Source organism: Pleurodeles waltl, chromosome 10 (assembly GCF_031143425.1).
Source record: "Pleurodeles waltl isolate 20211129_DDA chromosome 10, aPleWal1.hap1.20221129, whole genome shotgun sequence".
Classification (NCBI taxonomy): domain Eukaryota; kingdom Metazoa; phylum Chordata; class Amphibia; order Caudata; family Salamandridae; genus Pleurodeles; species Pleurodeles waltl.
In genome coordinates, this window is record NC_090449.1 from 547,852,450 (window position 1) to 548,140,807 (window position 288,358).

Below are 288,358 nucleotides of genomic sequence, written 5' to 3' on the forward strand. Positions count from 1 at the left end.
ATCCCCCACTTGGCCATTCTTTATCTCTGTGCTATGATAGCTAGTAGAGTTTGGAGCTGCCAAGAGGTGGACATTTTGGGAACAGGCGCAAACCCCGAGGATCCGGCCTCGCTGACACTTGTCTAACCTGCTTTTTGATGTTGTATATTTGAGAAAAGCCATGAGTTGACACATGTTGCTCTAGGTATTTCTGTTCTATGGTCTGCAAAACAGACATGGAAGATCAAGAAAGATCAAGTGTATCATCAAGAGGAAATTTGCAATAAGATATTGGTCAAAAATTAGTGGCTGTCCTATTTACCAACTTGTCAGTTGCCACTGACTCAGTCGGAGTGCCAGAGTAGGATTTTCCTTATTGCTGAGCTAATTCTGGATCCATTGTTAGAGAAACTATGGGGCATATTTATACTCTGTTTGCACTGAATTTGCATCATTTTTTATGTACATTTGCTACAAACTTAACTCCATATTTATATTTTGATGCTAGACCTGTCTAGTATCAAAATATAGAAGTTAATGTCATTTTTTGGGTGAGTCAACCCACCTTGCGCCAATGAGCTGCAAAGTAGGCTTTCCCATCCAAAAAATGACTCTAACCCTGTAGCGCCATGTTTATCCTCCCGTGCAAAATTGGTGCACGGGTGGGAGGCGGGCCTAAATATTGACGCTAAGCCTGCTTATTGCCATTATTTAACGACTGGGTCAGACCAGGTGTTAGGGGCCTGTAGACCCATTTTCATGGTCAAACCCCATGGAATGGACCCACAAGTGCCCACCCCAAGCCAACGGAACACCCCCATCCACACCAGAGGAGCAGCAGAGGAAGGGGGACCCCATCCCAGGTAAGTAGGGTAAGTATTGGTAAATATTTTGTAATTTATTTTAAAGTGCCATTGGGAGTCCAACAAGGGGACCTCTGAATGACACTCAGTGCAGTAGGTGCAATGGCAATGCCCAGGGGACACTGGTCCCCTGTGCTGGCAATTGGGGTGGTGGACATGTGACTCCTGTCTTTCCTAAGACAGGAGTCATGTTTTTGGTGGTTGTGTGCCAGAAAATTGGCACTAGCCTGGTTAGAGGCATTTTTTTGGGCTCTAATCAGACTACCGTCATTTTCTGACGCACACCCCCCTCTTTTCTTACTGCCACACCCACCCAGCTAGCGTCTTCTTCTTCTTAGACACTAGCCCCTGTTTTGAGCTGGCTTGCGCGATTCAATAAATACTGCATCCAGCTGGCGTTGTTAACTGATGCAAGCCTGCTCTAAACTTTTTGCAGTTTCTGGACACAGTGCCACTGGGAATGGCATCAGAGAGGATGCCACTCCTTTGGGCATCTCATCTGGCAGGTGAGTCATGTTAGCAATGGGCGACAGAAAAAAGCTAAGAAGTTTTCCTCATTCTCCTAGAAAAAAAACTTCTAAAGTGTATGGTGCAGTAGTTATAATATTTCTGAAGGAGGCTTTAGTCATCTATTATAGTATCACACAATATACCTAGATCCATACTGACCTCATAGGGAGGATTAATAAACTCCCATGTTTCAGAGTGCCTCCGGTTACCCCTCAGGGGAGAAAGAATGCAGAGGACACAGTCAGTATGGTTATGGTTCTTTTTTAAAGCAGCAAACAGTATTCCTGACTGGTGATCTAACTTCTCGAGTCCTTTTCTGCCAATGGCCCACTTTCTTGCTCTCTTCCACCTAGTTTCTGCCCCACCAGGAGGATGCAGTGAGTGCTCTTCATGACCAGTCAGGTTTTCCACGGAATTCTGGTGCCCTGCTCTAACATCATGTGAACATAATCCCCCACCCACTTGAATGAGTCTTTGTAGTTCTACAGTTGGCTGTTGAATCCATGTAATTCTTCTTCTTAGTCTTGTTCACTGAGATGCATAAGCTTCATCCTGGCTCTTATTGAGCACAGGACAGTTGTGATCTGGATCTCAGCCACGCAGTGATAAGATGACCTTTGACCACTCAGACATCATAGTCATCTTTTCATGTGAGTTGTTCAGTTCTACTGATGCTTGACCAGAGGATCAACTCGACTGATATTATTTTTTAAAGTGGTCAATGTTTCTGGTAACTTGCATCTCTCAATCACTCTCTGTTATCATGGTTCCATTCCAATTTGTCACTTGCAGTAGTTGGCCCCAGTATTTGGTCTGCAACATTCTCTATTGTTCCTATTTGACCAGCACCCAGAAGCCTACTTCAAGGGTAACTCCTTTGACTCTCATGCTTTTTCATTTTGGCTCTCTGTTGCCGATATTGAGCTATCTATGATACTATTAGTGGCTCATCTCCTTTTTGTTCACATTGAGCCAGAATGTTACCCAGTAAAACTGGGTTGCTTCCACTGTGATTTCTAAGCACAGTTACAGATTGAAGTCAGTGCCACTGACTCTCTTCATCTTCCTATTCTGGAATGTGCATTCACACTCAGTTATTCCTTTATGATTTTTTCTCATTTTGTGAGGTCTTTCAGTGTCACATTCATAGTGGCATAAGCCTTGACATATCTTACGCTGTAGGAGGCCACATTATAGTTTGGTGACAACCCTAGGTACGATAGTGTGTTGTTCAGTGCCTTGATCTTGTCGTTATCAAGTTTCTCACCTTTTATGGAGAATATGTGTCTATGGAACTTCAAGTGATCCTTGTGAAACTAGCGCTTGTCTGTGTTGAGTGTTAGGTTAGTGTTTTGCAACTTGCGAAAAACACACTTCAGCATCCAGTTTTGCTGTTCCCTTTTTACTCCAAAGACTAGAATGCCATTACTGTTATCACTGCATTTATGAGGTGACTGATGACCAATCTGTTGGCTGCTGGAAGATTTCTGGTACTGACCACCCACCAAAGCTGAGACTTCTATATTTAAACAGTCCAAGCTGAGTGCTAAATGAGGTGATGTAGCAGGAATCTTTGAAGAGTTCACGTTGCTGGTGGCCTTTGTTTAGGTCCAGTTTTAAGAAGAGTTTGCTCCCACTGGTCAGTGTAATCATGTCATTGAAATGAGGTACAGGATGCTGTTTTCTCTCAGTTCTGGTATTCGATTATTTCGTGCCAAGTTATAGCCTTACTTTGTACTCTGAGTTCTGCTTCAATACCACAACTAGCAAAGATATTCATCAGGTTGGCTCTTTGGACCCCTCACTGATGACAGCTCTAAGGAGGTATGGAAGTCCATCTTTCTTGACTTGTTAAAGATGAAATGGTATGTTGTGACAGTGAAATGTGATATTTCTGATGTTTTCGTATATGTGCAGTCTGACTTGATAGTTTTTCATTTTCCCCAGGCTGGTGATTAGTTAGGGTGTTGTTGAACCTTTGTTGAGGTATTTCAGACATTGCACAGAATGGCAACTAGCTTCAGTTGTTCTGCTGTTCGGAAGCTGAGTAATCATGCTGCAGACACTGGTCCATCCATGACATGCCCATCCTTCTCTAGCCTTTAGGCCCTGATTTATACTTTTGGACACAAACCTGCACTAACGTATCAAACCTGCACTAATTGCGCCAAAAAGTATAGGGCCGGCTTGCGCCATTCCAGGACGCCAGCCGGGTGCCATATTAATGGAATGGCGCAATCCGGCACAAAGGGTTGGCTAGCGTCAACCCGGCGTTAGCCGGGTGGGGGTGGCGGTATGGGATATGGGTGTTTAGCACCAAAAAATGAAGCTAGGCTGGTTAGAGTAAAAAAAGATGACTCTAACCAGATTAGCGTCATTTTATGGTGCTAAACCTACCATGCCACATGACTCCTGCCTTAGAAAAGGCAGGAGTCATGCCCACCAACCCAAAGGCCAGCACAGGGGACAAGGGTCCCCTGGGCATGGCCATTGCACCCTGTGCCATGTATGGGAACCCATATCTGGGTCCCCTATGGCATTTTAAAAATCAAAGGTAAATGCTTACCTTTACGTACCTGTACTTACCTGGTATGGGGTCCCCCAACCTCCGCTGTCCCTCTGGTGTGGGTGTCCCTGGGGCCTGGGTAGGGCACCTGTGGACTCATTCCATGGTGTTCCACTATGGAAATGAGCCCACACGTCCCCTAACGCCTGACCTGACCCAGGCATTAAATAATGGCACTAATCTAGATTAATCAATCCACTCTTTTAAATACAGAAAATATTATATGAATTTAGAAGTCCATTTGAAAACTTGATGGCTTCAATATATTAAGACCTTTTATTCTGAACTTGTCAGAAAATATTTGTTCATATAACCATGGCCTAGTGTGAAAAAATATAACTTCTGAGTTAAGAATTTATTTTACCAAGAGGCGACTATTAAGATACCCTATAGAGTTACATAAATCATTAGTTGGATCTTTTATTATTAAAATCTACAGATGATATGGGACCCTATTTATGACTCGTCTCTAGCGAATATTAATTTTGCTTACTTGCCAGGTTTTCAATTAGTATTAACATCTCTGACATCCTTTCTGATGGGTTGGATGATTACAGCTTCTTCAGAAATATCTTCCCATGCAACCTGAGCTCTTTTCAGAGACTGATGCACTTTACATTATTTTGTCATTTTATTTAGTCTACTGGAAAACAAATATATTGCCCATCTGCTGAGATTTAGTCACTTAACAAGCTCTAAACCATTTTTTTAAGAAGATATTCAGATGTTTTTGAGTCCTCTGGTGTGCCATGCTCTGGGTCACTTCTTGTATACTGTTGTTAAGTACAATGACGTTTATACAAAAAACATTTTCCATTTATTTTTAGAATTTTTTTAAGGTTTTAACCAACTGTGATAAACTTTGATTGATTGATTGATCGAATTCTGATAGATTCACTTCCAATAAAGAGGTCTGCTCTCTTTATTAGATGGAGATAATGTATATCAAGGAAACTGACTTTTTACAGGGACTGACGTCTCTGTTGATATCAGTGCATAAGATTTAACTTTATAGGTATTTAAGCTTTTGTTCCTACTAAGTGAAAACACTCTTTCAAAAACGGGTCACTAGAAGGTTAAACTATAGGTAGAGATCTTAGATATATGGACTTTCTCCTGAATCCAGCTGCTTGAGAGTCTTCTGCCTGTAAAGTTCTGACATATCAGGTAGGATTCTATATCATTGGTTTTCAATGGTGTGAGGCATCATCCTCAAGCATGCAGATTCAGCTGCATTAGATCACCTCACATCTGCCTCTTAAGTTTCAAAGAACAACATATACCTGGGGATGGAATTTCATGCTAAATGAACAATATATTTTCCCTGTTTGTTGTTGATCAAAAGGGTAGGGGCACCTACAGTCCTCAGTATTTGAGGGTTCTCCAAAATATTGATGTATTTCTTGAGAAGTGTGAGATTACTATCCAGTATTAGAGAGGGGGAAATGCTATTGCCTTCACTCATTCCAGGTTGGGAAGATCTTCTGCAGTTCTTGAAACGGATCTTTCTTTTTAAGTCTCTTATAGATGGCAGGAAGTCATGTTTTTGATCAACCCATACTAGAGTAGATAATTCAACATTTTGAGCCTTTTTGGTGATGACTCTTGATGCACAAATTTCCTTTACCACATTTTAAAATTGACCTTAGAGGCTCAACAGGTCTTTGGAATGGAATGAGGTTAGCTCAAAATTGAAGAATCAGAAGTGTTTTGAATGCACAGTATCAACACCTCTATCTGGCCCACCAATTCCTAATAGGGTTATTGATACTGTTCACTCTAAACACTTCTGGTCCTTCAATTTTGAGCTTACCTTACCCTGCTGCAAAGACACATTGGGCCTGATTCTAACTTTGGAGGACGGTGTTAAACCGTCCCAAAAGTGGCGGATATACCACCTACCGTATTACGAGTCCATTATATCCTATGGAACTCGTAATACGGTAGGTGGTATATCCGCCACTTTTGGGACGGTTTAACACCGTCCTCCAAAGTTAGAATCAGGCCCATTGTGCATAGGCTGGGTAACAGATATCTTAGGCCTGCTATTTATTTAAAAAATCCTTCTACTCCCTATTGAATTAAAGTTGAAAGAGCAGAAATCTATGGTTTCATATTAGTGCCAACCATTGCTATTCTGTGTACTCCAGAAGCATGCAACATCCTCTTGTTGGTTGTCTGGTACATTCAGTAATACCAATTACATGGGTGGTCACTTTGCATCATCTGAACTCAATGAAGCATTACATCCTTTGTTTTAGAGTGCGGTCTCATGCAAATGAAACAATGGTTTTGCCCTTGCATCTGTGGTGTATTAACCAATGTGACTCTTTGGTTAAGCAAGATATTGAAAGGCATATTGGGGTATATTTACAAGCCCCTAGCACCACCTTGGGCTGCCCTAGCATAATTTTCTTTATGCTAAAGCAGCGTGAAGGAGGTCTTTCCCCTCTGCCGTATATGTAAACCCTTGCACCAATTTATGCCTGCACCAGGCATAATGAATGCAAATAGGGCATTCCCCCACAGGGAGGCCCAAAAAATGTCATAGTGAAATTATCAAGATTTCACTCCGCCATTTTTTTCTGTCATTTTTAATGCCTGCTCAGAGCTGGCACTAAAATGATGCACCCATTTTAATCAATGGGCCTCCCCATGCTTTGCTGCACTAGAATCAAAATGTTTGATGCTAGTGCAGCAAAGCACCACAATAGTGTCAACATTTTTGACGCTAATGTCCTAACAAGTGCCATAGCGCGCCGTCATGCAACCACAGTGTCCCTAGGTGGGGCAGGGGCAATGCAAGAAAAACTGGAGCATCGGAACCAATGCACCACTTTCTTGTAAATATGCCCAACAGTGTTCACAGGTATGAGGCCCACAAATTGCATCATTTTAGAAGAGGCATTGGGATCCCAGTGACCTCCCAGACTACCTCTTTAAGACAGGTGAAGTCACACGCTGCACCCACATGCAGGTAGACCTCTTTCCTTACTTCAAAGTTGACTGTTCCCCCTGCAGTTTCAAACTGCTGCTTCATCATTCAGTGTTGTGCTGCCCCAATTGCAGGCACCTGTTTATGCCTTTACCAGGTCACCAGGGACAACCTATATATTTTTTGTAATTTAGAGCAAGGTCCTGGTCGGCAGGGGTGCAGCAGATGAGGTTGCACCTGTGCATATTGGGGCAGTGTGCCATACTCGTTAGATTTAAAACTATGGCACTATGGCACTTATTGTGCAAGTAAACCAGACGTTTCAGTCTATACCTTCAGACTCTGGAGTAACATCTCCTCTGACATCGAAATAGCACCAATCTGCCTACAATTCAGGATGAAACTGGAAAACTTTACAATAATACATACTGAGAATAGGCTATTTCTCACCCCTTTCACTAGCTGTTCTACCTCTCTATGTTCCTAATGGATCTTGCACCTTCTACAGCACTCGGTTGCTAGCCAGCTGGCTAATCGCTTAAGAAATATCATAACATGTATACATACAAACATCTTAGGCGGGAGACTGAATGGAATTGAGTGGAGAATCATTCAATGGACTCATAAAGGAGCATTAGATGACAGTATGTGTTGTGCCTTTAGCTATACTATTAATTCACACAGTAACTAGCACCATTTATTTTGTGGTCACACACCTTGGGAACAGGGAGGCCCACATAGAAGAGTTCTCAGGCACTAGTGGGCTTCCTTTGGATGAGATAGGACTTGCATTGTCTGTCATGCTTTTGGATATCTATCATCTGTAGTACATTACAAGGATCCTGGACTGTGGCCAGGATAAAGTAGCAGGATTACATTGCCCCTTACAGTTCATACTCTTAGTTCCATCTCAGATTATAGCTCAGTGGTTCCCAATGTGTGCACCGTGGCACCCTGGTGCGATCTCAAAATTAGTGCTGCTAACAGATGTACGCCAAGCACGCACTTTCGGAACCACTGGAAGCCTTACGTTCAGATTTTTGAAAGGAGACACACTCTGATATATCACCCACATCTCTTGTTTGTGAGCTGAAAAACAAGACAGAGGCCTTGCACCTTGCAGAGAGCTCCTGTTGGTTCTCCACATTTCCCCCCGTCACAGAGGGGAGCGGGCAGACAAATACAGTGCATTAAGGAGCATATAGGCTGAACACAGCGCACCTCCTTCTCAAATTCAAAGGCATCTCCTAAACGGAATACGACTCTGAGGTAATAAAGGCTCACTGGTGATCGCAGGATTACTCCCTTAAACAGTCACAAATGACAGGAATTAATTACTCATCTGTGGACCCCAGCCCCATTTACGGTGGGGGCCTTTTGTTTTATGTGACTGTAGAGAGGTGGCTGCACCCTCCCAAAAAATCACAAAACGCACAGACTTGTTGTGTCCTTGACTTTCTCTCCTACTTTTCTCTCAGTCTCTTTTTCTGCTGAAGACAGATGTGTCTTACTAAACATTTTAGTATTTAACGTGGTTCTCTTCAATTACTTCTCAGGTTATATTTAAAATTGTTTCTTGCTGCCTTTTTGTGCCTGGTTTTGGATTCGATATGCTATACTTGTCAAATTCGGGCCCTGTTACCACCACCCCTCTTGCTTCTACTAGGGACGTTTCATGAAGCTCAAATTAGAGAATGGTGAAGGAAAACTAATTTTACTTCATTATTGATTGATGGAGATAATGATGTCTGGCTCCATAACATTACAAGCTGTCTTAAATCGAAAGCCGAATATTTATTTGGGCCACTTTGTTTGATGAAGAAATACAGCATTCACATGGGGTCTGATGTCTTATTTAATTTTGAGTAATGTGTTTGGGCTCAGAAAAGAATGTGGTGGTCAGCTAATCAGCATCATATTTCAATAGGGTGGCTCTTGTTAATAGAGAAGACAGTGAACCTGCGCTGTCCCTAGTGTCTAGATTTCAACACCCCTCTTCTGTTCATGAAGAAGTGTTCTGTCACACTAATAGTTGACTTGGTGCCTGCGTTTTCCCTACACGAGGCAACTTGCTGGCCACGTTACAACACTCCTTACCTCTTCAATGAGTACTGGACTTCACTCCTTGTTTCCACAAATAAACACATGACTTGGGCCGTATTTAATACAGATACAGGGATAACTGTTCATTCTGTACTCTACCACCTTGTATTGAATTGTGGCATTTATGTAGCACTTTTCCACCCTACCAAAGCCTCAAAACACTTGCTTTAAAGGTCCTGCAGGACTAAAGATGTGCCAAGTAAGTAACCAATCGCTGTTTACATATTTTAACAGAAGAGAAAAGAAGCACCTGCTGTTTAGGTGATACCTAAATTATTTGAGTTTCTTATTCATGTCATGCTTCATACATATCAATGTTTAGGTATTCAGTCATTTGACAGCAGGTTTTGAGACTAAAATATCAGATTCCTTGTTTTACGATCAACAAATGGCAGGGGTTGGTCTGTTTACTCTTTTGTTGAATTGCAACACTAAAGGCTCAGCTCTTTGTCATACAAAAACTGGCAAGTGGTGACCGGTTGATTGTGACAATTCCTGTTTTCTAGGCAGGTGTTCCTCCTTCAGTGTGTCTTTTGTACTTAATTAGTTGAATTGGTGAAACAGCCACCATACAGACATAGGCCCTCATTCTGACCTTGGCGGGCGGCGGAGGCCGCCCGCCAAAGTCCCGCCGTCAGGTTACCGTTCCGCGGTCGAAAGACCGCGGCGGTAATTCTGACATTCCCGCTGGGCTGGCGGGCGGTCTCCTTCAGACCGCCAGCCAGCCCAGCGGGAAAGAGGCTTCCACGATGAAGCCGGCTCGGAATCGAGCCGGCGGAGTGGAAGCTGTGCGACGGGTGCAGTTGCACCCGTCGCGTATTTCACTGTCTGCGCAGCAGACAGTGAAATACATGTAGGGGCCCTCTTACGGGGGCCCTTGCAAAGCCCATGCCAGTGGCATGGGCACTGCAGGGGCCCCCAGGGGCCCCGCGACCCCCCCTACCGCCATCCGGATCTCAGCGGTCCGACCGCCGGGATCTGGATGGCGGTAGGGGGGGTCAGAATCCCCGCGGCGGTGCAGCAAGCTGCGCCGCCGCGGAGGATTCAATGGGGCCGCGGTACACTGGCGGGACGCCGCCAGTGGTGCCGGTCCGACCGCGGCTTTACCGCCGCGGTCGGAATCCCCATTGGAGCACCGCCGGCTTGTCGGCGGTGCTCCCGCGGTCCTCCGCCCTGGCGGTCAAAGACCGCCAGGGTCAGAATGAGGGCCATAGTGTGCTGAAGTCTGGATGTCAGGTTTTAATGTATGAAACGTGATGTCTGGCTATTCAACCATTTGCGTACCTGCTTTAGTTTCCTTTCAATTTGAAATTGTAGCTGTGTTCTATGCATCAAAACCGTTGTGGTTGTGGCACATTGCGGATCTAAATGTTGATTACTTCTTTCTGCTGGCTGGTTAGGAGACATTTGTAAGACATAAAGAAACTGTTTCAGTGGCCGCTTTGTATGTGGAGTGTGGAGAGCACGAATGGCCACAATGAGATGAAGGTGAGGGAGACAATTTTGGTGACCTTACCAGCGAAGGGTTGGTGGGGCGCTAAGGCAATGGCAAGTAATCATTACCAGTTCACTCCTCTGAGAACCCCTCGTCCCTCCAATTAGTCATTGACACTGCATAGGACTCTGCACTGGATAGGATAAAATTACATATATGTTTATAATACCTTCCTCGTCTTCATCCCAATTATTTTCAGGGAGCAGAATGGAAGTACTCTGAGGCCAGGCTTACATCTCCCCACTCGCCAAAAAAAGTAACATAATGGGGAGCCATGGTCAATGACCAACAGGTCAAGGGAGCCGCGGGTCGAAAAAGTTTGGGAACCACTGTTATAGCTAGTACATCAACCAGGCCTTTGAACCCTCTCTATGTGAGCAAGACATTTGCAATCTGTCAACTAGTTATCCATTTAGGCTGAAAAGATCAATTTTGTTTACACATGCACAGACAATCTGCTAAGATTATCACTCATCAAATATCCAATTGCAAAAACCATGTGGAAGATACTATATAGTTACTAGTATGTTTAGTTAAGTAGGTTTTTACCTAGGTCCACACTTAATGAAATTACAAAATAATTAGATACTAACTTAGTTTACCATTTTGTGCAATCATAGTGAATATAATTCCTGGTTAATTTAATTTGGTGGCCTGCCACCAATTTTTGTGAAACAAAGATACAGAGGCTGTATTGTAAATTGCAGGCTCCTCCATCAAAATTGATTATAAAACACAATTTTAGTGTAAGGTTTTTCACTATGGAATGCAGGTCTTAAATGTGCCCACACGCAATCTGTAGATAAATCAGGTGGAGATGGAATTTAATGCTATATAAGATATTTATTTACTATTATTAACTTAAGCAGTCATTTCAAATAATACAGCTTGTGGAATTTTGTGCAATGGTTTCTTTATGAAAAAGCTGTGTATCAGCTTTCTGGGAAGAACTGGAAATTCATCCTTCTTACACTGTGGGACTATCCATCCCACTTAGCAAAGCCAAGAATAGCATTTCCAACAACTACCTAAGTAGGCCAAAATAGCTCTGCCAAAAGACCAGTTACTGCCCATTCATTGCTAATCAAGAATAGTTCACTTTCCTTGAAAAAACAGTACACTGTAGCCAGTAAGACATCCACATTTCCTGGCTAGTGGGCAAACCATGTTGTCTTTGGTGGAATCAAATAAATGAACACTTTAGATCCACAGAGAATGATGTGCTGTGTATTTGGGCATCGGTGAAATCATTTTTGGGGGTACTAGGAAGACCTGGTTAAGAATGTCTGCAGCACTTCTCAGGGTAACCAAATAATTATTCACAATTCTTTACTGAATTTGGAAATTCACCTAGATAATGGATTACCTAAATTTTTTACACTCAGTTACTTTTACTGAGCTTTATTCTGAAATCTACTTTCACAGTAGACATTATACTTGTTCCATCAAACACCAAGTATATTGGTTGGTAGTTGAACAGTGCTTAATTTGTGCTAGCAGTTGAAGAAGGTGGGCAGCAGCACTTTTTGGGACCTGAGCTTAAATTCCATCATCATACTTTGACCAAGAACAAAAGAGAGAGATAGAAAAAAGAGAAAGAACGAATGAAAGAAAGAAAGAAAAAAAAGGTAGGACAACAGTAAAAAGGGGAGAAAGCAGTGGTGAAAATGAACCCACAAGAATGAGCTAACGAGACAGAAAGAGTTGGTGGTGGGAGAAAGGTGGAATCACGACTAGACAACCTTGTCCTTCAGACACCCTGGCATTTGCTGTTACTGACAAAGGCTTCTAAAACTTTGAGCCCCAAGCTTTTCTTTTTTTTACAAAATATGCACTGGTCAGTCTATGGAGGTTTACACTCATAAAAATGTTTCTTGTTTGTTAATGAAACACAGGGTGACAGTGCAAACAAGACAAACATCACACAAATAAATTAAAATACATTTATTGTCTCATTTGTCTTGCTTTTGTTATACAAAGTTGTTAAATAACTTAAATACATTCCTAAACAGTCATCCAGAATCAGACTTATAGCTACAAGCTGTACACATGAGGTAGAGAAAAATAATTTAGGCTCCCATAACACATTGAAAAAACAAAGAAAATACTAATCCTTCATTCATTAGTATTAAATCCCCCACCTCCGTCGTCAAAATAACTTCTTTAACAAGTGCACAACAAAAATCCCACATTCTACATTCGTATCTTTGAAGGAGTTTGAAGAATGGGGTTCTTCTGTGGTGAGGGTAACCTCCAGAATGCAGTCCTTTAGATTATAATTGTGGATCGTGCAAAAATAAAACATCTGGGAAGTTACAAAGGATTGATGATGATGCACAAGGAACTCGTGTATGTTGCCCTTCATCTTCACTGACAACTAAAATGAATTAGTATGATGAAAAAACTCACCACATGTTCTCTCATGTTATTGGTTTATTTAGAAATCTGTAAGTCTTACATGGGGAATAGGATTATATACAAATTTGAACTGTAAACAAATATGTTTAAATTACTTGATATTACTCAGCAAATTGCTTGCATATGAGTTGACAAAAAAGGAATTAGGCTGGAGTCTGACTTGATTTGGATGGCCTCAAAGTGCTTAGTGGTAAAAAAAACAATTGGGCCAGGCTTACAAAGTTGTCCTTTAGAAGTCTGAATTTTATACATTGTAAGTGTGCACATATTGTTTGTTAAAAAAATCCACATTTTTAAGGCTTCTTGAAGATCTTCTTATATATTTCTGAAAATGATTGTAAGGTATGGGAATAATTCTGTCTTTCCATGGTAATCCTACGGACTGTCTTCGCAGTGGGCAATCTCTTGGTGTAAAGGTGGAACAAACATGTGTTTTAACTTTTTTGGTGCTACTTTTTTCCACCAGGAATTTTTTTTTTTTTCACTTAGAGTAATCCCTTCCTATGTGCAATTACAGAACATGAGACTGTACTCTTTATTTTCCCGCCATTTGTTCCTATCTGTAATGTGTGTAGTTTTAGATGTGTTTCTGGATTGGAACCTACCTTGTAAAATGTCTGTGAATATACACAAAATTGCTTTTGTGTGTGCGCAGTGCACACAGCATAATCATCCTCTAAAATGCCTTTTTTCCAACCAGAGTATTAAATAACGACAAATGGAAAATCCATCCTACTTGTAGATTCCCACCACAGTAAGAGCTCTTTCTGAGTCAAAAGGTCTACTAATCATGATTCCGTGAATTAGACTGTGAAAAAGTAAATGGCAAATGGTATTTAGTGCTTACCACACTTGTACGTTACTCTTTCATGTGCAAAACCATTGGGAACAAGTGATTAGAGGCTCACAAGACCAAAGGACCTTTGGAGGCCTTCTGAAGGAAATGGTTCCTAGTAAGCTCTGTAGCAGGACCTAGAGATGGAATGGTTTAGGTATTCCATACTTTTACTACTTCTCAAAGGAGAGCAAAACATCTAAAATTTTGCAAATCTGTGAATTATTTAATCCTGAATCTTGTTGCATGGAAAAATATGAAAACATCCGAGTTTGTACCTCAAATTGTCCTATTACAGGCATTGGTAGAAAATCTAGTCCTGTCTTTTCTAATTTACTTGACCACTTGGGGCTTGAAGTATTGCATTTATAATATCAAAACCAAAGCTACAAATAAACGAATACAGGAACAAAAAAGAGCACTGGAGTAGGAATCAATTCCTGCCATGGTGTAACATAGAGCTATGCACCTACACTTTCACAAGTTAGAATCAAACCCATGACAGAAACTGGTCAGAGTACTATATGAAATTAGTTTTGTTTTCTCAGCCCATTGTTTTTCAAATTTGTTTTACTCTTTCAACATCAGTTTTACAATTCTCAAACACATATTGCTATTTGTCTCCAATGAGATTTTGTTTAAAACTTCTGATCTACTAACATTTATTAAATACTTTTCCCTCACTTGTATTTGAGTACCTTTGTTCTTTTCTCCCTGAAGTAAAATATCTCCTGATCCATGATCAATGTGAGGCCTGAATTACCACAGGTAGGTCCTGCTAGATTTTCTTGGACTGCTCCCTTATCTTTAGCCACTTCTCCCACAGGTATCTCATAAAATCAAAAATGTTGTTCTTAGTTTGCCAAACATAGGCTACCATTTAAAGATCATAATTCTGCTCATATGACCAAATGGCAGTGATTCAGCTGATCAGCCAGTAGGCTACTTTACTGAAGGTATTACTTTATGCATCTCACACTTTTACTGACTGAACACATTCTTTGAATTTGAATCTTCTAATTGTATTGGCTTATTCAGCCAGTAATGATGCTTGGTCTTATCTACCACATGACTCACTTTGGCCGGAAGCTAACCAGTTACCACTGGTTGCCTCTTAAAATTCATTTCACTCATGAGTTCTCCACTTTGAATGCATGTTAATCAACCTATTTGATTCACAAGTTTTGAGCAAAATTTCATCTGGTGTAGTATTTCTTCCCAGAAAAAAACCTTAAATCAAAACAAACATATCATCTGAATAATTACGAAGAACTAAGTTATTGCTTTCATCAATTGTAGCTTAGTGTTTAATAGTTGCCACATTTCCCAAAATTAACTCCTGCTTTTGCTACTCTTGATCTGTTTTTGGATTTTTATCTTCTGGGAGAGAGAGAATCTAACATCACCAGAGAAAGCATTAACTAGTTGAGGAAATTAAGAACAACTGACAATTCAATAGAATTAGAGGCAGACATACAACCTCTAGCCAGCGACTGAATCTCTGACCTAAGTTTCTACAAGTCGTCAGCCTTAGGATTGTAACAACACCCAAATACTCACTGCTGTCTTGTTTGATCTGCATTGTGTTCTGCAATATCTAATCTAGTCATATCTCAAACTATCCAGTCTTGCAGCCCACTTACAGCAATACTACGTGCACTAACAGTTCATACCCACACTCATATTAGTGCTAAATCCACTCAAAGTCCACCCTTCCCACTCTCTTGCTCAATAAAATTAACAAGCAAACCACACCAGTATTTCCATAACAATCAACATACTGCCCAGCCAAGCAACATCATGCACACTTGCTGCATCACTGAAACTTTGAAGCTCAGGCACCAATATAATTCAGATTAAATGCTATGGCCCATTTTTATGACCCTCTTTGCATCGCTCTTGCACCACGCAATATGGTGCAAAACCTATGTAAATGAAAAACTAGATTTATGAAGCCATGCAAGGAGATCTTGTGTGGCCCTGCGTGGCTTCATAGATCTCGAGTAATGTAACGTAGCACAAATTGCTGCACTACATTACTCTGTGCCATGGAGGTGATTCTATGGGTGTTGCAGGGTACACCACAGGTGTTGTGTGGGTGTTCCCACACAACAGCAATGGAGATTGATGCATTTCAGAACCTGGGAATGTGCCAAAAAATATTCCTCCCTAGGACAGGCATAATGTGGAGAAATATATTTTTTTCTTCTTGTTTTTACCTTTTACTATGTGTGCTGCATTCTGCAGCACACATAGAAAAAGGAAAAAGTCTCTCAGGATTGTTTTGTGCAGAAGGGTGTTCCTTCCTGCATAAAACAATCCTGCATGCAACTCAGGCACCCTTGCACCATGGTGTAGGCATACCTGCTGTGGAGCTAGGCAACCAAAAGGGCACAGCGACGGAGAAAAGGCAAGAATGTGCCATAATATTTTTAATGCGGCACATTCCTGCACTTTCCCTGTCATGCAGTACAGCATAACAAGATGACTTGCTGTACTGCACTGCGTGACATTGCACATAAATATGCCCCTAATGCTACTGTAGCAAGATCCACATGAGGGTGTCCTATGTTTCACATTCAAAATGGTTTCTGTCGATGGCAGTGAGTGCTTGCACATCTGGAGTCAGAATCAACTCATTTTTAGCGATGTTTTACAACCTTGCAACTAAACCTTCAATGTGCACACCAACATCCCACTTTGGCTATAGGTTTTGCATAGTTCACAATCTAGCACATGGGAAGAGTGAGCCAAGCTGTGGAGATCGGCTGTATCCTTCCAACGGAGCTTGCACTGTTACAATTTAACAATAGATTTAGAGTTACCCAGCACATGTTGCAAGAAAAGAAACAATGAGAATTGTTCTTCTGTAAGAACCCCTTTACAAGGTGTGTAGAAGTAAGCCTCAACACATTCAACTACATACAGGCAATTACGGAATGTCTGTTCCACAGCTATCGGATGCACGGCATAGTTAGAAAGCAATGCATCCACAAATAAAATAAAATCTGCAAATTCATTTAAATCATTGTTTTTCAGCCCGGCACGGATACATTCTAACCTTCAGATTACCCTGATTCGTGACCTCGTGAACTATGATGGCATGGGCCTCCTCAAAGTCCTGGTTCTTCAAGTAATGAATTTGCTTTTAGGTGAATTAATGCAACGGAGCTCAACATGGACAGCCCCGAACTTGTCACACCATTTAGAGGTCTTGAGCCATTTTTGGGAATTGGTGCACCTTAATTGTCCCTAGTCCATTTCCGGTAGCACGGAAAGACGCTATCTGTTTTCTAGCTCAGTAGACTACACATTTTCTACTATCCGGGATAAACTTTCGAAACTGTTCTACTGAGGCTAGTTAACAACAGCCGTGAATATAGTTTTGGAGGAAATCATGATTTTCTCCTCAAACTGACCTACATTGCCTAAATCAACCTCTCTATACTAAAGCGTTTGCCAGGCTCAATCCTCTGCCATTTTTAGAAGGGCCCAGGTAGCACAAATTAGCACATCTTATTTACCTATTTAAGCATGTGAGTGCAGGGGTGATTTTGTCCAGCATGCATAAGAGTGAGGGTGACAGATGTAAGGAATGGATGTCGTGAATCTATTCATATGCAAACAACTTCAGGTACAATGCAATGTTTTAATAGAGGGGTGGTGGAAATGAATGATACCCCCAAAGTTAACTTGCCCGTTGCAGGATTTCTGCTGTAGGATGCAGCAAAACGATCACTATTTTTTCTAGACAAACAATGTATACAATAGAAACATAAGATGTAAGCTCATGCCAGTCTACCTTTGACAATGTACACTAATAGCTTTGAATTTCCAGCCCTGACTCAATGTGGTGAACCAGCGTAAGGTTAATGGAGGAGTAAACCCGGTCATGTATTTCAATTAAATTTTAAAGGGCGTCATGACTTCACTCGAGCCCACACATCCAATCTGTTCTGATAGCTTTTCAGGTTGAAAAGTCCAACCAGCGATGAGACAAACTTTTCTTCTCTGGACGTAGTTAAAATACGGACTAACGTAAATTGTGTGAATAGGGGCAAATAAAAACACATGAGGCATCCAGCACTTTACAGAAACAGTGAGCTTCTCTTTTGGCCTCAGATTTCAGGGAAACTGAATGCACACTCAGGAGTCTTTTTACATTTTTATCATATATCATCAGTCATGATATACAGATGTCTGTTAAATAACAAAGATAGGATACTGGTGCAACATTTTTTACATAGAAACATCTATTATAAAACAACAAACAGTCACTGTTTGCATCGCTTAAAAAAATATTACATTTTTATATTTCTGTCATATAGCTAAATGTGTCATTCAATAAAAATATTCTTCACCTATTTAACGCTTTACACAAGTTATAATGGTTGCACCCTCTTGCACTTAGGACATTGGTCTAGTAAGGGGGCCCATCTGTCATGACAGCTCAATCTTAGTTTTGAGCAATGTCTGCAACTACTCGACTCAGCAAATCCTCCCATACCCAGCCAGTGCTACAATCTCTCAACCATCCTCACATCCACTGCCCATTCTATCTCTCCTTTGCTCAAATCACACACCTCATGCATAACTATACACGTTTCCTCACTTATCGCCTCTTCCATTCTGGCATTCTCCGCACTTTCAGTATAGCTGCTTTCCACACGCTTACTTAGCTGTTCCATCTATCCATCAAAAGATGTGTCCTCTCTGATGTTAGGCTATCATTCTTAATATAATTCCTATAGACTTCTGCTGGAACGTGCCCTCACCCACTGAAACATTCGCACTTATCTACTTGAGAATTGCTCCACCCCCTGCCCACTCTGACATTTATATTCTGCCACACGCCATAAGATCTCTTTACTTCACACATTCTCTCCCAAAGATATTCATTCTGCCTTATCTCTCCTTGTCATGTGCACTCTCTCTCCTTCTATCCTTCACAGCTTCTTAGGCTTTGGTCTCCTCCGCTATTGCATTCCTGCAAACACCCTCAGCTTGTTAATACCCATCTCCCAATACCTTTGACTACCTTCTTTACTTCTTTTTCTTTCTTCGGTTTCATTTCCTTTCCAGGATTGGACAAAGGTCGTTGTACACATTAAGGAAAAATAACCCACAAAAACCCACGTGTGCAACGTCAACACATGCCGGAAGACTCAAAAAGAAAGAGACAAGTCTGGTTTATGGGGGGTTAGTAACCTGCGTCACACACTGCCTGTACATTTAATGTATGTGCCTCAGTACTATTTTAATTATTACCACAGGAGAATAAACCCTACTATTTACAATATAATATGGAAGAAAATTATCCACATTGACATAAATACACTTTTTAAATACTTACAGAAGGCATCCAGGCTTCAGTGCGTGAAGTATAATACACAGATCAGCTCTACCACTCAGTAGTTCATTCACTCCTGCCTTACCATCCCACCTCCCCTTTTGTACAACTGGCCTTTTGAAGGCTCACCCCGCTGTCAAAATTTGCCACTGAGAATATATACTATGTGCAAGCTATTGTATCTGATCCATACATACATTCACCCTTAAACACACTCAGTTTCTCACATAATCCATCTTCCCCTCCATGCATACAAGGCACAAAGTCTGTGTCTCTCTCAAATAAAAGGTTGTACATGACTGGATTACATAAAGATTTGTGACAGTTATAAACGTACATAATACCACAATGAAACCATAAAGTAGGTCCTTCAAAGATGCATTAGAATAAATAAATGTTTGTCTTATATATATATATATATATACATATATATATATACACACATATATATTCACACGAAATAATACAAGTAAGCTCGGTCTTTGACAAAGTCTTATAGACGTTTGGTTGGCTTTCATTTTTATGGTGTCAATGGTTCTTGTAGATGCCGATTTGCACAGATGCACTTTAAGAGAAAGTCAAGTGGGTTTAAGGATAAATGAGGGTGGCCATATTTTCAGTATCCAAAGTTAACTAGCACATTGCCTTCTCTACTGACCAAATCGCATTCTGTGGCATCTTTGAGTTACATTAATGCCATAAGTTTGAAACTTTCGGTACTTGTTCACCCACCACGCTCTCCTCTGAAGCTGGTCCAGCGATATTTTAATATGCACATGGGTATTCCGGTAGACCCACACAGAGATTACAAATGAGTGGCAGGCGCAGAGCGGTGTTGCAAGTCTAACATCTTCCGCAAGACAACAAGTTTGAACCTTAGTGAGTCCTTTTCATTGGCAAAAGTACATGTGTGATTGAACGGCAGGAGGGTAGGAAAAGTTTCATATACAAGTGATGTTTGGGTGCGGAGAACCGACCATGTGTCAACTGTCTTCCATGCTGCAGTTTTAATGGCAAGAATAAAACCAAATTTCTCTCACGATGTTCGAACAAAATCTGAACTATTGCACCCACAACCCAGGATGGAGGGTGAGAGGTTTGTTTCCTACTCGATGAGATTTAAGCTTGATACAGTTTCTAGTGCTAGTACATATTTTGTTACATCATTTTCAATGTAGTGGTTTCAAGAACATGAAAAGTTTTAGATCTTTGAAGGTTGTGCCGTTCCTTCTTGGCTTTGAGCAGGTGGAATGACCATTCCTGGATTTTCTCTAGCCTACTAGATTACTGCTAACATTCTGGATGATGTGAGTGTATAACAGGAACGACGTTCTGAAACATACAGTATTTCCCATGTGTTATCAACTGGATTGATCATAAATGTGTCAGACTGGTAAGTAACTTGGGCTAAGGCATCTGTTGTAGGCATTCAAAAATAACCTACCACAGGGTATTTCCCTGATAATGACAAAAAGCGTTTCTACAAAATATAGTGGTTTTTAGGGCAGTGTCAGTGCTAAAAAAAAGGCTGCTCCGTTGAGGTTAAAAAAGGCTTTTTGTAGTGTCTTGTGATTTTGCAACAACTTTCAATTAGAACTTGCTTTCCTGCACAAGCAGGGCAGTCTGCCTAATATGGGCAATTTAGAAGGATTTTTCTTTCATTTTTTCTGATGTCTCGGAAGAAACAGCACCCCAAAGTCTACTTCTTATGGTGTCTTTGTGTAGGGACCTTAATGTTTCCCTGCGCACTTTTCATTGAGATGATTATGATTTCGTCCAAACCCATTTTTATTGCTGACCTTCATCTAATGTGCTTAAGAATGACAGTATCCCTTTGTCTTTGCAGTAAGAAAATATTTAGGCGTGCCTTGACTTGTCAGACTGTGGCTGCTTTATTGGTTCCCAAGCGTGGTCATAAGAATTTGTGTGGTAAAAGGGATCAAGCAAAAAGGCAGAGGAACCTGGATTTATTAGGGACAGTCTTGATGAAGATTAGCCCCACAGACTCTGTCATTTCCTATTTCTATGTAGGGGCCTCTGAATTCAGCGCATTATGGAGATAAGGGTCATGGAGGCGTCACCTTCTCCTACAAAGTGCTTGCGTCATGACATTGCTTTCCAATCCCATTGCCAATCAAACCCTGTATGTCACATAATAGGGCACGTCTTGACACATAATATTTCCATCACAAAGAACATTACTGGTCCACTGTAGGCCAATTTGTTCACTAGTCCTTGCAGGTGTAAACCTCTTCTCTCTGCGTACACTGTTTGCATTCCACGTAGCAGCACCAGCGCACTTGGCACTGACATGGCTTGGTCACCACTCTGCTCTGTGTGTTGTGGCCCCGACCACAGCAAATGCTCTCACAGTTCTTATCTTTGTAACATTTCCTCCCCGTGGTGCCAGGTGAGAATTTGCTCATCCGACAAAAGCTTGGGGAATCCTCAATATAGGTCAGGTCTGTAGTCCTTGGGATTTGGTCACTGGGTCCAGGATTGGGTTTTTTGGGTGGAGAAATGTCTCCTTCCCCTGTTGCTTCATTGGTGGTGCTGCCCACTTTGAGGGATGTCTCATACTTCTGCTTCAGCTGTTTGGCAATTTCATGTAGGGGCGCCAGCTGCCTCCAACACGTGCGCACCGTGCAGGAACCAGACACACCATGGCATTTGCAAGTCGTCTCCACTCCAGATTTGATGACCTGAAAACAAAAAACATAAAAATAAATAAAAGAGAAATACCACCCAGCAGGTTGAATATATTCTTCACTGCAATCACCTTAGCTCTTAAGCCACACTACAAAAGTTATTGAATATTAAGATGGTGGACAACATCTAAAAAGCTATTATAGTTTATACCAAAGGTTAGGACTATATGTGGAAAAAATGCGTATAACAAAACAAAGATTTCTAGAATATTGCAACATTTTTCAAGTAATTTATTAATTCCTTTTTTAAGTATTTTAAAATCTGTATTACATTTTATACATTTTGTTAGTTTTAGAAAAGACAAAAATGCTGCTTTTTATGTCAGTTTAAAAAAAACTAATTTTTTCCCATGGTGATGATAACACGGAAATTGACCATTTAAATTTTCTGGGAGGAGGATGTTACATTCCTAGCCCCAATGTAAATTGATTCCAAATTAAATTGATTCCATACAGTCTGAGTATGTACTTTCGTTCAATAACATCCTACAAACCTAGGTGAATGAGCAGCTACCAATCTATGGGGCAGAGAATGAATTGGCTGGATTTCAGTGTGAGGATGTCAAGTGGTCAGAATTAGTTTATCTAGCTGGCATCCCCGTGCATAAATTCAGCTATCACAAGTTATTCAACCCAGAAAAAGGAATAACATGCCAACTCAGTTTTACTGGGTCAAAAACAACTGCAGTCTCTAATCTTGGCTAACTAGCAGGCCCTTTCCTGCTCCATGTACCACTTGTATTGCGAGTACAAAGGGGACAATGGTGGGCTTTAGGAGGTGAGAGCATATCAGGCCAGGGGAGGCTGTTGTCAGGCAGGAATGAATGTTCGATGCTACCACTCTGGCATTGCAGGCATAGGTGGTGTTCGGCTGCGTCGAGGCTCACAGCCACTGCTCCATTCGTCAGTGGTTTTACGAGGTACGGATTAACACCCAGTAAAACTGGGCCCGGTTTTCTCCCGCATGGGTACTGTGGTGTGGGATAAATGGGCCAGTTGTGTTCAGAAGCTCTATGGCTTGATATCAAGCTCTATAGACACGTTTCAGCTCGCTGTCAGTGAGACTCGTACATTACTGCTTAGACTGCTCACTTTTCAGAGCCAGCTAAACTGCCTCACGATGAGAGGAGGTGAAGAGAAAGGAGCAATGCATTTCGCTAATTATGTTAGTACCTTTTTCCCAGTCCTGAACTACGTTAAAAGCTGGGGCTATTCCTATACCTCATCCACCCACAGAGAGAAATGAAAATAAATCATTCATTTTAAAAAAAGAAAAAAAGAAAATGCTAATGAACGGGGTCAAACAGGGTTGTCCTGGGAACCCAAAGCAGCACAGGCAGATTTTGTCAGACCAGCCCCCAAAAGGTGCAAAGTGAAGGAGCCCAACCTCTACAGTGGGGCTTGGGGAGTTTTGACATTTGGATAAAAATGGGGAAAAGGTGCAGTCTACAGCACATTTGTTTCATGATATATTCAATTCTATTCGTTTTTAAAGCATGATAAGTGATGACCTTACAGTGCACACAGTAACACAGGGGTTACGGTTGAGTTTACTAATAACAATGCATTTGTAGCAAAACAAAACATTTTTTAACAAAATTAGGATAATCAAAGACTGGTGAAAAACATAACTTCCTAACCTATGCTACGCAATTTGCATTCAGCTTTTTGATGGCAGTTCATAACTCACTGTGCTAGATTATGATTGGACGTTATGAACTGCACAGGAACAAAAGGATCTCTGTGACATAAGCAGTATCCCACTGAGCATTGCACATAAAATGCTGTTCTGTGATCTGCATAATACACGTTCTTTGCAGCAGGCATATATGCCCTCTGCACTAGTGTAGGTGAGTCAAAGCTGCCTCTAGACAAAACTCTGATCCCACGTTAATCACCAGAATTACCTTGGATCTCTTATTGTTGCCTGAAAACTGTGAGATACACGGAACTCCACAGTGGTTTTAAATCTGCTGCACTGCTACAAAGCTGCCCCCCCAGATAACAAAAGTGGCTGCCACCCTTCTGCCTGATGCCTGCTACGACCAGTCCGGCCTAGGTATCAGAAGATGTTTAGAAGCCACAGGTCACTCGGGGTTTAGGGGCCTCACTCAAGGTGATTGAGTCTGTTTGCATTGGGTGCCCATTTACACTGGCCCTGAAAACGGAGCACTAAGTACACCTCTTTAGCACTTAAATCTCAGGCTAGTGGGTCGAGCAGTACAACACTCAGTCAGATGGTGTAGAGATGCACACTCTGAAATCAAGGACTCACAAAAATCCACAGCTAGTATAATTTTCCCACCAGTGCTTTAATTTCAGACGAACGATCAAGTGCCTTACTTTACATACAGCGGAAAAAATACACTGCACAAATCAATTGAGCATAATACTTGAGTGAAATACTAATACTATGCGATCTAGACAGACTAACCCTTCCACTGTAACAAGTGATTTTGCTACTGGCTTTTCCTTCACCACAAGGGTCCCTGAACAAACAAGAGCAAATCCGACCTGGATATCCCCTGAGTAAGGGATGAATGTGAATGAATTGGGACCCCCCCTAGGAGAACTAAAGCTGATGGCTAGAGCCTGTGCTCAAGGATCCTTCAGCTGCAGTGGTGAATGAGGCAAAGGTCACACTAGGGCCCGCAGTGCTGAATGCAGTTGTTTTGACCACAGAAAAGATGTTGGTCACTGTGCCGATCAATCAAAGGCTTCACGCTTCGGGAAGCCAGAGGGAACATGCTCTGAAATAGGAGAGTGCAGGCATGTCAGAGCTCTTTAGTTAGTTATGTAATTTCAGTCCAGCAACCATACCAAGACCTCCAAGGGCAGGACGGGGAGCTCATATGCTGCCAAGGCCAAGTTGGAGGAGGCCAGAACAGGAGATTCAGCTGCTAGATTTCACCCATACATTCTTGTAGCTCGGTTCCTCCCTTGGTAGTTCACAATCGAGGGGTCACCTATACTTTCTAGCATAGTCTCTCCTGTTTCAGGGCAGCTCCTCTATCAGGAAGGCACAACTGGTTTCTCCTCTAAAAAGACTACCCCTGCAGGAACACCTCTAACACTCTTCTCCAAACAGCAAGGCAGACTCTTTAGCCAAGACGGATGTGCAGTACCTCCAGCAGAAAGTTGCACACTTCTCAGGTGATGTCCCCTTACCTGACTCTGAAGTTGGCTATAAAAGACACTAGCTCTGAATTTAAGAAGATTCTCCAACACCTTGTGGGGTTTCACCTGCACCAGTCAGTGAACAGTCTCACGGACTTGGGGATACAGTCCCACTCTTACACCATTATTTGGAGAAAGAGTTTGTATGTAATCCTGGCCAATTTCTGAGACTGATTTGAGGTGTGTTGGAAATGGCACTTTTTGCAGGGTCATCCCCAGTCTTTTTGCCTCCTTCCTCCTATTTTTTCTGACCTGTTTTTGTTGGCTTCAGGACTCTGGGCACTTTACGACTGCTAACCAGCGCTAAACTAAAGTGCATATACTCTCTGTGTAAAGTGTACTGTTGATTGGTTTATCCAAGATTGGCATATTTGATTTACTGGTAAGTCCCTAGTAAAGTGCACTAGAGGTGCCCAGGGCCTGTAAATCAAATGCTACTAGTGGGCCTGCAGCACTGGTTGTGCCACCCACATTAGTAGCCCTGTAAACATGGCTCAGACCTGCCACTGCAGCATTTGTGTGTGCAGTTTTATACTGCCAATTCGACTTGGCAAGTGTCCCCACTTGCCAGGCATCAACCTTCCCTTTTACTACATGTAAGGCACCCCTAAGTTAGGCCCTAGGTAGCCCCATGGGTAGGGTGCAGTGTATGTGTAAGGTAGGACATATAATAGTGTGTTTTATATGCCCTAACAGTGAAATACTGCCAAATTCGGTTTTCACTGTGCAAGGCCTATCTCTCTCATAGGTTAACGTGGGGGCTGCCTTTGAATATCGTTAAAGCGGAGATTCTCTTTGAGAGCAGATGAAAATGTGGAGTTTAGGGTCTCTGAGTTCACAATTAAAAAATACATCTTTTAGTGAAGTTGGTTTTTAGTTTGTTAGTTTGAAAATGCCACTTTTAGAAAGTAGGCATTTTCTTGCTTAAATCCATTCTGTGACTCTGCCTGTTTCTGGATTCCCCGTCTGGGTCAGTTTGACAGTTGGGCTGTTCACACCTCTTCTCTACACAGTGACACAAAGGGGGCTTGGGTGTAGCCTGCATATCTTGATTAGCCATCTGTGCTGCAGGGGAGGGGAGGAGTGGTCACTCACACCTGAAAGGACTGTGCCTGCCCTCACACAATGCTGTCTCTGACCCCCTGGTGAGTGTCTGGGGCCTGGCCTGGACAAGGAAGGATCTTTCAAACACTTGAGACTTTGCTTTGAAGTTTGCCAACTTCAAAGGCAGAACTGGGTATAAGAAGAAGACCCAAACCCCAGACTTTTAGAATCTTTCTGGAATCAAGAGGAACCTCTGCCAAGGAGAAGAGCTCAAGAGCTGGAGGAGGAATTCTGTCCCTTTGCTTTGCTGCTTTGCTGGACTGGCCTGTAGTTGCTGCTTCTGCCTGAAAAGAGTGCAAAGGGTGAACTTTACTATGTGTCCTGCTTGAGAAAGTTCTCCAAGGGCTTGGAGTAGAGCTTGCCTCCTGTTGGAAGTCTCAGGGACACCAAAGACTTCAGTTTGTTTGACCTGCAGCACAGGAACTGTGTGTTTTGTGCTGTTCAAGAGGAGAAACCACCACCACTCTGCTAACAACGACGCTGGCCTGCACTGTGATCTGCCGACGACACACAGAGTCGCATTGCCCCGCTTCTCACTGCGACCCTGGACTCCCCGACGCCGTCATCAGATGACTTCACCGAGCCGCTGCTCGCAGCATGACCTGTGGGCCCCGCACTCCGGCAGCGAATGCTCACACCGCAGCCTGGGCATCCCCGACGCCGCCGCTTCTGCTGACACCGGCACCGCTGCCTGCACCGTGGCCTGTGGACACCGCTTGTGAGGTACACAAAGCACCGTCCCGTCCCACTGGCTTGGGCCTACCGACGACACCGCTTCAGCAACGTCAACGCCACTGCCTGCACTGTGACCTGTGGACACCGCACACTGCACCGCCGCACTTCACACAGCAGCCCTGGTCTCACCGCCGCCTCTGGGTGCCGGCACTGAGCCACTGCCTGCACCGTGACCTGTGGGCACTGCACGTCGCATTGCCCCGCTTCACACCACAGCCCAACGCCATCCACGCCAGCGCACCTCACTTCATCAGCCTGGAGTTCGATCCACAACGCATGTGACCTCAAAGGCCCGATGACTCCTCCACCGCCTACGGAACTGACACCGAGACGTCAACGACACCGCTCTCCAGAACTCAACACGAGGATCACGACACCCTGCAAATCCAAGGTACTGTTTGTGCGTCTTCCTGACACCGTCGTTGACCTGCAACCCCGTAGCTAGCCTAAACTGTTGGTTTTGTTGATCACGATGCAGTGATAGCCCTAGGTGGAGCTATCGACTTCAAGGAACTGTATTTTTGAGTAAATCTTGCAGAATTCATATTTTTATTACTATATGTTGGATTTTTATCGTATTTGGTCTTGTTTTATATAGATAAATATTGGCTATTTTTGTAAAACTGGTGTGGTGACCGTTTGTAGTGTTTTCACTTATTACTGTGTGTTATGTGCAAATGCTTTCCACATTGCTTCTGAGATAAGCGTGACTGCTCATACCAAGCTACCAAGGGGGTGAGCAAGGGTTATCTGAGTGGGTATCTCCCTTATCCTGACTAGCGTGAGGGTCCCTACTTGGACAGGGTGCAAACCGACTGCCAACTAGAGACCCCATTTCTAACAAGGTGGTTGTGCCAATTTGCATAACCATCTTCAGATAGGCCAGACACATTCTTTGTATTCAAATGACAGCAGGAAGGAGGAGTAGATATGGGACTCTCTTGCTCAAAGATACCCAAAACACAGGCAAAAAAGGGAAAGAATCGTTCACACCTTACCCACATCAGCATTTGAGAGCAGTACCCCTCTGGGAATAAAAGTGAAGGACGTCAGAGATACCCAAAACACAGGAACAAAAGGGAAAGAATCATTCACAGCTTACATTCATCAGCCTTTTAAAGGAAGCACCTCCAAAAGAACAAATGTGAAGGACAATGTCAAAGACTAAGGGCCTGGTTTAGATGTTGGTGGTAACTGTCCCACCATTGATTTTTTGACTGAAAACCCATCCGCCACCATGACGGGTCCACCTGCTGTATTTATATGTTGGCAGTCCCATAGATGAAACCCTGCATTGGAACCGTCTCTGCTAAGAAACACCGCCCATGTCGCCAATGCCATAGTAAAAAGTGGCTGACGCCAGAACCCCAGACACCTTTCCCACCGTGTAGATTTGGATATGCCTTACATCCAAGAAAAAAATGGTGGTCTGACCTCCAACTCCAAGTTAATGGACTTACTGTTTTTTCCCCATTCCACCCCGTCTTCTACTGGACATGACTGGACAACATTTGCCATCACTGCTGCCACTTACCCACTGAGAAAACAAGACCTCCCCATTACCGGACTGGAAGGTGGGAATGCTGCATTGCCAGGGTATAATGGATGGGCACTGCACAAGAGGTCGGGACTATTGCAGTCATATATATGTCACATTTATTTATTTTTAATCACTGTGACATGCATATGTCAGTGTGACAATTGTGTCGCACATGGCTGGGGAGACACGGGTACAACATGCATATAGCACATATACACAACTGTCATTGTGGTGTTATCATTCATTGCAAAATGAATGCTGCCACCACAATGATGGTACACTCACACTGGACACTGGACACTGAACTCTATATGCACATTGCAAGGGGACCGGTACAGGTAGGTTTGTACTATCTGTTTTGTATGTGTGCCTGTATATGTGTGTGTGTGTGTGTGTGTGTGTGTGTGTGTGTGTATGTGTTGGTGGATTAGCTGTTCCAGGTGGACGAAGCTGGAGTCAGTGGTGTGGTTGTGTCTGTTTGTGTGTCACTTGCATATGAGATCAATGTTGTTGAGTATGTTGTTTTGCTATGTGACACATTAATGTGTGTAGCTTGTGAGTGAGTGTCTTTGTGTAGCTGTGTGTGTAGTTGTGTTGGCTGTTGTGGTTGTGTCATGTGTGGGTGCAGTGTCAATGGTGTGTGTATGTTGAGTCATGGATGCATATCAATGTGTGTTTTCAGTATGTACAGGTTGTGTTGTGATGGAATGGCAATGTGTTATTGTGTGTATGTGGTCTGTTGTGTTGTGTGTAGTGCAGGGGGACACATATGGCTAAGGGACAGTGTGTGTGTGTGTCGTTTAATTCTCTTTCATAGCCCCTACAATTATATGATGTCCATTAAGTCCCACCGCCATCACCCTCTGTCAACAATCTGCCTCCAGTCAATCCCCTTAAAGAGCTGTAACATCTAAATACAACGGGTGGAACACACTTGGCTTGATGGTCTTTTTGGGTATGCCATTGATGCGTCTTGGCGGTGTGATTAGCAAGATCTAAGACAGGCCCTAAGTCGGCATCTCGAAAGAGATCTCTGCCACCTGCCATCCCACACTGCCTCACAACAGAATTAAGGGCAGGATCTGACAAAAGGCTATCACTGCTCTACTAATAAACCAATTGCCTCCATTCATCCCACACCATCTGGGTGTCTAGGTACTCCCTCAAGCTTCTGGAATGTCAACAATAAATATTGCTAGACTGGCAGTCTACGCCCAACTTTCAGTTTGTACAACTTACAGTAGAAATCCAAAATGGATTGCAATGTGCCCACAGTTATCAAGGACACACATGCTTTGCTCACTCTCTTTCACTCATATATAGCACACATATGCCCCTGAATGCAGCACAACACTGGAGTGCAGAAGACTGGGCAGACAATTTTCACATGTGCCACCAGTAGGCCATACAGTGACGAGGTAAATAAGCCTGTCTTGTCATTATAGATTAGCACTCTGTCACCACTGTTGGTCTAGAACAAACTCATTGATCTGACAGTCTGGGCGGAATGAATAGTGAATCCCATTTTACCTCACATGCTCACTCTGGGTCTCAATCCATATCTCAGTGGTCCTCAATGAGCTGCTCACAGGATTGTTGTGTGTGTTAAAGCCAAAAGAAAAACAGAGACTTTCTTCATAGGTCACTCAAGGCAGACATGGGTGGATGATCAAACGTCATGCAAGGGGACATTCCCATGCTAACCAATGGATAGTGTGCAATTAAAATAATGCCCTAAAGATTACTAAAATACAGTAACACAGTATAAAACACCACAAAAAGAGACCAGTTTAGAAAAATAGAGACTATTTATCTGAGTAAAACAAGACCAAAATGACAAAACTACAATAGGTAGAAGTTAAGATATGAATTTCTAAAGATTATTTGTGGAAACAGTGCTTAGAAGTCACTAGCTGTCAAAAGGTTACTAAAAGTCACGAGGGACCAGTGCAAATCCAAAATCCAGACCTACCACAATGGAAGGTAGGCCGGATACAGAACTAATGCAGGGTTCACGTTAACAGTAATTCTGGTGGAGCAAAGCGTCAATTTTTCTATGCGGGGTCACTGCATCGTCATCGGGGTCCACGGAAGTGAATGTGTCGTTGGTGAGCCATGCAGAGCATCGTCGTAGGGCTGTGCAGGCTGTGAATCCACTGTTGTTGAACAAATTCTGCATTGGCGTTGCAGTGATGCACCAATTTTTCTCATGAACCTGAGGTAGTGCATCAGTTTTTGCAGAAATCAGCTGCAGAGCCCATTTCTGAGGGCCAGGACTGGACGGGGGACCTCAGGCAAGGGTAGGACTCACAGATGGCAGAGTCCAGTAGCACCAGGAGAGTTGCTGACAGTCTTTAATGTCCTTGAGACTCCAGGAGAACAGGGGAAAGCCAAAAAGCCCTTGGAGAATCTTGGGTTCAAGGATGTAGAGAAAAAGTACAGTCCTTCTCACCGCAGGCAAGAAACAGCAGGCAGCAGGCCAGCATAGCAAAGCAAGTAGCAAACTGACAGTACCTTCTACAGAACAGCACACAGCAAGCAGTAGGATAACACAACAGTGCAGTTGCAGAGTGGCAGTCCAGCCTAACAACACATGAGTGCTTCTTCCTGGCAGAGTGTCCTGGGTTCTAGTAGACTTTTGATTTGGTGGGTTTTGAGGTCCTGTGCTTGTACCCAAATGTGTATTTGAAGTGTGGGAGACTTCAAAGAGGGCTTTGAAGATCACAAGGTTCCTGACCTTCCTTCCCTGGTTCCAGACACTATACAGGGTGGTTTGCAGCCCTTTGTGTGAGGAGAGGCACAGCCCTATTCAGGTGTATGGGTCAGCCCCTCCCACTCATCTAGCCCAGGAAGACCCGTCAGCCTGGTGATGGGCCATCAGGATGCAAATGTCACACCTAAGCTCCCTTTGTGTGCAAATGTCTAGTGAAAATGCACAAAGCACTGATGTCTTCCACCCCAGACGTGAATTCGGTGACAGGCAGTGGAACAGAATAGTGAAAGTAAGAAAATGTCAACTTTCTAAGAGTGTCATTTTCAGATTTACAATTTAAAATCCGACTTCACCATATGTTTTGATTTTAAATTGTGAGTCCAAGGACCCCAAAGTCCACATTTCTATCTATTCCCAATTGAAATTTACACTTAAAGGGTGCTTCAAGGTAACCCCAATGTTACCCTATTTGAGAGTTAGGTCTGCATTAGTGAAATCCAAATTTAGCAGTTTTTCACTACTTGGATATGTTAAACTTAAAAGTACATGTCCAACGTTTTAAATACACTGTAATCTGCATTTGACGCTAACCATGGCCCGCCTTAGGTGTGACTTACATGTAATAAAAAGGAAGGTTTGGGTCTGGCAAGTGGGTGCACTTGCCAGCTGAAATGGCAGTTTAAAACTGTACACATGGGCACTGCAGTGGCAGGCCTGAGACTGTTTCACAGGCTACTTATGTGGGTGCACAATCAGTGCTGCAGGTCCACTAGTAGCATTTAATTTACAGTTCCTGGGCACATATAGAGCACTTTATTAGGGATTTACAAGTAAATTAAATATCCCAGTCTGGGAGAAGCAAATGCTATCACATTTTAGAGCACCGAGCACCTGCACTTAAGCACTGGTCAGAAGTGGTAAAGTGCACAGAATACTAAAATCTGACCAGCATAAGTGCAATGTTTTGCACCTCCAGTTAGTGCAAAAGTCACTTCAAAACCAATGAAAATCTTTATAACATTAGTTTAATTTACATGGCTGGACCTTCTCTTTCTTCTCGTATACAACTGCATCCACAATCCATGTAAATGCAAACCTGGTGGCATTATAAGTAGCCTGTTCCAAAGTCACTGGCTCCTTCACTGCATTCCAAACTATCTGACTAAGGCAAGTGCCACCTAGAATACATTTTTGCCAATCACACACTTTTCAAAAAGCCATTTGTGAATCATGTCAGTGCAAAGTAAAGCAACTCAAGAGCAGTTTCAAACCTATACGCATATGGGCGAAATCACATTTTTTATGTGCCAAATATTTCATGAAAATTTAATGAATGTACATATATTGCAAAAAAAACACGTGGCTGGAATCTCACATGAAAATGAATGCAAATTTCACTATTTTACCATTGTAAACAATTATTTGCCAAGACCTACAACAAGAATCAGTTTTATGGTGGACTGCCACATGGGAACATTGAAAGACCCCAGCAGGTTGTGAAGCACACAGTTGCTTTCAGAGTTGGATGGGCTCAAGCATCCTCAGCCACCGCGGCAATGAAAGCAATCCTCAGAAAAAGACAGAGGATCTTCTCATAAGAACACCTTTGAATTGCCTTTGAGTTCTAATAATCCCACTCTATATTGTAAAATGAACACGTACGCCACATGTTTATATAAATATGTCCCCCCGCCACACCCTCACCCATCACCTAAACCCTTCTCAAGAAACTCACTTTGTTTATAACACGTATCCACGAAGGGCAATATGAGGCTGGTATGAAAATATGTTCCAGGGCTGCTTTTAGTAACCAATCTAGATCTAATCCTGCTCTCAGTTTTTCAACTACTTTATCTACCGCAATGATTAAAAAATGAGAGTACCACCATGGTTTTTATTTTTAAATAATGCACCAACTTCCGTGCAATGTCAATATTTTATTAGTGACGAGAAATATACCAATGCATGATTATAAGTGATTGTATAGATGAACTTGCAATTAATTATAACGCCGCACATAAAATACATTTTCATTCTAGACACAAAAATGTGTTTTACTACTAAAAATCAAACCTCCTGGCTTTTATAAATCTAGGCCTGCAGGTATAATAATGAAAAAAACAGACTGTGCTGGATAAACTACTAACAACTAACAGAAGGAAATCTAAACCTCCATCAGACCCTCATTATGTGGCAGGACAATGGAACAAATAAATGTATTATTATAAGAAATATAGAGCTGGTCTGGTTATTGTTTCACTGACTGATTAACAAAAGGTGTCTGTTGGAGTATAATTTAATTTCAAGAATCCCTCGTCATGTTGATCTTTCCGAATAAAAACAGAGAATGAAGGTGACCCACATGATGCCTTAAGGGTTTAGTTCAAAGTTCGGTGAAAATGTTTTTGATAGACGAATTCCAGGGCTTTTTCTTTAAATCTCTGGATTTCGATTCTACTTTTGTGTTCAAACAGAGCCGAAATCGGTAGATGTGTTCTTATTTAAGACAAGTAAGAATCTGAATCGAATGTTTTCCTTGTTTCCACTTGGAAGATGATAAAAAACAATGGTGTCAAATAAGTGCCCTCAAACCTGATACATGGCAATGCTTTTCTCTCCTGTTGTTTTATTTTTTTGTTTCCCAAGGAATAGGGCAATTCAATTTTACCAATGAAAAGCCTGTCACTGTTCGTGTGTATACTTATGGACTGACTTTGTGTCACATAGTGAAAATTTAGGGCCATATTTATATTTTTACATCTAAAACTGTGTTAGCGCAGTTTTGCGTGTAAAAGTGTAGCGCTGGCTAGCGCCATTCCTTGACACCGGCCGGGTGCCATATTTATGAAATGGCACTAGCACAGTTGGCGTCATTGTAAAGGAATGTAACGCCATTTCCTGGTGCACAACCCCCATGGACATGGCTCCTGTCTTAGTAAAGACAGGAGCCAGGATCACCACACCAATGGCCATGCCCAGGGGGCGAATGTGAGCATGGCCATTGGGGCCACCGCCTTGCAGGGAGCCCGAAGTCAGGGCCCGGAGCAGGAACAAAATATATATATATAGACTTACTGGGACTTACCTCGGATGAGTCCCCCACCCTGTGATGTCCCTCTGGTGTAGGTGGGGGTGTCCCTGGGGCCAGAGAAGGGCACCTGTGGGCACTTTACATGGTCTCTGACCATGGAAAAAGGCTCACAAGTCCCCTAGTGCTTGCCCATACCCAGGTGTTAAATAATGGCACTAAGCAAGCTTAGCTCAATTATTTAAGGCCCCCATCCCCAGTGCTTGAATTTAGCATGGGGGATAAATATGGTGCCATATCGTCATTTTCTTAACAGGAACGCCTACCTTGCATCTCATTGACGCAAGGTAGGTTTTCACATCCAGAAAATGATGTTAACTCCATATCTTTGGCGCTAGACAGGTCTAGCACCAAAGTATAAATATGGAGTTAGGTTTGCGTTGAATTAGCATTACAAAAAAGTGGCACTAATTCTGCGCAAAAAGGGTATAAATATGCCCCTTAGTGACTAATTGTTGCTTAGGCATGATGTGTGTGCATGTATGCCTACGCTCGAAAAGCCTAATTAAACACCTTCGTCCCCTTGATATCATTTTTAAGCATTTTCTTCTTCCCGAAAATGGTCTTCCTTAGAAATAGTTCCTCTCTCTATTCCATTATGTCTTTCCTTCCTTTAGATTCTATATTAATATATATATATATATATATTTATATATATATATATATATATATATATATATATATATATATATATATACACACACACACACAGACAGATTTATGCATATACACATATTTAAATATATATATATATATATATATATATATATATATATATATATATATATATATATATATATATATATATATATATACACACACATATATAAAAAAACAAAGGTTACAGAAATGTTATAGTTAGTTTCTGAATTTACTTGTACAAAACCATAGAAATTCAGCAGTTATAGTTAGGTTTATTTCAAGTACTATAACTCGCACCCTAAGTTGTTTTTATTGATCTCACCCCTTAAAATATCATATTTCGTATGTTCCACCTGTTTCCTCTTTTAAAAAAAATCAAAATCAGTTTAAAAACATGAAAGCACTAATCTAATCAAATGGAGTCTTGGTCTTTATTTCCTCATTTGCAATCTAGGTTAGTTGGAATGATGAGGCCCTCAATGGTATTTTATGGGCATTTATGACGTACATGATAAAACAAGGGTGTGTGAAGCATATTCTTTTCAAGTGTGACTTGAGAACATGTGAGTATTTGATAAAAATCAAAAACTGATGGTTTGTCACCAAAAATGTATTCACTAAATATTGATTTTCGAGTCTCTGAATTTTATTTTGAAAAAGGTAAGGTTGTATTTCATAGTAACTGTTACAAATGGGGTCTTTGGTAGGCAGTCAGGTTGCCCCCTGTCCAAGCAAGGACCCTCACTCTAGTCAGGGTAAAGGAGAATCACACTCAGTTAACTCCCGCTCACCCCCTTCGTAGCTTGGCATGAGCAGGCAGGCTTAACTGCAATCAGTAAAGTATTTGTACTAACACACACAGTAATACAAAGAACCAATACAAAATGACACATCACAGGTTTAAAAAAAATAGTATATATTTCATCTAAATAAACAAGACCAAATACAATACAAATCCACAATATACTGTTAAAAATATGATTTTAGCACTCAAAAAGAGTGCCTAGAAGCACAAATGCTGCAATTTGATGTTAAGTGGTGTCGTGACGGAGTAGTTTCTTACAATGCAATGCCACTGGCACCGTTTACAGAGTCGTAAGACCACCAGGTAGAGCACCTTAGTAAAGATGTAGAAAACAGGCTGGTGCATGGAGTCGGGGAGCAAGGTGTCGCTGGATCTGATGCGGCATCGGTTCCAGTGCTACGGGGCAGAGGCATATCTCAGCGGCGTCGGGTCTGTATTGCAGAGCGGTGGAGGTGAAGCAGCATCAGCTGCGAGGTGTCGGTTCCTTGGTTCCTGAAGGTATGAAGACCGGTAAAATTACGATGCTGTGGGGAGACCTTACGAGGTCACAATGAAGTCACAGGGCTGCAGGCACGGCTATGGCATTGAATGTCACGGACGTCAGACTTACAACACTCCGATCTCAATGAATTTGTGTGGGGTCAGCAGCTGCGGTGACGCCAGGCCTGAGGAGTCATTGGGGTTGTCGAGCTCCTGCAAGGACCACGGCTTCAGGACCAGGCAGTGTTGTGGGTTCCATGCTGCAACATCCTCAGTAAAGTTGCAGTGTGTCGTCTGGTGTCATTAGACAGGTTTTTACCAGAAATTCACTTTCAGGGACCCAGGAACTAGAATGACACCCTCTGGCAAGCTAGAGTTCACAGTTTGCAGACTCAGAACTGGATGGTGAAGCCTTAGTTGTCCCTGAGGCTTCAAAACAGGAGGCAAACTCTACTCCAAGCCCTTGGAGATACCTCTCCAGCGGGAATGCAAAACAAAGTCCAGTGTCTGTCCCCTTGCACAGGCAGAAGCAGCAACTGCAGGATAGTCCAACAAAGCACAGTCACAAGCCAGGAAAGCACTTCTCCTCAGCTCTTCAGCTCTTCTCCAGGAAGAGGTTCCTTTTGAATCCTTGAAGTAATCTAATTTTCAGTTGTTTTGGGTCCAATACTTATACCCCTTTCTGCCTTTGAATTTGCCCAACTTCAAAGAAAAGTCTCTGTTGTTCACAAGATCCTGGCTCGCCCAGGCCAGACACACACCAGGAGGTTCGAGACTGCATAGTGTGAGGGCAGGCACACCCCTTTGAGGTGTGAGTGACCACTCCTCCCTCCACTCTAGCACAGATGGCTCATCAGGATATGCAGGCTACACCGCAGCTCCCTTTGTGTCACTGTCTAGAGGAGGAGTGCAAACAGCCCAACTGTCAAACTGACCTAGACAGGGAATCCATAAACAGGCAGAGTCACAGAGTGGTTTAAGCAAGAAAATGCCTACTTTCTAAAAGTGGCATTTTCAAACTAACAATCTAAAAACCAACTTCACTAAAAGATGTATTTTTAAATTGTGAGTTCAGATAACCCAAACTCCATATTTCTATCTGCTCTGAAAGGAAATCTGCAGTGTAATAATATTTAAAGGCAGCCCCTATATTAACCTATGAGAGATAGGCCTTGCAACAGAGAAAACCAAATTAAACAGTATTCCACTGTTAGGACATGTAAATCACATCAGTACATGTCCCACCTTTAATATACACTGCACCCTGCCCCTGTGCCTACTTAAGGCCTACCGTAGGGGTACAAAGGGAAGGTTTGGCCTGGCAAGTGGGTACACTTGCAGGTCGAATTGGCAGTTTAAAACTGCACACACAGACACTGCAGTGGCAGGTCTGAGCCATGTTTACAGGGTTACTCATGTAGGTGGCACAACAAGTACTACAGGCCCATTAATAGCATTTGAGTTACAGGCCCTGGGCACCTCTAGTGCACTTTACTAGGAACTTATTATCAAATCAAACATGGAAAAGCCAATCACACATACATTTTATTCAGGAGCACCTGCACTTTAGCACTGTTTAGCAGTGGTAAAGTGCCCAGAGTATCAAAAACAGCAAAAACAGAGCCCAGAACACATCATCAACCCGGGAAGCAGAGGCAACACGTTAGGGGAGATCACACTAAGGATGTCAAGTCTAACAGTAATATATTTGCATTTTCATAAACAAACAAGCTGATTTTTCTGGAGTAAATGATATAGGGCCAGATGTAGCAAACGATTGCGACTCGCAAACGGGCCGAATCGCAATTTGTGACAGTGCAAAATCGGAAATGGGATGCAAAAAGATCATTTCCGACTCGCAAAAAGCGATGAGACCCGTTTGCGAGTCGCATCCGGTGCGACCCCATTTTGCGACCCGCAAATTGCAAGTCGCAATTTGCGAGTCGCAAACCTTATGCAATTGCAACTCGCAACTTGCGACTAGTCGCAAAAAGCCCAGTTTGCATGTCCCATTTACCACTAACTCAGAGCAGGTGGTAACTATTACCAAAGTATAAAAGGGGACCCAGAAGGCATCTGGGTTACTCAAGATGGCGGAGATATACCTGATAGCAGTGAGGAGGAGAGTCTACGCAGCCCGGCAGAGGAGGAGGAGGGACCACAGACAGGAGAAGATATATAGAACCAGGCAGACTCTTTTTCAGCAAACTGAAGAGGAGATCTATGACAAATACCGCCTTAACAGCGCAGCCATTCTAGAATTAATAGATTTACTGAAACCACAGCTAGAACACAAGACTCTGCGTGGCTGCGCCATCCCTACGCATGTGCACGTACTATGCGCACTGCACCTCTTGGCCTCAGGGAGCTATCAGGGGGTCATTGCCATGGCAGGTGGGGTATCCCAAAGTGCAGTGTCAAGGTTCCTCAGGGCATTCCTAGATGCCTTAGTCACGCACATGTCTCACTTCATATACTTACCAAGGAATGAGGCAGAAATTAACAGCACCAAGCTGGACTTTTACCGCATTGCCCACTTTCCTCATGTCATAGGGTGTGTAGATGGGACACACATTCAAATATGCCCCCCTGCTAATCTGGAACACATTTTCCGCAACAGGAAGTGTACCCACTCACTCAACATACAGGTTGTTTGTGATGCCCATTATGTCATCACGGACATCGTAGCTAAGTTTCCTGGCAGTACCCATGACTCATACATTTTTAGGCATAGTGGGATACATCAACGCCTGGAACGTGGGGAATTTGGAGACGGTTACCTCCTAGGTAGAGCCACAGACACTTGCAGACATACACACAGGTCACTGTGCACGACAATCTGGACTTCCTAACCGTGTACTTTTGTGCCCAACAGGTGACAGTGCATATGCTCTCAGGCCTTGGATCATGACTCCGTTTTTAACACCCAGAACTGAATCAGAGAGGCAATACAACAGTGCGCATAAGAGGACCAGGAACCTGATCGAGCGCACCTTCGGACTGCTGAAGGCAAGATTCAGATGCCTCCACCGCAGTGGAGGCGCCCTCCAATACACCCCCATTACCGCTTTCAAAATTGTGGTCGCATGCGCCATCCTCCACAACATAGCCACCCGACGTGGGCTACCTCTCACCCCTGCAGACCCAGATCCTGAAGATGAAGAGCAAGAACAACCACATCGCAATCATGGGGATAGGAGTCTAGCTAATCAAGGCAGACTGAGACGGGACCACATTGCAACGCAATATTTTGGACGGTACGTGTCAACTTCCACCATACTCACCTATTAACCATTTGTTAAGTGGAACAAAAATAACTGTTTTATTAATGTCATGAAGAAACCATATACAAGTTGAAATTGTCCATGGGCAGGAAAATGCCAACCAGTCATGTGGCACATTAACGCCATGTGCCACATTAATCTGTCCTGGCTGTTATCTATGATCTCCTGCCCCTCCTGCCAGCCTGGCTGGTCCCTGCTGCGTCCATGGTGCTGTGCCTACCACTCCTCAGCACCCTACTGTGAGTGGCAGAGACACTGCTCACTGTTGAGCCCTCCTCCCAGGTGTATTTGTTAACTTCCTGGCTGTGATGTCATCATCATGTGCCAGGAAGTGTTTCCAGAGTGTTCTGGTATGCTTTCTGGAGTGTTCTGCTGCATCTGCAAGCAATTTTGAAGGTAATCGCAATTTGCGACACCCACTCGCTAATTGCGAGTTCATTTTTTGCACACTCGCAAACAGCGACCTCGCAAACTGTGGACTCGCACACAGCGTTGCGAGTCCAGCTGCGAGTCGCAAAATCGGATCGCTTTTTTTTCTGGCATTCCAATTTGCGACTCGCATTTTGCGAGTCGCATCAACTCGCAAAATGCGAGTTGCAATTTTTATTTTTGCTACATCTGGCCCATAATTTCCTAATATTTATTTGAAACAGTTATCTACGTGATAATTCCTTCTCTCTGAAACGATAGCCAGTAAGAATGGCGTAACCTGTGTGGTGCCTCAGCTTGTAAAGCCCCCATATCCTATCTACACACTATCTTATGAGGTTATATAAAATATTAACTCAATACACAAAACTGATTGTGCAATTGCGAATATATATATATCCAATAACCGTGATACAAATCTTTCCACAAGGGTGAAACAGTACACTGTTGAAGATTTGCTGGTTTGGTAATCAGATTTTATTAAAATGATTTGCTAGATTACATAATAGTTATAATTAAGTACTACGAGAGTAATAACATTGATTGTGCAAACGTGATGCAATTTATTCCATACGGGCAATGCTGTATATTGTACAAGAGTAATACAGTAGATTGTGTGCTAGATATGTAGATTTGCGAGTGTGGTTCAGTGGATTTGTTAATGATATGCTAAATAACATGATATTGAGATGTCAAAGATATGAGTGATAAAAATGACAATGCTATATAAAATTTGCCGATAGTACTGCTGTCATTGATTCTACAACAGTGATACATTAGATCGTGCAAAACATACAGTAGATTTGTGAGTGTGGTACACCGTATTTGATGAAACTGATATGCAAGAATGCATGACAGTGATACTTAGATGCTACAAACTGATGACATCGATTGTACAAATGAGTACAATTTATTCGGTTAGAATAGTGCCATTGATTCTGCAAGAGTTATATAGTAGACGGTGGGAAAGCTACAGTGTATTTGCATTTGCTTTACATTCGAAAAAATGAAAATGATAGATTAGATAACGTGCTAGAAAAAGCGATAAAGCTTTGGTCGTATCACACAATGTATTCATCAGCGTTTGCTTGTACAAGAGTGAAACGGTAGATAGTGAGAAGAATGTAGGTTTGTGCGGTTCACTGGATTTGATGAACCTAACATTCCTAATTACATGGTAGTTATACGTAGGCTAATATTATGTGGGAGTGATACAATGCTTGTTCATATACATTGCCCTATGGACAACTGCTCTAAACGCACCTGTGTCCGAACCAACTAGAATTGCATAAGGCCTACTCAGACCAACTTGGACAAGCCACTACGACTTTACAAAAACATCCCACTGTATAATACGTAGAAAAATGCAACCCCTGTACAAATACCTGTCTACAACTCTGGTCTCTAATTTCTTTATTATAAAAGACTTGTGACGCACTATACTACGATTATTAAAAAAGATCTCAGAACTCCACTATTTATAAGTTGTTACAGTCAACTTCTGATGTAACAATGCATGCTGTGAAAGGCGGGTCAGGTCTTGGAGCATAATTCAAGCAGCTATTTAAAGAAAGGGAAGGAGTTATCCTTTTCTTTCCTCTTCTCTGTTTTACTAGCTTACAATGACAAGAATAACATAATTATTTTTTGCACTCCTTAGATAGAGAAAAACTAGAATTGTTATGCATATTTCTACACATTGCAAGCAACTGTAGTCATATCTGTTTGCAACAAATATCTAACAGGTTTTTGATGTGATAAATTTTGCACTAGAGGTTTTATTTTTATTCTTCGTGTTTGCAAACATGCTCGCTTTCTTATATGAAAGAGCTATGCAACAATGTTTTAAGTGGTTTGTGGGAATGGTGAAGGTGTGACCATGTATTACATGGGAAAATGTACCCCCGGTACATGATGAGGATATTGCAAGTCAATTTGGAGTCCCATACCCTTATGAGGAGACTTGGCCTCCAGCCTCGTTCCTCTATACGGTTATGGAACCCCTCTGTGACTTCCAATAGCCTTTTAATGTATGACAGGGGGTACTTTATCCCGTATATCACCAATAACTACACATATATGAATAATTCAAGCTGAAAAGTTGAACTGCATGATGTGAAGCTAATCTGATATATGTAGTTGTACTGCTTCCACTAAATATGATTTAAAATTAAACAGGAGAGCTCAGGCATAGTCAAGAAGCAGATGTGGGCTGATGTACGGTCAACAAACCCTCGACTGTGGCTCTGTTACTCTTGTTGAAACAAACATAATAAACCCATTTGCCTCAAGGCTATGAAAACAGCCGTTGCTAAGTGTAAGTGCTTGCAACTGGGGACCAGAAGAGAAATGGTTCTGATAATGATATCATGCATCACGAAACATGATATTAGCATTGGGGGGTTATAAACATAAAGTGCGCCCGTCAAAGCCCTGCCAGAGCCATGTTTATCTCGCCATGCAATTTTTTTTTTTTTAAAGAGAGCTACTTGCGGAGGATAGGCTGCCTGTTGCTCAGCTCAAATTCCAGCCTTGGTTATCACATCCCAGGTCGTTCAGCCAAATATTCTGTCTTTAAGAGGGTGACTTTCACTTTTCATTGCCATGCATTTTATGATGTTTCCACTTCTCCCATCGTAAAAGTTCTCTTACAAACGCGAATGGCAATGAGATGATAATGCCATCCGCTGCGTTTAATGTCTCGATGTGGCTTTCATACTTACAGGCCAGCAGGGGCCCAGTTGCATGTAAGCCAAGAACACATTTAGAATTTGTAAACAGATGCATGTGTTTACTCATAGGAATACTTACAAAACATTTATCTCTCCTACCAAAACAAGCATTGATAAAGTAATTGGTTTTGCCTTCTGTGTCGTCAATGACTTTTACCCAGCTTCGCTAGCAAACAACCTGGGCACACGATAACTAAACAGCTGCCGATGTAACTACATGGAGCAGTACAAGCTTCTTACATATGCACAGAAATGTACCAGCATAGGCAGAAGAAGTGCTCAGTCCCCACACAAAATATGTATAGTGTGCACAGCAACTGCCTACCTTTCCCTTGTATAAACAGAACAAATCAACAGCAGTGCATATGTCCGCACAAACGCAGAACATTACTGCATGAACAGCAGCAATGAAGGTTTCCCTCACGTTAAAATATGAATAGTGTATTTTGTAATAAGTGTATGTAGTCTGATACCGATTTTCGAAGATGTGCAATGTGTGGTGGATTGCGTCGGGTTTGGTACGCTGGTAAATTGTCAGGTGTTTGTTATGTGTTATGACGGTGTGGGTGTGTGGGTGTGTGCGTGCTGATTTGATAATGTGTTAGTATTTTTGTGTTATTGTGTGCTTGTGAAGTATCAAAAGTGGCATGTTGGTAGGCCATAGGTGATATTGCCCCGGAGTGTGCAACCTCTCCACATATTTTAGACCTGTCTTTGGGAGAGGGCCTTAAAGGGGGTCTAGCAAAATCAATAGGACAGTTTCCATACTAAGCTGGCATTCGAAGTGTTCTTGCTAGCTTTGCCTTTTGGTTTCTGGTAGCTGATAAGAAAGGAGTCAGGTGTGGTGCCATGTTTGACTCATCCCTAGCAGAGGCAACTATATTCTTGAAACACTGCACTTGGAGGTACTTCCAGTGTTTGGAGACTTCCATCATCATTCAGATAGGTTGGCATGTGTGGAAGTCACAATTGTTTCCTCAACCTGCATCTCAGAAATCACTGGGGTATTGGATGAAATGCGAGGCAACCAGAGGGGATGAGTGCAAAGCGTAAGCTTATTATTAATTCTGTGTATTCTGTACTCCTTTTCTTCAAACCTCACATGTTCACCCTTGAGTGATTGTGCAAATAGGAAACGAAAATTAAGATTAACATATTTGGGCAAATTATTAATTTAACAATGAAAATTTATATTGTGTGATTGGCTGACTAGAAGGATTGGCTTTCTTCAGTCATTCTGTTCAGACAATGTGGTTGTTGCTTTGTCTAAAGTTCCTATGAGAAACAGCATGGAAAAAATGCACTATAGGACGCCTCATTTTCTTAGCTACACTTGGCAGATCATTCCGAAACTTTCCAGGAAGCTGCTGAGGTGGATTTATCCATTATTTGGAAAGTTTTGTGAAGATTTGTAAAATAGTTGCAAAGTTATCAGCAAAACAAAAAATCTGTTTCTTATGGAAACTTGATCCTAATTATACCTACAGAGTGGTGACTGCCAACGGTGCAATATGTCCACAGGCCAACCCCAAGCTGTGTACATCTAAAGGCCGTGAGTGTTAAGAGGCTGATGCCTGCAAAGGGTTATGAGCGGGCCTGTCCAAAGACAATGTTCTCCTGGGTTTGGCAAAGTTACATATGGTAAACTAACATATGTTCCTGGCATTTCCGTGCCCGCACTGTTGACTTGGAATGCCATATGGGGATGGACTACATCCCCCAGACTGCTTGGAGGAAAGGGGGGGGGGCACAGGTGAAGACATGCTATAAGCATTTGGCAGTCCCAGAGCACAGCTTTTTCCTATCTGGGTTGGGACTACGTCCCACAGGCTGCTTGGAGGTATGGCGTGGCCCAGGTGGAGACAAGTTATAAGTGTTTGGCAGACCTGCAGCGTGGATTGGTTCTGGCGGGGTCCCTGCCCAAACTGTTAACTTGGAATACTGTCTGAGGTGGGACTATGTCTCCCAGACTGCTTTGAGGCAAGGCAGTGTCCTGGTAGAGATGCGCTATAATCTTGGCAGACCAGCCATGCAGGACGCATGCAGTATGCACCCGGATGTGTGACTGAGCAAAAACCAGGCCAAGAGTGGGCCTGTCTGTGCCCCTCCATGCCTGGATGAGGCTGGGCTGTGCCCATTTTCTCACACTGTGCCTTTGGGGTGAGTGCTAATTGCCTAGAAAATTCTTAAGTGAAGTTCCTGCTCGTTTAGCCCAACTGCCCCCCTTCTCTACATAAGCATCATGGGCAAAAGGAAAGCCTCAGGAGGCGCTTCTAATATGACCACTTCCCCTAAAACAACAAGTAGAGGAGGCCTATGGAGATTATCTCAGCTGAAATTGCATTGACCGAGAGGAAAATGTCGCTGGGAGCAGGACTCTCCCCACCTTCCTCAACATCTGGTGGTATTTCACCCCTTTCCTACAGCCCCTCCTGCTCTGCCACCCTGGCTAAAACCCATGGACTGGTTAGTAGTCAAGCATGTTCATCAAGTTCATCACCCAGCCATTATGCTTCCAGGACACACCTTAAGGAGTGCCTGCTGACACCTGGAGTCGCCATTAGGCAGCTGCCTTTGAAGCTATGCCAACACTCATTCCAGCCAGCCCCCTTGAAGTACATGTGGTCCTTGAGCAATCCAGTCCTTGTTCGGAGTGTGCTCCAACCAAACCAATTTGGGCAGTGGAATTAATGTAGGATTATCTTGTTAAAATCAAAGTCATTGTAACAACGGAAGGTTCGCCTACTCTAGCTCGCTTGGCAGCTATTGAACAGGGACCTGAACACATTAGGCAACTGCAGAGCCTAGTCCCTCAAACTTCTAGTACAGCTCCTAAGGGTAGTCATTACAATGCTTCCAACTAGCTGGTTAAAATGGCTGGAGAGTGAACCAATTCCATGCATTATGCGATTCTGGATACCCAGCACTCTGGTGCCTCTAATAATTATGCCAATCAGACAAGAGCCACATGCCCATCAAACACAAACAATGGCATACAGGTTGTAGGAATGCCAAAGAGCAACACGGGCAGTGTGATGGGGAATTCCTTGTCTTACCCAAGAGATCATTATTCTAATCAGAGACATCCCATGATCGACCTCCCACCCACTCCCTGTCCATATGTGGCAATCTCAACAGGTATCCCACAACTGCATGTGGACCAGAGGGAGGGCCAAGAAGAGCTTACTAATAAATGCTTGAACTGGATGTCCGGCATAGGAATTTCCCGTTTTCATTGGCCAATAATAGCCTACTAACTTGTAGGGTGGGTTGGCTGGGGCCTGGGCCGGTGGATCGCCCTGGGGACTGTATTGCTGTTAATTTTAGGACACTGCAGGTGGTGTGAAGCTTACTTTCTGGTCATCTTTGTAAGCCCAGAGGAGAGTCTAGCATTGAATTAAAACAGCTAAAAGAAAGTGGGAAATCGGGAAGTGGGAAGGTCTGCTAGATGCAATTAGGAAAGGAGATCAGCATGCCTTTTGGAATTTGGTGTCATCAGGATGTATTTTGCCCAATTGAGACGAACGTTTCAGCCACAGATTGGGTCGCTCACTTTTCTAGTCTCTATTCTGTGAAGGGAGAAGACAGTGCTCCCCCCACCAATTTTGCAGGTAAAAAAAAACAGCGGAATGGGGGAAGAGTGAGTTCCAGAGGGAGATTGTACCTATTTCTTTATAAGAAGTAAGATCTGCACATAGCAAGATTGTCCCAGATAAAGCCCAAGGGCTAGACAAAATATTGAGGGACCAGTACTTGAGTAAGATTGACATTTGGAGCTCCTACTTTGCTTTATTATCCAATTCCATCTTTTTAGGGGCACCTATTCCACTGACATAGGCAGGGGCATAGAAATTTCCAATCCATAAGAAGGGTTCTCCTTCGGAGCCACGTAACTATAGACTCATAAGCCTAATTGACATCTCTCAAAAGCTGCTTAGACGAATACTTCTAGAACTGCTACATGAATGAATGTCCAAGAGAGGTATACTAACACCATTACAGGTGGGTTTTCTGCAATGTACCAGTAAGGTGAACCACATCTTCTGAATTCAATTAATATTCTGAAAAACGGTGGCCCTGGGAGGTTGTCAGCCTTATGGTGCACTTGTTGACTTGCGTTTGGCGTTTGACCTGTGTCCCAGTTCTACGCTGTGGCAGGTCCTTGCTGACATGGGTGTTCCCAATTACCTTTTGGCCATTATAATAAAGCTACACAGTCACAATTATGCCCAGGTCGGATGTGGACAACTGGCCAAGATGATGGACTATTTTCTGTAAATAGAGGTGTAAGGCAAGGCTGTGTCCTTGCCCCAACTTTCTTCACATTCTATGTTAATGACCTGATGTCATATTTAAATCAATGTGATGATGATGCCCCGGAGTTTGGCAAGCATTAAGGCTACTGCCTTGATGTTTGCCTACTATACACTCTTGCTACTGAAATCATCTGCAGGACTACCGAAGATCTTATACCGCTGTGAGAACTTTTGCAGCCAGAAGTGCCAAGAAATCAAAGTCGCAAAAACTAAATACATGGTCATAAACCCCTGACACTGTACAAGATCCAATCCTAAGCCCATAGAGTTCCCCCGGAACATGTACATACTTTTGAATACCTTGGGTTGACACCCACAGAACAGTGTCACATTGAAAAGTGCAGGTTTAAATTAGTGCAACACGTTGGGTGCTGGCTATAGTACAACAAAGATCCCACTTTTGCCCAATTTCACCAGCGATACAAATTTATGAACAGCAGGCTCTAGGAGCAGTCCTTTAAGGTGCGGAGCTCTGGGGTCACAATGATATGACCAAATTGCTAATTGTGGGAAAACGATTTCTACACCAAGTGATGGGATTACCAACTAGTACACCTTTGTTTCCACTTAGGCTTGATATGGTACTTAGGCTAATTTCTGAGGGGATGAGAGTTAGACCAGTCCTATACTGGAGATGTATGTGGGTCAGCCCTGAGCTCAACTCCTATTGTGAGGGACTAAAGGAAGTTCAAGGTATTCCTGGTTCCGGAAGTTTACCCAGGATCAATTATATAAGAGAGAGTGAGACTCTGGGCAAGATAGGTTGTGGTAACCGTGGGATGAACCTCAGGCAGTTTCTGCAATTAATAAATCAGTCTTAAAGGGGAACTATAAACAGTTCAAAATGAGTCAGTTATAGGCTCAACCAACTTTTCGCACCTTGACTGGCTCCTTTCTTTTGATACAGGATGAATTTAAATTAAAGCTGTTCCTTGTTGAGATCAAACCTCAATTAGCCAGGAAGCTGTATTTACAGTTTCAGTACAGTACATTACCGCCTGCCCCCTTCGCTGTCAAATGGGCTAGCACACTTGAGGCAGCCAGGTGTGCTTGCCCCTTCTGTAGGATCACCAGAAAGGTATGTTTTGTTTTTCTGTCCAGCCTACCTGCACGGAAGGAGAAAATGGCTAGTTCCAGTTTGTTGGAATATAGTTGCAAGGAAATATGTAGATGCCCTTGGTATTTTGAAAACTGATAGGAGGCAAAGTCTGTTTTTTGCTGTATCTTATTATCTGTTATTTATGCGGAGGATTAGACAAAAGGCATTTCTGCATGGACAATCTTGAGGCATAAGGCTCCTTGTGAAGTTCACCCTTTGTAGAACTTAAGTCCCTATTTATGAAAGGTTAGTGTCCCCTTAGCATCATTAATTTTGAGGCTAAAGAGACACTAACTTAACTCCATATTTATATTTTGACATTAGGCCTGTCTAACATCAAAATATTGGAGTTAGCACCATTTCTAGGACGCGCCAACCCACCTTGCATCAATGAGAGGTAGGTGTTCCCTTCCTAAAAAAGATACTAACCCCCAAGTGCCATATTTAACTCCTGATGCTGAAACGACGTTCAAGTAGGAGGTGGACCTAAATAATGACGCTAAGCCCACTCAGCGCCATTATTTAACGCCTGGCCAGACCACGCATTAATGTGCAGGTAGGCCCATTTCCATGGGGAAACACCATGGAATGGGCACAAAGATGCCGACCCAAACCTCCAGCATCACCACCCATACCACAGGGACACTACCCTCCGGTAGGAAGGGAGCCCATCCCAGGTAACTTGCAGGAAAGTGTATATGTTTGTGTGTGGTGTGCCACTTGGGGGCCCTTACATGGGACCCCTGGCTGGCACTGGGTATGTTGGGCTTGCCCGGGGGATACTGGTCCCCTATGGTGGGCATTGGAGGAGTGGTAATGACTCCTGTCTATAGTTAGGAGTCATTTTTTGGCTGCTTGTGCATCAAAAAATTACGTTAGGCTGACTAGTGGCAAATATTTTGTCGCTAATCAGCCTAATGTCATTTTTGACCCACTAGCGCCAATTCCCATCCATCACCGGCTAGCGTCTTTTTTTGAGAGGCTAGCCATTTAATGGCGTTAGCTCGCATTAAACAAATGATGCACCACTGCGCTAGTGCAGTGGTGCGCCATTTTTCATAAATATGGGCCTTTGTTTTTCACCTGTTAAAGGAGGACATGGTGCACACTGATCTTACAGATGTGATAAATTTTGCAATAAAAAGTTTGAAATGAATTCTAATAATTGTTTTAAATGTACTATTTATTTGTTTAAAAGTATATTGTTTAACAGATTTTTTTTTTAGTGGAATCTATATTTTATTTATGGTTTTATGGCAGATTGCCAAAATAAAGATATTGTATACTATGCAATAAAATATTTCTTTACATAAACAGAACTTTAGACATTTACCCAAAAAACTAAGGGTAAAGTGATGTTACAGTTAAGTTTGTAACATTGTCTTACTTTGCATAAAAAAAAACTTAGAAATTCACAGAAAAAAAACAAAGATTAAAGTGAAATTGTAGTTAGGTGAAAACGTTAGTTTAAATGTAAGATTTTAAATCAAAACTGAAATTCACCAGCTATATTTATTTCAAATAACTATAATTTATATATATATATATATATATATATATATATATATATATATATATATATATATATGTATATATATATATATGTATATATAAATATATGTGTGTATGCATATTTATGCAAGTAGTAAACGTGTTTTCACCGGCTTGAGAGTGTGTCATTGATTATTTATCGTGTGGTGTTTGAAATTGATTGCCAGGTTGCTCCACTGGCGGAGATGCACCACCCCCCATGGGGACAGACTCCAGTAGGAGCAAATGTATGTTTGCATATATATATATATATATATATATATATATATATATATATATATATACATGTATATATATATATATATATATATATATATATACATAGAGAGAGAGAAGCATTCTTAAGAATCGTCAAAAAACGAAAACATTAACTCATAAGAAGAGCAATATATCTCCTTTCATTCCCCCCGGTGAACTTTTACTCATGCCTGCATGATCTCAAATGTAAACTGCACTTGGCTCTGTGGTAAATCGATTTAAGGACAGCTCTTACTGTGCTGTAATAGTTACAATAGCATATTCTGCAACGTACATCATCAGGCCAGCAGCCTTAACTCATTTGCGCAGCAGCCAAGCTGTTCAGCTGCACACTTCATAAGCACCATGGCTTTAAAGAAACACACTCTTTATGGAAAGGGGTTAGCACTAGCAATGACCAACTTAGCCTTGGTGGTTTGATGTAATTTCTCTTGTGCCAAACTGTCTAGCCAAGCTTGCACATAAATTCCTACATTATAATACAAGATGCCCACATTTAGCAAACAAGGAACCCTGCCGACCATTTCCGATGCATACAGCATGTGTCTGTGGACAATTCACTGCGGCAGGATAGCAACCCTATTTATGAACATCTGCCCAGGGCAGCGGTCTGGTGGAAATTGCTGATAAATCAAATACTCCAAAGCAGTTTAATTCTCATGATTTATTTGACATCGTGTATACTGCTCGGTGACAGAACAAAGCTTTTTCTCAAAGCGGAGGTATAAGCTGAGTAGGTATGCCAGCAAACCTAAGAAGGCATTGAGCTCTAGGGATCTTTCACCAGATTTGTCAATAAAGTAGATATAATCATTTCTAATTTTCCCAATATATGCATCTGAAGTAACAGAGTTAAAATGGGTAAATCCATTTGATGGTGCACATGTTGCCACACACCGTCTTAGTAGTTCTGTGAGCTTGACCTAAACGTAGTGCACAGGTAATTGACGAGTAAAGTGTATGAAATGCCACTTTCATAATTCCGCTTTCCAGAACAAAAGTATTTTGATGATTGCATGAACAGTCCCTCCTACAGCCAGGAGATTACTAGGGAAGGCCATCATATAGATTGTTCCGTACTTTACAGAACAGACAAACAGCTTACCTGATTTGGAAGAGGCTTGTATGTTGCAGGTATAGAATATTGGAATATCGAGCACACAATATCAAGTTACCCTAACATCATAGGAAAAGTATCAAGAACCAAAATATCGACAGTAACTCTAACTCTACATTTGATATATATATATATACATATATATATATATATATATAAACCAAAGGTTACAGGGACATTATAGTTACAAAATAGAATTTAAAAACATCTTGGTAATGGACTAAAAAAATAAAGGGTATAGATATGTTAAAGTTAGGTTCAGATTTTACACACTGTAAGCCATAGAAATTCAGCGGCCATAGTTAGCTCAAGAAACTATAACTCATGCCCTAAGATAACTATCTATTGTGCCCTTACCATTCACAATTTTCTCATTAATAATTTTACAACAAATGTTGCAATGATATCAATGACGTCATAGAAGAAGTCAAGACTGATACAATATGTGGGACAATTACCAGTGCATGTCAAGTGAGCGAGTTATAGTTACCTTAGGGCATGAGTTATAGTTGAGTCTTAACTAAAACTATTGCCAGTAGGTAGTTATAGTTAGGAACATGTTTCCATGGAAAAAGGTTTTTTTTTTTTTAACTTGCCTATATCTTTGGCACCGATTGATGAATCTTCACCAAAATTTTCCCAAAAAATGTAGCCCAGTGATTCTCGTTGCACACAGGAAGTTTCGGGGCAGTCCGTCAAGCGGAGGCCGAGAAAAAGGAAGCTAAAAAAATGTTGCGTTTGCTATGTTAATTCCCATAGGACCTGTGAACACGTCTACAGCCTGAACCACTGGACAGAATTACATCAATTTTGGCAGAAAGCTAGCTGCCGGTACGCAGATTTTTATTTGTTGTAAATCCATTCAGTAGTATAGGAGATATTAAAGGACAAATAAATTAGTATATCACTGGCCGTTATTAACTGCGAAATGTGTACATTTTCACGAATGTGCTTGCAAAACGAAGCCCTGCAATTGGGTGACCGTAACCTGACTAGAAAGTTGTCACCACCATTTTATTTCATTAGACACGGTCCCCAGGGGTGAAAACTGAAATTAAAAGTGGCATAAGTGGTCAAGGTGAAGGTACCCTAACCCTGGGCGTGTGACATGAGTATGTTTTAGGGGCAAATTATAGGTCTAATATAATTTTTTGATATTCTTGAAAATTAGCAAATTTTCACTAATTTCCATGATTTATTTGCAAAATATTCGCAATTATGGGAAAAGTTGAAAGAAAACCCATAGACTCATTCATACACTAATTCATTCACTCATACATGCACTCAGAGGCTCATGTGCCCACTTACACACCCACTGAGACACTCATGCACCATCCCAGACCCACTCATAGACTCACACACCTACTTTCAGACCCACTCGCACACACTCACACATCCGTTGACAGAGACAGGCCCTGTGGCCAACCTGTGCTGTGGACAGCTAAAGGCCATGGGTGGCGCGGGGTTCGGTGGTTACCAGGGCTTGGCCGCAAGGCTGTGCACGGTGGAGGTTGGAATAAGATATAGTAATTAAAATTACTTTACATTAAAAAAAACATGTAAATGCCCCAACAAAAAAAACAAAGGTTACAGGGACATTATAGTCATGTTCTGAATGTAATTCAGCAGTTATAGTTAGAGTTATTTCAAGTAACTATAACCTGCGCCCTAAGGTAACTATCAGAATGCAAACTCCACCTCTGGAAATGCTCCGAATAGCGTTCATGAGAACTTGGTGGAGAAAGGACAACAGTCTAAGTAGCAAGGATACACTCCAAAGCATGCCTGCATAAGGTTTACAAGTAATCCTCATTTAAAATGATGAGGTGAGCAAAGACCTACTCTTACAAATTTAGCCTTAATAACATAGCAAAAGGTCAATGCAGGCATATAAAATAAGACAATTCTGAAAAAATAGGATTTGTGGTCAATATTTCAAAATCATTTCTGCAACAGGTGAATAGTGTTACAAGGTGCTTGGACATATCGGACCAGACGTTTAGCAAAATTGTGTGTCTTTAAAAGCACACACATTAACCAGTAAGTTAAGGGGACAACTGCAATTAGACCAAAAGTGATATGCCAAACTAGTCCTATGTCTACAACGTTGTACCCACCTAACACTTACTCAAAGTCCTTAAATTGGCTTCCAATGGATCCATGAGTGCATTTCAAGTTGCTATATTTGACAAACAATGGCTCATGTGCCCAAGAGTTTGAGTCCAAGAACTGGATTGCCCAGCTCCATATATCTATTGGAAATCTACAATCTGCAGCTGTAGGCTAAACGAAGTTCAAACAAAATATCCTGAAGAAACCAGAACCCTGGTAACATTCCGGGAAACAGTGAACTTGGTATAGTGTTTAAAGCACAATCCTTTTTTCCCAGGAATAAGAGAAAGGGCATGCTCTTTGAATGTGCATTGTAATCCTAGAAATATTGAATTGAAGTTGATATGTATGTAGGAATAACAATGATGTACATATTATAGTGAATTATACCCCTAACACCACAATCAACACAATCAATTCTTAGCACCTATTAATAACCTGTAGTAAGATGTGGCACCTAAAAAATTGCAAATAAAAACCCCAATGCAAACTTTAGCAATTTCTAGTACACTTTAAATCAACAGACAACCATTGCAAGAAGATGCATGCCAAACAGATCCCGGAAGACATTACGAGTACTGCTGAACAATATACATCACTTTACAAACATACCAATGGCCCAGGGCAAGAGGATCAAAGCTATGTGCCTGTGAGTCAGCCACTCAGTCTTAACATTGACTGCCAACTGCACATCCAACAAATCAGCTACTAGCGGTTCACATTCTGGAACAGTTAGGGCTTGGAACAGACTTAATTTGTTCGGTCCACTGACAAGGTTTTTGCATTTTAAGCAGGTAATGTTTTCATTGTTTCCATTTAGAATTCATATTTTATAATTTCTTGTATTCAATTGATTCTTATTGTTTGAGTAGTTTTGTTTTGGTCCCCACTTGTCTTTTGCTACTGTGCTATCACTCATAGTTATTTATATTGTTTTAATAATGCCTCACTTTTTTTAATTTTGTTCTTACAGTTCAGTGTTCTGTATGTTTGCTGAGAGGTAGGTCTACTAATACTAGGATTGCATATAGTAATCACCCAGAGGTACATACGACCAGGCAAAAGGCTAGTGGAAATATATAAATGAATGCATTTATTTTATTATTTCTATTAAATACCCCTGAACCCAAGGGAAGCAATACAATACAAAGATCTTTGTGAAGAATACCCAACTCACCTTCAGCAACCTAATGTAAACATAAGGCATAACTGTTAGAGGCATTCAAAACAATGCCACAGTCAAGCAAAAAAGACACATATGTGATAGGAAACATGTCACAAAAATAAGGAAAATGAAAGAAGATCACATGTGCAAAGTAAACAAACCCTGCAATACAGGTTACCATTTGCAGACAGTGTTAAGTGTTAACCAATGGAGAAATATAAAAAAGAAATTAAAACTCAAAGCATCTGATGTATCTCACATGTGGTTTACAAGAATGACTCATGAGTGACACAGCAGGTAAAAGCTGGTGGTAAATTTCACTAACTTTCTATGCAAGCCTCAATGATGAGTGTCCCGGTAATTACTGACCCTTGAGCAAATGCCTATATATGCAGTGTTAGCAAGTACAAGTGGGTTGGAGTTTACCGCAAGTATTAGTAATCTGTTGCAATAAGGTCTGCATGCCGTGGAAACATTTGGCCATGTCAAACTTGCCAAAAAACATAATATCACGGTAAATACTGGGACAAAACGATTTTGGTGAAGCTTTCACCTACGTTTACCTGTTTTGTTTGTTTTTGAGGGGTAAACTTGCAATCAGCTATTTTTTCTGCACCTGTTAAATTTCAAACCCTCGAGAACTTGGTCTTATTGTGTGTGATAAAAATTGCAGCCCACCTACCCCCACTAAGGCACTCAGAATCATGCCTTAGAAAGTTTTTGGTGCATCTAAAATATTCTGCAGAACAAGCCTCCAAGCTATGGCCATGATGGACTCTATGAGATCAGATATGATACTGAAGTGGTTCCTTTACAGTCTTTAATTTACAGCAGCAAAACCCACTGCAAAAAACATACTTAGGTGAAGTTGCTAATGTGGCATCTTTTTCAGGTGGCATCTTTTTCAGGGTTGTTGGCTCCTTATGCAGGTCGCCAAGACATTAAGGGCCTGATTACAACTTTGGAGGAGGTGTTAATCCGTCCCAAATGTGACGGATATACCACAAGCCATATTACGAGTTCCATAGGATATAATGGTCTCGTAATACGGCTGGTGGTATAGCCGTCACTCTACCGTCACTTTTGGGATGGATTAACACCTCCTCCAAAGTTGTAATCAGGCCCTAAATCTGTTTCTAGTCAATACTCTGCAAAAAAATGTGTTTCCAAGTTCTAGGCGGTTCTCATAACTCCAGTTTCAGGTTTAATGGTCCAGTTCAAATTGCTACTCTGGAATTACCCACCAAGGAGAATATATGTCTTTGTGCTCAAGCCCCCCTTCATCCTCTAGCCAACGGAGGCAAGTTCCATAGGGGAAGGAATGAAAATGCCCATTTGAAGCTAATTTATTGATATTCTTCTAAACAGGCAGAAGCTTCCTCTGTCTTATGATCTTCTGCACAATCCAGCCTTAGAAGGACAGTTCCGCTGGAGTATGAAGGCCACATTGACAAAGCCTGCAGCCCAGTGGTTGAGCAGAAAACTGGTAAGCAGGGCTAGTAAAAATGTGGAAGCAGAGATTCCAAGATAGTGATGGATTCAATGTGTTCCTATCCGCAGGAAGGATGTACAGTTCTTAAGTGCACCATTGAGCTCACTCCTGGAATTAACTTCACCCAGACCCTCCTCATATAGCCTACTAAGCTTCAAAGGATATTTCCTCATTGAGCCATGACGTGACTCAGACCTCCTGGAGAGACATGCAGGAGAGAGGCTTGTGGTGTCTATATTGAATAGAAAGGCAAAGTAAACCACAAGATCCAACTATCTAGCCTTCTAGGAAATTCCCCTCCCCTTTCCTGTCTATTGAGTGGACATTCCTTTGAAAAGAAAGAGATGGCAGCCCCCACCTTCACTGATTGTGGGATCCTAGGTAGTTGGTTATGTTTTTTTAAATGGATTTAGCTGATCTCAAGCAGAATATATTTTATATAACTAAACTAGTAGAGGGATGATAGGTAATGAGATTCTAGCTCGATTGCTGTTTTCTGTGGTCTTTTTATCGCAAGTTACTTATATTCTGTAAAGATTATTTTGGTAGCACTGTTAATGAAAAGATATAAATATAAGGGTTAATTGTGTTTTACACAGTAGAAACATATCCTAAAGCTCAATCTACAGGGCACATGAATTATAAAAGTATATGTTGTGTTTTTGGCGGTTCCTTTTTTCAGTGGGTGCTGCCCACAGAACCCATAAAACACGGATGAGTAATGGATGAGTAGTGTAAAAGCATACTCTACAGAGTGGTTTACTGATGTTCACTCTCGGAGTCCCCTTTAAGTCCTTCAAACCAGCCTAGAAGTGGACCTGTTCCGCAGGAGCAACCACATTTGCATTTTCTATGGTGCACTGCTATGGAGTCCACCTGATGAGCAAACTGCACACATTTCTAAAACTCACATACATCTTCACCTCCGATAGGGCTGCATCGAAAACTCCACTTTCACCATGCCACAAATTTCAGTTCTGCAAGGAAATTGCCACTGTGTAACACAACACAAATAGATTTTGCAATATTTGTATTCAAAATCTGCATGAGCCCTCAAACGTGCTAATATGAACAGGAGAAGCACACAAATGGTGGGTCCTCATTACAAGGTTCCTGGTTGTGGTGGTGTTAATTCTTCACAGTGGATTAACAATAACAGGAGTTCCTTTAACTCCATGGGTGCACAATGACCGGTATTTCAACTTGAGCTCTCAGAAACTATTGACTAAGTATTATTCATGAAGGGTAATCCCTAAAACTGATTCAGCTACTAATATTAAATCTGGCTTGCAGTTTTCTCCGAGGAGAAACATGAGAAATCAGAAATAACTTATAATTCCCAATTGTACTGGCACCACTGAAATGACCGGCCTCTGGAAGAAATATGTTGCGCATTTACAGGAGCGTACTGCGTTAGCGCTATTTGTGCAAAACTAACAATTATTCATCACGGCCATAATTGGTGCAAAGGGCATTTGATCTCCTATCTTCCCTTCTGTGATATGAACCTTCGAGCCATTTTTAGTGGCAGATTAACTCACATAGTCCAGACAGCACAGCCCATATAAAATCATCACACTGCTATATAGGGTTAAGAAGTCAGTCTCAAGTGGTTGCATGCGAATTTTCTCCATCAGTCTGGAAAGCTACAAAAACACAGAGAGTGAAAATACGACAACCGTGAATCAACGACGCAGGAAGAAAAATAAAAGAAGTGATATCGGTGGTGGGGAGACTCAGAAAGCCATTTCTTCCAATGTAACCGCATCCCCTTCTGCGGTGCCCCTAACAGTTGTAAGACATGCTTGACCAGACATACCTCAGTAAGGGTCAGCCCTTCGGGGATTAAGAATCTTAGCAACGCTCCCGCAGCCTCGTCGGAAAGTCATGTTTAATGATACTTTGTTGAGAAACATGTACGAATTTAATTAAAACATCACTTACTCTATCCAAGTGGAACTAATTGTGCGCATTAATATTCCGACTTTTCATTAATAGGTAACAAGAGGGTTGCAGGCAAGGCAGGGAGAGAAGGAATAAGCTTCTACCATTCAATCATAACTCGAAGGAACCTGCACCGCACTGCCAGCTCCGGGGCTTGACTGTTTCCCTCGGTTGAATGGAGAGTCTAGTATGGGAAATTGCTTTTTTTTTTTTTTTTTTTTTAATAAAGTGGTCTATTCAGTGCCCGTGCTTTTCAATCAGAAAAGTCCGGAGAGGACTTTACTTCAATTGCCTCATCCTCACACCAGACAAGCTCGCCCTTTCATTAGCCACCGAGGTCACTCCTGAAGTACTTAGCGAGAAATAACTGGCAGCGACTGGTCGGGCAACGATTTCACGGCCCACGAGGAGTCAGCTCAGACCATTAACACGACCCCTAGCGAGGGGCTACTGGGAGACTGTGGCCGCCTTAGGTAGGGTTAATTAATACCATCTAAAAATACACTTCGAAGCTTAATTTCACTCCAACTTTAAAAACGCAACGGGAACCCAACCAAGACCGCACATCGTTATCAGTAGTGTTATGTTCTAGATGTCTTCTCCAGCAGAGTACACGGTCATAGAAAAAAAAGCTTTGTAGAGAAGAGGCAGCGCTGGGAGAGACCACCGAACCTGACATCGCGGGGGTAAAATTACTGACACAAATAGAAGCCCTTTGCCAAACGTTTTTAATTGCATAAAGAAAAGCAGTGACGTCCCAGTTTTGACCAACCAGGTGCACCCAACTTTCCCTGGTGGACTTATCAACACCATCAGTCGTTTGAGTTACAGCTTTCAACTACCTAAATGTTCTTGATGAGCTTGTGGCATGATTCCACATCATGAGACGAACTTTAGGGAGAAGAGATATTCATTTATGTGGCAGAAATAGCAAAGGTTTAGCTGTTTTTAGTGTGCCCATACAAGAAGAACCACTCAAATTATGCACAATGGCGGACCAAATTATTAGGCAAGGTTGACTAAATTATGTGGCAAGAATCAGCAAACAATGCTGCATAAAGTGTAAGCATTATTTCACTTTTTTCATTTTAACACATAATAATTCTACAAGTCAACATGTATACCTTCTTAGTACTACTTTAACACCGGGATACAGCAATGAGCAGGTGAAAAATAACCTTTGCAAAGATTCTACATCAGTGTGGCATCGCATGCAGCATTTTTGTGTAAGTAACATGTCATCTGTTTATGCTACGAACACCTTTTGGGTGAAATCTGAAAGTTATGCTGCATGGCATTAGGAGGCACGTGAGATAAATCTCTGATTATGCAAAAATGCGCCAGCCACAGACATGCATCCTTCTTGTAGCCCTGCAAATAACTGAAATGAGTAAAACGATATGAATTTGCACAGATCACACAATTCAATCAAGTGAGGATGTTAGAATTAGATCCAGGTACCATCATTTCCTTGTCCATTTACTTTGCCACTAAGTCTTACCTTAATTCCCACATTGGTGTTGTGCAGGTCAACTCTCGCCCGGAGATCTTTGCTGGACTTCTTGCTGAGGAAATCTTTAACAAACTTGTTGCTGTATTTGAGGTTGTCACCGCAACCACCCCATTGCCAGGCCTCGCGGTTTTCCAAGTCGGGAGCCTCGTCACAGGTGCAGCGCTCCATTCGCCCAGCGCTGCAGGCTTTGGCCACGGCATGGGTTAGCCCAGCTGAGGAGATGGCGTAGAGGAATGCAGTTTCCTTAAAACCTACAAGGAGAAAAAAATAAAAGACACAGGCATTCACACACATGTAGAATGATGATGTTTGCATGGGTGACGCTCTGCCACAAAAAATTAAAACCACAGCTTAGAAGTTTTAAACTTTTGATCATCTATGTCCATGTATTGAGATGATCATGAACGTTCTAAGTAAAAGATGATAAAAGCTGGTATGGTATAGGTTCAAGAGAACAAGTCACCTAATTCTAACCATGGGATGTACATATTGCAGTTTATCCGTCCAGGTTTTTCCCTCCTGACTTGTTGCTGCGCAAATGTAGTTGCATGCAGAACTGAGATAAATAGCCATTTGGGAAGCTGTAAACAAAGGTGAATACTTTTCCAGAATATATTTGTAAAAATCTCCTGTACATGCAGGTAAGATCCACATCTGACTTGAGGGTTGAAAGAGTGTGAGACTGCTAATTGTACTCCAATCTTTGAAAAACAGATGCTTGTTATGATGCCAAATATGAGCTGATTTACCAAGAAAAATTGGGAAGATAGGCACTGAAGGGGGTGGCGTTTGCGAGTATTACTCAGAATCTTTAAGCATTTAAACGTAGCTCGTTAAAGGGTCCATTCTGAGTCTGGCACAAAATGGCCTCGTACCACCTCCCTTTGGAGGTACCAATACTAGGTGCATTGGTAACTCCCATTGGGTGAAAAATACTCTGACTGCAAGTGGAAAAATTAGGTTTCCCGGAGAAATTAGTTATCCCCAGGGGGTAGGGGAATACCGTACCCAATTCCCCTGATTCTTCTTCTTTTCACCAGGACCATTCATACAGACATTTTGGCCATTGTCAACAGTGGAATTGTCTTGGTGAAATGCATTAGACCTGTGGTTTTCCAGCGGATCTTGTAATTGTAATGGGGCTGGTAACTCCCGTTATCAGCCCACTTGAATTAAAAGGGCATGCATAATGAGAGTTACATGTACACTATTGGACTTTGGTCACATATTTTAGTGCATCTTTTTGGCAAATCCGGGCTATATAGATGTAAATGTTATTCTCATTGTTGTTAATTTATGCATATGGTTTCAGTTTAGAGTTGTCACACACTAAGTCGCTGCAACGAATTGTGGGATAAGAGCAAAAATAGCTCAAAACTAGAGTTAAATTAGATCTCTTTGATAAAGTGTAAAGATATGAAATCCAACAAGAATCCTTAAGAAATATAAAAGAAATATGAACATATGATCATATCCTCCAATTGAGATTTGAAACTTAAAATGCATGTTCTTTTAATACCCCTGAGAAGTCCAGACTTAAAACTCACTGCACATCTACTTTCAATGAACAAAGAAAGTCTGTTCCCACGAGTTGTTATTCATTGGCAGTTCCCTGTAATGTGGGCTAGACCCATTGTGTGCCCATAAGAGCAAGATTACATATTTTGAGAGCTCGTCAACTAAAAATGTGGAGATTATCATTATGAGATGCCCTGTGTTTGATAAGGTATTTATCAGCTCTGAATAAAAAAGCGATGCCCAAGGGATCAGAATTCATCAGGTCCAATAAATAATTGTTATCATGAGTTTCCCCCATCCAAATAGGAAATAAATGCAGATTTTGGTGCTTTCTGTGTACCAGTATCCACCAGCTATTTGACCCTCATAAATTTGCGGCAGGCTTGACCTGTCGAAAATCACCTTTGGAAATGTTATGGTGGACACATTAAATACCACTAAATCAATGATTCTGATTGCTCTGCAAATGTGTGTGAGCAGAGATAAAAAAAAAAAGGATGTTGATAAAGTGGGTATGGGTATAGATACATCATTACAAAATGAAGTTCTATCAGAATATTGACTTTTTAAAATTGAACTATCGCACTAACAAATGTATAGTATTGACTACCATTAAATTGTCAAAATAAATATACATAGGTAGGTAAAAATTTATTATTATCTCAACATGTACATAATGCAGTTTGTTTCCATATCAGAGGAAAGAGATAGACTTATATCTCTATTGAAGAGGAGAAGAAGCTGACTGAAGGTTGGCATAAGAAAGCAGAACACTAATTGTAGGTGGATGGACTTAAGAGAAAATGCATATAAGAAAAATGCTGGAAGATTCTGGGAGATCAGGGCTGATTTTTGTGGGTCTCGAATGATGTCTTATCCCTCTGCAATCCCAGAGGACGCATGGAGTGGTTTAATTTCATTACTATGTGTAGAGAACCTAGAAGGTAAAATTGAAATAGAAGACGTGCCTTCTGGCACAGAGTTGGTAACAGCTAGCTATAGCCCTCCTTCGGTGGGAAAAATAGGGTATTTTATCCAGGCAATGCGTTTTTCTTTCACAGTGGTGCCTGATGAAATACCGATATCAGTTATCAAAAAAGAGGCCATTCTCGGGTCAATAATACTTTTTTGCATCTTCGAATATTGTTTTCCTAATAATACAGTCCCCCTTTTGTGGACCGGAAGTGTCATCATTCAACTGTATAAAAAGTGTGATAGAAACTCGCCTAGTAGCTTTTGTCAAATTGCCTTGTTAGATGCAGTTGGCATGGTCTTTACCAGTTGTTTATTAGATCAACTTAATACCTGGGTGGAGAGCAACATGATTATTTCATTAGAACAAACCTCTTTAGGAAAAAACATGTAACCATAGATAACATCACCTTCCTGCGGCTTATCAATGAAAAGTATGTAACCATCAGGGGCTTGCCAGTATAGGCAGAGTTTATTGGCCTTTCCACAGCCTTTGATAAAGCTGATCCTCTAGCCTGTGGAAAAAGTTATTCAATCTCAGCATACCAGCAACCCTGCTGCATTTAATTATTACTCTGCACTCCTCAACCTGGTGTAAAGTCTTGTTGGGTGCAGATTGGGATTTATTCATGAGTTTCCCAATAAAACATGGTCTGAAGCAGGGATGTTTACTTGCTCCATTGTTATTTTCTTTGAACATATATGATTTTGCACGGCTTCATCTGAAAAGGGCAGGGCTTTCCACCAAGTATCAGGGGTCGATATTTAACATGCCTACTTTACACAGATGACATATTAATCCTTGATCTAACCCCAAAAGATCTAAATAGCCACTTAGCGGCATTACAACAACATGCAGACATGCGTTATCTGAAAATTACCTCCTCAAAAAGTAAAATGTTATATTTCCAGGGGAAAGAAAGGATGTAAAAATGTTCATTTTTCATGGCACTTGGGATCCCAAAAATTGAAAGGATTAGATCATATTGTTTCTTAGAAAAAATTATCACCCATAGCCTAAGCGATTCAGATCATATCTCAAACAGTGTTGGTAAAGGACAGTCACAGGCCAACGTGTTGAGTGCATTATATACTTCTGTAGATAAGAGACATTTTTCCCACCTCCTATCTGTATATCAGGCTAAGATTCCACCTACCTTATTGTATGCAGTGGAGTTAATAGATGTAGCAAGATCGGGGTTTATAGATAAGATCAAGGCCAAAGTTTAAGGAGATAACCCATATATAATACTTTAGGGGCGGCTGCTGCTCTAAGACTGGAATTGGCGATTAAACATTCATTTGCCCAAGGCTTTGAGGAAGTGGTATGATGAGCTTCTTGCCAGTTGAAAAGTGATGTTTCCTCCCTAAGCCATTTAATATGTGAAGAGATTTTTGAATTGAAGAAATAAAAGTCTGTGGGGCACCTTTAAGACCCCTAACACCTCCTTGCACCACATTAGCGTCATTTGTTTTTACTCTAATGTGGCCCAACGAGGCCAAAATCACTGCACCAATTTTACAATGTGGGGCAATGTATGCATTGCGACACTTTGTAACCCTTTGCGCTACATTATGCCTGAACCAGGCATAATGTAAGCAAAGGGGTTGTTCCCCCATTAGGGTGGCTGGCAAAATGGTGCAAAGAAATCAAAGAGATTTCTTTGCGTCATGTTTTTTCAGCACTTTTAACGTCTGCTCAGAGCAGCCATGAAAAGAATGCACACCATGATTTACAGTGGGCCTCAATGGCCTTTGCAGGATTAGCGTCTACATTTTTTACGATAATCCTGCAAAGCTCCGAACTAGCGGAAACAATTTTGACGATAGTTCCCTAATTACCATTATGGTGCACCATATCTTAGATACAGCGCACACATGATGGCGTTAGTGGGCTCTTGGGGGCACAAGAAAAGTGGCACTGCACATGACCAACTGAGTGGGACCAAAATGTGGCATATTCTCTATCGCCAACCCAATTAAAGGCCGACATAAAACAAGCTTCACGAAATTTAAGTCACCGTCTGGATACCAATTCTTGGTGTAAAATAGGAGGTAAGAAGTAAAAATGAATCCTGTTACTATGAAAAGCTTGCAACCATACTTGGCATGGAATTTGCCACATGGGGTTAGGCGCTTATGGATTTTAATGAGATTGAAAATATTTCTTTTAAATGTACTAATGTCTAAATGGCATGGTTCCTCAAATGTTTGTAACCTGTGTCAAAATGGGTTCCAGGACTTGAAGCATGTTTTGTCTGACCTGATTTGCTATTATGTTGTCAAAAGTTGTTGAGATCTCTTTTCTTGAAGTTTTCTGTGCGAACAACAGCTGAGGCGTTGCAAATGTCATATAGTCCTCTAAATGAAATGTTTTGTACCCAATTTTTTTAACTTTTTTACATCCTTTTAAAATCCGTAGTGAACAATTTAGCATGTACTCTGGTAATTTGAACTGGTAATTCGATTGTATGGAAGGAGGGAAGTACTTTTATTGCTTTTACGACTTTCTGTCTGTATTTTTATATTTTTGAATTTTCTTGCTTTAAGTGGACCTTCTTGGAGTTCCAAACCATGAAATACAAATCTCGAATCTTGAATCTATGTATATTGTGCAGGTATGTAGATGTGAAGTCAATAAGAGTAAATCTACACTTACATATATACAACATTACTTTGATGATATAGTGGAAGTTGATATTCTGCACTTAATATTGTTGCTGGTTGATATTATGTCACTTGTTATTGTGATCTACAACCATAGAAAACTGCATATCTTAACCAATACAGAACTGAGTGAAGCAACAAAGAATAGTATAGCATATGTTTGCGAAAAACATACACAGACCTATTTGCTTGTTAGCAAAGGTTTATTATTATCCAAATCAATGGACCTCATCTTGTTTACCTCCAGAAGATGAAGGTCTGAACACAGGGGTATTAACCTTTGACAATGAGGTAAAACAAATAATCTTTGAGTGGATGCATTAGTCAACTAAACTGTCAAGCCCAGCTGAGTAAACTGGATGACATTTTAAACCAAATATGGGAACAATGAAAAATAACGTGGGTATATATCAACCTTAATCATAGAATGCAAGCTTTCAAGTTCAAAAACAAGTGCTACTGGCAGAAATGATGTTGAAGCAACATGTATTTTCTTTCTTTCTGAAGTGTATTATTAAATGATAATGTCCTGATGGCTGTGGGGATATTTCAAGTCAGGGGGCATGCAGAGAAACCAAGGGGCAGATTTAAGAGCCACTAGTGCCACCTTAGCGCCACCACAGCATCATATTTTTGATGCTATGGTGGCGCTAAAGTTGCATTTTCTTCACACCATATTTACAAAGTGGTGCAATGCATGCATTATACCACTTTGCAAACTCTTGCGCCACAATATGCCTGCGCCAGGCATAATGTATGCAAAGGTGGCATTCCTCCATTAGGGGAGCTAAATAAATGGTGCAAGGAAATCTCCTAGAGTTCCTTGTACCATTTTGTTTCGGCACTTTTAACGCCTGCTCAGACCAGGCTTTAAAAGGGGGCTTCCATTATTTATAATAGCCCCTATGTACTCTGCAGGATTAGTACCAACATTTTGGCTCTACTGCTGCAGAGTACATCAATAGTGTCAAAACACAATGCTACTGCCCCCTACTCTGCGCTATGGTCACCATATTTTAAATATGACGCATACATGGTGGTGGTAGGGGGCTCTAATAGGTGCAAGGAAAGTGGTGCTGCATTAGGTACAGCAGCACTTTTCTTAAATCTGCCCCCAAGTGCCATAGTCTCCGACTGTTTGTTTACTGGAAATTCAAGAAGAGAGAGTCAGCAGCTGCCTGAAATAGCTGATGTCCTGGCTTGATTAGTTGTGCAGCTATAGTAAAAAGCTGTTGTGTAATACATGTAGCTCATACATGCCTCTTGTCTTAGTTAGTGGTCAACTCACTGTGATCAGGACTGGAGAGATATTATCAAACCTGCTTGTTTCAATGGCCATTTTGTGCAATTCTACACTGACTAAGGCTAGGTATGGTTTAGAAATTCTCAAGAGTTCCCGTAATCCAGCTTGATTTCTGTGAAGCAGACGCTTAAAATCTCTGAAAGGGAGGAGGGATTTGATACCTTGCAGAAGCCTGAGCTGTAGTCATGGTGGTTTAGCCAAAGAGTTGATGTGAACTTGCAGGCTAAAATCCTTGTCCTGGTCAAAGCCTAGTGATTTGCAGCATCCTCCAGTGGTGGGCTGGCAGTGCAGCATGATATATGAGTTGAAACTGTTTTTTACTGGGACTTTGCAATTTGGGAATAAATCAGAAGGAAGTCTGTTTTAAGTGATTTGAGTTAGAGTGAGTGTGTGGTCATCCAGATTTCGCTATATATTAGAGCTTGAGAAACTTTTTAATGGCTTTGGGGTTGAACATTTAGAGATGAGTATCATCCATAGTATGTGATATATGAGGGTTTGGTGGAGGTGGCAAGTAGCCCATATTTATAAATTGACAATGGTGGGAGAGAGAATAGGACTGAGGGGAGTCCCTTGATAAAGCACTGCTGGGTAGTTTTATGTGTTGGCACAGATTCATAAGGTGTGATGAAAACCATCTGATGACAGCTCAATTCTGCCCCATTCGGTACCTGAGGATTTTCAGTATTGTGAAGTGATCTACTACACACCGCTAACAGATCCAGGAGGAGGAGACAGGAGCCATATTTATAATGTGGAGTGCATCATAAACTATTTTTAGAAATGTGCTTTCTCTGCTGCAACCTGATGGGGAGCTACATTGCAGCATGTTAACTCCTTCAATGCTAAGTCTTCTCCCCTCCTGTGGTAATCCTTTTTTTGGCTGCGGAAATAGTTCGCCCTTAGGCCCCCGTAACGTTTTGTCCACATAAGCTATCCACACCAAAACTGTGTCCTTTTTATCCAGCATCCTAAGGATTCTAATGGTATCCAGGGTTTGTGGATTCCCCTGGTGGGGACCCTGAAATTAGCCAAAATACAGCTAAAATTTGTTTTTTTGGGGGGGGGGAAATTAGAAAAAAAGTGCTGCAGGACCTGGTTTGCTCCCTACAAATGGCATCAATGAAGGGTTTGTGGTGCTAAGATCACCATCTTCCCAGCTTTCAGGAACAGGCAGACTCGAATCAGAAAAAAACAACTTTTTTAATATAGGTGTGGCATTTTACTGGGGCATACCCGATTTTCTCTATGGTTTGTGCTTTCAACCTCCTTCCTGTTAGTAACAGAGATGTTTTAAAACCAATAGGGGATCCTGGAAAACTATACATTTCTGAAAAGTAGACAGAATTCTGAGGTTTTCCTAAGAAAGAGTTGAAAACAACAGCCGTTTCTGTCTATGCTTTCATCTGTAACTTTTTCCCTGCTGTGGCAGATTTTCTAAATCAGTATACCGTTATGTCCATTGGACCCTTGTGGTTGTGTGGATATAGATGGCTTGTAGGTTCACCAAAAAGCCAAGGTACCCAGAGCCAATAAATGAGCTGCACCTTGCAATGGGTTTTTGTTGTGTACCGGGCAGCCAGCAATTCATTTGGTAAAATCTAAACAGTGAACAATAGGTATCAAGGAAACCTATTCATTTCCAAAATGGGCACAGGATATGGAGAGTAGAAGCAGTGGTATTTGTACATCTGTGAATTTGGGCGATCCATACTAGCATGTGAATTGCAGGGTATTTCTCAAAATGACTTCCTCCTTACACATTGTCTTCAGGTTGGAAACCACAAATGCAGAGAAAGACAATTGGTAATAACACGTGGTCTACTATTCTGTATTTCCCCAAGTCTCCTGATGAAAATGGTACCTCACTTGTGTGTGGGCCTAGTGCCTGTGACAGAAAATGCCCCAAAATGCAATGTGGACACATCACATTTTTCCACTGAAAACTGTTGTGTTTTTTACAAAGTGCCTAACTGTGAATTTTGGGTTCTAGCTCAGCCAGCACCTAGGGAAACAAAGAAAACCTGAATTTTTTTTAAACTAGACACTTAGGGAAATCTAAGATGAGGTGACTTGTAGGGATCTCTCCACAAGGTTCCGTCAGAAAAATAATCCTTTACAACAGGAAATGCCCCAAAATGCAACGTGGACACATCGCATTTTCCACTGAAATGGCCCAAAACATATTATGGAGACATCAAAATTACCTATCACAAAACAACATGGTTTTGCAAGGGTATAACCTGTGTTTTTGATCCCGGGCTCAGCGGTCATCAAGGGGAAACCTACCAAACCCAGACGTTTCTGAAAACTAGACACCCGGGGGGAGTCCAGGGAGGTTTGACATGCACAGATCCTCCAACATTTTCTTCCCTAGAATCCCCTGCAAACCTCAAATTTAGATAAAAAACACATTTTCCTCCCATTTCTCTGTGGGATCACTGTGCCAGCAAAAATCACCTACTCCTCTGTCTCCCGATAAAAAGGATACCTCACTTGCGTGGATTTGGCAGAAAAGACTGTTGGGGGGGGCATGGCCATGCCCATGCTGGGAAGCCCCCACACTTGCAAAAAAAAAAGAATATTCCCTGGTGTCTAGTGGGCTTTCTCCCCCCCCCTCGGAACATATGGGGTAATTACCCCTATCTGCCCCATCAGAGGGGCAGAAAGACTGTTTCCTTTTTTTGGGGGTCGCATGGCCATACCAGGCAGCCCCACCCCTACAAATAAAAAAAAATTGAATAATCCCTGGTGTCTTGTGGTTTTCTGCCACCCCTAGTGGCAGACTGGTCAAAAATAGGGCCACTCTACCCCTGGGGGGTAGAAATGGCCAATACAATGGCCCCATACTGGGGAGTGCCCCTTGCCCAGGGGACCACTCCCTGAGTTATATTTTTGAAAACTCCCTGGGCTTCTAGTGGTTTTCTGCCCCCCGCCCTGGGGAGAAGATTGACTCAAGTACAACGCCAATCTGCCCCCCGGGAGGGCAGAAAACAGCCAAACTAATGCCCCTATTATGGAGAGCGGTCCTTGCCTAAGGAGCTTCTCACTTTAACTAAAACAAATCTCTGGTGTCTAGTGAGTTGGATTCCTGCTTGGGGATCACCCTCTTTTGGCAATCCCCAAGAAGGGATCCATTTGGAAAAGGTATCATTGGAAAGATTCTCCCCTTTCCAGCGATAACTGTCCTGTGAGATTCAGTGTTCAGGGGGCTGAGACACTCATTTCACTTTCAGTTTCACTGTAATCAGAGCGCCATGCACGCAATGTCATTACAGTGACAAAAAAATTCTTTGGGCGGCAGGGGAAGCTCTTCCCCTGCTCCTGAGGCTCAAAAATAAAAAAGGAAATCCCTTTGCAGCTTACACCAGACGGATTTGGTGGTCATGTGATGAGGATGGAATGGTATCATCCTCAGCACAGAAGCACCGCGGCTGAGGACGGAACCATTCTGTCATCAGTATGGAAAGCAGCAAGGGGGCCATTTTCATCTACGTGTAATTTGAATTGGACATCTTTCCACCTTTTTACGTCTTAGCCAAAGATGAGTAAGTTGGAAACCCAACAAGAATTGTTATGATCATGAGGGATTATGCTTGAATTTTAAATAGGAATACACGTGTGTCCTATTTTTGGGGTGTCCACTGCTGTGCCTAATGACAAGAAGGTGGTAATCCATGAAGGTAGAACAGTAGAACTTATTTCATTGTATCAGTCAAAGGAACTAGAGAATGATTTGGATTTGGTGATGTGTTAAGTAATTCTGATTGACCTCCTGCCTCAAAGCTGGTCAAATCACCTCAGGTGTCTGGCTGGCCTCACAGAATCAGGGAGAGTTCAAACTTGTAACATAATTCACAAAGAAAATGGAGACTGCCTCACATTTTTCTATGGAGCAGTGAGTGGTTCTTTATAACAACGATTGTGTGTGTTTCTTCACTAGATGAAATGGCCTTTTAGAGTTGATTGTTTTCTTGGTCTATTTCCTTTTCAATCAAGAGAGACTTGGTTTCAAAAATCAGTTTTTTGTGCGTCTATCTTGCCTTCCTTTTGTTTGCTAGAATTACAGGAATTGCAGGGGAACTGTTGTCTGCACCATAAGTGATCTGCAGCTCTAAGTGATATCCATTCTTTATTCAGGTCTTTTAAAATGCCATTGTGCTGTGTATTTAGACTGTACTCTTTACAGGTTTTTGGGATTGCTGTGCATATAATTTCTTTTAAGCTTTCAAAGTATTGGTTGTGAGGCCTTCTTGGTCTATTAGGAGGGCACTAAGAGATAATTTTCTGTAGCTTCCTTGGTCTATTGGGGTGGCACTAAGAGATAATTGTATGTTATCAGAAAGGGTGGCACAATGAATTTTATCAAGGTCTTTGAACCATTTTTGAGTGCCACTTGTCAGTTTGCGTTCATGACTTTGGTAGAAAGAGAAAAGAAAACCTTTAGAAGTGATCTGCCTAATCAAGAGTCTCAGTGGCTCATTGTTCAGCTTTCCTTCAGATGTAATTAGTGGGTTTACCATGAAGCCTTTAAAGGGAGTGGATGTAGTGCCTACATGTGTATAGTTGTTATTAATGAGGAATGAAGAGAGCTTAGAACTTCCCAAAGTAAATTGAAATCTCAAAGGAAGATATTGCTACCCAGGAAATCGAATTAAAAGCTAGGAATGCAATTAGTTGCTTCACAAATGGTAGGCTGTAGTCCAGTAGGTGGGAGATGACATGAAAATTTAGTCAAGAATAGATCTATCATTCTGATTCCCAGTAAAAGGCTTTTAGATTATTTAATCTTTTTTAACCCTACATTTAATAATTTTTTCTATATAATAACTAACCCCACCAAATAGTGTTTGATATGCGATCAAAGTGGGAAAAGTTTTCCAGAGCACCAAGGAGGTCTAATGTTGGTTGTAGTGCTTCATTTAAATAAGTTTCACTGAATAATAATAAATTACGGTTATAATCAGATCAGTAATTTCAAAAGTAGGCTTCAAGACTGACATGCAGTTATGTTGAAGGCAGGTGTTTAACAGAAGACTGAATAACCCTGCTCAAACATTTTGTTGTTGCTGTTTTTACTTCTATCAGGTTACTGTCACTAAACTCCTTGCTGGTATAATAATGCTCAGTGATGCAGATGAGTAATATCCCTGGGGAAATCTTGAGTGCTTTCTCTTCATCAGAATGATGTAATACTTTCGCAGTGTCTTTCTCAGTGAAGGAAATAATGATTTTGCCTATGTGAAGATTTTTGTTAATGCATGCCCTTTATGGGTGTGCACAGGATGATGCAATAGAGCAGGTTCTCACTTCCTGTTGAAAGTCATTGGATATGGCTGTAGGTCTGCACCTCCATTTCTTGTTTGTACAGAGGTCCTCGGTAAAAGGTCTGTTCTTATGCACAAGTAACATGAGGCAAACACGTTTAGCACACATTACTGGGTATTTAATCTTATTTGTTTCATAAATACTAAGCTTCACACAGGTGTGTATCTGAATTTGCACAGAGCATATTTGGGATTTACTTAAATCGTGGCAAGAAATTCTAAATATATTCCTCAATAAACCAGTTCTAGACTCATGCAGTTTTTACACAGAGGCCTAAAACCGGGTTACTTGCCTTTGCGAGAGGACATGTACTAAAAACACCTTTGATGTGAAACACAAAGAGTGTAACCAACCAAGCAGGGATACTAAGCACTGTAGATATGAAAACGCCTAACTTTGATTATCTCCATATAACCATTATGGGTAAAAAGGTACATTTTTGTGCAAAATTACTAGACTTTTTATTTCACATTAAAACCCTTGTTTTAATACAGCGTTTGGCTGTATTTAATGTATTCCGGATACGTGAAATACCTCAACTGTTGGCCAAACCTGCTGAAATTTAACCCATAAAATCATACTGTACTTACCATACTAGGCAGAGTTTGGTTTGTTAAACACCAAAATCTGCATGCTATTTCCCACAAACTCACAATAGGTGTTTTTTGTTTATCACACCCTATAACGTAACGCATGGTATTGCTATTTATTGGGAGGAATAAATAACACCTAAACCTGTGATCAGGCCCATAGTGTTTTTCTTTTCAATATTTCCTAAACATCAAACAATTCACAATGTTTAAAAAACTGATGAGAGAAACAAAAAGTTCTTCTGATAGGAGCATTTTCCTCTGAAAGGTAGGAAACTCTGCCATGGAAAAGTTGTGCAAAATTCACAGGCTTTTCAGCAAAATAAAGCACATAAGTTGTCAGCTTCGTACAGCTCTACTGGAGTATTTGTAATGCTTCACACCCTTATTAAGCCATCACGTTCACAGGTTTCAATTATATCAACTGAGCTCGTCAAATATGCAAATGCTCTCTGTCCTGCAAGGTACAGTTCTCATAGTCCCTATTTTTGCAGGCACTGACAAACTGGTATTCTTCTTCACTTTTTTGTGGGCCTATTCTTTCAAACTTCCAATGACTTGGCGAAATGATATGCCTTCTAATGATGTTTGCCTTTAAGAGTGTGAAAGTAAGGAGGGCAGGTGTCACCAACGCGGAAATGCCTTTGGGTCAACAACATTTTCCCTTAATGGATATGTTGTGTGTTCAATGTGCCTATATATGCCTGTGTTTATATCCCTGGCACCAATGTTTCCATTGACAAAAACAAGCCTCTGCTCTGAAATGGTATGTGGATAAAACAGGGGGTATTGCAGAATGAATGCAAAGACAGTGGCCACGTTTATTTTCAAACAATGTGTCAAAAATTAACAATAAAATAGATAAAACCACACAATATGTTGATATTTATTGTGACTATTGTGATGATGCTTTTCTCATTGTTAACAATTAACGTACACATAATTCTAGTCACAGCATATGCCTACTTTCTAAGGAATGGGCATCCAAAGCCGGCTAACTACCACTCATTTCCCAACTAATATGTGCCCAGTAATAAAACAATTGTAGTTTTGAAGGCGAGAGGGAAAGCCTCGCCCCAGACCATTGCTGACTCAGAAAAATCATGAGCGAAACCACATTTACAATAACAGAGGCAAAAGCCAACAGTTTATGATAGTACCATAATCTGTGCACAGCAAAGAGGTAAAACATCCATTATATAGAATAATAAAGGGGTGACAGTGAATAAAGGGGATGTTTTTCACTGAGGATTTCTGAGTGACATCAAACAGATGAGAGCAAAGTTTGAGGCGTCTAAGATATCTTTCAGATCCCCAAGGTGAAAAATGACTGATTCTGATTTACCCATCTAAAATGTTATGCAAGCCCCCCTTATCATCTGCCCTTGCCATCAACAGACAATGCAAACAGAGGAATAATAGGAAAGCTCTAAAGAACATGTCCTTCCCTTCCCCTTTCGAACCACAATATTAAAAAAATACCTGGCTGTCTCCCACTCAGCTTCACCAACCTGCCCGCATTCACTCACCCTTCCTACTTAAAGCAGCACTCTTTGGTATCACATGAGTGGAGTGCCAATGCCAAATTGACAATATATTTTTTCTCAGACAACCTAGGTCAGCAGAGACCAATGCCAGATGTAGAATGTGGAGGTTGGTGCAGGCAGTGCGCCTCCTGTGTTATCAGGCAATCCACAGGTCTGTGGACACCAGAAAAAGGCAAAGGCAAGTGAGACTGACAGCCACCTTTCCGCCACCTTGCTTGTGTCTTTGGAAACACAGAGCTTTGTGCTACATTACATCTAGTGGGCGGTCTATATGTAGTACTTGGGCTTTAATATGTTACCATCCATTTTTTTTAACACACAAAACTAGATTGACAAATATTGTCCAACCTGGCTTTGTGTAAAAAAATAACACCACTTTGAAGCAGGTATCTGAACATTTCACTCATTACTGTGCTGCACACATTCAATGTGTGGAATGGAAATAAAAGTGCCTGATCATATGATTTTGATACCAAAAAGGTACCCTTCCAGAACAAAACCTATGCTAGACCTCTTAGATACAACTAGCACCATGGTGCAAAGCTGTGTGAGTGGCACTAGACAGTCTGCTTGTGCATCACTAGAGGGGAAGAGAGCAGCAGATGGCCTTCTTTAGTAAATATTGTTCTGCAGTGCTTTCTACCCCTAGTGCAATGCAGGGCTGCGCTGTATCGCATTACACTTTAGTAAATGTGCCCCTTGATATGATGGCAGGAGATGCACAAAGGTACCTGCACCATGGGTCATGAGGGCTTAAGTATCCTTAGAACCCATCCCACATACTGCTCAGAATGGAGGGAACCATTGAGCTCATTCCCCTATCCTATAGAACTACTAAACAGGGGCAAAGTGTACGGGGTGAGGTCGAAAACAGTTTCAACCAAAGTAGCGCTCCCATAACCAGCGTAGGTGGCTTCCTGCAATCGGTAGAGTTCATAGTTGTAAATGGAATTAACGAGGACGGACACATAATTATTGTTTAGCTATGTTCATGGAATTCCATAAATGTTTCAATAAACACCGGTTTTTATTGTTTGGAGACTGTCCCTAGACTTTCTCTACATCACAATGAATATTGATCTGAAATAAGGGGATGCATTTTGAGCGCGGCAACGTGACGAATCGAGTTTAAAATGTAATACACTGGAAAATAATTCTGTGCAAATGGTTCGGTGAATAATACAGTGAAAGAAATTCCTAAAAACAATTAATTGAGCGGAGTAACATAATGAAAAACATCCGATTTAACTTAGCCCTTTTTTTTTACATCTCACGCCGACACGCACACATATCCTTGGCTTAAAGTGGCTTAAAAATACATAAATCACAGGAATTATATCATTCCATTAAATAAATGATTTCATATAATGGGAAATCTATAAAATTGCTTCCCGTGTTCACAAAATTATACAATGCACACCAGAAATGAATGGTCACCCAAACAGTTCTTCACAAATCAATGATACTGAGTCTGGCCATGCCATGCATTTGTATACGGGTTTGCAAAATGACAACTCTGCCAGTAAACTTTTGCAAAGCTCAAATATTTAGCAGTTCTTAGTTTTAAAGTTGGTTAAGTGTTCACAAATTAGCCTGTGGCAAATGTTTTGAAAAAAAAGATGTAACTGGAGAATTTTCAATCAAATTCCTCTTGTATGACAATTTACCCACAACTCAGACCTTAATACACAACAATGAAAGGGTTGACAGAATTCATCAAGCCAAAAGAACATCAAGGCTCATCACACTGCCTCCATGAAACACATGACTTATAACATTGCGACATATAACACACAATGATCTACCACTACTCACATGCAACTTAAAACACCTAGCAGGCCAGACAGGAAGCAACATGCCTGCTACTCCACAACAGACCACAGGGCATCACAGGACAACATATTTCACTCCTCCCAGCACAGGAGAGCCCATCTCAAGGCACCATATCACAATCATGTTACCTTCTCACTTTCCCACATGCCCCATGCCCTTCCTCATCATATATGATGAGCTCCTCTACCACAATCCCTCATTCCCCACACCACACAACTGCGTTAATCAACATTTTTAGAATGTTTGCTCCAATACCCACTTAAACCTTATGTTCTCCCATCACATCACATCACACACTTGTCCCTTTAGTCATCACATACTAACACTCACAACCATTCTCTATCTCTCACACTCTCATTAGATCCTACTCACAAGCTGTGCACTGCTGTCACACCCACACTCAGTTCACATTCCAATGTTCTTTCTAATCCAAGAAAAGCAGCGCAAAGCATTTTTCTCCACGCAGAAGAGGAGTGCCTCACACAAAATTAGTTGCGCTACTAGAAATTTAACCTGAACACTTTGTGGACATGATAGAAAGTCTTCTTGGGGCTCATTAGGGAAGAGTTGCATTAATAGAAAAATACTGATGCAGACAATTTTCTGTTAACTAGAACAAACTTTCCTTCCATGTGAATTAAAGTTGACAACATCTGAAAATTCGGTAGTCGGATTTAGTGATACATTTAATTTGACTATCTTTGGGATCCAAAAACGGAATATTAGATCAGTAAGGAAGACCAAAGAAGCCTCTTTTTCAGATCTAACATCTCCTATCTCGAGAATTCACCTGTGTTGTCTTGAAGTGCTTACTTTTTTAATTAAATATTACACACTTCTCTCTCAACCTAACATGTTAACTAACTACACAATTAATGCTTGAGCATTAAACAGTTTTACACATCAAGTGTACGTCTAGGCTGATTATAGATGGCTTTTATGTTTGAAAATTGTCTGTTTCCTTAAACTACAATGTAGAAAATAAGCCCCTGAACAGTCCTTAATTTGTAACATAATGAGTGCTGGTGCCCAAAGTTTTGCTCAGATGCCCGCAGCTGGTGCTATTAAATGTCCCCGTGCCGACTACCATGGCTGTGTAGTTCTGAATTTGCCTCATGTGTCTTTAATCAACTTCCAGACATTCCCTGTCCTTATATTTTACTCTTCGAGGCTCTTGCTTTCTCCCTTGTTGCCAGTTTTTCTGTCTTTTTTTCTTTCTGTTTTTTTCTTGTTTTGTGTTTTCCCCTATGTTGCTCTCAGTGGATGTCTTATAAAGAAAAAATAAGTGCTCGTGGCTCCCACCAGTCCATAAATGAGTGCTGGTGGGTAGTGGATAAGATTAAGCACTGCCCATGTACTTACCACAGCAAGAAAACCTATAGGCCCTTATGGTTAATTTGTCCCAGTACCAACAAACATGGCACATTACAATGGAAAGAAATTGTTACTTAGTTGAAAAAGTTAAAGTGTCTGGAGTATTTTAATGTAGCCATTATCCTTGTGGTGGCATTCATTAATGGAAGAATTGAAAAACTTGTCAGATCACAAAAGGGGTGGAAGAGCACTACTCGGCAGGGCCACTTTATCTGCAAAATGAAGTTATATGTTTCTGTGACTATACTGAGAACTTAATTGGCGCCTTCATTTAGGCACAGCAAGGCATGTGTGCCACTATTATTAAGCTTAATGGTACTCATTTAATCAGTTTTGAAATTAGGAAAAGGTGAAGAAGCTCAAAGAGAGAGCAAGATAATTTAAAACAACATTCAGTGAAAGAAGGTAGAAGTTTTAAACTAGAGGAGCAGAGGGAGTAAAATTAGAGGGCTCTAGAAGTGCTTAATTAGAGATGATGGCTGTAGGTGGAAGACAACATCACTCATTTAGTGGAGTGGGATTTATTTTTCATCAACAGACCCAGAGCTGAAGAGAAAACAGCAAAAAGGATAGAAAGAAGGTGTAGGAGGCTAGCTCAGTTTCTGGTGTACATCTATGATGTGGCACCCTATACTGAGTCCAGGCAACCCTTAGTGATAGTGAATAGGTATTCAGATTACAAAAGCTCTCTCGGGGTAGCTGAGACGAGCAGCTGAAGCATATCCAGTAGTCAGAGAGTAACTCACTCACAAGAAAGAACCACACAAGTGTTGCAAAAATAAAGGATTCTTTACTAATGCACTAATTACTAGACTAGCACTGGTATATCTAACTTTGGAGATATATACACATAATATATAAACAAAATAACCAACAGAAATAGCATAAAACACATAGGGCTCTATGGGGTGGGCCAAACCATATACTAAGTAAGTGGAATGTGGAATGATGAACCCAGCCAAGGTAAATGTGGTAGTTAGCTAGGGGTCGTGGGTAGATGAAAACACCAGAGGTAAAAACGATAAGTGTCCCAGTGACCAAGTGCAGAGTGGTTACCCTCCCAGTCGTCCTGTAGACTAACACAGGGAAGTAGTGGTTGAGTCTGTGTGTTTTAGGACCCTTCTCTGTGGACCCCAAGGAAACCAACAGACAAGAGGAAGGTTGTGGAGTGCCCCACCCAAGGATACCCAGGAAACAGGTGTACCTACACCAGGGGACCCAGATGCAGAGGGGAGAAGGGACTCCCTCTGAAGTCAGTGGAAGCCTCAGATTGTCCTTCTGCTGTCACAACCCATGGATCAGGCTGGTGGAAACCAGGGACGGATTCCAGATTTGAAGGACCTGAAAAGGAAGCGGACAGAGTCTGGCCAATGCCCACCTTCTTAGAGGTGAAGTTCCTGCAAGTTGATAGAGGGGGATGTCCAGCTGATGGGTCTAGGAGCTGCAGAAGATCCTAGAAGTTGCATACGAGCTGTCCTTCGATGGCCACTGAATTGCAGGAGGGTCAGTGACTAGCCAGGTCACCAACAAGCACTGACAAATGCAAGCAGGAGTGGAAAATGTATTTGCAGAGTTTTGGGAACCAGCACGGACCAGGAGACTCTATCCTTGAAGTGGAGTGAGGGCTGGCCCTCAGCACATAGGAAGGTCAGCAGAAATTATTTGAGCCCCCATGAGTGACACGCAGGCAATGGACACCGGGAGACATAAGGAGGACTCATCAGCACAACAAAACAGAAGGCCACCATAGTGGAGTTGCAGGACAGGGGCTGCTCTTTGAGTTGCAGAATGCTGGAGGCCAGGAATTCTTGACACTTTTGCAAGAGCAACAGTAGTGGTGCATAGGGGTTCCAGTCCAGTGACAGGAGCAGGGACCCACAGTCTTCAAAGTTGGTCAAAAGACAAGCAGGACCCAGAGGAAGAAACAGACCCACCACCTGTGATGCAGAGCCTTTCAATGTCCGTGGGACAGCAGACCTCACAAGATGGTTGACATTGGCTTGAGGTGTCTCTTGATGCAGGAGAGTGATTATTTCACTCCAAGGGATATTCCTTCATGCTTCCAGGTGAAAACAGAGTCCCTGTGACCCTGGAGGGTGCACAGCTTTGGATGTTGCAGAATTCTTGCAGGATCCAGAGAAACAATTTTGCAATGCAAACCTTCCCACCGGAAGCAGATGTGTTTCAGTTCCAAAGCAGACTAGCAGCAGTTCCAGAGGCCAGGAGCAGATGATGTCTTGCAGAGAGTTCCTTGTAGAGTCTTGCTTGACGAATCTGAGGACTCATCCTGGGGGGAGCCCTTAAGTAGTCTTAAAAGGAGGTTGGACACTCTCTGGGGTGACCGATCACAGGGGGTCAAGGACGTCATATACCTGGCATAACCAGTCAGATGCTCCTAGGGGCCTCTGCACATCTTGTTTCCAAGATGGCATTATCAACCTGCCACCTGGTAGAGTTCTGTGTACCGCCTAGGGGAGGAGTTGGGCAGGGGGTTGGCCACTCACCTGTCCTCTGTGCAGTTTCACTCCAGAGCAGGAACCGGGGGTTCCTGAACTGGTGCAAACTGGATTATGCAAGGAGGGCACCAAATGTACCCTTCAAATTAGTCTGGTAGCACTCAAAGGCCATCCCACTGCAGCCCTTAGACACCTAATGCACAGGAGGAGGTGGTCACACCTCTCACTTGAAGGAAATTGTTAGTTCTGCGTTCCTCTGCCTAAGTCAGGCTCACCAGCAGGAGGACAGGACAGTGTCTGAGGTCAGCAGCAGCATGGGTTGGCAGCCAGACCCCATGAGCCTGCACAGACAGAACTGGGGGAATCTCTAGGGAACCCCAGGACTACAGAGTAAGAGAGGGGATAATGCAACTAGCACTGGATTACAAGTAGTTGCATGATTCAAGCATGTTTGATAGGAGACATGCCTAAGTTCGGAGAAGCCATTATGTAGTTGCACCACTCGTGTTGACCAGTGTCCACTACATACCTTAAGATGGCTTACCCGCACTTACAAAGCCCAGGGAACTGAGTCTGGGGTTTGTAGGGGCACCTAGCTCACACAATGGAACCCTCACACTTAGGGACATGCACCCTGTGCTTGGGCTGAAGGGCCTACAAGAGGTTTGACTTACAGTGTCTAAGGATATAGGATAAGCCTTATATCGGTGATGAAAGGGTGCAAGCATCATTCCATACAGGCTGCCGTGGCAGGCCTGCAGACACAGCTTGCATGGGCTTCCATAAGGAACAATATATGCTGCAGCCAATGGGAGACTGCTGGTGTACCAATGCCCTGGGTTCCTAAGTACCATATACTAGAGACTTATATGGGTGCACCAGTATGCCAATTGTGAGGGGTAAAAGTATCATTTTACAAAGTTTGAGGAGAGAGCACTGGCACTGGGTCCTGGTCCTGGCTAGCAGGAACCCATTGCACTACAGTCCAAAACATACTGACACCAGGCAAGAAAGTGGGGAGTACTACAACCAGAACCCAGCTTACTACAGAAGGCAGAAGAGAAAGACAGGAAAACAATGAAGAAGGAATAAAGCGGTGATGAAAAACTAGCAATCGCAAGGTAAAGAAAAAGACAGTGTAGCGTTTTAGTAGATTAAGTAGGAGGTGGAATGAAGACCAGGCAGCCTTAGTATTCAACATATCTGGAATTCTGTACCACCAGCTGCTGGCTTTTAATAAATACTTTGGCTCCCTGCACTTAGTATTTTATTTTATTTATTTATCTTTTTTTTTTTAGTACAAATTGAGCAATGGGAGCAGCTGCAGCCTGTCTTAATGGGCTGCTGGTCCACGCCCCTCACCTTTTGGCCACCATAAACAGTGTCTGTCAGGCTAAGCAAAGGTCAGCCTCATGGACGCTCTTTATTTTCAGGTCAGGCAGCCAGGAGCTAGATATGGGCCCGCTCCCTACCTGAGCTGAACTTTGCTGGGCTGAAGAAGTCACAGCTCCTTGGTTGTGACCTCTTCAGCCTGGCAAAGCACCTCAAGTCCCTCCCCTCGTGACGAGGGGGAGCCTCAATGATTGCCTTGGACCTAGGCACTTCGGTTCTAGGCTCTGAAGTGCCAAGGCCGAGTGTCAATCAGTGACACTTTGTCACAGAGAGGGGTGGGGTCAGCAGTCTCACTGACTCCATCCCACTTTGTGGTGAGTGAGGGAAGGCAGCAGTCCCAGCCCTCCTGGGATTCTGAGGCAGAGCACTGTGCATGCAGGTAAGTATAATTTCATTTTTAATGCTTGGTGCGTGGGTGCATGAATATTTGGGAGTGAATGCTGTGAATGGATGTGTGTGTGAGTGTGAATTCATGAGTGTGAGTGAGTGTTTGTGTGTTGTGCCCCGACCGCCCCACTCCCTCCTAAAAGTACAAACCGCCACTGACTGGGAGACATATTAGGTGAAAAGAGAAATTGTAGCAGCTAAGAAGAGTTGCCCTTTCTAGTTCAATTACACTTTGACTACACAGCAAAGGTTATGCATTCGTGATACACAGCTCATAAATTTAGCAATATTTTTGGTTTATAAAACATACTAAAGGATGCATTTCTGAAGTAAAATTATCTATGGAATTAAAGTACTGTTAATGTGTTAAGGCTGTGAATATGCACTCTTTCTATCCCCTAGAAATGGATGTCTGGAAAGAGAAGTGATGTCATTACCGATCCACAATGTGGGCAATACAAAATAAGTAAAAGTCGAATTTCTTTTGTTAGTGCCCCACACGCGTGTTTTCTGGCAGATAATAGTGAGCAAAGTCAGCTTGACCTACAGAAGTTGATGATATCACTTACGTGGGTGCCGAAGACAGACGTGCCTTGTGGTAGAACAACGGAGAACAGTTTGTAGAGGAAGCTGGGTATGAGTAATGTGCAGTCATTGTCAAAAGCCAGAATCATCCACTCGAAGATAGCCTTCCTGGGCGGGCTCCCGACGTGAGAGTGCAGCCATAGACTCGAACACATCCACGCACACCAGTTAGTAGGAAGGGCGGAAGTATTCCTTTGGGGGCGGGGCCGCGAGTGGGGCTCAAATGCCTCAAGGATGTATGTAATGCATGTATTATTCTATTGAGAGAACTAAATAAATTTCGATGTGGCCTTTTGTCAGGTCCAGTCACTTGAACATGCGTTTGTCTGCACGGGGTGGGAATAAATCATGCTGCTCCTATTCTCTCAGTGGAATTAATTCAATTTCTCATAGGAACTGGACGGACGGAGGAGTTAAAAAGAAGCTTGCAAGGTATTCGTATTTGTGCTTTTCACGCTGTTACAACAGAAGTCTTAAGTCGAGGTGCTGCTCTACATGTTAACATAAAAAGACCAGAAAATGTGCTGAAGGGCCCATGGCTTAGCAATCTGAAAAATGTCGACCAGTCTGGGAGGGGAGAACCAAACCACCAGCTATTCAAAATGGTTCTCGCTGAGCTGTGCATTAGAAGCTTTTGGAACCAACTGGTGTTTCTGTAAGTGGACAGGAACTTATAAAGAGTAAAAATGTTCCATAAGAGGTAACTGTGCTTTGTGATCCTATAGTAACCACAGTAATCAAGAGACATGATATCCTTTCAGAGTTAATGTGAATTGATTTGTGTTGTCAGACCGGGAGAAGGCACTATAACACCCACAACACTTGATCACCATTCATCTACAATTTACATTACAAGCTAAATTAAGGAATTATGCTCCCTTTGAGAGTATCCATAGGTTAGTCTGACACTGTTTGAAATGCCCCTTCCTGCAGGGTCGTCCCCAAACTTTTTTGTCTTCCTCCTCTTGCTTTTTGCTAAAGTCATTTTTCTTAGCTTTAGGAATCTGAGCACTTTACCACTGCTAACCAGTGCTAACGTGCTTGTGCTCTCTGCTCATAACATTGGCTTATACCCAATTAGCATATTTAATTTACTTATAAGTCCCTAGTAAAGTACTATAAATGTGTCCAGGGCATGTAAATTAAATGCTACTAGTGGGACTGCAGCATTGATTCTGCCACCCATGTAAGTAACCCTCTAAACATGTCCCAGGCTTGCCCTTGCGCAGACTGTGTGTATAGTTTTAAACTGCCATTTCGACCTAACAAAGTAAACCTTTTGCCAGGCCCAAACCTTCCTTTTTAATACACATACATCACTCCTAGGGTAGGCCCTGGACAGCGCTAATGGCAGGGTGTAAAGTATTTAAAAAGCAGGGCATGTACGTTTAAGTTATATATGTCCTGGTAGTGAAAAGCTCCTCATTTTGCTTTTTTGCTACTGAAAAGACCTTTTTCTCACATTGGATGACTTTGAAGTTACCTCATTACATTTTGTAAGTGTAATTGCCAAATGGGAAGAAGTAACTGGTTCATGTCTGGTGTCTCTGGAATCCTAATTTAAAATCCTAACCAATGGTGAAGTCAGGTTTTAAATTACAATTCTTAAAATGCCACTTTTAGAAAGTTGCCATTTTCTTGCCTTGGCCATGTAGTGCCTGTGGCCTGTCTCTGATCACATGACTGGATGTAGTTGGCAGTTGGGCGTTGGATATTCCTCCTAGATAGCCACACACAATGGGAACTTAGGTGTGATTTAATGGGCCATCACTGTCAGGGTAGGAGGGAGGAGCTGGGCCCAACCTCACTTACACCTAAATAGGCTGTGTCTAGCTTTCCACACAAAGGGCTGCATATCCCCTGTAGTTAGTCTGGGGCCAGGACAGGGAAGACAGAACATATGTGCACATCAAAGCCATGCCTCTAGAAGCTGCTTACCGCTTCAAAGGCACAACTGTGTATAAAAGAAGGGCCTCAGACACCACCACTTCAGTACACTTCTAGACCTGTGGATACTCTGCCATTAAGAATAACTGTCACTCTGCTGGACAGCTACTCTGGAGGAGCTGCTGCATTGCTGTGCTGACCTGCTGCCTGGGGAGGAAGAACCGGACCTGCAACTTCATCCTGAACCCAGGATCCCAGAGTAACTCCAAGGGCTAGTCTGTTAGCCTCCTGATCTGAGCCTCAGGGCAACAATAGGCTCCCCATATCTCCTGGACCCGTCCCCAACATGATCTTGACCCCCAAGATGCAGCTCTCAGGTCCTGGGCCCTTAGTGTGGCTCTTGAGCTCTTCATGTCAAGCTTTTGGGCTTGTCATGAAAATGGGCCTGTTTACACCGAAAGTGCAACACTTTCATGGAAAATCAGTGTGAGCTGCCCCAAGTCTGTTTCTTTGCACAGCAAGCATCGTCCGCCCATGTTGATCGCCAATGTGAGGCTCCAGCCCGCCCATCTGCCACACCCAACCTGCTCTTTGTGCCTCACGGCCATCGTTAATGACACTATCCTTGCTCCCGGCGACCTTCTTCCTCGCAAACAGGACTCTTGGCACAAAACCTGAGAAAGTAAAACTTCAGAGGGACTAATCTAGGACTGTATCTATACCACGCTCAATGTGATCTGCTTGAACTTTTGACATTGACCCGTTCCAGTGTGACAAGAGAGCCGTGGTTGGTGCTTTATGCTTTATGCTTTATGCTTTTAGGACCATCATTCTTTAAAAAATCATAATGCTGGTCCTACTAATTGGATTTGTGTTGTTTTGGTCTTGTTCTATTAATTAAACTCTGATCTATTTTTCTTTTCTAACCTGGTGTGGGAACTTTGTGTGCTGTTTTATTGTTGTTTGAAATGTGGCACGAATACTTTACACCTCGCCTCTAAGTTAAGCTTGACTGGTCTGTGCCAAGCTACCAGGGGTTTGAGCACAGATTAATTTGGGGTTTTCTTGTGCCTTATCTAACTAGGAATGTGATTGCTGTTTGACCAGGGCACACGCACCAGTCAACCTGAAACACAATTTCTAAAAGACACCATCTTGATGGTAGCAAAATTACAAAATTACTCCCCCTTAATTATTCTAAAAGCACAAATAAAATTACTTATCTTGAATCTACTGATAGTTGTACTTTGTATCTTACTAATACTATTACAACACCAGTGATATTACTGGCACTACCAATTGTATTAGCCTTACTAGTACTTAAGTCACTATTAGTCCTAGAGTACTATCATTGCCAACAATAACACCAGGTACACAAATTGTGTGATTACTAATATCAGTGCAAGTCTAGTTTATACTGCGCACAATACTTGAAATGAAAACTAACAGTTGCAAATTAGAATACTCATTTGCAGGGTTATCTGAGCAGACATCATGCCGTCAGGCTTTTACCCGTCTACACTACACCATGAGAAAATATACCACAGCAGCATAGGCAAAGAATATGGAAGAACAAATAAGAGAGGTGATGTGAGGATATGAGGTGTTATAGGAGCACACACCCATAGAAAAGAAGGTGAGCGCACAGAGGAGAATCTCCCCATGAAAAAAATAAAATACAAAAGAGTACCAGAAAATAGAGGCAGGCCTGGAAAGCTGGTAACAGGTGCATTTGAAGGTCATGGTATGCCTCCTTCAGTCCTCCAGAAAATCTGCTCTCCCCCTGTAAAAACAGAAAGGTGTTGCACAACAAAAACAATGTATATGGGTTGGGGAAGGGGTCACACCACTAATATCAAAAAGATAAATGTGAGGTGGCAAGTTCACCATGGGAGGAACTACGGCATAAGGCACACGACTGAGGGCTTCCTGCTGTGAAAAGTCCTAGAACCAACAATATCTTATACAGAAATATTGTATGACATGGATATTGTTGCATAGCTATTTTTTCAAAAACATTTTCCTTTAAGGTTTAGATTTTCTTTGATTAAATCCATTGGGGAAAGGACATAGGGCCTCATTACAACATTGGCGGGAGGTGTAACTGCCGTGCGGCCATCAATGCAGCCACACTCCCGCGGTGCCCATTATGACATCCCCGCCGGCCCAGCGGGGATGTGGGCGGCAACATGGGAGCCGGCTCCAAATGGAGCCAGCGGTGTTGCGGCCGTGCGACGGGTGCAGTTGCACCCGTTGCGCTTTTCACTGTCTGCTGTGCAGACAGTGAAAAGCTGTGTGGGGCTGTGCCAGGGGGCCCCTGCACTGCCCATGCCAAAGGCATGGGTAGTGCAGGGGCCCGCGACTCCCCTTTCCGCCAGCCTTTCCATGGCGGTTCCTACCGCCATGGAAAGGCTGGCGGGAAGGGGACTCGTAATCCCCTGGGCAGTGCTGCAAGCAGGACAGCCCTGGCGGATTAAAACCGCTGGGACCAACGTGGGGGAAAACCGCCGGTCCCGGCGGTGCAAAGCACCATGGTCGTAATCCGCGAGTTTGCACCGCCAGCCTGTTGGCGGTGTAACCTCCAAAACAGCCCTGGCAGTCTTTGACCTCCAGGGTTGTAATGAGGCCCATAATGTTTAGGATTCTTTTAGACATTTATATTCTGGTACCACAGCAAACTAACATCATGAGTAGCACAACAGTATTACAATTAGGCTTTTATATGTTATCCCATGTCAGGTCATACAATGTTACGTTATGTCATTTTAAATTATGTTATATAGCTGTGAGTGAAACATTCACTACCTACAAAGGCATGAAGGTGCTCTACAACAAGGAATGATGTTTGGAATGATGTGGGCTAGACTCACTGGATACTGAATCAAAAGAAAGGTCCTTAAGGGTTTTTTAGAAAAGGGGGGTTCTGGTTGGCTGGGGTATGCACCTACGTTAGGCAGATCCCACCACTCTAGTCAGGGCGTGGGAGTTACACACCCAAGATAACGCCTGCTCACCCCTTTGGTAGCTTGGCTGGAGCAGTCAGGCTTATCCCAGAGGCAATGTGAAAAGCGTTTGCACAACCCACACAACACAGGTGACACAATAAATACACCACAAAGGAAACACAACAAGTTATATAAAAATAAACTGTATTGCATAAAATATCATTAGACCAACCAAAATATGTATCAGTCATACCCTGTGTTAGAAATGGGGTCTTTGGTTGACAGTCAGGTTACCCCCTGTTAAAGCAAGGACCCTCACTCTAGTCAGGGTAAAAAAGAATCACCCTCAGCTAACCCCTGCTTACCCCCTTGGTAGCTTGGCAGAGCAGTAGGCTTAACTTCAGAGTGCTAAGTGTAAAGTATTTGTACCAACACACACAGTAACTTAATGAAAACACTACAAAATGACACAACACCAGTTTCAAAAAATAGGAAATATTTATCTAAACAAAACAAGACCAAAACGACAAAAATCCAACATACACAAGTCAAGTTATGAATTTTTACAGATTAAACTTAAAAATAGCACTTAGAAACACAAAATGCTTTGAAGAGGTGTTAACACGGCATCGTGATGGAGTCGTTCGCAACAAGCCGACACCAGCGGCGCCGGACACGGAGTCGTGTAGACCCCCAAGTACAGTACCTTTGGTGAAGAGTGAAAACAAGTCGATACGCGAAGTCGGGGATTGCAGCGTCTGTGCGAAACTTTGAATCTGCGCACTTCGAGCGGCGTCGGTCAGGACGTGGTGCAGCGACTTCCACTGAGTTGCGGACTTCAGCGGGGCTGCAGCGGCGTCAGGCCTTCGAAGGTCGTCACGTTCCAGCAAAGATCACGGCGTCGGGTGCAGGCGGCGTCACCGGGCTCTGCAGCGGTGTCGGACCGAAGTCGTCCGAAGTCGATTTCCTTGGATTTCCACCAGCTTTCCTTTCAAGGGCCCAGGGACTGGATATGGGCACCACTTGTCGGAGCAGGAATCTCTCCAGAGACTCCAGGTGCTGGCAGAGAGAAGTCTTTGCTGTCCCTAAGACTTCAAACAACAGGAGGCAAGTTCTAAATCAAGCCCTTGGAGATTTCTTCACAAGATGGAAGGCACACAAAGTCCCGTCTTTGCCCTCTTACTCTGGCAGAAGCAGCAACTCTAGGATAGCTCCACAAAGCACAGGCAGGGCAGCACTTCTCCTCAGCTCTTCAGATATTCTCCAGGCAGAGGTTCCTCTTGTTTCCAGAAGTATTCTAAAGTCTGTGGTTTAGGGTGCCCTGTTTATACCCAATTTCTACTTTGAAGTAGGCCTACTTTAAAGTAAAGTTTCTTCTGAATGTGAAATCCTGTCTTGCCCAGGCCAGGCCCCAGTCATTCACCAAGGGGTCGGAGACTGCATTATGTGAGAACAGGCACAACCCTTTCAGGTATAAGTGACCACTCCTCCTCTCCCTCGTAGCACAGATGGCTCATCAGGAAATGCAGACTACACCCCAGCTCCCTTTGTGTCACTGTCTAGTGTGAGGTGCAACCAGCCCAACTGTCAAACTGACCCAGACAGGGAATACACAAACAGGCAGAGTCACAGAAATGGTATAAGCAAGAAAATGCTCACTTTCTAAAAGAGGCATTTTCAAACACACAATTTAAAAATCAACATTACTAAAAGATGTATTTTTAAATTGTGAGCTCAGAGACCCCAAACTCCACATGTCCATCCGTTCCCAAAGGGAATCTACACTTTAATCAGAATTAAAGGTAGCCCCCATGTTAATCTATGAGACGGACAGGCCTTGCAACAGTGAAAAACGAATTTAGCAATATTTCACTGTCAGGACATATAAAACACATTACTCTATGTCCTACCTTAACTATACACTGCATCCTGCCCTTGGGGCTACCTAGGGCCTACCTTAGGGGTACCTTACATGTAAAAAAAGGGAAGGTTTAGGCCTGGCAAGTGGGTACAGTTGCCAAGTCGAATTTACAGTTAAAACTGCACACACAGACACTGCAGTGGCAGGTCTGAGACATGATTACAGAGCTACTTATGTGGGTGGCACAACCAGTGCTGCAGGCCCACTAGTAGCATTTGATTTACAGGCCCTGGCACCTCTAGTGCACTTTACTAGGGACTTACTAGTAAATCAAATATGCCAATCATGGATAAACCAATCACATACAATCTACAGAGAGAGCATATGCACTTTAGCACTGGTTAGCAATGGTAAAGTGCTCAGAGTTCAAAAGCCAACAGCAACAGGTCAGAAAAAATAGGAGGCAGGAGGAAAAAAGATTGGGGATGACCCTGCATAAGCAAAAACGTCCAACACCCTGCTACACAAGAAGTTGTCAGAACATCACATAGATGATTAGTACTCTGCAGGAATAGGCAGTATTGGCAAACATATAGGTTCCTGGGATTCTGCCATACCAGCAGGAGTCAGGTCGTCAGTATCCCCAAAAATACACATGTCATAGTAAACACATTATCATGAATGCCCAGATATCATTCGAAAGGCACATATGATGAAAACATTTCCACACACACATTACTCTCCAAATGCAGCTCAGACAGACCCCGAAACTATGCGGGTTTCTCCCAACATGGCAAGCGCGACTTAAAAGAAGAATCAGATCAATGAGAGTCCAACATGCACAATAGAGGGAGAAATGCCATGTGAAAAGGCAATTATGGCAAGAGTCACCAACCACCTCTTTGGTATGAGGCTCACATGCTCATGTGCTTTTTCCACAAAGTATGTGGTGACAGGGACACACTCCATCCCCACAGGAGCTCTGGTGCTCCTATTGCCATGAAAGTGGTTTCGAGGGGGCTCGGCAGGGATGGGGCCTCTGTAGAGGATTCCCTCCCCCCCGCAACCCACGTTCAGGCTAAGTTATGCAGGGATAAGGGATGGAGGCACACCCACCTCTGTTAGTAGTGGCGAGGAGACCACTCTCAATCTCCCCGCATGCAGGGGTATCCGTGTGGTGGCCCGCGAGTGCATGGCACAGTCACGTCAGGTACGAAGCAACCAGCTCTGCACAGTGCCTTCACCCCTGCTTCCAAGGGGAGGGAGGGAAGCACACAACTCCAGTGACACAGGGGACTCCAATCGGTCCTCCCACTCACGCCTCACTACTGTGGTGGTTTCCTGGGCCACAGCTGCGATCTGGGAGAGGGGAGGACACCTTCCTGCCATCAGGGTCAGCAGCCTGCAAAGTGCTTTGCGGCCTCAGCTCATCGGGTTGATAGCACCCATCACACCCAGCCAGAGCCATGGTAAGCACTACTTGGCCTCCCCCGAGATCTCTTCTCCACATCAGACCATGCTGTCGGCCCAGGGGGGGGGTACCGTGCTACCACCAGCTCCCTTCCTATCTCCTGCGGCTGCGGCAGTGTGTCCTCTCAAGGCAGGGCCTGCCTGTTCCCCTGGGGCACCACTCAAAGCGGGCAGGCCTGCGTACGTCAGGGATGATTGGCAGCCTTTGCCACACTTCTCCTGGTTTCTCTGGCCCTCCTATAGGGAGATATACAGATTTGATCTTGCACCGATGCTGCCAACAGGGCCACAATCACAGGGGAGAACAGGAATGTCCTCTGTTCTCTCCTGTTGAAGGAAAGTACAGCACTCTCTAAGCACTACAATGTAGAACCCCAGGGAGGAAGGGGGCATACCAGCCAGCCCTTTTAGAACAACTAAGGAGCACTCAGGGCGGGAGGGCCAGCAGCAGGGCAGCACATAAGTCAGCTGGTCACAGTGACAGGTCCTTCTGCAGCCCAGCAAATCTCAGCAGCAGACTAATGCTACAGGTCCAGCAGTCCAGATGATGGTTCCTTATAGCAGCAAAACAGCTTCTGTCAAGGTGAAGCATGTAGAGCCAGCACCGTCTGGTTACAAGTCCCACTCAGTGTCTCTTACTGTTTCAAAATGTTGTGTCCAGCTTCCACAAAGGTGGGGAAGGGGCGGTTCCAAACAGTACTAACTAGTTCCAGGATTGTCCCCTTTCTCCTCCAGCACTGGCTGCAGACATCAGTAGGGGGTAAATGAGCCCTTTGTGTGAGACCAGAGCACAGCCTTTACAGATGTATGTGTGCCCCGCCTTTACCTCTCCCATTCAGACCATTCAGTATGCAGATGCACTGTTGTGACACCTCCACCCACCCTGTGTACAAGCTGTTTGAGAAGTATGCACAAAGCCCGGCTGTCACTCTGCCCCAGATGTGGATTTAAAGTCAAGCTGAAAAACACCAGAGTTATAAGCATAATGGTAATAAAAAATCCACTTACACCAGTTAGCAGCATTTCTCACTACCATTCTAACCATACCAAACATGCCTATGCCACCTTTCATAGATCAGACAATACCTCTTAGACATATGTTAGGGCATTTCCAATGCAATCCTATGAGAGAAGCAGCGCTCAAAGTAGTTAGAAACTGAATAGGCTGTTTGTCACTACTAAGACATGTAGTACATAAAGACGTATGTCCTACCTTTTTCTTCTGTGGGTGGTGCAAGTTGCCCTGCAGGCCCACTAGTAGCATTTAATTTACAGGCCCTGGGTGTTAAGGATACCACTGTACAAGGGACTTACAGGTGCATTAAATTTGCCAATCAGGAGTAAGCCAATGATACCAAGTTTAGAAAGAGGAGCACAGACACTTTATCACTGATCAGCATTGAAAAAGTCCCCAGAGTCCTAAAGCCAACAAAAATAGGTCAGAAAAAAAAGGAGGAGGAAGGCAACACGTTTGGGGATGACCCTCTGAAAAAGGCCAGGTCCAACAGAGATCATTAGAAATATTTGGAGGTGAAGCAGAACATTCTTTTACAACTGGGCAGCTTGCAATCTGAATGCCTGATGGGAAAAAAGAAAAAGAAAAAAAAAGAAAGAAGGCAAGAGACAGATTCAAGATTCAAAGGAAGGGCACATTTAATACAATTTTCTTTAAAAAATATGACCCAGCTCAAAAAGGAATCGGCTATAATACCTAAGGATTTACAAGGTCTGAATTGGAGGCCAATTAATGTCTTCCAAGAGGGGTGCAAATACTTCCACTAAAAGTACTACTGCCCTACTAGTGCTAGTGCAGAACTGCAACTAAAAACGTGCTGCTGATCAAAATTCAGTGTATTTTCCTTTTTTACGCTTTGGTCGCCAAAATATAGATTTTTTTTAGATGTGTTTCGTTATTGAAACCTATTTTGGCCCAAGAACTACCTTGTTAGCTCATCCTCACGTAAGAACAGCCGGGGATTATATGACTATTCATACGCCCTGATTAATTTCAAAGTTCGCATGTGCTTGGTATCAGGCTTACCAGACTACAGCAAAACATTCCTCCACCCTCAATTGGCCACTGTCAAAATGGTGAGTTAATCGACGTCTAATCCTTTGGCATATACATCTCTTAGAAGGTATTGCTGACTCTGGAATCTGAATTTAAGAACTCGAATTCCCCTAGATTCACGGACAGTGACCCATGAGATAGTGTTTCTTGAGTCAATACCCGCCCCCCCCACAACCCTCCACAACAGGACATCAGATTTTCTTGCTGACTTCCATCTCTCTGATGCCGTTATTGAATGCAGAAATCGTAACATGTGTTCCTGATCACATAGAAAGTCTGTGGCCGGGCCGTGAATTTCCCCTAACCTTTCAGTTCAGAACATCTGGCAGTCGGTGGCACGTTCTCGGTCCATTATTGAGTAAGCTCTGCCAGCACCACATGGCGCTACATCATAGACTTGTTGAAAGTTACCAGGAAACAGAAAACGTTGTGCCGTTTGTTGTCTTGCATCAGAGGGAACACAACGTCACCACGTCCTTTCCACTCCGCTCGTCTAGCCACAGGCAGGAAAAGCCTGGCTTGGAACCTGTGGCAAGCAGACTGTTACGAGGACTTGAAGACGAAGCTCCATTTCTGTAATATAAACCCAATGCTTTCTTTTGCTTCTACACACCTGCACGTGTTGGACTGCTAATTGTAAAATAAGGTGAACCACAAAATACACAACAATAGGAGCCGAATCTATTCACGAAATGCAGTGCGAGACTTTGACAAATGGGTTGTCTGTTTATATATAAACACAACAATGAGGTAGGCCCATTCTTCTCTTTACCTTCATCAACCACTATAATGGAAGTGATCCCACGATGATGATTGGGTGTATGTGTCGAAAAGCTAGTGGCCATTGAGAATCATGCATAATAATTTAGAAGATATTTATGATTACATCTTAATGAAATTAAGATATGACTAGTGAAGATGCATTCTTATTTAACAATAGAGAGCTACGCAAGTATGATCGGGACAGGGATTTGCATGCTGGGGAATACGTCTGTTCTAGGAATTACCAATGGGTGGGAAAACTAGAAATATGCAGGGGATATTCGGTAAAGACTCGTCATAGAACAAAACGCCAGATGAAGACCACCACCTAGTGATGAAATACTATTCCCATCCTACAACACCTAAATACCCTACCTAGTCTCTAATTTCACCCTGTTCCAAGTCGCATTGCTGTCCTTGAGTTTCAAGTTGGTTCAGTTTCTTTTTATTTGCATTCTACTTAATTCACATTTATTGCACACAGATACTTGCGAAGCATTGCCCATTTCAGAGCATATTTCTTTTTCCCGCTGACCCACTTAGGTGGATCCCAAATGCACTAAAACCCAGAGAGAATTCATCGGGTTCCTGACCTTAACATAGTAAGGTGATAAAAGAGAACCAGATGCACATTTTCTGACTTTTTCAACGTGGCTTTACTGCTCAGGGAGTATCACTGGAATACCTCTGAGTATGCACTGTTTTTTTTATACAGTTTTGTACCTCTGAATTAGTCATATAAATACGGGTAGGGGAGTGCAGGGGTGAGAGTTTAGAACAGGTAGACTTTCAAGTGTTATGCAATGAAATTTTTAAAGTTCCATATGGATTCAAAATCCTGTCGAAAGGTGAGTTACAGTCTCTCAGAAATGTCTATCTCCTTGGGATTTGCAGTTGCTGTAGAGGATCATGAGAAGGCTAAGGTAATTGGAGGAGAGGAGTCTCGAGGGTGTGTGTTTTTACTTTGTTCTGCCTGTCTGGATGCTGAACCATCAAAGCATTTGAAAACAAGGCAAAGAGTTTTGAAAGTGTATGCACTGTATATTGCACTACTCACGATGAAAGAGGACTTGCATTCTCGAGTCAAGATATAAAAGTATGCAGCTCTCTCACATGTGATGAGAGGTACACGTAAACCTTACTACTGTGTTAATGCATTGTAAACCACATTTTCTATTTGTCTATTTTAAGTACTTTAGTCTCTGTCGCCATTATATCTCATCACACAAACTATAAAGTTCTCTAGTGCATTCTTAACGGGGTCAACCCATGTAGAAAAATAACACTGTTCAATGTACTCCTTTCTGCATCACACTCACTCACCAAAAGGCACTGTAGAAAGTCTTGCTTGATGATGTCTACTTGAGCTTGAGAGGTACTGTGTCAATATTCACTCCATGGCCACTTTAAGTGGGAGTCTCATTTTAATATACAGTAAAGTGGTGCTGATGTTCAATATCATGTTGCATATGGGATTGTTTACATTGTGGTGTGATGGTGAGACATATCCAGGGTGTCAATGTCTGGTTCAAAAGACACACAGTCTGCATCACAAGTGAAATAACAGGACACAGGCATTGAAAAACTCAGAGGGAGTACATTTCCAAAGGCAAGTAAGTGGTGGGTTTCTCATAAATGGACTCTCATCTTTCCGGTGCACTGTGCATGCTGTCACCTTAACATTGAATAACATGGTTTAAAGGTGACTGAAATAGAGGACCCAACTGAGCAGAGATGTGTTCTCCATGGCCATATTGTGTTGTATGTGGCCTAAATTGATCAATCCCAGCATCCATGACATTTCCACTCTTGTGGAAGTTAATGTTTATTGGAATATATGCATGAGACAATTAAATCTTCCAACAGCATCCTAAAAGATTGCATCCATTCCTATCCATCCGTATCCTCCCACCCATTTCAACAGAATTAAAATATACTGGTTATGGACATGCATCCTAAGCAAACAACGGAACATATGTATAACTGATATGGAGAATGTATCTTGTATAAGTGAGGTGGTGTTGCAATCAAAGATAGATCCCCAGAAGACAGGTAATGTATGTTTTATGATGAAGTTTATTTGGAAAATAAAGTCTTAGTTACAGGCAATAAGTAAGATGGAAAATGCCTTTGTAAATGCCCCACCAGGAGCAACATCATTGCTGCTCAACCCACTCTCCCCAACTGACCTTCTTCCCAAACAGGCACTAATCAACATTCTATTACATCACACTCACATTGGCTGAGCAGCAAATTTATGTAGCATTATGTGTTTCGGGATGAGCGAGGGTTGGAAGATACCCTTTGCCTACTAGGGGTTGAAAGATACCATTTTGTTATTATGGTGAGGGTGGAAAGAGCCATATTTCCAAATTTATGTAGTGTCCTTTGGTTCGGGATGAACGAGGGTTGGAAAATATCCTTTGAGTACTGGGGTTGAAAGATACTATTTTGTTATTATAATGAGGGTTGAAAGAGACCTATTTCTTAATTTATGTAGTGCCCTGTGATTCAGGATGAGCGAGGGTTGCAAGATACCTTTTGCCTACTCTTTCAGTGAGGGTGAGAGGAAGACACACGTTGAGGTAAATTTTATGTAGTATTCTGTTGTTTGGGATAAGCAGGGTTGAGTTACCCTTTGCCTACTGCTGTTATGCGTGAGCATGTGTTATCGTGAGGGGCAAGGATGAGTCAGGGTTGGAAGACACCCTTTGCCTGCTGTTGTTACACATGACTGTGGTTGGAAAAGACCCTTTTAGGAATTGCTACCTGGTTTGAAAGAGATCTTTGATGAATTGCTACCTGAGTACAGAAGATGCCCTGTGTTTTGGGTATGAGCGTAGGTTAAAAGATACCTTTTCTATGGTTAAAAGATGCCCTGTGTTTCGGGGATTAGTGTGAGGTTGATTTCAGGGATGAGTGTAGGTTATACAATACCTTTTTCTATGGTTACAGAATTCCCTCTGTTTCTGGGATGAGTGTGGGAGTGAAAGAGACCCTTTTCTATGGTCACAAGATGCCCTAAGTTTCAGGGATGAGTGTAGATTGAGAGATACCTTTATTTTGTCTACTGCAGTGAGGGTTGGAAGATACGTTTTCATTATGCACAAGATGCTGTTGGGCTGTAATGGACCTTTTGCTTTCTTCTTTCATGAGGGTTTAAAGATATCTATTATGTATTTTTATTATTTTCCTTAAGGAGACAAGATGTATTGTGACTTGAATTGTTGCTTTGCTTCCTCCTCTTATTTACCGGTTCCCTGCTGCTCAGCCAGTGTGAGTGTGATGTAACAGAATGTTGATAATTGCCTGGTTGGGAAGAAGGTCAGTTTGGCGAGAGTGGGTTGAGCAGCAACGATGTTGCTCATGGTGGGGCATCCACATAGGCATTTACCATCTTACTTATTGCCTGTAACTAAGACTTTATTCTTCAAATAAACGTCATCATTAAATCTACGTTACCTGTCAAATAAGGATCTATCTTGGACTGCAACAGGTGGGTATATCAATAATTTTGTAGCAAGCTCAAAACTGCCAAACTGTCAGTCAAAAAAATATGCAGCTTAAATGTAGTCAGTCTCACACAGTTTCCAAAAAAACACCTGAGGGTTTACACCTCTTGACACAGAATGGTTGTGGACAGTCATAACTAGGTATGCCCTTTTGTGCACAAGGAGAATTTTGCATAAATGAGATGAAATGAAACTCAATTTAAAAGAGGTGTTTTCTTTGCACCATTCATGAAGTCAACTCTGACAGTGAATTTGCAAATTCTCTTATTTTTTTAAAGTTAATAGTTAAATAGTAATGAGGCGTTATTAAGGTGACAGTGTGTTACAATGTGTAAAATTCGAATTAAACATTTTTGAGATTGTTTTTTAAAGATTTAGAAACCATAGGTGTACGTTTTAAAAAACTTTACAATCTCGACAGCCACAAGAATATAATGTTTATATGTTTTTATAAGACAATAAAACTGTTGAAATACATGGATGTTTTTAAACTGAGCAGTGAATTTAAATGCTACCAATATATTTTTAAGGAAACTAAATTATGCAAAAATCACTTTCCCAGTATTTCTTCTAGTGCAGAGTTTTTGCAGAAGTTTGTGAAGTTGATTGGTTGGCAAAATGTTTGAACGTTTGCTTACCTTTAGTTTGGACATGTCCTTTCACAGACAGTTATGGAAAGCCTTCCTTATGCATTGTGGTCTTACCTCTTTGTAGTAAATTGGATCGGTACCGCCCCTCCAGTGTGCAGTTCCACCTTTCAAAGCGAAACTGGTACTGGCACTCCAGGGCGCTGGAGCTAATGGCTTCAACGAGGGTCTCGGCGACCCCTGGGTCTCGTCGACACATCCTGCGTTGCTTCCGCTCAAGCTTCAGCCGGTCACACACCTTGTAATATGCTTTGACTGCAGCCTCCTCCGTTTCTGAAGTCAGAGGGAGGATGGTCAAGGGTTCGTTCCCGGTCAGCCTGAGGAGGAGAGAGGAGAAATAGCTCAGAAACTTAGGGGCAGACTAGACCAGCTAATGATGATGGTAGGTCTCAGTAAGAAAAATATGAATTAAGGAGCAGAAGTTCCTCTATGGTACTGGAACCCTAGCACTTGTGTAATGCAGTGGCGGTTCAAAATTTGAGGGAGCCCCCCTGCAAAGTACATGGATGGGTCACCAATCCCTCTCAGGCAGAGGCTTTCAGGCCATGGGCCCACCACCCGTGCACAGTTTACTGTGCTGAGGGACTCCCCTGGCGCTCAGAGTACCCCGCACTGGGGGGAACTGTGGGGGCTATTGTTACACCAGTGGTGTAATGGTGGGTGTCACAACCCAGGGCTAGAAAAGTGTAACAAGAATCATTGTTCCAATGGCTTTCACCAGAAGTACGCTATTTGGTATCCCAAACAAATCTTAAACTATTGTGCATGTTTCATTATCTTTACTTTTCAGAATGGATAATTGTTTGTACATTGCATTGATTACCTGTTCTTTTCTATGCTTTTTGTAAATGCAAGAGTCTTATAAAACTCTATAAATATTTGTCTTATCCAGTCAACATTCCAGCTAATGAAATACTTATTTTTTGTTGTGAAACTTTTTTTTCCTACATAAGTATTCCAAAGACCTTGTTATTTAAAATGGAATGCAACCTATGCAAGTAACTAATCATAATATATTGATAAAGAGTAATTCACTCAAAAAACACTAATAAAGACAAAGCCGGGAGTTCTAGCTGAACCTAAGATAGGCGAGGACAGTGTTAAGCCAACTACGTCTTTGTAGACTGATGCACATGCATAGTATATGCAAAGCAGACTACTGAGAAATATGTGATGCTTTTTAAAAAACAACTCGCAAGATTGCACACATTCAGCAGATCTTCAATATTACATACATCAATTAGCGGAGAGTGAAGAGTTCAGACTGTGCCCATTGCAAACACTTGGCTTCCAAGAAATTATTTTACTGTCATTTAATCAACACATGAACAAGAATTTTGGAAGCTAGAAAACTGATACAGAAGATGGGGCCAGAGGTACCAAAGGATTTTCCCCATTCTGTGTCTATGGGAAAAAGCTTTCGTACATATGGCCCTTGGTGTGGTAAGTATCAAATTCTGTATGTCCAGCCCAATTATTAGAAAAAAAGCTGGAAATAGTAGGTATTTACTGAACCAAGAAAATATCTCAAAGAACAGTTTTTCACTGGGTGTGGTAAAAATCCCACCATCTACTGGCCCACTGGTAATCAGGTCCTTAGATGTCTTTAAAGTAACTTCCGAAATTCCATCTGGAGTTTGTTGGTAATATTTAACAACAAACATTTGCATTCAAACATACACAAGCTTCAGTAACCCAAAATAAATAAAAAATGGCTGCTATAGTTTTTCACTGTAAAGAATTTTGATTTATAGAGTGAGGAAGTGGAAGTATTTGAACTTTCTCCTGAGGTGTGAGGTCTTCCTTCTTCTTGCATAAAAGAAGCACTGTTTAAAACCATTCAATAATGGATGAATTTTCTGCTTCCCTGCACAGACCACTGACAAACTAGAAAAGCAGTTAAATGTTAAGGCTGCCTTGCATTAGGGAGCTAAATACATTTGGAAGAAAAAAATGAGTTCTCTTATAGCTCCTTGATCCTTCTGTGGAGACACCCGAAACCAATGCTTAATTTGTGAATAAAAAGGTACCGGTGCTCAAAGCCCTCTACTTATAACACGCGGCCACTGCAATTAAATGTGCGAACACGGAATACTGAGGCAGCATAATCCTGAAGCCATCTCTGGCCCCTTTACTCCATTTATATCCACTCCCTGTCCCTTTCGCTCACTCCAGCAGCTTTCTGCTCTCTCCCTTTCTAACGATTTTTCGTTTTTCTCTTCCTCCGTCATCCCCAAATGTCTTTTGCTCGCAATTAATGCTGGAGGCAGAAAATTAAGCGCCGGTCCTCAAAAATAAGTGCCGGTGTTCAGCACCGGAAACTACAAGCACAAATTAAGCACTGCCCGAAACGTTGTTCTATTTAAAATAAAGGACTTCAGAGGCTATTTCAGCATCGGGTAAAACATTCTGTTTACTTAACAATGCAGGAAGATCAAGCCCACTATTTTTCAGGAACTTTAAAAAACGAAGAGAGGAACTAACAAGTAATTAATACATGGAATGCCTATGATAACAATAGTACATTTCTAGTCACATTAACGGAATTCGTTTTAGTGTGCTTCAAGTCGTCTGTATCTCGATTGAACACAAACTCATTTTTTGAAGTTCATTCGAACTCCCCTAAAGAGCTCTAAGACAGATGTTTCCTGAAAAGTAAGACATTGGCTGCAAGTATCACATAGCTACTATGATACACTGTAAATGTACTACTTTAACTTATTGATAACCCAGCCTACGTTGCATGCTATCATTCAGGTCGATTCAGTAACAAATAAGACAGTTTACAATAAAAAAAATACATTTGTCAAGCAAGAATGCAATAAAACGCACAACCACCAGTCCGTGCTGGGCTGGGCTCAATACAGAGGGATACTGGACTATGAGGAGCAGATAGGCTGTCAGTAATGGGCGACAATTCATTCTTACATTCATGGATGTGTTTGCTTGTTAGGCATGTTTAAAGAGACAATGAGAGATCATTTTTCTGTTTTGTATACTGCTTTTCCCATTCTATTGTTTATATTTCTACTGCCTCTTGGACTATTACAGCAATGATTCTATCGTGGGAGTCTGCATTTTTTATTGGTGACTGCCATGGATTCACAAATCCGAGAATCCATGGCGCAGGTAAATAAATATATGTTTTTAGCTCAGATCCGCCACACAAGACTTAGGGGGTCAGAGTATTCCTACCCTGTTCCCCTATATGGGTGTTAAAACTTCCTTGAAGGACAGGGGGCTGAGTCCCTGAGTCCTAAAATGGTGCTGCCACATCTTTGTTGATTTGGTGACAGTCAATCTGATGAAATCTTTTAATCTGCTGGATGAGCGGATCCTACATAGCGGATATACACATACAATTTGAACATTAACTTCTCAAAAACTGCTAAACCGATTACGCCAAAGCACAAAAACCTGACTTTCTCAACAAAGATCTAGCTATCTGCCATATTTGGTGAAATTCCGTTCAACCTGAAATGTTCATGAAGGACCTGGAGTGGAGGAACATTTTTTGGGAAAGTTTCATGAAGATTTGTCAAATGGTGCCAAAGGTATTAGTAAACCAAAACTCACTCATCCTATGGTAACTAGGTAGGTAGTAGGATGTGTTTATGTACAGATGAAGTATGGTATGACTATTGATTGGAGATCATGAAATATAAGTAAACTATTTCAGCCTCCAAAATAAACACTTTAAGTTTAGTTCCCTTATCAAGATGCATATACACTCAGAAATATTATAAACAGGTCTTTTAGAAGAATAATACTGAGATGTAGGAACTTATATTTTCCAGGTTGAAGGGATCAGTCAGTTATGCAAGGATTCATCTATGTTGTTATTGTGCGTCCCCAGGTAATATCCCAATCAATTAATTACATACTTCCATTTATTTATGTGTGCAACCCTGGAATGTCAACTAAAACAGATGTGAAACTCACAAATGTTTAAAATGTACACTGTTTTGCTTGAAACAAGCCTTTCAAAGCTATGGACAAGCTGAAATAGTATCAGCATAGTGCTATATGTATAGATAAACGTGGTTGAAAACCCGACACTTGAATCCGATGGACAATTAAAACTTTATTCTGTCACCTGAGCCTACATGAACCTGTACCTTGCTACTGATTTATAGTCTATTCATGAGTTATACTACTACATGTAACACCCATCACCCTCTTCAGCATCATATTATGTGAATTTAATTGCTATAGAAATCTATTTGATAACGCCAATTCCAAAGTCTTGCATTAAATGTCAGTTTGAAAACCTACAAGCTCATATTCTAGTAGCTCTCTAATGGATCTAGAACTGTTATATCCTCCCTGTTCTTATGATATACCTTCATTCCCCCACTAAGGCTCCCTAGTTTAGGCCAAAATACCTATGCTTTTTCAGCTCTGTGCAAAAACTTTGAAGAGATTATAATGCAATGATCACTGTCTCACAATGCACTGCTTAATCCATGCATTCACTTGTAATAATTTCCTTTGAATCTGAGTGGAATTCAGAAAAGTAGCAACCTTAAATGATTAGACACAGGTAGAGCTGTAAGTTAGTCATGGAAATCATATGTTCAGTCTTAACATGCTGACTACATTTCTCTGATGATTCAGGAAAGGTTTAAACAATTTGAAACTCAATCAATGTTCCTGAATACTTGAAGAACGTTTGTAAGTTAGGACAAGTAGATTAAAAAAAAGTTTTCTATATGACTTTCAAGTCAAAGCACAGAAAAACAAAGGTCTGCAGAAGGGTACATTTTTTAGATCTGCATTTTGTGCTTTTTTGGGTGAGTTAATGATATTGTTGCAGGGACCTGTGCATCTGCGTGTGGTCTTCAAGTTTCAGTGACAAAACATAGTTGCTGAGCCAGCAGAATGTGTTGTAATCTGCAAGTCAGATAATATAGTCAAGCAGGACAGAATCTACATGCCATTCTTCAGAGCATGTGAAATTGTGTACCATACAATCATTTGAACAGTCTCAAAACAAGGTTTATACGTGATTCTGGAGGAAAGCACACATAAGGAAATTGCTTCTGGAGAAACGTGTTCCTTCTTTTTGTGCAATTCAGTAGGTTAATAGCATGCTTATGAAGCTGGTGTATGACCTGCATGTTAAAAAAAATACTCCATGCAGGCCTCTTTCCAGCATCATGTACAACACTTATTACCCTTATATAAAGTGGACCACCATACTTCCCTTCTTCTTCTCTCCCGTGTACCTTCTATTGATGGTGTCTATGCAGGAGCCCTAACACTCTTCTCTCTTTTCTATCATCCTATCTTTATTCATCTTCCTTTATGTAAGAAGGCTCTTCCCTTTCACTCTCAACTGCATTTTTCATTTACTCTAGTCCTATGCGTCTGCCTATATCATAGACCATATGCCCCTACTTATACCCAATTAGTGCTACTTGTAGCTTTACCCACGTAAGAATGCATCAACATATACCCTTGTAACGCTGCCACAGCATTTAAACTTAAACTTCTACATATATATTTTTTCCTAGTACATTTTTCTACTTCCTTCTCCCTTACTCTTTAAATTTTTAAACTGCCTTTTATGTTGTATTCTTTCTTGACCCATTTTTCTATTGTTTTTCTCAAGTTAGTCATTTTGAAGAAATGAGTTGTCGTTATCTTGGAAATGTATCAAAATGAAGTTTCAAGAGTACAGGGTCCTTAGGCTGGTGTAATTTTATTTATTTATTAAAGATAGGTCGGGAAACCAGTGTATAATCTCTCACGGTACTCACACACATTTAGATTAGGGCCAACAAAAACGCCCCCTGTAAGTAGCAATCTTTAATCAACCTGTCTACTCCTAATGAAGTGTGGGATGAAAGGGAATACTTTCACTCGATGTGACATGCTCTCTAGGGAAAGAAAACCTTAGGAGGCTATTAATGAGATCTCGGAATGAGATCAAAGGGATATTTCACATGCTGTGCAAACGTGGGAACTTGCTCATGTGATGTTTTGCAAAGTCATCTGAAGTTTGGTGCAAGGCACTTCACAGCCTTACTCAACGCTGAAAAATTGTAACGCTTTCTGGGGCAAACTGAGTAGTCTATAATTCTGCATTTCTTTCTCTTCTAGAAATTCTTTTACTCTTCAACCACCTTTGGATCTGCTGTCTTCTCAGTTCTACTCTGAAAATGAATTTAGTTCCAGATTAACAAGGCCCTAGCACCTCTTAGTGCCACACTATTGTAATTGTTTTTACGCTTGTGTGAAGTTAAGGAGGCCATCTCCTTCACCATATATACAAAGCGATGCAGTGCTTGAATCGTGCCACTTTTTAACCCCTTGCACCACATTATTCCTGCACTAGGCATAAAGTATGCCAGAGGGCGTTCCCCGCAGGGAGGCCCGTAAAAATGACACAATGAAATTTACAACGTTTCACTTTTATTATCGTTTTGAACACCTGCTCAGAGCAGTCGTTAAAATTACACACCCATTACTTTCAATGAGCCTCCCATTACTTTGCAGGATTAACGCCACAATTTATGGTGCTAATCCTGCAAAGTACCATAATAGCGTAATAAATTCTGATGCTACTTCCTAACGTGTGCCATTGTGTGCCATACTGTAAACACGGCACACACATGCTGTCGTTAGGGGGCTGAGGGCTCAAGAAAAGTGACAAATCACAGCTCATGTGCCACTTTCTTGCAAATCTGGCCTTTAATCTTTGCCATGGCTAGAGTAAACATCAGACCTCATTTTAGGATGGGGAGCAGCTTGCTAAAAGTCTGTGATAAACGATAGATGAAAAAACTGAGAGTTTGTGCATTTTCCTCGTGATGTATTGCCATTACAAAGTGTGACAAAATGGAATAACTTGATGTGTGAGTAAATCTTTGCTGCAAAGTGATATTTAGTGATACAGAAAGATCAATTTTAACTCTAAAACATGGTACTTTCTTACGCAAGTCAGGCCTAGGTTTGCAAGTGGTTTTGTGAATCCTGCCCAATTTTAAGAACAGTCAGATTTTTACAGTAAGTTGAGCCTGTCAAGCCATGAACCATGGCAGAAGAATGCCAGGGGAAATTGGAGAATCTGTGCAAATAAGGCAAACGAACGATATTCAGCCAGACATACAATCTTCTTTTAAATGCAGAAAGTGTGTGTGGGAGTCTTATTTCGGCAACCTAGGCCTGGAATAATTATGAAACGCCATGTGGGTGAGTCTCCTATCCCAACGGGGACCCTAAAAGCTACCACATTTAATGCTGAACACTGAAAGTTTAATGAAACCATCCCCAGTCCAACTGTGACCTCCACTGGATTTTTTTCTCGTTCATTTTGATGCAATTGTTTATGATACCTGTCAAAATTTCGTGAGGTGCCTCAAAGATTCCCACTAAATGGCTCAGCTTCCCTCACTGAGAATTTAATAAGGACACAACATGTAGATATATGGTTTTTGTGGTCCTCTGTTGCAGGTGAGTATCCCTTCAGTAATGCAGAGGCCAAGTTATTTCCCAATGTTGGACTGTTACTATGTACCGAGCATGCTTAAATTTGTTACATAAATATACACCCTCATCTGTAGGAAACTATAAATTAGTTGCAAAAAATAAATGTCCTTAGATATAACTAAATGAAAAAACAATCTCATAGGTAAGTTATGAGAACTTTTCAAGTGATCACAAATTATAAATAAGATCAAGGCGCCTTCCGGTCATTTTCATTAGAATCGTCCATATGCAGGCACAGGTTCCATGCCGCATTTTAGGACAGCCACTGAATATGTAAGTGACTTTCATTTAGAACTTTAGTCTGTATATTTATCTACGTTGGGCACTTCATTCTACATATAACAGTAAGATTTACGATGACCCTTGTTTAAGCTACAAAGACAATAGTGACCAAAACTGAACCATTTTTCAAAGCCTGTTGACAATAATGATATCAAAGCACCTCATTATAGCATGTGTTTCTTCCAGATGGAAGTTTTTTAAAAATATCTGGACCTACAGAACTGTTACTTGATAGAACTGAGGACATCTTTTGGATTATGTGATTACTATGTCAGGAAATGTTAAGTATGAATTCCTGATTGACTGAGTATGTTTGATAAGGGTATGGTTGTGGATGTCAAGGTTGGGATAATGTATCAAGTCCTTGACGAGGCTAACCTTAGGAACCTGGTAATGGCCCTGGGGAACTCCACTTGGGGGAAGACTAGGTAAATTTAAATGTTTTTTTTGCAGAATACTGCCATCCTAGAAACATGATTACATCCAAATAACATAGAGGAAATATAGATTACATTTTTACCAGTATTGGTGTCAAGTTCCACTAAACACATCAGCAGGCCAGGGACTGACATACTAATGCTTAGCACTTGCCAACTATTAGACATTTACCTGGAAGGCTGAAAGGTCCTGGAAACTTTGCCAACCTGGCTGGAGATGGCGAGCAGGATTGCAGGGTTTTGGATTTCGTTGTTTAGCCCTTTCAGAGATATTGGGATCTGCCACTCACTATAAGTATCATTCCAAGATGGTGTACATCACTTACATAACTCTAAACTATTTCTGTTTCTGGAGCACTGCTGGCAGAGCACTACAAAGAACACTCCAATGCTTTGTGTGTTGCACTGCAAACTACTGCATTGTTGGTTTCTTCAACTATGCTCATTTCATGCCTGGCTCCTCATTCTCAAGTCAACAACTTCACTAATTTCCCAGTTCGCTTTTTTGTTCAGTGAAGGTTCTGAGACCTGCTAGTAACTTCTTCTCTCAGTCATTTCAAGGTTCATCCTTCCAGCCCCCTGGACCAATTACCACTTCTCACCCTGTACCAGCAGTCCTCAGGTTTGAGTGGAGCTGTCAACATTTTAAAATATTATTATTGAGTACTATCCTGCTAAGTTGTTCACCTTGTGAATATCATAAAATTGTGCTTACCGGCTTAGAGTGTTCAATGTGTAAACCTCTGAGTGCTTGTACTTCCCTATGTCTTCCTTATTTTGTTTGCCACTGTCCACAAGACCAACCTTCTTCTGTGCTGTAAACTCCATGCACCTTACAGCTCTTTGTTGCAACTGAATGTATGGGGTTTTGGTTGCTCTGTCCTCACTTCACTGGTGATCATGACAGTTGATGACTAGGAACATTTACTACATTTTCTAGAAATGAAATATCAAGAAAGTGATCATAGCCCATAATGGCACTGCTATCCATATTTTCCTTAGGAGAAGCAGAGATCAGGTGAAGCAGTGGAAACATCATGGCCAGTTGATGTGCGGACTGCCCTTATTTAAGGGCTTTTGGAAGAATGCATGACATGTTATGATTGGAGGAATCTCCAAAGGTTGACAGTGATAGCTCGGTATGTAGTTAGGGCTCTACAAAAATTATTTCATGAGATCAATAATGTTAACATAATTGCAAAAGTTAAACAACCTAACCTGATCAAGAACTCTGGCTCTTCTTGATTTGGTAAGGAGAGGAATACCACCAAGCACTAAACATCAATTGGATGAACATGCACTCTTTATGTTATACATTCAATCTAACATTATTAGTGTTTGGCAAAGGGATTCATAAATGATTACATCAGTTTACAAAAACCAGAAGAGCCACATCTTGCAAAAACAATGGCAAAAGGTATCTGCTGTTATTTCATATGATACTTCACATGGACTTGTAAGGTTTTTATCAGGTAGGATGGATAAAGTTAATACTGGATTCTCATTGGCAGTCTAAAGACCAGTGCCTTTAGTTCACAGGAGAATATTTCTTGAATATGACAACATGAGAAAGAAGTCCCAGAACTATGCATTACATATAACTATTTATTTACACAAATATCTACAGCTTTAGATTGAAAAGTATCTGAAAATGTATTTCAGAGAAATATTTAATTAAACTGTATTGTTGTATCTAAAAACCTGCTCCCACCATATCAGTCTATGTATGCAAAGGTAAAAGCGTGGCTCCTCTAGTCAGCAGGCATTTTCTGTATGTGCCTATCATAACTGTGTTGATAACATTGATAAACTGCCGCAGGCAGGAATATCCCATACAAACTCACACAATTGGCCTTGGTGTTGGCCAAACGCAGGATGGCCATTGGTTGGATGAGCGCCTGGTGCCCTTCCATTCCTTGCTGGATCTGAAATTTGATGGAATGGGGTGCTGCTGAAGAACAATATATTCACATGACATGGAGAGGGGAGGGGGCACTTACGGATGTGATTGCATGGGGGACATTATTGGATTGGTTCACTGGTGTGGAAGAGTTAAGGTCAGAGGGGAGTACGGATGAGGATGACTGATTAAGTGCTCTTTGTTTTGATTAAAGGAGCAATGACCAACTGTGGTGAGGTTGCATCTACGTGATTCTTAAGATATGTAAGATTTGGTCTCAGGTAGATCCTTCTTGGGTGGGTAGGTGGAGTGTAATTTCTACTGCAGTGGGTGATATACATTCTTATTCCAGACTATATGCTTGCTCCGTCTTATAGGAATGTGATCAACAAAAAAAAAAGAAGATTCTGTAATCTTTGGCACTGATATGCACAGCACTGTCAAGTTTTTGTTGGTTATGTTTTCAAAACTCAAGAAAAACAGTTATAAAAAAAATTATGAACTAGAATAACACAGGTATGCAAATCACTCCATAATTATCAATACAACACAATATGTTAAACCACTCAAGCATATGCTTTGGAAAGCTACACAAAAAAGAAGCGTGGGTTGGAAGTAGGGGTGGGTGAAGAATTTGGCTCCGCCGGTGGAGTCCATGGAGTTTTCCTCACTCCACGTGGAGTGAAAAGTTCTGAAAAACTCTGGGAAATGAAAGGGGGCAGAGTTTTTTCTCTCACTGTTGAGTGAGAGAAATCACTAAGCTTGCGAGCACAAGATTTGTGAACGTGAGCGGTCGCAGTAGGCCGTGACCGCTCACAATGAGAAAGCTGCCACTCACGTTGAGGAAGCTGCCACTCGAGTAGAAAATCTACTCAAGCAGCTGAAAGAAGTTAACGCCCTCTTGCACTCTGCGTGATGCCGTTCACAATGATTTTACAGCATGGGAGAAACTCCTGCAATGAAAATCAGTGCAAACAGTGCGACTTACCCAAACTTTACCACTCGTGGAACTTTGCGTAGTGCAGTGAAGTTTTTTTGGCACTTTGCGGCGCTTCGTGTAGCAGAACTCCACGAACTAAACCCAGGCCTAGTTGGAAGGTGCCAAAATAATACAGTACACCCAATATAGTTGGCTGTCCATACTAGTCAAGTGCAAACTATCAATTATTTCTCCTGTACATGCCCTCTGAAATTGTCTTGTCAAAATATATAAAGTGAATTATGTAAACGGTTTAACTGCATTGCTCCCAGATGTAACTTTTAGCAACATAAGAAGCAGATGGATAACACCAGATGACCTGAGCCTGCACTTTACAAATCAATCTAATCTCAGTCTGAGTGTTCCAAGCCACAAAACCACAACCTATTGACAAGCAGTTGTATGCCAAAATATCCAGGTCAATAATATTGAACTTCACATATATGAACTCCAAAATATTGACTACCAACATGTTAGCAAAGTAAGTAATATAGGGAAGAATAGATTTGCTATTCTTAACTCACCATCTATTACCTTGTTGATATTCAATATTTTGGAGTTGATAAAGCGTGGGCAGATAAGAAAATGCTCAATATTTGGTAAAGCACCATCAAAAACACATCCTGTGACTATTCTCTGGTCTCCAATTATTTTTCTAAATTAAATCATGCAGCAACATGGAATAATTTCAGTATGCCTGAGTATAAAGCAATCTGATTCTTATTTTTACTTAAAACAAATATAAATAAACTCTTGCCCTGGAGCAGTTCTAACAAGGACAATTGAGCTGAAATAGTGTGCACAAGTGAAAACAAGACCATACAATAGAGTAAATATTTTCTGTTTTCTTCTGAATCTTGATTCACCAGAAAAGGCTGGGGAAGTGAAGTTGAAGATGACTGTTTCTGCCTTCCTGTCCACCAAATACACTTTACCTGGTGAAGCATCTGGGAATTAGATCATGCTAATCTAGAATTGGTGAAATGTTATCAAATAAAAAAATCTTATAGATTTCTACTAGTAATGAATAAGCTTGGTGGCACCAAACTAGTAAGAATTTTTAAGTCAGGAAGATGCTCAAAAGGCATTCAGAAAGTTATACCAAGTAGATGCCAAAGAAATTGGGAATTGGTAAAACAATCAATCAATCAATCACATTTCTTAAGTGCAAGAAATTGGATAGATAACATTAAAATGCACCTACACAATAATATTGTGTTCTGCAGAGCTAATCAGTGCTGCCAACATACCACAAAAAGTACAGCCTTCTCTCACACATCCTCATACATCACACTGTCTATTGCTGAGTCCATTAACACAATATCCACACCTTAGTGGTCATCACTACACTTTGTAAATAGGCTCAACAAACCAAATACAATACATTTCCAAACACACACCCATATCATGTTGCATACTGCCCATGTGCCTAAATGCTTAAATGTCCCACAGTGGGGTAGTAGTTATATAAATGTTAAAATAGAATACATACTTTTCATGCAAATGATGTAGTTTCTTTGTACATTTTTACGTCTTCAAAAAGCTTCCTCCAACTATATTCCTAAAACCCTGCATGAAAATTGGGGTTGGCTTAGAACTATTGATTGTTTTCCTCTCCCTTCTTTCTAATGAATCACCCTGTCCTTACATTGCATGCCTGCTATCCTACTTTGTTGCATGACTGTCTCCCCTATTCTCTATTATTGTTTTTTCTGACATTTGGCAAAACCTCTTTTCATAGATCACAACTTTCAATTCTGTGAAACCATATCCCTGCTACCTAACAGTTCTTAGGGCCTCATTTTGAGTTTGGCAGATGGGTTACTCCATCACAAACAAGTTGGGCACCCCACTCCCCATCCTGCATTTGTCAGGTTTACATAACTGCAACTGCAAAATCATACAAGATTTTGTATTTACTGTCATATAGAGGGAGCACACACCAGCTGAAACTCTAAGTATTTTTCAAATTTGTCTTCATTCAAGTAAAAGAAAGGACAGATTCCCAGCACATGCCCAAATATATTGTGCAGTGTTTAAATGTCTGATTTATAAGCCTGTGATATTGCATCAGCCCATCTGCAAAGAACATTTGCAGTGTAGCAGGAGCATCTTGAGCATGTGGCCTTATATGCAGAGCATTAAGGTGTGTGAAGTCTGACTGAGGACCTGTTACGGAAAATTGGATGTGAGGGGAAAAGGAGATCATGAATGGGACAGTACTTAATTGTGCACTGTTGTTTATTTTATAGTACAGATATTAACATACTTATATTTGCAATGCACATGCTTATAATTTGACACACACGGAGAGCAGGTGACATGCCAATAACCACACAAGTTTGTTCAAATTCCTAGGCTATAAATAAGGTATCCAGGGTCCAAGATCAGCAGCTTATCCACTAGACCAAATCTCCCCCTTATAACAATGAGAAAGAACAAATTGAAAAGACAGTCCAAATCTGTTCCTACCCAGGACATGAAGAAAATACAATAAAAATAGTAAATATGCTGGCTAGATTTCGATTTTTTTGAGGTTTGTGAACATTTTTATACAGCATTGCTGGGGAATTCCTCATCTGGTGGACATATGATGTATTTGCAATGCCAAGTTTCCTGAACTCTGCAAATTACATCTGTCTTACTCTGTAGGCTTTTTAGATTTAAAAGTGTTAAAATAATTGTGTAGGTGTTTGCTAGGTGTAGATAGATTGATCAGTGGTTTGCCGGATGAATTCAGACCCATTTACCTTTCAGAATAGTACATGGTACATTATACTCACAGCTGTGCTCATATTTTTAAAAATTCTTTGTTGTGCTGTGATCTCAGCCTATGTATTAAATCAAGAAGGTGATAGGAGGAATGCTTGCAAAAAGTCTCAGTCACTGACAATCGCTTTGGCTGCATTCCATTGCATTTCATATTTTTCTGCCCACTGCCACTCACCAGTGACAGATCAGTCTAGCGCACAATGCCAATAATCTAAAATCACACATAGCTAAAAGATAGATAAAAGAAAGAGACAATGATTGTATGAGAATGGAGTTTGAACTCCCTTATCATCCCTCTGAACAGGTTTGATTTACAATCAGGCAGAGGCAAAGATTGCAAGCATTGCTTCAGAAAATGTCAGCTTCAAGTATTCACATACTATCATCCATTAAGAATTCTTCATCCACTCAGAGGTTATTAAGTTCCTGGCATTCACAGAGCAAAATATATTTTTTGGGATGACTCACAAAAGCAGATACAAATGTAACCGGAGTACAATAGGAGTATTCTTTTACAGACGCTCAGAGGCCCTACGAATCGAATGTGAAACATCCAACTCCACATTAGTAAAAGTACAAAGAGGGCACACTCCTTTCTATTTGTACTCAATGCATATGACCATTCCCTGAATGTTCTCCTTTTATTCCCATTTTAGGGCCAATTCACAAAGGGATGTATCAGTATTAGACCGGGGCAGAAGTTCAAGTACACCGGGGTAACTGAAGTAACTTTGGTAATTCTGCATAACTATTTGATGTAGAATTATTTATAATTAGGTTACACAATTACTCCTGCCTGTGTAATTTGGTGGGGGGATCCTATTGCGAGAGAACATTTAACAAGCACGAGCAGCTGCTCCTGCTCGCTAGTCATGTTCTGCTACATTTAGCACTATTTCTTAGTCCAAAATCCATTCTTGCATGCAATTTGGATGCAAAGCAGCATTCCTCCACTAAAAAGTAGCCCTAAATGCACAATTACTCCTATCCTGTAATTCCATGTAATCTTGCATAACTTCTTAGATCATTTCACGTGATTAGGCTACACAGAATTATGTGAGTTACAGTTATTACTACTTAGTGGAAAAATGCATCCCTGAGTCCATTTGGAAGCAAGGGAGCACTTCGTGCAAAGAAAATAGCACTAAATGCTGAGCGTGATTTGGGGAAAAATCTTTCCCCAAGAGCACATTTAGGAAGCACAAGCGGCTGCTCATGCTTGCTATTCATGTTCTGTTACATTTAACGCAATTTCTTAGTGCAAAATGCAACCTCACGTCCATTTTTGATGCAAGGGATTTTTTTGCGCTAAGGATTAGCGCTCAAAACCGAGTTACTCTTCTCATGCGATTCTGTATAATGTTGTAAAAATCTTAGATCATTTTGCATGATTACGCTACACAGAATTACGTGAGTTACACCCACCCCTAATCAGTAGGTCAATGAAAACTACAGGAGTACTTCTTAACATACTGCAAAATTCCTCTGTGAATAGGGTCCTATGTTCTATTTTATGTATTGTATATAGACTGTGCAAAGTACCAAACAGATGTGGACCACCCACTAGAAAATATTTTTATACCAGCAAGAGGCTCTCAGGACGGCTGTTGTGGACAGGCAATAGTATGGTGTGTAGGGTCCCGCTGACAATTAATTACTGAAAGCAGCATAAAATGGAGGGGGCAGGACGTATGTGAAACTGTATAATGTTCAGTTTCTTTTACATAACAACTTCTAATAACACAGAGATTATTTAATTTTCCCCAAATCAAATGAGTTTTTTGTTTAACTAACTACGCCCAGATACATGCCAAAATCGCCTATTAAAAGAAATCAACATGCCCTTTCTTTTAAAGCCCACCATCAGGAAATGCAAACAAAATTGTATAGGAGAGTCCAGTAATAATTTTGTAACCGGAATACAAAATACTTAAAAGTAGGAAGATTGTTGTATTTTGTGTGCTTCATTGCTGATGAACCAGTACATATAAGTATTTTAAAAGATGCAAATGAGGGTTTAACTGTTCTGAAGGATACACCTTAAAATAAGTGATTACTTAGTAGAGCTGGGTTGAGGAGCTAGAAACTGAACGTAGACAGCACTCCTAAAAGGCCAGGACAGTTACACGGTACTCCAACCCTCTACACCGAAACTGCAGCAGGAAATTACACTCCAGTTGTTGTTATTGCCATTAGCGTGCTGCATGTTTTTCTTCGTATATAATCCCACTAACCAACCATTTTCTCATACAGACATGCAAATTCAAGTCACTCACGCAAAGAGTAACCCAAAACAGCATATGTTACATTAGACATGCAGCTGGCCACCGCACAACGACTCACATCAAAATGCTGAGCAAAGAACAATGGAAAAATTAGTGAAACAGAGCCTCGTTTTAAAATTCTCAATGCACCATACATTTATTTGAGGACACAACTGATGCTAAGTAATGTCAAGAGGGTAAGATCAGGTCCAGCTTCAATAACATTTTCCAACCTCTTCCTGCATTGCATACATATTGAGAGTGTCTATGTATATTTAAGACTGTAAATAAAATGTACTGTCACACAACATAAGAGCTCGGATTGGGAGTGACAAAAAGAAGCTGCACCTGCATATTTGTTTTACCCAATAACATCTGACACCTCAGGGATGGGAGTTTATTCGGTGCTATAAATGCGTACAAAAAATGATGACATAAATACATTTTTCTTCTTTCTGCAGCAAAATCCACATCTCCTGGTATTTATTGGATTTTTCCCCCAGGAAAATGCTGGCAGTTTGTCCTGCTTTAATTTACCCATGGAAACTGTGGGCATATAGAGCCTGATTCAGAAAGCTAAAAGTTCCATTTGTATAAGTTTACTCTTTTTTCCGTATTCTTAAAACTGCATTTCAATAGTAAGGTTACAAATGTGGAGGGGCCGCAGTCAGGTAGAAAACAGACGTGAAAAGATAGGTCTGCCTTATCCTTTTCTATGCGGAGTTCCCCGCCCCCTACTGCAGAGTCTTCGCACTCGTAAGCTTGCTATTAAGGTCCAGTTTTGTGAATACTGAAAAGGCGTATATTTACGCAAACGTGTAAGTTTAGCTTTGTGAACCAGGCCCATTGTGTTTGCTGCCAAATGTGTAATGCTGTTACATGTGGTACCAGCAGTTACCACACATATCAAAATTGACCAGGGCACTCAGAATCGGGGCCAAATGTGTAATAAAGTTGTCAGAATTTGGATCTAACATAAAGGAAGTAAGTGAGAATAAACTGTCATAATTCACACGAGTAAAGGTGGCATCAATGTTTACAAAGCAAAGCACTCGTCCCGGTACCAAATGACCAGGAAAAGGATCGGCTAAGAAGTTATTTTAATAAAAAGCGGATGGCATCATGAAATTAGGGGTGGGCGGCCATAAACAGAGGCTCATATCAGAAGAAAATCAGCACAACTTCTTATTGCCCATATGTCCAAAGTTTCTGGTGCCTACTGCATAATCAATACTAGCAAAACTCTTCTAGCCAATCCTGGCTCAGAAGCTGATAGTCTTGCAATACACATGTTTATTATGGTGAAAGTCGTAGATAATGGAGTTAGATTTCACCTCTGTTAATCCAGGCGTTCGGTTTATTTCACCTCTGCTAAACCAGATATTTGGTTTCAAATCAGACTCTTGCAAACCCTCTTTTTTGTGCGACTGCTATTAAAACCTGTCCAGTTCTCTGTCCAAAACAGTTTTAAGGAAATTGCCTTTGAAACTACTACAGCGTGCTGCTAGTGGGATTACCTAAGAAATAAATCTTCAGACAGCAAAGAAAATTCAAAAAAGCTTAGCTGCACTCGCCATCAAATCAAAGATGGGGCCCACATAGCCCTTGGCCGCTGCATCCTGCCTAAAGTGTAACAACTTAAACTTTCCATCAGACACAAATCCATTCGTAATGGTTCTTTGCAATAACTCATCGTGGGGAACAATCTTTTCAGCTCCTAAAAAGTTTAAACTAATCCCTCACTCCGAATACCTTGTTGAAAAACATCACATGGAAAACAGCTTTTGTGAAAAATTCCACAACGCATTCTCCCTTCAACCACAATGCACCCTCAATCTCTCTAAAAAAGATAACTGAATGATCTATAATTATGTTCTTATGACTGCCCGTAGTCTCTTTTAATCAAAAAACTACTATAGCCAAGAGACAAGTGAAGGGAGAACCACATGACAATGTCAGAACACTTGCAACAATAAAGGTCTGTATTCATCATAAATGTATACTTCAATCACAGGAGGTACTATGAGTCTCAACTGTACATTATGTGACACAGCAAATCATCCCATCCATCATTGGGATCAGCAGCGGATATCATTGTAAGAGAAGACCAAATGAATAATGTAATCATATATTATGGGAGCCTGTACCCATTAATCTGCTTATATGTGTGAATCACCCTATGCAAACACCCACCCTGGAAGAATAATATGAAGGTTCTCCAAACAACTTGTTGCCAGTCCTCCATTCTGAAGGTCTTCTTATGAGGAGGCGGCAGAGGCTCCATACATGCAAGACACAGACAAGATCACCTGATCCAGACTTGCAGGTTTCCTTCAGATTGTGAAGTATGTAGATGCCCACTATAACAGTAGCTTAGAGTGTCATGGGCCTCTAACATCAAGACATCACCTCATGTATACAATGCTATATAGGCACCATTACCTATGTCAATTCAGCTTGGATTAGTCAGTCGATCCTGCTTAAACCTTTCAAGGTGAAGGTGTAAAACCAGGAATACTCCCTTGTATCTTCAGACCTTTGACACCACATAATAGGAGATTTTTTATTTATTTTTAACTCCACAAAGAGTAGATCACTCATCACTAATATGTTTCAGTCATGGACATATCCAGGAACAGGCGATAGCACCTCTCTTTAAACATATTTTTAACATTTTGGCAGAGGACTTGTGGGGCAGTGGCTGGCAGGTTTGGACTGGCCCATCCGTCAATCCGCCAGTAACCAAAGGGATGATGTCACACAATAGTGTAAGCCCTGATTTCTTGACTGTTTGTGGGCCTGCTTTAGCCTCTGGTGAGCCAGATTTTACTGTTTATTTCTCTGATAATACCACAAACATTGCCTGCAACAAATTCAAATGTATGCATTTCCCCATGCCTTGCAAAACACCTATACATTGTGTCTTTAAAAATTTTTAATTGCCCTGATTTTAAAATGTGTGTCACCTTTTTTAGCTATCCGATTTGCTAATGGAAGCCACTTTTAATTTGGTGCCCTGGCCTATTTTCTGTCCCCGTCCGGCCCTGGTTGTCGTGAGAGGACATCAGGTTGATTAAATGCGTTTAGGAACGTCAATTCATAGTTAAGCAGCTTGTTGCCAGCTATATTGTAAAGTGTGCAACCAATATGTCTTTTACTTGGAGCCATAATTTATGGTTGTTCCATTTTTTGAAATCCAAGAAAATTGGAAAAGCAGCCTTAATTTAACTACTTTCCAATGGCTGCATGAGTATGTCACAGAAAAAACGTATGACACCATCCACATGTTTACAATAATTTACAACTCACAGGCATTGCAGGACATTTAGGCCCATATTTATACTTTTTTAGCACCGCATTTGTGTCGTTTTTTTATGCAAAATCGGGGCAAACTTACAAAAACAATTGTATTATGTAAGTTTGCACCGATTTTGCATCAAAAAAAGACGGAAATGCTGCTCTAAAAAAGTATAAATATGGACCTAAGGGTGATGGACCTGCACCCTCCTCCATTCTGCAAGCATGATGAGCATCTGTCAGGCTGAGCAGAGGTCAGGCTGACAGACACTCATCATGTTTGGCTCAGGAAGCCAAGTGCTTTAAATTCACTGATGTCCAGGTGCCTGCAGCCTGAGCCATCGTTGCCAGGCTGGGGATTGCACAGCCCCAAGGGCATGACCTGACCAATACAGCAAAGGCCAGGAAGTCCTCCCCCTAATGAGGGGGATCGTCGCCTATAGAGTCAGTCCTGAGAACTTCAGATTTAAGCCCTGAAGTGACCAGGACTGACTGTCTATCAGTGACGCCTCATCACCGAGTAGGGTGGGGTCAGCAACTCTCAATGACCCCATCCCAATCTGTGATGTGTTAGGGATAGTCTTTCTCTCATTGGCTGGCCCATGACTGAGTTAGCCAACGAGATAAGGTGGCAGGATTTTCTGTCCATCCCTTCCTTCCCGGTAGCCTTCAGGACCCACCAAGGCCTTTCTGCTGCTCCCTCCCATCACTCCATTGACCATTCATCACCTTCTTGGTTTAGCCACCAATCCGCTGTGCATTCTCAACCACATTCAACAGGTGAATCAGATTCTGGTCTGCGATGGAAGCCTTGGGCCTACATGGAAGGTCACTACACCTACAAGAACTATACAGTGGTAGACTGTGCACTACAAAAATGGATAAAACATAACTATAGTCACCACAGCCATTATCATAATCATTGCTGCATGACAAAAATACCCTTATAATCAGGCACATCTGTATTTGGTGATGGGTTCTGGGTTCATTATGGCAGCGCAGGATCATAGAAATGGTAGACGTGTGGTAAACAAATACAGGTAATCTAATCCTTCATAGCGCAACACAAACTACACTTTGTAAACACTATCATTAGAGGAACAAATGTATCCACATTTATTCCCACTAATTTATAATTGATGCAAACACTTCATGTCTGTAATTAAATATTTTAACAAAAGCCTTGAATACTAAAGATTTGGAGATACAAAGGAAAAACACAGCTAATCAATCACCCACATACCTAGCACCCCATGCTGTAAAGGGTTTACACAAGCATCTTTGTTGACTTCTGTAATACCGGCAGAGAAAAAGTGTAAAATACTGCCATAAGTGGGAAATGGCTGTTTGCCAAAAGACACATACAAATAATCAAACTAATCAAATTATGTAGCAAAAATAAAATTAAAATGTGAGCACAAAAACTGCTAGCAGACATTTGTATTAACAATTTTATGGACTTTCCCATGCTTCCTAGTGAGCTTTTCTTGCTGCTAGCTGGCAGATAAATCTCTTCCGACAGATCTCTGACCCACCCCCACGCCTCCTAAAACGGTGTTCTGGGAATATGCCAGAACTTTACAAAGAAAATAAGTTGACCTAGAAAAACAAATCACTTATTTTAGAAAATGAATTTGACCAGACCCAACTGTAAAGCTGCTACCAACTCAGAAGTATGGTGTAAGAAGAGATGATCCTAGAAATGAGTTATTTGATATTATCTGGCTTAACAGAAAGGAAAATAAGTAACCAATGATGAGCCCAGTCATCACCAGCCAATATAGATGAACTTGGTTTTGAAATAAATCATGAGAGGCGGTTTAGGACTGCAGGAATAGTATGTAATATTTGTGCAACCTTAAGAACAGCCTAAAGGTAATAAATAGCATTTTAACAGGGCTTATTGCTTTTGTTGAACCTGTTTTATAGTACTAATTGTGGCCTGTAACAGAGGTGCCTGGGTGTCATGTGACCTGCCAAACAATGAACAATTTTGTCAAGTACAGGAACTGGAACTGTAGGTCAGCTGACTGACTAAAGAAGGACTGCAGATGCTTGCAAGGCCCCTTCTGTAATGCCAACTTTGCAGGGACACATTTTGCAATGTTAATATGATACCCCCTTACTTGGATGATTACATGGTCCCTTGCAAATGAAGGAATGGCTATACCAGTCATCTGCCCCATATTACCACGTGGTTCAATCGGAAAAAAGGATCATGGAAGAGCTCTATGCGAATAGTTGGTGCACTCACACAGAATAGTCTTTGCGAAGGTGATGAAGGACCAGGAACTCCTCAAAGATACTCTCAAGATGGTGTCAAGTTACAAGATGCCTACCCTGCAAAGCTGCATCACTAACCCGCTCCCCACCACTGCCCGAAGGCAGGCCAGCTTTGCCTGCAGTAAAATATGAGTCAGCGGTTGGAAAGCATTGACCCGTCTTTCAATGTAGTGATGGCTGCCGTGCAGGCACAAACTATCGAAGAAATCTCCTGCGCAGGAGAAAGTTCTTCTTTGTAATAGCATGAACAATCTCTGCCAGTGGCAGGCACACCCAGCGTGGATGCCCACCAGCGCAGATGGGACTGTGCTCCTATTTTTGTAATAAGTTGTACAGTCTTGTGAGTTTAAAGTTTATAATTTAGCCTCAAGGCCACACTGCCTTGTAGTACTCTTGAATATGGACTTGAGAGACAAAACACAAGCATTAACAAAGAGGTCTGCCTATCTGGTCTGTAGCATCAGTATTAAATGTCTTTGCATGCTAAGTGACTGTGAATAAGTACCTGTTTATTCAATTGGAAGGGCATTACCCTATGTAGGAAAGCAATATATTATTGTACTATGGAAATACTTCTCCTCATAGCTTCAAAACAAAGGCAATATTCTTACAACCACACACCCTGCACAGTGTAGGGTGCTAGTCGTGTAGACAAGCGCTTCGGCATTCCACATAGGGTTAGTAAGCGCTATATAAATACTGCAATACAATACATTACAATACCTGTTTGGAGATTTCTGAATGGCCCCAGTACCCTTAGCCCTCATCCCATAAGTGCCCCACGGTGATGATGTGCAAAAACCTCTAAAGATGGTGTACATTCAGTAAGTCCTCCTGTATCCTCTTTGCTGATGTTCATGCCTCAATAACTCATGCTGACAACGGTATTTCCTCACATGCACTAATGCACCACCCTGTGAAAATATTAGAAATACCACTTTCAGTTTATGCCGACTAGTGGCACAGGTCTTGAATAGAGCATTATTTCAACCTGTTTGGATCATTGCAATATTATGTACTCTTATTTCCTCCCAAAGAATGCAGACAGGATGTAGTAGTGACAATGGCCATATTATTCCTCAACACAGAGAAACAAAAATGGAGGCAACGTGCCTTAAGAGCTCTCCGTTAGCTCTACATTGAATTTACTATAAAAATCAAGGCAATTGCCAACCTACAGAAACTGGCACCACAATACCCATATAAGCGAAACTTTATGTCATTCCATAATCAATCAAAATATACATGGGTAAACTCAGAAAGAGACCCTCATGAACCCTCTGTGCAACAAATCCAGAGAAAAGGGCCAGTGTTCCTGCAAGATAAACCTCACAACTACCACCAAAGCAGGACTACCTGATCAATTTTAATCATCTTCTGACTATTACTTGAGTCGGAAAGCCCTGCATTGAGGGTACATATGTCTGTAAAAACGGCAAAGCTCTGCATCTCACTCCGAGCAAAATTTTGAAAGGAACATTTTAGGGCGAGAAAAATGGTACAAAGTGCTCTGCAAATGTTACAATGCAATGCAATTTCACTAATCCTCAAAAGTACAAGATAATCCGCTAGCATTCAGGAAAAAAACAGAAATGTTTAATTCAAAAATTGCAATAGCAGAGCAATAAGGGACCCAGAGGGTATTGTGGAAACGCCCCAATTACCTACTTGGTTGTCTTCAGTCTTTTGCCCGCTTATTCACATATTGTACTACTGAATATCGACCACCAGAGAATTGTGGTAAAACAATATGAGGACAGACTATCAAGGGACAAAATATCAAAAGGTAGGTGCATATAGGGAAGTATAGATTTACCATTTTAAACTCCTAATCTTCTTAATTTGATTATATTTGTACAACAGTGGTACATATATGTAACGTTAGGCATGGAAAATGTAGACTTACTTAGCTGCTGATACTTTTTCAATATTTTGTCCTCAATATTGTACCCCCATCGACACTATGTACTCCCATCGACATTTTGGAGTCGATATTCAGAGTGCACACCTTATTCACATACTTTCCCATTTTTCCCTTTTACAATCTACATAAAAGTTTTGCTGTACCACCTACTATGTGCCACCTACACCAAATGCCTTACCCAAATGTTACTTGAAAAAACATTTAAATATTAGGCTTGTGAGAAATTTCAATTTTTTTCTCAGAATATCAGAAAAATAAAAAAAAATCATCCCTTAGGTTTTTATATAACTCATGTGAAAATTGAACAGAAAATCCTAACAAAAATCACTCAAGGTACCCGGCTGGAAATGATTATAGGTTAAAAAAATGTCTCCTGCAAATTTTGTGAATTTTATGGACAAACATTTGTTTTGATAGCCTTATTGGTATCTATTCGATTTGAAATTGCATTAAAATATGTTAGGGTCTGTGTAAAAATAAATACCCACATTGCTTCTCTAAACAACAATCTTTGTCTTTCCTACATCAGGAGAAGGCGTTTGAGGCGATCGCAGTAGGGGGTGAGAAGTTGAGAGGTCAGACACACAGCACTCCATATTGTACTTCAGACACATGAATATCTAAGACTTTTGGAGCCAACGTAAGCTGTTTTCTTTGAAAAATTCCTCAGATTCACTGGAATGACAGGTCTGTTGAAAAGTTACATTCCAGGACCTTCCCTTTAGGCTTACGGTTGTGTTTCTGTTCAAGAGGATGACGTTTCTACAAATCTTTACATAGCCTCACTTACTGCAATTGAGAAAATATTTTTCCTGCTGTCCCAGAAACTTCTTCACATGCTTCCACCCCCGCCACCCCCCAAAGTATTTAGCATCTAGAATAATAAAGCAGGGGAGTTCAGAGTTCATCGCCCTGTGGACATATTTCTCTCATTGCAAGGGACATGACACGGGTCACTCATAGTCACTGGCAGAGAGGGTGAGATGAATTTCTCAGGGTGGTAGTTCTATGTTGTTATATGAGAGGTGACTGGATAATAAGAGGTTTGCTGTGAACATCTCAAAATCCCAGAGAGAAATATATTTTTTTTCAGAAATAACCACAATAACTCCAGTTTCCCGTGAGGATCGCTTTGAATAGTTCACATTGTTCACCAGCTTAGAAACTTCTTTGAAAGTGTGTGAAACTAGCATGGCAAGCGTTACATAATTACACATATTTTTAAAATCTTGCCAGCTTTTGAGGCTCTGAAGATTAGAGTATTATTGTCTTACAGTTTATTGTTTTCTAGCAATGTCAACAAATGCCGTAACATTTCCAGCCCAATGCAGCATATGCCTATAAAGTTCTCATGTTAAACTAACGCTTATGACCATCTAAGGTGATAAAATAGGGCTGTTTAGCTCTTTAACTATTTAAAATGCGAGTCAGGCCAAAAGTGTAGCAAAAACCTGTCTTAAATTAACACTTCTAGTGCTCACCTCATGTGATAGAGCTCTAAATTCCTGCAAGGCAAACTCACTCTTCTATATTTCTTCAGTCAATTAAATGAGTACGATTAAATTGGGTAATAGTAACTGATGGTTTTACAGCGCTTAGAAGAAGCTGAAGTACTATATAAAAATATTATTACCTTGGCTAGGACTAAGGGCCTTACTACGAGGCTGGCAGTCCGAAGACCACCAGCCTTGCAGTGGAGGTCAGACTGCTGCAGCTGTGGCCACATTACAAGGTTGGCCACATTACATGGTTGGCGGGCAGACCTGCCAACCTACCACCATCCCTGTCAGGATCCGTGATACTGACGGGCTGATGATGAACCTGGTTGTATTCATCCAGGGCGGAGCTGAACTTAGCACTGCACTGCTGATTACAACCTTGTTCTCTGCCCGACTTTTCATGGTGATCTGACTGCCATGAAATGGCTGGCGGAGAACAAGTGCAGGGGTCCCCCTGTCTAGCACCCTCGAAATGTACACTGTCTGCTTTGCAGAAAGTGTGCATTTTGAGGGTGCTGGTGCCCCCTATGTGCAGCAGCATTGCCGCTGGCTCTATTATGAGCTGGTGACAATGCTGCCACACCTTTCCCACTGGGCTGTCAGAAACCTTGGTTTCCGTCAGTCAGCCCAGCAGAAAAGTCAAAATGGGGCCGGCAGGGAGGTTGCCAGCACCAAGGTGTCCTCCCAGTTGGGATGTTTCCATCCACCAAACTCATATTCAGCCCCAAATTATCAGCATACTCTAATTCATAACCTTGCTAGTTCGAGAAAAAGAATTACCACTGGCTAGACTTAAGCTTGGTACTACAGCAGCTCGAAAAAAAGGTAATGAGTTTAAGGTGTTTTGTCTATAAGGTGTTTTGTCTTAAACATACTGAAAGAAAAAAGTATGAGCGGAAATTGAAATTTCTTCCTGGGCCTATAGTTATGACTTTTTAGGAATCACAGATACTCCCAGAAGTGCACAAGAAAAGTTGTGCCACATGTAGGTTTCAATGCAGGAATTTTGTAAATGTTCCTGAAGGCCTATTCTCCCTCTTTGAGTTCTCCATAGCAGAGAACTCCGTACAGGAGGACTAGCAGACTCGTGTGCAAAATAACTTTTTTTTCACATAGGGAAAACATTTTCCCTTGGAGAGAAAGGCCTTTCCCCATGCCTCAGCCTGTCTGGGAGAGATTATTCACCTTTCTATGCTGGAAGGAGCAAAACTTTTCCCTTAAGGTGTGGAGAGTGGTTGGAGAGGAGGTGAGAATACCCTCAGACATGTATGTCTGTGGATAATCACACACTTCCAAGGCAAACCACATATTAAAATTAAAAACCCACTTTAAACCTCTTGAGTGGGATTTACTACTGCAAATTTCTGCACACAACCTTCCATCCATCTGAAGCTGGTAAATTTGTTACCCCTACTTCGGGATATTGTAACACATTTACACTACTTAGAGACTGAAATTGTAAAAATGATATATAATAATAATAAGCTGTTTTAATTATGAAAGAGCATAACACAGTCCCTGGGGAGCAGGGGCTCCTACCACTGAGGGGGCCCGATTCAGCCCAAGGCCTTTGAATATGTCTGAGATAAGGGAGACAGAGTTGTGCCTCACTACATTCCGCAGACGGCGCCTATCATTTTGTGTTATATCACAATTGATTGCAATTATTTGTTAAGCAATACCCTAATTTCCCATGCTAGATGTAGGTTCATTTCCTTTCCCCTTTAAGGACAGTGTAAGGAATTCTACAATGTTTCACTGGTGAAGCACTGTGTACCCATGTTGATGCAGAGCATCAAGACCTTGCTTCAGAGCAAAGGTACCTTTAATTATTTCTTAATTAAAGTTACCAGATAACTTCACGTGAACAAGACTCCATGTTTCGGTGCAGCTGTTTTAGAAACCGGTGCATTTTAGAGATTTCATTTTTTTCGTTTAATTGGGGTGAACCAGTACAACATCTCTCGGTATGCCTTTACTGTTAACTGAACTTCCAGGGGGTGACTGTGTCCTCCTTAAAAACATGGTTCACCCAGCTACCTTCCCTAATGCAGGCCTTTCATCCCCTGAAGAATGAGAAAGCCACATGGATTTCAACTGAACTGAGGCCTGGTGGTGAATGGCGGTGCCAGTTGAATGCCCTGCACTAATGACATAGGACTTTCCCTCCCTCACATGCTCAAACAGTATTTATATCTGAATCCCTTCCACAATCCAGCACAGGGCGATGGCAGATCTCTTTTCAGAGAAATGTTAAAAGTAAAAAGACCAGGGCTTTAAGTTGGAAGAAAAAACTGGGAGGGGGCTGTCGAAGGGGTATGGCCAATGTAATTAAGGGCATCGCTTAAAAACACGTAAGCTAAAAATCTGGGTTTAGCATAGTGTGCTGCACGACTGATATTTTGGTGCTGTCAATGCATCCAGATATGTAATACTGCAAGTAACATTAAACTTACAACAAGCCAGGACTATTGACTTTGTCAATAGTTGTTAGCTGCATAAGCTAAATAAGCAACAATGGCTTTGGTGTCTAAATAATACTGAAAATGCTTCAACTCTGAAATGATGAGACTGAAAGAACTATAACAAGTCTCTTAGAAGTTACATCAAAGGTAGTGAAGCGTGGTACTCCTGCAGAGTTAAGATTTTTTTTCACTCTGAGGGTGGGGGCAAAAATGGAGATCCCGATAGGGACCCGTTTCAGCACCCGATTTTTTGAACTGCTGTTGCTGAGCACTGGTAAGACCCAGCCCACTTAAAGCCCTGAAAAAGTCAGAAATACACATGATGGTTAGTATTGGTTCTAATTTGAAATTTGTGTCACCGTGAAACGGCAGTATAAGTGTTACAGAGGTTTCACAGTAAGGGAATCAGTGTCTAATTTCTGCTTGTGGCTTCTGGAGTTGAGCACCAGCAATAGTTTGTGGGACCAGGACTTCTTTGTCATCATCAAACTGTCACCCACAGTATAAGAGATTAAGGTAGAACATGTAGACAGGAGGAGTATGAAGAGAAAGGTAGGAACACAGTGACAAAGTGAGAAAGCAGGCATGGAGAAGAACTTGGAAAGGAAAGAGAAAGAAACAAAAGATGTGAAGAACGAAGCATGAGGCAGAATCAGGTCTAATGAATCCTGATATCGGACAACTTGCACATTTGGCAATGCCAGCAGCAGGCTCCTACTCCCAACAAACAATATCAGTCCTGACAAGTAGTTTACAAATTAGTATTGAAAGGAGAAACTAATAAGGTAGTTGGTGCCCTAAATGTTGGCTGAATCATATTACAACACCTACTTATACCCTTTTCATGGGTGTACTCGTAATTCCTGATATGGATGGTAGCACATAGGAAATTACATTGGATGCACCATGTTTCTAGTGGAGATTTTGACTCCTAAAAGCAGCCGAATCCTCATGACAGAATGAGGATTTACCAGGAGAATAGGACCTGGTATTACCCGCTTCCTCAGTAAACAGGGGATTCTCCGGCTCAACTGGTAATTGCTGTTAATTCCGCAACCATGGAGTTAACAAGATTCCTGGTATTGTTAACTCTTGTGGTGCAGAATTAGCCAGGATATTTCTAAGGAGGCACTTAAAGTAAGAACAGAGTACTTTTAATTTTATGTCAAGAACGGAGGCTCCTATTATGCTTCTCTAACTTGCTTTATTTTAAATAGCAGCAGTCAAGAAAACTACAACTCCCATGAGGCTTAACAAGTCCAAAGCCAATGGGAGAAGAACAGGAATAACAGATGCACCAATCACCATCCACGTTGCTACGTAACCACTAAGCTTGACTGCGACCAGCCCTCTTTCTTGCTGCTCGCAGTCAAGATAAGTGGTGTTTTTATTCTCTCCTACGTTTTTCAGTGGTTATTATTGTTATACTGTAATTATTGATTGTATACGAGCGCTTGCTTTTCTCTGCGTTTAGAAGGTCTTTACGGCATGCGTTTCCGCTCCTCGCAGCGTTTTTATTTCAGCCCTGAGGCTTTATAACCTGCGCTCGCGCGCGTCTTCAGGCATTTGGCTTCCTTTACGCGAACGTTCTAAAACGAACGCTCCTTACCGCCGTGTGCCGGGTTTTCCTTTCACACGCCGTTCAGAGTCCCGGAGCCTCGCTTCATCGTCTCAGCTTCCACATTGTCCTTTTCCTGACCTGGACACGCCTTAGGGGCGTGTTTTTTCGGTTCCTTCAGCCTCCCATTACTTCCTGGTTGCTGTTAACCCTTTCTACAGGGGCTCTCTCTTTTTTCTTCCTCCCTGATACAATTGTATTAGTTTTCCCGTACCATTCCCTTTATAATGGATCCTCAGGATTCGCCTTCAGCCAATATTGAAGATTTTGGAACCCTCATTAATGAGGCTGTGGTAAAAGCTGTTTCAGCTTCAATATTAAAAATGTCAAAAAAAATTGAGACCACTGTTCAAAACATGGTCCACAAATCCTTCCTGGCCCATTCTGCGGGGGATAGCAGAAAAAGAAATTACAAGGATTTGTCTAACCAAAACCCATCCGCTAGCGCTGTTTTGACTGGTGAAGCTTCTTCACCCATGGATGAGGACGGGTTTCCTCCCAGGCCTCCTTCTCAGGAGGGGAATAGTAATGTTTTCAGCAAATGCAAATCCAAGGTTAAACATTCTGTTACAGCGCCACAACAAATTGTTGTCTCCCACATTTCAGATACCGATGACGACGGCGGTGATGCAGATGAGGCAGATGACGCCTCTGACATATGGGGTTCTCAGTCTCAGGCTTCCCCTGCCAAAAAGCCTAAACTAAATGTTTCGGACCCATTTTTTGCCAAAACCATTTTAGACGCGGATGGTAACCCCATGTTCGACCCATCACTTTTACATCACCCTAACTCCACAGAGTGGTCTCCGTCTTTTCACGTGGGTAAATACATTGCGTCCAGGCTGAGAGTTCCTCTCGATAAGCAGACAAGGTCTAAATTGAGATCTGAATGCCCCAGACCATCACTTTTTTCCCAGATTACAGCGACCCCTACAATTGACGATTCTATACTTACCTTTTTCTCTAAATTGGGAAAGGACCCCCGTAAGGGGGTAGATAAGGCCTGGTCAAGTTGTCAGGACAAACTGCTTGATGTTGTGGGTCCCTTGGCTCGTATTTTAGATCTCGCTGAATCAGCGAGGATGGATGAGGCGGACATTGATCCGGCTGAGCTATCCTTATGGACACAGAGAGCCTTTTGCCTCCTGGGCAACGCTAATGCCTCCATCATTCACGAGAGAAAGAAAGGTTTACTCCTAAAATTGGACCCCAAGTTGTCAAATCTGGCCAACATGGATCCCGGCGTTAAAGCTGATGGTCATCTTTTTGGGAATACCTTCGTTAAAGACTTAGGAAAATTCGTTTCTACTTTTTCCTCAATTGACAAAGCTCAACAAAATATCAAAAAAGTATTCAATCATCGGGTTTTTGCCAGGGCCTGTACAGGCAGGAGCCGCTCTACCGGCCGTTCCTTCCAAGGAAACAGAGGCTCCTACTACTCCTCTCAGTCCACCTATCCATCTCAAACCTACAAACCCCAGTTCTACCCTCAGCATGGCAGAGGCTACAGAGGTCGTGGGCAGCGTGGATTCCGATCCCACAACAACCAAGGTAAGCCCTGTTTTTGGCCTTACTCCAATAGGGGGACGACTTCGTCATTTCATCCAAAAATGGCGCTCGCTGACTTCAGACCCTTGGGTTCTCAATACCATTATGGGTTACCAAATAGAGTTCTACGCCACTCCCGTACAAAGGTACTTTCCTCCTCCTCCTCGTTTTTCCACGGAGATGTCTTCCCTGATTTCAGAAGAAATAGCTTCGTTGCTCTCAAAGCGAGCCATCCAAGAAGCCCCTCTAGATTCCTCTGGTTTCCTCAGCTCTCTCTTTTTGGTGCAAAAGAAAAACAAGAAGTTCAGGCCGGTTATAAATCTCAGGGATTTCAATCAGTTTGTCGTTTATCGACACTTCAAGATGGAGACCATTATCCATCTCAGGGACATTCTTCTTCCTGGCGATTTCATGGTACGTCTAGACCTTCAGGACGCATACCTTTCAGTTCCCATTCATCCAAATCACAGCAAATATCTTCAGTTTCAATGGCTAGGCCAGACGTATCAATTTTCCTCCCTTCCATTCGGTCTTTCTTACGCACCTTGTTGCTTCACCAAGTTAATGAAGCCGGTCACGGCTCATCTCAGGTCATTAGGCATCAGACTTCTAATTTATCTGGACGATATCCTCATACTACATCAGAATCGTGCTACTCTCTTGTCTCAGTTACAAATAACTTGTTCCCTTCTTTCCCAACTCGGTTTCCTTCTCAACGAAGCAAAGTCCAATGTTCTCCCCTCTCAAAGAATAGACTTCTTAGGGTTCGAGATAGACTCTTTGTCCGCTACTCTCCATCTCCCATCACAAAAAGTACATACCATAAAATCGGAAATTCGGAAAACACTCAGCAGGTCACTGATTTCCCTCAGAACTCTGGCCAGGATTGTGGGCCTTCTGTCGGCTTCCATTCAAGCCATTTTTCCAGGCCCTCTCCATTACTGGGCTCTCCAGAGATTAAAAATCCGTCATCTCAGAAGAGGTCTTGCGTATTCAGAAATGATAGCTCTCGATCACGAGTCTCGTTTAGAACTCCAATGGTGGATAGACCATTTAGATGCCTGGAACGGCAGGGCTATTTTTCCATCAGCCCCCGATCTTGTATTAGAATCCGATGCAAGCCTTATGGGTTGGGGCGCCCGCTGTGGCTCAATCTCGACTGGGGGTACATGGTCACTCGAGGAGTCCAGATTGCACATCAATTATTTAGAGATGCTTGCAGGCTCCTTTGCAATCAAAAGCCTTGCAAAAGACAGGGTGCAGTGTACCATCCTCCTCCGCATGGACAATGTTTCGGCTGTCCGTTACATAAACCATCTCGGAGGGACCAGATCGAAACCTCTTGCAGACCTCGCAAAAAGTCTTTGGGAGTATTGTCTCCTCAACGAGATTTCCCTCTCAGCAGAATATCTCCCAGGTTCCCTCAACCAGACGGCGGACTGGCACTCTCGCTTCCTCAGGGATTACAGCGATTGGAAACTTCATCCTTCAGTTTTTCGTTCCATTTGTCGCAAATGGGGCCCTTTTGCCATAGACCTTTTAGCCTCCCGTCTCAATTCCCAGTTACCCCTCTTTTTCAGTTGGCGTCCGGACCCTGTAGCTTTGGCTTCCAACGCTTTTCTACAGGACTGGTCCCAAGCAGTCAATTATGCGTTTCCTCCTTTCTTGATGATCACCAGGGTATTGGCCCAGATCAGACGCCAGAAAGCCACATCAGTACTGGTAGTACCTTTCTGGCAGTCACAAATGTGGTTCCCACCCCTTTTGGAGTTAACCATCGATTCCCCTCTTCTTCTCCCGTCATTCCCTTCTCTTCTTCAAGATCCTCACGGAAATCCTCATCCCCTTGTCATCAACAACACACTTCAGCTCTCGGCATGGAAGGTGTCGGGGCTTCCCGACCTTCCGTCCCGATTTCGAATGAAGCTGCGGACCTCATCAGCAAGGCCTGGGCCCCAGGCACCAGAAAGGCATATAGCTCTGCGTGGTCGCTTTGGTCTTGCTGGTGTGTGGGAAGGGACCTCGATCCAGTTTCAGCAGATATAAATTATGTCATTAACTTCTTAGCGGCACAAGCCGGTTTAGGTAAGTCATACAGGACGATTAATCTATACCGATCAGCAATTTCCATGCACCATGATCAGGTCAATGGCAAACCCGTCGGAGAACATCCTCTCCTTTGTCGCCTGTTAAAGGGAGTAACATTTTCTTTTCCTCCTGTTAGAAATGGGGTCTTTGGTTGACAGTCAGGTTACCCCCTGTTCAAGCAAGGACCCTCACTCTAGTCAGGGTAAAAGAGAATCACCCTCAGCTAACCCCTGCTTACCCCCTTGGTAGCTTGGCAGAGCAGTAGGCTTAACCTCAAAGTGCTAGGTGTAAAGTATTTGTACCAACACACACAGCAACTTAATGAAAACACTACAAAATGACACAACACCGGTTTAGAAAAATAGGAAATATTTATCTAAACAAAACAAGACCAAAACGACAAAAATCCGACATACACAAGTCAAGTTATGAATTTTTAAAGATTAAACTCAAAAATAGCTCTTAGAAACAAAAATGCTTCAATGAGATGTTAACACGGCGTTGTGATGGAGTCGTTCCCAACAAGCCGACACCAGCGGTGCCGGACACGGAGTCGTGTAGACCCCCAAGTACAGTACCTTTGGTAAAGAGTGAAAACAAGCCGAGGCGCGAAGTCAGGAATCGCGGCGTCTGTGCGAAACGTTGAATCCGTGCACTTCAAGCGGCGTCGGTCATGACGTGGTGTGGCGACTTCCACGGAGTCGCGGACTTCAGCGGGGCTGCTGCGGCGACGGGCCTGCGAAGAGTGTCGCGTTCCAGCGAAGGTCACGGCGTCAGGTGCAGGCGGCATTACCGGATTCAGCAGCGCCGTCGGTCCGGAGTCGTCCGAAGTCGATTTCCTTGGATTTCCACCAGCTTTCCTTTCAAGGGCCCAGGGACTGGATAGGGCACCACTTGTCAGAGCAGGAGTCTCTCCAGAGACTCCAGGTGCTGGCAGAGAGAAGTCTTTGCTGTCCCTGAGACTTCAAACAACAGGAGGCAAGCTCTAAATCAAGCCCTTGGAGATTTCTTCACAAGATGGAAGGCACACAAAGTCCAGTCTTTGCCCTCTTACTCTGGCAGAAGCAGCACTGCAGGAAAGCTCCACAAAGCACAGTCACAGGCAGGGCAGCACGTCCTCCTCAGCTATCAGCTCTTCTCCAGGCAGAGGTTCCTCTTGGTTCCAGAAGTGTTTCTCAAGTCTGTAGATTTGGGTGCCCTTCTTATACCCATTTTAGTCTTTGAAGTCACCTTTCTTCAAAGGGGACTCACACCTACTTGTGAAATCCTGCCTTGCCCAGGCAAGGCCTCAGACACACACTAGGGGGTTGGAGCCGGCATTGTTAGAGGCAGGCACAGTCCTTTCAGATGAGAGTGACCACTCCACCCCTCCCTCCTAGCAGAGATGGCTAATCAGGAAATGCAGGTTACACCCCAGCTCCCTTTGTGTCACTGTCTGGTGTGAGGTGAAAAACAACCAACTGTCAAACTGACCCAGACAGGGAATCCACAAACAAGGCAGAGTCACAGAATGGTTTAAGCAAGAAAATGCTCACTTTCTAAAAGTGGCATTTTCAAACGCACAATCTTAAAATCAACTTTACTAAAAGATGTATTTTTAAATTGTGAGTTCAGGGACCCCAAACTCCACATGTCCATCTACTCTCTAGGGGAATCTACACTTTAATCATATTTAAAGGTAGCCCCCATATTATCCTATGAGAGAGACAGGCTTTGCAACAGTGAAAAACGAAATTGGCAGTATTTCACTGTCAGGACATATAAACCACATTACTATATGTCCTACCTTATCCATACACTGCACCCTGCCCTTGGGGCTACCGAGGGCCTACTTTAGGGGTGCTTTACATGTAAGAAAAGGGAAGGTTTAGGCTTGGCAAGTGGGTACACTTGCCAAGTCGAATTTACAGTGTAAAAATACACACACAGACACTGCAGTGGCAGGTCTGAGACATGATTACAGAGCTACTGATGTGGGTGGCACAACCAGTGCTGCAGGCCCACTAGTAGCATTTGATTTACAGGCCCTGGCACCTCTAGTGCACCTTACTAGGGACTTACTAGTAAATCAAATATGCCAATCATGGATAAACCAATTACATACAATTTACACGGAGAGCATATGCACTTTAGCACTGGTTAGCAGTGGTAAAGTGCTCAAAGTTGAAAAGCCAACAGCAACAGGTCAGAAATAAATAGGAGGCAGGAGGCAAAAAGACTGGGGATGACCCTGCATAAGCAAAAGTCCAACACCTCCATTACCCAAATACTCAAAGTTGTGGGATGTGAATGTAGTACTGAATCTGTTTTTATCTTGGCAAGATAATTATGAGTTGTCTTTAAAATCACTTTCTGCCAAACTCACCATGTTACTCTGCCTAGTTTCTATCAAACGTTTATCTGATGTTCGAGCGTTAGATATTTCTTCTTGTCAATTTGCCCCTTCAGGGGTATTATTTTCAGTTCATAGACGCACAAAATCTAATTTAAATACAGTTTTCTACCCATACTTTCCCAATCAACCTAAGTTATGTGTCGGTCAATGTCTTAAATGTTATGAAGATCGCACGGCTGACCTCAGGACGTCTTCCTCTTTCCAGCTGCTCATTTCCTTTCGGAAACCCCACAAACCTGTTGCTTCAGCTATGCTTGCCAGATGGGTTCGCTGGGTTATGTCTCTTGCAGGGATTGATACCTCTGTTTTTGGGGCTCATTCCACTAGGGGTGCGATGGCCTCCAAGGCCTTTTGGGTTGGTTCTAGCCTGGAGGACATTCTGAGGTCTGCCGATTGGTCTAACGATAATGTTTTTAGAACATTTTATTGTAAACCGGTACATACTGCAACTTCTGTAGTGATTAATATGCTTTAAAAAAGCATAATAGGAGCCTCCGTTCTTGACATAAAATGTAGATTTTCCTAGTAATTTATGACGGAAAGTCTTAATTTTATTAAAGACACGGAGGCGAGTATTATCCCGCCTCGAGTGGGACAAACTTTCTTAATTTTTTGTCCTTTTCCCTCCCTTACAGCAACATCTACAACAACGCAACCAGCTACCTGATCAAGCCCTGGTCATGCCGAACTCCACCGTTCCTTCAGGAACTTTGTTCTTTGGTCTGGCAATTGCTATTATTTTGACTATTTTTCCTTTGTTTTCACGCATCGACTAAACCCTCGCATCAAGAAAGAGGGCTGGTCGCAGTCAAGCTTAGTGGTTACGTAGCACCGTGGATGGTGATTGGTGCATCTGTTATTCCTTTTCTTCTCCCATTGGCTTTGGACTTGTTAAGCCTCATGGGAGTTGTAGTTTTCTTGACTGCTGCTATTTAAAATAAAGCAAGTTAGAGAAGTATAATACTTGCCTCCGTGTCTTTAATAAAATTAAGACTTTCCGTCATAAATTACTAGGAAAATCTACATTTCTTTATACAGTACTTGCAGTTCAGCCTGTTTCTCTCCATTCATAAATTTGGCAAGTTAGATAAGTTAGTGAGGTGAAGTTTGATGTGCCCAGTATCACACAATTCTGATCAAATATGGACACTTCCAGCAGAAATGAGGTCTATGGTCCTAAAGAAGTCAACTACTTTGTCGAAGCTAAGCATCAGGTTAAAACAGCAGAACTTTGCATTGAAGGGACCGTTTCACTTTGCATAAATGAATGGCAGTCTTGTAACAAACTAATCAGAAAGAATGGTCACTATTAAAATGTAAATTTAGGATTCTGCACATTTAAAACATTTGTGAGAGTAACAATTTTTATATTTTAAATAGTACACTTCACCAATGTGTTAATCTCCTGGTGCCTACTATTTAGGGGTGTACTGGATCTAGTGGAATTTTGCAACATTTTTGAGTTCATACAATAAACTAGTGTTTGGTGTTACAAACCTTCCACAGAGTTTGCAAGCCAACAGGCGTATTATATGTATTCCAAATCTAAGGAAATACATCTTAAAATAAAGAAAGAAGGGTCAGACTTATAAAAATAAGGTCTAACTGGGAAGCTGCATACCCAAGCCAGGGAAAGGAAGAGCCGTCCCTTGCTTCACCCCTGCACAGCCTGTTCAAATTTCATGGGGTAACTCTTCAACCAAGGCATATATAGGCAGTACTCTACCACAAAAAGTAGGAAAATTAGGTTATGAAATGACTTTTCTGAAGTCATACTGTGTTGACAGATGAAAGTATGCATGTGAGTAGACAGCATCTTATATTTTGGCCTAAACTCCACATGTCCCGTGAATATGTTTGAAGGCAGGCGTGAGGGTAGGAGCACCACAAAAACTGGCAGATTTTGCCTATGCTGGCAATTAGCTGAACTTCTCCAAACAATCTTGAAGCTAAATGATAGAGCATTGGCTGACACATTATTAAAGCAATTAAATATTTAGAGTCTCTTCAGAACTGCTATTCTTATCTAATTATGCAAAATGCTCCTGTTTTGTGTAGGCCAGGATAGACTTTCAATTATCCCGAGGTCATTGGAGCAATTTTAGTAATGCTGCATGACTCTTTGATGCAGAAGTACTGATAATAACGTGATTAGCTCTGCTCATGTAATTACAAATCATTTTCTAAGACAAAAATCCCACGCAAGAGCACTTCTGTTTATGTTCTGTTGTATTTAGCACTATTTTCTTAGCTCAAAATGCATCCATGTGTCCAAAGTGGATGCAAGGATGCATTTTGCTCTAAGAAAATAGTGCTAAATACAGAATTACTTTTCTTGCATAACTCTGCATAGTCTCACAGAATTTTTGGGTAATTCAGCATCATTACACCACACGGATTACGTAAGTAATGCCCACACCTAGTTTATTCCAAAAGTTTCTATGAAGGAGATTCTTAACATTCTTCCCACCACTCTCCACCCAGCTATCTAGTACATAAAGCTCGTCACATCAAAAGGAGAGTGGTTACATAACAAAGTAATTCCACTACAGCCAACTAACTCGTCCAACGCCTACATATGGGCTACTTTCAGAAATAGTCCCACTACAACGTCTGCTAGCCAATTACATTGTATTAATGGTTGGCCTTCTGGGTTCACTGTCAGTAGTGAAGTATGACTGCTAGAACTGCACAGGCTCATTGGAAAGTTGTTCACTCAATTCCCAAAAAGCAGCAGTGGGCTAGTCGAACTTCTTCAAACTTTGGCACCTGAAAAAACACCATTCCTATATCCCACTTTGTGTCACAAGGTAGTGAAGGTAGTGGTCAGAGCTTTGATTATTTCAAAGCTTACCTATGTAATTACAACACATTTTAGTCTGCCTGCCTATCTGCCTACACATTTTTTAGTGTTGTGACACAACGATATACTTTTGAAAGAAATAGAAAAACATTTTTTCAGTGGAGAACACAATAGCCTTTGGAATACACAATGCGGCATATAACGGAGATTGTTTATAGTGTGAGTAGGATGGTAAGATGTAAGTGTAGTTGTGTCTTCTCCAGATTTTTGCCCACATAATTTGCCAATGCTATATTTGCTTTCAGGAGAGTACTGATGCTAGAACAGTATTAAATGGTGAATGGCAATGACATATGTCAAAGTGACTTTGTAGTAAGTAGTGTGCTGGGGCCATGCACTTCGTGATCTGCCTGAGATTTACCTCCATATTAACAGAAATAATATAGAGTGGTGGGAGAGGAGCGCCAGGAATTAAGGGCCAGATGTAGCAAAGGGTTTTTCCCATTCTGTGTTAATGGGAAAATGTGTTCGTACATATGGCCCTAAATTATTATACTGCTGTCAACTGTTGCTAAATTTGAAAATATGTGTTTGGTGCTTTTTGAGGAGAAGCGTACAAGGCACATCTTGCCAGATTAACCCTGGCCCTCCCTCCACTATCATTGGCAAATCACAGGCTTCTTGAAATTGTTTTTTCTGCTTTGCTCTTTTACACATTCTGCTAAACCATGCCTTAGTCAGTGAGATGCCATTTGTCAATAGGTCTGCATTTCCTCCGACAGCCTTCACCCCAAACGGCCACCAAATGTTCAGTGAGTTAAAGCTAAATTCACAATTGTTGTGGCACCCTGCAGGACTGAAATTTAAATTTTACAGCAGAACCTATCCTGTTGTTGGACTAAAAAGGTGATTGGTCCTCTTTGACACCAGAGTAAACTCAGACAATTGTGTCCGGGTAACGAATGGCTTATGGCATTGCTATGAGCTCACAGATTTTTGGGCTTGTTCAGTGGTATCTTGGCATGTGGAATGGGGGCATTACATACTGGTGAGCTCCAGGGCCAAAACAATGCCAACTCCTGTAAAACTGGATTTCCTTTGTGTAAATTAAACAAAACGCTCCAAAATTCTGTGAAATTATGCATTATTATGCAAAATGTTGATGTGACATTTTGCACATTTTGTACCAGAAATGCAACTGTGTCTTAATTTTGCACTGAGGATACATTTGCACTAAAAACACAAACTTGTACATGGCACGAACAGTAGCTGCTCGCATTTAATTAGTTCCTGGTATTTCTGTGCCCCCACTCTAGGATCTTTACACAAACAAAATCTCAATTATGCAATGCAGCATAATGGAGTAATTTCAGTCATTTTGCATAATAATCATAATGTAAAAATCTGATAAATTACTTGATATGACGCCAATGTAAACAAAATTTTGCCCAGATTTAATCTCCAGCCTATGTATTAAATCAAAGGGGGTTATGTACTGGAGGAAGTGCAGTAGGCCACCACTGTGTTTCTGTACAAATGACCCTCTGACCTTTGAGTCTTTCCTTGAAAGGGGAAAACACAGATTCTGAACATGTGGCCCCTGTTACACTTTCAGTGACTGTCTGCCTTTAGTCCTGGGGCTTGGGCCCCGTAAGTCCGCATCAAAGTTCCTTGTGAATCTCTGAGTCTCCTCTCCAGGGATCCGGAGGAGTGGCCCGCCTTTTGGACTATACACAAAGGTAACTTACACTTATGAGTAAGTTCCTCAACTTTACTATTACACTTTTGAGTAGCTTTACTATTTTGGGAATTCACTAAATCCAAGAGCATACTTACCCGAAAGTGTAGACTTACACTTCTCCACCCTACAAATTTATGAGTGTACGTTACTACTGCAATACAAGTAGTAAATCCAGCACAACACACGGTCAGCCAATGATTCTGCCACACTCTCACAGAAAATATTGGCAGATGGGAATTAAAATAAAACCCCATGGGAAATAATGTTAAATTAAATTAAATTATTTAAAATGTATAATTTAATGGAAGACAATATATACAATAGAATATTTATTATTTATGTATTACATATTTAACAACTTTTTTTATGAATTTAAAATGTAATGTACCATCATATGTTAATATAATATCATTGTTATTTTTAATTAATTCTATACATTACTTTAACTAATTAGTAATCCATAATAAAACACTTCTGACAGCTGAGTCTTCCTACGGTAATATATAGGAAAAAAGTAAAAAAGTTCATTTAACTTAAAAAAAACACTTTTATGTTAAATATTGTGCTAAGATTAATGTACGTTAAGTAAACATATTTTAAATGTAGAACAAAAAATGCTACTTCACTATTACCTGAAATGAATCTTTAATTAATTAAAATATATTGAATTAAAAAATGCTAAGTTTTAAATTTAAAAATCTATCCCCACCTAAACTAAAACAATCAATGTTGTTATTATGCATTACTATTCATTAAAAGTGATGTATACAATTAAGTAAAAGTAATTTAATTATATTTTATTAAAAATGAAAAAGTTATTAGAGTACGTTATAACTGAATAAATAATATTAGGTATGTTTAACATTAAATTATGTTCAGTCATATTTTAACTATTTTAGATAATTTAATTTAATTTCATGGGAAGGTGTTGCTGTACTAGTGGTTGGTCATGGTGTTGCTGGTTTACTGCCGCTCTGAGTTGGAGTAATTTACTACTGTTTTGGTACCTTTTTGGCTCTTGTAACTTTAGAAGTGCAGTATGATAATGGCAATGGGCTTACTCTTTTGTTGGTAGGTGCATACCCCCAAAACAACTCCCTAGGTCTCTCTAAACCCATTCTTAATCTTCCCTAATCCCCTCTCCTTTAGGGGTAACTATTACCCATTATCCAGTCACTCCCCTCTGTTCCTCCCACAGCTATTACTAAAATGTATACTTACGTGTACGAAGACTGCATTCGTCGCAGAGGTATCCACACAGGGAAAATCAGGAGATGCGGAGGTGGAAACTCTATACATTTGTTTAAGAATAGCATTTTGTAGCGTAAGTAGTATTATTGTAGTGCTACAACACATACTACAAAATGAAGTTTGTTAAAATGTTCTGCCCCTCTTAGTGGTGCACATTCATCTTGTAGTTTTCATATGCAATGTGGTGTCACTGGTGAACTGGTGCCTGTGCCTTCATTCCTCCGTTTTCCCTCTCACTTTAATTTTACAACCTGCCTAAAAATATGTCCTGGGTCCAGAGAAGACACACAGAAAAGTTTGACAGTCACTGGGCAAAGTTGATTAGGTACTGGTAGGGTGGCAAGGAAGAGATAAGACAAATAGGACAGGGTATGATGACTTGGTGGACTAATGCATCCTCTGCAGAGATTTATGTTGGACCCAATGGCTCTAGGTTTGTATCCTGACAAGTCTACTCAGCCTTTCCTCCTCTAAAGGCTGATAAAATGAGTGCCAGTTTAGTAACAAGAATCATTTGGTATGCAGATACTAAGGAGATGAACTTGCGCTTTACAAGTACACTTGTTTCATGAACTGATATCCTTAAATTAAGCACAAGAGCAGTAATTACCTACAACTGATCTTCAGCTCGAGAAATGACAGCGGTGGCCGCTCAATATCACTATAAATTGAATATCAGCAATTTAGTTCACGAGTACAAATGCAGCAACTTTTAGGGAAAAAAATGTGTATTTTACTAATCCACTACGAGCAGACATAACTTCAGTTCATCTCTTGCGGTCGTTTCTGAAATCATGGTAGGGTACATTTTAAATTCTATAAAAATGGGTAACCTTTTATCAATTCAGCAACGCTCAACAACGTATTTTAAAAACCATGGTTATTACGAAAACAGATATCGTACATTGGAATTAGGCCAAGTCTCAAAATACCCACTCTGCGGTGATTATAACAATTTAGTGTATAAAGTGCATTACACTACCTTTTTAGCACTACACTTAATAGGAGATACGGTTGCTCACTTCAACTCAGTTGATGAGCCTCAGGAGAATGAAAGCCTGAGTAGGCCCCAGCACGATTTGAACTTGTGACCTGTACTTGAAACCCGAGAGCGCTTAACTCTCTCCGAGCCAGCATGCCGGGTTATACGAGCAGCACTCACTATATAATACTCACCTTGGCAGCTATTCCCAGAGGTTTTCTCCAGGGACTGATTGGCCACTTTCCAGGTATTCGGTATTTGCATTGCTAGGCTCCAAACCAGCGCATGAGCATCTGTTATTGTCAGTCTTCACTCCAGCACTGTGCCAAAACACGAGCCAGTGTAATGAATCCCCCATTTGTCTCGTTGACACCCCACTCAAGCTTTTGTTTAGCCTCACCTCCAAATTTAACAGGGCTGTCACAGACGTGGAGCCATTCTGTGCATGCCCTTTGATAAGTGTCCAAGCGCCGTCAGGGCAGAGTCTCCCGGTGCACAGCCGAGGTTCGATCCTGCTCGTGCCGATGGGCCCTGCTTGAACAGCAGTCCAGGGAGCATTGCTTCCAAAAATGTTCCAAAGGACTATAGGGCACAGACGAAGACATCCCGTGTGAACTGCAGTGTGTAGAGGGGTTATCCTGATGCCAACTGCCTAGCTATCAATATTGCGTAGGAGCAGTGACACCGTGCCCAGGTGCCTGAGACGACCGAATGCACCTCAATTATAACTGTTACTAAACTGCCAAACCGGGCCCAGGTGCCTTGTGGTGGGGTTGGTTACACTGCATTCCTATTATAGTTGTTATTGTAACGCGAAAGTAAGGTGTGGGGGCCCACATTCATTGCCTGTATAAGGGCCAACGACACCCATGCATGCCACTGCCTGACGGAACGATGTCTGCATTTGTCGTCATCCTTATATTAGGATGGTTTGCACCCGCCGTTATTGTCTATTTAACTATGTCAGTAGTGTATACAGCTTGAAGTGCCTTGAAGGAGTCCACTATCAAGTTGTTTTTAAAACTTCGTATTACATCTGTACAGCACGTTTATAGAATCCTCACATACAAAAATAAATTCATTCTGGATGAGAGCAACTGAAGCAACCTGTTTCGCCTTTTTGCAATAGTGTGGGCCATTTCCAACAACATTGCACGGATTTTCAGTGCACCACGAAAAACAGAATTTGCCAGCTGCAGTTTTCCAAATACTCCAGTGACGTGTAATTTCTGGCCTTCTAGTGTAATTTTGCACCTTCACTGGGTGGTGTCCTAAGGCTGGAGCTTTACTTCACATTATAGATGGGTGCCAGCCTCATTCATACCACCTCCAACATTAACTTCTAGTACCTGTACAAAATCCCGGAAGCAGAGACACACCTTAATCCTATTAGCTCACAGAAGTCTAATATCGTCCAACGTTGTCAATCAGGTTTGAGAACCTGGAGACGAACGGAAACCCCAACAGCACTCATTAGGGAGGACACTTCTGTTGGGGGCTACACATCCTGAAGTCTTCATCCTCCTAGATCTGATGTCAGTGTACTATACAGTTAACCACAACATGTTACTGTGTAAGTTGTAGTAGTCAGCCACGATTACCTGCTCTAGTCTCACCTAGCTCCGATCCCCCATAACCGACTGCAGCTGACAAGTGAGCATCGTCCACCATTTAAAATCTCAAAAAAACGAAGAGGTGGTATACAGTAAACATTCCCGTTTGCTGCTTTTCTTCAATATTTATGCATGGACTATAGTTGAAGGGATTTCTCAACACAAACTGCTAATTCAAATGTGTACTCACGACATGCATGACCACATCTGACGTGAAAAAAGCAAGAAATACCGCTCTAAGACATCAAGGAGGAAACAAACTTTCTTGCTCCTAAACAGTTTTAAAACTGAGGTTATGATTATAAGAAACCTCGAAAACTGCACGTGTTCTCCTGTCCACCGAAGCGGAGTGATTGTTTTGACCATCAACTACCAGCTTACTTCAAGGATATCCCTAGAACCATAATACCGCCACATCTAGACTACTGTAATATGGTCTACATCAGGGCACCTAAGAAGATGTGGAAACTCCTGAAAGTACAGATACCACTTAGACTCAGCATAAACCTAAAGAAATATGCTTACGCTTTCCCAGCCCTAAAAGAATTGCATAGGCTCTCAGCTGAACAAAGACATAAATTGAAAGAGCTGTGAACAGTATTTATATCCTTTTGTGAAAATATGTCTACCTACCTCAGTAAACAGACCCCCACTTCATACCAAATGCAACCTCCAATGTAAATAATCCCTGTTTGATCCACATTTTCCCAGACAAGAGAAACTGCCTGAGGAAAAAGTCTGAATTAGAGGAATTCTGGAATTTCGGCCTGGATGAAATTTAAACTTTGCAGAAGAAATTTGTGAAATTCCTAAAGTTCACATCAATGACATTTCCCAAAAATTTTCTTTATGCAATTTAGAGTAATTTTCACCCACTGAAGATAGGTTTGCAAATTTCTGGAGACCTGTTCTGCTCAAACCAGTCTCCTGACAGTGCCTTGAGTGGAGTCTTTACTCAATGTTCGCCCTAATACGATAAAGTCATGCAAACATACCTGCATGCTACACTTCTCACCAAAAGTGTAATTTTGCATAATTTCACAAAATGTAATGGAACAAACGTATGTAATTTTGCATACCTCTATTTACTAACCTTCAAAACTGAACAAAAAACTCTTGGAAGAAATTTGCAGGCCATAAGCAGCAGGTTCTATCATGACCCTGCCTTCTTTAGGAACAAGGGTTGTTACTATGCATAAGCTTATCCTTATCTCCCAATCACCAGTATATTGAATGGAAGCTTCTGACATAAACTCCTGTACCAGCCTAAAGCCAAATGATTTACTACATACCTACCAATTCCTGCATGTGTTTCAAAGTGGGATCAACACATCAAAAATCTATTTAATGAATACATATTTAAGTAAACATAGCTTGCTGCTAGAACACAGAGAGCAGTTACCCAAGGATACCATAAACCTGTTTAAACTCTATTATAAATAGGACTGTTGAGTGCGGACAGAGTGTGAAAACCCTAGAAGAAATTGCATTTCACCTTAGTTTATGTGCAGGAAGGGACCCTTTCTAGCATATAAACTATGCTGACCACAACACACAGACAGCCTTGCACTCTGCAAAAGGGAGCCTGCATTGGCTCAGGGTTGCATGAAGTGCACCAGCGCAGGGAGAGAGCATAACTATGCCATTTCTTTGCAGATGCTGTGGAGTTCTAAGTGATGCAACGCAGTGCAGCAACTTTGCTTCCTCCCTGCGGGGAAACATCACTTACAATGTGGTAAATGTAACGAAACTCATTTACCGCGATGCCTTTACAACGCATATATTTTTACCATGCATGGGTTTACTACGCATGCCTTTACCACTATTATACCTTTACCACGCATGCCTTTACTACGAATGTCGCTGTAAAGGCATGAATGGTAAAGGTGTATGCGTGGTGAAGGTTTTAAAGGTAAGTACAGGTAAATGGGTTGAGTATATATATATACATATATATATATATATATATATATATATATATATATATATATATATATATATATATAGTGTTTAAGGTGGGTGTTAGACCTGACAGCCTTAGGGTGGTCACCCCTAACTTTTTTCCTCCCTCCCTCCACTTTTTAGACACTGTTTTTGCTGGCTTTTAGATTCTGCGCACTTTACCACTGCTAACCAGTGCTAAACTGCATATGCTCTCTCCATTTAAACATGGTAACCATGGATCATACCCAATTGGACTATTTAATTTACTTATAAGTCCCTAGTAATGTGCACTATATGTGCCTAAGGGCCTGTAGATTAAATGCTACTAGTGGGCCTGCAGCACTGGTTGTGCCACCCACTTTAGTAGCCCGTTTACCTTTTCTCAGGCCTGCCATTGCAAGGCCTGTGTGTGCAGTTTCACTGCCTCTTCGACTTGGTATTTGAAAGTAATTGCCAAGCCTAAAACTCCCCTTTTTCTACATATCAGTCATCCCTAATGTGTGCCCTAGGTAACTCATAGAGCAGGGTGCTGTGTGGGTAAAAGGCAGAACATGTACCTGTGTAGTTTACATGTCCTGGTAGTGTAAAGCTCCCAAATTCGTTTTTACACTACTGTGAGGCCTGCTCCCCTCATAGGCTAACATTGGGGCTGCCCTCATACATTATTGAAGTGGTAGCTGCTGATCTGAAATGAGTAGGAAGGTCATATTTAGTATGGCCAGAATGGTAATACAAAATCCTGCTGACTGGTGAAGTTGGATTTAATATTACTACTCTAGAAATGCCACTTTTAGAACGTGAGCATTTCTTTGCACTTAAATCTTTCTGTGCCTTACAATCCACGTCTGGCTGGGTTTAGTTGACAGCTCCTTCTGCATTCACTTAGACACACCCCAAACACAGGGTACTCAGCCTCACTTGCATACATCTGCATTTTGAATGGGTCTTCCTGGGCTGGGAGGGTGGAGGGCCTGCTCTGACACAAAGGACTGCCACATCCCCTACTGGGACCCTGGCAGACAGGATTGAACTGAAAGGGGAACTGGTGCACTTCTTAGCCACTCTTTTAATTCTCCCCCGCTTCAAAGGCATATTTGGGTTTAAAACAGGGCCTCTGCCCTACCACCTCAGACACTTGCTGGAGAAGAAACCTGAAACAGAACCTGCAGAAGAACTGCCTGGCTGCCTAAAGGACTGACCTGACTCCTTTCTACAGAGGACTGCTGCCTTGCTGAACTCTTGCCTTGCTACAGAAGTGCTCTCCAGGGGCTTGGATAGAGCTTGCCTCCTGTTCCCTGAAGTCTCAGGACCAAAAAGACTTCTATCTTTCAACTGGACTCCTTGTGCGCTGAAAAATTCGATGCACAGCTTGCTGCGCGGTGAAAAATTCACTGCATGCCGATCCGGAAAGACGCCGCTCTACCCCGCAAGGAAAAGATTGACGTGACGCCTGCGGTGCGACCGGAGCTTCGACGCACTACCCACCTGGAAAACGCCGCCCGACTTCCAGATAGGAAATCGACGCAGCGCCTTCCGTGAGGAAGAAAATTCCACTCACAGCCCACCGGAACGACGCAGACCAGACAACAAGCCCAGGATTCCACGCACAGACCCCGGGGCATCTGAAAACCCCGCGACCCACAGAGGAGACCTGTCCGTGCACCGGAAATCGACGCACGTCTTCCCCGCCTGAAAAATAATGACACAAGTCCGTGTGTGACGGGGCGAAACTGCATCTCCTCCTCTGCGGCCCTTTGCGGAGATTTTTCCCTCCAAACCAGGTACTTTCTGCTTGAAAGAGACTTTGTTTGCTTTTTAAAGACTTAAGACACTTCATATCACTTTTCAGTGATACCTCTACAATTTCTTATTGCATCTTTTATCGTTTTGACCTGCAAATACCCAGATAAATATTATTTTTTTCTAAACACTGTGTGGTGTATTTTTGTGGTGCTATATAGTGTTATTGTATGATTTATTGCACAAATATTTTACACATTGCCTTGTAAGTTAAGCCTGACTGCTCAGTGCCAAGCTACCAGAGGGTGGGCACAGGATAATTTGGATTGTGTGTGACTTACCCTGACTAGAGTGAGGGTCCTTGCTTGGACAGGGGGTAACCTGACTGCCAACCAAAGACCCCATTTCTAATAGTGGGTAATGGTTATTGGTGATAAATGCATTTTTAAGTTTAAGGGTGGGTATGGGTTTTAGGGTGGTAAGGACATTTTTAGGTTTCAGGATTGGCATGGGTATTGGGGTGGTAAGGGCATTTTTAGGTTTTAGGGTGGGTATGAGTCTTGGGGTGGTAACAGCGTTTTTAGGTTTTAGGGTGGGTATGGGTTTTGGGGGGGTATGGTCATTTTTAGGTTTTGGGATCGGTATGGGTTGTGGGGCGGTAAGGGGCTTTTCAGGTTTTACAGTGGTTATGGGTTTTAGGGTGTTAAGGGAATTTTTAGGCTTTAAGGGTGGGTATGGGATTTGAGGTGGTAAGGGGTGTTTAGGGTTTAGGGTGGGTATGGGTTTTGGGGTGGTAAGGGGTGTTTAGGTTTTAGGGTGGGTATGGGTTATGGGGTAGTAAGGTCCCTTTTAGGGTTTAGGGTAGGTGGGGTTTTGGGGTGGTAAAGGCATTTTCAGGTTTTAGGGTGGGCATGGGTTTTGGGGTGGTAATGGCATTTTTAGGTTTTAGGGTGGGTATGGGTTTTGGGGTGGTAAACTCATTTTTAGGTTTTAGGGTAGGCATGCGTTTTGGGGTGTTGAGGGGATTTTTAGGTTTTAGGGTTGGTATGGGTTTTGGGGTGGTAAAGGCATTTTAAAGTTTCAAGGTGGTTATGGGTTTTGGGGCAGTAAGGGCGATTTTAGGTTTTTGGGTAAGTATGGGATTTGGGTGGTAAGGGGTGTTTAGGTTTTAGGGTGGGTATGGGATTTGGGGTGGTAAGGGGAGTTTAGGTTTTTAGGGGTTTGGGTAGGTAGGGTTTTTAGGTGGAAAGGTGTGTTTGTATATATATATATATACATACATATATATGTTTATATTTATATATATACACATATATATAGAAACTTATATATATTATATATCTATATATATATAGATATTATATATTAATATATATAAATATATATATATATATATATATATATATATATATATATATATATATATATATAATGTATGTTATACTTACCTCTAGTTTTCACTATGCATATGCCTTTACCAACTATGCCTTTACTACAAAATTTTCATGGTAAAGACATTCGTGGTAAAAGTATATGTGTTGTAAAAACATTTAGGGGGTTATTCTAACTTTGGAGGAGGTGTTAATCCGTCCCAAAAGTGACGGAAAAGTGACGGATTTACCACCAGCCGTATTACGAGTCCATTATATCCTATGGAACTCGTAATACGGCTGGTGGTATATCCGTCACTTTACCGTCACTTTTGGGACGGATTAACACTCCTCCAAAGTTAGAATAACCCCCTTAGTGATAAGTACATGCATGATAATGCATTGTATTTACCACGTTGTAAAGGCATGCGTTGTAAGTGCATGAGTTGTTCCATCATACACCCTCCCTGTGTTGCGACAAAAAATCTAGACCTAAGTTTACGAGAACAATTGAAAGGACTACAAAAAACACTCTTAATCTTAAGTAAAGGCAAAGCAGAAGCGAGAGATGAGAGACACGGAAAATAACCTAAAAGTGAATGGTTTAGTTTATTTACAGGTTTTTCGAGGCAGCTCCTTCGCAATGGCGAAGGAGCGTCGCCGCCCTGGCTAAGCCAGGAGCTGAAAGATAAAACAATATTTTTTGATCGATTTATCTTTCAGATGCTGGCTCAGCCAGCAGCATGTGTAGGGAGGGGTGGGCTGGGCAGGGGAAGTGGGAGGGGGAGGAGGAGAGAGTGCACCCAAGTGTGACACACCGGCCAAACACACATACACACTTAAGTTTCTCCAGCTCAGCTGTGTTGAACAGCCGGGCTGGAGAAACTGCACAAACCCCAGGGTTATATCTGAGCGGCAGCTCAAGCCACTCAGACCAATCCTGATGCTGCTTTCATGCTAAGTTTAGCATGAAAGCAGCACCAAGACTGCTGTGGAGCCTCTGCTGGTGTCCCAGTGAATGCTGGGACACAGGAAGAGAATCGAGGTGGTAGGAGACAGCGATGGGAAGAGTTACTTTTATTGCACCCCTCCCCCCGTCTCTCCCGCCACGCCCACCCCTCCCCTGCAGGTTTTTCTACAGTGTGTATTGCATATTCTGTCACTGTCAGAGTCATAGAGTTTGTTTATGAAGTAAACTTATATGGTGGAGTTCTAACCAAATTATAAACTCGTACTTGGAAGGTTTCATCCATGAAAGTGAACTGGAGGTTAAATTGTGGTCATATGGAAGCAATAGTGAGTATGCAGTAGAAAAGGTAGGGGAGGGGCTTACATTTATGCTGCTATAAGAAGTACTTACTGAGATGCAGATTTTATCTTTTCACAGGAGCACTCATTCAGACTCATTTTCATACTCATTACGCATGAGTACTAGCAACTGTTTTTTCAGAATCCACGTTCTAGAAACAGTGTTAAAAATGCAGTGCACTCAGTTTGGGTCTGCATATGGCACCCTGGAGCACTGAAGTGCACCAAGGCACAGGTCTTGAACGAGCGCCACCTACTGATCAACATAAGAACTGATGTTTTGTCACCTGTCCCTTTCACAACATAATCAGAAGTCCCCTGCCCAGAGTGAAATCAGAGGTAAAGATATAAAGTCTAGGTCTGTGTGAAATTGCTGCTTTTTTCCACGCAACATATGCACAATTTTTGTGAAAATTAAACATTATAAGAATTAAACTCTGGCTGATGTCTACATGCATGTATACGAGAATTACTCAAGGTAGTTGCACAATATATTTTCCATACGTTTTCTTAAGTCACACAGTGAACACTGCCAGTACAGAGTCCATGGGAGTAATGCACTATCACAAGGCCAAGAGATATTTTCTGCTTAAACAAGTGTCTCACTGGTGTCAACGATGCAAACAACGTAAATAAAAGAAAAACAAAAATTATGTGAACTACGCAAAATGCAATAATCTGGAGCTCTGTGAGATTATGCAGAGTAAAAAAAAAAACAGTCTCTCATCACTGGGCAAAGCACAACTGTAGGACTATAGCATCCATTCAAAGGCAATTTATAATTCGGTTAGGCATCCCTTTAATCTTAAGGGCCACAACTATTTAGGACTGACTGTCCCAAATTGATCAATGAGGGCCTGTAACAGGCAGGATGTTCAGGAAAACCAATTTCTTATAAAACAGGTTAGATTTAGATTTCTTTTATGAAAATGTGCATTAGTTGAAAACCATGCAAATGCTTCATTGATTCATCTCTCCTGTGTCACAAGGGGGCCTTCACCAAATACCTATAAGCCCTGGGGATACTTATCAAAGTTGCTGCCCTGAGTTGCATGAATGGGAGAGAGCTGAAAAGTGTCATATCTACTAAAATATGGCACCCTTCCTCTACCTCCTGGCGCTGGCGCACTTATGGCTGCCTAGCCCCAACAACAGGCACCCTACAAGTGTGCCTGTGTTGTGGCAGGATTGTTTTGGTACAGGAAGGGATTCCTTCCTGCACAGAAACAATCTTTTAAGGCCATTTCCTCTTTCCATGTGTGATGCAGAATGCAAGGGCACTGAAAAGAGGAAGCAACCAGACGAAATAAAGATATTTTTCCATGTTATGCCTCATTGGGAATGCACTAAAATCCATAGGTGTATGCATGGGAACACCCATGCTCCATCCATGGGACAACTCCTAGATGCAGTGTAATGCAACGTAGCAGAAAGGGATGCGTTGTTATTTGTTTTACCAAGTAGCACACAGCAACGCAAGTCAGCCCTTGTGTAACTTAGTAAATAGCAAATCATATTTTGTGTAGTGGCTGCACCGAAAAAGGTGCAGCAACCACCACTCAAAATGTAAGTAAATCTAAGTTCCTCTGTCCAAGAGAGAATTGAGGTCAATGTTTTTGCCAAGCATACCTGTGTCTGTCATGGTGCAAGCGTTGCAGAAGAGCCTGTCCGGGCAAAACCTGAAAGCCAAGGAAACTTACAGAGGAAAAACACTCAAGTCTGCATTATCATAACAGAGTGGGAGAAGGTGGAACATCGTTTCGAAGCAAGTTCCAACACACAGCGCACCGTATCACTGAGGGTTTTGTGGTCACGTTTTTTGTGCTCTGCTGACAAATGACCCGTCAATTGCACATCATGCCAGAGGCCTGAGTAAACAAGGTGTACTCACAGCTGAAACAGGGCATGGCGCTAATGCCTCGAGACGTCTGGGGCTGAACGTCTTGCCTGCTTACTACTGGATAATCTAGGGACCACTTCTCTCTCCCAGTAAAACGTCTGTCGACAAAAGATTATAATTATGTGGAAAACCTTTAATGAGTCATTCTTGCAAAAGTGAAATGCAGAATTTTGCCAACACTTTAAATGTCATGTCTGCAGCTCATAATTATGAAAAATAGCTCTACTAAAATATTTTTACCATCCTCTCAAATGTGGTTCTGTTAGCCAGACTCAATATATTTGGTGCCAGCACAGTCACATTTTTCATTGTTGCAGCGACATTTACAGAAATTGACCAGTGCAAAATGTAATTTATACTAATTAAATGGTGTAAAAAGAACATTTTGAGTGACTGGCCTGTACAAAACCATTGGCATCAAGTGACTAGTGCAAAAATGTAATTTTTGCATTGGCAAGTTAATGCAAGTGTTGGTGCAAAATTCAGTACACAGTTTAAATAGGTGGTGTCCATCTTTGGTCTTTGAGGAATGAAGCTATACAAGACTTCACAATACCCACATGTGCAAAACGGGAGCCATTTGCATAGTCAGCGTTTACACTGTTACTATAGATTGACTGTGCTCCCCATGGACAACCTTTGTCTGTGCAATTCGGCTTTAGGCACTTTACAACACTAGACTTGATGATCATATTTTAAATACATAATCAGCCTCTGAATGGTGATCAATACAACTGGACCTCTGACATACTTCTCACACAGCCCATGTTAGTTATAGGTGCTTTAAAACAAGGAGTCACCTTGGTTGTCCTTATATGGCTCAACCACCCAAAGGAAGGATAGGGATCTGGAGAGCCATATCTTTTGTGATAAAGCAGGATACAGCATGATGAACCCTTTCATTTATCATGTTAAATTCAGGGCAGATCAGAGGTCAAGAAGAGCACGCCCAGCAGAATTAAACTAACAGCAGCGTCCTCTGCCACGTGTGTACACATAAGGGTTTACATAAATCCATAAGTGGATCTAGCCAGCCACTAGACAATATAATTCAGCACTAAGCAATATTCCAGTCTATTCTAAACTCGTTAGCCACTAATAAATGTGGCTCAATTCTATTCAATATGAAACACAACAAAATACAAGGTCAACAGGTTATTCGGAGCATGGTCTATGAATAATACCCAGAACAGCAGCGTGCCAAAATTTTGAAAGAGCAACTAGACCATGCAAATTGTAGTAGTACGAGCACAACAATTAATGTAACAAGAAAATCTCTGGAATTAAACTGAAAAGTAAACATTAATGACACAATCCAGACGGCTGTTAAAGACAGCCAAAGACTACCTGCGAAGACACTTTGGCTGCCAGGATGGCTTAATGAACCCATCACTCACTGTTGAGTTAGGCAGTGATCCGAGGATCACAAGGTCCAACCCCAGAAAGACTGACTAGGCCTTCCACAATTTCCGAGGCCATCATAATGAGCACTATTGATCTGAGTAAAACTAAATTCTATAATTTAAGGCGTTTAGAAACAAAAAAGCAAGTGATTATCATATGAATACAGTTAGTCAACCTCAGTGATATTCAAAGTACGGCCTGGGGCTGCATGAGACCCTCGTGACCTTTGCATGCGCCCCCCTGGTGAATTACAGCATTGGGCTGCTTTTTACCTGTCTGGGCACTAACATTAAAAAAATGTTAATCAAAAAGTCATTTAGTTACAGGTTAATTGCAGTTAAAAATGATATAACTAGCTGGTCCTGCATCACTTCACATTAGGAACACCTTCATTTTTAAAGACATCTTGCAGTAAAAGTGCAAAAATATGATAAAAGAATTAAAAAAATGAATTTTATATAACATGCAGAACCGTTTCACCTTAGTAAATCAGATTATAGCAGTACATTGAAAATTATCAAATTCTTTTTTTTTTAAGTGATAATTTTTTTATACATGAAACATTCATTCTTCCCCCACTCTAGCAACAATGCCAATAGCAAACTAAGAGTTAAGTCTATATTAGGTGGGCCTTTAAGTGGCCTGAGTTCCCGTTATAAATGAACAACAATAATGTTTATTAAATCAAACACAGGAGAATGTTTTGTACACCACCCATCCTGAAGTACTGTATTTCGAATCCTCTTCTATGTGAGAATAAAGGGAAAGTTGAATAAAACACTTGCATAGCATCACACAATTCGGTAAAGTGGGGAAGCTGTGGTTAATCCCTGGTTTTCTGGTTTCACTTTGTGCAATTCAGCCACTAGATGTTTATGCTTTAATCCCCTAAACCCACCTTACCTCCAACACACACTGGAATGCTTCCTCCACCACCAACCACGACTGCCACCCTATTCACATCAATACGACCCACAGTCACATCAGAGACCAACATTTTGGCCCCCAGGAAAATCTTTGGGAGTACACAGGGTCTACCTACTTCCGGGGGCACAGGACCCTTGCTCTTGACTGCCATTGACCCTTGCTACCTCTGAATTGAGGGACAAGTCTGGGCCGCAACTAGGATAAATTGCATAGCTGAGTCTTCTATATTGGCGATACAGCTTTTTTGGTTTTACTCAAGTTTCATCAAGCATAAGGTTGTTTGTCAACGCTAGTTTCAATGCTATACTCAAAATTATGTTTCTCAACATCTGTATGCTACATTATAAGTAATAAATAGGACCTAAAAATATTTTCTACCAAAAAGTGGTGGTCTTGTTTTCGTGAAGGGCTGCTGTGGTGTGTGCAGCTCTAGCTTACATCTCACACAGCTATCAAGTGTTAATAGTTGTCACAAGGAGAACTTAGACATGCATGGTAGGAAAATACCCACCAATCCCTAATCAGTTTGGTAGAGAATATCATTAGCAAACTATCATCTAACAGAAATATCCTGACCTAAATATCATTACAAAAATGCCACTCCTGTGGAGTTAATAGTAGAAAATCTACACCTAGTGCGACCATATGGTTGTAACCAATATTTAGGAAATTACATTTCTATCTATGACTGCTAAAGACATATATATGTTCCAATAAGACTTAGGGGGGTACACACACATAAAAGTACTGCATGATTTGGAATTCTGCAGCAACACACTTTTGGGTTGCAGAGGTAGAAAAGCTGCATATTTTCACACTAAAGGTGAGGCTGCAGCATTCCATATCATGCAGTAATTTTATGTGCAAAATGATCATACTCTCGGAGTTTTATGGATATATATTTATTAGGGCAAACCTTATGTAATATGTCCCCCTAAAACATCCCAGCAGACATCAGTGAGGGCACTGATGGTCACTATTCCCAACATTTCATCATTCTACAAGACATAGTCACATGGATATCAGCAAAATACCATTTCAACTGTATGTTTCATAAAAAGTAGAAATAGTTAGAAAAAATGGCAAGTCTAGCTTGGGTGTTTTTAAGTGATCACACAGTGTTATCCTCTGTTTACTAAATAGCTAGAGTGACAACATTTAGTGATCATAATTTTCAGTGGAACCACCTCCAGATAAAACTGAATAATTTACCCAATCAAATACGTCTTCGACTAGACTTGTAGCTCAAATCAATTGTATCACTCTTCAGTTTCAGACATGAGCTGAGGGCCCTATTGTACAAACAACATCTCATCTCAAATGAACACTGCAGCCTCCAAATGCTTCCAAGCATGGCCTTAATCTCAGTCACCTGAGCGCCCACATGTTCAATTTGTAAAAAATTAGGCCCACATATAGGAATGAAGGAACTAGTGATTCTTATTTGGTAATTGTTAAAGAATCACAAATTGGGGCATAGCTTATGCACCATTCAATATGGAGGCATCACCTTGAGCTACGGTATACTGCAAAGCTAATTTACCTCACAGAGACCACTTTGACCAGGGCCACTGCCATTCCAGACATGCCTAGGCGCCTTCTGTGACCTGGAGGGCCTGCAACATACTTCTTCTGATGCATCCTTTTGAGTCTTGGAGCTGCGGCAGTGATTTTTTGTGAATTGTGGGCAACTGCCATTTCATGAGCGTGTCGCCCGCTTTACGCATGTGTGTTGTGCCTCTCAAATTGGCAGCTTCTATCAATTGGCCACATATTGATTCTCTTCAGGGCAACCCTCTTAGCCCTGTACCTGATATGACCCGGAGCTGAGGCGGTTAGTGCCATTTGGTGAGTGCATTGGAGCCTTTCAGTTTATCTTATGCTACTCATATTGGCACTTTTAGTGAACTGGCCTCATATTAATCCACTTCATTGAGCCCTCTACGCCCTGTTGAAGGTGCCTGGTACGACCCTGTGCAGATGTGGTGATTTCTGTAAATAACACGTACCACAGACATTTTATCAGCACACTGCCATTCCTCATTTTTTGTCATGTCTCTTCGCAAGTAACTTATGGAATGACTTATATATGTGCTTCTGACAAGTGTAAGTGTTCTTTTATTATTGCAATAAGCTCATATACTACCTAACTGCCATGTAAATTTGTTCTGCTCTTTGCTCATGTTTATGTTTTTCACCTCAAGTCTTACCTCTTCTGCATGGTGCACATACTATATTGAGTTTGATGGGCTGAGATTTTTCATAGTGCCTTCCTGTCAAACAATGCTGTGAAGTCTTCTTACCATGTATTTTCCACATTCAGCAAGAGACTTTAGAACTTCTCCATTGCCACTGTCTACCTTTAAAGGTGTTTCACATACATTTTCTACCTCCATAGTATGCTTCACTCATTATTTTGTTATATGGACAGAAACCAAAATCATTAAAAATATTAATTGTACTGCACACTACACAAAGATGGCCAGTGACCTCCTTGCATCTGCTAAAGGCACCTCATCTAGCACATAGCCTAAAAGGGTGAAAAATGATCCTACATCATCTATTATGTCATCTCATAATGCAGTTCTTGACCCCATCCTTGATGAGATGAGGGGCTACAACCTTTTATGTGTGCTACCAATTAAATAGTTCAACAAATTGAGGACAGCTAGATTATTATGGAGGGTAAAATGGTCAAAATGTAAAACTACATTAGTTCTCTGCAAGATGTGGTTACTAAGATCTCTTTCCATGAGCAGGAAATCTAAAAACTCAAAATACATATGGAATGCCCTGAAAACATGAATCATCACAATACTCTTCGCCTACATGGTCTGCCAGAGGATCTTGAGGGTCCTGATTTACTTGAGTTCCTAAAGAAATTTTTCCCAGAGCTTCTTGGACTGCCTACTACTCCTCCTCTTAATATCCAATGAGCTCATCATTCGAGCCCTCGGTAATTCTAAATCTCAAGGAACCATCATGCTATTTTTTTAATTTACAAACATTCCAAGTATCTTGAAAGCTGCAAAGGAAAAACATTGTCCTATTTAGTCTGGCCATAATATATAATTTTTTCAAGACTGCTACAAAGTCACAAAGGCCAGGTGAAAGGAGTTCCTTGCTTTGCGACCTCAACTAAGACAGCTAAACATACCTTATGGCATCCTTCATCCTTGCTCATGCAAAAATACTTATGAGGGCACCTCCAGAGCCTTTGAAGACCTTGTCAAATTAAAAATGTTCCTTCAGACTGTTACTTCTCATGTTATGGGTACTACTGTCCAAAAAATGTAAGAATTTGTATTTGAGTTTGTTCTCTTTCTATTTCTTATTTTCTTAATATTTGACTTTTCGTCATAACTTGTTTATGCTCTCTCACTGCTGTTGTTCTTGTAATGGTGTCACACCTTTGTTTTCAGTATTTGTCTTTTCAAATCTGGGTTTTCATCCTTAATGTGTCTCTTCTTCTACTTTCTTATATTTCCTTTTTTCTTTATGTTCTGTTCTTTTTTGCATATCTATTTTGTGAGTGCTGATATGTCACTTAACGTCATAACATCACTTCATTCATATCAGATATTATCTTTAATAAATGGTGTCATTTTTTCAACCTTTACATTTTTGAAGCTTGTCACCCTTATTCCTGCACCCTTAGCCTTGTATCCAATATGTTTAATGTTGTCTCGTGGAACATCTGTGGAATTGGGCATCCGGTTAAAATCCAAAAAATACTTTTTCATTTGTCTCAGCTTATCTCCCAAATTGCCTTTTTACAGGAAACTCATTGTGATGATGTAGAACTGGTTAAATTAAAACAACAATGGATTGGCCAGGTTTGTTTTCCTCAGCTACTGATTGTAAAGGTGGTGTTGCTATTCTCTGACATAAAGCATTGAAAGAACAAGTTATAACTACGGAATGTGAGCCTGATTGCTGGTGGTTACTGGTTGACGGCATTAGTCATAATAAACACATTTCTTTATTTAATATCTTTGGCCCAGCCAAACCTGGCCCTGGTTTGGTATAGTATTTGAATAAAATGTGCTAATATTGGTAATCCCAACATCATTATAGAAGGTGATTTTATTAACTGGTTAGAGCCTTTACAATAGGAAATCTAAATGCAAGTTTAACCCAGACAAATCCTAAAAGACATTCTAATCAGCGATCACAACTCCACCACTATTTGCTGTTTGGAAAACTTGCAAACCTGCTACGTTTGAATTTACTTTTTTCTTTAATTTACATAATACAATTTTCAGAATTGATCATATTTTCGTTACAAAATCCTTACTCCCTTCTATAAAATCATCTGAAATTGGATCCATTTTTATCTCAAATCATGCACCAGTAATGGCCTCCTACGATATTTCTCATACCGACTCCAAAACTGGCAGACAGTGATTTAATAACTCCCTATTATTTGATACACAATTTATAACTGAAGCTACTGCTTTTTGTTTTGATTCTCTCAAATTAACCAATCTAGTGATACCTCCATTCCTAATAACTGGGAGATTTTCAAAGCCACGTTTAGAACTTTAAATATAGCTTATTCTGCAAAGAAGAAAACAAAGTTAAACTCTCAAAATCTAATCTTACTTCAACACATTAAAACACTTGAACATACTTTACTTTCAAATCTACCTTGATTTTACATGAATTGATCAAAGCCAAATCTAATCTCAATAAACTTGTTACCTTTGATCCATGTATCATCCTGCTATCATCTAAACTACATGGAGGTAAGAATAAAGCTCATAAAATGCTAGCTAACTATTTTAAAAGACAGACTAAACATAAAAACATAGTCCCCATTCTAAATTAATCCAAAAATACTACTTTGATTTCTGATTCTGACATTTCCAATGCCTTCCAATCTTATTACAAAACACTATACACAGAAGATACTACCCAATCAGAAGCTAAAATACAACAGTTTTTTAATGGTCTCTCTAAACCCTTCCTGTCACATATATTAGAAGACTTCGAGGCTGGTATTACCCTCCAAGAGGTTAAGGACACAATTAAATCCCTGAAAATAGCTAACGTTCTCAGTCCTGATAGCTTTTGCATCAAACTATATTCCTCCATTTCAGCATGTTTTGCCTCCAAATATTTAGAGTTCTTAATTAATTTATTTTGAGTTCAAAAGCTAGTGGCTCCATTTTTAGAAGCCTTAATTGTTATTATCCCCAAACCAGATATAGATCCCATGCTTTGCAAAAATGATCAGACTATTTCATTAATCAATTATGATTGCAAAATGTTTGCCAAGATCCTGCCTAGAAAAAGTTGTACCTCTTCTTGTCAAACCTATTAAGAGCAGACTTGCAGCAGATAATGCCAGGATGTTTTCTAACATTTTTGTGCTGACTTGAAAAAGCAATATTCCACCTGCAGCCATATCTCTAAACGCTTCAAAAGTATTTGACTGCATTCATTAGCAGTTCATTACTCATCACTGGTTTGACTTTGGCCCAAAATTGATCTTACTTATAAATGTATTATATTCCAATCCCTGTGCTAGTGTTTTCGCCAATGGTTGTTTTTCTTCTTAGTTTTCTTTACACAGAGATACTAGACAAGGTTGCCCCCTTTCTTCTTTATTGGTTGTCCTTTGCCTAGAACCATTCCTTGAACATACACGTTGCAATACACTTATCTCCGGATGTAAAAAAAGTTCCCTAGATGTTAAGTTATCTGCTTATGCAGATGATGTTCTAATCTATATGTCTAACTTCTTGACTTCCCTGGACCCTTTCATACAAAAGATCAAATTATATTTCAGTATTTCTGGCTATAAACGTAATTTTTCCAAAACTAAAAGTTTACCATTGAACTCCTTTTGTTATCAATGTATGTTCACCACTACTAATTTTGCATGGTGCCCCGCCAAAATAAAATACCTTGGTGTTTGGTTTTCCCTAGTATATTTAACACACTTAGCAATACTTTTGCGACATTAAAATCTAAATTACAAATACTACATTCAACTTGGTCTCCTTTTCATTCATCATGGTGGGGTAGACTTGATATCATTAAAATGATGATTGTTCCACATGTCTTTTATACAATATCTATGTTACCCTTTAAATTCCTAATTATTATTCAGGACAAACTGACCCCATTTGTACAAAATTCCGATGGCACAAGAAACATCCACATATTGCACTCTGTAAATTTAAACATCCAAAAAATGAAGGGGGTTTATGATTTCCTGATTTTGAACGTTATCACTTCGCCTTTCTGATTAGGCAGTTTTATCCCCTGAGTAACAACTTTCAAGATTTGCCCATCCCACAATAGATCACATTTGAACATTCCTTACTGAGTGGTTTTTCATTCAAAGATATCACTCATATATCTAATTGTACTTATATATCAAAGAATCCCATTTTAAAACATTCACATAATTTATTTTCAGCAATGTTTTCCATCCTCATCAATTTGGTATAATACATTTCTTACATTTTGTCATAAACCTTTTTACTTCAAATACTGGAAGGAGAAAGGTAACATATTTGTTCACCAATTTGTGAAATACAATTTTATTATACATTTTCCTCACTTACAAATACAATATCACTTACCTGACTTCTATTTAAAGGAATATAAATTAATTTCCTCTGCTTTGTTCCTTTCTTCTCACTCACCAATTTGTTCCTCCCCCAGTTGCACCTATACTTCTGACACCTTTGGATATGGTTCACTAAGAGTCTATTCCCAAAGAGGCTTGTATATATAAAACATTAATGTCTCCTACTCCTGTTAGAACTAAAAGGTCTCTGAATTACAGTGGGAAAGAGAACTATCCATAGTGTTTTCTGTACAATTCTGGGACAGAATTTGGCTTGAAATATTTAATACCTCCAATGGTGCTTGCATTACACAGCCCCTATTTTCTGTTTATAATAGGGCTGTTATTACCCCAGAATGTACTTCTTAATCTGACCCATCTGCTTCTTTATTCTGTAGGTCATGCTTCATATTTAATGGTTCTTTAATACATTTATTATATTATTGTACTCATGTTAAAAAGTTCTGGAAATCTATTTGGTTTAAATGTTTAAAAATTTTCAAATCTGATACACTGCTAACTTTCCAAAATGTTTTCTTAGGTTCTCTAGCACATACCTTTGAACATTTGTCTCCAAAGCCTTGTTGTTTGATCTTTTTATTGCACTTGCCTTTAAAGTATACTTTTTGTTGGAAAGATATTTCTAAATTATCTGTCTTAAAATTGTGCTATTTTATATGTAATGAACATACAATACATACTGTGTCTTCATTAATGTTACATTAGAAGGTTAAACCTTTCCCTACATTTATTTTCTCACACTCATTACCTTAATCAATTGTTCCTCCCTTCTTTTACTACCCCACTTCTTTTCTTCTTCCTTTTCCTTTTTGTATATAAAATAACAAAACATGATTTAATTACATAAGTGTATAATTTAAAAGTGCAATTGTATTTGATGTATGTATTTCTTCACAAACAGTATCTCTTTTAGTACTGCTTTTTGAATCTTCAATAAACATCATTTAACAAAAACAAAAATTGGGAATTGCTATTTCTTTTGTACAAACATTTGACTTTTCCAAATAGTAAACAGATGTGCTTCACATTCACAAAATACCAATTCACTATTAAGGAATCAGTAAGATTCACAAATTGTGAATGCTGCCCACAGATAATGAATGTTGACCTCACAACCAGGAAATATCCTCCACATGCATTGTGGAGGCTGGGAGAACAGAAAGAAAGACAGTCCTTGTGAAATCTTAACTCAAAAAGGCAAGGGCGCACCCAAATAGATTTTAATGGGTATTCAAGCTATTAACAGTCCGTCCCATTTATAAATATAATCTTGACAAACAAAAATTGTTTTTTTTTCTTTTTTTAGATTCCAAAAATTATTTCTGTATAATAATAAATATAGCCACATTCAATGTGTTTGGTTCTATTGAACCTCTTCAGAGCATTAATAATTTCACAGCAAATATCTTCTGAGAGCTTCCTCAATTTCTCACACGATTCATGTCATGGTCCGAACACCTCTCCTTCAATTATGTTCGTTAACAGGGTAATTTTTAAATTTCCCAATCCTTAAACACAGTGGCAATGGGCAGGTATTACCCAAACCATTGCTTGCGACCCATTGCCTCACATAAAGTATGGCACATAGCATTTTGAAAAGGACTCCTTTTCAAAATGCTACATGTCATACTTTATGTGAAGACACGGATCCTGGTGTGGATGGTGGCTTACAGATACCCTTACTCTGAGTTCACAAGAAATGGTTTGCGTAATACCTAATATTTTTCTGTTTTGCAGCAGCATCTTTAGTAGCTGGTGCTGTACAGAATGTGCACCAAATTGTGAACTGCAGCTGGCCTGGGAGGTGCTATTCTTTCTTACTCTATCGTACATACGACACTTCCATCCACTCCAAAAGGACAAATCCAGGAAATGTAGGAAGCACAAAGAAGAAACAAGGTCAGCAAAGAAAAGCAAGAAATAATTGCAGAGGAATGTGTAGCACGAAATTATTACCTCTTTGGGAATTTTTTACTGACTGCCTCTGAGTCATAAAAGAGAAGAATTTGCCTCTGCATTCAAGCAAAAAACCATTTGGCTGAGGTGACACCATACCATTGAGACACCTCCAAAAGGTGGTAAGATCACTGGTCCAGAATGAAGGAGAAAGCAGCCAGTTGTTTGAATAAGGCATGTGGAACAGGAGGAGGACCTCCTACAAAACCACCACTTATTCCTCCATTGAGGAGTTTATAGAATCAACATATGATTTCTAAACTGGTGACTGGAGTCGGCAATGATGACTCATAAACACCACCCTCTAATATTAGAGGTGAGTTACACAGCAGAAAAGTCATGTCAAGGTAGAGATACATCTAAATCCACACTGGATGTGTATTTTGAGAAAGTGTTAGTCTACACAAACATACAAAAGGGGCAGTCACTTCTGTTTCAATTTTATAATATATTTCATGTACATTAAGGAGACTGAACTTTTAAGCAATCTTACAATTCTAGATTTAGTTAACCACACATATCCATACAGTTGTGTTATTAGATATACCTGCAGTGTTATCTCTGTGGCTTTTTAGAAAATGAATTTTTTATATTAATTCAATAATAGACGCACATTTAAAGCAAAAGTGCATTTTATTGTAACATAATGCTCAGCAGTACTGTTTTCAAACAGATGTCCCATAACATTGAGGACGCAAAACAGAAAAACGGGGATACTAGAAGACTGATTCGGAATGTGATGACACCAGTAAACCTCTATGCAGTACTTCAATAGCAGAACCCAGAAAATATTCCTGGACCAAAAGTTGTTTCTCGGTCATGCACTGTTAAAGAGGTGGAGGAACAAGCAACACCAACACCAATGGGTTGTCCAGCAGTCAGGCCTAGGCAGCTAAACATACCTTTCTTACTTAAATTAATTTAGCAGATCTCTCAACTACCTTGCACATGCCACTGTGACATTATCAATATATAAAGTCAATTTACAGATAGGCCCCTACAGTGGTGATATTGACTGTGGCCTGGTTCAGGTGACCACCACTTTTGAAGAAATACAGACCAAATTGCAAGTTGGGGGGGGGGGAAAGGCCAGCAACAGAAAGTGAAGAGGCTTCAAACCTTGGCAACATTTCTATACATATAGCAGCACTTAGGCAGCACAGATGGAGCCATGTTAAAGGTGGTGATAGATCAGGAGGTGCTGTCGGGGAGGGTCAGTGTCGAGCAAAGGAAGAGAAAGCACAGATTCACTTTACTGTAATATAATAGTTTGCTTTGTTAAGTCTTCCTTACTTATGTTGTGTTTCCTTGTTGCATTATATTATTGGAAACATACCTGGCTTGACATATGTATGGTTTATATTTTTGAAACATTTTTGAAAAAAAGGAATTTAATTGAAGTGTCAAACTAGTTTCATGGTCAAGATAGCGAGTGAGTGAGTCGCACCCACTGATGCTCCGAGGCAGATTCCCCCTATTTATCGATGATCCGTCTTTCCCACTTCATTTCATAGTTCCCTTGGGCCCTGGGTCCCCCCAGTGATGAAAAACCCATGCAACACCAATGGAATGCCTGCGATGTGTTGCTTTACTCCAGATTTATGAAGCCACTCAAGGTCATGCAAGGTGGCCTTGCATGGCTTCATAAATCTAGGTTCATATTTATGATCCCAGTTGCGTCACTCTTGCACAATGCATTGTGGTGCATGCATGACACAACTCAAAAATGAGATTTATTAATCCACGCAAGGCCGCTTTGCAGGGCAGAGGGCTCAATACAATTGGCTGTCTCCCTCGATATAGAAAAGTCCTTGGATAGCCTGCGATGTCCACACCTTGTGATGGCACCTAAAGGATGGTCCTGGGGACAGAGCTTCAGAGATGGGTACAGCTGCTGTGCATGCAGCTCCCTGGAAGAGTTCATGCAGACCAGTTGACTTCCTAACAATTCTGCATAAAAAGAGGCATCAGACAAGGTTGCACGCTACCTCTCATCACCTTATTAATGGCCATGGAGCCGCTAATGTGCTTATTTAATTCAATTCAATTCAGTTCAATCATACTTTATTAGAACATCAGAGATGTACATAAAAGCAAATACAGAGGTTAAAACAATAGCGATAATATACATAAAAAATATCCATTTTACAAGTTCATCATCGGGAATAGCATGCTAATAAAGACATAAGGGTCCAGATTGAGAAATAAAGGTGACCAACAGGTGGCACATTATATCACTTTGTCCAGATGATGTACATATCTATTCGGGGGATACTGAGAACAATTTACCAGTGGTAATCAACCCACTGATGAAATTGGTGCAGTTTAAATACTGAAAAGAAATTAGGCCCTCATGTCTGTTCCTGTTAAACACCTAACAGATAGAGAACATAGGGTTGTAGTTTGATACTTTAAAATACCTGGGTGTGAACAATTACTATTTGGCCAAAAACTTTACAAAAGGTAATTTTAGCAGAATAATAACTCCAACATGGTAGTCTATCATGCTCTGAATCAGGACTCCACTTTCACCAATGTGGAAGGTGGCGACAGCCAAGATGCTGGTCCTGCCTGATTACTGTACTGTTTTGCAGATCTATGACTGAAGTTAACTAGGAGATTTCTCAGAGAGCTACATTGTGGCTTTTCCACCCTTTGTGTAGGGGCACTGGAATGTTGCAATTCTGCGGCTGCAGATTTTTTCACAAAATTAAGGATTTGCCACATTTGCCACACAATCCATCATCTGCTGCATAATCTGCAGATTCTTTTTTCCAAAAATTATTTTAAGCTGAAACGGATCAAAAGTTAATGAAATGTGGTATTATGTGTCAACACACTTAGGAAGACCCTTTGCAAATGTTAACTGATCATCTTTCAGTTACCTATTTATGTATTTCGTTGTTAAACTGGTACTAATTAGGTGAATTATTTGCCAAGACAGTATTGCAATGTGTAAAAATGTCAAAATAATGAATACTATCAATACTGCTATACTATCAAGGAAATCAGCCACATTATGCCACATAATTTGCCTTTTTTTGCCTCATAGGTTAGTCAACTCTGCCCCATAATTTGCTGCTCCCTGGCTGCTTAATTTCAGTGGCCCTTCCTATATGGAACTAGAAGGAAAAGAATGTGCTCCACAAAACACCAAGATCATCTAAGTAAAGAAGGCCTCAGAGCTCCAAGCTATGAGCTATACTATGCAACAGCTCAGCTGCAGGGACCACTAAAATGACTAATCAGTGCACCCAGTCCTGAAAGGGAAGATGGTATGCAGGAGCTATGGGAGCACACATAGATTGGTTCATGAGCACAGCAGCTGCAAAACTCATTCTGAACAAATTGGCAGAGACGACCAAATATTGTTGGAATTATTATATACATCTAAGTAGGCACCCTACCCATACCCCTCAGAAATGTCAGTATGGACACTACCAGAATGACAAGACCATGGCCAGAGACTGGATTGCAGACACTGAGTGATATTTTTGAACATGCTATACTACTCATGTTTCATGATATGGGAGGCATGTGAGGAAGTGGAAACGGACACTTTTTTACATATAACGTACTGGTGAAGACAATAGGCAGGTCTGGGTACAGGATCAAAATGAAACACACAAATAAGATGTGCTGCAGCTTCTATTAAACCACTGCCACTGTTATGGTAGAACAGCTGTCACAATACTATATAACACACGAGTATCACAGTTTTCACACAATTGTCTAAAGCTTAAGGCTGGGGGGGAGAATGTATGTGATAAGTACTGAAAGATGAACAATCAGTGTCCTCACTGGAACATGTTATAAAGGTGTCTAGAACCTCCAGATTGAAGTACACCCAGTTTAACAATCTTCACCAAACGTCTTGCTCCAAAGAGCACAAGCCAATGTTATAGGGTGCTTCATCAGAATGTCCTAGATGTAAACAACCAGTGTCAGACTTCTATCATATGGGATGGTCATATTCAATAATAGCACATTTCTGGACAAAGGACGTGAGTTAGGTAATTGAACTGACTGGGAACCCTTGACATGCCTATTGGGCTTAATGCCCCAGGTAGAAGAAAAAAATATATATATACATTTTTAGACTAGCCATTAATTCTGGCTAAAAGACGCATGACCGTGCAGTGGAAATAATCTAAACTCCCAGATGTACACAGTTGCCTTGGCGATTTGAGGATCCGGGCTTATGAAGAAGCAGATACGCATATTAAGGTATAAAATTGAGAGGAAAGGGCCCAGTAAATACTATAAGGGACACATATCTTATAGCACTAGAAGGCAAGTCCGATACAAGACCACCATGAACAGGACATAGACAATTGTTTGGTGAGTTAAAGGTGTACATGTTTCCAGGTATGTGACTCTGTTATACATCAGTATAATTCAATCCATGTTTGTCCAAGGAGCATGATGTCAAAATGAAATGGGACCTCCTGCTGGCCACCCTGTATGAAAACGTAATATACATGACTTAACAATGGATTCGCTGATTGGCATGTACAAATTTGTTAATTCAAAAACCAAACCCTTTAGAATGGTTGCATAAAAAGACATTACACAAATTGATTCTGACGTGGTCTTGATGTTAAGCTGTTCAATCACTGGCATTTATGTATATACTGTGGGCATATTTACAAGAATCTTGCATCACGTTCATACCACACAATGTGGTACATGTGTGATGTAAGGCTGTAAGTCAGATTTATGACTTTGCATGGCTTTGAGTGACCTCATAAATCTGGAGTAGCCAACACAATGCAAGCCTCTGCACTACTCTGCCCTGGGTAGGTGGTCCATGGGCCTTGTGGTGGATGTTCCCATGTAACTCCCATGAATTTTGACACAACTCCATAATTGCAAAACCTGGGGATGCACCAAAACCTTGTGCTCCCCAGAGGAGGAGCAATGAGGAGAAATATCACAATTATTCTTGTTTTTTCCTCTTTCTATGTTTGTTGCATTTTGCAGCCCTCATAGAAGGAGGGAAACACGTCCCAGGATTGTTTTTGTGCAGGAAGGTGCCACTGCCTTCAGAAAAATAATCCTGCATGCAACACAGGCACTCTTGCACCATGGTGCAAGGGTACCTGGTTGGCTCTTGGCAGCACACTGTGCACAACCACAGAGGGAAAGGACAGAAATGCACTGTATGCCTTAAATATTGCACATTCCTGCCCTTTCCCAGTGACTTAGTGCAGCACAGCAAGGTGACTTGCTGCGCTGCACTGCACCACTTTCCCATAAATATGGGTCTTAGTATCCAAGGACAAAGGCACTGACATTTACAACAACAATGATGTATGTGAGACCCATATTTAAGGACACCTATGTGTGGTAGGAAAACTTTTATTTAACTTACCAAGAAAATAAATCACCAAAGTCTTGTGTTGTTAGATGGTTGTAAATATCACTGTGGCTGAACATACTGTAGTCATGGTTACTGGCAGGAAATCATACAACAATGCCTGCGATCAGACACTCTGTATCAAATACCGCTTGAATGCCGACATATCGGTACATGTGTTTCATCAACACACCCTATCACATGGGGAATTACGCAATTATACAGAATTCTGCTTTTGTGTGCTGTAAGTCCTGTGGGATGTATAAGTACTTTGTGATTATTCATTTTAGGCATCTTGGCTTCTAGGAAATTGTAAAACATTTAGGGCCAGATGTATCATGCTTTGTTGCATTCGCAAATGGTGCGAATTGCAAAATCCGTCTGTTTGCGAATGCAAAAAATGACTTTCACAATATATGAAAGGCATTCACAGTGCAATTTTAAGGAATCGCTAAAATAGTGATTCATTAAAATTGTGACCCCATTTAGAGAATCGCAAATTGTGATTCTCTAAATTGGAAATCGCAAATAGAGAATTCCTATTTGCGATTTCCAAATCAAATGTATCAAGCATTTCCTAAATGCGAATTGGGCATTTAGAAAATGCAATTTTCACAATTAAAAGTCTGGTGGTAAGCATTTGTGAATTTTAAAAATGCTTTGTAAATGCATTTTTTAAATTGACATGTAGCGCGCACATGCTCCTAAGGCATGTGTGTGCTTCACATGTCCGTAAAAATATTTTTGGGGTGCAGCAGAGGGGGCCTTAGGCCCCCAGCACCCTGGAATTTGCATTTCCTAATTTGCGAATTCCTAACTGGAATTCACAATTTGGGAAATGCAAAAACATTCGCAACAGGCCCATAGGTGCGAATGGGGTCGGATTCACTATTTGCGATTCAGTAACAGCATTTGCAATTTTTAAGAAATCGCTTTTACCGAATCGCAAAAATCATACATACCATTTTGCATTTCTTAAATAGCGATTTCTTAAAATTCGGTATTTAAGAAACACAAATCATTTTTTTTGATACATCTGGCCTTTAGATAGGGCACTTTGGGAAACTCCACCAGCCGCAGCAATTTCATGAGGCCAAGAGGTGCAGTGAATACCTGAACGTGTGTTATTATGCTCTGGTTTCTGAGAATCCTTTTCTCTGGGTGCAGCTCATCAGTGAATCACAACGTACCTTATTGCTGAGCCTATATTTATCAAAAATAAAACATCTCCTCCTCTTCCTGTGAAAACAGTCAAATCCTAATCCTAGAACATATTTGCTGTCTCTCTCCCCTCCGCTGCTGAACAGGCGGTATCCACATCCTCCTTGTCACTGCATAGAAATCAGCATTGTTGAAGACACCGTTGCATTCTTGGGCCATTTATACATGTCTGTTTACCACCTGCTTCCATTCGTGATAAATTTAACATGGAAAATGCCCCTGAACGGCAGTTCACTAATTATGAGTTCTTAATTCATCTACTGATTTTATATTTGGAAATTGCAAATATAGATTCACTGTTCAGAATCAGAAGATTAAAGTCACAATTTGTTTCGTTGACCAAAAAATAATTTTGAATGTGCTTTTGTTTGTAACAAATTTTAATGGTCACTAACCAGTTTGCGACTGATTACCGAATTGCAAACACTTCGTGTATATACCACAATTTTTAATCGCCTACAGCGGATTCTGCTGAATGACAGTGTTCAAAAATCAAAACAGCCTATTCATAGTTCAATCTCCTGTTTTTTCTCATCACACTAATCATCATGTTTCCTTATCTCACTTTCACAGGTTCGTTTTCACTTCTACTTTCACCCATTGTCACTATTTTCCCATCTCTCTTTTCCTCTGTTCTCCCTTTTCTGATTTCTTTCTTCACCTTCTGAGTCAAAGTCTAAGAAAAAATGCTGAGGCTCACAGCCTGCAAACACTGGCAAACATTAAGCACATGAATCCCCATCCCAACTTTCCCACCACCATGGCATGATTCGATTCCTCTACATGCTGACAAACCTCACTTGTGTACAGTGCTCCTTCTTTTGAATCTATACAAATGCTCACACATCATGAATACAATTGTAGCGCAAACTGTACAATCGCATATGGATAAAGGTCTCTGCATCTGTGAAAATAAAATGCAGCCGCTCCCAATTATTCAAGAAATATTGTTATTCGCTGCCGAAAAAAACTGGTCTCATTTGTGAACGCTAACAAGTTTGAAGTGTGTACAGCTCGGATATCTTTGCCTGAAAGACACAAAAATGGCCCTTCATTCCGATGACATGGCTCTGCAAAGTAGTACAACAACAAACCATACCTCCTTTTGTGGCGCCTGAAGGAATGCAAACAATGCTCTGCAAGTAAAATCATGACCTTGTAATATTCGGGCGCTGATTAAACAGGCATGACAGTAGACAAGAAGCTGTCACTTTGGAACGACCACGCTGCTTGCAAGAGGATAAAGCACTTGTTTGCCTTGCTCTCCATCACTCACAGTTATTGTAGACAGCTAACCACACTTCAGGATCTCAGTCTCACGCCCTCCCCAAAGAGGAGACACACTCCAGATGTCAGAGGAAAAAAATTAACAACAAATATATTGTCCATCAGGCTAGTCAATCCCCTCCACACGAACTGGTTTAAAAGCAGGGTTTTACATGTATGTATGCAACCCTTTCAAAGTATTTTGTGAACAAATTACTTGTTCAATATTAGTTTTTATTGTATTCCACTGTCGTGGTGTCTTAAAATTTCATTAGCAATATATCACAGACTGTAAAGATGCAGAAACCTGTTTGTTAGGATCAGTTTTGAACTCTCAGTCATTCAGACGATGTAGTTTGGGGTCACACTAGTATCACCCTCAGGCGACCCTTGTCAGCTAGGCTTCCGTACACACCAGGAACCGTTTCTGCCACACATTCCTCCTGGCACACCATCCTCCAGGACTAGGCACAGGACAACTGGCACACCACTCATGCTAGCTCTTCCCTCTGTCGCCGATGATATGGGCTTGCTGGACAGTTCGTGCTTCGACATGAGGACCAAGCATGATAAAGAAGCTTGGCTCTGCTAAAAATGTGCCTATAGTGCTTATTGAAGAATCCTGCACTGTTTCTCGTGACTTGCAGATGTACAGTATACAAAACTAGGCCCAGGCAAAAAATGTCTTAAGCAATAGTAATCTTGGGTAAAACCTGATTAGCATGTTTCCTACCATTTCTTTGGGTCTCATTACAAGTTGGTTGGTGTATTCTGACACATGCGTAAACCCCTGTTTACACATGGGTGCGAGTAATGATTTGATGGCTATTTAATGCATTCAATAATTACCGGATGCGTATATACCTCAACCTTCATTACATTTCGGCAGATCAAATCTTCTGAAATTTAATGGGGGAAAAGCATAAAGCATTTACCATATAATGCAGATTTTGGTGCACCAAACACCAAAATCCACAAGGTATTCACCCCAAACTTGCAATATGTGCTATTTATTGCACCCAATAAATAATATACATATGGTATCATTATTTATCAGGAGTAATAAATAGTACTGACACTGGTATTCAGGGCGTATGTCTTTCACGTATGCTTTTCTCATTTAATTTCACCCACCCGTCATTGTTTTAGGCAAAAAATGTGGTACAGAAATTGTGAAATTTGATGTGAGCCCTTGTACTAGCAATGTTGACTACATTACTTTGCAAACTATATGGGAAATACATTAAATGAGTGTCTTGCACTACGGGCATCTTGCATGACGTTGCTTGCTAGGGAACACCTCATGTAGAATTTTCACACAGACAACCACTAAAGCATATTCCACATAATATACATAATTTTCATGAATACTACAGTGATTGCTCATGAAAACATTCAATTTCACCTGCACACAACAAACACTGACTCAGAAATGAGACCTATACCCTGGTTTCCCTTCAAACCCATAAAATCTGTCACTTTAAAAATGTGAAACCTGGGTCTTAGCGGCAGCTGGTATTGAGTGACTGGTAAAAGAATAGGAAGGTTCTGGGGGGCTTCCAAGAAAGAGCTTGGTTCTTCAATGTTTTTCAGAGCAGTATTTGGATTATCTTGCATTGGGCTCCCAGGAGACAACATCAGTTTGCAGTCTCTGGTTGCACAGGTTGCAGCTGAAAGGTTGGTGGTTGAGAGGTGGCAGAGCAGGTGCAATGGAGAAGGTTGTGATTGAAAACAATTATTGTGTTGGTACAAAAGGTTCCAACTGAATATTATTTTCCACAATTCCGAAGTCCCACCTATAGCTGAATGATGTTTCACATGGGCTGGGGCAAAGAAACGTTTACAGAATGGCCACTGGCTGTGTAAATATTGATCATTTATGCAAATTTACCTTATGGAGGTATTTTGAAAATCTGGTTTAGATAAGGCATGCATGGACCACCCTGAACACATTAAATTGTCTAAAGGTCTCACAAAGTACAAGTGGATTGTCGAACAGAACTTCTGTTTTGTGTTACCTGTACTTTTGCAAATTAAATTAGACACGAAGTTTCTGTATGGTGCTTGCTACCATGGATTTGATGCTTCAAGTGTATTTTTTGTCAACATAACAATACTAGGGGAAAATGTACTAACACCTTGTGCCTGGTTTGCATCAGAAAAGTGAAGCAAACATGACACAAAGGGGGTCATTCTGACGGCGGTGGACGGCGGTCGCCGCCCGCCAAGCGGTTCCCGCCGAAAGACCGCTCCGCGGTCAAAAGACCGCGGCGGTCATTCTGGCTTTCCCACTGGGCCGGCGGGCGACCGCCGAAAGTCCGCCCGCCAGCCCAGCGGGAAACACCCTTCCCACGAGGACGCTGGCTCAGAATGGAGCCGGCGGAGTGGGAAGGTGCGACGGGTGCAGTTGCACCCGTCGCGAATTTCAGTGTCTGCAAAGCAGACACTGAAATTCTTCGTGGGGCCCTCTTACGGGGGCCCCTGCAGTGCCCATGCCATTGGCATGGGCACTGCAGGGGCCCCGCGGCGCCCCCTACCGCCATCCTGTTCCTGGCGGGAGAACCGCCAGGAACCGGATGGCGGTAGGGGGTGTCCGCCATGGAGGATTCTCAAGGGCAGCGGGAAGTCCCGCCGACTTTCCGTTTCTGGCCGCGGCTGAACCGCCGCGGTCAGAATGCCCAGCGGTGCACCGCCAGCCTGTTGGCGGTGCTACCGCCGACCTCCACCATGGCGGTAATTACCGCCAGGGTCAGAATGACCCCCAAAGTGTTTTGGTGGGATTTAATGTCCAACACAAATCATGATTTGCGTTAGAAAGTTTTGTAAAATAATGCATACCAGCACTATACATACTTTGAATCAAGAGGGCTTTCGTTCCATGGCAGGTACATGGATGTTCCCATACAATGGTCCATGAGTTCTGAAACACATCTCTAGCTAGCAACGTTTGTAGACAAGGATTTGTGCCAGAAAATGATGCCTCGTTGAGGCAGACATAACGGTGGAGCACGATTAAAAAGTGACCAAACTTTTCCAACTTTGCATGGATCTTGCGACTGTACAGCACACATACAGCGTGGGGGGAAACAATTAAACTATGTCAAAGAATAGCTTTTGTACTAGAAGGGTATCCTTCCAGTACAAAACCTATGCTCGACAGAATGTGCACACCCTGGGTGTGTGCTTTGGCATATGGCAACCTAAAGTGCTCCAGCAACTGTTTTTCTCTGTCCCTTTAACACAATGCAGAACAGAAACTTTGGTTTGGCTCTAGATTTATCCACCTCAAAAGGCTGAATGGCTGAGCTGTCCCTGCCTGGATGTAAACCTGTAACTTTCACTTTACTCATTAGTCACTGTACAGGGCACATTAAGCCTTCAAAAATACCCCACACATCAGAGCTTTGAAAAGTTTCCCTCAAGCTACTGCATCAAATCTTCCTGACAGGGTAGAAACTCACATGCTTTGAAGCTTCCATGCACTACAAAGACCAGTGAAAAGTACATCTATGCAGGCAGAGCTGGAAGCATGTCAGTTTACTTTAAGAATGGCCTGGCCATAGTGAAGCATTAACTCATCACTTCTTTGAGCTAGACAGGATAAATAATGACAATGCCTTCTGGAAATCAAGAACAACAAAGGGGGGTGCTAATTTACAAACCAATTCAAACACCATCGCTGACACGCCACTAACTGTGGAGAAAAAGTGCCCATTTCAGATCGCTAATAGGGGGTCATGTCCTATAATCCTTTAATAAAGAGCACTGTTGTTTGAGATCAGACTCCATTCTGAACAGTTGAGACGGGCACAACGTAAAATATCTTAGAGGTAAGCAGCAATGGTTACATAATATTTTTCATCTAATGAGGAAAGGGTTCTAAGAGCCCAGGCCAGAAAGTATATATCAGCAGCACTGGGAAGACATATTTAATATTAGATTGACATGTTCCTGGCATGAAGACCTTTTTTATATGTGAGGTAGCAAAAGGGCATTCAGTAAGTGCATGTGTAGAAGAGTTAATTCAATATTTCAGATACATTCTCGTACATAGACAGCAACGGTGCCTTACATCAAAGTAGTAGAGAGCAGTTTTTTCGAAGAAATGATGATTGGAGAAGCCATCACGATGACAGATGGCCTCACTGTGGAATGCTAAAGATGCCTTATCTTTTTCTTTACATACAATAATGTATTGCCATTTATTAGCAACTTGGCACATACAAGCCAAAGGCTGTCTAAGATTGATTCGTTTGTCCACCGGCCTACACTTCCCACACCTTATTGAACTCTTCCAGGTTCTTTCCCATTCTTTCTTTCTTAATTTGTCACTGTTTTCTTTCTCCTTCTGTCTTCATTTTAGACATTCCCCTACCTTCCGATGGGTGAAAGAGTGATGCTGATATGTCCCCTTCTACAAAATTGATTGCCAGTGCCAACCACCTGCACCTAAGTGTACAGATTAAGCACTGGCCAGAAGACAAACAAGAATATTGTGAAGAGAAGAGCAACACACACAGAATAGTGACAACAAATGGCACAACCATATTAAGCAATTAATGATATAGGTACTGTTTACTACACCAGGAGTGAAGGAAACCAGTGACGTGAACAAAGAGTGCAATAGCACCAACAACTTAGCAGGTACTTCCCTTGCAGGATGTGGACTACCTCATAGCGTGGCTCCAGCATTGGGTCTTTTGAGACGGTGGACGGCAGCTTTTTGCCATGCTCAGTCAGGTCGACCTTTGCTGTTTATATCAGAGTCAGGTGGCTCTCGAAGATAGCTAGGATTACAGTGCAAGACTTTCATACCTAAGAGTTACGAGGAAGAGTGTGAGGATTGCACAAGGCCTCTTGTAATGTCTTTTGCAGTCAAATTAAATATAAACTATATCTAATTTCCCTTAGGCTTTCAAATGTAAATTTTCTTTATAAGCGGATGTAAAGTAAAACTACTTGAAGACATTTTAATAAATGCTTCCTTACTAAACAGATATTCATATAACCTACATTTTTGGGAAATTGAGTTTTCAAAGTTATTGTGGTGAACTAGTAACCTGTTGTTGTTAACATCAACAGTGCTTATCAGAAGAAGGAACTGTTGTGCTGCAGGTGTGAATACATTTCTAGTATGCCTTCGCATGTTTATCCATATTTTGTTTCAGTGAACTCCTTGAGAAGCATTGCTGAGAAATCTGCAGATGTGATAAAAAACACAGATACTTTTTGGACAACAGTCATTAACAGTCAGTCAGTAAAAAGTTATAGTTTGAGACATATAGGGGGTTATTCTAACTTTGGAGGAGGTGTTAATCCGTCCCAAAAGTGACAGAAAAGTGACGGATTTACCACCAGCCGTATTACGAGTCCATTATATCCTATGGAACTCGTAATACTGCTGGTGGTATATCCGTCACTTTACCGTCACTTTTGGGACGGATTAACACTCCTCCAAAGTTAAAATAACCCCCATAGTATTCCTCACAGATCAGCATGGAGGACTATTTTGCTACATTTCAGTGCGAACAATTTTGTTATTGAAATCTGCACATTATGCAGCTGATGGTGGATAGTGGGGCACATTAATAAATTCCAAATTATGTAGAACACAGAATTGTACAATTGCAGTGGCCTTGCTTTAGGACTGATGACAGAGCTGGAGACTAAAGAGCCTGCAGATCCTGGCGTCTGGTTCACTGATCTGCGAGGGTCCTGTAGCCCATGACCTCTGCCATCCTGGTAAAGAACTGTCCATCCTATAGAGCAGTGCTTTAAATGGAAAAAAAAAAGTGCAGGTACTCATCATATTGAGCTTTGGTTGGGGGCGTGGCAAGGAGGTGGGGGCTAGAGGCGGGGCTTGGGGCGGGGCTTGGGGTGGGCTACTGACAAACATTAAAAGACCTCAAGCAATCTGTTTCTGGATGGCACGAGGGTCCAGTTGCTGAAACTCGATGTCGCTCGATAATCGCACAGAGTCCTGTCCTGCTTGATGACTCCTGGCTGGGTCCTCAATCTGGCAGGAAACCTGCTTGCAGCTGCTCTCCTCTGCCCCTTGTCTGATGATGGCTTTTTCCGTCTGCTGTGCTTGTGCTGGCAAAGAAGAAAGTGAAAGCCAGTGCAAATTGCGCTTTTTAAAGGGCTTTCTTTTCTTCCCGCCACACAGCTACCTGGCGGGTGACGTCACACGCTGCTCTGCCGTGACAGTGTGAAATGGCCATCATGAGAGCATGCGCCACATTGTAGAAATGTGGTGCATTCTCACATGATGACTATTTGTCCCTTTAAATGCGGGCCTGTTACAGTGAGTACCGGTACTCTCCTTTGTAACGGAGAAGTTCCGGTACTCTTGGGAGGAAAAAAAAAAAGTGCCGGTACTCAGTACCGGTGAGTACCGGCCCATTTAAAGCACTGCTATAGAGTGGTTCCCACCTGCCTGATGTGCATCTCTGTGCTGTGAAGAGAACCACCACTGTGGGGAGACTCTTCACAGCACTGAAGGATTGCTGTATAGATGCCATGATTAAAGCTCATATCGGAAAAGAGTTATTGCTTAGAGAAAATCAACTCCCAAAGCAGGAGCTTGTTTTGGGTAAGCAAAAAATAAACAGCTGCAAGTCACAGAGAATTTTCTCCCTGTAAGTCGGGACCATTCTACATTTCCCTGACCTTTTTCTCCCTGCCTCACATGGCAATCAAAACAGGGAAAATTAGTTGGTGGGGGTCCAGTCACAAACTAATCTGGTCGACTGGCAATATGACCCGATGGTTGTGTCGGAAGAGTTAAGCAGAGGCTCTGCTGACAGTAACTGATCAGTTTTCCAGTCCTAACTGGGGCAGGGGGAGCTGCAAGTTGTGCAGAGCAGGAAAAAAGCTGTTTTATGACAGTGTTCTTGCTCCACCAAACCCTAAGGCAGGGGTCCTCAAACTGGGGGTGGGCCCCTCTTGGGGGGGCCTTAGTTGATCCCAGGTGGCACCATGCTTTGGCCAAAAGAAGCATTATGCGGGTAACAGTGCTTTGCTTTAAGGGGGAAAATAATGAGAGGCAGTAAACCGCTCTGTAATGGACCATCTTTTGTCATTTAGTTAATTACATCTTTTGTCATTTAGATCGTAGCTGGGTGTATGCATCAAAAGGGAAGGGACTCCAATATTTTTCAAAACCCCCACCATCATTTCTAATGAGCACAAAGTGGATACTTTTACAAATTAGACCTGTATTTGATTGCATTTTTAAAAACGGTAACAGAACTTAACTGCAATGTTTAAGTAAGCCTAGACATATTTAAACTTTGTCAATTTAATAGAATAATTGTGAAAAATTCTAGAGGGGGGCAATGATTTTTTTCCCCACCAGGGGCGGCATTAAAATGTTTGAAGATCACTGCCATATGGGTAGATTACTACAGTCTAGTAAATGGCAGGAAACCAGGCACATCAGTATTGCTGGGCTACCAATTTCGGGCGCCAGTATGTTGTATTTTACCCACACAAAAGCCACATCCTATCTGCCCTACATTAATAAAATCATTACGTCTCTGCGTTCTGATGTATGCTCAAGACACACTTAAATATAAGGGCATCCTTTCGATATATTCTTTCCCTGCATTTTTGGGTCTCATGTTCTGAATCGACACCTAGGAGACTTGACGAAAAATGTCAAGAAACTAAACAATAGCTGTTAAAGAAAAAAAAAACAGAAAGCTGTATAACCACAAATGAGCATTGCCGTCAAAGGTACGAAGGTTACAACAATTCCATACACTGCTACGACTTCTGTGGACTAAAAATAGGCAAAACTTACTGCAAAACAGAGAAATGAAAAAAATGAGAAAGAACAGGTCTAAGCTTTAACCATTCCAACAAAAACACAATCAGTTTGGCAAGTGTCCCTCTGAACAGTAGCACAGTAATATGGCTTCCTACTTTTAAATCAGAGACATTGATTTCTCGAGTGTGCAGTGAGTTTAGAGCAGGGCCACTTGAATTATGCGATTGTGCAGCCTCGGCGATTTTTGGCTGTGCTGTATTTCCCACATAATCCATCATTTGTCACATAATGTGCAGGTTTTAACAAGAAAAAATAGTTTCGAGCTCAAACAGTTATCTATGTAACCGGAAGAAGTGCAATTATCCATGTTACGGGCAAAAGTGCAATTATCCATGTAACAGGGCCAATGTCATGCAAAGCGCTCTACTACTGCCCAGCGAGATTGAGCTACCTACAAAATAAATAGAAAAAATTAGTGCAGACACCATACTGAAAACACAAAGCCTCATATGTTTTCAGTAGTTTACTGGTGCACTCGAGGCGGGCTAAACACAAGAAAAGGCTTGACATAGGAATGCCTTTCACTAATTAAATTAAGCTAATATTAAAAGGCAAGCGCATGAACCAACCAAAATGATGGGCTTCACATGGGTGTGGTTACAAGCCCACAAAGAGATTACACCAGGGACGGAGCGTTTTGTGCTCGACCCTAAAAATAATGAATTAATGAAGTGACACTATTACAAAATGTGCTGCATTATGCTGCATAACTTGTCTTTTATGTTTCATATTTTACTCAGCCCTGCAGCATAATTTGGCCTAATCTTGCAGCATAATTCCAGTACTCCTGGCTATGAGGCATACATCTCCAGTAGCTTGGCAACAATGCCCTGGACCCTAGTGCAAGCAAGGAAAATACCCCTTTGACAGCGGTTGGGGTAGTAAGTAAAGCAACTATGGCCCACTGCGCTTGCTGCACCAATGGTAGCTATTTTTCCATATGTGTCTACAAATTGGGTTTAGCATACAGTGTGGAAAGAGGAAACTGTGGGATGGTAAAGACAGAGTTGGAGAATTAGAACCTCATTACAAAATCCCCGGTAATCCCAATTCAGTACTCAGTAGCTGAAGAGGGGTTGCAAAATATATGGTAACACTGCAGATTTGGAGTATTTCACCCTGAGTCTCCGCCTGCCGAATGCATGTGGCTTCACCGGGTGAAATTCCACGAGGAAATGAGGCATCATCAAGTTAACCAGGTGTGGAATTCCTCACATCATGGGGACTCTCTGGGTCCCACAATAATACCTGTTACCTCTTCCCCACCACCCATCAGTTACCAATGCCCCACATCTGTTATTCTGAGGTGTTGGAGTTGACCAGTACAACTATGAGAACCTCATAATGAGACCATAAGTAGAGCCTACTGTAATCGAAACAGGAAGAGACAATAAGTGCCACTAAGCAGAAACAATAGTGCACTCACATGATTGGTTTATTTATGACGGTGATCTACATAATAAAGAAAGTTAAACAGAACAGTGCATGTGGAGTCCATGAATCATATTCTTCCAGTCAAAACCGGAAGGAAGCTTGGAGGGTGAACTCTAGGAAAGACCATCCACACAAGGGAAGTAGGTGATCATGTAGAATGCCAAGTTAGAAGGGGAGAAAAAAAGGGGCGTATGGGAGAAGGTGCAGATTTTACAGTATTCTCAGAGCACAATTTGCTGGCAGCTAGTGCAGGGCTGGCCTAGGTGACCTGCCACAGGTTAAAAACTGGGCCTTGTGAGTTACTGTGCTTCAGTCAATGGTGTATCACTACCATAGCCAACATATATATGAGAGAATGAGAGGATATTGCTATACAGAGCTCACAATTGAGGCACTGTCAAATTTACTAATTTTTCATGCAATACAGAACCCAAAATTGCTGAGCTGCCTGACAGGGAGGGATGCACATGTCTTTGAACAATAGTGCAAAGGTGACTCTTTGAGTCCAGCATTGGTTTTGTATTGGGAAGGTACGATGCCAGTACAAAATACTATGTTTAAATTTACTTCTAAACCTTTCCCACTTAGTGTGCTGTACAGTGCAGCACACAGGCAAAGTTAGAAAAGTTCGCACAAAAGAAAACTTCTTCTTTGCACCTGCCTTTAAGAAGTGTCATATTTTGGCACCAAGCCCAGTTGGCAAACGTTAGGAGATAGGGTTTTATATGAAAAACTATTGGGGATGCGTGGGAATACCCATGCACCACCCACTTTGTGCAAAGTAACACAAAGCAGCCCCTTTCTGCTATCATTACTTTAAGTCAACTTTCCAGTGCTTAAGAAGTTTGTGCTGGAAAGTAAGTAGCAAACCAACACTTTTCCTTCTGTTCTTTCAGAGGTTTGAGAATCTTGAAAGGATTTCATAATTCGATTATAGAGTAGCCACCGTTAGCTGAAGGCAAAATGCCCTGTTATGAGGCAACATAAACAGGTCGATGCAAGTCTTTCATCATGGAAGCAGTGTAAACAAACATTGACAAAGAAATAGCTTTGGATTTTATTCACTGAAGATTATTTCACATACTTCACTATATACAGTACAAAGCAACATGTCCAATATGGGCAGCAGCCTTGCAGACCTCCCTGGCACGCACAGAATGTGCACAACAGAGACTGTAGATATGAAGACTCTGTCACAGAGATCTGGTACTGCACAGGACGCAGCAGTAGCCCAAGCTTCCCTCACACACAGACCTGGTACAGTAGAGGATTCCCCCAAACAGAAGTAGTACAAATAGTAGGGGGTGCAAAATCCCTTCACACATGTAAAAACATAAAGCACAGGAACACAGCAGTGCAAGACACCACATACCGAAGAGGTGGAGTACACACAAAATCAATGAGTGTTTTTCAAGCACAGAAGAGAAAGCATGGGGGCAGCAGTGTAAACTTTCTTCACATATAGAAGAAGTACTACACAGTCAATAAACATGCAAATTTCCTTCACAAATGAAGAGTTACAGCATGGTCAGCAGTAATCCAAGCTTAATTCATAAAATAGTAATAGCATGGGCATGTGCACTGCAAGCTTCCTTAATACCTCTAGAATGAATAGGAACAGTACACGCTTCCTTCACTCACACATTGGATACAAAATGAACAGCAGAAATTTAGGCAGTGCTAAATCTGTAAAATAATAAGTGCCAGGCCCTAGGTTTTCCTAAGAAGCATGTGGCCAGTCCTATAAATATCTTGGTGCCAAATACCAATTTCTTTTCATACCTCACGGAGCACCCACCAAGAATTCCCTGCCTCTTCATCTCACTCTTTTGGATTACTTTTTATCCCTGATTTCTCCCTTTATCACTGCTCTCTCTTCCTCCTTTACACCTTGCGTGTTTTTGTCTCTCTTGCTCAGGGTGAAAGATGGATGAGGGGGAACATAAGCGTTTGTCGTCAAAAACAAGTGCCGGTTGCACCACTCGCAAACATCCACTCAAATTAAGCACTGAGAGTAAATTATCTTTACACACAGGAGGAGTATATAGTGGGTACCATTAGTGCAAGCTTCCTTCACGCACAGAAGAGTGTACACCAGTACTAACTTACTTTGTAAACACATGAGGTGCAATAAGGAGAGCAGCAAGGGAAACGTTTCTTATGAACAGATAGCTTGTGTGCAGAGAGAGGAGTTCCTGGAGCCTCCAGGTGTACAATCGTCAGTGAACCAGGTGAGTTCAGAACTGGCAAAGGCAGTGAAGTAGGGTATATCACGTGAGGGTGGAGCCACATACTCCATCATTCATGCTCATTTTCACATCAATGCAGTGGGCCTGAAGAACAGCAGAGTCTTCCTCCTACTGCAGAGGAGGGATCTGGGCAAACACAGATAAGGCCAAGGCTTTGGCCAGTCTCTGCCTTTGACTTCTACCTAAGGAGGGAAAAGTTCCTCAGTAGTCCCACTGGTCGTTTCTACCCCTTGGTCTGAGTAAAAAGGAGTAACAGCGTGCTGTACAGGCTGTTGTGAAAAAGGAAGCTAAACTAAATCGCAGCTACACTAAAACAGAGGTTCAAGGAGGACAAGATTTCCTGGAAATAAATACTTTGGATCCCTGTCAAACATCTCTATGCTAAGACAAAAACCTTCATTTGGTGTGGTAAATAACAGTAAAAACACACTGACAAACTACCTTATTTACTAATTTACTAATTTTGGTTTGCTCTTGAAATGAGGGTTTAAGGTATTTATGTGTAGACTGCACATGATTTAATGAAACCTCGAGAAATATTTTTCCCTACTACTTGATGACATAGTCTGAGAGAGAGGATGTTCTTCAACACAACTACAACAGTTGCTTCTTTTGGCTAAGATACCATGGACGACAGTCCTGCCAGGATCTTATGTTATGAAGGGGCACAAAGGTCAGGAAAAGTGGCCTTCAAAAAAACTGAGATGATTGGTAGCCCAGGACCTCTGCAAGCCTACACGATGGTACAAGAGTGGAGAGCAGTCTGTGTCACAGCTATTACCACCCTCAACCCTTTCACTTCAATTCTTTGCATTGTTGAGGCCTCTGGTCCTCTCCTGCCACCTTTCCCCAGCATAAAAGCCCCTCCCCGCTCCTTTCTTTCTGTTTCTCTTGTTTCATTTCAATCAGGCAGGTGTGGTGCGGTTTCTCGAGCAGTGCCATTAGAATCCATTTTGTAACCCGCCAGTGAGAGACTGTACGAGAGCAGGGCCCATCAAAGAGCAGGGAATGCCAGGTCATGAGGCCACAGCAGAAAGCCCCAGAATTTACTGAGCAGTGGAGAGTGGGATAAAGATGGCACCTGCACTTTGGGAACTTCCTGGTTGGAGAGTGCAATGTGTGACGCCACAGACTACCACGGCGTCCCTTTTTTGGACCACGGTCGGGATGGCAATCCACATTTTGGGACGCTGGAACCGCCACAGCCCGTTTGCCATTTTGTGCTGCGATGCGGCCCAGGAGGCACATTTTGTGCTCCGGGTCGTGCCCCAGCCCCTGACAGCCTCCCTGACTTTCCCTTCCCACTTACCTTACTTGGGTCCTTTCTCCTTTTTCTTCATGTCTTCTTTCTTCTTGGTCTTGCATATTGTCTTCTTCTTTGGTGTTTGTCTTCCCAGCATGCCTTTTTCCTTTTCCTTTTCTAATTGGTCTTTTTTCTCATTCATTTCTATATGGTCTTTCCCAATCCAAGATGGTGTCATATGTTCTTCCTGTTTTGTCACTTCCTGTTTCATGGTATATATGTACTGCAGTTCCCTACTCCCTTGCATTACAAACACTTCTGTCTTGGTAGTGATTCTCACTCCTGTTTCCAGTTTTCTACTCGCTCCTGCTTTTTCCCTGCAGTATTGACTTCCATTTTTTGCCTTTTTCATTGTTTTTTATTCTTTTTCAGGAGTTCCTGTCATAGAGGTTTTTTCCCATTACTTGAGTTTTTCCTCTGGGACTCCTCCTAGAGGGTACTGTCTGCCTTGGTGTTTTTTCTAGTCGGCAGCACTGTGGCTACTAGAAGGGGTCGCCCTTATCTTGGCCAGTCCAGAACCAGTAAGAAACCAGGTTTCTCTCCAAGTACTGCAGCCTACGGTGGTAAGAGAGGTGCAGACCATGACACAATGCCTCTCCAGAATGGCTGCGCTCTAAGGGACATCCTGGATGTGAGAGAGCAATGACTCTTCTAATGGATTCTGTTGAGCACAAGGGAGAAGCAGTACTCTCCCTCACTGGAGGAGTAGAACTGGAAGTGAGAGGGACTTTTTTATAATTATAGAATGAGCTTTAGGTTATTGGATTGGATCTCTTTCGCTCTCTTTTTCCATTTACTCCATTGAAAGGCTTTTCATGTGGCTTTCTGACTGGGTTGTTCAGCCTCACAAGCGTTATTTAAGGCGCTTCTTCTTTTTTCCTTGTGTTTCTTATGTGCAAATAAAGGGAAAATGTATTGAGAGGCAGAAAGCATCTTCTTCTCCTTCTTAGGTGGAAGATGTGTCTCTACATCATGGATGTCACTTTTCTGATGCTACAGGGAGGCTGATACCTGAACAGTTTCAGGCCATGTTTGATTAGACAGTGACAAAGGCCATAGCTGCAAAACTTCATCATACCAAGTAGAGGAAAGCTACAGCTATGGGCACTGATATGGATAGTGACTCTGATAAATCCAGTACTTCTGGAGAAACATGTATTTTATGGGAAAAATTAGGACCTGTTTTGTTACATATCCAGGACAATCTGGAATAAGATTATCCTCCTTCAGAAATGATGCTGGGGACTAGTTTCCACAATATACCAAATAGAGTGGCTCTTCCACTTCACAGTAAGATTGAGAAAGCTATTTTTAGGGGTTGAAAAGAGCTGGATCAATTTCAGATTCTGAGATTTCTGCAAAAATCATATAATTTGGAAGAGACAAATGCCATTCTCCCTCAGTCCGTTAAAGAGGATTCAATCGTGGCTCCATTAATTGAAACCTGACAACTGTTCTCTACCGGATCCATTGCATGAAAAGGTGGACACTGAGCTTACAAGACGTTTCTGGGCTGTGAATTTGATTTTGAGGGCAGTGTCTTTCAAAATCAAATTCACAGAGACTTCACAGTCTTTGGAGAAGGTTATGCAAGAGGGTGCACAGGTTTCAGACATTTTTGTACAGATACAATTAAAACTCAAGTGATTTTTTCCTCGAACATTATCTACGCTGTGACTGTAGCTTCCAGTTTGGTAGCGATGGCTCAGCAGAATCTGTGGCTCAGAAACTGGAAGTCAGATTTCTCAGAAAAAGCTTCTTAAATGAAGATTCTGTTTGAGAGCAAGAAACTCTTCAGAGATCAGCTTAGTTAAATGATGAGCAAGACTTTCCAGGATTAGAAGCATTCCTGCTCATGTAAATTATCTTCTGGGAAGATCAATAAGACCTGTGGTCTGGATTCTAGAGAATATCCCCAAAAGGATTCTAAATCTTATCCTGCAAGATGCTGCATGTACTAGCCACGAAAACCAGGGAGATTGCAAAACGGGTCCAATAAGGCTGACCCACCGAATTAGCGTGCCTGACTACTCCAGTACTCTGCCTAGGAAGGATCAGGGATTTTCTCCATATTTGGGAAACCTGTATCACAGATAACTGGATTCTGAGCAATGTTCAAAATGGTTACTTTATAGAGTTCGACTCTCCAGACTCTGGGTGCACACCTACTACCGTCCTCAGGGATCCTGTCAAGAGAGATTCCTTGTGGCTAGGCATTTCGGCCTTACTGCTCAAGAATGCAATTATAACTATTACTCATAATGAAAGAGGTCAGGGGTATATTTCATCAACTTTTAGGTGTAGAAGGTGTCAGGGGACTATCGAACTGTGTTCAATTTAAAGAGGCTCAGTCGTTGGATCAAGACTGCTCACTTTCACATGGTGACCCTGCAAGTCATCATTCCTCTGGTCTTTCTGTTCAAGACTTTATCAATACCATTGATTTGGAGGATACATACCTACACATGCCTTTTCAGCAAGGATATCATCCATTGCTACGTTTTGAGGTGGGACTCTCCCACTTCCAGTTACCAAGTTCTCCTGTCTGATTGAAATCAGCCCAGCAGGTTTTCACAAAGATACTGGCTCTTTTGGAGGCACTGCTCTATAATCAAGGAATCTCAATCAAGCCCTAGCTACATGATTATTTGGTGTTGGCCAAAACTGTCCTTCAAACAACAGAAGATGTGAATCAGAAGTTTTTTTTTGCCCTCTTTCTGTCCAGATCCTCAGTCTCCTGATGAAGTTAGTCTTCAATCTTTGGATGCCCGGATAGCTGTTCTGGTTTATCTGCAGAAAGTGGAAGACTTTAGGCAGGACTCTTGTTTCTTAATTTCAGGCCTGCACGAAAGGTCCCAAACCATCCACTTAAACCTTGAGCAAGTGGATTCGTTCTCTGATTTCTTTGGCCTATTCTCAGTATGGGGTACCCTCTCCTTTAGGGGTACAAGGCAGGTCAACTCGAGGGTAGTCAGCTTTGCTTGATGAGTGTCAGGGAGCTTCCTTGTCTGAGATTTGTAGGACGGCCACTTGGGAGATCTCATCTACCTTTATCAAGCATTACAGGGTCACTCAGGGTCCTGCAGTGGAAGATCTTTTTAGGTCTAAAGATTTTTCTGCTGTGAAGTACCCATATTCTGCTTTATTATAAGAAATAATGGTGTTTCTGCAATTTACTTAGCTGTCCTGGATTTCTTTTGGCTTGCAATGTCGACAATGTAAGGAATCTAAGATAAAATGACGAATGAGTAATGCTTCAATTACTTACTGATAATTTCAGTACTCTGAATCCTTCTCTAGCTTACATTCTTTACTCCCTCCCTCTCCACTCTGTGTGTCCAGGCCAACTGTACTTTAGGGGGCTTGTTATTGAAACAGGAAGTAAGGAGGTGGCGCTTTTATGCTGGAGAAGGGTGTCAGGAGAGGTGCTGAGGCCTCAACAAGGTGTAATCTAAATGAGTGAAGGACTCGGATTACTGCAATTACCGGTAAATAACTAAATTAATCTGAATAGTTGTCATTTCAACCATGAAGAATGGATCTTTATGATATAACTGGTCAGACTGGCTGCTGGTAGCCAGTCAGAAGAGCTGTGAGTAGCCCACAAACCCTAGACTGTGGTTTCCAGTTTGGTGAGCCAGTTGCAGGACAAACAGGCATTTTTTTGGCCACAAAATCCATGCTTTTAATTAATCTGCCCAAAGAATGAAAACTGGAATTTCTAAATGATTGATTCTACTCTTCAGACAAGCTAAGAACAAACATGGGCAAAACCAACAGATCTGGCATTAGCTGTCAGTCTTTAAGCATTGTCAATGCTTGTTTGTTTTTTGCAAAACTTTATTTTGGGTGAAGCTGCTGGACCTAGTCAATCTGAAAAAAACGTTGGTTAGAAGTAAAAATGTATTTTTTGGTCTCAAAAGCACATATTGCTTTACTAGTCCTTGGCACTGAAGAAAACTATTTTGTGTGCTGATGTGATCCTTTTGAGTGAACAGTAAAATTAGCAAATGGCTGAAGGGAGCTAATTCAATGCCTGGTGGTACATGATGTCCAGAGGTAAAAAGTGAGTGACACACAACAGACCAAAGGGGCTAGCTGAATGTTCATCTAAGTAGGCACTGTATATATTTATAATCAAATCAAAAAGTATTGCCTATCGCCAGACCTAACAAGCATTGAAAAAGTCTACATGTCACAAGATAGGGGAAATGAGCAACACTTGGACGTCTGAAGAACAGACAAGCAAGAGGTCTCTAAAATTAATGAACTGAAACAATTTAACGAAGATTTCGTAAGACCTTTTCTGCAGTTTATAATTTGTCTTCCAAAACGCTCATGCCGCTCTGTCATGGACATGCAAAAAAGCGTTATCTCTTTCTTCTAATAAAGACATCAGTAGGGTTTCAGGAAAGTTTGATAGGCGGTGCATGTCATTTTAGTACGCCTTGTTGCATTCGTGTTTACACCTCCCACTATCTTGGTTTACTCAATACACACTGGGTTTACATTAAAAAAACAAACGTTCCTGTTTTTAAAACACACCATGGATGGGAGCACCCTAAAACCAAGAAAATATGCTTACATGTCTTTAGTGAGTATTATGTCTGACGAGTAATCACTCAAAGATAAAATAATTAAAAAGACAACATGTTTATTTCATATCAACATTTCAAATCATGGGTGAAGACATCCTGGAATTCAGCAAACATTTAAGAAATAAGCACTTGAAGCAGGTGAAGTCACCAGCAGTCACAGCGCCAAGCCCTTGATGTATTCAGAAATCATTTTCTGAGGTCAGCAATGCAGCACACGGGGATTCATTCATGGTCACGTTCCACAGGGACCCATTTTATTGGCGGCGTGTGGATATTCGCATGTATAGTGTCCTATGATTAATAAAATAAGTAAATGGGGCCCTGTGTGTACTGCGGTTCTGGAAAAAGCACAGACCGGTTTCTGGAGCATACAGATATGTTCAATTCACTGGCAGTGTGTGCTGGCAGTAGTTTTTTGCATGTTAGCCAGCTCTCCGAATTCACAGGGGAGAGTTTGTAAGATAACAGGAAAAAGCATCAGCAAAACAAGTAGGTCTGGAATACAAGAGCTATTGGATTTGTCGATGTTTTTAGCCATGTTGTACAGCAGTGAAGCTACTGTGCAGAATGGATGAAAGGTGGAAAAAAAGTGTTATCTTGCAGCCAACACTGGTCACACCATAAAGCAGTTTTTTCTGCTGGGTTGTGAGGGTGGGGGGAGCAGGCAATAATGTGTGAGTAAGGGAGGGGACAAGATTCAACACAAAGAGGGTCATGATGATGGAAGGGGGCAAGCAACAACACGGAGTGGTAGAGGGATAGAAGCACATGAGGAAGATGGTCTGCAAGCACACCCTCTTATGACGTTTTTCAACCAGAAGAAAAAAAGTAGCCCCAAAAGCATGAGCAGTGGAAGGAAACAAGTACTTGGGCTCCGCTCCTGGAGTGGAACAAACACACTAAGAGGAAGTGAAGCAGGCATGCGCTCACCAAAGGGAAGGAAGGAAATGAGAGTGATGATGTGGCCAGCCAATGGAAATCAATTTTCATACTCTAAGCCCACAGTAAGGTAGCAAAATGTCTACAAGAAACTGCACATGAACTGTCTTAGTTGAGACCTAAAAAGGACTCATAAGTTGATTTCACAATATGTGTACATTTTTGCACAATCCTTTTCAGATATATTCCGAATCTAACTCTACACTAGTCATAGCAGGTGATATATCTAACTGCACACGAGACCATTATATTTGCCATTTATTAAACCATACACCTTCACAATATGTAACATTAACCCATGCAGTTGAACTGAGAGCAAAGTGTTCATATCACTAACATCCATCACCAGATCCCTTTAGGCTGCGTGAGCGGCGGTGTGTGCCTTGAAGTAGAGACCGAAGAAATCGAACGAAAATGTATGCTAATCATTTCTGATTCTGAGTGAGATTAGCAACTTAATATTGGAGGGACATGGAAACAAAAACATGTCAAAAAGTGGGCAGCTCAAAATTGCATCTCTGGTCCCTGGAAGGAGACTAGGCTGGCTTTCCAAAACAAACTGCAAGCCCTGGACCCCTGGACCCGCTGCGGCGCTCAGAATCAGAGATTGAAAGCTTGTGTAGCTGCGAGGTGATGTCAGGTTCTGCCGGCAATCTGACTCGAACATCATTTGGAACAATAATATTTATCATATTTCCAAGTTGCAAATAGGCAGCTGTGAAAACAAGTTCAAAAATTCACCACAGAACGAGAATGTGCATCAAGCCCACATGTACGAAAAGGCAAAGATTTACATACATTCTGTGGAAGGTCAGCATATTTAGGCCCCAAAGTTATTTGGCGACAATTTAGACTGGGACAGTGGTGGGACATGAGCGCCATGGAAGATAATTTAGATAAGTGCAAAAACCGCCCAAAAATGTATAATTTACTTTCTGTCATTGTTGAATGTTAGCTCAACTTTTCTATACAATTTTTAGAGCACTGGAACTACAGCACGCTAATTAGCCCTCATAGAGGATTGGGGCTGTTGACACTCTGTGACTCTAAAGCCTCTTCAGATTGGTGCACAGAGCAACAGCAAGATGGCAAAACTGGCACATAGGCATCTATGCATGCTTCCACACTAATGGCCATATTTATCAACATTTCATGCAACACCGCAAGCCACCCTGCTGCGCTGTATTTAACATTATATGGAGCATTCCTGCTCCCTGCCTGCGCTGGAGCACAAACCGCTGCGAGGGCTTACACATTGTAGGCAGGATTGTTTTATGTGCAGGAAGGGAGACTTTCCTGCACAGAAACAATCCGCAGAGGCATTTTCCTGTTTCTATGTGTGCTGCAGATGTAAAAAGAGCAAACACAAGAAGAAATACACATATTTCTCCGCGTTATGCCTCCCCTAGGGAGGTGTAGCATTTTGACACATTGCCAGGTCTATTACTAATGGTAAATCTGGGAATGCTTCAGAATCCATGAGTGTATGCGAGGGAACACCCACATCCTACCGACAGTATGCCTCCCTGGGGCACAGTAAAGCAAGAGTCTTACGCTGCCTTGGGTTACTCCAGGTTTATCAAGTCACGCAGGGTTAGGTAAGGTGGATTTGCTTAGACTGGTAAATCACATCTAGGTTTTGCATCACCCTTGTGCTCCCTTCGTGGTGTAAGAGTGACACAAAATGTTGATAAATATGCCTGTAACTGTGCCATACTGTGTTAAGTGCTTCAGTGATAAGGCCCAAAAAGACCAAACCAAGCTTGGAATCCTGATATTGAGGTTCAGTGGGGGCATGGCCTATTAGTTTACACATGGCAGGGTATTTTCGGTCTCAGCACAGACTGATTTGCAATGGCTGATTTGTGTCTGTGATGGCACAGAAGAGCTAATACACAGTGGAATTGAATGTACGCAGAATAATAATAACCATTCATTCAAATCCTCCAGGTATTTTCTTCCATCACTTCAGTTCTGTTGCAAATGCTAACATAAACTGAAATAAGCTGACATCATTGCTGAAACTGTTTCTAGTTTTAACTTATTGAAAGCAAGTCACCTGCGTTGCAGACTAGGAGAACAGCGCCTAAAGAATAACCCATATCACTCCACTCAAAACAGTTGCTCCTCTTCCCCCGGATTCTCTCTTGTATTTGTGCCTGGATGATTCCCCCTCCCCCCCCCACTTCAGGAGAAGCAGAGTGGATCACAATACATATCCTCAAAGTTTTGCAGATATTCTTCTGCCAGCAATGGATAAAAAAAATGCAGAAAGCTACTAGACAATTCCAAAATAAATCACATGGTTGGTTGGCAGTTTGTGCAATTTGTTACTCCGCCGCACAAAAAGCTCGAAACAGCATGACTCAAAACATTACAATGTTTCTGTATTTTGCAGGTGTATGGGATGTGGGTGATTTTCATAAACCAAGTTCCCCTCGCAAGCAGACTGGAAACAAATACATTTTGCAGTTTCACGAATCCAACACATTTTTTTCGTTTAGGGTGCCTTCGTGTGCTTTAGCGTGGAAGAATGCGAAGCACTTTTCATTGCTTCATAGTAGTTTGAGTGGATCTCGCAACATGGTCAAAAACATATAAGGAGTCTCTGATGCAAGGTGCCCAAAGGAGAAACAGACATCTCGTATCAGGAATATGTTGGCACAGAATTAAAATTATGCTAGAACAACTGTGCAAAAGCCATATTACAATTCTTGAAGCTGAACAGTGTGTAACTTTGCACAGACAACCTGGCAGGGTTTAGTGCAAAAATAGAAATGTGTGGGATTTTCAAACAAACCATTTTTTTACATCATTTATTTCTAAAACTTTGTTGTCTTATGTTTTTTCATCAATTGTATTTAAAACAAACTATTTTTTTCATCTGTCTCAGAGTAAGAGTAGGCAGAACTTGAAAATCTAGTCAGTGACTAATCAAGATACATGGAGGTTGAGGGGAAATGTGTATGAATGGCCGAGACCCATTCATCCCAAAGGAGGCGAAATGGCTTATGTATGAAATGGCTGAGGCCTTCCTTGTTTCAACTTCCTTTCTAAAACATTCGGGATTTTTAAAAATGATTAAATATAGTGAGCATAGAGTAATGGCGTTTCTTCTATTTGTTCATTAAGTTCAGAACGATTTATGTGCAGTTTCAAAGTCTCTGCATATTTTAAGGTTTTTCCAGCATATACCACTACATAGAGAGACATAAGTTTGGTGATGAAGTAATTGTTTATAAAATATGCCTAAAATAAAAACTGTTAAATCCGGTGTTATCATAATTTCACCATTAATGACTAATGTATCACCTTAACCTCCCAAAGATATCCAAGTTCTGAAAACAGTTATCTAGTCTATAATACATTATAGACAGCTGACAAATGTATCGATTGATAATAAGAATGTAACAGTTTATTGTGTCAAAAGCTCACTATAGATTAGGAGGTCTAGTCCGACAATACTGGTTAGTGTGCCCGTAGGGTTGATTGGCCCAGACACAACCAGAGAGCTAAAAGTTACCAACCCATCCCAGCTTTGGTAACTAAGCCAGAAATATCAGACAAGCACAAAGGAGTCCCTCTGCAGAATGGGGCTGCACTCTGGAAGGCTCAAACGTCGCTCTTCAGCACACAACCTCCAAGCTTTACAAACTGTGATGAGTAATAACACAAACTTCTTTTAGATGACATAAAACTGAAAACACTGTTTTTTCACATTGCTCTTTCACATTTGTAGGTCTAGCCTGTTAAAGTGAATGCACTGTATGTGCTCTCCTTTGCAAGTGATGTTGTGTAAAAGAAGGTGCTTGTAGCCCGCCAATTGCTTAACATTACAAGGATGCATTGTCACTCATATACTGCCTTCTAATTGGCCAGCATGTCCTGGCTTCGCTTCTTCTTTTGGGTAAAGCATGGACCAAGTACTGATGGCTTCAGCTTGATTGCTGTCCTTCTGCTGATCGCACTGTGATTGAGGCATTATTTTCTTTTTTTCTTCTTCCCTGTCATCCTTGTTGAACCACTTGTAGCAATGTTTTACTTTGCCAAACACACTTCAAAGAAGCCCTTTTCTTCTTTGAAAAATATTTTTATAGTGACAACAGATGTTATCTTTTTTTACTGGTACAACAGATGGTAATTGCTTCCTAATTTATTTTCACTAATGCATGGCTACAAAACATTGGCAAAGCCATTAGCACTCATACACTCGAACTCTTGGGTTTGCTAATGCTTGTTTTTCTTTGACTCGTGCCTTCTGAAGCTCTGTAATGAGAAATGTCAACTCTGCACCACAACACTCAATAACAAAACATATAATTCATTGTGACTTGCAGAATTGCCACCTATAGTGACAAAGCACCATTCAAGCCTGTAAGAGCTGGTTATACAGGCGTCTTTCTTCTTCAGCTCAAGCACAACAGCATGTTCGCAGCCTTGGTGTAAGGATGACACACTGGCCAACACTTTCTTCCATCACTTTTAACAAGGAGTCTTCCAAGGCCTGATGCTCAGGCCCACTTCTCTTTCCACATGCATAGTGTAACCTATGCCAGACTACTTTTTTTTTTATTCCAATTTCTTGACAGAGGAGAAACAGCCGCACTCATCCTCCCCAACTTCTCTGCACCTTTTGATATAGTCTCCCACAACTCATTCAGCACAAAGGATCAGCACTTAAGTATCTCATACTGTCCCTCAAATGGATATCCTCCTTCCTCACAGACAGAAATCAATGAGTTAGACTCCCACCCTATACCTTAGAACCCAAGAAATTAATCTGCAGAGTCCCTCAAGAATCTTCACATACACTAAATCTACATGACACCCCTCAAGGACATCATCAGAGCCCACAGCATCAGCACAGTATTCTACGCCAATGACACACAGCTCATCCTCTACCTTACTGACTCAACGAGCACTGCCAAAGCAAATTTCACCAATTACACTATTAATGTCACTGCTTGGATGAAAAACAACTGCCTCCAGCTCAACACAGACAAAACTGAAGCCCTTATCTTTAGCAACAACCTCTCCCCAGGGATGCCTCTTTGTGGCCCGTTGAACTTGGCTCCACACCCACCATTATAGACCATGCCAAGAACCTTAGGATCATCCTAGACACCAACCTCTCCGTGAGCAGACAGACCCACACTGTTGCCTCATCATGCTTCCACATCCTGTGAATGCTAACCAAGATTTTCAATTGGATCAAACTTAACACGAGTGGAACAGTCAAAAAGGCTCTTACCACAAGCACAATTAACTATGGACATGCCCTGTGCTTTGGAATTCCAACCTATGCTCTATACAAACTATAAACCACCCAGAACACCACTGCCAGACTCATCCTAAACATACCGTGAAATAACCACATCTCTCCACACCTCAACAATCTCCACTGGCTCCCAGTACATGAGAAATGTCAGTTCAAGCCACTCACCCACACCTATAAAGCACTCCACAACTGCGGCCTAGCTTACTTCAACCACCACCTCAACTTCTACCAACCCACCAGACATCTTCAATCTGTTTCCTAGGCAAGAACACATCGCCCTCACATCAAGAAGGACAGAAGCAGAGAACGCTCTTTCTCATACCTCCCAGCCAAGACCTGGAACGACCTCCTGCAACATTTCAGAACCTCCAATTCCTCATGGACTTCCTAAGGAATCTTAAGACCCGATTAATCCAGGCAGAACAGGCATGATCTCATCCACCAACCTCGGACCTGCCCTACTTAGCACCTGGATACTCTCATGGGTGTTAAGCCGTGCTTTACAAATCCACATAACATAACAATTTGTTTTTATCACAATTTTTTACAAAACTAATAAACCCTAGCCCATAAGCAGAAAACATAAAAATAAAATTGTATGGTTACTACTCATGAAACCATGTCAGACTAGTCTAAACCCAGAATAGGGGTTGATGATGCCCAGATGGGCTATTGTCGTTCTTGGTCACTTCCATTACTGCGTTTCCCCATCATGTCTTCACCCAAGGAAGGCTCTAGGCATTAGTTAGCCAGACAGTCTCCTCTAGGTAGCCAGACAGTTAGCTGAAAAGTATCCTCCTCAATCCAAGGGAACTAAAAACGTTTTTTTAACCCATGCCCTGCACTGTGGTAGGGAAGATCTGGTTTTATTGGGAGCATTTAGCATTGACCCAATAGGCTTTACAGACTCGGGCCACGTTTACAACATTTTATTGTTCACATTGGTAGATAGCTTTGGAGGTTGCACATGCACCTGCTGATACACTATATAGTCGTCTCAGTCCATCTCTAAATTTAGTGTGTTGTCTTAACCTAGCCTCACCTTCATGCTCTTACCCAAGTTTGTGTAGTACACAGTTCAACTACTTAAACACAAAAGGTCCTCAAAAGGGGTTTTCTCTATATAGCTTAAATAATATCCCAATCACGATTTCATTTGCAACAACCTTCTTGAGATACATAAAAATCATATGTTTATTTATGAGTTTATTTACTATTTTTAATTGGCTCATAAGTTGATTAAAAGCCTCTGCAGAGCACTATAGAGGAGACAAGGGAGGAGGAGAATAAGGAAGATAAGGATAGAAAGATAAGTAACCATGAAGGAAGCTGATCAATAAAATAGAAAGTTATATAGTCATTTAAGGAAATATAATATGCAGGCACACTTTAAGTAAAAGTAATTCGATTCTCATTGTGTGATGCGATGGAAGACGATCTTAGCTGTATTTGTAGAAATGCATATTTGAGACAACCACCAGTTTTGAGCGGGAACAAAAGAGCTCAAGAACTCGTGGGCTGCATGGTCTGGTAGGCACATCTGTACAATCACTTTTACTGGCCAAATTGCACACTTTACCATATCAGACTTGTGCATTTTGTATTTTGACCATATTTCTATCTACAGCTGCCCTACTACCCAATGCATAATTTATTAAAATAATGAATAAATAAGTGTGAGTGTCCAAAGTTATTCTTTGGAGCCCACTACCAGCACTGTTGAATTTGTAGGTTAGCTGAATGCTAAAGCTGCCTACACTTGATTTCACCTCATGCTTCTTTCTTTCACCACAAAACAATCCCTTGCTTTTTATTTCAGCCTGGCAGATCTTTTTCATCCCTACCTCTCTCTCTGTTACTGTTTTCCAGTCGTTCACCTCTATTTCTTTTCTTCTATCTTTTTTTATCTTGCTCTGGGTCAAAGTCTAGTGATGAAAAATAAATTCCAATGGAAATGACACATCATCAATTAAGCACTGCCTCTGCCCTTGAGAGGTCAGAATACTTCACAGAAAAACTATTGCCACACAAACCCCTGAAACACATGGCAAACATTTCAAAGCAGACCGCTGACCGACAAGGTATGCGTTAGGCAGAACCACATCACAGTAAGTTATGATGGCTGCCTAAAAGAGTCCACAAAATGTTTACTAAATCAAACCAAATAATCCATATCACCCTTCAAAATGAGCACGTTTTTGATAACGTTTGACGAAACTGTTGTATAAGGAAGCCAGACATTTTGTTTATACAAAGACTGTTCGATACATAACAGTCAAACTCAGCAACTAGGATTCAGCTAGTGAAGATACGCTTTTCATTGCCTCCCTCTGAAACTATTTAAGTAATTGTTTCGTTTACCTCACCCCTTTCAACTTATCCTTACATAGCGGTACAGTTGATAGCTCAAGAGAGAAAAAACAGAAAAAAAATCATTTGTTTTTCTTTTCAGTTCGAAACTATTATAAACTGGCTCATAAAATATAAGTGGATCCTGCGTCAGCCCAAGTTGATAAATAAACTCCAATGACCCCTACACCTAACAATGGCCACGAACGAGGAAGTCATTGAAGGTTCTGAAATGTTTCTTGGCCCTCCCTACACTTGGCCCTCATTACTGCCATCTACTGGCGTCAAAAAATATAGCAAGGCTCAGTGAAGGCAATAAATTCCTATTTCCGAGCCAGGATTTCTCCCGCACTGAAAGTTATGGAATTCGTTGTGCACGAAAGAGGTTGTGTAGGCGGTGAAATTGTATCCGTCTTGTAAGCATGCAGACTGAATAAAATGCAAGATTTTTTCCTTGGCACTTAAATAATTGTACTGGGGCAATCAACCATAGACAAGCCAGTGGTAAATTCACAGATAGCAGGCCAAGACGGCTCTAAAATCCTGACCCCACAACCAAGTGTGCCTGTCAGAAAAAACCTTTAATGCCTAATGAGGAGTTGAAGCTTCCACATGAAGCTTGAGCCATGCACCCACCTAAGGTGGGACATACACAATATCTTTCCCAATTCTCAGCAAGGCAAATCCCTGACAACCTGTAGGCAGTATGAATAACATTGTGCACCCACCACCTTCCATTCTCATGTTTGATGAGTCTGTTGCAACTGCACTACCTGTCATGTCGAAAACCTTACCAGTTGAGATATTTTTATGGCATTGTATGAATGAAAACAATTTACAGAAATTGAATACACTAACAAAGTAAAAAACAATGTCAGTCCTGTATTCAAATGCCTGAGAAACATCAGAGGAGTATCAGTAAAACACATGTAAGTTAAACCTCTGTGTGCTACTGATGGAAACAACTGTGCCTAATTTCGAGGTGGTGGGATCTGCACTCATGTTTGGTGATCACTGCTTTTTTTACATCATCAGACTTTGACCTAGAGTAAGAAAGTAAACGACAAAAAAGAGAGAAAGAAGGAGGAAAAGGAAGACAATACAACATCAACAAAGGTAGGAAGAAGGGAAGAAACACTGCCAGAGTGATATAACTGGACAGGAGGGAAGCATGAGAAAGTATCAAGACTAAGCAGAGTTGGTGTCTGACAACCTCAGCATTCATTAGCACCAGCAGCAGGCTCCTAAGAAAAGCTTTGAACCACTGCACTTTTTTATTTAAAACAAACGGAGCATTAGATAAATAGTTTAGTCACTAATGGAGAGTATGAATGGAGAAAATGGTTGGGACAACTATGATGCTATTATTAAGAGTAGTCGAGAAAATATAGTGTGTAATATATCAACAGAGATGTTTGGAAACATTCAAAATATTGCTGGGCTCACTGACCAACCACACCATAAGATGCAGTCAAGGTTCCAGGGTGTGAAGTGACATATAATGAATGTCATTGCATATTACGAACATATGTGCAGGTCATTTTGAAAAACTGCAGTTATTGCTATTCTGTAGGGTGATGAGCCCAGCCCTAACTTTGACCCATACGATTATGAGGAAGGAGAACATTTGAATCCATTCAGGTCTGTAGTAGAATCATCAGACATTTCCAAAATAGTGAGGACGGATTCATCACACTGTTTGTCTGCCACTACTGGTGGCACAGATGTGTATCACTGCAAACGGTTTTTTAGGGACATCAGGAAGTGTGTGTTGTCTTTTTCAACTTCAAATGGAATAATGCTCCTGCCACAAAAAGGCAAATTACTGTAGTCAGTTTATTTTTTCCTGCTTTCTAGGTAGCCTGACTGGTCACATTCGGTTCACTTTGGTGCGTTGACAAGTATATGAAATTGCAAAGTGTATGCGTAATTACAACGTAGCTGTAAAGAAAGGATGTACAAGCTGACAAATCTGCCCAGGAGAGAGTTGAAGCTGGCAATATCTCAGAGAGGTGGAGCGGGAACCTTTGAGGTAACTCTCAACAACTGCATTGGCTGATGCTAGTTATCTGCTCGAGGATCACTGACAGAGTAATAAGGACAAAAATATTGTGTGGACAGAATCATGTGCCAAAAATATCGGGGATCAAAATATTGAGAAGGAAAGTGCAAATAGGTAAGTATAGATTCTTACCTCCATATTTATGTAGCTTGAAGAGATATAGTGTAAAATTGTGCATACCCATAGAAACTTACCTTCACAATATTCATGTTCACGATATTCTTGACACAATACTTTGTACACTTACTTACACTGTTACTTACAGTTTTGGCAAAATAAGAAGTCGCTGTAAATCAATGGTAACACTGAAACCCCAAACTTATGGTTCTCTTGATATATTTAGAGTCAGGGCAAGCAGTTGCTTTCCAACAGTGGAGTCTCGGTTGTCTCCATCATCAGAAGCCTGTTAAGGCCAGTCCACTATAGGACTATCACACCATAGTGACAGGTATCTTGCTGTATTTAGTACAAGGCAACTGTCTCTATGTTTCTCTGTCTGGCACCTCCACAAGATGCCAGGCAGGTAACCCACTCGTTGGCCTACACCAACACTGCAGCCTGATAAACAATGATCCGTGCTTTAAATGACACTCTTGGTCATGAGTGGAAGAAGATATTTTTTTATGTTCAAAACGTTTACTGAAGTTTGCAGCAGCCTGGAGGAAGAACTTTGAGGAACAGTCCAAAATTCTTCATTAAATATGTAAAGTAGGCTTTCTTGGTGAAAGAGGTCTGTAGTTAGAGTAGCTTCAATGTGCTTTATATTGGACCTACATCCGACAAGTAAGGATGGAAACATGAGTTGTAAATTCATAGTCTTGTGTCTTCTGACATGAGTGCCATTCACTAGCTAGGAGATGTAGGCTTGAGGTACGAACCATGGTGTTAAGTCCTACACGACTGGGGATCATACCAGAACTTCAAATGTATAGTGTTTGCACTAATGAGAAACTGGAGGATGATCTTAGGTCACGAAGAGAAATTATCAATTCAATGAACAAGGAAGGTGAGAAGAGAAAACCAGGCCTGATAGAATTCTACCCTTCGTAAGGGGTCAAGCTCTACGGGTTTGCTGTATTGTAATTCTAAATTAAATGGAGGAGCTGTTTGCGACCCAGGAGTGTTCACTTAATAGTCAGCACCGATGTATAATGTGTTGCTTAGCCTATGGTGATGCGCCTTGCCAGAATGCATTGTATGTTTTTTATGTTTTTCTTGGAAAGCAAAATGTCAAATTAAAAAGTGATTAAACAGATTGTCTAAGTGTAGCGCCAACAAAGAGCCAACTTCACTCATTGTCTGCCACAAATAAGCATTGCTGGTTGGTGGAAGATTTTTCACAAAGCAGACACATTAGTTTGAACACCATTAAAAAATTAGTCAATAATTATGCGATCTTGCAACAATTCTAGATTTAGTAGTCTAAGACTACATATTCAGTTCCTGTATATTACACTTTTATTGGTCCTTACTCGTAGGTACTGACTGCAAAAGGTAGCTATCTGGTTTTGAAATCTAACATATAAACATGAGCGTTCTTGCAAGTTATTTTTTTATTTATGGTATTAAGTGTACATTTGCCTAACACTTCATCCCCTCTCCTATTTAAGTTATGTACATATTACAAATTGTAATTCCAAGCAAAAACTCACTTTCTTTACATTTGATAATGAGTCTATTTCAAGATATGTATTTTCCAGTGGGATTTCTTTTTCAAGCAGACGTTATTGTAAGTAGGTATTAAGTGCATGAAAATATTAGGGCAATCAATATTTTTGTCAGTGTGTGTTCAAAGTTACTCGAAAAAAAAAACTTTGCATTGGTTATAGAGATGCCACTTTGGAAGAGAAACAACCCTTTACAGAGCAGGGATGTGGAATTCCTATCGCCCGACGCCCGGGACATCTTGTTTGGGGTCAAGGGCAACAAGTTTTCATGTTTACTTTGTCCTTGGGACAAGTAGGCCCAACCCTCTGCAGCACAAACCCTCTGGCTGCCTGTTTACAGAGAGTGGAACTCTCTGCAGTTGAGGTAATGTGTTTCCAAAAGATAATGCTGTTCGAACTTGTATTTATGGTTCATTATTTGAAAGCCTTCATTATTAGGGTGAGTGCTGTAAATAAATGTTTTAAGGTCACACTTCACTACTGACGTTGGTTCCAGTACAAAAATAAATAAATAAATGTGTATACACATGTTTGAAAAGTTTAGGCTATGAGGCTAAGTATAATGCTCCCAGAATGCTCTCTGATTAGATGCAAATGAAGTGTCATTTAGTAAAATGTTTTGATGCATGCTAGTATTTCCCAAAAATATTTCTAATGGAAAATCAGTGTAACCATTTTCAACACGATTATGGGAAGCGTGAAAATAAACAAACACTGACAAAGCCAACTGATCTGACATATTTTTATAAGTCTTTTAGTTTCATCAATGCGTGTCTTGTTTTGACATGGCTTCTGTAACACTTTATTGTTGTGGGAGCTACCAGGCCCTCAACATTGTAACAAACACTGGCAAAAAAAAAAAAAAAAACGTTTTTGAACTCTAAAAGCACACGTTTCCACCAGTGGCATAACAAAGGCCCCGCAGCCGCCCTCCACGGGGCCCCTTCAGCACAGCACCTGCCCTGAGTGAGTCTGGAGAGGGGGCTCCTCCATGTTCTTTGCAAAGGGACACCCTTCAGTTTAGTTACGTCACTGATTGCCACTGTAGTTCCTGACACTGGACAAAACTACTTTGTGTGCCAATATACTCCTTGTGGAAGAGCAGAATGCGATCCGTCACAGTAAAGACAGCCGAAAGAGAGAGAAATAGAAGTTTAATAAAAACAAAATGTCTTTGTTAACACCAGACCTAATTAGGGACCAAGACCCACATGTAGGTAGCTTTTTGCATGTCGCAAACAGCGACTTTCGCTGTTTGCAACGTGCAAAAAGCACATTGCGATGCACAAACCCAGTTTTGCGATTCGCTACTAGGAAGGGGTGTTCCCTTCCTAATTGCGACTCGCAGTGCAATGTAGGATTTTTTTGCGAACGCGGGCGCAAACCAATTACAGTTTGCACCCATTTCAAATGGGTGCTAACACTTTCGCAAAAGGGAAGAGGTCCCCAAGGGCCAACTCTGGAAGAAGTTCTAATTCTGCCATTGTCAGGAGTAAATGTCCAACCTTTCTTATTATGGGAAAATATTAGAGAGAAGCTGGTGAAAATCTTTAAAACATGCAGGTTAGTAGGTTTGCAGACTCAAAGGCATTCCAGCCCTGGAACTATTGCTTACTGCTTCCTCCAGCCCCAGTATGCAGATCTGCAGAAAGGTGGCAAAATAAGGAAGTTGCTACAGTAGGGATTGAAACTGGAAGTGTTCAAGCCCTACTGTGGTAGTAGCCCTGGCATAATCAGAGAGGCTATTATCAGAGCTCTTACATAATGAGATTGCTGCCATAATTTGGCGCCACACTACATGGCACCAAAGGGACAAGTAGATCTTTTTACAGGACAAGTAGATTTGAAAAGCAACCTGTCCCCTGGACAAGTAGATATTTGAATAAATTCCACACCCCTGCAGAGTCATTGATCTGATTCACTGGCCATCTGAAGTTACGCAATCAGGGCCCGATTCACAAAGGGACTTACGACTCGTAACCTTACAAGTGGTGAGCCTCCACACTTGTGGCAGAATATCCTCACTAAGGGAGGAATCCTCACACTGAGAAATACAGTGTGGAGATTCTGCCCCAATTGCAGGGTTTCCGGCACAACCGTGGAGACTCCGATCCTTTGGGAACTGGGACCCCTGTTCAGAGTGGTTAACAAGCGGATTTCTACTCCACGCTCCAGCACCAGCAACATTAACACTTAACATGATCCAAGGTAAATGCAGCCACCACCATTTATTATGTTTTCCATTTGCTTCAGCTTTTCATATTCAAAGTCAGCTGTTCTACAGCTGTCCATCTCAAGTGCCAGCGCTGTAGCCAGCAGAAGTCTGGCTGGGCCCAGTATTCACTTAACTGGGTGCTTATGCTTCCTTTCTCATCCTCGGGTGGATTAGGATTCAATTGAAAATTGTATACATATTTGTGGGAATGGGGTCAAGCCATTGCCTGATTAAGACTCGGGGTTTGTGGATAAATATCCTAGGCTGAGCTGTCTAGTACCCACAAACACTCACCTTAGGGCAGGTGCCAGGGTCAGTCTGGGAGACAAAGCAGGCCCGGGCACCAAAATAAAAGTGCGCCCATTAATTAATTAGAAAGCTAAAGAAGGGTCCCATGACTGTAAAGTGGGGCAGTTTTTCACTTGTAAAGAAACACTGTATAATTGTTTTGCAAGGTATGGGAGATTGCTTGGATGTGATCTTGCTGCAAGTATTGTTTGTTTTATTATTAGGGAAATCAACAGTAAAAAAACGGCCTAGCAGACCATACAACAGGCACACAATCAACCAGACAAGCAGCCCACAAACTGACCTGTGAGACCGGCCCATCGGGCACTGCCTGATTGCCCAGTAGGCTAGTTCAACCCTGGCAGATGCTTTCTTACTCCACACTTTCAATGACATGCCACCCTACTATTATGCAGACCCACCTCTCATACTGTAGGGCCTCCACATCAAAAGAACACAAAGATATAACAGTATAATGAAGTTATGCATCAGACGAATCCTGGGGTGTTGCTCAATCATATCTTCAATTATATTACCACACACAAATCAATGTATTTAGATAGGCATGGCGAGGGACACCAGGCAATGCTCTGCATGTAACGTCCATCTTGTCAAGTTCATACACCCGCCAATAATGCCGAATGCAGAAAAGTGAACACCTTGCTAGAAGCTTGTAACAGATTCTTCATCTGCCCTGCATACTTTTGCTCATTGTCCTATGAACTGGGGGGGAACTATCTGCAGAGGTTTTTCCATTATAACATTTGTTCCCTGTGATTTTTGCTCCAACTCTACAGAGGGGAGGGGAGACAGGCTCCTACAGGACATTTCCTGCAGCCTGTACAGGGGTCAGCGGTCCTGTTTGAAGCAGAACAGGCAGCTGGCAGGCATAAAGGCCCTGCCATTTTAACAATAGTGCTTGCTGAACTGGTTAATTCTAGATGAGAAGTCAAGGTACTATAACAGTAGTGCATGTTGGGCCAATGAATACTTAATACGTGTCTTGAAATTCCTAATAAATATTCTGAATCCATGTTGAGCAGTGTAGACCATGTATCAAGTATTGAACATCCCACCATGCCTCACTCACTGTGAATGATTCATGCTGACGCAGTGACAGCTGTCATCTGCTCCTACTGCACATGGCTGAAAGGGATTGTCACCTGGATGTGGGAGGGATATAAAGTGGGAGCATACAGATTTTTCTCTGAGCTATTTGGTATGAATCTCTGTTAGGAAGCCTCTCCCATTGGCCACTGGTTTGGCTGTTCAGCTTATTAGCATGGCTGGCACATTTTCCAAAGAGATGGGTATTAACAGCTTGAGCTCTGTTCCTAAGCCCTTTGTCAGTACTGGGAGCTTTGGGGGCGACTCTCTTTGATGTTTTTTTTGCCCTAGGCACTTGACAAAAACTAGGGTGCATGTAATTAATCTCTCTTTACTATGAACAAGTCAGTAAGGGGGTTGGAGGGTATGTCAGTATAGTTAACCCCTCCCAGGTCACCATTTTGTGACACATGCTGGTTAAGAGAAAAATGTTCACAGGGGAATCCCGACCCCCTGAATATCTCCAGTCCGTACTGCTTTCAACCTCACCGAAATGCCAGAAAAGAGCCACTAATTTTTGGAATTGTTCACCTGTGAGCGAGTTTTCCAGATATGTGACCTAATTCACATTCAATTCACCATAAGTTTACAGGATAGAAGGAGATTTTTATGTATTTTGATAAGTATTTTTCAAGGTATGTGACACAGTGTGGTCGGAGTGTTCAGGGCAAAATGTTTGGCATGTCAAAGCAGAATGTAGTGGTGAAAGAATGTTTATGTTCAACAGTGGAGTTAGTTGGAGGTGGCAAGTGGAGCGGCATCTGTGTGATCTTTTGGCTTCTGCTGTGAAGCCATATTTTGAGAATTAAAACTTTTCTTAGATCTGTCTTCCTTTGTTGGAACAAAACTGGTGACCATCAGAATCACTGGGAGTAAGAGGAGTGGTAACGAGAGTGCTGGAATTGAATGACCTTCTAAAGACACATGCTCCTGTTGGATGCCACCTGGTGAGGACTGAAACTGTGAAGGTCCATCCGGGAAGGATTCAAAGACTGCTATAGGAGTCAAAGAGGAAAGTGGACTTTTCAACATTCCAACATTTCTTGCCAGTCTATTGACTGAATCAATTAAGTGCACCATTGGGCTGATATATGTGATACCACCATGTTAGACATCAATAATGGTCAGATTCTTGCAGCCATATCGTGCTGGGTCTGCAAACGTATGTCAACCCAAGAGAACTTTGAGAGCGGCCATATAGTTCTCTATGTTGAATGGGAGAAAAGTGAGTCAAAGGGTTTACTGACATTTGTGCTCAAAGTCTATTGCATTGTAGGAAAAACATTCTTGACCCAAAGATTTCTCTTTTTTTCAGGGCGAGATTTTGGAACCATCTAAGCTTGTTTACGACCCTCATAATGACAGTAGTGCAAAATAATTCTGTTCCCATTGGTAAATCTGATTAAACTAGAAAGACGTACTTGAGTTTCTCAAAGTTCCATTATCCAGTGTTATTTTTGGATTATTATGGGAACGTCCATGCTCCACCCATATATCATGTGGTGTAACCCAATGCAACACCACAAAAGGAGGCGCTCATGGTGATGCAAATTGGCCCTTGAGTAGTTTTGTAATTCTCAGATATCATTTTGCGTCATGGTTGAAAAAGAAAGGGCACAATAATGACGCAAAATGTTAGTAACTCTGAGCCCAGTTCAGTAAAAGTAAATAACAAGTCAGACGCAGAATTACAGAGCGATTTATTGCATGGCTTTCCTAAATTATGGGCAATTTTCTGCTCACAAATTACACCTGTTCTGAGCAGGCAGAATATATGACTGAAATATCAAGTGGTTATGCCATCTGAGGTACTACCACATGCAGTAATACCGCTAAATAATACCATAAATAGTAACATTTGTAATCGTGCAAAATAGTAATATCAAACGTATGCTGCAATATCACTCCACATTCCATGTAATGAGGGCCAGGGATGTTATGTCAAAAGTTAGGCAAAAAGAACTGCATAAAGAACAGTAAATGTAGTAGACAGTGCACTATGTAAGATATCGGAGTTTAATGTACAGATGTCAGGGGATGCAAATTATAGCTTCTTGAGCCTGGCTGCTTAATGATTGTGTCACAAGTTTCATGTTTTGTCTGTCTGCCTTGCCAGTTTTCTTAAGAGCTATAGCACAGCTGTAGCCTTTGGAAAGTAACAGTGCCAAGTAATTCCAGCTACTCCTTTCAAAACAGGATCCCCCATGCTTGTGGCCTCTCAGAGCAACATAGTGGAGCAGCCCTGTGTGTGCGACGGTGGTCTGCTCCAAAAAAATAAGAAAACAAAACTTTAAGGAAGCACAGTGTTGACCTGGGCACTAGAACACAAACAAGAAAATGGAGCACTGGATTGCTTTCTGAATAAAATTTAAAGTCGTTTTTTTCAAACTGATGCGTTTTGTGTACTTTAAAGGTTTAGTGTGTGGGCGCATAGTGGTTATCCTTGTATACCCTTTCCCTTTTATTCTATGGCGAGCCTCTGTGGCTCATTAGTTGCAAGTGGCATGCCCACTGATAGGAAAAATGTAAGTATATTAATGCTGGCACTTCCACCCAAATCCTCCCTCCAAATGTGTCAATCAAAACGGCAGTTCATCGACACCTAGGGTGGACAGAAGTCCAGTGAGCCATGATGCACTCACTGCTCCAGATCTTCTGTTCGTGCCACATATGGTTGGTTTGTGGCCCACGTCATTGACGGGAACTTATTCCAGCATGGAAACATGCTGCCTTATCCTGTTGCTGTCAGGGATTCTGAAATAATGATGTGTGAAGATGGAGGAAGACCAATGACCTCAGTGTTCGCGGGCTTTGAGAGCTGCGTAACAGGTCCACTTCCATCGTTGTCCAAATACAGCAAGTACAAGAGATCATTAGTCAACAAAATGTAGATAGAATGACAGAAGAGATCAAGCAAACAGAAAAAAATCACAAGATCAGACAGTTGTAAACCACTGAATACATCAGGAAGGCAATGACAGATCAGCTAGGTGCCACTGCGCTTCTGGGGGTTACTTATATGCCATTCATGTGTGCAGTTCTCTGAAAAGAGTAGAAGATTGAAGAATCAGAGGCAGTAACGGGCAAGACAAAAAAAAAGGATTGCAAAGAGGTAAACTTATTTTCATCAACCAACAGCCAAATAAGGGCCAGAGAGAAAAAAAAACCATGGACAAGATGTAACCGAGACACATGTGGTAGCAGCATATATGACTAAGAGAGCCATGAAGCACAAGAGTAAAGAAGAAAGCGCAAGAGACTAAGCAAACGTGAAATAGCAGGCGAGTGAGTAACAAGCTGTTTTGGGTGTGCACTAAAGGGATAAAACCAACGAAATGCAGAGGCCTCAGATAAACTGTGGGTGAAATTGCACAAATGTTAGTCATGCCCTCTTCAGTCGGATTTCTAAGGCCTGCTGGTCAGATACCTGAGACCAGATTTTACCCTGTCTTTCCTAACTCTTGCATTTCTTCAAAGCTTTGTGTCAGAACCTCTTTCAGAGGGCCACAGGGCATGAAGAGGTTACTGGGCCCAACCGTGGTGGTTGAAGCCTTTTACTCCTAATGTCCCATTGGCCCAACCTACTATGGATCCTGCCTAATTGGGCCAAGCACCCCTTCTGCACTTGACTCTCAGTAGTAGCTGTGGTCTAACAGTCAAGGCTCCCTCAGGGTGAATATTCATACAGGTTAGTGAACAAGACTCATACCTCAAAGTGCAAACCACACAAACAATAAATCAGGGTCCAACCAAATACTTGCTTTTATAACAAAATGTAGTTTGTTATTTCTAACTCTACACAGGCAAAGTAATACAACATTCACAAACAATACCACAATTCCCGTAAGGTCAGGGGAGTTGCAGTTGTGAGGCAAACCAATGCCCCACCTTCCTTCGTGTAATGTGTGGGGTTATTCCACATTCACTGGTGGCCGTTTCCAAGCAATGTTCACTATTAGCCTGCACTCAAACGTTCCCCATTGCCTCTTCAGGATTAAAGCCAAAAGTATATGCAGCACAAAAGCCAGTGAGTCCCCCTGGGGTCCAACTGGTCCAATTCATGACTTATCTGCTCTTGCAGCAAGAGTTCGGCGGTGCAGCTGGTGCCTTCAAAGCACATCTGTGAGTCCTACACAATTAAGGCTGTTGGGCTGCTCGTGGCCCATGTGGCGGCACCCGGCAGCGCAGGCACGCTCTCCTGGGTGGAGCTGCCAGAGGTCTCTCAGTTCTCAGAGCAGCTCACAGCTCACAAGGATGCAGTAAGTTGACTTTTAAACAATGGGGTTGGATTGGAAAATCCTTTCATTGGCCCCTTTTTGTGATATATCACTAAATCAAAGAGCAGTCTTTTGAAGTGTAAAGGGAATCTCTTCCTTTTCACTTCAGTGAGTGTCCTACCAAGCTCACAGAAATGCGGCAATACACAAATCTGTCTTGGGGTATTTCTCTCCTCGTGTCTTCACCAGGCAGGACTGTGCTTCCCAAAGTGGAATCCAGGGTCTTCCATATAATGTGCTATTGCAGGCACTTTTACTCACTGTACATTCCCAGCACACTTACAGTCCAGCATTAGTACCTCCATGCATTGTACCCTTTCACGTGAACATGCATTCTGCTTAAACACTCAATCTGCACACACTGTTCAGCACTGAAATTGTTGTTTATTTAATCTGAGTGTGTTATTTACAAACACAAACACTGCCAGCACGCACACTTACCATGTGCATACTGCACAACACTTCACCCTTGATGTATTGTACTTTACATGAGCATACATTCAATGAGCCCATGCTCTCATTGTGGAGATGCTTCACAGCACTACATCTTTCATGACGTGTTCCTCACAGGCATACATACATCCAGTACATGCACCAATGACACATGCACTGTAAAGTACTGCTCTATCCCTGTATGTACCCTTCCAAGGCACATGTACCACCAGCGCAGAGTCACTGCTCCTGCTCTGTGCAGCATTTCTCTTCTACCTGATGTAGGCCAAGGGTGACTTAAGCACCCAGCAGAAGAACGTTTAAAAGGTGAGTGAGCCTGAAGGCCTCCCATCAGTGGCACAGGGTAAAAAGGTCCTGCCCACTACTATTGATCCCTATGCGATATGCTGTCACCACTGCACTCATGCTGCTTAAATCCTGGTGAAGTAGGTAGCCTTCCACCACTATGAAAGCAGAACTTTGGGTGCCCTTCCCAGTCCAACAATACCACTATCTGTGAGACTGGTCTATATTGTGGCACACACACTTGATCCGTGTTTGCCTACGAGAAAAAAAACAGCATTAGGGATTCAGTCTTTAGTACAGTTGGGTACTCAGGGCAGACGTATACGTCTTCACCATGCAGCGGACATTTCCATCCCAACATTTCATCAAGTTGAGGACTTATTCTTTGCCAAGTATCCAGGCATTGTTTTTCCCTGCCCAATGATTCACTGGTTCTCCTCTGCCGAATTCTATCAATCAAAACGTCTTGCAGCTTATCATTCCTTCTGATCTTCCCATATCCCAAAGCACTCTAAGGTCAATATGGTGTAATTAGCAGTGCTCTACGATAATCCCCAAAATGTAAATAAATAAGATACATTGGTGGGCAAGACAGCTAGAATAAGATGCCAGACAGGTTCGAGAAAGAACTAGGACTAAAAACTAGAAAATAAAAAATAAAGGATAGAAGGATGTAGATATCAAGTGTTTGAGAGGGAAGGTTGATGAAACAGACGTCAGTGAAACAGGACAAGCACGAGAGAACTACAAGAGCAAAAAGGACAACAGGACTGATGGAAAGCTGCAGAAGGATAGCCCCGCAGCAAGAAAGTGTAAGATAAAACCGAAATTGAAAACAGAGCATCTGTGGAAGTGTTCAAAATCTTTCACAAACAATTGAATAATCCAGAAAGCAAGAAGTAGTTCTTTTCTGAGGAATTTATCGACAAAGATAGATGCGTATTCTAAGGCAGCTTATCTAGTATACTAGTATATGTTGAACACTCTAATACAGTTGTAGAAGGTCCATTCTCATTTTATTTGCAACTGTCACAAGCTGATGGCTCAAACAGGACGATGCATGTCATTTTTCCTCTAGGATCTTCAAATGTATCAGAGTAAACCAGGAAATGAGCACAACGGTGAACCCGTCACACAAAACTCTTCACTTGTTCGTGTGGCACAAACTCTTGTCACACTTGCAAGCCATCATCTTTGCTTTTTTTGCACCGGTTAGCACACAGCATTTTTTCTGCCTGATCGGTGTTTGCCTTCAAGCTCCATTGTCCCGGTTTTATGCACAGGAAGGTGAAAGGAGGTGCAACCTGGAACTGAGCAGCTCATAAAAAGAGAGGTTTACAGCATGGGTAGCCGAGCAGACAGGATGTGGTCCTCACAGCTGCTATGAGAGTGGGCCCACACCCAGGCCTGGACAGCATCCCAGCAGACCTTGGAACAGCTTTCACACAGGATCACTCAGTACGAGCAAAAAGAAGATGGAGACATGGTGAGGCCTTAAGAGAAGTGAATTAGAACAATAAAACAAGGTATCCAGATATTACAAGAAAAGTGGTCTTGATCTATTATAAACCAGAGTACGCTTCAAGATCTGCCCCATTATTTACAATTCAGATTGTACATGGATAGTTATTAGATTCAGGGAAGGTTTCCAACAGAGGTTCCTAATGACATCAAAGACCATAAGAATGAAGCCCCCATTTAATGTGGTGTCACTTTGAACCCTCAGGTGGAAGGTGCAGCTTTTTTGATACCTGCCCATGTATAAAATTATGTTGTGTATGCATCTTCTGTAGTTGGTCCATGTGAGACCTGTCAGCCTTAGGGTGGTCTTCCCCAAACTCTTTGCCTGCTAGCCTCATATTTTTGCTGATTATTTTTGTTAGCCTTGGGATTCTGAGCACTTCGCCACTGCTGACCAGTGCTAAAGGTCATTTGCTTCTCCCCTCAACATGGTAACATTGATGTATGTACAAGTGGCATATTTAATTGACTTGCAGATCCCTTGTAAAGTGCCTATAAATTAAATGTTACTAGTGGTCCTGCAGCACTGATTGTGCCACCCACTTAATAAGCCCTTTAAACATGTCTCAGGCTTCTCACTGCTGACTCTCTGTGTGCAGTTTCTCTGCCACTTCAACGTGGAATTCAAACCCTATTGTTAAGCCCTTTTATTACATGTCACCCTAAGGTAGGCCCTATGTAGCCCATAGGGTAAGGTGCCATGTAAGTAAAGGGCAGGACATATACTTTTTAGTTTTACATGTCCAGGTAGTGAAAAACTCCCAAAATCATTTTTACTACTGTGAGGCTTACTCCTCTCATAGGCCAGAATTGGGAATTCCTTAATACTCATTTAAGCTGTAACTCCTGATCAGAAAGGAGTAGCTACATCATGTTTCATCTCATTGGAATGGTAAGGATAAATCTTCTTTATTGGTAAATTTGGATTTGACCTTACTATTTTAGAAATGGCACTTTTAGAAAGTTGGCATTTCTCTGCTCTTACAGCTCTGTGTGCCTTGCAGCATGTCTCCAATATACATCTGGGATAGGTGACAGCTACACTTTGTGCATTCCCTCTCGACAGCCACAAACACAAGGAAGGGTGGTTGTGACAAAGAATTCATATGCATTCATCTTCATTCTGCTAGCTATCTCTGAGCAGGGAGAGGGATGGGGAGCTGACACCCGAATAGGGAGTACCTATCTCTACAGAAAGGGATGATTACCCCCATTGATAGTCTGGATCCAGGGCTAGGAAGAAAGGACCTCTGTGCACTTCAAAGATCCTTCTTTGAAGTCACCCCCACTTCAGAAGCACAAATGGCTATAAGTACTGACCTCTCACCCAATCAAATCAGTACACTACTGGACCTGTGAGGAACTCTGCCAGTAATAAGGACTGCTGTGCTTTAAGGATTGCCACTTTGCTGGACTGCTGCCCTGGAAGGACTGTGTTCTGCTTTGCTGAGCTGCCCTGCTGCCTGCTGATCTCTGCCCCGCTGAGGGCAAGGACTGGACCCACCTCAACTGAACCCAGACTGTCTTCAAGGGCTTGCTGGCTTGCCCCCTTTTCTTCTGCAGTCTCAGGCAAATCAAAGGCTGCCTGCAATCTGCAACCAGCACTTGGACTCTGTCTGTCTGCTGTGAGTCCTACTCTGCGAATTGGCACCAATCAAGCCCTGGGGCCTTGAAAGTGAGTATCTGTGCTGCAACCCCAAAAACCAATGCATCTCCACCATTGCCACCATTGCCCCGAGTGAAATCGCTGCATCCCTCCTCGACGCTGATGCACCACCGCAGCCGCCAAGGCTGAGGATTTTGCATCGACTTCTATGAGGCTCTGGATCAACGCATCTCCACCAGTCGCAGTGCCTCATCTTCCAATCGCTAGCTGTGTGGCTTGGTGACGACGCACCACCTTTCTCGCAAAGGGGTAAGACACCATACCATGAGGAAATCGCTTAGACAACTGTGCATCGTGACTGCGCAGATTTGAGCTGATACACCGCCTCCTCTACGTTAACGCAACCCTCTATCCAAGATACTTTTCAGTGGGCTTCATGTGAGTCCTGTAGCTGGTCTGCCCTTGATCGCAGTCAGCCTGAACTTTGGATTTATCCTGGTCTAACATGACCACCAGTAACCCCTGAGTGCTACTGACTTCTAAGAACTACTTTTTGATTTATTCTTCTAAAATTCTTAACTCCATTTCTACCTATTGGATTTATGTTGTTTGGTCTTGTCCTATAACATAATCTATTTTTCTAAATCTGTGTGTATTAGTTTTGTGGTGTTTTCGTTGTGTTACTGTGAGTGTGTTGCACAAATACTTTACACATTGCTTCTGCAGATAAGCATGACTGTTGTGTACTAAGCTACCAGAGGGTGAGCACAAGTTATCTTTAAGTATGTACGTAGATTACCCTGACCAGAGTGGTGGTTCCTGCTTGTACATGGTCCATACTCTGACAACCAGAAACCCCAGTTCTAACAGCCCTCCAAAGCCTATGTGATTGCACAGATGTGGAGGGAGGAAGGAATCATGTGGAACATATACAAAAATGGGCTGTCTCCAAAAAAGTTGCATTTTGATTCCTTTGCTAGTGTACCTGGATCTCAACTAAGCACCCACAACCCTAATTATATATAATAAAAAATACCTGGGGTATATTTACTAAGATTTTGATCAGTGTTTGTGTCACAAAAGTTACACAAATTGATGCAAAATCTTTTTTTCACAAATTTACTTTCCAACATAAAACTTGTTCTGTACTGGAAAATCACATGAAAGTAATGCAAACCAGCGCATAATGCTGCTTTGCATTATTCAGTGCTCCATGGGTGGTGCATGAGTGTTCCCATGCAACCACTTTAGGTTTTTGATACAAATCCCTATTTACTAAAAAAAAAGTAGACAGGGTTTTCATTTTAAAAATAGCGCCCATTTCAACTAGGCGCTATAGCAGAGAAATGTTTTTATTTCTACTTTCTTTTCTGACTTTGCATACGTGCTGCACTCTATTGCATACAAACAAAGTGGGAAAAGTTTTAAGATTAGTTTAAACATTGTATTTTGCACTGGAGGGGTATTCTTCCAGTGCAAAACCTATGCTAAACGCACGCAGACACCCATGCACCATGGTGCAAAGATGTGTGCGTGGTGTACAGCAGAAAATGTCTGCGTTAGGGAGAGGGGGGGATTGTGCCATATCTCTGTAAATATGGCACTCAACTGCTTTCTCCTTCACACGCAGAGCAGTACAGCATTTTTGGTTGAAGGACTGTGTGAATATTTAGAAAATCTGTGCCCTGGAATCAATATATGTTCTTTCCTTCTGGTCTCTTTCTCCATTCACCAGAACCATGCTCCTATTCTCTGTGAAAGCGTGCAAACAGATGCCATGCATTTTCGCGGCTTTCAGACTAGAGAAGGTGCCATGCATGACAGAGATCAACTATCTTCGCTGGGTCTTAACGGTTATGTAAGAGGCATGGCAGAAGTGGATGATGATGGCAAAGCACTGATCACTGAGACATCGTGAGTAAGGCAACGGCACACAAGGATCCACCCTTCTACCACTCCCTTCTGGTTTCTGGAGATGCAGGAAGAGGAGACAGGGGAACTGTCTGCTTCCCAGTGCTGGCTTTACAGCAGCAAAATGATCTCTGCTTTTCACTGCTTTGACATTGCTTCAGTGAACAATAGGGATTTGATTCACTGATGCCAGCAAATAGTTATCCATCTATAACAGAATGTTAGCTGTGGAACTATGTACCTCGTTTCCATAAAATGAACAACAAAAATGAAGCAAAAGTTGAAAATGGTGTAACTCAAAACCTCCACTTAGGAAACAGTCCCTTTTTTCCTAGTAACCCTTCTACTTTGTGTATGAGTGTCTGACCCCCACCACATTAATAAACAAATAACTACTTTGCATCCTGCTAATCCTCCAACAGCACCCCCTGAGCACCCCCCCCCCTCTCAGTCATAGGCCTTACTGTCACCCCTCAAACAACTTGAAAGCAGAGAAGCAGCCACCCTAAGAGTGGTCCATACCACTGTGTCAGTGTGAGTCTGCGACGCTCTAACTGGGTAGACAGTGCTGGTGTGCAGCAAATTCCTCCACTTCACTCAGGTTAGTATAGCTCTGGGAGAGGCAGCGCATCATCACCTGCCAGAACATGGACTTCAGGGTCTGTGGATTCATAGTTCTGACGTCAGAGGAGTGAATAAGCAGGTTTCAAAACCAATGCTTATGTAATTGCTTTCTGACAGCAATATATAACATTTAAATATATAATTATCGACATGAATAAACATGTAAGTATTATGAAACCTTTTCTTAAAAAATAATGTTTTCTTACTCCAATGAGACAACTAATATATTCTGTGCTATTTCGAGATAACGTCTGCACAAGAGGGGCTGCTCGCACCTGGCCAGTTGGCTGCAACGTCTGGCCATGTGCCAGGCCCTGCAGACAATCCCCTCTGTGCATGGCTGAAGATCATGCGCAGCGTAGGTTGGCTACTGAGAGCAGATTGGACACAGAGCATGATCAAAGGTCAGGCCATGCAGCCAACCCACGTTGTACACGGTGGATGACCATCACTGTGGGTTCAAAGTTAAGTGAAGTATATCATCAAAATACCTCAGAAATTCACTAAAAACGTTGTTAAATTGATTGTATGGTTAGATTTGATTATTAGTCACTATCAGTGTTTTAACAAACCTCTAAAATCCATTTAAAAAACAGTTAAAGTACAGTTATGGTTACAAATTAATAACCCCACTAAAAATGATCGTGTATGGTTAGCTCTCACAACATATCCTGCACAACAGCCATGCAAATTATGAGTCACATAGGAGATGTTTCCCTGTATAAATTAATTGTAACATGCAATCTGTGAAGAAATAAACCCCTTAGTCCTACACCTAAGTGTAACTATCCATTTGTTTGATACTCACTATTAAAAGTGGAAATTTACATCTAGGTGTAGGGTTACATGCCTCTATCCTCCCTCCCTGCACCCTCACTGAGGGACTCAGGGTGTGGAGCCTTCTACAGCTATATTTACCAGTGCCTATTAGTAATTTTCCACATGTTGGGGGCGATCTACCTATAGAAAAGTGTAGGAAAATATAATGAAGTTTATGTAATATAAAATATTAATTTTGAAACAATATTTTAAAAATAAAATTACCCACTCTAAATAAAAATGGTTTAATTTTGCTTAATGTGTAATAAGCTGAGTTTAAGGTAATGTCTCTATTAAAACATTTAAACATATAACAGCTCAATATAGAATTCATTCAATTAATTTAACATTAATTCATATAGGATGTTAGTTTAGTTCACTACCCCCATTGTTTTCTAAGAGAGTATGTTACAGGACCAGTGGTCAGCTAAGTGAGGTGTTTGATTGGGCTGAGCTAGAGCTAAGTCTGTTTTAAGACTACTAGGGCAGTAGTCATTTTAGAAGTGCATGTTGTGATTTCCAATGATCTTACCCATGTATGGGTATGTGTTTTATCTTATCATATCCCTCCCTAAAAACCCTACTTAAATCTCCCTTAACCCAACCCATTTTGTAACAATTATTCACCATGTTCCCACCACTCCCCTGCTCCTTCACACGTTTACTAAAAAAAGTATATTATGTGCGTGCAGATTACCACCACCATGGCAGAAAACTCCATGCTGAAAAGATAAGAGAGGTAAGGGTGGAGATCTCTACCTGTAAGTTTGTGAACTGTATTTCGAAGTAAGTAGGAGTACTGGAGTGCTACTTTGTGTATTTTAAAATGCTGTTTGTGAATCGTGCCCCACATGAGGTTTTTAATATTTACAACTGGTAATTCTACAGCAAAAGAGCAAATTGGTATTTATTTTTTAAGTGCTGGATTGCATGGGTTGGTTCGTGGTTTTTGAACATTGACAGATTTTCGTTACGTATTCACGAAGTAGCAACTAAAAGCTCATATGTGGTCTAGAGATTGTTGTTGGCCATAAAAACTTTTCATTTCCACTTGACTAATCTCTGTAATCACATCCCTCTTCATTGTTCCAGTTTCTCTTTCCTGAAAAAATTAGAAACACTTTTTAGCAGGTTAACCTCAGTGATAAGTATTATATGAAAAGTGTACATTTATATTGATGTTAAGTGCAATTGAGCCAGAAAAATTAAGAGCCTATTTAAAGTTTGATAGACGGGGTCCAGTCCTTCAATGTGGTGCAGGAAATCAGGAGTGCCACTCTGATGGAGTACTGTCTGCCATATTTATAAATCACTGCCAGCCCAGAGGAGATCTTTGTATCTTGGTAGGCATCACCATCATGGAGTTTCCTGTTCAAGGTACAAAGTGTTTGGACAGTGTCCGCCATCGGTTCTGATGGCCAGTCACCAGACTTTAACGAAATACTTGTTTCTCAAAAACAAACTTCCAATGTAGGAGGTTGTTGCTGGAAAACAAATAACTAACGGCCCCCACACCCAGGCAGTTTTTCCTCGGGTTTTGTGGGTCATATTGTTTTTTTTCTTCTTCTCATTACCAGGTTCTACCTGGTGATGAAGGCCATTAAAACGGACATCACAATGTCCACTCTAACTAGGACAGGAAGTGTAATAGCCTTCCTTTGATGGTGCCCCTACTTCTACGGGTGCTCCACTGACAAGTTGACAGTCCACCTGTTTCTAAATCGGGCGATCATACCAAGGGCTTTCGCAGACAGGATACTCGGTCACACGTGTGAAAGAGTACCTCGTCCTCCAAAATCTAAATATGTCCCAAAGTTCTCACTGAAAAATCCTTTCCAGGTTATAATATGAATGCGAAAGTCATGCCCATTGTCACCCATGTGAAAACCGGAGGAACTTAACACATGTAAAGGGAGATCGCTCTGATAATCCAATCTCAAAGTTTGTTACCAAAAGGTAAAACAATTATTGAGTTTGTAGCTTGCCAGGGCCGTGGTCCATGTCCCAAGACTTTGTTATTGAAATATTTGGAAACAGGTCAAATGTCGTGATAGACTGTCACTAAAAGGAATTCAATTAAGTTTGCAATCGCTTGCTCAGAAATAGTGAGCTCTAGTTAATCTGAGAAACACAGTATTTGTGTGCTGATTTCAAGACAAAGTAAACGTTGACGTTTTCCTGGTGCTGTCCTCGAAAGGCAGCGATTTGTTTTGAGACCTACAACATAAGTAAAATGGGATATTACTGTCTGTACTTCTCAAGTCCATTGAATCTAACAGTGGTGCCGAACTTGTCTTTTTGGCTGGTGTGAACGGTACACTAGTCAGAAAGGCCTTGCTGTAGTGCCAGACCTGAAGAAGCATACTCATTCTGCTCATGACCAGACACTTCTTTTGTCAAAACAATGTTTAGCTGAGCCTTCCTAGTGAAAATAGTTGTTACTCACTCTTTGTCACTGGTCCCCTATCTTTTTCTTCCACATTCTTTCTCTCTTTTCCACCTTTCTCTCTTGTGTTCTGTGTCATAGTCTGATGGTGAACAAGGCGTCTCGGTTCCTGAAAAATGATTGCCAGTGCACAGCATCTGCAAGCACTGGCACAAATTAAACACATGAAGTTAGCTAGTGCAGGGATAGCTTCGAGGGTCAGAGCAAGGGATTGTCCCCAATTTTCTTACTGGAGAGAGTTCCTATCTGCACAACTTTGTGCTTCGGTATTCATGGCACACGGCTTCTCAGACCGATGTAATCTCATGCATAATGAGCTCCCCTGCTAAAGAAATCCTATTTGTTTTGTCCAATTTTCTTTTCTGGCAGTGAAATAACAGTATGGGCCTATGGAACTGTCTTACTGAAGATAGCAGAATTGCGGTCTTACCTCAAAAGGAAATTGTCAGCGTTTTTTCAGCAGTGTGCACATGTGGTAGGGTGCTGACAAGTGGACTTGGGAAGTGCCCAATAAATACAAGAGTCTGCCATCAGGCATGACCAGGAAGGAATCGTTAAGACCTATGGCGAAGGAAGGAAAGGCTTTGCAGCTGTGTAGCAAGGCGTGTTTCTTGAGCTGCACAAGAACCAGGAGTGACCGTGACCTCAGAAGTACACAGGAAGTTCTTCCAGGGGCACAGAGGTCAGCAATCTGTCTACAGGTGAAGCTTCAGTACGATAGCCAATCACAAAAGAGGAAATATCTAAGACATTAAAAAGTACCAGTTCTTTGAAGTTCATGCAATGTCTTACCATGTATTGGAGGGGTTAAAATTGTCACAAAAAATAAATGTTTATCAACGTTTTGTACGAAAATAATAAACCTATTTCCTGGTGATAACATTTTTGCAGAGCATTTGACAATAGCAGACGGATACAGGGAATTAATTTAGGAGAACATAAGTCAAAACGGAAAAAGTAGCACATTTGGAAAAAGATAAACACTTTTTTAACATTTTCGAGAGAAATTAAGCGGAAGAGATGCATAACATTGTGGAAGGGGAAAAGTGCAATGATAGCATTAGAAAAATGAAACTTATTGAAAAACAATGATGTATGTTCAATTTTTCTGCTCAGGTTAGGAAGCAGGGAATTTATTGTACAAATAATATGTATCTGATGCAGTGTCCGAAATCCACGTCGAGATCTCCAGAATTGGGTAAGGATACGCAGAGCACATTGATCATTAAATAATAATTAAATGCTATTTCGACCGTTGCATTCAAGGTTTTTGGGATAGTTCCCTGTTGCGTTGGGGCTAACCTCCAGTTGGTTCAGGTCAGCTTCACCGTAAGTATTCACACTCCACTTTATTAGTACCTCTAGGGACAAGGCATATTTTTAAAGCTGTGCTGTGGAGGACACCTTCTCTGCTGCGGCTCCTCCCTTCCAATCATCTTGTAAACAAACAGTGGCTTTCAAGTGGTTCTTTCTGCACCCCTCCTATTCACACTACACAGGGCCCTGGTAGGGATGTCTCGCCAAGCAGCTGGAGGCATTCTAGTCCTCCCATGGGTACACACCTACCTAACTTGGCTTCAACTTCAATCTAAAGCAGTTTCTTAGCAGATCAGTATTGTCACTGAATTCATCAATTCAAGCACAAAAATGCACATATAGCTTTGATTTAGGTAAAGGTGTCAATGTATAGATTGCCCATCTGTAAGGTTCAAGTAAAAGATCAGTTGAGCTTGGTCATCATGCAGCATACACAGATATTAATGACACTGGAGTGGATAGCGGAGGACAGACCACAATGTGGTCAACAGAGTATGTTCTTCCTATTCCGATCTCCCCTTGATTTAATGACCACCTATGTGGTGACCCTACATGTTTATGTACAGCTTTGTGTACATACCTGGCTAGTTTCGCAATCTCTAACTCACATAAATACAGGTACTGAAGGTTTTATCTGTTAAGTGGTGTAAAGGAAATGAAGGTCATTTCGCCAGAAAATATGTTATCCCTTTCTAAAAAAAAAAGACACATCAGGAAGCTGAAGTTTGTGGATTGGTCTAGTTGAGTGGCATAGACACTTCATTTGAAACAGGGGCAAATATTAGCATTAGAAGTCCACCAGGACTGGAAAATAACCAGTCAGTTGTATTGTTTTGTGTTGTATTGAAACATATCCTTTTTTGGCAGTCCTTGTTCAAAGGTAGTTTCAGAGCTAGATCTAACCCTCGGAAACATCCTCTGCGTGACAAACTGAGTAGAGGGCTCTCGGGGGTCATAGTGACCCTAGACAGTTATACTTCATTTTTCTAGGGGAGTGCAGACAAGTAGTCTTCTGGGGGTGAAATATAGCCAGCTGTATATTTAAAAGTCTCTACCTGCCCCTGTGGTGGTCCCTCTGAAAGGACTGAACGTTTACTGAGCAGTTACCATGGTTCATGTTGAGCACTCGGCAAACGTTGTTTTTTTTTAAAAACAAACTTTCAACACAAAAGTCTGTTACTTAAAAACAAAAAACAAATTAAAAAATGGCTCTGACACGGGGAGTTTTCTCTCTGTGTCTGGGGCACATTTTTAATTTTTTTCGGTTCAACACCACTGGTTCTTTGTGGTAGTTCTGAAATGGGGAAAAAATAGTAGGCAGAGCAGTCTTAATTACGTAGATTGATGTCCCAAAGTATGTTGGGCCTCAGCCTAAGGTTTCTGCCAGTGAACAAAATGACTCTCCTTATTCTGAACAGAGCTAGCAAACCAGTCAGTTTGGTTGACTGGATACTCCGCTATGTTTGTACTAGAGTAGCATGTGTGCCAAACTCTAAAAAACCCTCAAAACTATACTTGGAATGATTACCCCAAACTTCATTGATGTTAGTGCTGCAGCATCACAGGAGTTAGCGCCCAAAACTGTACTGGAGTGAATTACGCTAAGTGCACTTGGACTGGCTGTCCCAAATTTCATTGGAGTTAGTGCCCTAATCTGTGTTATCTTTCAGCAAGTTCAAATTCGCTAATAAAACAGCAAATGGTTGCACTTTAACAGTAATAAGGCAGCTCAAGCAACCAGACATGCAGTCGACTCTGGGACAAATACTACTCTGACGAATGAGTTCCATACAGAACAAAAGAAAACGTTTATGGACTGTGAAAGAGCTATGTGTGCATGCTTAGAGTCAGTATTACCGTTTCCTGTGGTGTGATCTGTTCTGCCTGCAAGTTCACTAAATGTTGCTGCTTTTGCAAAAAAAGCAAAGGGCTTCTATGGATTGGTACAGTTTTTCCTGGCTGCCTCGTCTGGGTGTACTGGATTACGTTCCACCTGAAGCACAGTGAGGGAATACTTGTCTCTGTCCATCACTGTCATGCAAAAACGTAGTTTTCTTGCATGTAAGCAACTAGGCGTACGGTATATATCTTAGCGCTTTGCTTGCATATATACTGGCAGTGAATGTAAGGGAGGGTCAGCTATAAAACCCTTGACAGCACTTACACGGGCTGGATATAACCTGGAATTTGGACACTGGGCCGGGGAAAGCTTCACTAGAGGGAATGGAGTGGCCCAGGGCCAATAATCACTGGTAGAGACCTCGTGCTACTCCATGCCTTTGCGTGTCTTTCTGTTTATTCTACTCTGAGTAAATGGAATCTTCTATTACTAAATGCCCTCATCCTTTTCATTTCACCAAATACAAATCTTTATTTCTCCCATTATATAGAGTTGTTCTTACCAGGCAGTGTTTAGATTTGTTAGTTGATGCAAAAGTTGTGGGGTTGTGGTTTTTAGATCTACATGGAGTGGTTTGAGTGGTAGCACATTCACATTTTAAGCACTGCTTCAAGGGATGTTTGTCGAGTTTAACTGCCTTCTTTAGGAAGCGGGATGTGCAGATAGTGCACATTCTTGATATTAGTTTACCCTGGGCTCATTCATCTAAATAATATTATGAAAACATCCAGCTTTTCATCCTAAGGTCAATAAGGGACCTCTGAGTAGGACAGCGGCTAATAATAACAGGAGTTGGATGGCACACACTGAAGTAACAAGTGTTAAATAAACAATATTGAATTGCTCTCCTAATGCAAGATTGCTGCCCTGCATCGTTCAATATTGCTGTTACTATCACAGTAACTAATTGATGTCATTTTTATTGAACATGAAAAGAGGAACGATTGGTCGGTCACCCAACCCTCAGTCTTCAGTGTTCATAAATGGTTACATTCAAATCTCCTCAGCTCTACATTAACCTGCCAAGTTATCACACTAGATCAGGGGAAGCAAAAAATCTTTTAATTCAGTGTCCACACTGGCAGGCACGGATCCTCCGTATGGGCGGAAGAGCAACCCCCACTCACTCCCCCCGCCAGCAGCAACCGCTACAAATCCTTTAACATGGAAAGGATAATAAACTGGGTTTATTATCCTTTCCATGTAACAGGGGCGGGGCGTTGGGGGGTGACGAGCTGAGGGGTGTGCACGGCGCACTCCTCTCAGACGGCATGTGTGTTTGGCTAGCCATCTCGGGCAGGCCAAACACACATGCGCACAGGGCTCTCTCCAGCCCAGCAACCCGGTTGCTGGGCTGGAGAGAGCCTGCACAGGCTCCCAGTCTGCCTGGGAGCACCTTGGCTGGCACTCCCAACCAATCCTGACGCTGCTCTGACAACTGTATTTTGTAAGTTTGTGCCGCTTTTGCATCAAAAAATGACGCAAATGTGGTGCTAAAAAAAGTATAAATATGGGCCTATGTTTTCAAAATATTATACATGAAGTTGCCAAACTACCCGAAGATTCCTTAAGGGGGGACCCACTGTGGTTAAGACAGCATTACCCATGATTGTTACTGGCAAATGTAACAGGGTTGAAGAGGCGAGCATTTTTCATCTGTGTTTTGCAGGTGACTTAGGCCCATATATATACTTTTTTGCGCCACATTTGCATCATTTTTTCACACAAAAGCGGTGCAAACTTACAAAATATAATTGTATTTTGTAAGTTTCCACCGCTTTGCGTCAAAAGCGACGTAAATGCGGCGCAAAAAAAGAATAAATATGGGCCTTAGTCTGATAAGTGTGTAAAGGATCTTGTAAGATGGATAATGGATAGAGACACCTTAATGTACAAGTATAAATAGGCACCTGAAAGACAGTCTAAAAATGTCAGTTTTTCATGATGGACTTTGATACAGGGACATGGAGTAATCCTGCTAAACCTGTACCAATCCCCCAAATGTGGAGGTGCAGTTGAAGGCTTCACCATCTTCCAAAGGCCAAGACGCAGTGCAAATTGAAATTGATATGAGATGTTTGCCATGCACAAACAGGCACGCAATGTGTGACAGCCGAGTTGCGTAAAGTTGCACTACGTGCACCTTTGCATTGAGTGCAACCTGGTTGATTTTTCACACAGTGGAAAAGTTTTTTAACACTTCACCAACTTCTTGAAAATCTCAAAGCTGGCAACGCTCCCATGCAACGAGTAACATTTCCTAGTAAAAAGTACTTTTTTGGCAGAAAAAAATCAAGAACCACATTTTTGCGGGAGAATTCTTCTGCACGGGAAATGCATCCGAAAATCTCCTGCAAAAACTATGGTTTCTGGTAAATTATACACACTCATGAAGCTGTCCAGACTTGACTTTCTTTACAACTCTTCGAAGTTAAAGAGTTGTCATCTTTGAACACTCATCTGGAAGAAATGTAACTCTGCACACTCCCAATTATACGTACTCCTCTTCCCTCTCATGTTCCCTAAAAGAAGCATGTTGTGGTGAGTTTGCCGTCCACGTGCCCATTTTGCCACTTGTCTCTGTAGTGATATTACGCACATACATTCGTTCGTATTTGCTCAAAATGTCCAGGCTAACACTCTTGCCATCCGTAACAATTAGAGCAATAATTTAAATAGCAATGTCCCACAAACGGGAACACTTCATATTCTGTAACCTAACAAACAAATACCGATTGTCTGTTTCGGCCACCCTTCCTCAGGGTAAGCATTATACCAATTGGATGTCTACTATGTGTGTAGTATGCTGGAATCGGAGTTCAAGAAAATACAAGCAAGTAACTGTCGCCCCACAGGTAGGAACTGCTCGCTTGCATTTGCATTGTTGGCACCTTTAACAATCTAATAGTAGAATTCACTGGGCAGTTTGCAGTTTCCAGAGGGATTTGTTTTTTAACCTGTACAGGGAGCCCTAGCCATACAAACAGTGGCATAACAAGGGCCCGAACAGCCCCGCGTGCGCGCCCGAACTCCAGGGGGCCCTCTCAGCTCTGTACTCTGGCCAGAGGGCACCGTAGGGAGTTCGGAGGGGGCCCTCCATGTACTTAGCAGGGGGGCCTCCTCAGGATTCGTTACGCCACTGCATGAACATCTTCGGAGTCATTTGCTTTCAGTGGATAGACTCAGCCAGTGATTTTAGAAAAGGTGGGGGGGGGGGGGTATGACAGGAGTCGAATGCACGATGTGATTTCAAACAGGAAGCGTACTTCTCTTAAGCAAAAAGGGCCTGACCAATGCTTGCAATTGATTAGATATCTTTCCATTCGTATTTGCTTGCTTCTTATTCTATGGCTTTCCTTCTGCTTTTTGTTTTCCTCCATTCCGCGGAGCCTAGCTTCCTACATCCTTTTGATTGGATGACTCATATTCTTCCACTCATCACATTTCTTCTTCTTCTTCTTCCAACACTGCAAATGTGTGTGTTGGTTCCTTCTCCAAACCCTGACGCTGTTTTTTTATTTATTTTGCATTACCCACCCCCGCTTCAGGCTTTTCCATTGCTCCCCTACCTGTTCCCCATTGCTCCCCCTGTCACCTTCTTCCCCACCTTTTCCTTCCCCCATTCCTTCATTAGTACTTTTCCTTAGCACTTTTTAAATAAACATTTTTTGAAAATCTACAAAATGACATTTGCTACAGGCTGCCGTGTTTTAAGACACGCTCGTTCATGTAATTTTAAATTCATTTTTTAAACTTGCCAATTCCGCCAAGTCTGAAAAGGTAAATTAAAAAATAAAAAGGTGGCCATATCATGCCACATGCGCGTGCATACATGGTGACACGTGGGTATATGTCCTCAAGCTAGGACCCCATCGCATCGTAGCAAGTACCTCATGGGCACCTAGAAATCATTGCTCTATTTTTTCATGTTTTAACAAGTTTGCTGATACTGCACAACGAAAAAATAAATATATTTTTGATGATGCTTCATACCATCGGCAAAAACGACTGGCAAAGTCAAGAGGTCGAACGAATAGGTACGACCTCTCGGCTTTTCCGATGCTTGTTATAATTGCAGGCTGAGGTCATGGTTTCATCCTTCCTATGCGGTAAACGGTTACCTTTACTGCTGAGATTGTCCTTAAAAGTCTGTACCACAAGATATATCTCCATTTATAGCTCATAGAGAATCGTATAATCAGGGATAGCTTCCGATGTCAAAAATAACATGAATCACTGAACAGCCACGTGTTGGTAGCTTTTTTTAAAGTTTTTGGTCAGGGACATACGAATTGTTTTGCATTAGCTAATTTGTGCATTGATTAATGACCCTGAGAGGTGAAGCTAATTAGCCAGACAGTTGCCCAAAGGTGCCCCAGTTATGTATTCCATACTGGCACATTTTGTTGTTTTCACTGCAAAAGAGATTTCAGTCCAGCTCTGTCACGGGGAATGAGCTGTTGGTTGAAATATGTGTGCATGCCTGAACTTTCAGGCCTTGAGCAGCAAGGGGAAGGAAGGGAGTGGGGCTAATTCTTGTCTAATGACCCCCTGGAGGACTGACCCTGGAAGGGAGATGTTTGCATAACCATGTAGCTCAGTCACAAGACACTGGCCAGCCCTACAGCGCGGTGTGGTTCTTCTGTGCTGATGTCACTGCCCAGACCTTGCAGTGCAGATGTCTTAAAGCATTAACTGAAGGCCGAATTGATGTGGAATTTGAAGGAGTAACACCGGGCTTGATTAAAATTAAAATTGATTAGCTTTTAATGAGACTTAATTGCCCAAAGAATCAGTCCTTCACGAAAATGCAATTTCTCTTCTTTATGGCGTAAACAGTTCTATAAAATATATTCCATTGACCTTCATTATGGTCCTGTGAACTTTCTGAAGTGTGCTCAGTATGTCTTAGTTCGGTGGATTTAGTATCTCCTGCCGAGATCTGTGTGCAGTCTACCCTGCTACTGTGCTAAGCAGATGACAGGACTATTGGACAGATGCACAAAGGTCCATTCTTGCAATAAGAAGAGTCTCTGAGTGAAATATCCGGGGGAATGAGGAATACATTTGGGAATCTGGGCCAGAATGACCGAAGCTTCAATAATTTCTAATTTACAAGGGGCCCCTCAAGATCCCGCTCAAAGTACCTGAAAACTGTATCCCTGGCCCCTGGAGTAACCAATGTCCCTGATATTGGTAAAATAGGCAGAGTGGGGGAAGTAACTGTACACCTTGTAGTAAAGCTGTAAGAGTACCTTCTTCTGTTCCACAAAGAGAGTAAGGGTCTGAATTAGACATTGGCGGATGAGTTACTCCATCACAACGGTGACGGGTATACCGTCCACCGAAATCTAAATCCCATTGGATATAATGGTATTTAGATTTTGGCGGAAGGAATATCCGTCACCGTTGTGATGGAGTAACTCGTAAGCCAATATCTAAATCAGGCCCTAAGTTCCAAGAGCCTCAGAAAAGTAGCTAATATCCAGTGTGTGTGGATAGTGATTATACCAGTGTGCAGGAGAGTCTCATGTGGCTGGGGCTGGGCGGCGCAGGGGGGTGTGGAGTGCGCAGAAGGAACTTAATTAAAAAATCATTAAAAAAAATCACTTACCTGCTTTGCTCCTGCGCTACTCCTTTCCTGTTGCTGCTGCAGGCACAGGCTCACAGCCTGCCGTACAAAATACAGCTGTATTTTGTAAGTTTGCACCGCTTTTGTGTCAAAAAGTGGTGCAAATGCGGCGCTAAAAAAGTATAAATATGGGCCATAATGTGGCTGCATGAGCAGCCTGAAAGTTTGCCATCATACTTTCTCAACAGCAAATTGAAAAAAGGATTAATACTATGATTTTTTGTTTGCCCCTGCTGCATTATTTCATCTCCATTCTAGGACAGAATGCCACAGGAGGAACTTGAACTGCAGAAGAGCTTTAGGGGACATATTCACTAAACATTCATGAAATTCAGGGCATTCAGCAAAGTTGCTGTGCTGGAAAAGGAGAGAGCTGAACAGCACCATATCTACTAAGATATGATGCTCTTCTGATCTACCTGTGCTGGCGCCCTTAAGGCACTTGATGCTGTCTGGCACCAACGCAGGCACTCTTGTACCATGGTGGAAGGATGCGTGCAATACAAGCAGGATTGTTTTTGTGCAGAATGCACCAAGCATAGAAAGAGAAAAGTAACAGAGACAAAAAAAATGTTGTCGTTACACCATGGTAGGTGTGGTATAACATTTTGGCGCAATCCCAGGGTTTACTGACTTCAGTAGAACTGGGATTGCGTCACCATGAGTGGATGCATGGGAACGCCCATGATCCATCTGTGGAACAGCTACCACTACATACTGTAACACCATGCAGCGCAAGTTACCATGTTCTGTTATATTTGTTTACCACGTCATGCAAATAGCCCCATGCATGGCTTTATAAGTCATACTTAAGCCTTTATGTTGCCTTGCGTCTCCTTGCATGACACAGGGATAATGCAAAGGCTTAGTAAATCTGGGCCTTCGTGACAGTATGGCAGGAGACCAATACCATGAGGTTGCTGGATGGCTTCAGATTCGACCCCACTGTGATCGATCCTCTAGCAACCCCGAGTAATCTCATCCATGTCTCTTGGCACAACACAGGGGATCCTCTACAAAGCCATTTTTCAATCTAAAGTTCCTGACATCTGATGACGAGTTTATGATGAAGTTGTTTTCAAGCAGAAGCTATTCAGCCAAGCTGGAAATCGGAGAGCTAAGCGGCAATACCTGTCAAGCAGGCACCCACCACTATTATTAAACAATATGCCTGCCACATTTTACTAGGAATTACAGTGCTCTGCGGTTTTGGACTGATGTGCAAGTGACTCGACAGCTATAGAAGTTTGAAACATGTTATAAATGAACAAAGGGTATGACATTTGCTAATAAAGTGGTGAATCAGACCAGAGAGTCAGTGGGTAAGACTTGCAAAGGGTGAGGACCTTGGTCGAAATACTATTATGAGATGGTAGCCAACCTGATATATGCTGAGATGTCAGCACTACAAGAGAATCTTTCGGAAATGCATCCATGCCCAAAGATAAGTATATTCTCCAAGCTAGAGAAAACATTTTAAGAAATTTGTCCAACATTTAATTTATTGATTTGTTTCAGAAACTCATACATCTTACGCCAAGGGTAGGAGTACTTTAAAGGCGATAGAACAGGATACGAATTATGATTTGAAAACTCCCGAATGGTGAGTAAGTTAGGTTCTTTCCTAATGTTTCTTTGGAGGGAGTTCTCGAAGGTGAAAGTGTGATCTTAAATTTTCCCTTTTTGCTAGCTTGAGGGATATTTCGGGAACAGATTTTCAATGCTCCTCATACGAGTGTAGTTGCTGGCAGTAGGTTTATTGAAAGACACCTCAGCAGCTACAAGCGAAGAGCTTTAATACGCAATGCAAAGAAATGCGGCCTTCTACTGGGAGCTGATGATGCTTTTGGGAGAGATAGTAAGTGGCTTATTTGAGACAAACCATTCCTACATATGAAGGTTAGATGCTGTAGAATGTAAGACAAATTCTGTCTCCAAAGGGCTGCATTTGAAAGACTGATGAGCTAGCCGATGTTTCAGGATGTCAAAATGCAGTCACAAGATGAGAACTTCCTGTACCGTTGTGTGGCATCCACATATGTATTCATGCCAGTGTACCTGGGGAGCAGGGCTCCCCACCCTTCCCAGCCCCAAAGCTCAGAATTATGACACTTCTGTAGAAACCAAGCATTCTGGGGAAAGAGCTTCCAATGATAAGACACAAAGCTACCCCAACTCAACCCATGAGTCACCTGGAGATGAAAGGATTGTGATCAAGAGGTGACACTGTTGACTCCATAACTAGATCAAGGTTCAAGTACTCGCATCCGTACTTCATCACTATTCTGTGATATATGGAAGAGTGGTTTATCGTGTGGACGTCTGTTTTCTCATTGCCTGCAATGTATAAATGCTCTGCCTCAGTGCGCCTGAGGTGGTGCCTTTTGAAACAATTTACTGCACAAGTATCCTCAAACACATAGGACGATTGCAAAAACAACGTTAAAGCGACGGGGTAAGGAAACCAAAAAACGTTATTAATTAAAAATATGTATCTAAAGTGGACTTAGCCAAATGGGCAGCGGACCACTTTACAATCAGCGAGAAATACAGTCATGACAGGAAGAGGTAATATGAATTCTACTGTAACAAGGAGTGGGTCAGAAGAGATGATCATTTTATGAAAGGGTGGCAGGGGCAGAGCTTAAGCTTTATATGAAAGCCGCAAACGTCAGCTTCATTTTCAGAGCTGAGGAGTAGCCCCTCACGTAGTCAGAAGGCGCACCATCCAGACAAACAGGTTCAATGCTCTGCCACTGAATGGACTCCTTTAGCGCGGCCACCTGATGGTCAAGAGATAAAGCAAGTGACCCTTAATGATTAATCTTCCTGATGGCCTCTGCCGTGTATGGGAAGTGCAGACACACTTCACGGTGGTGCCCCTCCACGTGGTTAATCATTGACCTTATCAGTAATCACAACGGCTCCAAGATTAGGTCGGGCTTTCATTGACTTTATGTGCATAGTCCATTGCACAAAAGAAAGTCTTAGACTTGACCTGTTACCACCTACGGCATGGGGAATTCATTCAGGCGCGCAGAAACCCACTTCATCTAGGCACTTGCAAGGGATCCATCTCTATTTGCTCCCATTATCCAAATGTTCTGGATGCTTGGGTGGTGCTGACCAGTGAGGAAAAAATGTTTTTTTGTTTTTTGTTGGTTGTTTCCGTTTCTATGAACATGCAAATTCAAGTGTTACTGCTTGCTAGTTTACTGTTATTCAATTTATCAGCCTCAGAAGGATAAATGCAGGCAGGTAGTTAGTTCATGAACACCTAAATATGAAATCCTGTAAGTGTTGCTCGATTATAGGATTTATTTTTGGCTTTCATCCCACATTCCCATTGGCAGGACCAGCCAAAACTTGTGACCGGTTAGTGGCCATGTCATGATTCTTTTCTCTGGCATGTACTGATGCAGAAATGTTTTTCCCATGTCTTTTTCACCATCTACAGCACATACATTAACTAGACAGCTCAGTTTTACTACAGTTCCATACAACTCAGCTGAGCATTCAAATGTACTGCCCCGCATTGTTCATGTGAGAAAATACAACACAGCACCATAGCTACAAAGTCTGGCCAGCTGCTGGAGCTACTGTACCATGTGCTGGTGCTCAGGTGAGGCTGGAGGGCTGAACTGGCAGCCAAAAGCAGCCCTGGCAATTTTGTCATACCAGCCCACCCCCCCCCACTCCTCTCCCCGAGGAAGGGGAGCTGTGCAAGTGTGAAGCACTGCTGCTTTTGTTAATGGAGGCTGATATTGCAACACCTCTGCAAAGTCGGCCCCCAGTAAAAAAAACTGGCCCCTACCGTTGAAAAAACAGCCCCTACCCTTACAGCCTCCTGGGAAAATATCCGATGCCAGCTACGGACAGTTTGGCCCTGCAAGGCTGCCAGTACTTCATTTGTAAATAAAAAGGTGCCGGTGCCCAAAGCCCTCCTCTTAAACATGCCGACTGCTGCAATGAAACATGCAAACACAGAATACTGAGGCAGCGTAATCCTAAAGCCATCTCAGGCTCCTTTAATACATTTACAGTCACTCCCTGCTCCTTCAGCTCATTCTTGCAGCTTTCTGCTTTCTCCCTTTGTGATGCTTTTTTGTTTTTCCTCTTCCTCTGTCTTTCCCATGTGTGTCTCACAGTAAAAGCCTGAGGCACAAAAATAAGTGCCGTCCCTCAAACATAAGTGATGGTGCCCTGCACCAGAAACAACAAGCACCAATTAAGCACTGAAGGCTGCCTTGTGTGATACAGTTTTGCACATTGGCACATAGGTGAGCTTGTGCTGTCTAGCACAGAGTTTTAATTGGAAGCATACGATTCCAGTACAAATTCTTCTGTGCAAACAAACTCAGAAGGTCTCACAAAAGTTCCCCTTGTTTATGCCTTCACAATCTGAATATTTTAGTAGATCAGGATTTGTGTCAAAATCAATAGGTGCTTGCACTGATCCGCTCCAGTAATGCTCCCTTGGCACAAGGCAGGGTAAGCATTTTTTGTGCAGTGATAAGTGCACCTTTCCACTGAGAAACACCTTTTACAATGGTGGTAAATAGCATGCATTGTTTAGCATTGCACTAGTGTCAGCACAAAGCCTTAGTAGATCTGGGCCGAAAAATCTCCGAGTTCATGCAAGGCTGCAGACAGCAGAGCTCAGAATCACAGGGAAGTAATAGCCTCTTTATGATTCTGAGTGCTGCAGCACATGGACTAACTCTGAGAGTTTTTTTTCATTATTATGTGCTATAGATGGGGAAAAGAAATGCACAGACCGCATCTGCTGAAAGTTCTGCTTTGGCAAAGCGTACAGAAGCAAAACACTTTTCATACATATTTGAGCAGAATTAGAAAATGTGTGTGGGTTGTGAGTGAAAACTCTGAGAGAAAGGGTGTAAGAAAAAAACGGGAAGTCATTCTAAAGCTGCCATCTCACAGCACTCACCTATGGCAGATGACATATCTGCTTGGATCACACAGTTCAGTCAAATGAAGGTGCCATGATTAGAACTTGGAGTTAATTGCTCCACAGTTGACAATGTAATCTGATTCACATCTCAACATCCGGAGAACTTTAAGAATGACTTGTCTCAAAGCTAGAACCTACACAGACGTTATGAGGAACCATAAATGGCCACATTCATTAAAATTGTACAAATAGGGAGGTACTTTATGATAACTAGAAAGCTAGCATCACAATGAGAAAATGTGGAATATTGCAGTAAATTATGCACCAGATAACTGTCAATAGGGCCACTGGAATTATGCGATTCTGCTGCTGTGGCATATTCCACATAATTATGGATTTTCCACATTCACCACACAATCCATCTTTTGCTGCATAATCTTCAGATTTTTACTAAAAAAGGTGTGTTTCCTGCTCATCAAAAGTTACTAAAAACATGGCAACACATATTCCTGAGTGGAAGACCTTTCGCAAAGGTTAATTTATCAACTTTCAGTTGCTTCTTGCTAAATTTGGGTATTAAACTGGTAGTAATAAGGTGAATTATTTTTAAAGACAGTTTTTTCATGTGTAAAAAGGACAAAATAGCGAAGTAATACTGTAAGAACATGTTTTTATTATTATGCATGATTTGCCTTTTCTTGCTGCATAATTTACTCAAATCCTGCTGCATGATTTGGTCCGCCCCTGCCACTTAATTGCAGTGGCCCTGTTCACCAGGTTACCAAAATCTCTTCAAAGAGAAATGGAGCACACAAACCATTACACAACTACTACTTAGGGACCAGGGTACCCAATCCATCTGAAAACCAGTGTTACCAGTTGTGACCCAACGGGATGTAATTTCCATCTGACAGGGTACAATGTTGGCAACTCCTAAAAAGAGTCCCTTAGGAACCCCGCTTTCTCGAACCACCCAAGCTTTTACATCAGACCACTCAGATAACTCCTCCACACTTTTCACAAACATATTTCATCTCTGCCTCCATTTTCGCCGTTTGCACATCTCACTTCAGCATGGCTGACCGCAGGAAAATGTTGTTGCAAATTTTTTTTTTACGTCTTATGACTTAATCTATGGCCTTGGACCAAAATGTATATTTTTTCTATAAGAAAAGAGGCTTTGCCACCCTGCATGAGCCAATCCTCCACACACGTAGCCACATGACGAATGGCATCAGAAATGTGCTGCTCGCATAACAGCAGCGGACACACGTTACAGGGGAGGGGGTAGACTCCCAGCACACACTGGATTAAAATTAGAGTCGCATATCGGAGAGAAACGTCATTCCTCACCTGCTTCTCCCCCAACCAACCGCACACACACACACAAAATGGGAATGATCTCCAGCTGTCTCGATTACCAAGTATGTCTCCCTGTCGACCCGACGAGTTAAATTATGTCTGCGCTGGTGACATCTGTTTAGCTAATAGGCTGCTCCGTGCAGCTCGCTGCTCAGTGAAACCCCGCCAAAAGAAAACAGTTGCCTGCCCCAGCAATATCGTGTAAGTGCTGGATAAGCCACACAGTTATTAGTGCAAATTACAGAAGCCGGGGTTTTGAGCTACTGTATGGTCACATGGTCTTTGCAAGGACGAAACCCAAAAAAATTGTCTGTGGAAAGTTATCTTCACAGTGAACCGTGGGGCTGTGTGGTCGTAAAAAACAAGGCCGAGCCAGGTCCAGAGATTGACCACATAAATAATTGAAACTTCTGAGGTCACCAGACCTGCCAACGCATATGGTGGCCCCGTGTGAGACACAGTTTTGGCATTCATCACACGGCCACCCAGTGGAATACACAATCACACGGTGAACCGTAGGTGAGATGGAAACCATTACCTGCAGTTTTTTTCAGATCATGCATGCTGGCTCTGAACTGCAGAAATACACTAAGGCTTCTAAAATCATTCATGGCAAAGGGAGCACCTCCAAAGAACCTCATTTTCGGAGAAGAAGATGTGGGAAGGTGCAACAGTCAAGGAGTCAAAAAACATAACCCCCCCTCTCCATGGATCCATCCACTCCAAGGCACCACCCGCTCGTTCCATGAAGAATCAGAGTAGAAATTCTGCTATAGTGGAAGGCCTGGGTCACTGTTGGTAAAGTCAATTGTTAATGCAGAATAAAGCAGTATCTTATCAGTTGTGGAGCACCATGCTAGACCACACAACGCCCAGCCATGGAATGATGCCCAGTCTGGCAAGAGCAATACTAAGAAAAGAAGCCAGACGAAAGAAGACTTACTGAAAAGGTCAACTGTGTGTTGCCAGAGAGAAGGAGCCTCCCACTTCCATGATGGAATTCCCCTAGTCGGAGTCTTCAAGAAAGGACAGCTCACACCCCTAAATTACTTTCCAGTTGAAGGAAGTGGCTGTCTTCTCAGACAGGCGCAACCATCAAAACAAAACATACATATACAGTTGTTCTCGAATTAACTTCTTCCAAGACACACCGCCAACCTCTTCATTCGATTGGCTATAAATTGACTGATGAAGGCAAAATTTGCCAGATCAGTGAAAGCTATCACTGATGGAACCGTGCAAAGAACAATTTCTAATGCCCAATACTGTGAAACTCATGGGAGGTTTAGATGTTCGCATGCACCTTTCAGTTAAACCTTTACCCCACAAACTTGAGAAGACATGCCTGGCCACTTTTTTGTCCCACCCTGTGAGCCAGGATTGACTCAGGCTTCAATGATAAGGCCTCATATTGGTAATAAACAATACTTTGAAAAATTATTGGATACAATCGGGTGATGCCTTAAAGGATACTGGGGGTAACTCAAACTGATTTTCAGCAAAGGCCTGCTGAAAATAAAGCGAATTGCATTTTAACAGCTGCTGCTTTTTGTAAGCTCACCTTGCTAGCCTGGCAGGATTGGGAGACATCTGTTACCACACTGAATAAATTTAGGAATTGCACCAAGACATAGCACAGGTCTCAGATCATAATAAAAGTTATTGAATTAGATTGAGTCGTGTTGTGGTGCTCACGGCTATTGGGACTCACAGGCACTGAAGTCGCTCTGCAATACTGGGCACACTCTATGTTCCTGATTGAGAGGAATTCCACAAGCAATATAGAGGAATTCCAAAGTGAAGAGCCATTTTTTAATTAGTTACATGGTTAAACATAATTTAATTACATAACACATAACATATAGCTGCCAACCCCCATGGAAACCATATTCTGTTCCATTACTCATCTCACGGATCCGTCCATTCATAGATTGAGCAATTTAGAGATTATGGGAACTTTATTGTAATTATGTTTGTGCATGGAGTGTAATTAGCTCCTATCTATAGTATTTATTACCATTGTTAAGTGAGGGAAGGTGACATGATTGGCATTTATAAGATAACACGTAACATACTACCCTATCCCCTGTCAAAACTATACTCAGTATCCTTGCCCTTCACAGATTTAGAGCATTTTAGAAATTTGCACAGAGTAATTAATGTGCTATTACCATTGTTTAGTGTAGGAAAGAGCAGCCATTCACGAGAAGAGAAGATGCACACAAGTGCAGCCAAATGAAAAACCTTTCAAACTTGCAAACTTATCCATTGACCGTTCTTAAGGTTGCAAAAAAAACACCTTTGCAACTTTGTACTCCCTAATAGATGCATATGATATAGATATGATGGAAATTTGCACATGTAATACACTCACTATTCTGATGTCCCTGAAGGATGGCATGGGGATCCACTGCAGGAAAACAGTGATGGTTGGGTGCCCTCAATGCGCTGGTGTGCAAGGAAAGACAGGGTAGGGCAAGTAGGGTAAGATTGCATGCTCTAGGCAATGATTGCTGTGACTTTTGATGCATCCTTCACTCTGTAACCACAGATACGGTAGGCATTGTCAATGTATTTAGCCGAATAATTCCAAAGGTCATTTTTAGTGAAATGAGGATGAAGCGTGTTACTATTCTGACAACGCTGTGGGAACTTCCTCCCTTTTCATAAAATCTCTGTATGTACAGCAGGTGGTAGTGACTTGTTGGAAACTGCTGGGTCCTTAGAGTCCCCTATACACGCACACACTCGGTCACTCATATTATGTTAATTATTATTTTGTATAATGCACGCTGAAAAAGTCAACTGCTTTTAGGCCCTTCTAAGAGAGGTAAAAATAAGTGGCAAGTGGAAAGAGGGCAGTCGTTCATTAAACACCAAGGGCTTACATGGCCTCCAAAGTATTCACATGATCAGACAGTAGAGGCCTCATAGTAACAACTGCTGCCCCTGGCACGGACACTGGGAAAATAACGTTTTCATCATCAGGCGTTTGGTTGGTAGTATACAGAGACATGATGAGAGGGACTGATTAAAGGGAAAGTCTGGTGGTCCTAGTGGAGGATGTTAAAAAAAAAAAAATCAACTGCACAAATGAGATCGGCACCTGCATGGATAGCCAAAGAAAGCTTTTAAAATTTGTTTCTGTTTTTTTTAGACCCGTAGACTGCAAAATTATACAGTGATTACTCCCTCTGACAAGGCGTTGAAGTAATTTATGCACAGGCAGTAAGCTACATCGAGTACATAAAAGGTGATGGGAGGATGCATGCAACAAGTCTAACCACTGTCAATCACTGGCAGTACCATTCCGCCCATTATTCTTCTGCCCACCATGCCATCTCGGACTAGACCCAGCCATGTGCAAGTCAGGCTTGACCCTGCTCAAGAGGAATAGTTCAGTCTGAACCTGTAAGCCAGGTCCTCTCTGAACAAGAACATAAGCAACCCAAGACCACTTTCGCCCTGATTGGGGCTCTCCATAATTCCCAGGGTTAGTTGGTAGTGTTAGTTGCAAATGTTACTGTTAGTTGTATATGATGAGGAACTATTTGAGCTGATCTTGTGGTACAGATCCGGTTTCCTGGACTGATGACACTCTGCTGACTCTACTTTAATTACTCTCAGTTTGAACTTCAGTAAACTCTACACTCTCGACTTTTGGCATCCACACTTGATAAAGTGAGAATCTTCTGAAGCTGAGCCTGAGCAAGACAAAGTTTTTCCTCATTGTCAAGGTTGCTTAAAGAAACACACCAACTGACTCAGTACTCTGGAGTTGCCTCTCTCCCCATAGATCAAGGTAAAGAACCTTGGCTTTTGTTGCGATTCTGTGTTATTAAGAACAGAACAGGGCAAAACTGTGAAACTGTCATACTTTCTCTGGGCGAGGCTTCGAAGAAAATTCTTCCTTTTTCTCCTCTCGCATTTGCAATCTCCAGTGGTCAGAAGAGAAATTTTATCAAGACTTGATTCAGCTTACCAGGGGCTCCCAGATAGCACTATTGGCGACCAATAGTGCTCAGAGAATGGCACATACTTCGCATATCAGAAGTGCGCTACTCTTTACATTGGCTTCGGGCCTGCAACAAATCGATTTCAAGATATTCTGCAAGGCTCAGTGAGTTATCCCGAGTATTAACCCCAAGGTGTGATGTTGAAATTACATAGCAGTGTCGGGTTGCATGGACTTCACTACAGTGCTCATTTTCTGCTGCAGGATCTCTATTTCAGACACTCTTGTCTGTGTCTGAGTCTTTTCTGTATTATCCCTGCCGCTCTGGCACTAGTTTACTTCAGATTTCCGGCAGCTGGTCAGTCATAGCAGAAAGTCCTTGAGTAAAATTTCAACTTTATCACACTTTCCGTTGTCTGTTTGCTGTTCTAGCGTCAGTTATAAGTTTTTAGTGTCAAGAAGCCTTAGGATATACGCTATGATTACAAATATGTCACTGACTCACTAAGGCAGGTATGCCTACGTATAAGGTGTTTCTATAACTTCAGCCCAGTAGAAGAAGTTAGGGTAGTGCTTACTAATATTGGGCACTTCCCCTTCCTAGTACTGCTGTGGGGAAGTGGTGGAGTCTAGTGGCTAAGATCTGTCGGGACCGCTATTTTCTCTAAATCACATAATCTGATAATAGTCAACATATGTTAATTTCTATATCCCAGTGCTTAGTTAGTAAAGCAGCAAGTGTATGGGCTCAATATTTTCCTTTGAAGCAGTCTATTGAATATCAGGATAGCAGAACACCAAGCCTGCGTAGTCTTGTTTTTACCTCATATCTCTTTGATCCACCACCAGACACTAACTACCTCTTTATCTCACTTTTGCAGGTTATTTTCCATTCCTGCTTTCTCCCTTTGTCACTGTTTTCCATCTTTCATTTCATACTTATTTTTTCCTTTTGTGTTTTGTCTCTCTGCTCTGGGTGAAGTCACCTCAACCTCTTTTCCGACGTCTGCCACTATTCCACCAGGAAAAGTCCCAGAATCTACCTTCAAAAGCAGATTCCTTGCAGAGATTTAGGAAACATTGTATTTCTTAACCATGCCATGTATTTATAATCATGTATTTTCTTTTAGCATGAACTTCGTTGTCGGACAGTTGAGTACAGTACTATCATTATTAAAACATTATAAATATTGAAGGAATACATAGAATTAAAAGAGATCTTGTGCCAGATGGATTGCGGAGGGATTAAGAAAAATACCCAAAATTATACGGAAGAAGAAGCAACCATTAATTTTTAAGAGTACAGTTGTTTAGTTTTCCAAACTAAATGAAGACTAGCACCATCGGCAGGTGGTTGAGTTATTTCATACACCAATAAGCATTATACATGTGCGCTTACAAAATGATGCGAAAAGGATTTTTTTTATTTACCCATGCGAGATGAATCGGTAAATACAAGAAAACATGAGTGAGGGAGAGCAACATGGAACACAACAGAGGAAGGAAGAGAAGTACACAGCTGGAAAACAGCAGCACTCTCATGGAGTGCATAACCAAAAAATTAGTAGTGCCTAAAAAGTAAGCCATGGAAGGACACAAGTAGTGAGGCTATACTCCTGGGGTTGGACAAAAACAAGAAGAAGGAGAAGAAGAAGAAGAAGGAAAGCCCAGACAAGCTAACCAATAAAGCAAATGAGAGTCACTATAAAGCCAACTAATGGTAAGCAATGGCTGGGCATGAAGCCCACTGTAAGCTGACAATAGGTATTTTGTGCGATGAGACAGATCTGGTGCTGTCTGGTAGGCAAGACCTAACAACTGCACTGTCATTCATAAAATGTATTTGTAAGGAGTCGCCAAATCCTAGCTTGCTCCAAGGGGTAAATTCACACTGAGGAAGCAAGCAACAACGCATCTAGCTGTTGCAGTTAATAATATTCTTGCTGAAAGAATATATTTCCTCATATGCTGTTCTCTACAAACAGCATTTATTCTAGGCACTTCCGGCTTTTGGTAAATATGTTAATTACGAAGAAGGGGAAATGTGTTTAGACGGCATCCTAGCTTCCGGTCATAGTAACCGCTCAAGTATGGGAACCCGGATTTAAGGCAGAGTACAACATCAGGTCTCCTGGAGCCACAAACTAGCAATTTAGCTACCACACACAAGACATCTGCCAGGGCCAATTTTTACACATTATGGCGTCATCAAGGGTAGTTTGAAAATGGATAGATTGCTGACATCAAGTAAACATACATGCTTTAAAATTGAAACAAACTGTGTCATCCTGTGCAATAACTATATGTCAATTGCATTATATGTCAAAACTGGAAGGCTTTAGGAACACCCCTAACCCAGGTACTGTAACAAAATGGACAGTTACATTCTGGAGGCCTCGGAAGGCACAAGCGAAAGCATAGAGCTGTTTGTGAACATACAGCGCTGTCTAATTATTTCACCAATGTAATTGCAACGATAGACAGTAGTGGTTGCCTTGAAGATATCCATTATGAAGGGAAGAAGCCAGGCTTTGCCATTACATTAAGCAACAAAGTCATTGTTCACTGGAAGTTGGAAGGAGTTACTTTTATGATAGTCAACCTGTGGAACCGTCAGAAGAAAGACTAATCATGCATTGCTACAGTCCCTGTATGCTCACTATAGTGACATTTTATCTCACTACACTAATTTACCACCTTCTGCTCGGGTTTTACTGTTTAATTGCAACAGAGCAACAACGTTGGGTCATGGATATAAAGTGTATTATTTTTTTTTTTTTTAGTTTAGTCAGATACTCTTTCCTGGAATGACCACATCCAGATATAATTATTAATGTTTACCACTAACTGAAAATGCATTCAATCGTGTATTTATGGAATACAGTGGATAGTGTTCAACCAGTATGACAATGACAGGAAAAGACACTATCTTTCACTACTTTTCTCATCTCAGCAAAGAGGCCCTAAACCAAACGGGCACAAAATGCAATCCACCTGCACAAGCAGAGGAAGCACCATCAGATCTGAATCACTGAATTCCTGGTCAAAATGCTGTTCTTGGGTCTGTCCCTTCGAACTGTCCCGCAGGTGTCCTGTACAGTGTCCGATATGATCTCATATCACAGAGAATGTAATGAAATGTGTCTAAATGATGCCCTGGCAGCCAATCAGAAAAAACAAAGAAATTCTACACCGTGTAAATTCACAAGTTGCTAAGAGATAAGCTAATATTTGAAGGTAATTTTGACTTTTGCAAACATCCGCTCTATGTAAAATATGTAGATCTGTCCTTACTCTGTAGAAATACCACATACCCCTTTCTGCAAGTGTAAGCACACCAAAAATCATTTATCTATCAATAAGGAAAACATTTTAACTGTTAAGTGTTTATTTGCTTCCTACAAATTTCCAAATTCAACAAGCTTTAAATGCCGAAAGACTAAATTAAGTTTAACCCTTAAAAGTTTCAACTTTTGCATTCCAAATGATATAGAGCTGTTTAAAGCAGGTGTTTAACTAAGTTATTTTATTTTGCCAGGAACAAAACTTGCAATCTGCTAGCAACAGAAGGTGAAACAAACACAAATGATGGACGGCATGCAGAACCAATCAAATATTCACCCCCAGTCCAGTGCTTAATTTGTAAATAAAAATGGGCGGTGCCCACAGCCCTCCTCTTAAACATTCAGCTGCTGCAATTAAATGTGAGAACCCGGAATACTGAGGCATCATAATCCTGAAGCCATTTCAGGCCTCTTCAATCCATTTAAAGCCACTCCCTGCCCCTTCAGCTCACTCTTGCAGCTTTCCGCTTTCTCCCATTGTGATACTTTTTCGTTTTTCTCTTCCCCAGTCTTTCCCATATGTGTCTTTTGCTCGCAGTAAATACTTGAGGCAGAAAAATAAGTGCTGATCCTCAAAAATAAGTGCAGGTGATTTGCACCGGAAACAATAAGCACAAATTAAGCACTGCCCAAGAGGGTTTAATCCGTCAATTCTTTTGCTCACCATGCCACCCCAGTTTGGACCCAACCATATGCAAATTAGTCTTGACCCAGTTCCCCATGAGAACAGTCCAGCTCAAACTGCTAGGCCAGGTCCTCCCTTGACCGGAAACAAGCATCCTGGGACACAAGGTCATCAGCGACAAAATCATTAAACTACTGTGGTACTTTACATAAGATATTAATCTGTAACTTACATGCACATGCCATGCTCTGCAACAGGCAGTCTGAGCCTCGGAGCTATGTTCTGATGATTCTCACCTGTTAAAAGAGAGCCTACGTAGCTCTCACAAGCAAGCATATTAACCGCTAGGGATAATTTACCAGTGGTATAACCTGAAACCTGCTGGACCCACATAAATATCTGCAGCAGGTGCCTTAACTAGCAAATGTAGTTTAAAAAAAACAGTTTATAGCAAATTAAGGAAGCCATGCCAATTTTGCTATCTCACATTTCCTTGTTTCACTTTTCTTTGGGGTCATAGTTTATTAAAAATAATTTCTACATTGACTGTGATTCTCTCAACCCCCGTGAGTCCACCGCTCTTCTGCCATAACCCACTCAAAAAGCCATCCAGTACTTGTGCCAGAGGTACCAAAGAGTAAGCCAGGGAGGAGTATGGTTGATGCATCGAGCTGCCCCTTATGGAGATCTTTAGTCCAGTAGGGGTGTGGGTAGCAACTGGCTCATAAAGCTCGGAAGCTCCGTCTTGACCTGAAAAACAAGTGGGTGAGTGACGTAATTACGTAAGAAGCTTCTACGTTCAGGACCAATAAGTCTACAGGCGGCAGGATATCTTGCAGAGTGGCCCTCAAACATATCACCTACAATTCACGAAGACGTATGTTCCTCTCTCTTTTGGCTGTATGCTACTCAGGAAAGCTCCACGGAAACGAACGAAGGCCTTCTGTTGGAGACTTGAATATGTTTTGTTGTATAGGACGAAATAAAGGACCCGGGGGAATCCCTATTTGTTTTATTGTAACTCAATCCTTGAAAGAGGTATATCTGCAACCAGGGTATCCTCGAGTGTGACATGAGTCTAAAATTCAGGAAGTTTAACTGGGCTCAACCCGCCAATAACTAATATAAATAATGGTGTACAGTTGGCGATCATTTTGTCCTTTTGACAATGAGCAGAACACATTGAAAAAACGATCTTTACATGTGCGACTCTGTTGCGCCATCAGGTGGTAATGAGGTAAATTACAATAGACGAGCTGGTGGTACAGCACGATTTTCGAGTTAACAAAAACACCTCCGTAGCACACTATCAACCCACTGAGCAATTCTACCAAAGCAAGAGAAGGCGCGAAGAGTCCTCGAGAACAGAGCCGGCTTTTGGCGTGGGAGAGCTGGGGCTAGCGCGCAAACCTTCAGACGGCCGTAGAGAGCCGACTGCATTACGATCATGCAGACAGCCGAGTACCTGTCACCTGGTTCCAGATGACAGGCAGAGTCCCTGTCACGCTGTTTTAATATTCTGTTAGCCTTCTTATTTTACCCCATCTTCCTCTCCAAACCCCGCTGTCACACACTATTACCCCCTTCCTGCAAACATCTTGGCGCCATCGTAAGGAGCTAATCTGTGTGATTCGGGGGAGTTTGGAGAGGTGCATAGACATGAGTTCAGAGGCCAGCCGCTCTTATGTAATCAGCTGGGGACTGACCATTGAACACAAAAGTGCCTCCCTGATACCTCATTTTATTCACCAGAAGCAGGAAGGGGGTCAAAAGTATTTCCGGCCAGGGCGCTATTCTAGCAAAGTCCGACTAGAAGCCCAGGTAACGCTATTCTTAGACAAAGCAACTGCAAGGTGTAATGTTTATCAATAACAAAATCATGAGAACAAATAAAACAGTATTGTGAAACACTGCATTCATAGTCATCCGACCATGGAAACAGGCTGTAGGGGTGTGGACTAATCCACAACGCGACGAAAAGCCATGTGTTTCCGTTGTGCCCCCACCCCTCCCCGTAATATACGGGGGTTCCGATCCTTAAACTGCAAACTACCCCAGAGAATCTCAAACACGACAATGCTGGCTCGAAGCCATACTGAACTCTGGCCCACATACAACGTGACTGTTAACACTTTTCCCGGTTCGCGAGTATCGCGTTTAATGGTACCAAGGAAATCAATGCAGAGTGACACTCTCTGGGCTCCACGGGAGTCAAAACGTCTTCTGTGTGTGGAAAAAAAACGCACTGCTCAGTGGTCTGCTTAGAATTTGACGACAGCATTATTTTTTTTCCCCAAGAAGTATTCGCCACACGCTAACTATGAAAGCGAAGACCTATAGTTAGCAGGAAAACCACCTTCACTGCTCGCACACGTTTTTGGAATTCTGGAAAAAAAAAACATGGCGACTATAAAAGAACATCTGTGAGCTCCGCTCAGTGTCGGTCCATTGTCAGGCGCAGCCAGGACTGCAGCGAAATTGGAAGTGAACTTTCATTATAGAGCGGCGAAGAGGCCCTCACGACATGTGACTGACTGTAACCGAGCTCCCAAAGCGTAGCAAGTATGTCATGGGTGCTGGAATAAGGAAGGAAAACTGCGCCTTTGACTGCTGTTAGTGACAGCAAGATACATCAACTGTCTGGGTTCAATGGGCCCTGAGGGCTTTGAGCCTCGGTGCCACTGCACCTGCTGCAACAATGGTAGCCACACCCCAGCCAAGTCCCACCGTTGTTCTGAGCCCAAAGTTGCGAAATCCCTCCATTTTCCGATGGGCCAATCTCTTTCACAACACGCAAGAGCGAATCGAACTGTGAGTGCATGGAACTGCGGCATCCTTTAGCGAGAGTTCACAGTTCCTCCCCAAATACAACAAATATCTCAAGCAAATTCAGCAGGGACTTCAATGCACATAAATCGTAAGGCACATTTTAAACGGGGGGCGAACCTCATCAGTGCTATGGCTAAACTGGTGCCTATTTAGAGAAAGGAACGCCCTCTGATAACGTTTTTGAAACATGAAATCAGAAAAAACAGAAAAACACAAAAATTCCCACGACAGTATTTTATTTTCTTTGAGAACAGGATACACCTGCAGGAATCCCAACTTCAGCGTTTCTCATTAATGAGTTAATACACCCCCCTGCTGGACGAGTGCTCAAACTGCACTAAAACATTATTAATGTTTTTATTTTACTGGGTAAGCAGCTGACAGGTGAAACGAGAAAGGCAAGAAAGTGTTATCTGCCGATACAAATTTTTTCTTTGAACGCAAAAGAGAGCTACATTGCATGAGAAAAGCGAGGCGAGTGGAAAAGGAACGCACGTCACTCTTATCTGCCCTGAAATGTTGACACTATTCCAGGGGAAAGAAAGGAAACGAAAGGGCCCCTCCAAAAACCACAGAACCACAAAGCAGGGGAATCTGGGAATCTAGAGGGGGAGAAGGAACCCTGCGCTTTACAAACCTTAAATAAACTATACAGAGAGGAGGAGTAACGAGGAAAATAAACACTGATACTGTAATTCAACAAACGCCAGCAAACATAAAGCTAGGGAAAAACCGAAGTTTCAACAACTGCTTTGCAATCTCATGTGTCATTCGACTCCTAAAATCGGCTTTAGTGTACACATTCAGAAATATAAACAGATTTGACATATGCAGCGGAATCATCTCTCTTCAGTGCTGTCTATAAAAGAGATTAAAAACAATAATTCTTCAAAACGAAGTTGATTGGTTTATCATAGTTTTCATCCGGAGTGTGGGCTACGTAGTGTAAAGCAACAGCATAAGTTATTTGTGGTGAGGAGGAAATACATTCCCCTCGCTCCCCCCCTCCCTCCACCCCGGACCCCAAAAAAATCCTCCTTAAAAGATTAAGTAAATTCAAAATGTTTCACCCCCCCCCCCCCCCGCTGCACGGAAAAGGAGTCCGTGGTGTCGGCGACAAGAGAAACAGATATGCCTGCATATCCACATCGACACGCCCTCGCTATAAAACACAACAGGGAAAGCCTCCACCAGCAAAAAAGTGATAAATCCAAGTGAGGTTACAGAAACTACACAGAGGCCAACTGAATATGGTGTGTATTTGAAATAAAGCCAAGCCTGTTAAACGCCAGACAATCTGGCATACGAGAATCCCCCTTATTAAACATTCCTACCCTGGAACAGAAAATCACAAATCTCAGTTGCGGTTAATGAAAAAAACGCAGCAACTCCGAGTTGGATTACTAAAATTGCAAGCAGGAAGAGAGAGCACATGTGAAAGGATAAGCAAACCTACAGGCAAATAACTGGGCATACCGGGTATGATATGAAATTGTACGAACTGCGGTTTCAAGAACAAGGCTCATCTAAAGTGCTTGTCCATGTTCTGCACAGTGAAGAAGGGGAAATGAAATTCTGGCACGCGCAGGGCTAGGTAAAATATCAATTTGGTGGGACAGTTAATGAAAACCATTTCACAGAGCCAGGAAGAATACATCGCAGGGTTCTTGGTAGAGCAGTAGACATTAAGCGAACCACTTAAGACGGCACTTTAAAGAAATAACAAGAAAGTGTCTGAGGGGGATGCTTGAGGGTGACAGCAGAACCAGAGAACTATCCATACCCGGATGAGTGGGGGTAATAGAGAACTAAATGGATACCTGAAGCTGCTACCCACTTGAAGAGGATATGGCTCGCATGTGGTGCCTATTGACACTGATTGGCATGCATTGTCTCTCGGGAGCTGCCAAACTAATAAAACAGTGCCTGCTTCCAAAAGGGCGCCACCTTCACAGGCGCCTAAGGGTATCCCATGTCAAGGGGCCGGGGTTGTCCATCTATTCATCTGTTTTTCTTTACATTCATATAATTGAACATTTGGAGATTAGGACCCGCAATGTCAAGGAAACACAGAAATTAAGGAAGTAATTACACATGAAGCCGGATGATTTAAGACTTTCATTAAAGTGTTAGAAGTTGCAAGGGGTGATGGGTTCTCTGCAAGACCCCCCGGAAAGACCTGTCTGCAGAACCCCTGAGTACAGCTTCACCTCCTATCTCGTAGCCCGGGCGATCATGCATGCTCCTGCACTGGAGGCGCTTTTTCTGTTTTGTAAATGTCAAACATGGAAAGCGGCAGCAACAGTTATCCAAAAATGAAAAAAAAATCCACATAAGCAAACGCATATACATTTAAGGTCTTAAAGGTCTTTTTAGAATAAGTTGTGCATCCAGCAAAAGTTATTCTAGGTTTTGGGTGCAGTTGCATGGTTCCTCGCAGACCTACCCGAAGTAAGCAGCCGTGGGCCCTATACAGGCCAGGGCCAGAAGGGCCAGTGCTAGCCAGCCCTGCAGGAGGTGTCCATCCAGCATCTTGCTGCAGCTCCAGGGCTGACCATCGCGCTGCTCCTCAGGGGCTGATGGAGGGCAACAGGCGGCTCTGCGGCTCTTATAGTGCGCGGCACTAGGGGGCCGGAGCCACGCTCCAATGGGCGGGGCTGCATCCAGGGGGCGTGGCGGGAGTCTGCACGTCTTTCCCACGGTTGAGGTATTGTGGGCGGAGAAGCGGAACCAGGGCTACGCCCAGATAAGCAAAGGATTCGGAGGAAGCGTGGACGTAAGCCGTGTAGGCAATGGGGAAAGGGGCAGGGCCAGAAATACACTAGACGGAGCAGCAGGAGCTTGAGGATGAGTGACAGGATGGAGGTCTGCAGGAGAAACGAGTTCAAGCGGTCGGAGGGAGGACAAAAGGTGACAAGCACTAGAACGTCAAAGCAAGAGCACGCGCTGACCCACGAGGGCAGGACTCACCCTGGGCAGTAGGAGAAAAAGAAAAGTTATTCAAACAGTAAATCAGCAGAAATGGCTTCAGAAGCTTGAAAAAACACGACAGGAGTGGCAGAACCTAAACAGTGCGCCTGCACGACGAAGAACACCAGTGGCAGCTCCAGAGAAGTAAAACGAGTAAACAACAACCAGACCACAGAGAAGGCTCAAAAAGGTGGATAAAAGAGGCAGCAGGAACAAGGGAGAAGAAAACCACTAGCTGGAATTCTCCAGAGCAGTAGCTGTTACCGTTGTTCCTACAGCCCTTTACTTTTGCTGATTCTGTTGTAATTCATGGGGCTCAAGTAGTTTCTGTTCTTGCGAGGTCTGCGGCTTGTTCTTTTATGTGCTCCGTGATTACTGTTCTCGTTGCTTCTCCTGTTAGAATAGGTCCTGCAGCCCCACCGTTTTTGGTCCTTATTGCTATTACTGCAGTTTCTGCTGAATACTTTATTTTTGTTGTTCCTGCTATTGTTTGGGGTTTTGCCATTCCTGCAGCTTCTGCTGCCACTCATCTTGCTGAAGATTACGCCTGCAACCTTGCCATCCTCCTCTCCTGGTACTGGTGTTGATGCCCCTGTTAAATCTACAGTCCGCTTCTGCTTTTCCGTTGTCCTGCTCTTCTTTCTGGTATTCATGGGCGTGTCGTTCCTCTACTGGATTTTCCAGCCCATGCTGCTGCTCTTGTTATTGAATTCCTTTTCTCAGCCGTAGCCTTGATGACACTCCTGTTGTTTCAGTTCCTTTTTCACATGGAATACCTGCTGTGCTATTCCTCTTTTTGTATTTACTGAGTCCCAAGCTGCTACAGCCACTGCTGTTCCTGCAGACGCTGATGCTGCTGCTGTTGATGCAGTTCCTGAGTCTGTGGGTCCTGGCGGCGTGGTTCCTGAAATCCCCGCAATTTCTCTTTGTAGGTCTCTCCTGCAGACAGTACGTGTGTGCTGTCACTTGGCGATTATCTAATGTATCTAAGCAAAAAAAAACATAAAAGGGACTTTTGCTCCCCTCCTTGCTTACTATCACTTTGCATCATTATCATTCTTTGCTGCTTTCTAATTCAGCAGCTCGTGCAAGGCATCACTCCCTGTGTCATTTCCTTATCTTTGTGTGGCACGTTCACCAAGTATAGGTTGCTTTCACCTAATTAGTGTCTATCTACTGCTTTCACTGTGATTGAGGAACTATTTCTTATTTTTGTTTTTTTGTTGTTGCATTTTTATAAATCATGAACTCGACCGAACTGGAAGGTGTTGGGGCACTTTGCATGAGCACCGGTTACATTAAATAAGTTCACAATATGCCTGAAAGTTTAAAATAAAATGTTGTGGCAAGAACAGTGTTAACCACATCAGACCTCTTTTTAGTATTGGCTTCTAGCTCGACCAGAAGGAAATTATTGTACTGGTATAACTAGAGTGGTTATTGTGGCAATAATTTACAGTACGCTTAACATTCTCTGCCGCCACATTCAGAGTGCTACGATTTGCTTCTCTCAACACTTAAAAAATCATGTTTAAACTTAATGTCAGATCATGTACTGGGCTCAAACGAGCAAAGTAACTTTTCATTTTATAGAGTTTGTTAAAATCCATTTTACTGGTACTAGGCTTACAAGAACTATGAGGGGGATTCAACTGAAAGAGAGGTCATCATCCCAAAGGATAAGTATTCCAAGGTTTCTGCCCTCCGTCCGAAAGGAACTGGAGGACTAGCTTCTTGTAATGACACAGCAATAAAAGTTTGCACAGCTAATTCTGTTCATGAGCATCACCATTCAGGCTCCCCGGAGACGGTGCAGATCAACAGCGGAATTAGATCTAGAACTTTACACCTTCCTCCGGAATCATGCCCATATGTTCTTGTTATCACAAATGTTCCTGAACTTAAAACCAATATCCCGGAATCTTTTCCCGAACTGAAAAATAAGGTTATACACTAGCTACACACATATGCTAGATTTGCATTTCATATGGTACCCTCGATACTGATGGTGAGGAGGGTGAGGTGGGTGGGTTCGTTGGAGAAGCTCGGTACGGGGGACTGTATTGTCATTAATTTTAACTCACCAGCTCTTGTCCAGCAGCTCTCCTCAAATGCCCGTAGACCCTATCCCTCAGCAGGGGAAGTTTCTCTGTGTAGACTCAAAGTGTTCCATCCCCCAGCAGTTACAGCAGCCAATAGCGAGCCACTAACGACGCACAGAGGCTACCCCTGTGCCCAGCCGCAGTCTGCCCCTGAGCTAGGCCGCAGATTTTCCTCATCTTCCCTCTCTGAGGTAGATTGACTTAAAGATGGACTATAGGGAGTAGGAACGAGTAGCCCTGAGATTGAGCAGATTGCTTACCTAGTTCCTAGAGGCCCCACACCACTCATACCATCTACCCTGGCTGATCCCTGTAATATGGGAAATAGTGAGAATATCATCTTAGGAGTCAGTGAGGAGGGGGGAACCTTTGCGATTAGTGCAGCCTGCAACCATGATCAATCAATCAATCAATCAATCAATCATTAAATTTATAAAGCGCACTATGTACCCGTCAGGGTTTCGAGGCGCTGGGGGGGGGGGTGGGTGAGCTGTTAGCGGTTGAAAAGCCAGGTCTTGAGGAGTCTCCTGAAGGTGAGGAGGTCCTGGGTCTGGCGTAGTGAGGTGGGGAGAGAGTTCCAGGTCTTGGCGGCGAGGAAGGAAAAGGATCTGCCGCCGGAGGTCTTGCGCTGGATCCTGGGGACGATGGCGAGGGCGAGATTGGCAGAGCGGAGTTGACGAGTGGGGGCATAAAAGTTGAGTCTGGAGTTGAGGTAGGTAGGTCCGGTGTTGTGTAGAGCCTTGTGAGCGTGGGTGAGGAGTTTAAAGGTGATCCTCTTGTCCACGGGGAGCCAGTGGAGGTCCTTCAGGTGAGGGGAGATGTGACATCGGCGGGGTATGTCGAGGATCAGGCGGGCGGATGCATTTTGGATACGCTGGAGTCGTTTGATGTCTTTTGTTGGGATGCCTGTGTAGAGTGCGTTGCCGTAGTCAAGTCTGCTACTGACGAGGGCTTGGGTCACCGTCTTTCTGGTTCCTGTTGGGATCCACTTGAAAATTCTGCGGAGCATTCGAAGGGTGTTGAAGCAGGAAGAGGAGACGGCGCTGACCTGTTTGGACATGGTGAGGGCGGAGTCCAGGATGAAGCCGAGGTTTCTTGCATGGCTGGCTGGGGTGGGTGGGGGACCGAAGTCAGTGGGCCACCAGGAGTCGTTCCAGGCCGAAGGGGTGCGCCCGAGGATGAGGACTTCCGTCTTGTCGGAGTTGAGCTTCAGGCGGCTGTCGTTCATCCACTCGGCGATGGCTTTTAGTCCCTCGTGGAGGTTGGTTTTGGCGGTGAGTGGGTCTTTGGTCAGGGAGAGGACGAGCTGGGTGTCGTCGGCGTAGGAGATGATGCTGAGGTGATGTTGGCGGGCCAGTTTAGCGAGGGGGGCCATGTAGACGTTGAACAACGTAGGGCTGAGGGAGGAGCCTTGGGGGACGCCGCAGATGAGGTTGGTGGCTTTGGAGCGGAAAGGGGAGAGTCGTACTCTCTGGGTTCTGTCGGAGAGGAAGGATGAGATCCAGTTGAGGGCTTTATCTTGGATGCCGGCTTCATGGAGGCGGGTCAGTAGGGTGCGGTGGCAGACTGTGTCAAAAGCGGCAGATAGGTCGAGGAGGATGAGGGCCGAGGTTTCGCCGTTGTCCATTTGAGTTCTGATGTCATCTGTGGCGGCGAGGAGTGCAGTCTCGGTGCTGTGGTTTCATCTGAAACCGGATTGAGAGGGGTCTAGGATGGAGTTGTCTTCGAGGAAGAGGGCGAGCTGTGTGTTGACGATCTTCTCGATGACTTTTGCTGGAAAAGGGAGGAGAGAGATCGGTCGGAAGTTTTTGAGGTCGTTGGGGTCAGCCTTGGGTTTCTTGAGAAGGGGCTGGATTTCTGCGTGTTTCCAGCTGTCTGGGAAGGTGGCGGAGTCGAAGGAGAGGTTGATGATCTTGCGGAGTTTGGGGGCGATGATGGCGTTGGCTTTGTTGAACACGTGATGTGGGCATGGGTCCGTGGGGGAGCCTGAGTGGATGGTGTTCATGGTTGTCATTGTTTCGTTGTCGTCCACGTGGGTCCAGGCGGTGAGGCGGCAGGCGTCTGTGGAGATGTCAGGGGTGGGGTCTGGCGGCGGAGTGGTGTTGAAGCTGTCGTGGATGGTTGTGATTTTCTGGTTGAAGAAGGTGGAGAGGTCGTCGCAGAGTTTCTGGGAGGGCGGGATGTCGTTGGAGTTGGCGTTGGGGTTTGAGAGTTCCTTTACGATGCCGAAGAGTTCTTTGCAGTCGTGGGCGTTGTTGTTGATGCGTTCAGTGAAGTGGGCGCGCTTGGCGACTCGGATCCGTTGGTGGTGTTCACGGTTGGCGTCTTTGAGGGAGGCCAGGTTGTCGGGTGTGCGCTCTAAGATCCACTTCTTCTTGAGCTTCTGGCAGCGGCTTTTGGAGGCGGTCAGTTCGTCTGTGAACCAGGCTGGTTTTTTCTTTCCTTGGTTGGCGGTGGGTTTCTTGAGTGGGGCTAAGGTGTTGGCGCAGTCGAGGATCCATTGATGGAGGTTGATGGCGGCAGTGCTCGGGTCGGTTGAGTCGGGTGGTGGGTTTTTGACGAGGGTGCTGGTTAGTTGGTCTTGGGTGATTTTTCCCCAGCGGCGGTGAGGAGGTAGGGGGATGCGGTGGTGTTCGGTGATTTTCGTATAGGAAAAGTGGACGCAGTGATGGTCGGTCCAGTGGAGTTCGGAGGTGTGGCTGAAAGAGATGTGGTTGCTTGAAGTGAAGAGGGGGTCAAGAGTGTGTCCGGCGATGTGGGTGGGAGTGTTGACCAGTTGACGGAGTCCGAGGTTGAGGAGGTTGGAGGTCAGTGATGCGGTGTTGACGTCGTTGTTATTTTCCAGATGGTAGTTTAGATCTCCCAGGAGGATGTAGTCTGGGGAAGCGAGGGCGTGGGTGCTCGCGAGGTCGGCGATGGTGTCGCTGAAGGGGGCTCTTGGTCCTGGAGGGTGGTATATGAGGGTTCCTCTGAGGGTCGTGTTGGGGTCCGTGTGGATCTGGAAGTGGAGGTGTTCGGATGTCTTGAGGGTGTCGTCCGTGTGGGTGTGGATTTTGAGGGTAGATTTGTGGGCGATGGCTATTCCGCCGCCGATTCCGTTGGTTCGATCTCTTCTGGTGATTTTGTATCCCTCCGGTATGGCGATTGCGATGTCCGGGGCCGAGGAGTCGTTCCACCAGGTTTCGGTCAGGAAGGCCACGTCAGGGGCGGTGGTGTCGAGTAAGTCCCAGAGTTCGATGGCGTGTTTTCGTGCGGAGCGTGTGTTGATGAGGATGCAGTTCAGATGGTTGGTGTTGGAAGTTCTTGTTGTTGGCTTCGCCGTTCTGTCGCAGGAGAAGTTGCAGGTGCGGCAGGAGAAGGGTCCTTTTGTGTGCTTCGGGGTTGCAAGGAAGCACTCTGCGGAGGGGCCGGGGTTGAGTGCGCGGAGTTCGTTGGTTGAGTAGCGGACGCAGGGGCTGCGGGGGGCGCGGGGACCAGGGGGGGGTGGCGCTGGGCGCGGTCCAGGCGCGGACGGGTGCAGATGGGCGCAGACGGGCTTGCCTCTGGCGCGCCCGCTGCGCGGACGCGCAGCACCAGCCATTAAGAAGGGAGGGGGGAGGGAGGAGCAGCTGGGAGGCGGGAAGGAGCGGCGAATGGGGGTGCGAGGGGGGCGGGGCCGCAGGGAGGCAGCGGCAGGGATCGGAGAGCAGGGGGAGCGCACAAGGGGCAAAAGGCACAAAAAACGAGCGAAATTAAAGGCAGTCACAATATGAAAACACACAGTATGAAATACAGTAATGGCACAGTACACGATCGGGGAAACAGCAATCAGAGGGGCACAACGGGGGTAGAAGCGCCGGAGGCGAGGCGCAGAAAAATGAGAAAAACAACTTACAGGACGGCGGAAAGCGGCACACGGGTCAAGTGAAGCTAGTCAGAGCCCACTAGACCCCAGGGATGAGGCGCAGGAGGATGCCTGCGGGTGGAGGAGGGCCTCGAACACGCAAACAGCAGCGTGGTCGGGGGACAGAGGCAGGAGGCAGCAGGTTGGTGCTGCGGTCGTGGGGGGCGAGCTCAGGACCTGAAACAGGTCAGAGGTCGCTCACTCGCGACGCGCAGCGCCAGCCATTAAGAAGGGAGGGGGGAGGGAGGAGCAGCTGGGAGGCGGGAGGCGGGAGGGAGCGGCGAATGGGGGCGCGAGTGGGGCGGGGCCGCAGGGAGGCAGCGGCAGGGATCGGAGAGCAGGGGGAGCGCACAAGGGGCAAAAGGCACAAAAAACGAGCGAAATTAAAGGCAGTCACAATATGAAAACACACAGTATGAAATACAGTAATGGCACAGTACACGATCGGGGATACAGCAATCAGAGGGGCACAACGGGGGCAGAAGCGCCGGAGGCGAGGCGCAGAAAAATGAGAAAAACAACTTACAGGACGGCGGAAAGCGGCACACGGGTCAAGTGAAGCTAGTCAGAGCCCACTAGACCCCAGGGGTGAGGCGCAGGAGGATGCCTGCGGGTGGAGGAGGGCCTCGAACACGCAAACAGCAGCGTGGTCGGGGGACAGAGGCAGGAGGCAGCAGGTTGGTGCTGCGGTCGTGGGGGGCGAGCTAAGGACCTGAAACAGGTCAGAGGTCGCTCACTCGCGACGCGCAGCGCCAGCCATTAAGAAGGGAGGGGGGAGGGAGGAGCAGCTGGGAGGCGGGAGGCGGGAGGGAGCGGCGAATGGGGGCGCGAGGGGGGTGGGGCCGCAGGGAGGCAGCGGCAGGGATCGGACAGCAGGGGGAGCGCACAAGGGGCAAAAGGCACAAAAAACGAGCAAAATTAAAGGCAGTCACAATATGAAAACACACAGTATGAAATACAGTAATGGCACAGTACACGATCGGGGAAACAGCAATCAGAGGGGCACAACGGGGGCAGAAGCGCCAGAGGCGAGGCGCAGAAAAATGAGAAAAACAACTTACAGGACGGCGGAAAGCGGCACACGGGTCAAGTGAAGCTAGTCAGAGCCCACTAGACCCCAGGGATGAGGCGCAGGAGGATGCCTGCGGGTGGAGGAGGGCCTCGAACACGCAAACAGCAGCGTGGTCGGGGGACAGAGGCAGGAGGCAGCAGGTTGGTGCTGCGGTCGTGGGGGGCGAGCTCAGGACCTGAAACCATGGGTTTATTTCTCCTGTTAAGTCACTGGGTATGAGTATGATTGGCTTCAAACCCAGCGGGGTGAGTAATCCTCAGGGCATTAAAGTAAATGGTTATGCTAGCCCGAGTAGCCCAGTTAGGATCATGAGGGATATCAAGCTTTCTAGTTGTATTACTTCTAATAGAGCGCAATCCCCGGGCGAAGCATGGCAAGGAAAAACAGATCCATTAGATACTGTTCTCAGCTGGAATATAGCAGGGTTGGAGAACAAAATGCAAATTCCTGAATGGGGCCAATTGATAGACGAACATCAGATATGTCTTTTTCAAGAAACATGGGCATTGGGCCTAAATATAGATCTGGCTTCAAAAGCTATTGGGTTGCAGCGCGTAAGGCAACGTCCGGGAGACTCTCGGGCGGGCTGCTTATATGGCTAAGCTGCTCTCTTAAGTGCCAGGTTGAAGCTGTAGATATGGGTTGCCCTGATTTACAGGCCCTAATAGTATCGACCCTTAAGGAGAGACCCCTCCTAATAATTAACATCTACAACAGGAGCGCGGGCAGTAATTATGAGTCTAACGCTTTGACCATATTGGACAGCTTCCTTCATAACAATATTTCCTCCCATTTCACCTTAATTGCTGGGGACTTTAATGTTACCTTTGAGCCCTATCCTCTGGCCCAAGAATTATATAAAGAAGAGGATGCCTATTGGGGCATCCCCCAACTAGTGTCGACTAAAAGACCCAGAATTAATAGAATAGCTCATCAAGTTGTTGATATCACACTAACACATGGTCTTCGAGCTTGTAATGGCCGCTCCCGCTCAGATGCCAACTCTAACCTTACTTTTAGGTGTGGAGCTCATAGGAGTCAGATTGATTACATTTTATTTGACATCCGATTGTGGGGTCACATGATTGACATGAGGGTGCTAGAACACGAAGAAAATGACCACGATCCACTGATTTTATCGACCAGGGGTCTGCTGCCCTCACTTGAAGTTTCCCACCCTAAGGCACATGCACAACAGCTTGCTCAGACGAATAATAGGCGTCATTTTAAATGGGAGTCTGTCAATACCTCTCCGGGTTCCCTTACACCAATATATAGTTTATTAGCATACCAAATGGAGCATATGCTTTTGTATTTAGAGGACGGTGATGGGCTTCTAGCAGTCCATACCGAACTGTTTAACTCTTTAAATTATTTTTTCACTAAAGAGATTGTTAGTACATCTAGAAAGAAGTGCAGTGCAATGTGGTTTAGCACACATGCAGGGAAGCACAGCATAAGTTATTGAGAGCCCTGAGAGGGGGCCTTGCAGAGCATATAAAACAAGCAAGGAAGGATTACAAACAGGAATGTTGTAGGGCGCGTAGGAGCTGGGAGGAGTCTAGATGGGAATCCATCCTGGAGACTGCAAAAGCAAACGATATCTCCAGTTTCTGGAAATTGATAGCAGATGACAGTGGGGATTCACCCCCGCCTGGTGCCTCAATCCTCCCCGCAGTGTGGGCTGAGCACTTTGGTCAATCATATGAAGGGTCACCCAAAGCTACGTTCAGGAACCTTGATGATAGTTTGACATCCGGGCCCCCCCAATAAAATTTACTCTAGCAGAAACTAAAGCTGCAATAATTTCACTGAATTTGGGAAAGGCCCCGGGTCCTGATAAGATCCCTGGTGACCTATATAAGACAAGACCTGATATATGGGCCCGTACTTAAACATAGTCTGTAATGCAGTCGCGGCAGCAGCCCCTGTCTCGAGCTGTTGGAAAGGAGCCAAGATAGTCCCCCTCTTCAAAAAAGGTAGTCCCAGTGACCCAGCCAACTACCGTCCGATATGTTTACTTGACAACTCCCAAAAAAGTTTTGCGAAGCAAGTTCTGTTCCATCTTGATGAATGGATTTCAGAGTCCGAAGCTATCTCTGATTTACAGGCAGGGTTTAAACCTGCAGTCAGTACCACAGATCAAGCCCTGAGGTTCCTAGCAGTCAAATGGAAGAATGTGGACCTAGGTGGGGAAACCTGTATGTGGTTTTCATTGACCTCAGAGCTGCATTTGACTTAGTCCCCAGGAACTTGTTATGTTTGACACTATCCAATATGGGCGTTCCAAAGGGTCTTTTGAAACTCATTGTTGGATTGCATGAGAATACTTATGCACAAATAAGGTGTGGTAAGGATGGCGAATTGACAGACCCAGTAGCCATCAAAAGGGGAGTCAGTCGAGGTTGTGTTCTAGCCCCTATCCTCTTCCTCCTATACATAAACAATTGTATTCAATATTTAGAGAATTGCACAAACGATTCGCCCAAGCTGGCTAGGAAGAAAATACTGTGTCTGCTTTATGCGGACAACACTATCCTGCTAGCCAAATCACCGATGGTAATTCAAAATTTGGTTAATCAATTCTGTGTTTTCTGTAAAGATTATGGGCTGGATGTCAATGTCAAGAAAACAAAATGTATGATATTTAGTGCCTCGAGAAAGAGATTATGCGCAAAAATAGTAATGAATTCAATTCCTCTGGAAAGAGTCTCAGAGTTAGATTATTTGGGCATTAGGCTAACGGATTCTGGTAAATGGGAGGCAGCTATTAGAAAAGGGGCACTCATTATAAGCCAAAGAGGTGGGGCATTGGAACGCAAGGCTAGAGCTGCAGCCAGTCCCCCTTTGAATCCAATATCTGAGATTTATAAAGACCAAATCCGTGCTGCAGCCCTGTATGGAGCGGAACTCTGGGGTTCCTACAGACAATTGGATATTTTACAAACTAAAGAAAATCACTTTCTCAGACATGTATCCAGGTTAGGGAAGGGCACACCAATGATCCCTCTCAGACTCGACCTAGGCCTAAATAGTATTAAAGACACAGCGGGTCTGAGACCGCTCTTATAATGGATTCGATTATAGAAAACGGATGAACTTGAACCATTTAGGGCGGCAATAGGATACCTCATAACATCCCTACAGGGTTGGGAAAAAATCCTATGGTTGAGGGAGATGAAATCCGCTTGGGATAAGCTAGGTTTCCCTCACTATTGGAAGTACCCCGAGTTGATCCCTGCTAACGCTAGACAACTTGTTAAAGGGAGATACTGGGGGAAAATCAACGATGAACTTTTCCACAGCAATGGCGTAGGCCGGTTAACAGCAGAGTTTTTGCAGGTTAAACATGAATCCCGGCCTGAGAATTTTATGGACCTCCCTATACCTGCACATGCCCGCGCCTTATTCCTTCAGCTAAGATATAGCATTTTACCTGTCAATAGTTTACGGCCCGTTGGTTGACAAGTAATCCCACGACTGATAGATGTATAAATTGTCACTGATGCAAGGAAACACCCGAGCACGTGTTGTTCTTCTGTCCCTTATATAAGAGCCCTAGAGGGAGGTGGATTATCCCTTTGTGCAAAGTTCTACTATTGCAGGACCGAGCTAATGCCTTTAGAATATGCAAATACGATCCATCTACGCTGGTGGTTAGCTCAGTCACCAAATATCTGTCTGTAGCTTGGTCCATCCGTCAAAGGTTCATCCAAGCCTCGGGGCTCTGAGTTGGACAAGTATTCCATAGCTTATGGACGGGGACTCCAACTAGATCTATTTGGACAAGTCTAGTAGATCTTAGGCCTTTGATGAGTCAAGTATTTCAACTCTGATGGGGAATTTTACCTTACCATTGTGCAGATTTTAAATATCTCAGGATCACTGGGGGGCTTTAGGATATGATTTTATGGAATGTATATCTTATCTCCAACTATTGTTAACCAAGGGTTCTGGTGATTTTACTAATCATTTTATCCATAAGTGTAGTCTAATTGGCATTGAATGTAGCCCAAAACTGTGGATTATTTTTACAATTGTTTATATAATCTAGTCCCAAAAGCATTGCTTTAACAATCATTTTTATATCCTCACAGCACAATATATTGCATATTGTTTGTGTTTGAATTCTTCTTCTTTTTGTTTTTATTAGTATTGTTTTTATGTGAGTAGTTATGGTTTTAATAGTTTTTATAGATGCATTTTTAGCTTAAATTGCACAGCATCTTTTAAATTATATTGATATGATAAGAAATGTACCAGTCCAAAAGTTAATCATGTTAATTGTTTCAGTTTTTTTTAAGGAATGCATTAACTGTACTTATTTGAATGATGGGCACAAGCTTTTATCTTTGCTATGTATGATTGTTCTATTGTATCTTAATGGTCTAAATCTAGACCGAATAAATAAATAAATACTAGGCTTACTAACTTTGGAAAAGCCATGACTGGATTCAAGTTTGTGGCATTTAGGCCACCCACAGATGAAAATAGCAAAAGTAAATGTAAATTAACTCACTGAACTATCTTAATGACATAGTACATCCACACTTCTTAACCAAATTTGAAATCTTTTACAGGATATGTTTTGTATTTCCAAATTGAGTTATTTTGTCTAACTAAATTTCTCATTGTGATAAGATTCATTTTATGCAACATCAGCTCTACAAGCGTATCTTTCAATCATTAATGTAATGGTGATCCATTCAAATTAACAAATTATGCCGTCACCTAGGAAACCTAATTAATTGGGGTGCCAAATTCAAGAAAATAGTCAAAAAAAGGGAGTTAAAAAAGAATACTTGAGAGTAATAATAATAATAATAATAATAGCTTTATTCGGTCTTTGAGGCCATCAAAGCATAAAAAATACATAGATAACAGAATTTAAAAACGTACAATAAAAAGATGGAAACTAGCTTAATAACTTGAAGTACGTATACATAGATTAAAACATAACAAAAGGAATACATCCCTTTTCTTCATACCTTCTAATTCCTACATCCTGAAATAAATAATAACATAGAATAAAACAATTATTTCAGTGAGCGATGTCGTATACGCCAAGCTGTCGCAAGGAACTTGCTGACCGCATGGATAACATTTTTGGAAGTGTCACTCTTTAAAATCCTAATAGCTATAAAACACTGCCTCAAGCCCAGATCTCAGCAGGTTGCACGGATCCATTTTGACCTAGGAGTCGTATAAGCAGGACAAAAGAACATAAAGTGTTCAATGGTTTCAGTGCAAACAAGAGAAGCTGGGCACGCCCCAGTTTTTAGTTAAAGATAACAGTGGGAGGCTTCCAAAGCAGAAGCGTGAGTAAAGACCCTTCCCCAGTATGTCAGGAATCAAATCAAGATATTGTTCAAACTGGGGATACCACTTAAAGTCGATAAATAAATTGGTCAGTCTGCCATAAGATGTACAACGTGCCAAATAACTCTTTATATGAGACCAATATACTGTCTTCAAGAGGGTCTTGTCAGATCTCTCCAAGTTGTGTGGCTCTTCCCAAAACCTTCGTAGACCCAGAGTACAGAACCAGTTGGATACATGCATAACCAAGGGTATGGTGGCCGCTCCTGACCTCCTTAGAATGTCAAGTACTGAATCTCCGTATACAATAAGTTCCGGAACAGTCCAAATCCTTACCCAGTATAACAAGGGTCTTAGGGCTATCAAGTCAGCTATATGGTTAAAACCTAAGTCCAAAAACATGGGGATCAGAGGAGTACTATGTGGACACGCAAGTAGGGCCCTGGCAAAGTTAATTTCTCCTACTGCTAATCTTTTACTCTCAGAGAATCCCCATAATTCAGTGCCATAGGCGGCTGCACCCTGCGCCTTTGCCAAATACATTTTGATAGCTGGGGATACAGCTTTAGTTAAAGAATTCTTATAAAAGCACAGGATAGCAGCCGCTTTATGCTGAAGAAGCCCCACACTTTTGCCGATTTGTTCCTCCCAATGCAAGTTATTTGAGAGCCTGACCCCAAGTAGTCTATGGTCTTAACTCTACTTAGTAGGGCCCCATCCAAATTGATTGTGCATCTTCGGCTGGAGCCAGAGGTAAACACCATCAATTTTGCGTTGTTAACATTCAATTCCAATCCATGATCATCACAGAAGGACTTGAATCTATCCTCAAGGATTTGGAGGACCATAGGGGTCTTGGAGATAAGAAGAGAATCATCAGAGAACAACAGCATTGGGATCTTCTGCTCATTTAGGGTGGGAGCATCATTGGTGCATGAGGACAGGATTTATTCCACTTTATTGATAAATAGTGTAAATAGTGTAGGAGCCAAAACAAAGCCCTGGCGTACTCCCCTCCGTATAGGGATCTTATCAGTCAATTCTCCTTGGTCGCCCCACCTCAATTGTGTATATGTATCATCATGTAGCCGTTGTAATAGAAGAACTAGATTGGTGGGGACGCCCCATCTGGAGTAGTGCTTCCCAAAGCTTTTCTCTGGAAACCAAATCAAAGGCAGATCTGAGGTCCACGAAGACAACAAAAAGGGGTTGTTTAGCGAGGACCACATATTTTCAATACAGGAGATTCAATCTAAAGACCTGATCTATCGTGCTAGTTTTAGAACGAAAGCCCGCTTGCAGCATGGAAAGGGCCTGATGTTCTTGGACCCAACTAGTTAACCTCTCCAGCAGTTGTTTGGAAAAGGTTTTCTACAGATTATCAATTAAACTAATGGGTCTATGGTTGGCAGGGGAATTTGCATTACCCTTTTTAAAAATAGGGATTATCTCAGCACCCTTCCAGGTGCTTGGAATTGGACCACCAGCAGCAATTCTGTTTGAAATCAAATTGATATACCAGGACCAGATAGTTATTTCTGATTTATATAAGTCACCTGGTATCTTGTCAGGCCCAGACGCTTTTCCTGATTTTAGTGAATTAATTGCAATTTTAGTTTCCTCTAAGGAGAAGACGAGTGGTTCAGAGCAGTCACCCCGGCCATCCAGCCATGCGGTAGTTGAATCATGTGCTGGGGGATATCCAAATAAAGGGTTTTGAGGGGCAGCATAGAGTTGGGTAAAATGACCTACCCGAATCTCAGGTTGAATATGATTCCTTGTGCGCCTCCTGCCCCCTCCTTGCCCTCTAGACAATAGTTCCCAAAACATCACATTATTGTTGTTTTCCGAGGCAAGAATCAAACCCTGCCATATCGTATCTTCCCATAGCTTTTTTGCTAATATTTGAGCCTTCTTATATGATCGCCTAGCTGATTGAATCTCTACAGGGGAGCCTGTCTTAATAGCACCTTTTAATTCAGATTTGGCCCTACTGCAGTCCTCATTGAATCATCCTCTGTCACCATTGGAAAGAACATCACCCACTTTGGTTCTAATCTTTTTATAGAAGAACCTCTGCAATCCCTTAAGCATCCCTTGATGAATGTCTAGGATAGAGATATTATCAGTTTCCTGTTCCTCATAGATTGCCAGCTCGTCTATAAACAATTTATAAATCCCAGCCATCGAGTGAGAACTAGACAAAACCTTTGGCAAAGAGACCTTAGTATAGTTAATATTCAACAATGGAGAGGGAACCACTGTGCATTGTGTATTTGAGGTTCTCCTAAAAAATCCCCGTCCATAGATAATAACAAGGGGTTATGGTCGCTTTCACATCGGAATTCTACCTTCATGTCCTTTAGTAGAGGCCATAACCTAATATCAAGTAAGAAATAATCTATTACACTTGAGGACGTCCCTCGTTTGAAGGTAGGTGCCAAATTTAAATCTGAGGGTGTACGTCCATTACAAGCCCTGAGACCATACTTTAAACATAACATAGCTAGCTGGAGGGCTACACGAGAACGAGTGCACGGGTAGTTGTTCGTTAGGTGTGGGATACCCCACATCTCGTCTTCCTCATCTGTTAAACCAGTGACCATATGGGAGGGTTCAAAGGTACAGTTAAAATCTCCTGCTATTATTAAATAAAATGGGGGGTTTAGGGAGTCAAGAAATTCTGTCAACTGTATCAGAGTTTGAGACTCAAGCCCCCTAGGAGCAGATCTTGCATATTCATTAATAACAATAATTTTGAATTCCCGATGCAAGGTACATTGAACTCCCATTAGATCCACAGAATCTATCTTTAACCAACAATGTTCACATTGCAAGTCTTTGTTAATAAGCATTAGTAAGCCCCCTTTAAGACGGCCTTGACCCTTCTCCGATAGCTGGGCAGGAATATTATATGAAAAAACCCATCAATAAAAATTTGCGCATCAGACCAGGTCTCTTGAAACAAGCAAATGTGAAAATTATTAATAAAAGTAGCCGACTCCGAGTCCCCCAGCTTCTTACGAAGACCAGCTACATTCCATGTTAAAATTAAAAGCTCGGGGTTGGCTAGGTCATTGCCGTTAACGGGCCTGGGTCCCTCTTCCATACAATTATCCGCAGTGATAACACCTGACCACACATCCTGATTGTTATTTAGTCAGTCAATAGCGTCCAAAGAATGGAAGGAGTTGTGATCCACAGGGGGTTCATATTCCAGGCCCGGGGCTAGCTCACTAGTAATCCTTTCTATACGAATGCAGGGTGGTTTTAAAGAGAGGTGAATGCCAACCCTTTTCATGACCCACAGATCACGTGTTCGGGTTATAAATTCCGTGAGATGATCCACCATAGCTTTTTTAATAAAACAAACAGAGATATAATCATGATTCAGACCTGGTTGACTATATCTTCCTACTTCACGGATGTCCGAACGAATAACCGAGAGACAATCACATCTAAAGCGCAACCAGTGAATAACCTTATTGGTCAAGGATTCATGATCTTTGAAGGAACCAGGTAGCAGTTTGGGAACGTTAGTCAAAAAAATAGTACTGGCTCTACTTGTTTGGCCCAGGTGTTGTACCTGTCTTGCCTGCCGTGGAATACAGTCGGGGAGATACCTGAGCTGATGGGAGTCCCATGGGGGCCAGCTGCTCCACCTAACCCACAAGGTATAAGAGCCCCCTCAAGTGCATCTTCCGCAGGGCTGGGCCGTGTTGCACTGTAAACAGCCCTCCCCCCCCCCAGGCGCCCCTAATATTAGAAGCTCCAGTATACTTCTGGCATAACCTTACAGATTTAGACTGATTGCTCTCTGCATGGGGCGGGAGTGAATCTATTAGGAGGGGGTTCGTCGCTGTCCTAGGGGGAGAAATAACTGGTTTTAGTCCTAGCTTAGGTATAGTTTTTCCCCCAGCCATTCCCAATCCCACCTTCTTTTTTGTTATCTGGCAGCTACAACCACTTTTTGGCACCAGGTTCTCTCTCATCAACCCCAATAAAGATACAACCAAAGTCTTTACTTCGTCCACCTTTCATAAAACGAGGGCTAGATTAACATTCTCATGTGAAATTTGTGCATCGTCACAAGTGAGCGCATTATTTTGCTGACTAATATTCTCAAAGGCATCTCCATGCAGAACATTTCTTACACTAGCAGGCAAATCTCCCTCTTCCTCCAATAGCCCAAATCGGTTAGTGCATGGGATATTAGGAATCACTACAATCGCAGAGCTTAGTGGAGGGGGTATAGCCATAGTACCCATGGAAGGGGAATCTGAATGACTAAATGGAACATCCACAATACTGCAGGGATTTGGTACTGTCATATGGGCAATTTCACCCCTGGGGCATGAGAATCCTCACTTGGATAGGTCAAAACTGAAGAGTGTGTTTTTTGTATCTTCTTTTTCCTGGCAAATATTTCTGGTATTTTCCCCATCCCCAGAGTTTCACTCTTTTTTGTAGATGGATGGGGATTACTTTTCAAAAGTTCATCAACCTCCTTAAATAACACGTCACTTTGATTAAGGGGATTGAATCCTTTACTGTTTACGGGACTCACTGAGTTTTTAGTGTACTTATAAAATTTTTTAGTGCCGTTCTGTCGAGGTGGAACATCCACAGCTTTGCGTTTTCCCATTGCGGGGTACTAACAATATGCAAGTCACAAACCAGAAATGATGAAGATTGCCCAAAGCACTTATTCTTGTGTAAGAAGAGTAATGAGGTTTGTCGAGCCTCTGGTGCTTAAAGGGGCCTAGCACCATCACAAATGGCTTAATTATGTGAAATAAAATAGCCAACACTCAAATAACACTTTTAGCAACACAAGGCAGGAGGGCCCAGTAACGCACCTTAGGGCACAGAGGGGTGGCCCAGCCCAGCCTCAGACGGCCTCTGACGGGCGCAGACGGGCCTGCCCTTAGCCCGGGCACCGCCCACGCGCATCCCGCGAGTGGGAGCGCAGGAAGTTTTTTAAAAGGGCTCTTAGGCCCTGCCCCATCTGTGACGTGCCTCCGTTCTCCTGGTCGCGCTTCACGCGAAGCGGGAGCACGGGAAGTTCTTTAAAGGGGCTCTCAGGCTCTGCCTCCTCTGTGACGTGCCTCCATTCTTCTGGTAGTGCGGGAAGTTCTTTAAAGGGGCTCTCAGGCCTTGCCCCCTCTGTGACGTGTCTCTGTTCTCCTGGTCGCGCTTCCAGTGAAGCGGGACCATGGGAAGTTCTTTAAAGGGGCTCTCAGGCTCTGGCCCCTCTGTGACGTATCTCCGTTCTCCTGGTTGCACGGGAAGTTCTTTAAAGGGGCTCTCTGGCCCTGCCCCCTCTGTGACGTGCCTCCGTTCTCCTGGTCTTGCTTCTCCTTGAGAGTAATAACAGCATGTTTTGACTAAAAGGGCATACGTTGCTGACAGCTACCCCAGACCCCCTGCACCTTGATATTTTACACTCACACAAACAGAAAGTATGCATCTCGAAACAGACTAGATTTACTACAGCAAAGCAGACAGGGGCATAGCTTCCATTAGTGTAGCAGGTGCAGTGGCACTGAGGCCCAAAGAACCTAGAATATTGTTATATTTCACATTGAACAATGGCCAGGGGGCTCATTTTGTTTCCTGCACAAAGGTGTAGTGAATCCTAGTTTCTTTTAATGGGATACAGGAGTTAGCTTAGTTCCGGAAGAACGAGTCCGGAACCAGGAGGGTGTGAAAAACAAAAGCAAAACAACGCTTTAATTTTCCATGACTCTCTGGTTTTGGTACCTTAACCACGCATGTCTGAACAACGTAAATGCGTGGTTTGGGTACAAAAGGGAGTCGGAGTGGACGCAGTGAAGGAGGAGGTAAGTTGGTCTGGGACTGAGGCTGTTTTGGGGGCTGGGGGTGATTAGGGTTTAGGGAGCAGGGTTTAGGGTTTAGGGGCGGGTGGGGACTCTGGGTATTTTTACTTTTTGGGGTGGGGTGGGGGGTTGGGGGTGATTAGGATTTAGGGTTTGGGGGGAGGTCAGGGTTTAGGTTTAAGGGCTGGGGTGGGGGGTTGGGGTGGAAGCATGCTGGGTTGTGCATGCTGATTGGTAATGCCTTTACCAGGAATGCGTTTACAACTGTAAAATCATTGTAAATGCATTCTTGGTAAAGGCATTAGTGTTTAGAATGAGGTCGTTGTTCCGACCTCGTTGTTGAGTCACGGGTGGTTTAGGTACCCGTGGTTCCGACATATAACCATTAGCTTAGCTTTTGGCTTGTAGACTCGTGCCCCCGTCACCAAGTGACTTTTACCCTACTTAGCTTGCTCTGTTTTAGTGCATTTATTTAATGAAATCTTTTAAAGATGGCTGCCTTGTTTTTAGTTAGGCCCATGTTCTGGTTTGTGTTATCAGTGCCACCGCGCTAAGGCGTGAATGTCAAGCAACAAAGATAAACAAACTCTAGGTGTTCACATTAGGTGAACACGCTTTCGAGGGAATTATTTATATAAATTACCATCCCAAGCGTGTCTTGTTATCTATTGTTTGGGAACAGACCTACGTCAGGGGTCCAAGCAGATCTGTATAAATACTCCTCACTTAAACAGATAGAGGGATTCCGACCAGATGCCATTGCTGCTATTGATGCTGCACGTCATCTTGATGCTGACCCAGTCTTCATGGCCCTACGGAGTCTGAGTTACAGACCCCATTCCAAGGTAACAAGGGTTGGGGGCTCTTCTCATGGACATGGTATTGGCTGATTAGGTTTAACATACCTAGCTCTCTTTTAGGTTAGAGGATAGGGTCATTATGCTTGGGTGTTAGGACATATCCCATACTTTATGTCTTTCCATGTTATTGCAAGATGGTGGGGGTCTTTGTATTAATGACTTGTCTTTACCATTCTGTTTCTTGCACTGTGCATTCTCATAATCATTGCAGCCCATGCAACTTATCGCAGTTTGCAGTTCTGCTAAATAAAACCTATTGAAACTTTACTGCATCTTATTCATTACCTGTGTTTGATTGAGACATGTTGTTAATTTGAGAAAGGGGTAATCTCAGTATAACCACAACACACCCTGCGATGTCACACTCTTAAGTCCATGCGTAAAGGCTGCCACAAATCACCTTTTACTATTTGGGTTTTTGGTGAGGTGCTGCTTGTGAGCCGAGAGGGTTGGGACGACAGTTGCAACTTGTTGTAGGACTGGCATAGTCGCCTACAAACATAAGTACTGTCATCCTTAAACTAGCAGTCTTGCCTAGAGCAAGATTCAAACTACGACACAGGAACATGGCACACTGGCTATGCCACCGCAAGCAGAACATCTTGCCTGCTCTATCTATTCTGACAGTAACCTCCATAATCACAACTTGCCTAACAGGTCTTACCTAGGGCTAATATGATTATTTTTTAATTTTAATTTCTGTGACAGAAATCGTACCCTGTCAGAGTTTGAAGACCCAAGCCTTTGATCCTTATTTCTGACCACATTACTGCTTTGTACACAATTAGCCTCTCCTACTGATACTAGTAAAGAAGCAGGACACCAACCTACCGCTTGAAAAGGAAGCAGTGGCAAAGCCAAATGGTCTCACATGGCTGAAAGTAAAGAAAATAAAAGTGCTGTGATATAGCCAATACTGGCTATGTCACAGAGCTTTTTCCTCTACTTTCAGTCATGCTGTACAGTGGCTGTGCTGTTGGTAAACATGTTTAAAAAGCATTGACAAAGACAACCAATCTCTTAGAAGCAGGACCTATTGGCTCTGCCAGTGGTTGTTGCTGTTCTTAAAGCCCTTACTGCTGCCAGTGCTGTTGCTCCTCTCTGCACATCCATAACCATTGCTGCTACTAATTTTTCTCCTTTCTGCTGCTCCTGTCATTTAAATTTTCCAGTCCTTTCTGCTGCTCATGTTGTCTCAGTTTCTGCTACTTCGAAAGACCATGCTGTCTCCACTCCTGTACCATTTGCTATTGTTCCTGTAGCCCCATTGGCTCCAGTTGGTGCTATTAATTTTTATGTTTGCATTCCCCTGCAGCTGCTCAAGCTTCTGTTATTCCAGGGTTTACACATTGTTACAGTCTTAACAGCTCCTTTTGTTGTTTTTATTGTTGTCTATGCTTCTACTCCGGTTGTCGCTGTTCCATCTTCAGTTACCTTTACTTCAGTCCCTGCCACTACTCATGTTGTTGCTTTTCCTGCTACACTGAAACCCCCTTCAGCTGATCTTGTTGTTTTGATTCCTTGCTACTATATCTCTTGTTGCTTATCCTGCGACTCTGCTCCAGCTCCTGCATTTTTTTCAGTCCCCGCTGATGATTTTCTAGCTGTTCCTGTAGCTATTGTTAATGCTACTGCAGATGCTCCTCTTGCAGTCCCTCTGCTGCTTCAGTTGCTTTTATTTCTGCAGCACATGTATGCACACACAAATGTCATCTGCTGTCCTGTGTTACACACTATCTATGCAGGCCAAAGATGAGTTAAGTACACATCTAAAGTGCTTTACACAAGTGGGCCAGTAGGTTTCTTTCATGTGACACAGGTAAAAAATGATGTTTACAACACTGATTCTAATGAACACAAAAACTGGTATGCTGCCCCCACCATACTTATGCCACTTACCTCCAGGTAAGGCTAGTAGCCCCTGGTAGGAATTGGGTCTCCAGTTGGCAGAGGTATGCACCATGTCCAACAAGGGACCACAATCCTTGTCAGGGTAAGTCAGATACACAACCTATATTAACCCATGCTCACCCTCTGGTATCTTGGCACATATCAATCAGGCTTAACCTAAGAAGAAATTTGTAAAGAATTTGTGCAGCACTTAAATCTCAGTAACAAAGGGAAAACATCACAAAAATACCCCACACCAGTTTAGAAAAATAAGTAATACTTGTAAATTTAAAGTGAGATCAAAACGACAAAAATCCAATGAGTAGAAATCGAGAAATGAATTTTGAAGGATAACTGCCTTAGAGTGCTTAGAAATCAATAGCACTAACAGGTTACTTAAGGTTGCACTAGACTGGAGTAAATCCAAAGCTCAGGCCAACCATTATGGAAGGCAGGCTGGCTATAGGATCCATGAATGGCATGCTGAAAAGTACATTGGATAGAGGGTCGCATAAACATCGAGGAGGCAGTGCAAGGACGATGGACCAGTTACAATCCGCTCAGTCTGGGGGATAAAATAGATATCAAATAGATTTCAAAGGGTGGAGCACAGTTGAGAAAGTTTATGTGGCAAGAAAAGGTTAAAATCTTTTGGGATGGTGTCATCAAAAGAACCAAGAATCAAACTAGATCCCAACAGTTTAGACCTGGTCAATGTGTGGCTGTGAAATCTTTGATGAGTTCCTCAAGATATCCATGGACAAGTTAGGGCTATTGAAGAATTACCAATATCAGATTAAATTGAAATCTAAAACCAAGCCCATAAAGCTGAGAGTCAGGTCCATTCCCCATCTTTTCAACAATCCCCCAAAAGAGGAAGTAGACAGGTTAGTGGAGTAGGCATCATAGAGCTTACATAGAGTTCACAATGGCCAACTCCAGTAGTAATTGCCACAAAATCCTCGGGGAAAGATGCAAGACTATGTGTAGATCTAAGGGATTTAAATGAAAATATACAGGTGGACAGGCACCTGTTCACTTCCATTAATGGGATTTTGATATTAATCAAAGATGCTAGTTGTTTCATTGTCCAGGACCCCTCATCAGCGTGCCACCAAATGAAGTAACATCCATCTTCATGACATCTCACCTTATTTTTGTTTGCCTTAGGAGCATTCTAGGATGTGTGTATTTCCTTTAGACTGGCCTCAGTGGCAGCTGCCTTTCAAAGGATTATGCAGCATATATTAAAAGAAGTGATCACAATTTGTGTTTCCAATACAGTATTCTAGTTTAAGGAATGAGTGAGAAGAAGCACAACAATACATTTAGGGAAGTGTTACTCTGACTCAGAGAGGCAGGACTTACCAGAAAGAGAGTTAAATGTCATATAGGGGTGAGAAATGTTGAATATGTAGGGCAGGAAATATCCAAATATGGTATCAAGTCTAAACTAAATCTGATGGAAGCTCAAAGTAGTGAAAAGGAATTTCAAACATTCCTTGGGCTCTTGGAGTATTACTCTAAATTTGATCATCATTTTGGAAGCATAGTTAAGCCTTGACATACCATGTTAAAAAAAGATGTTGTGTACTCTTGGGGTAAGGAATGCCAAGAACATTTGAACTTGTCAAATCTTTCATAATCCATGCCCATCCTTGGGAAGGTTTGAGCACAACAAAATACAATACTGAACACAAATGTGAGTAACAAAGGACTAGGAGCCAGACTCACCCAGGTAGACTATGGAGTTTTGCAAGTAATAGTGTTTCCTTCTTTTGCTCGTAAGGAAGCAGAAAGGCACTACTCTGTAGTAGAAAAAGAAGCTTTTGCATGTTATTAGGCTCTGAGGCACTTTATGTTTTTCTGCTGGAGAATTCCATTGCTTCACTGACCATAAACCCTTAATATATGATTTCATCACAAAAGTGTTGGAGAGGACCACACCCTGAATATCTTGCTGGGTACTTGATTTGGAAGGTTATAGTTTCAGACTCCAGCATGTGCCAAGTTCACAGAATGTTGTTGCAGACTACTTATCACGTACACCAATACACCAATCCACAACAGAAGAAGAACCCCTAGAAAAGAAGTTGTGTTAGCAACAAATCTAATAGGTTTGAATGAGGAATAGTAGTTAGACAAAATAAAGGAAGATAAGGTAATGGAAACACTAATCAAACAAATACAGGAAGGATGGCCTAAAGTTTGCCAAGATCTTCCCAGTGATTCAGTCAGGTATTGGGAAGTTATCTTTGAATTGAGTAGGGAGACAAGATCATCCCATCAGAAAGAATGAGACATAGGATAGTAGACCTAGCCCATGAAAGTCACTTGGTTCCTAGTCTCACGAAAAGTAGCATACATTTGGAGTACTGTTGGCTGGGCATGGACACCATGGTTGAACAAACAGTTAAGAAATATCTGAGTTGCACCGATAGTGACAAAATTAGCTGGAGAAAATAGCCACCCCTGTCCCCTATGAATGACTGGGTCAAAGTAGATCTTAAATAACATTGGCCCGCTTAACCTCAAAACGCTACAAGAAAGATACATCATTTTATTGGCAGACTACTATTCACATTGGGTAACTGTGAAATGTGTTAATCAAGTGAATGCATCCATTATCATTACCTTTTTAAAGGATATCTTTTATAATGAAGGTGCCCCTGAAGTGATTGTCACAGATAATGGGGTGCAATTTATGTCTGATCACATGAAGGAGTTTTTAAAAGAGTGGTCTGTCAAATATGTTAAAACCACTCTTTACTGGCCACATGCAAATGGATTAGTGGAAAGGATGACTGTATGGTAAAAGAGTGTTTGCAAAGAGCTAAAGTGTTGAGTGAGCTGGCAAATAGATTTTTGCAAGAAACCGTTTGGCTGTATCGTACCACACCTCATAGCATAACTGGAGGGTCTCCTTTAGTAACTCTGAAGGGTAGGAGTCTGTGTACTAAGATCACAGCCTCATGGGTAAACAGAACCAAGTCAGTAAGCGTGAACAGTTCTGACACTGCAGAAAAAATATTCAATCATCAATACAGATACAACAGATACAAGAGTTTGCTGGAACTTCTGTTAGATTGAGTTCGTGTTGACTTATCAAAAGGGAGGAGGGTAAGTGGGAGCAGGTTCGCATCACCTGTGAAAATCTACCACATAGGTAGAAACTTTGTAACCCTACAAAATGGTCAGGTGTGGGGAATGAACATTATTTTCATGTGTATTCCCAGCAAGGGGCGTACCCACTCTATGAGGGAACCTATCCCAGACACTGTAGAGGACAAATGCAACCAAACCTCTAAGCTGAAATGTTTGTCACCAATGTGGCATAGAGAATTCATTATGAAGTAACTTCTAGAACATTCAAACTGTTTTACCTGTTGTATAGTGTATGCGTATCAGAGCAGAGTTTAAAGAGATAATGACTGTGTTGTAACCTCCAGTATAGTTTTATTTTTTTTCATTTTCTCACATCTGTTGAATAATAACTCTTTTCATGCTTTAGCAAGGAGATGTTTTGTAACCTGTTTCCCTATCCCAAGTTGGCAACTTCCTTTTCTTCCTTCCCCCCTCTCCTGTAGACATGGTATCTTCCTGCTCCTCAACTGTCATTTTACCATCATTCTATTTTGGACTGAAAATGTGATGATAATGAGCATAGCGGTTTCTTTTCCTCCAGACCTAGCTTTTTCTTCTGCGGGACTAAGGCTCTCTCCACCTCATCCCTCACCCCTCTCCTGGAATCCACCCCTCAGCTCCGACTGCGTTTGCAGCTTGTTCTAGATGGGCCAGCACAAGCTTGCACTCCCTTTCAGCTTTCCTGTCTTCTAGTACCTCAGGGGAGAGTGTTGGGAGTAAAGAGTGCTTCTTATGCTGAACCGAGTAGAGGACCTCACTCTGGCAAGTCTTCCACTCTCCTCTGGTTCTGGGGCTGGGGGTAGAAGATGTTCATCTCTTCTTTCCACCTCTGGAGCTGTTTCCATGTTATCCTCCTCAGCCTCTGTTTCATCCTTGTCATCATCCATTTAATCATACTCATTATCATCCTTCTGCTCCTCTGCTGCAGCTTGCATTCTGAGAACCTTCTCCCTTTGTTAGAGAGCGAATTCATACTCAAACATTTGGAGATCCCTTGGCTTGTTTTAGTCCTGTCTCCATGCATAACTTTTTCAGCTCAGGCATACTGCAGCTCTCATGGTTGTCAAGATCCAACGCCATCTGTGCAGGCAAGACTCACAGGAGCACAAAATGTTAGGCAGGAATTACATTTACAAAAAGCAAAAATATGGCCAATCAAGAAGTTAGTCATTGTATTAATCGACAAATTTAATTTTGCACAATTTGGAGAAACCATGTTTGTGCATAGGAATCATACATATAATTACATATTCATGAATTTACAAGCCACAATTACATTGTCTGAGACAAACAACATAAAATACATGATGCAAAATACTTCTGTTTGGTCGCCATTCAGTGAGAGCACAAAACATGGAAATGCTGGAAATTTAGATAACGTGGATCCAGTTCCAAAATTCTCAGAAGGAGTATGGTCAATATTTCTTATTTAATTACATACTAAATGGTGATGATGTGACTTTAATTAGAGGAAGCTGAGCAACATCTTAGTTGACTTTTTTCTTCCACTTTATGACTTATCACCTAATGTCATGATGATGGTGCATTTCAGCCCTTGTCAAATGCGGTGTCTCCTCAAGATTAACTCGGTATGCCTGTATTAGAAAATTGAGAAGAATGTAGTTATTATGTAAATTGTCATTGGTGAGCCGTCCGAGTGACAAGTAAGGGAAGAATGGCTCTCATACTTACTTTGAAGGTAGTGCACAATATGGCACTAAATGTCTGCAATGAGAGTTTGGAACAAAGTAGAGTCATCAGTGATGGACTATTCGTAATGTTAAAACTTGGTAATTATGTGGAGAGACACATCCTAACTTAATGTTATGAAAAGCCTAAAGTAATATTCCAATTGCTGGGTGCTTTGTCTGTTCTTGAGCAAGTGTCTGTGAACAGTTCAAACCAAACTCAGTCATGGTGACATAATAGCGGTAAAACCAAGAAGATATTTCAACAGACTATTCAGTTTAAGGATTACCCTTGGTTCAAATAGCTCTCATATCACTCGTTAGGCCATCTGATTTTTTTCAGGAGTGTTCCTGCGTTCTTTCTTGTTTAGACCGCAGTGATGGGCTTATTGCTAAGTGATAATGTAATCCACCGAAATGCTTAAAGAATTTAAAGGACATTTCTAATCCAGGCCAGAAGTGCACCAAGCACTATCAGGCAACCTTGCTATTAGAATACCCTGGTATTTGGCCTCCGGTTCCTAAGAATAAAATTATGACCCTGCACTTTTTGAAAAATGTGAAAAATGTGTTTACAAAATAAGCATGTACCTTCAACTTTCTCCTTAGATGGCAACACTTGGTTGTTTTTAGTGTCTTTACTGTCTCATTCCCTCTCCTGTACCTTAAAATGGCATACAAATCTGCGTGTACAATTGTGTGCACAGTTATTTATTGAGCATGCTTTAAATGTTGGTCTTTTCAAGGATGTTTAAAATATATAGGAAAAGAGCATGGTATAGTGCTAATTTTCATGTGTTTTTTTTTATTTACTGGGGGGCATGCTCCACCAAATAAGAATTTCTTGATTATGGGCTGAACTACATCAGGAAGATCAGGCAATAGTCCTCTGGAGCACCACCTAATCCCTACAAGACCACCAAACAGAACTCACAAAGGAGAAAGAGTTCATTGGACACTATCCCATTTCCAAATCATTTAGCACCTTCATTGAGCTGCCAGTAACTGATAAACAGTTTACGAATGCAGGTGCATTTGCAAGTCATAGGGACGTCCAATATTGAATTGCAATTAGGTGAGTATGCCCCTTTCACCCCCCCCCTTCTAATTGTGTTTTAGAGTGGATCACAAAATCCATATCCAGAGTTGAAAAGGTTTTTCAAACTGACAAAATGGGTTTAGTTAACAGAAAACAAACCATTCCCAAGTTGAAAACCCTTTGATTGTGCAAACTGGAGGGTTGGTGATTGCATAATAGCTTTGTGCATTGGACTCATGGTTTTTATTCCCAGCCTCCTAATTTAGCTGAATTGTGTGCTCTTAGGCTATCACCCTTTTCATCAAGATATTTGTATTATGTTTTCATAAATTTTCAAAAATACAAATAGTACAATAGTAGGTTATTAGAGCAAGCACACAAATACGCTATAGTCCTTTATAGCATAAACTGAAGCACTTAGCCTTCTCCCTTCCAGAAATGGTTTAACATTCCCACCACCTATTCCGCATCCAACTACCCCCCCCACCCAAGAACTTACTTCGGGAAGGGTGGAAGCCAACTAGATGTTTTCTCCATCCATTTTGGTTTGTTCATATTTTTGATGTAACCTATAGGGAATTTCTGAAGCATTTCTTCCCAAAGCTATAAGTAAGGGTATGAATTAGGTATAGATGGAGAGGGTACTCCATCATAATGGCTACGGAGTTCCCGCCCCGCCAATGTAGTAGTCCACTTGCCGCATTTACATGTGGGTGGACCTTATGGTTAGTCACAGCAGTGACTATTTTGTCTCTGCCATGATTATTCCCCTCCGACGGCCCTGGGGAGTCACGGACATTGGGAAATGCCTACACGTCCATCTGCCCAGTTTAGATGGGTGGACATTGAGCTCTTTTATTCTGTTTCATATGGAACAGTAAACACACTATAATGCTTCCACAGCACAGAAGCATTAAATTTTTCTTAGCAAAATGAAAATCCCATTTCGGGATTTTCTTTTTGAAAAGAAGAAAAGAATACCGTTTGCTACAGGGCAAACAGTAACATGCATTGACAGTAATGGCCGTGACAGCGATTCCTCACAGTGCCTTAATAAATGACTGCAAGCTAGGCGGCCATTTTTAAATCTGGCATGTGTAGTAGTCTCGGCCAGACGGAAGTAAAGTCCTCTATGGGCTAAGAGAGAACATTACATTTTCCAGGAAGTAAATTGGGCCCTAAGTCAGTACATTTTAGATAACAATTTCATTAGACTCTCTAATAAGTGAACAATTTTATGGCTTACCGACAGGGTGGACATAAAACTGTTGGGGTGTTTTTAGAAAGGAAGCCCACCAAGGGACCCATGTTGTTTCAATGCATTTGCGGTTATCAACCATTACTTACCAAAGCCTTTCTGAAATTAGAGTATGCCCTGACCTGAAATCCCAAAGTGGAGAGCAGAAGAGGTTCCTTCTTCAACAAGGCTACTAAATCCATGTTTGTAGCTCCAAGACAATTGCACTTTATCAACTGATCTGAGTGTGTCTGACATTTCCCTTCTGGCATCCATAGACTCAGTAGAAGAAATACAAGGCTTGACAGAATGGTATACATTAGTATCGTTTTCAGTGCAGCAAGGACTTAATTCCAAGGTTGTTTCTGGGGAAAATGCCATCATATGTACTAGAAATCTCCAAGCATCCCACACCCCTCCAGCATAATGTACTTGTGTGAGGATATGAGGTGGTAAGTTTAGCATGGTCAAGGTATTAGTCAAATACTAATTAACAACCTCTGAGGCCAATAAATTGTTCCTGTGGTTCACATGATGAAATCAGACAGTGGTAACCCATCTAGGATAAGACTAAGGCCCATATTTATACTTTTTTAGCACCGCATTTGTGTTATTTTTTTATGCAAAATCGGCGCAAACTTACAAAATACAATTGTATTTTGGAAGTTTGCGCTGCTTTTGCGTCAAAACAATATGCAAATGCGGCACTAAAAAAGTATAAATATGGGCCTACATAGGTTAGTGAAATGACCAATAGTATCTCCTGCTGCCTTTCCAAATTTCTCCAGTGGGAGAATGTAGGGTTAGGGAATCTATCTGCTTTTGAATTCTATACAAAATCCCAAAAAGTACACACCATTATTGCTGTTTCCAAATATGACCAGTGTCTGTCTGTCAACCAGCTAGCAAGCACCAAAACTTATGAGTAGAACACAAAAGCAGGATGGGCTAGGCCTCCCCTCAATCTTGGTGATCTCAGTTATAGGATAATCACGCTCTCTCCAACCCTGGCATATGAACTGAATCACTATTGATTTCAGACTGCTGAAAAAACTAGGAATGAGTATTCTTTTTTACAACATTACTTTCATCCAACCAAGAAAGATACATGGGTAACCACTTGGACATTTGCTTCAGAGTGCATTTAACACCATAGAAAAGTTAGCTCAATACAAGTTCTCTGGATTTACAGTAATCTGGAATCCCAAGTACAATATCATCCTGTTTACTTACCTAAAACGTGTATGTGGTGTTAAAGCATCTGCATTTGCATTGGGTAGGGTGAAGTTTACAAATTGAGATTTTGCGGAGTTGACCTACAATCCAGCTACCCCTTTAAAACCACTAAGGTCCTGATTCACAGAGGGCCTTCACAGTCGCAGCATAAGCCCCACAGTAGTGGTGGGGTTCCGCACTCATGGCTAGACCTACACAATGGGAAACTGCAGTATGGAGGGCCTGTCAATGGTGCAGGACCCCTGCCATGACAACGGGGTTTCTGCCGCGACTGCAGAGGTTCTTTGTGAATCAGGTCCTAGGTGTTCCCATTATCATCCGTATGGATGTATGTGACTGTGACGAGGTAATAAGAACATTATTTGCAAATTAAGTGATCTCATGATCAATCCATGAAAATGGGGTGGCCCCTATTTCATCTTCTGCTCTCCCCTGCCAGTATTTCAATGGTGAGAGCAAGGCGAGTTGGTAAAGGAGTAGTCCTGTTTTATGACCTTACCCTGCTGTAACACATGCAATAGCCTGCCATTAACCATAACCCTTGACACAGGAGATTGACCTTACCCTGCTTTAATGCACGCAGTAGCCTGCATTAACTCTAACCATTGACACTGGAGATTGACCTTACCCTGCTGTAATGCATGCAATAGCCTGCCATTAACCATAACCCTTGATACTAGAGTTTGGTTTCTTGCCATCACCATAGGAATAAAAGATGAGTGAAACCCAAATAGCTGGAGAGTTTTGAGGTAGAGTGACCAGTCCACGCTTTTGAAGGCTTTTTCTATGTCAAGTGACGTGTATTATCCTATGTAGGTTATCATGGAGCTACCTCCCCTTGATGAAACTCTACTGATCTTGGTATATCAGCATTGGGAGCAAAAATTCAAATCTAGTCGCCAGTATTTCAGTGTAGAGTTTATTGTCAACATTGAACACTGCTGTTGGTCATTAGGAGGTACACTGCTTAGCATCCTTATTGGGCTTGTGAAGTAACATAAAGGAAGTTTCATTCATTGTGTGGGTCACTATCCCATCTCTAGGTATCATGTTGAATAGTGTTGTTAAGTGAGGCACAAAGCCATCTGGACCTGGTGCTTGGTGCAGTTTGTATAATTTGATTGCTGAGCAGATGTCTCCCTCAATAATAGGAGAGTCTAAAGTTTCTAATGATTATTGGTGAATCTTGGGAGCTCTGTTTCCTCCAAGTAATTCATTGGGTCAAAATCTGGCAGAGGATCCTGCTTATAAAGGGTTAAGTAGAAAATACAAAAAAGCCTCTAATTATCCATTTTCCATAGTAAGGATCTGTCCTGTGGACTGACTAATGCCTCATGCATAGCCATAGTTATTAGCTACCTGCTGTCTAAGGTGTCTAGCTAGGTGTGCACCTACTTTACTTCCATGCTCATAGGAGTTATTGTTTAAACGTAAAAGGCTAAAACTCTGCTTTACTGGTTACTAGTTTGCTTAATTTAACTTTTATTGTTATGGCCATTCTTTGAAGTAGCCTACTGGGATTATCTTCATGTTCTATTTCTGACAATTGGAGTTCTAATTCCAGAAGGGCTCTCCCTTTATGTTTCAGACTTTTCAGGGTGTCTATCAAGACTAGAAACTTCCCCCTGATCACCTCCTTCAAAGTGTCCCAAGTGCATGCATGGTTTGTATCTTCTTGAGTGTTCAAGTGAAAAAAAAACTCTTAGATATGTGAGTGTAATTCTTTTCTCAGGATCATTTCCCTTAACAATATCCATCCCCCCGGTTTTTGTTAGTGACCCAAGCCAAAATTAGTTTTATGGGAGCATGATCAGAAAAGGTTATCAAAAGCATCTCCTTATCCACAGTATTTGACATAAGCATGCTGTTCACCAGGATATAGTCGATTCTAAAAGAGGTCTTATGTGAGTTGGAAAATAATATGTAATCTATACGATTTGTGTGTTAATGCCATGACACCCACAGGCACAAGTCCTTACTTTCATTTCTTCCAAAGTTGCCACTGCCGCTGACGAGGAATTGTGTGATCTATCTTTGCCTGTTTCCCAAACAGTAGTAAATTCTCTTGAAATCACTATGGCCCTGTGCCAAACCTCAACTTACCTGTTCCTACCGACAGGGCGGGCGGACCTCCGGGCTGGAGATAAACATCTCCGACCCTGCGGTACACCAAAGACCCATTGTGGTATCACAAATCCCCTTCCCCCCGGGATTTTATGGTCGTAGCACCGCCACGAAATCCCCGGTGGGAAGGCTACCGGTGACAGGAATTTGCATTCCTCACCCGCCCACCTGTAACCCCAACTCCCCCACCCCCTTCTATACCAGAACCCCCTTCCCCCACCCCACCTTCCTTACCAGAACCCCCTCTCCCACCCCCTTCCATACCAGACCCCTCTTCCCCCGCATACATGCACAAACACACCCACAAGCACCCCACATACACTAATTCACACTGACATACACACATTCTCACATGCATCCATACACACATTCACACAGACATTCCAACACGCTCTCACTTCAACAATCATACATGCATTCATACACCCATACACCCATACACACATGCATACACCCAGTGAAAAATACTGCCACCCCTTTATGTTTCATTTTTACATAGGAACGATATGGCAGTGGGTTCATTTTGTGTTTAAAGTTATCTTGTCTTCATAGATGTGTTTCTTGAAAAATAATTACTTTGTAATGTTCCTCTGAAATATATGACCAAAGCCTGGTTCTTTTGCTCGGTGACTTAAGCAGTAGTGGCTTTCAGTGCATGGAGGGTGGCATGGGGGATGAGGGAGGATAGTGAAAACAAATTAATAATTAAAAAAAAATAAAAAATGTACCTGAATGCGCCTCTGCCGCCACCAACATCACGCAGCTCCTCATTCCTTTGCCGCAGGCACAAGCTCCCAGCTTGCCCTGCAGCCAATCTGAACACTGCTGTCATGCTGCTGGCAGCATGACAGCAGCATTCGGATTGGTTGGAGCGCCCAGCCAGACCGCTCCTAGGCAGACTGGGAGAGTCTGCCTGCTCTCTCCAACCCAGCACTGCATTGCTGGGTTGGACAGAGATTAGTGCGCATGTATGTTTGGCAGGCCTGAGACAGCCAGCCAAACATACATGCGTACTGAGGGAAAGTGCTGAGCACTCCCCCTGTGCTCGTCATGGACTGTGTGCTGCTGCTAGAGGGGGGCGACACTCCTCCGCCCAAACAGAGGAGCTGCCCCTGGACTTAAGCCCTTTTGTATTTAGGGGAAGAAGCCTCATTTGTATCCTTTTTTGCAAAGATAGTAAGAGATATGTGGGGCTGGTGTTTGGGTGTTCTACTGTGAGTTTGTGATGGATGAAGGTGGGAATTATAGTGTAACAACATTGGCTTACAACTCATTCTTCCCTTTAACATACCAACCATTGAAATGAATACTTGGTCAACAAAACAATAAATATTAATGGAAGAGTGTTCCTGTTCTCTGTTGAGCATTCTTACAAGTGTCATCCTCCGTAATGGGAGACATCACCAGGGTTTAAGACATATTTAGTCATGATAGCCCTGAATTGTGATCATGTTCCTCCGTAATGGGAGACACCACCAGGGTCTAAGACATATGTAGTCATGGTAGCCATGAATTGTGATCATGTTCCTTGGGCCCGCTGAAATCAATCCATGTTACCAGGCACACATTCTATATTACTTAGGCAGACTAGGCATAAAGCATTTACAGATATATTAGATATAACCTAAAAAACCTGGAGTCTCACCACACAGTCCCTCAAAATTGTCATTGGTGGCCGTCCTTTGTTGAGTGCTCTCAGCATGTAGGGTCAGGCATGACCAAACCCTCTATTCTCAAAAGACCTGGATCACTTCTCCTTAGGCTAGCAAATTAAGTTCTGAGTTCACTTTGTCAGCAAAGATGCCTAGCTTCTATCTTTCAAAGTTTATTACTTTCTTATGTCATCCCTGCAAACTTGGATATGGTTTTCATCCATAGTGCTAATGGCCTATCGCCGTATGAGACACCTTGTGTGTAATTTCAAACCCAACAATTGAGTATCTTTCAGGACATTAAGGAAGTGATATGAAAGTGATGTCAAATGCATATGTCAACTGAGATTTAACCTGTTTAGCCAGAAGCTTCTCCGTTATTGGTCTGAATTGTTGCAGGTGCAGAAATGTGGCTGGTGCTATATCGTGATATAATGAGCAAGAAGCACTCAGAAAAGAGATTAGGTCCTTATTTCTTGCTGCCAGAAGAATTTCTTTTTTCTCTTTAAAACTATTCAGCTTCACCAATAGGTCTATTGGCCTTCTCATCTCCCAACTCTGCTTTGGGCTGACTCTGTGAGCTTTCTTGGTTTGAACGTCTGTCAAAGAATCCTCCAGCAATGTAGAAAAAAGACCCTTGATAAAGATATCAGAATTAAGTCTTCTCCATGCCTTCCTACAGTTTTCAAATATAGATATTATCTCTTTTATACCTGTGTTTTCAAGCTTTTCACATTTAATAACAGCAGCCCCTGTTTGTGCTTGTGGCCCCACTACGTCTGCTTTGGACATTAGTTTGTTTTTCCAGTCATTCAAATTTGGCTTCAGCCTCCAGTGTTTTATTGTCCACAGAATTTACATTTGCCTGGCCTAGTTTATTTTCCACCCATACTTAATTTTCAAACCTGTCATATTTTGGAGCAAATCTGCCCTTATGTTTTCTCCCAGGTTTTTCTTGAAAAGGAGATGGAACAATAAATCCTCCTTTGTAATGGCTATGTTGAACTGTTTAGAGTTCCTCTTGAATGTGTGGAGCTTTCCTCTATTCCTGTGCTATTCAGGAAGGGCTCTGATGATCAGACAAAACAGCTGAACTCCGTTATTTTTGGGGGAGAATTCTTGATGTAGCATTGAGTTGTGGCAATTATTACTATGTTCTTAACCTGCATAGAGGAAAGTTGTCTAATTTTGATTGCTAAAGAGGCTATAGGAAAAAAATGACACTTGGCATAGATGTTTCTCAACAGAAGCAACATTGATTTCTGATCATAAATCGCATTTCGTCAAGGCCACTCTATATAAATGTTACCAGAGAGCTTCTCCTCTGAGGTTTCCTATATAGTGTGTGAATTCTTTATATTATATATCGTGGAAACAACCAAGCACCTCTGATGACTCAATAGCAGCTACTTATGACCCTTTTTCACCCGTCACCACATGCTGCCTGGATAGCTCTACAGATCAGTGTCTCACTAATTGTTGTATGAACATCTTTATGGCTGAAGGAAGAGAATCACTCCCTTTATGATTCTGTTGAAACACTTCTGCAACTGTAAACCCATCACGGAGGCTACCAGAGGCTGGTTGGTATACGGCTTGTAATGTCTCATGAAGTCAGCAAAAGAGCAACACCTCCACCTCCACCTCCTTCTCCCTGTCTTCATCTGCTCTCTATTCCCTTATCGGCAGTGCTTAATTTGTGTTGGTGTTTTCCGGTGCTTATTTTTCTGCCTCAAGCATTATCTGTGAGCAAAAGACACATATGGGAAAGATGGAGGAAGAGAAAAACGAAAAAGCTTCACAAAGAGAGAAAGCAGAAAGATGCAAGAGTGAGGTGAAGGCGCCGGAGTGGCTGTAACTGGATTAAAGAGTCCCGAGATGGCTTCAGGATTACAGTACCTCAGTATTACGTGCTCACATATTCAATTGCAGCTGCCACATGTTTCAGAGAGCTTTGGGCACCGGTATGTTTTTATTTACAAATTAAGCACTGCTTATCGGGGAAGGGCCACCACCTGAATTGTTGAGGCTCTTCATGCTACGTTGTGCTGTTTGGCATCTTCTGATGCTCGCCTACTGCATCACCCCTTATCTTCAGGCCTTGCTCTGTCACCACCAGCCCCTGTTGTAGGCATTCATTGACAAACTCCTTTGATGCCTGGCAAGGGACCTTCACCAACCTGTTTGTAAGGCTGACATCTGTAGGCCCCTCATTATGCGGTGAGGGCCGCCACTCTGCCAACTTTTGAAGTCTGCAATTGGGTGCTGAAATGTCTTATGAATCGATTTATTTTCAATCTAATCTCATAAATGCACCAACAAGGTATTACCTGATTGTCCTTTTACTTCACCTTCGTTTTCTGTAAGCCTCTTGAAATAATGGATTAGGTGTTACCTGATACACATAGATGAAATTTAGGGCCTGTTGAAACTTCCTTCCACCATGCTTGCAACCACTACCCCAGCAGCCACGTTTTTAACTTTTGCCTCTGTCACCATTAATTTCCATAACTGGGAGTATATAGTTTCAGTTTAGAAGATGTTAGCAAACTTGTGGCAAAAAAACATTCCCTCAGTGGAGGGTTGGTAGGCAAGTGTCAACTGTCTTGTCTGTTCACCAAAATGAACAAGCAATATTGCAATAAAATATCAGATAAAATATAAGATTTCCAACTCTACTAAATTGTTTGAACCTGGACAAATCATACCCAGCCTGTGCTTTTGTTCCATGATCTGACAATATCTACTTACCCTAAAGGAGTTTTAATGAAAAAGCTAAAGACCAATGGCATATTCGTAGCATATGCCTCCAGTGTGGTTTTCTTTCACACATTTCGCGGATGACTGAAGCACCGCCAACAGGCTGGCGGTGCTTCAAAGCCCATTCCGACCGCAGCGGTAAAGCCGCGGTCGGAAAACCGGGTCCGGCGGTTTCCCGCCGGATTTCCCCCGGCTGGGGATTCCAACCCCCTTCCCGCCAGCCTGTTAAGAGGATAGCGGGAACGGGTGTCCTGGCATGGGCAGTGCAGGGGCCCCCTAACAGGACCCCAGCATGCTTTTCACTGTCTGCTTAGCAGACAGTGAAAAGCGCGACGGGTGCAACTGCACCCGTCGCACACCTGCAACACCGCCGGCTCCATTCGGAGCCGGCTTCAGTGTTGCAGGCCGCCTTCCCGCTGGGCCGGCGGGCGCTAACAATGTTAGCGCCCGCCGGCCCAGCTGGAAGGTCGGAATGGCCCCAGCAGTCTTTCGACCGCGGAACGGCCATATGGCAGTTCCCGCCTGGCGGGCGGCAATCGCCGCCCGCCGGAGTAGGAATGAGGCCCTTAGTGTCTATAACTGCAGGTTTCCACATGCTCTATTAGGATCTCTAAAGGCGCCTGCACATGGTGCAGGACCACTGCTGTTTTTTTAAAGTTGCACGTCATGAACCCAAGATGTAGGTATACTTGAGCAAAGATTTTCTGATCCCAAAAGGAAATAAAATGGGAGACATGTTCGGGATCCCAGAAAAGTAATACATTTAAGAATTGCCGTTAACTAACAATTGGTAATTCAGTATATGCAAGGAATGTTTATAAAATGCTTACGAACATTGTAGTGGGACGAAAAGTGGGAGATGAGAATATGAAAGTGGATACAAAAATATTGCAAATTCACCTATTTGTACTTTATGTGCATTATAAGGAGAGTGGAGATTTTTTTACATGCCCTGAAGAATGTAAAGTTGAATTCTATGGCACTAAGGGGCAGATTTATGAAAAGTGTCACTGCACCTAGTGAAGCGCCACTTTTCTTGCACCCCTTAGTGCCCCCCTAACACCACCATGTGTGAGCCATATTTAACATATGGCGCACCATGGCAGTCGTTAGGGAACTAACCATTTTTTACACTAGTTTAGCACTTTGCAGGGTTAGCATAAAAAATGTTGATGCTAATCCTGCAAAGCACCCGGAGGCCAATTGAAAACAATGGGAGCCTCATTTTAACACCTGTTCTGAGCAGGAGTTAAATTGCTGTTAAGAATGATGCAAAGAAATCTCTTACATTTCTTTGCACCATTTTTTCACCCCTCCTCCCCCCTATAATGGGAACGGACCCCATCATCCATTATGCCTGGTGCAATAATGTGCACAAAGAGTTACAAAGTAGAGCAATGCAAGCATTGTGCCACATTGTAAATCTGGCACGGTATTTCTGGCAATCTAACGACACATTACCATGAAAAATTACACTATTGTGTCCTAAGATGGCGCTAGGCCCTGTTAAATCTGGGCCTAAAATATTATCCTTCGTTGGCTTTTTTTTTTAACAAACACTTTGCCAACATACTGATATCATGGGAAAAGGAAACATTAGTCTAATGATTCATATTGTACCCCCTCGTGTTGTAGCTCCTCCCTTCCAGCCACAGACACTCTCTTTCCCAGCTCATAGATGTATGAAATAAGTCTGGACGCCCTATCAGGAGGCGCGATTTATTCCATTAGGCAGTTAGCCGTGAGCACCAAAAACGGAGGCATTTTTCAGCTCACACAAGCTGAGTGGGACAAACCACAGAAGTGTGTGACAAACCTGCAAAAAACAGGACGGTGGTGACTCTAAGAATCCCTACATTTCTAAACCTAGCACTCCAAACAACCATGATGCCCCACTAGGCCTCATAAAGTGCCAAGGCAGCACTGCATTGTTTTTTTGGGTAAATGGCAAGTGTGCACAGTGGGAAATCTGTCTCTGATTCTTAATAGACATTGGCCCATATTTATACTTTTTTTGCGCCGCATTTGCTTCATTTGTTGACGCAAAAGTGGCGCAAACTTACAAAATCCAAGTATATTTTGGAAGTTTGCGCCGCTTTTGCGTCAAAAATTGCCGCTAATGCGGCGCAAAAAAGGTAAAAAATTGACCATTGTTTACACAACTACAGTTTGTATTTTCAGGGGTCAATGCATTGGTCACAAATTCTAAACAGTCTTTAATATCCAGTGCTGGATTACTGGCAAATGAAGTAGACGTTTTTTTTGCCAGTAAAATGAGTCAATGAGTTAAGTACTCGTTGCTGACATTTTATGTCACCTACACATGCTGAAATCCCAATTTGGCTGATCCAGTCTGTCATTTCACCAACGTCGATAATATTCATTCTCTGAATCGGAATAATAATAAAAAGTTTTATTGATAGCATTTGGAAACGGCAAAATTGTAAGATTCAGAACCATATAAACCACATTTTATTCGAAGTACTCGAAACCTCAAAATAAATTGAGGTATTTTTGCTATTATTTTTCTTTAATTTATTTTGAAATTATAGGTTTGTACTAGGCATCTAATACCTTCCCTTAACTATACTTGCCTACATGCAACAGAAGTGATACCCTGTTAGTTTGCGTGATGAAATAATCCCGTGTATACTCAGTAGTGAACTGGTGGTACCAGCCGCAGAAAATGTGTTCATACCATTCTGCGTAAGTACTACGTGAATGAAACGTGTAAGTTCAACAGTTTCAAGTAATATTGGATGGAGTTCACTTTATCTGAGTCTACAAGAAAACTGTGTTTATTTCCTGAAGGCTTTGTGCCAGACTGTGTAGCGGATGAGTACCTTATTCATTCTCCCCCTAGAAGCAACCCAGTGAAAGTGGTGTAACGTAAAATTATGACCCCCCCGAAGAATATGCTGAAGGGCCCCTGAGTCTCCCATATGTTAGCCTTAGGTTGAATGGGGCCCGTCTAAAGGCTTGGAGGCTCCTTCAAGGGTTGAGGGTCCCTCTGCACAGCAGCGGCTCCAGGGGCCTGCGTTATGTCCCTGCCCTGTGGTCCTTGGCCTACCAGGCATTGCCTCTGTACTATATGGTCAATCCAGCCTAGACCAATCTACAGCACTACAGTCAGACTATGCGCTGCTGTTGGTGACACACAAGGAAGGTGATAGCGCGTCCAGTCTTTATAAATTACTTGTACTTCGACACGCCGGAGGTCGGTGAACCTTTTGACCTAGTTGGGTTCTCCTCATCCAGGAATAGTCGGATCACTCAAATCAATCATCAATAACCACTTATAATCAAAACCCAATACTCAATTAGTAATCAAACAACAATCAAGAATCAATAGTAATCAGTATTTGACACACCATGACCTTTCAGTCATGAATAACCACACCAGTTTATTAAAAGTTAATGAGTTTATTTCCCTATATTAACAAAGCTAGTACAATATAAGTAAGTCTCAAAATCAAATGATATACGTATACGAACATTACTAGCTGTCCATAGCGACGGAAGAAACGCAATCTACGCAATATCTGGATTATAATGCACTCGGTTATAGCAATGCAAATTTCTAATATAAGTAACTGAATTTGACTAATTGCATACATCGGTCACCATAACAAGATTTCAATTTAGCATGGTGCATCAGATGAATACCTCGACTAGCCTCTAATTAGCATTGGCATGTGGGGCTTCATGCAAAACTAATTTAGTCAACACAAATTTAGAAAACGTCTAGCTTGGGTTCTATCAAAATAAGCAGTTGGTACCTAAAAAGAAAAACACAATGCATAATACAATTATCCTTTCATATTTACCAAATACAATCAGCATTCAAGGAAAAGTCTTCGTCCTTCAGGTACCGGTTCAATCAGCATGGGGCAGATTTCAAAGGGGCAAAGTTAAAGCAAGTTTCCTTGCAGCAGCAGGGAGAATGGGACAAGAGTTACTGCATGGACAAGACGGGGCAAAATTAAAGTTAAAGTCTCTAGGGTGAGAATTTCTTAAAGTCTCTTTCTCTGCGACAGAGAAAAGGCATCACAATGTCACTTAAAATGGCGTCTTGAATCTGGCTTCAAAATGGCATCAAAGAAAAATGGCATCAAAGAAAAATGGCTGACTTCTCTTTGTCCGGTGGGTTTAAGTAAGAAACGTTCCAAATTCTTCAGGGTCTTCCATTGGAGGGTTCATTGGGTGGCTTCCTTTTGACCAATGAATAGTGTCTTTCTCCTAGTACTAATTTATGCATAAGGTGTCCTTGGAGCCTTGGAACACAAGTAGCAACAAAGTTTGCCAATTCATTCTTTATCAGTGTCTTTATTGTCTGCACCTGCAGAAACTGACCTTGCTTCAAAGGGGATGAAACTAGCCTAGCACGAAACCTTAAGATAAGTGTATTAGTCATTTCTACTGGAAAAATACAACCTTAAAGTTAAAATAAATTTTTGTGAATACAAGTGAAAACCACGCAGTTAAATTTGAGACCAGGCAAACTAAGCCAAAGCCTCTGCTAAATTTAAGCTAAGCGTATAACTGTTTCAACAAGAAAATCGTAGAATACATTTGCAATTATGACGGATTACTACATTTGTCGATTCTTCATGATTAATTAAGCTTGTTTATAATAATGGCGAACTAGATCGTGGGCACATTTTCCCACATACATTATTTTTCTTTGCTAAAATCACAGTACCTTATACGATTTTGATACATGATCTATGAATATTTGTTAGTCTTTCTTTTTCTGCATCATCAATCCCTCCTCTGATGACTAATTATGTCATCACATCAAATCTTCCATCACAAATTTTATTTCATTAAAATTCTGTTTTAGTAATTTGGCACTTCAGTCAATTCCCTCTTCCTTTTTGTTCCCTTTGATTTTATTTTGTTCTTTCTCTTCTCTTCTCCTTTTGCTTCTTGATTTCAATATTTTAATAGCTTTCCATATTCCCCAAATACCTAATAAGCAAATTAATGTTATTAATATTCCTTTTACTATTTTCAGTAATAGTCCGTTCCAAATGTTGCTGAGCCAATTTCCCACGGAAGCAAATCCTTTTCCAACCTTTTCCCATACTCCTGGTTCCTTCAATTCTTTCAAATCTGCACTCTCGTTAGTTAAATTTGTAAGCATTTTCCTAATTTGCCCACTGTTGTCCGGAATATAAGAACAACAGTGACATGCACTAAGCATTTTGCAAACGCTGCCACTCTTTGCTAAAAGAATGTCTAAAGCAAGCCGGTTTTGAAGAGTCATAGCTCTTTCTGCAGCAAGTTCAGCATCAATCAGGATCATGGCTTCTGAGAATTTTGTCAACATGTTATCCACAATAGTAGACAACTTTAGTATTTTTATTGAATTCAATATGACTCCTACAGAAGGAATCATTGCTCCAAATATATCTCCTACCACACCAGAAGCTGTCTCCCTTTTCTGAATGGAATGTGATTCAGACAGCTTTGGAAATTTCTTTAAGTCATCCAGTTGATAAATCTTTGGAAATACTATTCACAAATAACATATCCCATACCATCCTTTAGGAAGACGATAATAGGCGTTAAGTCCACAAATATAATATACCCCTGGAATAGCTGGGTCCTGTCCATTTAGCATGAACGTCCACTTAGCCTGAAACAAAAACGCATGTTTACATTCACTCGTTCCCACAAAGATTGTGTCATAATATGATTTAGATCTATATATGCAAAGTTTCCTTGTATGTGATGCATCTAAAGCTAATTTCCCTTGTGTCTTTATTGCGGCAAAAGCATAGTTATCTAGAGATGTCCTTTTGTGTAATTCCCGTTCTAATTTCTCCTTTACCATTTTCCTTCTATCTTCAGTGTGATCTAAAAAACTCTTTTCTACGGGTGAAAGTAAGCATGTAAGGTTGTCTCTATGAGTGTGGACTGTAGAGAAAGGCAATATTGGTTCAAAGAAACCTCTAGCTAATTTTATATAATAATCTCTTGCTGTTTTACTCAAATATTCAATTATGGGGACAAATGAAAATACGACATCCTGATTGGAATAGAAGTATTGAATATACTCCTGGTTATAAAATATGGTTAGTAACAAACTACATGAAATTCCATACGTGAGAGTCATGCTATGATATGTCACTCCTTCTATTACTGAGGTAGGTATTTGTGTGCACACATAACAATCTTTCGCATCCATTGTCTCGACATACTCATTCAGCAAGCGATAGAAGACGTTGGAAGATAGTTCTTTCTTGTTGTGTAAATATTTCTCGTCTTGTTCGCGTTTCTGCAAAGAAGTTAATTCAGTAGTAGTTTTAGAAGCAGAAGTATCATTTGCGTCTCTTTCATTCTTTCCATGCATTCCAAGAACTATTGCTATAATTATTAGTACACATGCAGTTATTAGACCTATACACATGTATTTACAACAATTTATTTTATGTCCCTTTGTAGTACTGCCTGGTATGATCTATATAGAACCAGAAAGTTGAAGACACTTTATCAAATTGTATTTGGAGATATATATAAAGCTGTATGAGTTCAATATTCACATGGTTTTCTTTAGCAGCTTAATCTTTTATCGAATTAGCAGCTTTGTCTCAAAATCGGTTTCAAAGTCAATCAAGTTAGCAATGTCTTATCCAGTTCAAAAGTCAATCAGGTTGTCAACGTCTTATTTGGTAATGTTCATGAAATTTCACTTTTCAAGTACCAAAGTGTTGTTCTGCTTCTTCGTTTTCAAGACTGAGAGATAGAAATTCGTCTGACCAATCGTTAGTGGCTGTGTATGCCCATTCTGGACCAGAATATCTTCTGCTCGGTATTCTTTTCCTTTTCAATTTTGCATCTCCTTTTGATTCTCTCTCGCTTATGTCTTGTTCTTTGGCTGTGTCTTTTTCTTCACTCGGTGTTGTTATTACGATAGACACTTCTTTTCTTTTCTCCTTCAATTTTGGCCCTTCATTCTCTTTTAATGTTTCTTTAGTCTTTGATTTCACTGGGGATATGCTTTGTCTCCGTTTCGCGCTGCTTTCACCTGATGGACCTGCAACCGGTTCTGGAAGAATTTGAACGATTTCACTCTATTCTGTCTTGTCTCCTTCCCCTAGGAGGTCAATCAGGTTTTCTCTTTCTTTTCCTGTATCGTCAGCTTCTGGGAAAGCCCTCCTCTTATTAGGCTCTCCTGCTTCTTCACCTGTGACAGGATCTTTGTCACCTTCAGGATCTTTGTCACTTCCTGAGGCTTCTTCTCTGTTGTCCTCAAGAGGATCGACTGCGTCCTCCTCAGAAAATATTTCTTCTGTCTCGATTTCTTCTTGTTCACTTTCAGGCTCTCTTTGATCTGTCTCAGTGACTGGTACTTTCCTGTCAGTTGCCGGTAATTTCAGCGCTTCAATTTCTTCTTCTGTGGGACACGTCACCCTTTTCGTGTGACTGGCGTGAATCCAGTTGGGAACTCCCGCACACTTCACAGCGGTGGTAGTTGCCAGAATCACTTGAAAAGGTCCTTTCCAACGGGGTTCCAGACACGACTTCCTCACATGTTTCTTTATCACGACCCAGTCACCTGCTTTCAGGGCGTGTCCTGGACCTTGGCTCTGTGGCAAGGTGGTTGCCTCCACCTGGTGAGAAAAAGAGCGGACCACATCAGCCAGACCTTTGCAGTAGTCCAATACCATATCATCGGTAATATTTACAAGAGCATTTGCAGGAACTGCTGGAAGTCTCATGGCTCTGCCCATGAGGATTTCATGCGGTGATAGTCCAGTTTTTCTATCAGGTGTGTTTCTCATTGACATTAACACCAAGGGCAATGAGTCAGGCCATTTCAAGTTTGTGGATGCGCATATTTTCGCCATCCTCAATTTCAATGTGCCATTCATTTGCTCCACTAGTCCTGATGCTTCAGGGCGGTAGCCGGTAGCTACAATGCAATTTTTGTTCAATGTTCAGTGCTGCACACAATAATTTGATTACTTCATTATTGAAGTGACTTCCTCTATCTGATTCTAAAGAGATCGGGAATCCGAAACGTGGTATTAGTTCTCTCAAGAGTAGTTTTGCAACTGTAAGGCTGTCCTTTCTACGTGTAGTGTATGCTTCAATCCAGTGACTAAAAATGCACACAATCACCAACACATATTTCAAGCCTCCATGCATAGGCATCTCAATGAAATCCATTTGCATCCTGCTGAATGGCCCACCTGCTCTTCCAATGTGGCTCAAATTTACGACTGTACCCTTCCCTGCGTTCATTTGTTGGCAAATGACGCAACAATGGCAAACTGCTTCAGCAACTTGACGGAATTTGGGATTAAACCAATCAATTTTGAATAGTCTAATCATGGCATCCCTCCCAAGGTGGGCTTGTCCATGATACAACCTGGCTAACTGCTTCAAAAGTCTGTCTGGTAGAACCAATCTCCCTTCACTTGAAACCAACAAATCATCTGGTATCTTTACGCATTTTAATTTGCTCCATGAGAGTTTCTCATCCTTACTAACATTATTTTGTAGGAATTTCAATTCTTCTATTGTATCTACAACCTTTAGAGCAAAGGCTTCACTTGGTTCAAGTTCTGGCTCATTTATTAAGTGCCATTCATATCTGAGCAATATACAGTTCAATGCGCAAAACCTTGCGACTTGATCTGCATGTCCATTTCCCAAAGAAACGAAGTCTTGTGATTTCGAGTGTGCACTGCATTTTACCACTGATACTTCTCCTGGTAACTGGATGGCATGTAACAATTCTCTTATTCTTTCACCATTTTTCACTGGTGATCCTGAAGAGGTCATGAAGCCTCTCTGTGACCACAATTGTCCAAAATCATGCACTTTTCCAAATCCGTACTGACTGTCATTGTAAATGGTGGCTTTCATTAATGCGGAAAGTTGACAAGCTCTAGTATGGGCTACTAATTCCGCCACCTGTGCAGAGTAAACTCCCTGAAGCTAAGATGCTTCCAGAACACCGGTTATTGTACATACAGCATACCCTGCTTTCAATATTCCTAGTGCATCTCTCAAACATGAACCATCAACAAAAATAATTTGATCATTTTCTTCCAATCGGGTGTCTTTGATATCAGGTCTTGGTTTAGTACAGAATTCAGTCACCTGAAGACAGTCGTGCTCGATGTCTTCGGTATTCTCAATTTCGACATTTTCACTGGGAAACAAAGTTGCTGGATTCAACGTAGTGCACCTTTTCAGCTGCGCATTGGGTGATACCAAAATTATTGTCTCGTACCTTGTAAGCCTAGCACCGGTCATGTGCTGTGTTCGGGAACATGTCAAAAGTATTTCGACTGAGTGAGGGACCATAACTGTTAAAGGATGTCCCATCACTATTTCTTCACTCTGATTTAGGCTTAAACCAACTGCTGCTACAGCACGCAAGCATCCTGGTAAGGCTGCTGCAACTGGATCCAAAGTAGCTGAAAAATATGCTACTGGTCTGTTTATGCCACCATGGGCTTGAGTCAAGACAGACAAGGAACATGCTTCACGTTCATGACAAAACAATGTGAACTGCTTCGTGTAATCAGGCATACCTAAAGCTGGAGCTCTGCACATGCATTCTTTTAATTTAATAAAAGCATCCA

At 42.1% G+C, this 288,358-nt stretch overlaps 1 protein-coding gene across 1 annotated transcript; it reads right to left on the bottom strand.

Annotated features, from left to right (window-relative positions):
• Nucleotides 1–12,380: 12,380 nt before the first annotated feature.
• WNT9A (Wnt family member 9A) lies at nt 12,381–242,510 on the bottom strand. The gene is made up of 4 exons (XM_069210979.1): nt 242,384–242,510; nt 96,223–96,482; nt 59,047–59,309; nt 12,381–21,756 (listed from the first exon to the last, which is right to left on the bottom strand). Exons 1-4 carry the CDS (start codon nt 242,467–242,469, stop codon nt 21,283–21,285), a joined length of 1,083 nt encoding a protein of 360 aa, XP_069067080.1. The 5' UTR covers nt 242,470–242,510; the 3' UTR covers nt 12,381–21,282.
• Nucleotides 242,511–288,358: the final 45,848 nt, after the last annotated feature.

Excerpts from the sequence above, each read along its gene's own strand:
- WNT9A (XM_069210979.1), bottom strand. The coding sequence starts at position 242,469 with ATGCTGGATGGACACCTCCTGCAGGGCTGGCTAGCACTGGCCCTTCTG. Across the intron at positions 96,483-242,383 it reads CCCACGGCTGCTTACTTCGG|GCTGACCGGGAACGAACCCT; the intron begins GTAGGTCTGCGA and ends TCTCCTCCTCAG. Across the intron at positions 59,310-96,222 it reads ATCCAATTTACTACAAAGAG|GTTTTAAGGAAACTGCATTC; the intron begins GTAAGACCACAA and ends TTCTCCTTGTAG.